This window comes from Microcaecilia unicolor, chromosome 2 (assembly GCF_901765095.1).
Source record: "Microcaecilia unicolor chromosome 2, aMicUni1.1, whole genome shotgun sequence".
NCBI lineage: Eukaryota > Metazoa > Chordata > Amphibia > Gymnophiona > Siphonopidae > Microcaecilia > Microcaecilia unicolor.
In genome coordinates, this window is record NC_044032.1 from 597,949,711 (window position 1) to 598,203,255 (window position 253,545).

Sequence of the window (253,545 nt, forward strand, 5' to 3'; positions counted from 1 at the left end):
TCCGCTGTCTGACCTCTTCAATGCTTCCCTATAGTCTGGTGTGGTCCCGGAAGACTGGAGAAAGGCGGATGTGGTTCCTCTGCACAAGAGCGGAAGGAGGAGGTTGGGAATTACAGCCTTGTCAGTCTGACCTCAGGGGTGAGTAAACAGAAACACTACTAAAGCGGAGGATCATGAGGTTTCTCAAATCGAATGACCTGCAGGACCCAAGGCAGCATGGCTTCACCAGAGGCAGGTCATGTCAGACTAATCTGATTGATTTCTTTGACTGGGTGACCAAAAAGGACGTGAGAGGAGTGTTAGATGTGGTGTACTTGGATTTTAGTAAAGCCCTTGACACAGTTCCGCACAGCCAACTGATCAATAAACTGAGTGCCCTCGGTATGGGACCTAAAGTGACTGACTGGGTTAGAAACTGGTTAAATGGGAGGAAACAGAGGGTAGTGGTAAATGGAGCTTGCTCTGAGGACAGGATTATCATCAATGGCGTACCGCAGGGATCAGTCCTTGGGCTGGCTCTTTTTAACATCTTCGTGAGTGGTATTAGAGATGATACCAAACTCTATAATAGGGTGGACACCACAGAGGATGTGGATGACATGAGGAGAGATCTGGCAAAACTTGAAGAATGGTCTGATAATTGGGAACTAAAATTTAATGCTAAGAAATGCAAGGTCATGCACTTGGGTTAAAAGAATCCAAGGGTATGGTACCATATCAGGGATGAAGTTCTTCTGTGTACGAAAGAAGAGCAGGACTTGAGGGTGATTGCGTCTGATTACCTTAAGGTGGCAAAACAGGTAGAAAAGGCAATGGTCAAAGCCAAGGTGCATAAGGAGAGGGATGACCAGCAGGGAAAAAGGGGTAATAGTGCCCCTGTATAAGCCTCTGGTGAGGCCCCATATAGAGTACTATGTGCAATTCTGGAGACCGCACCTATGGAAAGATATAAACAGGATGGAACTGGTCCAGAGGGTGGCTACAAAATTGGTCTCCATCATCATATGGGGACTGGCTTATCAATCTCAACATGTATACGCTGGAAGAGAGGATGTAGAGAGGAGATATGATAGAGAAGTTTAAATATCTCAAGGGCATTAATGTACAGAAGGTGAGCCTTTTTCAACTGAAGGAAAGCTCTGGAATGAGGGGGCATACGATGAAGTTAAGAGGGAACAGGCTTAGGAGTAATCTAAGAAAGTATTATTTCACAGAAAGGGTGGTGGAGGCGTGGAATGGCCTCCTGGTGGAGTCCAGGACTAAGTCAGAATTTTAAAAAGCATGGGATAAGCATGTGGGATTGCTTAGGAAAAGGAACAGTTAGGGGTTACAGAGGATGGGCAGACTGGATGGGCCATTTGGCCTTTATCTGCCGTCATGTTTCTATGTTAGGAGGAATCTAAGAAAATATTCCTTCACGGAAAGGGTGCTGGATGCATGGAATGGCCTCCCAGTGGAGACAATGACTGTGTCAGAATTTAAGGAAGTGTGGGACAAGTATGTGAGATCCCTTAGGAAAAGGAGGAGTTAGTGGTTATTGAGGAAGGCCAGACTGGATGGGCCATTTGGCCTTTATCTGCCATCATGTTTCTATTCCCCCCACAATTCTGCCAGAGGACCACTCAAACGGCTTACCTGTTCAAATCCATGGTGTCTAGGAGTTCAAGGGCAAAATTAATCCCCCAGTTGCCCTGCTGGCACTGGGTTCAAAATGGTACTGGAGACCCCTAGAGGTAGTCTCATGGTATCATTGCTAGGGGTTGCCGACACTCTTCTGACTTGGGTGCCTGCAGGGAGGCGGTGGCCTCATGATAAGAAGGTTTTCAATGGGAAGACAGAGAAGATTCCTTTAATGCCCAGCCCCTTTAAGAAGTAGCACAGAAGCATCAGGCCATGGGTTGGCAGCCCAATGTTTCATGGCAGAAAAAAAAACAACTCAGCTTGCAAGATTAATCACACGCTGCATTATTCATAAACCACGGGAGACACTAATCTGCGGTACTGTGCCCAACTTTTACTGTACCTTAAAAACCATCCCTCTAAATTTTTAACTGACTTTACCATTTTTTTAAAAATAGTAAGATTCTTTATACTTAAAAACTGAATCCCCTATAAATGTTTAAAGGTTTTACGTTCCTGAATTTCCTCTTCTATACCTTGCAGGCCAACCCAGTACACATTCCCTACATTCGAAATGACTAGATAGTGCATCAAGTGATGTATGATGTTCCTTTTCTCTATGTGCAATAAATAAACCTGGAAGGTTCTAGCATACTTCTTCCTGGACAGCTATGCAAAGAAGATTGTTATACAGTCTGCTGCAGCCAGAAACCTACAAGTCGCCAGAAAACCCACCGTTTGTTATGCAATCTCTCTTTCTCCCCATTCCATGTAAAACCTAAAAATATTTTGCAGACTGCTGTTTCTTTCCTCATGACTATGGCAATGACAGTATCTGTATGGAATACAGGATTTTTATTTTAAGGAGCCATTCATTACATTTACAGTAAATTGAAAAATCTCTAATGTTAGCAATAATAATTTTATTTCACATCTTTTTATTTACAGAATTGCAGGAATGAAAGGGATTGGCACTTTAGGTCTTAAAAATCCTATAAGTTCACCTCATTTCGTTACACAGCATCACAGCTCAAAAAGGGTAACCAGCTGAATTATTTTATTTTTTAAAGTGTATCACAGAACAGTAAACAAGATGCACAAAATTTTATTGAAAACAAATGGCAAAAAATTGAAAGAATAGTTTTGTCACTGGTAAAGGAAATTTTAATCTGTGAATCATCTGAACAAAAATATTTAAACAATAAACAAGGCCCAACTATAGAAATCTTTTTATCATCACCAAAACACTAATTAAACTCATGCATACAGAAATAGCTTTGTAAAATCATGCAGTTTGAGGACAATTTCATTCATTCCATAATTAACCTGAATTGTGTTTTTTCATGCCAAAGAATTACCATTTGAGAAGTAAAGAACAGAATACACTAAAACATAACCAGGTTTAAAAAGAAGAAAACTCTGAATGTTCACAAGTGATGAGCAGTTAATTTCATGTAAAACAAACAAACAAAAAAAACATACTGGCCTTGTTTTGCAAATATGTGATCTTTTCCCTCAGAAGTGGTATCTTGTACTAAGTGTATTAAAATATCAAAAAATACATCTTGCTTGACAACATGGCACTGGTATAATTCAAAGTACTGTGCCAATTATAAATAGTAATAATCAACTCTCAAATTTCATTAAGAGAATGCGAACTCTATATATAAATTTACTGTACATACACACTATCATATTCATGTGACCAAATATGCACCCTCTTGCTCGGCTATTGTTGTAGGCATCAATATCTCCTCAGATACAGTTCACTTAATACCTTTTGTTTCCAGAGAATATAATGTAGGATTCATTTTACCATGACACTTCACAATTTATCTTGCTCTACAGAAGACTGTGTGGTCAACCAAGCTTGACAAAAGTTTCTCTTTTTGAAAGCAGTTCTCCTGTTTTTATTTGAGAAGGCTTAGAAACAAAAAGTGGTCCACAAGTCACATTGAAAATTCAGAGACAGCTGCCACTCATTATAGAGAGATCCTTACACATTGCTTCTATCTAGAGTAATCTTCGGTATCTGCCACTCTTAATGGCTGAAAATCTGGGTTTCATCTTTGCCTCAAAGTGCAGCTACAAGTAGAGAAGTGCTAGAAATGTAGCTACTTCATAAGCATACTTGTTCAAGCTTGTCTCCAGTATTCAAAGTTGCTGAAAATTCTTTTTCCATTCATAAGGGTTTATCAATAACTGTAACGCCTAATGGAAAAAAAAAATGAAGATCATCACTGATAAATGAAACCTTAAAAGAAAAGAAAATCATCAGTCTCAGTTAATGATTACATCAGCAGCGTAAAGAGCTGGAGCAAAAATCATGGATTAAGCCTGAATACAAAACTAAGGGCCCTGCTGCGTTGGAGGTGCTCTAACTTTTTAGCGTGTGCTAATAGAGACACCCATTATATTCTTATGGGTGTCTCTAGCGTTAGCACGTGCTAAAAAAAGTTTGCGTGCCTATAGCGCGGCTTGGTAAACAGGGCCCTAAATTATTATAGTTAATTTCCTCTTATAAGTCAATTCCAGACTTAATCCAATTACTTAGTTTTCTAAGCTATTGGGTATTATCCTAGATACAACTCTTTCCTTTGAACATCGGGTTAATTCAATTGTTGGTAAGATTTTTTTCAAATTACGTCAACCACAACATTCGTTCACTGTTTCTAGAACAACATTTTCGATTATTGGTGCAAGATTTCATTATGTCATACCTTGACTATTGTAACTTCTTATACTCTGGTATATCAGGTAGATTAAGATTCACACTTGAAACTCTGAAAAATGTATCTGCAAAACTGATCTTTGGAATGAAGAAATACAATAGCGTCCCGCCATTGTCGGTCAAACTACATTGGCTAACAGTTCAAGACATAAAAAAATAATACAACCCAATTTAAAAGAATTCTAATTTTTGAAGGATAAAATCTTGAATATTCATTACCCTTTGATCTAAAATATTTAAACTTTTACTCTATTTTATCATTCTCTCAAAACTTTTTTATATAAAAAAATATTTTGGCTAATTTTATATTTACCTATTTTTAATTTTTTGTAATTCTGTAGAAGTAATGCAGGCCACAATGGAGTGGAGGAGTGGCCTTGTGGTTAGGGTGGTGGACTTTGGTCCTGGGGAACTGAGGAACTGAGTTCAATTTCCACTTCAGACACAGGCAGCTCCTTGTGACTCTGGGCAAGTCACTTAACCCTCCATTGCCCCACGTAAGCCGCATTGAGCCTGCCATGAGTGGGAAAGCGCGGGGTACAAATGTAACAAAAAAAAAAAAAGGTGGCACTTGCTATAAAAGGACAATCTTTGAAACTGCTTCGGCAAAATGTGATCATGTTGGATTAATGGTCCTCGACCCGACTGATACTTTAGATATATGAGTACCGATTTTAAAAATGTACTTGTGCGGATCACGTGATGCTGTGAGTGGAACGGAGAGTGATCTGTGCTGCTCTGAGGGTCCCCCACTTCCATTTGTGCATAACTCTGGAATTGAACTATCACAACGACTGGGCAACACAGTTGCTTTTATATATGGACAACTTTGTTGTTAAATCGGGAGCGCCTATGTCAGCCAGATCTGCCAAGAAAGATGAAAAAAAAGGCCCACGAAGGAGAGGAAAAGATGGTGGACTCTACGAGCATGGCACCTTGTGAGTTTTCTGAGACTCAAGTTGGGCAAATTTTGGTGGCAGTAGCCAAAGCTCTGGAGACCAGATTTGCTAAATTGTTGACACAAAGTCAAAATTTTGAAGCGTTATTAATAAAAATCCAGCGGCATACCGGAGAGCTTGAACAAAAAGAGTCCGACATGGAAGATTTAGCCTCCTCGAAAAGTAAAGAACTGGCTGTGTTAAAATCAAAACTATCGTAGCAAGCACAGTTGCTAGATGATCTAGAAAACAGATCAAGGAGGAACATCTAAGATTTGTAGGATTACCTGAAACAATGTCAGAGACCCAGATGACCTCGTTGCTAGAGACCTGGATATCGGACTGCATGCCTCAATTTTGCAATAGCGACTCGATCAGGGTGGAACGAGCACACCGCATGGGCAGGCTGAAAATAGGGCAGAATCGCCCATGTGTTGTGATGGCAAAAATTTTGAATTATGCTCATAAGGTGGAATTGCTAAAGCTTTATCAGAAGCATTGGGAAAAATTTTGCTATGGAGGGGAGCAGATACTGCTGTTTCAAGACTACTCTTCACTTCTGCTGGAAAAGCAAAGGCATTTTACATGTATTTGCAATAACTTATATGATCGCAAAATGAGTTTCTTATTTCTATACTTATCACTGCTGAAGGTATACATGGATGGTCAGTAGAAAGTTTTTGATACAGCTCAAAAGGCGCAGGATTTTGTGAACATGTTGCCTGGGACCGTGTCTTCTCTTTGACTGCTCTCAATGAGAGTCTCCTGCTATAATTAGTAGTGCACTGCACATAAGTTGTACATGCCAGACTGCAGAAATGCCTGGGGAATAACAACCCTAATCATAAATGAGTCTTGATTCTGCTGGATACAATTCCTTGTGATCCTACATTTGCTCGCTGGTTATGAATATAGGGGCTGGAGGTGGAGGACCTTCTGGCCAATAAAGTGATCTCGGGCACTCTTACATAATGTGGGAGTATGCTTCGAGCAGAAGTGGTGGGGTGGGGTGGGGGTATTGGGATTTAGGTAGGGAAGCAGGTGGATAGGTTATAGTCTGGGATGGTATGTATGTATGAATATGAGCATTGATATGGATAGGTGCTTTATGGTCTATGAGATACAGAGAGGTAGGGTAGACAGTGTAGTGAAGCTGTGGACAAGTCAAGCTCAGGGGGATTGGTTTCCGGGTGAAGGGCTGGGCACCTGGGAACATGTATGGTGGTATGCTGTAACTGGCTGGAGAGATGTATGTGGGTGCTCGGAGTAACGATGTAGTGCGTCTGCTCTCATGGAATGTTTCTGGTGTCTCCTCCCCTAAGTAAAATATTAGCACAGTTAAATCGTTATAATGCAGATATTGCTTGTCTGTATGAAACTAAGTTAAATGACCAGGAACATCAAAAGCTGAAAAAAGGATGGGTGGGAGAGGTTTTTTTTATTCTTCCTCGCAGCACAAGAGAGCAGGTATGGCAGTGCTGATATGGAAGGGTTTACCATGTGTGGTCACTCTTGTGACTAAAGATAATTATGAGCCACATTTAATGTTGAAAATTGTATTAAGGGGATATGCCTTTTATCTGCTGGTGGTTTATGTGCCAAATGTATATGAACATGTCTTTTTTAAACGGCTGGTGTTGAAGAGGTTGCGGAATCCATCTTTACCTTTGATCAAGTTTCGGACCCTTCCCTGGATAGGTCCTCAGCAGCACCGGGACTGGAGCTGGGTGGAGCCAGGTGTTTGCCTTTTCTATATTCTACTTTGGGACTGGTGGATCCCTAGCGCCTCCTACATCCCATAGAGCGTGATTACACTCATTTATCATGTGCTCATGGATCCTGGTCACATAAAGATTATATTTTAGTATCTTCTGCAGTTTTTTCTAGGGTAAATGCAGCCAAGATTGTTCCACCCTTGGTATCAGACCATTCACTAATCTGGGTTGACTTAGCGGTGGGTGTCTCCACTGAATCCAGGAGGGGATGGCATTTCCCAGCATATTTAAATGGGGATCCCCAATTTCAGGAATTTCTACAGCAAAATGGGCAGATTTTACTACTTTTAATGCCCAACATGTATACGGTGAAGGTAGTCATGCAGGGTAAGGTGCTGGCATATGTGGCTACTCGGACTAAACGTATTGCCCAAGGAATAGAAAATATTGTTTAGTGAAGCGCACTTATATATAACATCCATCCCTCTTAGCAAATTGCATGGTTTAACTTCCTTTTTATCAGTAGCAGGATCTGTTTAATACCATTGATATTTGTACCAGTCTTGCTACATAGACTACAAGTATGTTTCCCACTTGTTCTTTGTTTTGCAGTTCATAATTCTCATATTTTGATAGTCTTCATGATATATGTTATCTCATTTTACTTGGGATATTCCTATATATATGGTTATTGTTCTATTTGTAAGAATTCACATGTTTATGATTATATGTTTTTACAATTATTATTATACTATTGTGCTTATTATATCATTATGTTTTTGGATTGTGTAATTTTTCACAAAATAGTCTTCATGATATATGTTATTTATTTATTTTACTTTGTAAGTTTCAATCTATGTGCTTGTTTTATTTGCAAACCTTTATATGCATATGATTATGAGGCTCATTTTCAAAGCACATAGACCTACAAAGTTACATAGAGGGGCATAATCAAACGAAAACGTCTATCTCCATGGGCGTTTATCTCCAAGAACGGGTCCGTGAAGGGGCGGACCGAACCGTATTTTCGCAAAAAATAGACGTCCATGTTTTATTCGACAATTTGTGAGCTGGGCGTTTTTGTTTTTCAGCGATAATGGAAAATGAAAGCGCCCAGCTCAAAAACGAATAAATCCAAGGCATTTGTTCGTGGGAGGGGCCAGGATTGGTAGTGCACTGGTCCCCCTCACATGCCAGGACACCAACCGGGCACCCTAGGGGGCACTTTTACAAAAACAAAACAAAAAGGTAAAAGAGCTCCCAGGTGCATAGCACCCTTCCCTTGTGTGTTGAGCCCCCCAATTCCCCCTCAAAACCCACTGCCCACAAGTCTACACCATTATTATAGCCCTAAGGGGTGAAGGGGGGCACCTACATGTGGGTACAGTGGATTTGGGGGGGTTGGACGACTAATAAGCATTAAGCAGCACAATTGTAACAGGTAGGGGGGGTTGGGCCTGGGTCCACCTGCCTGAAGTCCACTGCACCCCCTAACAACTGCTCCAGGGACCTGGATACTGCTGCCAGGGAGGTGGGTATGACATTTGATGGTGAAAATAAAAAGTTGTGAAACATCATTTTTTTGTGGTGGGAGGGAGTTAGTGACCACTGGGGGAGTCAGGGGAGGTCATCCCCGATTCCCTCCGATGGTCATCTGGTCATTTAGAGCACTTTTTTGGGACCTGTTCGTGTGAAAAAAGGGTCCAACAAAAGTGTCCTAAATGTTCACTAAAAACGCCTTTATTTTTTCAATTATCGCCCTAACGCGTACATCTCTCCTCGGCCGATAACCACGCCCCAGTTCCACCTTCACCACACCTCTGACACGCCCCTATCAACTTTGTCCGCATCCGCGACGGAGTGCAGTTGAAAACGTCCAAAATCGGCTTTCGATTATACCGATTTATTCGTTTTTGTGAGATAAACGTCTATCTCCCGATTTGGGTCGAAATCTAGGCGTTTTTCTCTTTCGATTATAAGGTGGATAGGTTATTATGAGTAAAGTGATGTGGTAGCTGTGTTAGTCCACGGTAATAAATAGAAATAAAACAAAACAGAAAAGAAAATAAGATGATAATTTTTTAATTGGACTAAATTCATTTTTTGATTAGCTTTCAAAAGGTAACCCTTCTTCTATGGATCAGAAATAAGCAAATGTTGACATATCAGAATATATAAGTGAAACACAAAGGCATTCCAATGACAGTCTCACAGGAAGAGGGTGGTGTGAGATAAGTGAGAAACATGGACAGCTGGGTGGATGAGAAACAGGAAGAGTTGGATGGTTGATACCAGGGTGATGAAGCAGAAGAATTTTATGGTTTATAATGGACTACAAAACCCAGATCTTTGTTAAATCCTGTCTGGTGGGTGTCAAAATATCCTGTCTCCTATCCCAGAATTTGAGGATGTGTCCTCTGTGACATTTGCAGTGAGACATTCTGCATGTGAACATTGCCAACTTTGTCAACAGACTGTAGTTTGCACAGAATGGTGTCATCCTAGAACTAAACATGTTTATCAATTAAAGTTTGAAACTACATGTGCTTCCACCTTTGTGGTGTATGTCATAGTGTACCCTTGTCAAATGTTTTATGCAGGGCATACAACAAGATGAAGGTTCGACTTTCTGAACATAAAAGCTGTTTAAAGACTTGTACTATGTCAGCTCATTTGGCTTCCCATCGCATTCAATTTCAACATAGTTTTAAGCAACTGCAATAGTTTATCATTGATCACGTCCCACAGTTGAAACAGGGAGGTGATATGGAGAATATTTTGGCAAGAAAAGAACAATTCTGGATCTCTGAATTGGACTCACTCCTATGGGGTTGAATGATTTCACCAAATGGAATTCAATTATATGACTCATTGATGTTGACTGTTTCTGGGTGTGGGTTGGTGGGATTTTTTCAAGACTCTGCTATTTTGTAGATGCTGTTCCCTTTGAATTTGTTTTCATTTTTCTGTAGCGTCCTTGCTGTTTTGCAGTGTATCACAGCCTACCCGAATCTGTGAAGCGGAAGATTCAAAACCCACAGTATCTGGCGTGTTGAAGAGAGACTGCAGAGTGAAGTGGTTCTCAGCAGGAAGCATTTGCTGATTCCTTATGACTGAGGTGCTTGGTTCATAGTGCTGCCGAGTGTGAAAGTTATCTACCTGACAGCAAGAAGATAAGTTACTATATTATATTCTACTTTGACATTTTGATATTTATAGTGCATATAGCATATACATGTTTTGATATACAAGTGTGCTACTACTGTATGAGGAAGTAAAATAAGATTGTTATTGCATTTCATTATTTCTGAACATTATCTTTATATTGCTGTATGACTGTATGCGATGAAGTGCACAGTGTGTAGAAGAGTGCTGGCTAAGATCAAAGGTTTGGAGATGGCAGCATGGAGACCCAGTGAATGAGAAAGCTTAGCCATATTCTGACAAGCTGAATGGGTGCGTTTATTTTCTGAGGGTCTTCTCTAGTCTTTATATTTTCTCTACACATTGTATACTTAAATAAAAGATTTTGGTTTGACCTTATTTCCCCAGTTTGTTTTTTGTATAAATACAGAGAAAGCAGGTCTCTCAACTCAAAGGCATAAGATGAAGTTGAATGGGGATAGACTCAAAAGTAATCAAGGAAATACTTGGTTACGGAAAGGGAAGTGGATTTGTGGAATGACTTCCTGGTGGAAGTGGTACATAAGTACATAAGTAGTGCCATACTGGGAAAGACCAAAGGTCCATCTAGCCCAGCATCCTGTCACCGACAGTGGCCAATCCAGGTCAAGGGCACCTGGCACGCTCCCCAAACGTAAAAACATTCCAGACAAGTTATACCTAAAAATGCGGAATTTTTCCAAGTCCATTTAATAGCGGTCTATGGACTTGTCCTTTAGGAATCTATCTAACCCCTTTTTAAACTCCGTCAAGCTAACCGCCCGTACCACGTTCTCCGGCAACGAATTCCAGAGTCTAATTACACGTTGGGTGAAGAAAAATTTTCTCCGATTCGTTTTAAATTTACCACACTGTAGCTTCAACTCATGCCCTCAAGTCCTAGTATTTTTGGATAGCGTGAACAGTCGCTTCACATCCACCCGATCCATTCCACTCATTATTTTATACACTTCTATCATATCTCCCCTCAGCCGTCTCTTCTCCAAGCTGAAAAGCCCTAGCCTTCTCAGCCTCTCTTCATAGGAAAGTCGTCCCATCCCCACTATCATTTTCGTCGCCCTTCGCTGTGGAGATGAGGACTGTATCTGAATTCAAGAAAGCATGGGTCAGGCATGTGGAATCTCTTAGGGGGAAGAAGAAATAGCGAATGATATGGATGAGTAGACTGGATAGGCCACATGGCCTTTATTTGCTGTTATTTTCTATGCTTCTATCTGGATAAGTCTAGCAGGATGGTATTTCATAAAATTCTTGCATAAGTGCCAATTCTGTCCATTCTCTGCCCTCATAAATGCCTATGCTGGGATGTTGAACCTTAAGCACGAGTTCTAAAATGGCAACTGCACATGCAATTACCATTATAGAATACTAGTGTATGTCTGCAGTTATGCACCTAACTTTAGCACAAGCACGTATACTAGTCAAATAGCTAGGGCAACCTATTCTATAAGATGTGCACATAAGTGCCAGGCGTGCTCCTGACCCACCCGTGCCCCTCAAGTCCATGACCCCATGCAATTTTGCACTATTGAAATTGCTTGCACATCTTGTAGAATACGACTAAGTACATTTACGTGTATAACTGCTAATTAGTATCTATTTGGGGAAATTGGTTGTTAAAGCCAATTAGCATCTAATTATTCAATTAAGTTTCACACATAATTAAGCTTATTCTATGGTCATGCAACCTTCTGCGCTAAGCGTCAGGTTGGGTGTGCAAGTTTATAGAATGAGAGGGCTATGTTTAAGTGTACCTACTGTTATACTCATTCATCCAGAGGCTCTCTCATAAGAGCCTATTCGAGTGTGCAAAATGCTGTTCTACATGCTCAAGTTCATTATAAAATCCCCCAACACAAATGTGCATAACTAGAATAGTTATTCCAAATAGTCTGTCTTTACGTGAATTCTTATAACACATACCATTTTCTACGTATGTTAAATGTATATACATTTCACAGTTTTTCTTAATATTTTTTAATTCAAACTACCTGATCAAATATAATAAAATATGAATTTTATTAGGAAGTATAATATCAATTACCTGCATAACTTCTGCCGGTACTCATACATGATGACACAAGTATCCACTTATCAGTAGCTGGGTTAAAATATTCCATTGACGCCAAATTGCAAGAACCATCGTCACCTCCAACAACATACAACAGACCACCTACAGCACAAACCCCTTAAAAAATTCCATTCAGTTAAATTACATGAATTAAATTATAAGATTATACAAAAAAGAACATAAGAATAACCATACTAGGTCAGATCAGTGGTCCATCTAGCCCAGCATCCTGCCTCAAACAATGGTCAATCCAGGTCACAAGTACCTGGCAGAAACCTAAATAGTAGCAACATTCCATGCTGCCAATCCCAGAGCAAGCAGTGGCTTCCCCATGTCTATCTCAATAGCAGATTATGGACTTTACCTCCTAGTCCAAGCCTATCTTTTCTCTATGCTTTACTGTATAGGTTTGAACAGGACAAAAATTTTCAATACATTTGAGCTAGTTTCATGATTTTTCAAGCTTTTTTTGGTTTGGTTCATATATTTGTTTTAATAAAAATGTTTTAATATACTCTAATTGACTTAACATATGGTAATCCCATTTAGTGAAAAAAAAATGAAAAAATGAGGGATGTCCAATCAAATTCGAACACAAGGATAACTTGTTTATTAAAATGAGAACAATTAAGCACAAATATGCAGCAAAACTAAAAGTCTTTCTTATTGATAGTAAACATTTAGATTCAATGGACTCAATGCAGTCCTGTGTTTCAGCACAAGAGGTGCCTTACTCAGGAGTCACAAACAATTCGGTCTGGTTGATAATGCAAGATTATCATTTTAGAATACCAGTCAATAAGTCCAAAACAAAAAGTACACTGTTGCACCATCAGTGCATCAAGTTCATTGAATCTAACAGGTTTATTGTCAATAAGAAAGACTTTTAGCTTTTCTACACATTTGTGCTTAATTGTTCTCATTTTAATAAACAAGTTACCCTTGTGTTGGAATTTGATTGGTTATCCACCACTTTTTCTTTTTTCCTTTGCTTGGGGGTTCCTTCTTTTTCTTTTTGGTATATAATTCCATTTAGTGTGCACTAACCCCCCTGTTTACTAAGCCTCGCTAGCAGATGCCACACGGCAATGCCAACACAGTCCATTCAAAGTGAATGGGCTGTGTCTAATAAACCAAATACAAGCTAATGAATACACACCCCTACTTTACTGCCCTTGGTAACAGTAATTATGGCAGTACTGATGTACCATTTGTACATATTTTGATGAAAACAGAAACCTGAGGTGGACTCTACTGGTGAGAGACTGGCACAGGGAACAAATTATAACTACAGTTCTGCCTAAAGGAATCAGCACAGGAGCCTCAAAAAGAAAACATACAGAGGCAAATGTATGTTTTTTCTTTAATTCCATCTTTTCTGGATTGTTTCTTGGGACTCTTTTTACTTTCTGTTTTAAAGCAAATTATTACATTTGTACCCCGCGCTTTCCCACATAATGCAGGCTCAATGCGGCTTACATAGTAATTTGAATTACAAAGTTAATAGAATTTTAATAAAACAGTAGTAAAACAATGTAAAGTTGGGCTTAGTAGTGTATGATAAGTTGAGCTAGATAATATATGACTAGGATAAAAGAGGGTAGACAGGATAGGATAGTGTAATTTGGGAGCAAAGAATGATCAAATGGTTATTCTCAAAATTAAAATAGTTTGTAAGTTGAATGAAGGAATATTTAAGTACACAAAGAAGCACAACAGCTCTTTAACATAGCAGGGATTCATAGCACAGCTTTGCTAATGATGAAATAGTGGCAAATATGACATCTCACAAACCCCACATACACATCTGTTCTACACTCAAAGTCATAAGTAGAAGATAGCATGATATATACCTGCATTCCTTCTACACATGTTCATATCTGCAGCCTGTTTCCACGTACAAGTCACAGGATCATATACTTCAACACTTTTTCTAACCAGTGGGCCATCATGACCTCCAACTGCATATAATAAACCATTTAATGCACCTACACCTATTAAAAAAACAAAAAAAACAATTATTAATATGCAAAGATTTGAGTCATGCTAAGTAATGAACATGGATTAATACTGTGTTAAGACCTAGAAACAAGAGCCTAAACCCATATATCACAGCAATCTCAGGCTGGACTTCCAAAGACAAAATGAGCAGAAAAGCTATGTACAATGTTCAGGGAAACAGCACCTAAAGCAGTACATCACACTCTGGGACCAGGCCAGAAATATTCTCTGTATTCCTCTGACTCTCTATTTTTAAACCATTTCATCTATTACTTAAGCAATATATATGAATTATCATGTCAATAAATTTCACAGAGACAAGTGGCACCTTATAGACTAGTCAATTTAATGAAGTATAACCTTTTAAGGACTGAGTGCACTTCATCACATGCATGTGGAGGTCTTGCAGCACATGCCACACATTCCTCCCAGTGTCCTCTGGGATGACTCCCAGGTCTATCCTGATCTACTCAGGCCTCTGCTCCTGCTATCCCACATGCCTTCCGGCTACCTGCTGTCACATTACATTTCCATAGGATTGTATTTCCCTTGTCCTCCTATTTTCTATGGCTCCACTATACTTTCTCTTCCTGATACTAACTATTCCCAATCTTATTCCCCATCTCAAACCACTACATATCTCAAGATCACATTGCCCATTTTCTACTTTCATCACCTCACCTACCAATTTGTTTTCTATGTATTCCTCAGCTCTCGAGCTTCAATGTTTCCCTCCTTTCCCTCAACCATCTCCATTCTGTCTCAGCACATCTTGCCTGTCATTGTCATCATGCCTCCCCTACTCTTCTCTGTTCTCTCTTGCTCCTTCTAGTCCTCTCTGCTAGGTATCAATCCCACTGCTGACCCTCAAGTCAACTTTCACTCTACCTGTGCAGGTCAAACCACAACCTCTCCAGTCAATTCTATTCATCTCCCTCCCTTTCTTATGTTCCCTGTGTAATTTCCACTCTACCTCCAACAAGCTTGCATACATTTATGATCTCTTTCTCTCTCATACTCTCCAATCTTCTTGCTCTGAGACTTAAGCCCCCCCCCCCCCCCCCCCCCCCCCCCGAAGATTCTATTTTAGTTGCTGCCCTCTGTCATGGAGATTACATTTTCTCTTCTACACCTTGTTCAAACTTTGCACCCTAGTCCATAAAATCATCCATGGTAACGCCCCAGCCTACATGTCAGACCTAATAGAACTACCACCCAGGAACGCAAAAAATTCTTCTTGCACATTCCTTAATCTTCATCCTCCCAAGTGTAAGGGTCTGAAATACAAATCAATGCATGCATCTACCTTCTCCTATACGAGCACGCAGCTCTGGAATGCGCTGCCACGTAACTTGAAAACCAATTTCTGCAAACTATTGAAAACTCTCTCTTTGACGAGATATATCACAAAGATCAACATGTGTAACTGTATAATCTTTAAAACTTCCAGAACTGTCTCATAATGTCTTTTGCTTTAACACCATCATGTATTTCACCACCATGTAACACAAAACCCTCTGTAAACCAAACCATGATGAATTGTAAGCCACATTGAGCCTGCAAAGAGGTGGGATAATGTGGGATACAAATGCAATAAATAAAATAATAATAGTGTGGCAATGCTGTTAGGCTGCTACTATTTTTCCCTTCTTGTAGGGTTCACCCTATTCTTCCACCTCAGTCTCACTGCTGATCATCTATTCACACCACTGTGTCTTCAGGTAGCTGTCATTTATCAATCCCCTGATAAGTCCAAGTCAACTTTAGATTCCTAGCTGTCTTTCCTTCCTAAACCATCCTCAACTTCCCTCATTCTTGTGGAACTTAACATTCAGGGGTGGGCCAAGACAATCTGCCGCCTGAGGCAGGGATGAGATGACGCCCTGAACCCCCCCCCCCCCCCAATCCAACATCTTTACACACACTGCCAACTCCCTCCCCCCCCCCCCCCGGTCACAGTCTCATCACCCCCTCCTTCCTTCCTCAATCCCTCTTCCCGAGCCCACCTTCTTTTTTTGTTGTTGTTTTCAAATGTCAGCAGCTGCAGTGATCCCCATACAGGAAGTTAAGTCAGAGAGGGGGGCCCACAATACAGAGGAGACACATGTGCCGGCAGCAGGGCAACATATGGGGGTCGCAACATGAGGGGAAAAGCAGTAACTGGACAGGCAATGCAATGGAGAACAGCCTTGGAGGAAGGCGTTTGCTGGCGGGGCTTGGGGACCCCCGCCAGCCAGTCAGAGGCCCTGAAGACCTGTGTCTGCTCCTCTCCAGTCTTTAAGGGGGGAACAGCACCAGATTTTTTTCTCTCCCTCTCCTGTCAGGACGTGATCACCCAGGTCCCGTCAAGAGCAGGAGACAGACCCCGGCACCGGGCCCCCTTTGGAGGTTGAGCCTAGAAGAATCTTGCTCCGCCTGCCCCGCCTCCCTCGGCAGCCCTGTTAACACTCATGCCGATGACCCCTCTGAAACTTATGCCTCTAATTTTCCTGCTTTAATCTCCTCATTCAATCTTCAGTTATACTCCACTACCTTTACTCACCAGCATGGCCAGTGCCTTGATCGGCTCAGAATCGACCACGTGGGAGAGTGGCACTGAGCCCCCTACAGCTCCTAGGTCCTTGGGCACTGTCCAGTTACCCATATGGTCAGTCTACCCCTGGTGGTGTCTTTTTTTCCAGAGGGAAAAAAAACCTGGAAATATTTTCCTGCATGCTCCCATATTTGCACAGTTTTTCTTTCTAAGAATGCTGCAGGATGTCAGAGCAGATGGTCTTCTCAATTTAAGGAACTTCATTTATTGGTACAAACAAGTATGCAAAAAAAGTTCACATCTTCAGCCACAATAGCAATACTATAACATTCTACATCTCTCTATATAAATACACATGACCTGCCCTATTCTAGTGGCTACCTAGTTGGTGTAACTTTAGATGCTACAGGGGACACTCTGTGGAGTCACATATGTTACGCTGTAAAGAGCAGGTGCCAACGCATTCTTTGAGAGCTACAGGAGTGGAGGCATAAGTGTGAAACCTGGAGCTGTTCTCGACAGGAGGCAGCAAAAAGGAAAGAGAAGCATGAGACCCATCTGCTTTATTAAAAAGCTATGGGACTGTTGATGAAAGGAGACCAAAGCTGAGTGGTATGCAAAACAGAGGACATCACAGTTTGATAGCTAGAAGGCAGGAAAAGAGGGTCAAGTCAGGGGGAGGAAGTGTGTGCTTGTTTCAGGTTGGGAAGACAGAGTAATGAGGTAGGGATGGAAGATTCAGGAAGCACAAACATTCTTTACTGATTTTTACTAGGTGTAGGCTAGATAATGAGAGTGAACTAAAATATATCTGAAATATAATCTGAAAAGCAATCATGGAATGAAATAAACTATGGCAAAATTTAATTTTTATAAACACTTTCATCATATTTAATGTTAAATCAGCTATAAAGTCCTTAATTCTTTAACACTTGTATTTAGTTCAGTTTTGTTAATTTCTATCCATAGTCACCTGCTCCACTCCGCCTAGTGCTCATTTCTGCAATGTAGGTCCACTCATTTGTACTTGGGTTGTAACATTCAACCGTGCTAAGGCACTGACGAGATGCTCCATCATAACCACCAACTGCATACAACATGCCTAGAATATAATCCCACAAAAGCAAAAACAGCATTGATTACGATGCACTGTTTGAATGCTAAAGTGTCTAGTCTTTCCCAAACTTTTCCCCATGCTGTCTGTTTATGGAAAAAAAGAAACTGAAGTAGAAACAGGGATACAACCAGACAGAGAATTAAAACAATTTGAATTCCCATGCTATGTTTCCTAAATTCTCCAAACATGTTTATAAACCTAATCAATTTCTATGGAGAAACAACCCTGAAATGCCACAGGCAGATGGCTCTATGCATTAAGGTATAAGACCTGAGCATTGGTGTAGCTTTTAAAAACTGTGGGACTGATATTCAAAATTACTTATTCTAGAGAGGAGCATCTATTACCCAGATATGACTGGGGCCATACTCAACTTTGAAAATCTCTGCAGACCACCCTGGAGCTATCCAGACAGAATCGAACTATTATGCTAGACTGAGAGATCATGCCTCACCATTACTTCTTGGACTGATTGGTTTTCCATTGAATTTAGAATCAAATTAAAAATATTGATACTTACATATAAAGCCTTACATACTAGAATCCCCACCTATATATCTTCTCTTACCAGTCCCTATGTTCCTATCTGCTTTCTTTGCTCTTTAAAGGACTATTGACTGGTACTTCCCAGCCCTTCCCGAGCTTGCTGTTAATCCACCGTGCACAATATATATATACTAGCCGTTAAGCCCGTTAAAACGGGCGCGTATTGGAATGTTTTTTTTCCCAAGGCCCCCCTCCCGTTGCAGCTGCAAGGCCCCCTGCCATCCTCCTTCCCTGCCAGCTGCAAGGCCGCCTCTGTCCCTCCATCCCAGCTCCAAGGCTCCAGTCCTCCCCCCTTCCCAGCTGCAAGGCCCCCTGCCCGCCCTCCCTCCCAGTTCCAAGGCCCCAGGCCCTCCCCCCCAGCTCCCAAGGCCCCCTTCCCTCCCTCCCAGTTCCAAGGCCCCCTGCTCTCCCTCACAACTGTAAGGGGCCCCATTCCCTCCCTCCCAGTTCCAAGGCCCCTTGCCCCCCCCCCTCGTGCCTTCTTCCCAGCCAGCTGGAAGGCCCCCTTCAGTCCAGCCCTTCCAGCTCCAAGGCCCCCCTCCTTCTGAGACCTCCCATGTCCCCTCCCCCCCCCAAGGTAGCCGCTACCGCCCCCCCCCCCACCCCGGAGTCGCCCCCTCCCCCCCTTCAACCGGCCCGGGCCCTCTCTTCGTTATTCAACTTACAGCAGCGCCAAAACAGCAGCAAGCTGCAGCTCCCGTTGGCCTTCCTTCACTGCCTGTGCCTCGCCCTCGTGTGACGTCACGTCGGCGAGGGTGGGGCACAGGCAGGGAAGGAAGGCCGACGGGAGCTGAAGCTGAGCTGCTTGCTGCTGTTTCGGCGCTGCTGTAAGTTGAATAACGAAGAGAGGGCCCAGGCCGGGTGAAGGGGGGGGTGGTGGCGACTCCGGGGGGGGGGGGCGGTAGCGGCTACCTTGGGGGGGGGGGGAGCGGTAGCGACGTCAGCGGTTCCCTCCCTCCCCTTCCGCGCAGTTTCCCTCTCTGTCCCGCCCCCCTCCCCCCGTCATCACGTCTTGACGCGGGGGCGGGACAGAGAGGGAAGTCTCTACTGCGCATTTGCAAGTGAGTACGGTCACTTGCCTTTTATATATATAATTTTTTTTTTTAAGCACCATCACTTTAGAATGCCCTACTCCTCTCTGTACATTCTGAACCTTCATTTGCACAGTTTAGATCAGCTCCTAAAACTCATTTTTTTCTTTTTCAGACAGCATTTTCAAATTAATGGTGCCAGAGAGAGAGGTAAAACAGATGACTATGCTTTTGACTGGATGGGTTTGGGGTTTCTGTCCTAGAACATACTGATGGTTTGATGATTTGGTTGCGTGTTGTGCCATCTTTTCTATTATTTTATGGAGTTCTTTTCTATCTTTAACATTTTTTTTATTTGACACATTGTAATCTGCTGTGACATGCTCCATATTTTAGGCATTATAAACTAAGTGGTTTGAGGATGGAGCCAGAATTTATCCAGACACCAGCGATATTCAGTGCTGGAATCCAGTCAGTTAACTGGGCAACTTAGGACAGCAAAAAGGCTATCCAGATACCAGGGCTGAGTATCACCAGCTTCTTGATATTGGTGGCCACTGCTATACCTATGTAATCAGGGCCAATATGTGGTTATCAGATGGTGCTATATTTTTTTTTATTTTTTTTGTTATATTTGTACCCTGCGCTTTCCCACTCATGGCAGGCTCAATGTGGCTTACATATTGTATACAGGTACTTATTTGTACCTGGGGCAATGGAGGGTTAAGTGACTTGCCCAGGGTCACAAGGAGCTGCCTGTGCCTGAAGTGGGAATCAAACTCACTTCCTCAGTTCTCCAGGACCAAAGTCCACCACCCTAACCACTAGGCCACTCCTCCACTCTTTGAGTGTGAACCAGAGAGTTTAAATATCAACTCATGCACTTTTTCTACAGCCTTAAAAGCAAATAGTGAGACATTTTAGAAAAGTAAAGGATGCAAATATGTTATTCTCCGTTTCTTCTTGAGGTGTAAAAGTTGGACATCTTTCCAGTAGATTCATTACTATTGCTTTTTATTCTTTCCATTCCAATGAAATGTTGTAAAGAAATTATTCATATTGGGGGACAAGAAAACTTTGAAAATGTAACAGAATGAATCAGCGAAGAGACATCAAATTTGAAAACGGGCCAGAGTGGGCCATGAGGTTTCAAAACAACTTTAAGCCTCCCTCCCCCTCCCCCCCAAGTTCCTGAAGGGAGCCTCAGAAAAAAAAAATCAATAGAGTTACTGTGGGATTTGAACCTGTGTCCTTGTGATTTACAGTCTATGTTTGTGCAGCGCTGCATATGCTTTGTAGCGCTATATAAATGCTAAATAGTAGTAACACTTGCTGCACGGCCACTTCTTGGGGGAGCCATTACCGCCTCCTAGGTAGCCCAGTGGTAACTGGGCAGCGCTGTTAACCAATGGGAATGCAACCGGTGCTAGAAAACACAAAAACATTTTCTAGCGCCAGGAATGACACGCTGTGCGGGTCGGAACTACTGGGCAGTACAGCAGAATTGCTGTGTGGCAAGCCCGCAGTAGGCTTGCTGCACTTTTGTGAAAGGGTCCCTTACTGACCAAAAGTGGATGAATGACTGAGCTGGCCACAGACCAGCTATCTTTCAAAAGTCCCAGAACAGGATTAAAACTTGCTGAAAAGCACAGTATGCAAGCAATCTACCATTTGTACCTTTTTACCAAATCATCTCTCAAAACTCAGGAAGTGGCATTCATGGGTTTTTTTTAAATCTAGAGATCTCAGTGAGAATGAAGTGATCACTATCAGGTGGTTTGGTTTAGGGTGGTGGGTCATTTTTATTACTTCTAGCAAACAGGATGCTAGCGATTATTAGGAGAGGGCTGCAAAATAAGACCAAAAAAAATATTAAAATGCCTCTATATTGCTCCATGGTGAAACCTCACCTTGAGTATTGTGCTCAATTCCGGTCGCCGTTATCTCAAAAAACATATAGTGGAATTAGAAAAGGTTCAAAGAAGAGCAACCAAAATGACAGAGGGGATGGAACTGCTCCCGTACAAGGAAAGGCTAAAGAGGTTAGATTTCTTCAGTTTGGAACAGACAGCTGGGGGGGGGGGGGGGGGGGGGGAATATAATTGAGGTCTACAAAACCTTGAGTGGAACGAGTGGAGGTGAAACGGTTTTTCTCTCATTCAAAAAGTACAAATACCAGGTGACAGAAATTCCATGGAAATATTGTTAAACAAACAAATACCAGGGGACACTAAAATTCCATGGAAATATTGTTAAAACAAATAGGAAATATTTTTTTCACTCAAAGAAGAGTTAAGCTCTGGAACTCGTTGCCGAAGGATGTGGTAATGGCGGTTAGTGTATCTGGGTTTAAAAAAATGTTTAGACAAGTTCTTGGAGGAAAGGTCCATAGCCTGCTATTGAGATGGACATGGGGGAAGCCACTGCTTGCCCTGTGATTAGTAGCGTGGAATGGTGCTATAATTGAGTTTCCGCCAGGTACTTGTGACCTGGTTTGGCCACTGCTGGAAGCAGGATACTGGGCTGAATGGACCACTGGTCTGACCAAGTATGGCTGTTCTTGTGACAGGTTCTTTTCCCTGAATTATATTTGCTTATTATTTTTTTTATTAGTAATTCTATTAAATATTTTGTATGTATTAATTTTATTCTTTTGTTATTTGGATTGTATAAACTTGGATTTTTATTATCTGTTTATGGGCCACTTTAGATGCGCTCTTTGAAACTGATAAGGCAGGATGCAAGTCCAAGTAAGAATAGATAAAACAATAGTGGTTCCTCCTTGAAACAGGTTGGGATTATTATGCACAGCTCCTATGATAAATGCTAAAGAAGATTAACTTGGGAGGCAGGATATATATATTTTGTTTTAATATTCCCTATAAAGGAGCAGCACTGCACAATATATATCTGGGGTAATTTTACGAGTGCCCAAATAGCTGCACAGTTATCAGGTACCTTTTACCCTTGGGTTCTGCACTAACCTTCAAAGTGAAAATATGTACACACTTTTTACTTTGAAAATTACCCAATGAAAAGTATCCACTGATTTATACCTATTTATGCATATACTCTTTTCAAGTCAGAAAAAGAATCCATGCACACTTTTAACAATATATTAAATATGTGGGTTTTCTCAAAGCTGCTGCCTCCCCCTATTATACGTGAACGTGCATGCTTAAAAGTATCTATATGCATACTTTATCTGCATATAATAAATGTAAACCACATTGGTTGTATCACAGAAAGGGCGGTAACGATATGAGAGAAATTTCCAAGACAGTCAAATGTTGTGCTTAGTTCAAAATGACTTTCTTCCCACCCATTCTGTGCCCATGAAAGAAATCATTACTGAATAAGGTCTTTTATCAACTGTGTTACAATGCAGCTTTAGACACTAGGTCTGTCTCACTGATGGTGGGTTGAAAAGCTTATTAGCAAAGTTGGCATTAGCCTCCCACAAAGCTTTTGGTTGAGGCAAGCATCCAAGTTCATTGCAGACAACGTTTGTGTGTGTGTGTGTTCACAATGTTGGCAATAGGGACCAATCTAGTTCTGGTTATATTCAAATCTCAAATAAAGAAAATTATTATTTTGGAGCTCTAAGGGTTATGCATGATGAAACCTAGTTATTTTGTTCAAATTACACTCCCACCTTCTCTTTCTTACACAGAACTCCTCTCCTGAGCTGCTGCTCATCCTGAAATTGCTTCTGTCCAAAAAAGAGCTCCAACAGTTTTAATTATTAGATAAGGGATATTCTCCAACATAAATTACCAAAATTTACCATGTATTATTATGTTGGTATCTTATGCCTGATAAGTTATTTTATTTATTTTTATGTATGCTTGTATGAATGCTTTTCTGTAAATTGCTGTGGGTGTTTTATAAAATATCTAAATGAAATTAAATCTAAATGAAGTATATCAATGCACTACAGCAAGGATAAGTAGTATTAGAGATGTCTGCACACTGTATAATTATGGTACAGCCAGAGACCCCCCCACTGGAATGGTGGTGGGCCCAGTCACAGAGCTCAGGCCAGTACAGACCTTGGCTGAGTCAGAAATCTGATGGCTGACACAACTGGGAGTTTACTGGAAAAGTATGGCCTAGTTGGTAGCCCACATTGAGGCCTAAATAAGCTAAATTAGGAAAAGTTAATAGATATGGAAACAAAATGGAGGATTTCAACACAAAATGGAAGCCCGTATCTGTTACAAAGTGGAATTTTCTCTAATGTAAGTTAGAAAAACAAGTTGAGAAATAAGTGAGTCATAGCAGGTGCAAAGAAAATAGAGAACTAGCTGTTCCAGAGAGGAGGGAGACTTCCTGTGAGCAGGATTGTGGTCAGCTGGTCAGCTGGTGTGAGAAAGGAAAGGCGTAGCAAGATAGAAGCTACTCATTAGCATGAGCCAATCAGTGACAACCATGACATTAGCATAGATCCAATCAGGTATATCTACTGTCATATTACCCATATCCTGAGGGCAACTATAAAAATCCGGGTATTTCCTGGTTTGAGTTAGAGAGAAAAGGGTTGCCACTCTCTCTCCAAGGGAAACCAATGTGTCCAGCAGAATTAACAAATTACCTAATTGCTTTCCCTTGTAAAACCTCTAATTGGTAAAAGAAATTATAAAAGATTAGCAAATAATTAACACCTGTTTGCAGCTTATTATATTCCTATAATTAATTGATTGTACATGCCTGTTGTCAATCACTGATTTGACTTATACCTTAGCAAATAAACTCCTCATTCCAAATGATGATTTGTGGGCTTCACTTAATGATCAAAGGCTGTAAGTATAAATGCATTGTATAACTTGTCATAAGGCTGGTATCTTTTCCTTAGACCTAACGTCTCCCTTAGAGGCAATAACTCCTTGATTACCCCAGTACTAGTGTTATTTAGAGATGGAGTCAGATTAAGGTCACTCTAGCCTTCTTGGGGGGGCTCGGGACCCCTCTATTCCCAACATTGGTGACCCCTAGCGTTCGATTTAAACACGCTACCAGAATTTTTGTCAAAGTGGGGGTTACTTATAGCTCTTGACTAAAATTCTGTTGTTTTATCTTCCAATTGATTGCTGTCCCTCATAGAGATCCAGAATTTCCTCCCCGGAGTTTCATACCCCTTATTACAGCATTCTGCTTTCTCTCTCTAAGCTTTCACTCTTTCCTGTGGTTAAGCCACTGCCAATTTCCCTTCCGTTATACTTTCCTATCGATCTGTTGCTCCTGTGATTTCCGTTCTCGCCCTCCTTTTTTCTCTCACTTGTATATCCTCGTTGTGTTCTCCTCCCTCCCCGCCTGTAGATCAGGTCTGCGTTACTTACGGCAGTTTCCTGAAACCTTCTATCTCTCCCTTAAAATCATTCTGGTTTGTGTGTTTTCATGCTCTAAAACTGACAGGCTTGCCCCCACTTCTGTCCCTGCTCGCTCCTGGCAAAACACTTCTGCTTTTCTGTTTTCCTCTGTGACACAGACTTTAGATCTTGTACTGAGAGAGTTATCTACGAGATCTAGGTCTAGTTCCTTTATGTTGTACTTAAACCTTTGAACGGTACTTAACCTCTCCTTTTTATGCTCTCTAATTCTGTTTCTGGTCCCTTCCACCACTATTAATTTTCTTCTTATTGCTTTAAACGCTGTCCTGATGTGTTTCTCTGAATTCTTTTGCCAGCTTTCTAGCTGTCAGGTGGCATTTTCTGCCTCACATTTGAAACTGCGTAGTTACTCTTACTTCCTCTTTTACTTACTGCTAAGCTCAGTGGACACCCTCATAGAAAGATGTCTAGGGCGTGTCCCTTTTTTCCTTATACTTCTGTTTGACTTTCTATAACTTGCTTTCACCGTTAGATGGAAATGCTGGTTTACAGTGTTCAGCTCTCTAGCTACATACTGTCCTTCTACTTCTGTTTTTTTTTACTGCGCCATAGATGAAGGAAATGCCTATTTCCTATCTACGGCTGTTTTCTGAATTTTTGCCTTCTCAAGTTACTTTGTTTCCTTTATCTCTGTGAGTCTCTCAATTTACAACTGCGTAGTTGCCAACTTTTTTTTTTGTTTGTTTTCTATGTAAGTGCTAGGCTCTTTGGGCGTTGCCCCACTTCTCCTTTTTGCCCTGTCTTTTTGGGCGTTGTCCTAGTTCCCCTTTTCCATCATGCTAGGACTTCAGCAACTTTTCCATTTCTTATAATACTGTTTTGGTCTTCTCCTCCACTAACCATCTGATTCCTAGCTCTTCTGTTTCTGACATTTTTTTTTTTCCTCTCCCAGCTGAGTTTCCAGCTTTACTATCAACTCTGTACCCTATACCTCCCCCTTGCATTTTCTCTCTCTTGTTTCTGCTATCCTAAAAGTTTGCAATCTATCGTTATAAGAAATGATTTTTGCTTTCTAAAACTGTTTCTGAGACTTTCAGAATTAAGATGCTTTATTTGGCAATCTAATCTGTTGCCCGGTTTCGTTAAAACTCAGAGACAGGTTTTTTTTGTTTCTATGCTACAAGAGACAGCCTGATAGATCTTATCGTGTTCCACAATGTGGTTATGCAGTTTTAAAAGTTTGCTTCTTTTTCGATACTAAATCTTATCTCTATTTCTCCTGCGTAGTTTTTTTGATACTTCCTGAGAGATTTTTTCTCTCCCTCCACTCTCTATACCCCCTCCCCTCCTGTTGAAGACTGTAAATTTCTCTGTTTTCAGTACTAACTTTACTTTTAAAGTTTTTTTTTTCAAAGCTGCCTCCAACATTCACTTATTGAACTTTCCCGTACTGCCAGTTATGTTTCTTTTTTGTCTAAACATTATTTGGGTATATTAACCTTGCTGCGACATTTTTTTCCTCTGTAGAAGCTGTTTCTAAGATGTTCATTATTGTTTGGCAACAGTTTCCGCTGCTTGTTTCCTGTTTCACTGTTCTATTGGCAGTCTGTCAGCCTGATTTCAATTTCTCCCTTACATTCTATTTTTCAAGTGGGTAGAGCTCCTGCCATTGCTGCATGTATTTTATGGTTTCTGCATTTATCCCTTAGCTGGTGATTCTTTTAGCAGTTTTTTCAGCAGGTGCCTCGCCGTCCTTCATATTAACACTTTCTTCTCTTACTTACTCTCCTCCAGCACTGCCCCTCCCTTTCTTGACACTTTTTTCCCCCTTGCTATCCTTTATTTTAGCTTAAATAAGACTTGCTCACCATGCTGTTACAGGGCTTTCAAAATTTATTTTGTGTATATCTCATGGACTGCTTATTGATTGCTATGTTAAATCCATTTCTCTGAGCTATCTGCCAGCGTTAAGTTTAGCTCAGCTTTATACAACTGCTTACTCATTGGTTCGCTACGGTTGTCTGTCAAAATTTTTTTTTTATTAATCCCACCCACTTCCTATTTTCCAGTATGTCATTTTTCTGTGAGACTTCAATGCTAGAATAGCAGTACTCACTTCAAGCTGCAAAACTTTTTTTCTTTCCTTATTTATCCTAGATAGTTTTCTTCTATTACTACAGGTATAACTGCATGAATGAATTTATTTGTACTGTTTGCCCTTGCATTGCAGGCTTCCTTACTGTCAGCTGTTCCGTTCTAATGTTTTTGAGCTTCCTTCTCGTGGTTTGTTGAGTGGAAAATCTATTGTCTAGTGAATGATGAACGTGAAATTTTTCACATTTTTGGTTCTGGCTAATGTGTTCCAACTAATGGCTCTTTTATGGTTGTACCTTTCCCGATGAGCTTACATGTGTTTTGTTTTGCTTTAAAATATTTATTTCCTTTTTATCCTCTTTTATTTTACCACCTCTGAAGTAGGTTTCAGGGGCTCTTCCCTGGGACATGCTATACTTTTATTATTTTCTTATTACCAGTGTTACGCTATAACCATTGGCTTTAATACCGATGCTTGAGGAATCGCTTACACCCACCTATGGGACTCATATCTGCCCCTTAGGTGGATGACGGTATAAATAGATTTTTAGAAATTGAGCTAAATTCCACTTCATTTTCGAAGTGTGCTTGCTCCATAGTTGGACCTTTTGCCCCGACATGAGTTTGCTTGGTTCTGATACGCGCTATGCTATAAGGGGACGCTCAAAGCATCAGTTGCAAGTCGGACAGGTTGACTCGGGGATTCTAAATTCTTACGTGTATTTTTGATTTGTTGAATTGAGCAGAATCTTCAGTCGAATTGAGCAGAATCTTCGTTCTAAATTTTTAGGTGTATATTCAAATATCCTGTGGAGGTTAGTTGAATTGAGCGGAATCTTCATTTGAATTGAGCAGAATCTTCCTAACCAGCGAAAATCCATAGGGTATCTGTTCTCCGAGTTCAGGGAACTTGTTTCGCAGCTTCCTGGACCCTTTCAGGGGTAGTGGCCTCCCCTCTTTTGAAGGTTCTACCATTGGAGTGAATCATGGCCAATGGAGCTGAATCTTGGCGGCTAGTAGAGCAGAATCCTAGTTGTAGAAGCCTATCCTGGGGGACAGTTTTCTTTATTTTAGAGTAGGATACATATGTAAGCTGACACTAGGTATTTATTCACTTATACACCCACTCTTTAGTGGCATTTCTGTTTGCAGTTTTTGCCTTGCTTTCTCCTAATGTCACTTGCGGTCAAAGCGTTGAGCTTTCCGCCTATTACTACTTTTGATTTTGGGTCCCTATGTTGGAGTACATTAGCAGATGCGTGAGTATGAATGTCTCTGCATGTTCTACTATCATGTTTTTGTAAACTGTTAGCACATTATCATTTCTAGGTCTTCTTGTTATCTCTGAAGCTGCTTTTTGAACCACTGACCTTGTACCAGGTTCTAGATCTGGTCAATATATATATTATTATTAATCTAGTTCTTTTTTTTTTTATAGCAAATTACAGGTCTGAAGCTTATTTGTAGACCACTTGCTCACTAGGTCCCGTTATTATACATATTGGGTGATGTTGTTCACTACCCATTATATCATATCTTCCTTTCCGCACCCAACACCAGATACTGGTGATCTGACATCTATTCAGATCTCTGGTAAGGACTTTCCGTCCGAAACAAACCTTTCTATTTTGCGGTTGACCTCCCTATGCCACCGAGAGTTCGGAAGGGCATAGTGACCCCGCCAACTGTTCTCTTTCTCAATTGATTTTCTGCGCTGGAGATTACATTGCACGAATCGTGAGTATATTTTCATTTATTGTATGTGTTGCTATTGAGCTTGACTTTGTATACTTTCATGGCCTATTGGATTAGCTCTAATTTAAATGTTTTATTTTTTACCAAATTTAGGATTAAGATTTTGTCCTCAATACACAGGGACACCTCTGTATGTGGGACAATAACTGTGTCTGTGTATGAGTGTGGTTTTCCTTTTCTGTCTGTGTGCTGTGACTTATGATTGGCTACTGGAATATTTATTTTTATATTTTTTGTTTTAAAACCCTAAGGAATTCCTTAACCGTGCAAAATTCAAATGATTGGTTTTGAACTACATTTAGAAAGATCTTGCTTCCTCTTCTGAGCTTTAAGTTTCCTACTTATCAGGGTTAGGTTACTGTTTTAATTTTATGTCTATATGTTCCTGTGTGTCCTGTGGTAAGTGGCATAAACTAAACCAGCTAGTTATTAAGGAATCATTTCTTTAGTTTTAAATTAGTGCTTTAAGGTTACCCCGCGAGATTGCCTATCAACTGCAGTGGTAGTAAATCTCAAAGGAGTGTTTTTTTTTCCAGGATTGTATAGTATTTCATTTAAGTAATGTTTGTTTAATTTGTGACATGAGATTAAATAGATTGTTATTTACTTCCGGTAAATTGCTTTCACTAGATATGCAAGCACTTTTTAGTTCTAGTAGCTATAAATAGACTAAGGGTTTACGATAATTTATCTTTGTTGGCTCCGGTACTCACATCCGGATTCTAAATCTGGATAAGACAGATATACCGGACATGATACTTATTCCGGTATCATATGACAGACTTTTTAGTAAAAGAGATCCACTTACAGTTTTAATTTTATAGGTGTGCGTCCGTGTATGTGTTCTTTGAAAATTGCATAATTATTCCAGATATTTACTATAAAAGGTTCTATATTATATGCCATCTAAAACACTGTTTATTTGTGACGTTGTTTAAAATAACTAGTGCTGATGTTCACTTCCTGGCTCTCTATTGGGGATGTATTCCGTAATAATGAATTAACTGTTTTAATTTTTCTTTTCACGTCTTATCTACTACTTACAAACTTCCTTCCCTGCCTCTTAAAGATTTATAGTTTTAAGATAGAGTTTCAGCATTTTTAGTTCTCAAACCCCAAATGGCGCAGTTAAATTTCATTTCCGGAATTCATAATATTACAGTGCCTGCCTTCTTGCCTTTGCAATAGGGTTTAAAGATTAACCCTTGCATAACATAACTAACTGGTAAATCAGAACTAAAGAAATTCAGGTTGCTATTATTTCAGAGCTATATTCGGATAAGACTAGCTACAATTGAGAACCGTACCTCTGGAAGCAGATAAAGTAATAACCTTCTTTTCTTCCTTTTCCTCTCCTGAAGTATTAATTCTATGAAGACTAATTACACCAGCATAAAGTTTTAATACGAAAACTTGAACTTACTGTTTTTATTTTGATGTATAGTCCTATTTTCAGTCATCATAATGTCTAATGCTTGCGGTGAGCAGTAAACTCAAATTAGACACAGGAAGCACCGTTATTTCATGATTTCCTTAAGACCGAATAACAGAGATTAACCCTTGTAGTTCTTATTTTCTCTAAAGTTCATCTTTACAAATGCTTTGAACTCAGTATATGATACAGGAATTCATTACGTGTTTCAGAGTTTTAATAACTAGATGGGTTTTTCTATGATTCCGTGTTATCCTTGCTACTTTTTGTTTAGAATTCAATTTACAATGTTGGCTTACAAGCTGTTCCATTTATCATATGAACATATCCTACTGGTCAATTTGTGCATTTATTGCATTAATAAAAATTGTTATTATATCCTTGAATTTTTGAATTTCACTAAAATGTTTTAAGGAATGCTCCAACTTGTCTCCTGCTTATAAAGCGGCTCCTCCTCTGTATTTAAAATATACTCTAAATTGTAAATTGATTCCTGGGAATATATAAGCTTATTTTTAGCTATCCCTCTGAATGTGAATCTTGATATGCTGTCATGATTTAGGGCCCAAATTGTGAAAGCATAGAAAGGATCAGTTTAAAATTTAATATAATTTTCATTTTCCAAATTGGCTCTGAACTATTACAGAGGACTATAGGTTATTGTCCTTCTCATTTGACCTATTTAAACCTTGTGAAGGTCACATGAGGAGGCCTCATAGAAATATATAGTTTTTACATCTTTCTTTTCTGATATTGGCTTTTCTCTATCTCTCTAAATATCATATTAAAAGCTGCATTTTCCTGGAGCAGACTCTGACCACAATGTTTCCTCAGACTCTGCTGACTTCCTGTGCTAGCAAAATCTAATCGACAGAGAAAAATTGTTTTCTACTTGTGATTTTATATATTGAGACTATGCTCCACCTACGGGTGCCCCAAGGAACTAACAATGCATTCTTTGATTTTTTCTTTCTAATGGTCCTGTACTGAGATTTGACTACTTCTTATATCAGCTCTATTTATTAAGTTCTGTAGGTTGAGTGAAGACTGCTAATCCAATTCCTGATCTACCGTCTCTATTCCAGTTTGGTACTTGTGCTACAACTGACCTCTGGCAAGAAACAGAAGCGCTAACTTCTCCAATGAGAATTTTCTTTTGTCCAAATGATGTCCTTAATTTAGACCTTCTTGGTTATGCTCTTAACTATTCTGCTATATTAAATATTTTTGCAGGCTCATCTTTTCCAAAACCTACATGGCACTTTACATATGAGCTCTCTATTACAACAGACAGCGACCGTGATTCCAGAAGATACTTCCATCACCTGGACTAATTATGAGTTTTAAATTTCTGCACATTAGTCTTCTGCTTTGACTATGACTATTTCCTAAGCTACCCTTCTTTCTGAATCATCTAACTCGTAAGTCCTGCTGGCCTCCTGCAGCTGAGGGCCCAACCCTTGGTGAATGTTAGTCATCGCAGGTGAAGATTCCATACCTATTGGCGATAGATTTCAATGCATTGCCTGTGCTTTTTGACTATTTTTGTGCACCATATTCCTGACCCTCCATACTTCAATAACTTGATCAACATCATCTCTTAATTTTCAATTTTTATTGTTTTTTTGTACTCTTTACTTTTGTTCCATATACTTAACCATTGTTATTTGATCATCTCTTCGTAGTAATTACCAATCTGTCTTGCACATTATGCAAGCCAGAAGTGGGGATACATTCTGCAAATCCCAATTCCTAGTATTAAGACTGTCACTTCTACTGATTCCGTGCCCAAGTTGCTGTGAAAATCCAGCCCTGTTAGATCTTCCAGATCTCCGTCCAGATTCTTCTGCACTTCCACCGCCTCAACCATGATCGATGAAAGAGGATTAAGAACTGATACTTCATTTGAGATTTACAGTTGCTGTTTATGGACATTACTCATATTTTGTTTTATTTTCAGTTTAGCAGTAATCCTGTCTATATATTGAAAAGGTTTTATTTTTATTTTCCTATTATTTCCTTTATTGTTCTAATTGTTTTTCTAAGAGTTTCCCCGTTATTTCTGTTTATGTAATTTAAATTGAAGTTGATATTGCTCAGATACAAGGGTAACATCAAACCCTAATACTGACTATGATATCATAATGTAGGTGTAAACCCTGTTAGTATCAACCAGTTATGCAATTGTTTAACTTTGGTGTAGGCTTACTTAAGCTGCATGTCTTTCTGTAGGTTTGACTAAGCTCCAAGTGGGGTAAAGGATATATAAAATGCTTCCCACACTTCCAGGTCATTATGCATATGTCAAGATCCATGCATGACCTTTGTTAATATAAATATTCCTAGGATTGACCATTTTTGCAGTATTAGGCAACCTCATACGTGCTATCCACTTTTTAGTGCTCATGATTGGATGCTAATGATGAGTAATAGTAAGGTCCAGGAATTCCGACCTGTTTAAGGATTCTGAATACCTACAACCTAAAACAGCTTGCAAACAGAGTACTAACCATATATTTGTTGAGCCACCATAACAATGCTTAATCGAAACCACTGATCCTTCCCAAGACCACTGAAATAGATACATTAGATTATCTCCCCATGCACTATGCAACAGATATAATAGAAGCCATAGAAAGACCTGAAAGTGTTTATTAGTATGATCCACCTGAAATTGCTATTACCCACATACCTTCTAGCAATTTCTAAGACCAAAACTCCCCCTCTCGTTTGATAGCTTGCTACCTTCTGGAATGGATGATTACAAGCTTGACGAGCTTTGTGTCACCCCTCCCCAGAGGGGGTGACAAGTGGGGAATGTATAATTATGGTACAGCCAGAGACCCCCCCACTGGAATGGTGGTGGGCCCAGTCACAGAGCTCAGGCCAGTACAGACCTTGGCTGAGTCAGAAATCTGATGGCTGACACAACTGGGAGTTTACTGGAAAAGTATGGCCTAGTTGGTAGCCCACATTGAGGCCTAAATAAGCTAAATTAGGAAAAGTTAATAGATATGGAAACAAAATGGAGGATTTCAACACAAAATGGAAGCCCGTATCTGTTACAAAGTGGAATTTTCTCTAATGTAAGTTAGAAAAACAAGTTGAGAAATAAGTGAGTCATAGCAGGTGCAAAGAAAATAGAGAACTAGCTGTTCCAGAGAGGAGGGAGACTTCCTGTGAGCAGGATTGTGGTCAGCTGGTCAGCTGGTGTGAGAAAGGAAAGGCGCAGCAAGATAGAAGCTACTCATTAGCATGAGCCAATCAGTGACAACCATGACATTAGCATAGATCCAATCAGGTATATCTACTGTCATATTACCCATATCCTGAGGGCACCTATAAAAATCCGGGTATTTCCTGGTTTGAGTTAGAGAGAAAAGGGTTGCCACTCTCTCTCCAAGGGAAACCAATGTGTCCAGCAGAATTAACAAATTACCTAATTGCTTTCCCTTGTAAAACCTCTAATTGGTAAAAGAAATTATAAAAGATTAGCAAATAATTAACACCTGTTTGCAGCTTATTATATTCCTATAATTAATTGATTGTACATGCCTGTTGTCAATCACTGATTTGACTTATACCTTAGCAAATAAACTCCTCATTCCAAATGATGATTTGTGGGCTTCACTTAATGATCAAAGGCTGTAAGTATAAATGCATTGTATAACTTGTCATAAGGCTGGTATCTTTTCCTTAGACCTAACGTCTCCCTTAGAGGCAATAACTCCTTGATTACCCCAGTACTAGTGTTATTTAGAGATGGAGTCAGATTAAGGTCACTCTAGCCTTCTTGGGGGGGCTCGGGACCCCTCTATTCCCAACAACACATACCACGATTCAAAACTGGATCTTAAACTCTGCTTAAATTCAAGTCCTGCCAAATGGCTAAGGTTATATGACTGCAATTTCACCTTGCACAGAAATGATATCGGAGAACTCAAGTGATAATTAACGAATACTGGACTGTTTTAGCCACATCTTGGTTTTATTGCAATTTTCCCAGATTATTTATATGCAATAAAATATTACATAAGTACATAAGTACATAAGTAGTGCCATACTGGGAAAGACCAAAGGTCCATCTAGCCCAGCATCCTGTCACCGACAGTGGCCAATCCAGGTCAAGGGCACCTGGCACGCTCCCCAAACGTAAAAACATTCCAGACAAGTTATACCTAAAAATGAGGAATTTTTCCAGTCCATTTAATAGCGGTCTATGGACTTGTCCTTTAGGAATCTATCTAACCCCTTTTTAAACTCCGTCAAGCTAACCGCCCGTACCACGTTCTCCGGCAATGAATTCCAGAGTCTAATTACACGTTGGGTGAAGAAAAATTTTCTCCGATTCGTTTTAAATTTACCACACTGTAGCTTCAACTCATGCCCTCTAGTCCTAGTATTTTTGGATAGCGTGAACAGTCGCTTCACATCCACCCGATCCATTCCACTCATTATTTTATACACTTCTATCATATCTCCCCTCAGCCGTCTCTTCTCCAAGCTGAAAAGCCCTAGCCTTCTCAGCCTCTCTTCATAGGAAAGTCGTCCCATCCCCACTATCATTTTCGTCGCCCTTCGCTGTACCTTTTCCAATTCTACTATATCTTTTTTGAGATACAGAGACCAGTACTGAACACAATACTCCAGCTGCGGTCGCACCATGGAGCGATACAACGGCATTATAACATCCGCACACCTGGACTCCATACCCTTCCTAATAACACCCAACATTCTATTCGCTTTCCTAGCCGCAGCAGCACACTGAGCAGAAGGTTTCAGCGTATCATCGACGACGACACCCAGATCCCTTTCTTGATCCGTAACTCCTAACGCGGAACCTTGCAAGACGTAGCTATAATTCGGGTTCCTCTTACCCACATGCATCACTTTGCACTTGTCAACATTGAACTTCATCTGCCACTTGCACGCCCATTCTCCCAGTCTCGCAAGGTCCTCCTGTAATCGTTCACATTCCTCCTGCGACTTGACGACCCTGAATAATTTTGTGTCATCGGCGAATTTAATTACCTCACTAGTTATTCCCATCTCTAGGTCATTTATATGTTCAATAAGGCACATTAGTGTTTTTAACGCGCCTTTAAAGTTAGCGTTTAACTTGTGTTAAAAATGCTAATGCACCTGTAGCACGCCTTTCTAAAAACAGGTCTATAATACTGGAAAACCCTACTCATCCTTTAATATTTCAATTTTGGATCAATCACAGTCTCAAATCATGATACTTTGACACCCAAGTCTCAAGCCTACAATTGTTTTAATATATCCCATTATGTTTTAAATACTGCATATACAGATATTTTGTGCTCTGCTAAATGTAATACCAGCTCTACTGTCAGTTTGTCACTTTATTATTTTAGGAAAGGGAAAGGGGATGAGATTTGATATACCATCTTTCTGTGGTCACAATCAAAGAAGTTTATATATTACATACAGGTACTTATTTTGTATCTGGGGTAATGGAAGGTTAAGCTACTTGCCCAGAGTCACAAACAGCTACCGTGTTTCCCCGAAAATAAGACACTGTCATATTAATTTTTGCCCCCAAAAATGCGCTAGGTCTTATTTTCAGGGGCTGTCTTATTTTTTGGGGAAACATCGGGGTTGGATCGGGGTTGGCCCGCCCGCCCTCCGTCGCTCCCGGAACTTAAACGCCTCCTTTCACCTTCGCAGCAAGCAGCAGCAGGGCAGGCCACTCCTTCCTTCCGTGTCCCACCCTCGCCTGACGTAACGTCCGCGAGGGTGCGGCACGGAAGGAAGGAGAGGTCTGCCCTGCTGCTGCTTGCTGCGAAGGTGAAAGGAGGTGTTTAAGGTTAGTTCCGGGAGCAACGGAGGGTGGGTGGAGGGGGGGCCCGGCGACCTCGGGTGGGGGGGCGGCCTTGTCCGGCTCTCGGCGGCCCTGCTTTCAAACAAAAATTTGCTAGGTCTTACTTTCGGGGGAGGCCTTATATCTACCATTTCAGGAAAACCTCTACTAGGTCTTATTTTCGGGGGATGTCTTACTTTCGGGGAAACAGGGTAATTATGAATACCAACCCTCATGCTAAAAAAGGTTGAGTCTTGCCTCACCAATTTGCTTCGTTTCTTTGAAGGTGCAATAAACATGTCGATAAAGGTGAGCCAGCTGATGTAGTGTATCTAGATTTTCAGAAAGCTTTTAATGTGAGAGACTCCTGAGAAAATTAGGAGGCACTGTTCTGTTGTAGACTAGGAATATGCTATTGGTCAGAAAACAGAGGGTAAGGTTTCTCAGTGGAGGGTGAATAGTGGAGTGCCACAGGGATCTGTACTGGGATCAGTGCTATTTAACATATTTATAAATGATCTAGAAATGGGAACAAGTGAGGTAATTAAATTTGCAGAAGTCATAAAACTATTCATAGCTGTAAAAACACATGCGGACTATGAAAAATTACAGGAAGACCTTAGGCAATTGAAGAATGGGCATCCAAATGGCAGATGAAGTTTAATGTGGACAAATGCAAAGTGATGCACATTGGGAAGAATAACCCAAATCATAGTGTTTGGATCCACCTTGGGAGTCAACACCCAAGAAAAAGATCTAGGTGTCATTGTAGACAATAAGCTGAAATCTTTTGCCCAGTGTGTGGTGATGGTAAATAAGACTGAGACTGCTATAATGCCTCTGTATTGCTCCATGGTGTGACCTCACCTTGAGTACTGCATGCAATTCTGGTCATCGTCCCCTCCGAAGGGATACCACCTTGTAGTGGTGTAGGGGTTTCTGTGTTTCAATGACTCAGAGGGCTATGCTGAGGGTTACCCATATCAGACAGGCCTCTGAGGAGAAACCAGACAAAGAGTGTCCCAAACTGGGACAGTGGTAAGATAGCGACCTGGGGATGAAGAGAACCTTTGCTGGCGGGGGACCCCAATCCCTGCCAGCCGAGGTCCTCTTCTTACCGCGAAGTCTTCATTCTGTTTCTGACGTCCTGCACGTTGTACATGCAGGATGTCAGACTCACAGAAACAGAACGAAGTCTTGCAAGGTGGCTTCGTTCTGTTTCTGAGAGTCTGACGTCCTGCACGTACAACGTGCAGGACGTCAGAAACAGAACAAAACCTTCACGGGATGAAGAGGACCTCGGCTGGCGGGGATTGGCGTCCCCCGCCAGCAAAGGTAGCCACGGCAAAGGCGGGGGAGTGTTGGCGGCGGGAGGGGTTTTGAGAGGGTCGGCGGCGGGGCGGGGGGGGGGGTCGAGAGGGTTGGCGGCAGGGGGGTCCAGGGCCAAATCTACGGGGGCCCAGGCCCCCATGGCCCCACGTAGCCACACCACTGATCCTGAGGTTAAGTAGCATGGAATCTTTCTACTTTTTGGACACTGCCAGGTACTTGAGACCTGGACTGCCCACTGTTACAAACAGGATACCAGGCAAGATGGACCCATGGTCTGATGCAATACAGCAGCAAGTTCTTATCTATAAAATCGAAGGGGAGGAAAATGAAAGTTCACGTCACCAGCTCCCAACCAAAGTCCAAAAAAAATCAGAACCCAATTATTTGATTTTATTATATTTCCTTGTTTTCCTTTATAAAGCTTTGAAAATTCTGCAGTAAACCTTTTTTTATTGAACAGCTCTCAAAATCTCTCTATATGTGCAAATAAAAACTATCTTAGAGCATAAAAAAAAAAGTAAGTTTATTTTCAGCATTTGAATTCATCATTTTTACAGAACTTATATTTTGCTAAACCAGCAAGAGACCTTAGCTGCTAAATTCATTATTGTGTACAGCTCCCTCTGGCAGCAGCAGGGGAGGCAGCCTCAGACAGAAAGCTTTGATTCATCAGTTCCAACTGGAGTTATGCCTGGGTAGAAAAAAAGTTCACTCGTTTCTCCTTGGCTTCAGTCAGGAAACGCAAGGACCTGTTTTATATCTTCTTGTGACTGAAGTAGCAATCATATAAAGAAAAGGCACAACTGCATTCAATGTGGCCTAGTGGTTAGGGTGGTGGACTTTGGTCCTGGGGAACTGAGGAACTGAGTTCGATTCCCGGCACAGGCAGCTCCTTGTGACTTTGGGCAAGTCACTTAACCCTCCATTGCCTGCCGCATTGAGCGTGACAAGAGTGGGAAAGCGCGGGGTACAAATGTAACAAAAAAAAAAAATGTACTAAGCTGTTCAGGTAAGCAACAATTCATACCTCCAACAACACCCACTCCAACGCTGCTTCGTCTTGTGTTCATCGGTGCTGCATGAAACCATTCATTAATCTTTGTATTATAGACCTCAACAGATGCCAAACCTGCAAACATAAAACAAAACATATGCCGCAGGTTTTCCAAAAACTTAAGCAAAGATTTCCGGAGTCCAGGGCTCAAAGACAGTGCAGCATGAAGCTGTTATTGAAGTAATCAAGCAACAGATGTCAGAACAATGATTAGAAAAGTAAAGTCATCTTACAGGGTCTTTTTGGAAGAGTGGCATTTATTTTAGGGCACAGTAAAGTTCAAGTTAAATGTATAAACATCCTGTAAGTGTTGCAACCGAAATCTCATAGCATAAGGATCATCATCCCAAGAGGGTTGGGTCAGGGGATCATTTTAAAAGTTATTCACATGCATAAAACAGAGATTTATACACAGAAATAGCTAGTTATAAAATTGCCTAGAGTACATGCAGTGCCACCACATATGCTTTTAACAACAAGTAGAGAGATTTCTGGGGGTTGACATGGAGAAGGGTTTGGAATTTCAAACCTATGTATATAAACGTTCTCAATACATACAATATGCAGAGAAATGAACTGTAAAACATGTAGTTGTGGTGGGGTAATTTTCAACTGGAAAACACAAGAATTATTTCTCTTTGAACAGGGGCAGCCCAAAGCATTCTGCCGCCTGAGGCAGGGATGAGATGCCGTCCCCGCCCAGCCACAGTCTGGAATCTCCCTCATTCTCCTCCTCAACGATTCCTTTTTTTTTTTTTCCAAAAGGTAGAAGTGGCAGCAATTCCCATAGGCTGCCCTGCCACAGGCACCAGCCTCTTCACTCTACTGCATCCCTACTCTGAGGAGGGATGCAGTAGTAGGGAGAAGGCTGGTGCCAGTGGCAGGGCAGTCTATGGGAATCGCTGCCACTGTAGCCTTTTGGAAACTTAAAAAGACGGTAAACGCGGGGAAGAGGGTTGAGGATAGAAGGAACGAGATGCCACTCCATGTAGAGTGCCACCTGAGGCCCCCACCTCAGTTGGCCTAGTGGTAGGGCCGCCACTTTGAAATTTAATGAAACTTATGTATACACTTTCTGCACAAGTTAGGTGGTCTATTACAAGAACACCTTCCCTATGAAACTGGATAGTTTTCTCTGTTTCAGTTAATATAAAATATCTCATTTTGTAAGTACTTCAAAAAAGTTTTTTTTAATTTTCTAAATTTTCAATTTCTCATTAAAAGAAGGAAAAACTCAGCAGTCAGAGGTAATTGCCACTGAGGGTGGTATAACCAGTTATTAGGTTCAGGGGACAGTGATATGGGTGTTTTATAACTTTGTTCCTTAAATAGATGAAATACTTTACAAATTGTGTTGCGTGTTTACTCAGGTTCCCTTTATCTATTTTATTACATTCTGTTTAAAGATCAGAAACCATTCATTGTGATATTTATGCAATAATAGAGGAAATCAGGAGGAGGAGGGAAACCTTTTCACACCACTGTAACCATATGCAATCACTAAATACATTTCTAATCTAACAGCGCTATCAATCGCTACAACAAATACCTGTACTTCCATCAAAGCCTCCCACAGCATATAACAGTCCACTGAGCACTGCAGCTCCTAAAGTGCTTCTTCTGTCTTGCATGTTAGCAACACTTGTCCACTGATCCTTCACGGGATCATATGAATCCACTGTGCGAACTCTTAAAGAACCATTGAAGCCACCAACAGCAAAAACCAGACCACTCAAGTAGACCACACCTGCAACAGAAGTTGAAAGACATTTATTTTCACTTATCACTCACCTACAGCATACAAATCAAATGTTAACACAGAAACAATGATAAAATTGTCTTAACTGCCCAGCAAGGGTTATGCTAGTCTCAACAAAATGTTAGCGTCAAATCTTTGTGGTCCATATCAAAACAATTAAGAGGCCAATGTAAAAAGGTACGCTAAACTTAGTGGATCTATTTTCATTTTAGCATACATCATTTTATGTACTAAATTCACTCACAATTTAATAAGATTTTTGGCATGTAAGAACAAATAGACATATGTCTTCTAGGCTAATTCTATGTACATGAGGAGATTAAGTACTAATCCCCAATGTATGTTACGTAGATCAGTGAATCAAACAGCTACTTTAATGCATTTGAATTGTATTACCTGACAGTACAATGTGAAAAATGTACAAGGTTTTGAAAACTTTTACAAGGCACTGTAGGTTCCTAAAGGGATGGAGGAAAGAAGAAAAAGAGGCAGGAGACTAATGATGAAATGGGCCCATAATTATGCACCTTGGTGGGCAAAGTGAATAGGCACTTTGGACTTCATCTTCTATCATTTACTATGTAACTATGCCATTATAATGTTTTCCAACTTCTTATTTTCCTTCAAACAGATATCTAAATGATCTATAGGCATATGGTGCTATCAGGTTACAATAAGCTATTACAAGATGAATCATGGTTAAGACCTCGTTGCCAAAAAATCCATTAGTACTATAGATATAGGAATGGCTCTGCATTATATCATGATGACATCTTATAACAGCTTAAGCGTAGCTTTGAAGAAACATCTGGCCCTTAATTAGATGAAAACAAAGGCTGCTAATTATAACTAATTTTACCTCATATTGCAGTTCTGATCAAATTTTCACCCTCGTCCTTGAAATAAATGTTAAAACTATATTTTCAAATGTATCTGAACAATGGGGTCAATATTCAAAGTGATTTAACCAGCCAGAAATGGCTCCTAGTCAGTTAAATCACTGTGTGTGGGGGCTATCCACTGAAAATCAGCGGCACTTAACTGGTTAGTACCACTGACTGCTAAATTGAGAACTGGCTATTTTATGGGCTGTCCAAAGGTGGCGTCAACACTTATGTGGTTAACCGCCTATACTAAGCAGCCAAACGGACTGTGTTTTGTGCAGTCCAATCTTTATATGGTGTCGCTTAGGCAGTTAGGTGCTGAATAACGCACTGTAACCACGTAAGAGATAACCAGCCGTATAAACCCGGATATTTGATGCCAGTGCCTGAACATGGCCCAGCATCAAATTTCTGGGAATAACGCTGGCGGCAGCTAAAAACAAACGCTCACTGCCAGCGGCTGAACATTTACCCCAATATTTTCAAATGTGATGCCATTATCACAAGCCATCACAATTACTAAAAATATAGAAAGTTTAGTATACCTGCCCTACATCTCCTAGAAGGCAATTCAGCTACCTGGTACCATCGTTCTTCTTTAAAATCGTAACATTCCACGCTACGGATAGCTTTAGGTGCTTGGCCGCCAACAACTACCATTACCTAGGAAAGAGAAATTTAGTTACATATGTACAAAAGTCATGCCATACTGGGACAGACCGAAGGTCCATTAAGTCCAGTATCCTGTTTCCAACAGTGGCCAATCCAGGTCACAAGTATCTGGCAAGATCCCAAAACACTACATTTTATGTTGCTTATCCCAGAAACAAGCAGTGGATTTTGCCAAGTCCATTTTAATAATGGCTTATGGACTTTACCTTTCATAAATTTTTGACATGGTTTTCATTGTGTCTATGAGAAAGAAATATACCAGGACTACTGGAACATTCAAAACATATGAAAGTACATAATCACGCATTCTGAAGCAATCAAACAGTATTAACATTCTGTTAAAAATAAATTCAAAATGAAGAAGTACCAATGGATCCAATGTTAGATTCTTGCTGGGACAAGCGAAAGAAATTTCTAATATCTAAAGTACTTGATCAAAGCAAAACAGCTAGATCAAAACGGCTTACCCCAAACAGGTATTCTCTGAAGTCAATATTTCACCAATCACACATGCAAGTCACATGATTGTGTCTGGCACCAAATGGCAAGAGCTTTCTGAAAAGGACAAGACTACATCACTGCTAATATTTAGTGCAGTGACCCTATAGTTCCCCAAAGTTCTGAAAGATGCATAAGGTATTCAAAGCAGTTTTTGAGGGAGCACAAAAGAAGGGATCTAGAGGTTTGACTCACACCAATCAGCGAACCTCAAAACTTTTAGACTTTCTGGTGGATTTACTTATTTCAATATTGCATCCGTGTGTACTTAGGGATGCTCAATCTCAGCTTTCTATGTAAGGTAAAAAGTCATTTTTTTTTAATGTACTTGAATTTTAGGAAACCTTTATTCTTACTTTTACATTTTGTTTTTCAAATAATAGAATTAGTTTATAACTTGGTTGCCTGTTGCTTTCATATTCTGTATGGACTTCCTTTCCGACTTTATATTGTTTTAATTTTGTATACTGTTTTGTTTCGTTGCTACAAATAAGATGGTATAGAAAATACTAATAAAGCAGAAACAATCCATATAGGCCAGAAAATTTGAGACAACTCAGAGAAATTATGTGATCAAATTACATGCCTCTCAACACAAAAATCCACAAGTGTCATAAACCAGATTTTGGGCTGGAGGAATTCTCCCTGGCTCTTCATAATCAAAGTTAAGGAAACTCCAGTCTAGAAAGCTCTGGAACAGATCCCTAAAGATGCAGAAATTTAATCAGGCTCAGCCAAAATAGAGTTGGAAGGATCATGGTTCCTTCATTTTTCTGAATTTTAATAGTTTTGGCCACCAAACATATGGGGGAGGGGAATATACCTGTCCCACTAATGAAGGAAGTCAACATTTGAAACTAGATTACCTTCTGATCTCCTCCTGGAGCATAAGACTGGCATTTTCCTGTTTGGAGGTCTACCATAGTTATGCTCTTCTCAAAAATATCCTGCCACACACTGATTCAGGGACCCCTTAGAAGGGTCTGAGTAGTAACCAAGTCAGTCTACCATGATAATGTCTGTTCTTGCCAGGTACATGACTTCTAGGGTTATCATGCTAAATAGACGACTACCACACCTTGATAGTTTCCAAATATATGAGCATGGCTTGGACATACATGAATTTTTACACCCGCTGAGCTCCTCTAATATGAAGATGTGCAGTGGATATTATGTGAACCATGTAAGCCATAAAAGCCCAGCATTCTGCACATGGACCAAGCTGTCTATTAACAGTGAATTACACCTTCCACTAAGTTCACTACATTGCAAGCCCTATTGGGGAAGAGAAACCAATAGATTCACTTTTGAGTAGCAGAATTCCTGATAACTCCAATCTATGATGTCAAGCTTGGATCTGGATTCGGTATACTTGATGATGAACCCCAAGGGACTGCAGCACCTGGATGGTGCTCTGTGTTGATTTGTTCACATCTACCTGAGTTTATGCTCTTGATCCAAGTAGGAACACAAAAAGCATTAGCTGAGATGAAATGCTGGGATGTTTACAGGGTTCTAGGTCAGTTCCCACCTGGACAGTTCACAACCACCAATTCACAACTGGAAAATTCCCACCTAGGATAATTCCCACTGAATAAATTCCCACCACACCAGGGAGGACAATCCCACCCATAACCCCAAAAATACAAAACACACTAGGCCAAGTAATCTCCCTTCCTTATCTCTTCCAGATCATTTGTGGGCCAGTACCCCCTCACCCCCCATCCCCACACAACATTATCTTCTACACATCCATTTCCCCTTCTGGATATGCAGTTCATATTGGGGGAGGGGAATGCCCCCTACCCCCCCCCCAAAAAAAATAAAAAATTGGGTTTCAACCTAATTCATGTTTAATCTGGGATCTAAATGTCATAAATAAATAAATAAATAGATAGATAAATACAAACTGCAAAACTGCAGTTAATGTGGGTGGGTGGGTAGGACAATGCCCCTTCATACCCCCCAAATTAGGTTTTAACCTAATTCAGCCTATTACATGTCCTGTGTGCCTGCTCTAACCTCCTTGTTCCAGATGCCGTAAAAAAAAAAAAACACCAGGACTTATGGGACTCAAAACAAGAAAGCTATGGTCAGTATTAAAAAAAAGGATAGGGAGAGTGGGAAATGAGTGTGTGTGTGTGGCGGGGGGGGGGGGGGGGGGGGGAGGGGAGTCCTTGGTGGGAACTGTCCCTCTTAAGTGGGAATTATCCCAGAATTGTCCTAGGTGGGAATTGGTGGGTGGGAACTCGCCTGATATTTTTACAGGACAGTTTGTGAGACCAATGTTAGGTCAAAAAGCAATATACACTACTGAAGATGCAGTTTCCCTAGTACAAAACTGATAACCCAGTTCAAAAAGTATATAACACGAGAACATAAGCACTGCCATACTGTAACAGATCGAATGTCCATCAAGCCTAGTATTATGTTACCTACAGTGGCCAATCCAGGTCACAAGTTCATGGCAAGATCCCAGAACAGTAAACCATATTTTTTGCTACTTATCCTAGAAATAAGCAGTGGATTTTCCCAAGTCCATCTTAATAATGACTTATGGACTTTTCTTTTAGGAAACTATTCACACCTTTTTTTAAACCCTGCTAAGCTAACTGCTTTTTAGCACATTCTCTGGCAACAAATTCCCAGTTTATTTACACGTTGAATGAAAAAATATTTTATCCGATTTGTTTTACATTTACTACTTTGTAGCTTCATTGCGTGCCCCCTAGTCCTAGTATTTCTGGAAAGAGTAAACAAGTGATTCACGTCTACCTGTTCCATTCCACTCATTATTTTATAAGCCTCTTTCATATCTCCCCTCAGCCGTCTTTTCTCCAAGCTGAAGAGCCCCAGCTGCTTTAGTCTTTTCTCATAGGGAAGTCATCCCATCCCCTTTATTATTTTTGTCGCCCTTCTCTGTACCTTTATGTTCAAAGCTCTTAGGTCTAAGATAGAAACTTACAATAGTCGAGTTGGAGAAACTTACTGACTTCATGGTAAACCTGGAGGACGTAATGGGGCAGTTCAGCAAACTGAAGAGTAGCAAATCTCCTGGACCGGATGGTATTCATCCTAGAGTACTGATAGAACTGAAAAATGAGCTTGCGGGGCTACTGCTAGAGATATGCAACTTATCCTTAAAATCGAGCGTGGTACCGGAAGATTGGAGGGTGGCCAATGTAACGCCCATTTTTTAAAAAGGCTCCAGGGGAGATCCGGGAAATTATAGACCGGTGAGTCTGACGTCAGTGCTGGGGAAAATGGTAGAGGCTATTATTCAAAACAAAATTACAGAGCACATCCGAGGACATGGATTACTGAGACCGATTCAGCACAGCTTTTGTGTGGGGAAATCTTGCCTGACCAATTTACTTCAATTCTTTGAAGGAGTAAACAAACATGTGAACAAAGGGGAACTGGTTGATATTGTGTATCTGGATTTCCAAAAGGCGTTTGACAAGGTACCTCATGAAAGGCTACAGAGGAAATTGGAGGGTCATGGGATAGGAGGAAATGTCCTATTGTGGATTAAAAACTGGTTGAAGGATAGGAAACAGAGAGTGGGGTTAAATGGGCAGTATTCACAATGGAGAAGGGTAGTTAGTGGGGTTCCTCAGGGGTCTGTGCTAGGACCGCTGCTTTTTAATATATTTATAAATGATTTAGAGATGGGAGTAACTAGCGAGGTAATTAAATTTGCTGATGACACAAAGTTATTCAAAGTTGTTAAATCGCGACAGGATTGTGAAAAATTACAAGAGGACTTTACGAGACTGGGAGACTGGGCGGCTAAATGGCAGATGACGTTTAATGTGAGCAAGTGCAAGGTGATGCACGTGGGAAAAAAGAACCCGAATTATAGCCACGTCATGCAAGGTTCCACGTTAGGAGTTAAGGACCAAGAAAGGGATCTGGGTGTCGTCATCGATAATACACTGAAACCTTCTGCTCAGGGTGCTGCTGCAGCTAGGAAAGCGAATAGAATGTTGGGTATTAGGAAAGGTATGGAAAACAGGTGTGAAGATGTTATAATGCCGTTGTATCGCTCCATGGTGCGACCGCACCTTGAGTATTGTGTTCAATTCTGGTCGCCGCATCTCAAGAAAGATATAGTAGAATTGGAAAAGGTGCAGAGAAGGGCGACTAAAATGATAGCGGGGATGGGACAACTTCCCTATGAAGAAAGATTAAGGCGGCTAGGACTATTCAGCTTGGAGAAGAGACGGCTGAGGGGAGACTTGATAGAGGTATATAAAATAATGAGTGGAGTGGAACAGGTGGATGTGAAGCGTCTGTTCACGCTTTCCAAAAATACTAGGACTAGGGAGCATGCGATGAAACTACAGTGTAGTAAATTTAAAACAAATCGGAGAAAATTTTTCTTCACCCAACGTGTAATTAAACTCTGGAATTCGTTGCCGGAGAAAGTGGTGAAGGGGGTTAGCTTAGCAGAGTTTAAAAAGGAGTTGGACGGTTTCTTAAAGGACAAGTCCATAAACCGCTACTAAATGGACTTGGGAAAAATCCACAATTCCAGGAATAACATGTATAGAATGTTTGTACGTTTGGGAAGCTTGCCAGGTGCCCTTGGCCTGGATTGGACGCTGTCGTGGACAGGATGCTGGGCTCGATGGACCCTTGGTCTTTTCCCAGTATGGCATTACTTATGTACTTATGTAATATGATAAGAGATAAGGATAAAAGACCCATCAATTCACAAAACTAAAACTGGTAATTAACTTCCCTATTTTTAATTCAGACAAACAGTCCGGGGAAAAAACACACTCTTTACAATGCTCCATGATATCTAAAAAGGAGAAATTAGGTCTTACCTGATAATTTTCTTTCCATTAGTCCTTTCCACTATTCCAGAACCTGTGGGATAGTTGTGTCCATCAACCAGCAGGTGGAGATAGAGATCTGAAAAGTGATCTGAGGCACATCTCTACTGGCATCCAGTTCAGATCCTCAGTATTCACATAAACAAGCAGTAAGGAGAAACTCAGAATAAACACAACAACCTTAAACCAGTCGCTAACCTAACACTAACCACAGAAGCAAACATATGTGGATTCCTCTCTCTGCACAACTTGTAGAGAACAAGAGATCTGCAGGAAGCACCATGCAAGGTGAGTCTTTATCTGACCCATTACTTCATGTTGAATAAATATTTCGGAAATCTTGGGTGGGCCTCTGGAATAGTAGGAAGGACTAATGGAAAGAGAATTATTATGTAAGACCTAATTTCTCCTTCTATGACATAGCTCCTCATTATTCCAGAACTTGTGGGATGGTCAAAAGCAATCCCTAGAATGGGTGGGATCCTGGCACCACCATCCTGAGGAGAAAAGCCCCAAAACTGACTTCCGAGCGCACCACATCATCCACTTCATCTCCTTGCAAATATCTGCCAGAGACAGTAAGGTAGTCTCCACCCAGTACATCATTGTACGCCTCATAGAATGAGTCAGCAAGGCCTGAGCAGCCAGCTTCTCTGCAAGCAAATAAGGTGATGTGATAGTCTCCATCTATCTAGCAATTGTGAGGTTGGAAGGCATGAGGTCAAGCCTCTGCTTCAAAAAAGTACAGTCTGTCTGATTTGTGAAACTCATTTGTGACTTCTAGGTATCTACAGAGAACTCTATGCACATCAAAAAGCTTCAAGGAAGAAAACTAAGCTTCTTTGTCCTCTGAAAAAGGATGGAAGCTCCACAGACTGGTTGAGATGAAATGCTGATACCACGTTTGGAAGAAAGGAGGGAACCATGCACAGGGAGACCCTCACCTCCGAAAAGCGAGGAAAGGGATCCTGACAAGATTGCCTGAATCTACGAAACCCTACATGCTGATGCAACAGCCACCAAGGACATTGTCTTTAGCATAAGATTTTTCAAGGAGGGAAGCATTATGGATCCAAGACGGCGCCACAGAAGCAGGACATAACTGTCTCTCTGTGTCTGCCTTGTTTCGCCTCATCGGAGAACTCACCAGCCCATTTGTATTACGGGCAAGAGAAGGGGGGAAGTCCAGGAGTTTCCCTCAACTCCTGAAACTACTCCAGCCCTGAAACAGATGATGCTTGATGGATATGGAGTTGGCATCGGTGTCTAGAGTAGACAGGGGGACCCAGTGTACTAAAAATGCTGGCTCCTCCTACATCCCAATGGCTTGATTTTGTGCGTTTTGCACTTGGACATTTTTTTTTTTACTTTATCCCTTTGTGCAATCACCCCCCCCCCCCCCCCCCCCCCCCCCCCCACAGCCAGGAGATAACATTTGCTGTGGTTAGTCCTGCTTCCAGCGCCCAAGTAGCGGAAAGTTCAGTTGTGCAGGGAAGGCACTTAGCTTCAACAGCTGGCATTATTTCTGGCTGCCAGATGCCAGACATATTTTTCCTGCAAAAGTTGCAAGTACTCTCTCTCAGGTTATGAATCCTGCTACTCCTGTTTGTCTACCGTGGTGGTTTTTTAAACCGGTCGTTGTGACTTTGGAATCACTATGAGACTTGGTATATGATATGCACTTCTCTTGACAAACTCTGTCTTTGAAAAGTATTATCTGAGGCTGTCTTGCTCCAGGCACAAGGTTCTGTCCAGCAGTCCTCAAAGTTAGATTTACTAGAGACAAAAATTCAATCCTTGGAATTGTTCAGATCAGCTGCAGTTAAAGATAAGAACTTTGTGAATTTCATTCTTCAGATATTCCATACGACAACATACAGACATAACGAGACAGCTTAACTTTCCTAGGTCTCCTTTGATTGCGCCAGTGGATATGGTTAAAAGAAATACCTTATGAAGGTCCTAGGAATGCCAAATGATTCATTGCCCCCTATAACCTGAGCCCATTATGTATGGGGATCGGGAAATCCTGCTAGTGAGACCTTGCAAGGCCAAGTGGAGGACCAATATGAATTTGATATACTTTCTTGAGTCCCCCTTAGAAGTTATTACTCAGAGAACTACATTGGTGGCTTCTTTTGCTTTGGAACTAGACTGCAATGCAGTTTTGAAACTTTCCTTAAAACATTTAGAAACGCTGTTTTGGGGATCTAAAGTACATGTTTTTCCAGATTGGTCAAAAGAGACACAGAAGAGATGCAAGGCTTTCCTGGTTTTTGCCTAGGGTACAAGCTTTGGGTGCTAGTTTTGTGCTTAAATTTCCTTGTTTATGTTTTATAATTTTTCAAAGTAAACAATATCAATTTTTTGATCCCAAACAGTTGGAAGAATTTTTATTGGTGAAAGAGGAAGTAAATGTCACTGTATAGTCCTATATGCACGCAGTAGGGACAGGCTGGGGAGGGTCTTTCGGGTGACTATATGTCATTGATGTTTTCTTTTTCTTAAGGTTATTATTTTTCCTATTCCTTGGATTTATTTGCTCTTTTCTTGTGGTCGAAGGATGTAATGTTAATTGATGTACATTATTTTTTCCTATTTCTTTGTATTGTAATTTCCTATTTCTTGCTTACCTCGCTGTGTTGAGACATATTACTGAAAACTTTAATAAATAATTTTTTTTAAAAAAGGTGGCTTTTCAGAGCGGTTCAAAAGGAGGCTTCTGAAGAGCCTGAAAGAATAAATTAAGGTTCTACTCTAGACATGGTGTACGAAAGGGGACTGCAAGCGGCCCACTCCCCACAAGAATAGAATATTCAGGTAAGCCACAAGAGAAGTCTTCTTTAGTCGGCCCCTGAAACAGGCCAAAGACACAACCTGAACTTTTAGAGAACACAACACCCATCCTTTCTGAAGACCTGCTTGAAGAAACAGGATGAGCATGATTTCAGAAGAGAAAGGAGGTAGTCCGCGCTCAAAACACCAGCCCTCAAACATTCTCCACATCCTCACATACGCCACGGTTGTAGAGTGTTTCAGAGTCTGAAGCAAGGTAGCAATGACCGAATCAGAATAACCAGGCCCTTTCAATGGCCAAGCAATAAGATCAAATGGACACAGCTCCTCCATGAACACCAGATCTTGCTTCAATAGGCCATGTACCTGCAGAAGACGGAGAGAAGTCCCATCTATGAGTCAAATCAGGTCCATGTACCACGGTATCCGTGGCCAATCCAGGGCTATGAAAATTATTGGACCTAGGTGCAATGCGATCCTTTCAACATGTGGCCTACCACAGGCCAAGGAGGAAAGACAAACAGTGGATGTGTCTCCGGCCAGGGCTCCAAGGAGTGCTTGCTGAGAAAGTCTGCCTCCACATTCAAGGACCCTGCGATATGAGCTACCGCCCAATTCATGAGGGAGGTCACCTCCACCACTATCGGACAACTGCGGGTCCTGCCTTGCCTGTTGATATAAGCCACCGCCAAGAAGTCACGTAAGGCATTCTGCACTGCCATGCTCCTCAGTGACAGTCAGCCCCAACAAAATGGCACATGTCACTTTCCATCAAACTGAACCGGCCCTGTTGGAGAGCCCAAAGTCATTGGCGTACTCGGATGCTGTGCCAAATCTGAAGATGTGCTGCCACCAACTGTTTCCTCTGTGTCCCATGGGATTCCCGGTTTGCACATACTGCAACGCCCGACACTGGAGTCGCCATTCACCCCGTCTATCACAAGCACAGAACGTCTCCCAAGCAGTGAGTCAAGATCCCTCCCCTGTACCACGTACAACTTGCAGACTTCCAAGTTGTACAAAATTAAATTTAGTCGGACTTACCACTGCCAGCTGCTTCCCTCTCCCCAAGCGCACAGTCTCCACAAGTTTTAACATGGATGAGAAATGCTCAGGACTGATCCTCTGTCCCATGCCTTCCAGCAAACTCCTTTCCTTTTTTTTTTTCTCAGGAAACAGGGGTGAGGTGAAGGGAGAGAAGTAGTAAATTTGTGGGGCACCAGAGACAAGGGGATCTGAAAACCTCCAGATATGACTCTGCAGACTCAAGCCACCCGCAAAGCTCAATCGGGACCAGTTGACCAACTGTTTTTTTGATACTTAGAGCACCTGATTTTTTCAACAGTGGTTTTCCACTGTTGTTTTTATAGTTTACCACAAAAGCCTGTGATAGTTAGCCCTATTGGGGTTTCATATAAAAAGTCTACGACTCTCCCCGGGATGTTGAGGCTTGTTTGTTTAATTATTTCAATCTTGATTGTAGTGCTTTTTTCTTAGTTTTCAGAGCAAATTTTGAGTGGATTATTTTATTGGATATTTTGCTCTTCCATTGTGATTTCTGCTTATACACATTTAATAATATCCAGAATTTCCTGACGGACATTAGTGAAGGTTAAATAGTGATAACATCAGCATAAATAAAAATACGGAACCCCAAACTGGATAGCTTAATTCCTAGTTGGGACATCAATAGATTGAACAGGACTGGGGACATTGGTTGCTGCAAATAAAACAAATTGAGGGGAACAACAGGGGCACTGTAGGGCTTTTGTTCTTTGTATAAACTCTAGAAGTATGTGTTTGTTCATTACCAAGTGTGATCCAGCCGTGTGACTCAGTTACTTCTATTTAGAGAACAATTGCAGACCAAATTGCTCATCCACTCCTTCCACAATAACCAATGACAGGAACTGATCATAACAATTTTAATGGTATCTGTTCATTGAGGGGGTGATTTGGCAAGCTGTGAACATGCATAAGTTAGAACAATTTTCAAAGTGAAATTATGTTTGTAAATTTGTTTTCAAAATTACCCCAGAAAATCTACTCACATACAATTGCACCTACAATTTGGTTTAAGTAGTCTTGTCATGAAAATGTACATGCACATTTTTTATAAAGAAAAAAAAAAAAGTACATAAAACCCAGATCTTGTAGTTTGCTTCCCTCTTGAACGGGTGTAAAAGAGCATGCTTAAAGGGTTTATGTTCACTTTTATCTGTATATGGGAAGGGCAATTTTATAAAAATAAATTTGTGGGTATAGCACTTCTTTTTACCTATGGAAATGCCTTTTCAAATCACCTTCTGAGGGAGCAGACATATACAAATGATAATACATGACAGATGAGCAATAGGTATTCCATTTCCCTAACCTGGATTCAACTATGCATCTGCACCCTGGTCGACATTTCAAGCACCATGGTTCAATATACTGTTTGAGGGTCCAATTCACGTTTGTGGCTGCTCCCTGCACCTCTCCCCAATCCCCATGACCACAAATATGGTGCTAACCCATCCATCTACCTGATTCCTGTTACCTGAGCTCCAAAGAATAAAATAACCTTCCTCTCCCATGGTACTTACTGGGGCTCTCTGGGAGGCAAGGGAGGCCCTTAGTCGCTGCTGCCCCGGCACCTCCTACTTCCAATATGGCTGATCTGCCCCTACCTTTCATATGTATTTTAACTTGAATGACGTATGAGCTAAGCTTTGCTTCATGGACTTAAGAGCCACATCTAGGTGCATGTACACTTTACAAACAGAGCAAAGAGATATTACAGTCTTACACAGAGGCAATACTGTAATGCCATTCTTGATCAGTATATCTCATGCTGCATATATAGGCTTTATGGTGACACCTCCAGAAAAGAAGGTTCTAACTAGTATTATGACCAACAATTCAAAGATATCAAGGTTTCTAAGCAAACTGCATGCTTCTATATACAGTGGGGGAAATAAGTATTTGATCCCTTGCTGATTTTGTAAGTTTGCCCACTGACAAAGACATGAGCAGCCCATAATTGAAGGGTAGGTTATTGGTAACAGTGAGAGATAGCACATCACAAATTAAATCCGGAAAATCACATTGTGGAAAGTATATGAATTTATTTGCATTCTGCAGAGGGAAATAAGTATTTAATCCCTCTGGCAAACAAGACCTAATACTTGGTGGCAAAACCCTTGTTGGCAAGCACAGCGGTCAGACGTCTTCTGTAGTTGATGATGAGGTTTGCACACATGTCAGGAGGAATTTTGGTCCACTCCTCTTTGCAGATCATCTCTAAATCATTAAGAGTTCTGGGCTGTCGCTTGGCAACTCGCAGCTTCAGCTCCCTCCATAAGTTTTCAATGGGATTAAGGTCTGGTGACTGGCTAGGCCACTCCATGACCCTAATGTGCTTCTTCCTGAGCCACTCCTTTGTTGCCTTGGCTGTATGTTTTGGGTCATTGTCGTGCTGGAAGACCCAGCCACGACCCATTTTTAAGGCCCTGGCGGAGGGAAGGAGGTTGTCACTCAGAATTGTACGGTACATGGCCCCATCCATTCTCCCATTGATGCGGTGAAGTAGTCCTGTGCCCTTAGCAGAGAAACACCCCCAAAACATAACATTTCCACCTCCATGCTTGACAGTGGGGACGGTGTTCTTTGGGTCATAGGCAGCATTTCTCTTCCTCCAAACACGGCGAGTTGAGTTCATGCCAAAGAGCTCAATTTTTGTCTCATCTGACCACAGCACCTTCTCCCAATCACTCTCGGCATCATCCAGGTGTTCACTGGCAAACTTCAGACGGGCCGTCACATGTGCCTTCCGGAGCAGGGGGACCTTGCGGGCACTGCAGGATTGCAATCCGTTATGTCGTAATGTGTTACCGATGGTTTTCGTGGTGACAGTGGTCCCAGCTGCCTTGAGATCATTGACAAGTTCCCCCCTTGTAGTTGTAGGCTGATTTCTAACCTTCCTCATGATCAAGGATACCCCACGAGGTGAGATTTTGCGTGGAGCCCCAGATCTTTGTCGATTGACAGTCATTTTGTACTTCTTCCATTTTCTTACTATGGCACCAACAGTTGTCTCCTTCTCGCCCAGCGTCTTACTGATGGTTTTGTAGCCCATTCCAGCCTTGTGCAGGTGTATGATCTTGTCCCTGACATCCTTAGACAGCTCCTTGCTCTTGGCCATTTTGTAGAGGTTAGAGTCTGACTGATTCACTGAGTCTGTGGACAGGTGTCTTTCATACAGGTGACCATTGCCGACAGCTGTCTGTCATGCAGGTAACGAGTTGATTTGGAGCATCTACCTGGTCTGTAGGGGCCAGATCTCTTACTGGTTGGTGGGGGATCAAATACTTATTTCCCTCTGCAGAATGCAAATAAATTCATATACTTTCCACAATGTGATTTTCCGGATTTAATTTGTGATGTGCTATCTCTCACTGTTACCAATAACCTACCCTTCAATTATGGGCTGCTCATGTCTTTGTCAGTGGGCAAACTTACAAAATCAGCAAGGGATCAAATACTTATTTCCCCCACTGTATGTGAAAAAAGAAAAGTTTGATGTAATTAGAGTCCATCTGTTGCTGTGTTAAGGATCTAGCAGGGATGGATGTAACAGTCAGTTTTACAGCGAGAGAAAAAAGTCTTTCTATTCAGCTTACCCTGTGAACGTATTAAGAAAGGGTGACTGCACACCTGAAAAAATGGCTCTTACTTTTGGAAGGCTTACAGGTGTTCTTTGTCTAGTTCGTATGCTTTTCATTAATGTCCTTTGTTCATTCGTTAGCAAGTGATACTTCATCGCTTCAATGAGATAATCTTTGCAGGCACTGCTGTTTTTAACCAGTGTCTCTTCCTCTACCCTCTGTATATAAATAAAATTTAAGAAAGAAAAGTCTTACACACTGTACTTGCAATGTATATTAACAGAAATAATTAAATGTAATGTGCACTATCTGGGCTGAGTTTAAAAAAGCTGAACATTCTGCCTCTGGACAGGGCTAAGAAGTGCAGCTAAAGGTCCCAACCTTTAGGAACACACATATTTTTCTCAAAATCTATTTTCAACTATATAACATAAAGATAAATGTAAAATCACATTCTTTTTCCCTTTCTCGCTCTGTATATAAACCCCCACCCCTTGCAGAGCAGAATGTCAGAATACTACTACTACTAATAGGATTTAGTTCACACTTTTTCATTAATAGCTTAAGGTGAATTACATTCAGGTACAGTAGATATTTCCCTATTACTTGAGGGCTTACAATTTAAGGGCCTCTTATCTAGCACTGCTAATAGTTCCTGCGCAGCAATACTGACTGAGACTATTCAGTGTGAATGGGCTTTGTCGGTATTAACGCACCGGGAGCTGCAAGTTTGTGCCTGAGACAATGGAAGGTTAAGTGGCTTTGTCCAAGGTCATAAGTAATATCGGTGGGATTTAAAATCTGGCTTTGCTGATTCTCAAGAAGTACTTTCACCAGCTCTAATGCCTGGAGAGAGATCTTTAATGAGACTTATACTTAGTACTGCATTAAAACCAGGCAGCAACACCACTGAAATGTCAGCTTTGGACAGGAAACTTGAATGCAGTCTCCGCATAACAGCACGCAGTACTGTATCTTGAACTAAGGGGCTAGCTCACAAAATCACACTAATTCTCAAAAAAAAAAAAAAATTACACCAGAAGCTACAAACAGCCACTCAACCCCTGACTGTGCTGAACTAGGCCCAAAGGACACCAGTAGCCAGATCAAACCAGAGTTGCACAGAGATGTCCCTCCACCTGCTAGATAGAGAGAATACTAAGGTTTACTTGGCTGCACAGGTCCACATATAGCAAACCTCGGAGGTTCTCTCTATCTCCACCTGATGGTAGAGGGACACAACCCACAAGTCTCTGGACTGATCTGTGGGACGCTATGGAAATTTCTTTTAATTACAGAGAACATTGATGTTTTCTGAGGCTAGAGACACAGTGTATACCCTTTGTTTTGATTACCTGAACTAAATATTCTCTTGAGAGTAAAGGCAATCGCACGTGTTCCATCAGATGGGCCATATGTTCCTGTCGCACATCTGTGTCATGGTTTACCCAAGCAATCACAGCTTCAAATACCTTCAAAAAGAAAAAGCATTACTGTTACATTCATTCAATAGTTATTTACTCTAGTCAAAAAAACAAACAAAAAAATTATTTAAACAAAAGAACCTAACAGAAATGCAACCAGACAGGTTAAAGCAGTAGGTCTAACAGATAAATTCAATAATTCAGCTGAAAGATAAATTGATTAAAATTTAGTCTGAAGAGACTAGATAAATATTCTTCCCCTCCCCATCAATTTCCAATATGGTATGTAAAAGAAACAAGTACATGCGGCTCTATTTTGCAATTTGCAAATAAAAAGATTAAACTAGAATTTTGTTTAGCCCACTCTGTCTATAATTCTAGGTGGATACGAGAACATACATGATAAAACAAAAACACAAAAAAATAAAATCAAACAAAATCAAAAAACAAAGACACTTTTGCTATGATCAGAATATTCATCTGCAATAATCAATGCAGCGAAGGGATTGCTAAAGCAATTAAACTAGCATCCATCCTGTAATAATTTAGTTCAAAAATAACAGCAGAATTGCTAAACATATAATAAACCGTTGAGCCACATTAACAATTTTTAATAAAAAAAAAAGTACATCCCATTTCCTAAAAAAAACAGTATTAGTGATCTTGCAATTCCAAAGGCAGAGTATTCTACAACAGAGAACCAACCACATAAAAAATAGAGGTGCTATATTTCTGAAGTCTGATTTGATGAAAAGAAGGCACATCTAACAGAGGCTTATCAGATGAACTGAGTTTTCTTGCAGGATGTAAAATGACAGCAATAGATAATGGCGCCTCATTGTTTAATGCTTTGTGAATCAATGTGAGAACTTCAAACTGAATATGCTACTTTACTGGTAAGCAATGCAGCCTAATAAGTATTGGAGAGATATAGTCAAAATGCGACAGTAGCTAGCACATAAATAATAGATGCATGCACATATGTTCTATTGTGTGCAGCTGACATTTATTATGTTTTTCTAATATTTCCTAAAGAAACGAATAGGCAGTTGCTTTTTTTTCTGAAAAGGTGAAATGCTTGAGGCAAGATTAAACAGCACCAACAGATTGAATTGTCTTTTAATAAACATTTGGCTTGGCTTGTTTGGGGTGAGCAGTAACTTGAGCTACTCTTTTTATGGCCTCTTCTCACTTTATTAATATTTCAGTGTTGCATTTCAGTTCCTTTTGTGTCATTTTCGCATGTGTCCATTTTATTCCTTGTTTGTCTTTTTGTCTTGTTCTTTGCTCTCCTCACTTAGCAGAGGTTTTCAACCCAGTCCTCGGGATTTCCTGAGCATGTGTTACAAATTTTCTTGTTACTGCAGTTGCTGTCTGAGTAATTGGTGTTGCAGGTTTCCTATACATGCTTGGAGTGCTTTTCTCAGGGTTGTGCAGTAATTTTCTATTTGGATCAGATGCACCAACAATGCAAAATGAAAAAGTTATTAGGGATGACTACTGAGTGTACTCTTTCATAGAATTTGTAGACCAGATGAACATAAGAACATAAGCACTGCCATACTGGGACAGACCGAAGGTCCATCAAGCCCAGTATCCTGTTTCCAACAGTGGACAATCCAAGTCACAAGTACCTGGCAAGATCCCAGAACAGTAGGACAGATTTTATACTGTTCATCCTAGAATATGAAGTGGATTTTCCTAAGTCCATCTTAATAATGGCTTATGAACTTTTATAAAATTATCTAAACCTTTTTTTAAACCCTGCTAAGCTAATTGCTTTTACCATAATCTCTGGCAACAAATACCAGAGTTTAATTACTCGTTGAGTGAAGAAATGTTTTCTCCAATTCATTCTAAATGTACTACTACTACTTAGTAGCTTCTTTGTGTGCCCCCTAGTCCTAGTATTTTTGGAAAGAGTAAACAAGTAATTGACATCTACCTGTTCCACTCCACTCAGTATTTTATATACTTCTATCATATCTCCCTCTCAGCTGTCTCTTCTCCAAGCTGAAGAGCCCTAGCTGCTTTAGCCTTTCCTCATAGGGAAGTCACCCCATCCCCTTTATCATTTTTGCTGCCCTTCTCTACACCTTTTCTAATTTCACTATATCTTTTTTGAGATGCGGTATCCTTTTCCTGGGCGGTGTCTCCTAATGCGGAACCTTGCATCACGTAACTATGGTTTGGGTTTCTCTTTCCCACATGCATCACTTTGCACTTGCTCACTTTAAAAAAGTCATCTGCCACAGATGCAAAACAAAATAAAGCTATTAGGGGATGACATTTGTGTGCACCCTTTTCAAAAGAAATACCCGTGACCAACTCCACTTGGCCCCACTAATCTTCCCTAAAGATGTGGTATCAATGACACACTAAAGGAGTCTTTTACAAAGGCGTGCTAACATTTTTAGTGTACGCTAAATGCTAGAAATGTCTATAGGAATGTATTGGCGTCTCTAGCATTTAGCATACACTTTTAGCATGCGCTAAAAACTTTAGCGCGCCTTTGTAAAAGGGGCCCTAAATCAGGACGTTATTGCAGGTAGAGAAATACACACATACAGGGTGATAAAATATATTTCTCCTCCTTTGGAAAGAAGGATAAAACAGCAAACAAAAAATACAATTGAGCGTGTCTTACCTTTTCTTCTGAGGCAATTTTGAGTTTGTCACTAGCTATTAAGCTGCACACTTGCTCCATTCCAAGGTTGAGGAATTCTTCACCAGGTACAATGTCAGAGAAATGTTGTTCTGTTCACAATGACAAAAAAACATTATACTTACAACAAAATTACTGCAAAAAGTGAAAAGCTTTCAGTAATCTTCAGGTATACCCACTGACCTCTAATATCAGACTGTATAAAGGACAGATAATTTGCACAATATATAAAAAGCAAAATATTTTATTTTTTTTAATTTCTTATATACCACCTGAAAGCTAAGTATGTATTTTTCTGTTCTTGTCCTTGGAGGGCTGATCTAAGTTTGTAACCTGCGGCAATAGAGGATTAAGTAACTTACCCAAGATTACAAGAAGCCACAATGGTATTTGACCCGAACTGCAATGGGATTTAAATTGGGCCCCCCCTGGTTCTCAGCCCTCTGCATTTTTAGGATACTTCTTCATTCCTCCTCATTACTCTAAAATCCTAATGACCCCTCACCTGTACTATATTGTCCATTTCTGATTATTGGCACAGTTATTTGTCCTGAGGCAACGAAAAATAATACAGACTAGAGTTTCTCAATCTGGGGTACACATGTCACAAGAAGGGGCCACACTGGCAAAAGTCCTGCTGCACTTACATGTGGTACAGAAGTTAAATGGGGAAGGGGGGAGGCAGAAGGCACCTGCAGGTGGAGCCATTTCATGCCGTTTCTGTCTCCATCCTTGTGCTATGTGCTTCATAGCTGACAGCCAGCCTACAGCTGCTTGCCCACTGCTCCAAACCTGCGGCCACCACTGTATTTTGGCCCCCAGAAGGTCTCAAAGGTCGAAAGATTGAAAAACATTTGCCATATGCCTCCACTCTCACTTTGAAAAAAAGGATTCTTTAATGAACACTGAGGGTATGAGAGACAAGCTCAAATGCACCCACACAGTGGAAAGTTTCACAAGAGCTATTGTAAAATTGATCAAACATCTTTTTCCTAATTTGTAAATTTTCAGAATATGACCTTTTACACTATTCTTCAGCACATTGCATTGATTTTATATAAATGAATTTGCACACCACCTAGAATACTAGACAATATGGATGATGTTTTTAAAACAAAACAAAGAATGAATACCACCTTTTACTTTACCCAAAGATATCACAACCATGTTTTCTGGGCATAGGGAAACATCCTGATAGGGTATTTTTGCACCAGTCAGTACATATTTAAAACATTTATAGGCTGCCTATTTCTAGGCAGCTTACAGTAAAACATATATAAACTATTAAAAAAAGCCCATTTCAAAAAGGAAGGAAACGGGCACTAGCAAGGCCATCCCCCACCCTCCCTTGCTGTTCCAGACTCTGCCTCCCATCTGCGACCCAGTCGACCCCCCTTCTCGGCAAAAACCGTCCCCTGCCGCCATCCAGTACCTGTGCTGACAGCAGGGGACCACAACCCCCGTCAGCCGAAGTCCTGTGCTGGCCTTCGCGGCATTGCTTCTTCAATGATTTTGTGTTCAAGTTCCTCTGTGTGCGTCTGACGTCAGACGCACGAGGAGGAACTTGAACCAGAGATCACTGAAGAAGCAACGCCGCGAAGGCCAGCAAAGGACTTCGGCTGATGGGGGTTGGGGTCCCCCGTCAGCACAGGTACTGGACGGCGGCGGGGGACGGTTTTCGCCGAGAAGGGGGGGGGGTTGACAGTGTCGCGGAAGGAGGGTTCAGTGGGCCGTAACACAGGGGAGGAGTAGGGAAACACGCTCCGCGTTTCCCTACTCCTCCCCTTGCTTTGGTATCAGCTGTCACTGACGTCAGTGCGTGCCTGCCTAGCAGACCACCTCCGAGGGAGGCACGGTCCCAGGCACATTCAAACATTGGAGATGAGATTTATTATATAGGACAGTAAAATAAAAAAAAATTACAAACTCCACTACAGAATCACACAAATGCAGTAAAATTAAGGAATCAGGAGAAAAATCCTTGAACAAATGAGTTTTTAACCGTTTCTTAAACACAGATAAATCTGTGGTACTTCGTAACCTCCCAGGCAATTTATTTTATTGATTTATTTATTGCACTTGTATCCCACATTTTCCCACCTATTTGCAGGCTCAATGTGGCTTACAGAGTTTTGTTATGACATTGTCATTCCAGGATATCAGATACAATTAGTAATGAACAGAGATTAAGTATGGAAAGAAAAAGAAAAGTGATAGGCGGGTAAGAATAGAAGGTGGATTTTCATAGCTGGGTGGGTTGTTGAGGTAGTTTAGTAAGGCACAGTTTACAGTATTCTGTAAACTGTCAGAGTAATTGTTGGCTCCACCTGTGCCCTACCCATGAACCTCCCCCCTGTGAATGCCCCTCTTATAGTTATACGCTATGCCAGTTGAACACATATTTAGAGAATCGCAATTAGGCACAATGCTGCCATTTATGTGGGAAGTAAACTTATCTGCAAGGATGGCAGTATTCTACAGATGTATAAATATAAGTGACATGTTATAGAATGAGGGGGATATAGTTTATGTATTAGAGCACATTTTGCATACCTCAAAGTTAATTGCTTCTTTTTCTCTTTACTTCAGGGGTTCTTAACCCATATCTCATGACATACCCACAATGGACATGAATAAGAGAAATGTGCATAAGAGGAAGGTAGTACATACAAATTAATCTCATGCATATACATTTTGAACACTTTAGAAACCAGACAGGCTGGGTGCATCAGAGGACCGGGTTGAGAATCCTTGCTCTATCCCATAACAAGCTAATTATATCAATTCCAGGATGTAAAAACGGGTGTTCAAATTCAACTTGTGAATGATTCAGATGGTGAAAAAGCAAACGGTCTTCAAGATCTTTTCAAAATATTGTAGAAATATAAAATATCATTCAGTGCCACATAATAAGTTCTTCTAACTTTATTTACATTTTAGAAACAATGATTTCTGGGAAAAAAAATCACCATTAAAGAAATGTCAATTTTTAAAGAGTAGGTCAAATTAGTATAGTGAGAGTTCAACATGGCTAGCTCATGTTGATGAAAAAATTAATTTTGTCCACTCAAAACCAGCTACATGAATGATACACTTTATAAACAGCACTAAATATAACAAGGTCAATGGGAGCCAAAAAGATGAGCCACTGTCCCTTCTTTTGTACAGTGTAGAAGGATGGTAGGTTTGCTCCAGTGGAGTGCAATAACCATCACTGTCCACTGGATAACTACAGCTGTTTTCAAATAGTATTCAATAATTCAAATATCTTATCTCTCCCCCTTCCCACCCAGGGGCGTAGCTACGGGTGGGCCCAGGCCCACCCAGTTTTACAGCAGCTGAGCAGCCACAGCCTAGTTTCTGCCATCGTGTCAGCGGCCTGCTCAGCTACCTCCCACCTGCTTCTTTTTGACAGTCTCAGCAGTCGGCACTCACTGGCAACTCTTCTAACTTTGCCCTCCTCAGCGCTGCCTGCATTGCCATCCCACGCCGCCACCGCCGCACCTCATATAATCTCGCGCTAAAGTCTCACGGACGCTTTGTTATTCATGTATATTAAGCAACCGCAGCTCAGCTGCACTGCCTGCTCCCCCCCACCCCCGGCCCCGAAGTGCACATGACACAATGGTGCCACGACGCACGCAGTGCCAAATGGGAAAGGCTGCCGGCCTGGCTGTGTCACGGGTGTGGCTCCTTAGTTCACACTGTGTGCTCCTGCCTGTGCCTGGTGCCCTCACCTGCCCTGCCAACCAGGTCTATGATTTTCATTCGGTTCTCTTCTTGTAGAGTCAATCGATCACAGCCACAGCAGCAGCAGTAGTAGTAGCACTCCCCCATGGCCCCACAACACAGCTACAAGAGACAGGTAATAAACATATATATATATTTTTTTATTTTTTTAACTTGTCATGTAGTAATTGTACTCAAAATGCTGGCTGGTAGTGAGCTTCTGGGCGGGGTAAGCACTTCACTGCCTAGGGCAAAAGAGATATATTTAATGATTAAAATATACCTTTTTTTGCCCTAGGCAGTGAAGCATCCACCCCCAAACCATAAGTTCACCACTAGCCACCATTTTGATTACTTTTGTAATCAAAATGATGGCCCTGGTGGTGGGCTTCTGGGTGGGGGGTGTACACTTCACTGCCTATAGCAAAAAAAAAGGGTATATTTTAATCATTAAATATATCTCTTTTGCCCTAGGCAATGAGGAGCTCATCCCCACCCAGAAATTCACCAACAATAATTTTTTAATAGTGCCCATGTTAATTAAAATAATTTGTCTATTTCTCTCATTTTGGTGGGTTTTTAGGTGGAGATGGTCTCTGCAGTGCCTACGTTAAAATAAAATAAAAAAAAAAGTGTAGGTGGTTTTCTTTGGGTAGACCAGTGCGAAGGTGGGGTCTGCATTGCCCAGGACATTTTTAAAAAAAGTCTTATATTTAATGCCATGGGATGTGGGTGGTTAGGGAGTAGGACAGGGCTGACGCTAGGCCTAAGGGAGGGGTGGGGTGGTGGGATAGGGTTGATGCTTAGCTATGGGATGGATGGTGGGGAAGGGAAGGATTGATTCTGACCTACAGGGAAGGATGGGTGTGGGTAAAGTAGAGAAGGGAAGGGTTGGTGCTGAGCTATGGGGATGGATAGGGAGTAGGGAAGGGAAAAGCTGATGCCAGGCTGCTGTGATGGATGGAGGGGAGTGGTAGGGAAGGGAAGATCTTTATGTTTTAAAATTGTGTGTGTTGAATTGTGACCTGCTTAGAATTGCTGAGACAGTGTGGCATAGAAATTTAGAAAAATCAATAAATTTCTAATTTTTGGTCCTTTATTCTGTAATTGATGAGGGTTGGTCTGTGGTCTGCTTGTGACCGAGCAGGTGAAAGTTTCTGCCGGTATGTGGTTTGTATGGGATACCAATGATGAAAAATTGTGGTAGCAAGCCGACATTTTGCTTGCTTGAAAGACACCACTTCAGATGGTTCCCTAACACTTATTTCAAAAGTTTATATTGTAGGCATCTATATTTATTTAAGGTGGCAGGTGTTTCTCTAGCGCCCACCCAATCCAACCTTTTGGCCCACCCAAAAATTGCCTTCTGGCTATGCCACTGTTCACACCCATCATATAGATTAAGGTATCTGTACTGTTAAAATGAGAAATGCTATTCTGTAAATTGTGCTAATTGGAAAAAAATCAATAAAAATAAAAGAGGAAAAAATACACAATATTCAATAATTCAACAGTGCTTGTTGCACATTTTGTTCACACTAAATGGAGAAGAATGAAGTCCATCTTAATCGTGGAGTAAATTCTCCCTTGGAGAGATGGATTCACTCTTGGATAGTTATTCAGAGAGTAATTATTGCTGTATTGCTGCGATAAATTTTGTGGGGATTGAGTCCCAGAAGGGGAAGGGACTGGGGTTTATGTTTTGAATTAAATGTTTGTATGTTTTACAGTATATAATGCACATCCAAAAGAAATAACTAAATTAATGTGCTGTTCTATTTTAATCAGAAAAAAATATCAATAAAGTAAATACATTTTTTTAAGTGTATGTCAATGGCGTCTTGTAATTAGTTCTGGAACAAAATTCAAAAATGAACAAATTAATTCTGGAATGGCTCTGCAATATGAAATGAAAGAAAAAAGACCAAAGATGTCTTGTAACCTTGCCTATTTGAAAGGAAACAGTAATATTAATGAAGGTAGTTAAACCTTCCAGAAAGCCATGGTAACAGCAGATGAAGACCAAATTGGCCCATGCAGGCTGCCCAGTAAAGTCTTTAGGACTGTAACTGCTTCTCTGTACAGATTTTACCTCCCAAAAGGGCCTTCATTTAGGATTTTATTTTATTTATTTATTTTTGTTACATTTGTACCCTGCGCTTTCCCACTCATGGCAGGCTCAATGCGGCTTACATGGGGCAATGGAGGGTTAAATGACTTGCCCAGAGTCACAAGGAGCTGCCTGTGCCGGGAATCGAACTCAGTTCCTCAGGACCAAAGTCCACCACCCTAACCACTAGGCCACTCCTCCTCTGTTCCTGCATACAAATTGCCCCACCATGCCTTTCTCTGGGGTTGTAACTACCATTCCATGCAGGTTTTCCCTCACCCCATACCCTGTTTACAACTACAAAGTCATTTATTTGCTATTTTGAGTGAAGAAAAGAGAATGACACGGGGACAAAGTTTGTCTCCGTCCCCACCCTATCCCCGCAGGTTCTGTCTCCGTCCCCGTGGCTCTGTCCTCATCTGCAGAAGCCTCGAACACTTATGATTTTATATTTAAATCTTTTTATTAAAATATAAAAAGGAATAATATCCTGTGCAACTGTTGTGTATAAATTACAAATAGAGAACAACAACAACGAGCAGCTATAATAACCCTCCTTCCCACCACCACCCTCTAACCCTTCCAACCCCAACAATAGGTGATTTCTACTACACCAAGGAATCCTAATTTACACTGTTAAGATGTCCAGGGGTATAAAATACAACCCGTTCTATATGCCCTAGAGGGGAAAAATATGTTTTTTAAATCTGTGAACAAACAAGAAATCAACAATCTCAGGATTCAATCTAGCTCTCCTGTCTTAAACAGTCCTTCCTGGAATAGAAGTTGTCTTCTTAGAAGATGTGCTGGTAGCAGGATGTACAGGATCCCAAAAGCAAATTTTGCTAGTTGTGGCCAGTATGTTTGCTTGTTTTTCCAAAAAATCAAAATATCTTTGTAGGCATCACTTAAACATAAATAACAGTCCAGTTCATTAACACTACTACTACTATTTAACATTTCTAAAGCGCTACCAGGGTTGCGCAGCACTGTACAATTAACAAAGAAGGACAGTCCCTGCTCAAAGTAGCTTACAATCTAAAGGACAAAAAGTGCAGTCAATCAAGATTGAAGCAGCCTAGATTTCCTGGATAGAGGTACAATGGTGAGGTGCCGAAAGCAACATTGAAGAGGTGGGCTTTGAGCAAGGATTTGAAGATGGGTAGGGAAGGGGCTTGGCTTATGGGCTCATGGAGTTTATTCCAAGCATAGGGTGAGGCGAGGCAGAATGAGTGGAGCCTGGAGTTGGCGGTGGTGGAGAAGGGTACTGAGAGGAGGGATTTGTCCTGTGAGCGGAGGTTACGGGTAGGAGTGTATGGGGAGATGAGGGTAGAGAGGTAGTGAGGGGCTGCAGATTGAGTGCATTTGTAGGTTAGTAGGAGAAGCTTGAACTGTATGCGGTACCTGATCGGAAGCCAGTGAAGTGACTTGAGGAGAGGGGTGATATGAGCATATCGGTCTAGGTGGAAGATAAGATGCGCAGCAGAGTTCTGAATGGATTGATGGGGGGATAGATGGTTAAGTGGGAGGCCAGTGAGGAGTAGGTTGCAGTAGTCAAGGCGAGAGGTAATGAGAGAGTGGATGAGAGTTCGGGTGGTGTGCTGAGAGAGGAAAGGGCGAATTTTGCTGATGTTATAGAGAAAGAAGCGACAGGTCTTGGCTGTCTGCTGGATATGGGCAGAGAAGGAGAGGTAGGAGTTAAAGATGACTTCGAGGTTGCGGGCAGATGAGACAGGGAGAATGAGGGTGTTATCGACTGAAATAGAAAGTGGAGGGAGAGGAGAAGTGGGTTTGGGTGGAAAGACAATGAGCTCGGTCTTGGCCATGTTCAGTTTCAGGTGGCGGTTGTCGGATAAGCAATGTCGGATAAGCAGGCCGATACTTTGGCCTGGGTTTCCGCAGTGATGTCTGGTGTGGAGAGATAAAGCTGGGTGTCGTCAGCATAAAGATGATTAACAGGCTTCAAAGTAGAAAATTACACGGTGACAAAGTTTGTCCCCTGTCTCCGTACCTGTGGGCTCTGTCCCCATCCCCGCGAGCTCTGTCCCCATCCCCATGGTTACTGCGGTTCCCCATCCCCGTGTCATTTGATAGCGCCAAACCCCTCTGAGAAAAACTGCACTGGTTTCCAATCAAAGAACCTATCACCTTCAAAATCTGCACCCTGGTCCACAAAATTATCTACAGCCAAGTCCCAGGATACATGACAAATCTCATAGACCTACCAATCAGAAACAACCAGATCATCTGGAACATATCTAAACCTCCACTATCCAAACTGCAAAGGACTCAAATACAAAGCAACCTACGCATTCAGCTTCTCCTACATAAGCACACAACTATGGAACGTATTGCCAAAAGATGTGAAAACGACCTACGACCACCTAAACTTCAGGAAATCACTAAAAACCTACCTATTCAAAAAGGCATACCCCACTGACCCAACATAAATACCTACACTCTGCAACACAGCAAAACCAAAGCTCATAATGGACACTATATAACCTTTCCTCTCCTCAACCCTCACTATACTTGAAATACATGTACCTTTATTCGACCACAATATCACCTTTGTATTTGTTTCTCTACCGGACTTGGCGAATGCCTTTATGGTACTATGTAAGCCACATTGAGCCTGCAAATAGTAACATAGTAACATAGTAAATGACGGCAGAAAAAAGACCTGCACGGTCCATCCAGTCTGCCCAACAAGATAAACTCACATGTGCTACTTTTTGTGTATACCTTACCTTGATTTGTACCTGTCCTTTTCCGGACATATAAGTCTGCCCAGCACTATCCCCGCCTCCCAACCACCAGCCCCGCCTCCCACCACCAGTTCTGGCACAGACCGTATAAGTCTGCCCAGCACTATCCCCGCCTCCCAACCACCAGTCCCGCCTCACACCACCGGCTCTGGCACAGACCGTATAAGTCTGTCCAGCACCATCTCCGCCTCCCGCCATCGGCTCTGCCACCCAATCTCGGCTAAGCTCATTAGGATCCATTCCTTAGGTGGGAAAATGTGGGATACAAATGTAACAAATAAATAAATTCTGTAGTGAAGAACTCAATGCTTGGTTTCCATCCCCTTTCTTGCTAGGTATCCTCAGTATTTACACCACTCTTTTTAAAATGTGTTTTCTGTTTTTGTGACCACTACCTTCTCCGGGACAGCATGCCAGGCATCCACCACTCTCAGTGAAAAAGCATTTCCTGACCTTGCTCCTAAGTCGATCACCTAATTCTACTGCTTCCTTTCCCTCAGTGATTTTGCAAATCCTATGTAGTCATCCTCACATTTTTAAACCAGCTACACTAGGATGTTGCACTATTGATTCCCATCACACAGCCATCAAATTGACAAATGTATATATTTAGATTTTGCTCACACCTTTTCAGCAGTAGCTCAAGGTGAGTTACATTCTGGTACACTGGGTATTTCCCTGTCCCTCGAGGGCTCACAATTTAAGAGGGTCTTTTACTAAGCTGCGGTAGCGTTTTTAGTTTGCGGTAGAAATCAGCTGCCGGTAAACACCGAGGCGCCCATTATATTCCTATGGTAATCTCAGCATTTACAGCAAACTGATTTCTAGCACAGGCTAAAAATGCTACTGTGGCTTAGTAAAAGACTCCCTAAGTTTGTACCAGAGGCAATGGAGGATTAAGTGACTTGCCCAAGATCACAAGGAGCAGTAGTGGGATTTGAACCTGCAACCTCTGGATGTCAAGACCAGTGCTCTAACCAGCAGGCCATACCTCCATCCACACAAATGGACGGCATGACTACATCACTGCAGGTCACAGCTATCAGCCAACCCTCTGCTAACTGCTCTGGAACTATACCAACAACTATATAAAACCAACCTAAGACAGCAAAATCATCTGGGAACGGAACGGAGAAACTGCTCAAGCATCTTTATAATGGCTTGGGAAATTGCTGAAAGCAAAGAAAAATGCTGCATGGATCTCTCTAAGACCACTATCAAGATGTATAAGCAGATATTCTGTCTTAATCAGTAAAACACAAATGACCTTGCTGCAGGGGAAGCAGCAATCAAGGGGCCATAAGCACGGTGGAGAGAAACAAAAGTAACATTCAATTATAAAATTCCAAACAACAACAAAAATACATACTGCAACACAATCACTAACACCACTTTATATATATCTCTGCCCAAAGTCTAAAACTTTTGCAATTCAGATCTCTAAGTCCCTTCACAAAGCTAGTTATATGAATGGTAATAAACCATCTGATGTAAAATTGGATATTAATATAGGTGAACAAATGAGCCGAGAGAAAGAAGGTAAAACACTTGACAGAATAACCGAGACAACCCAGAAGCGAAACCACCACACAAGTTAGTCAAAGTTTCTGAGAAAAAAGTTTCATTCAAAAAACCACACAGAAGTACGTAAATGTAAGGCAGCTAATAATCTTTTATTCTGGTGGCAATTCTACAGCGCTACCTTCAGTTAGGTGCTCCAATGCCACGTGCTGCATGCCAATTCTATAACGGCATCTGTGCACCAAGATGTCATTATAGAATAATAGTGTAAACTCAAATTGGCATGCCAATATTTAGGCATGTTATAAGAAAAAATATGAAGGTGATCTCCTTCTAGTTCTATCATCAACTAGTGCATATACATATGGAGGAGATATCAAGATAACATAAGTACATAAGTAGTGCCATACTGGGAAAGACCAAAGGTCCATCTAGCCCAGCATCCTGTCACCGACAGTGGCCAATCCAGGTCAAGGGCACCTGGCACGCTCCCCAAACGTAAAAACATTCCAGACAAGTTATACCTAAAAATGCGGAATTTTTCCAAGTCCATTTAATAGCGGTCTATGGACTTGTCCTTTAGGAATCTATCTAACCCCTTTTTAAACTCCGTCAAGCTAACCGCCCGTACCATGTTCTCCGGCAACGAATTCCAGAGTCTAATTACACGTTGGGTGAAGAAAAATTTTCTCCGATTCGTTTTAAATTTACCACACTGTAGCTTCAACTCATGCCCTCTAGTCCTAGTATTTTTGGATAGCGTGAACAGTCGCTTCACATCCACCCGATCCATTCCACTCATTATTTTATACACTTCTATCATATCTCCCCTCAGCCGTCTCTTCTCCAAGCTGAAAAGCCCTAGTCTTCTCAGCCTCTCTTCATAGGAAAGTCGTCCCATCCCCACTATCATTTTCGTCGCCCTTCGCTGTACCTTTTCCAATTCTACTATATCTTTTTTGAGATACGGAGACCAGTACTGAACACAATACTCCAGGTGCGGTCGCACCATGGAGCGATACAACGGCATTATAACATCCGCACACCTGGACTCCATACCCTTCCTAATAACACCCAACATTCTATTCGCTTTCCTAGCCGCAGCAGCACACTGAGCAGAAGGTTTCAGCGTATCATCGACGACGACACCCAGATCCCTTTCTTGATCCGTAACTCCTAACGTGGAACCTTGCAAGACGTAGCTATAATTCGGGTTCCTCTTACCCACATGCATCACTTTGCACTTGTCAACATTGAACTTCATCTGCCACTTGCACGCCCATTCTCCCAGTCTCGCAAGGTCCTCCTGTAATCGTTCACATTCCTCCTGCGACTTGACGACCCTGAATAATTTTGTGTCATCGGCGAATTTAATTACCTCGCTAGTTACTCCCATCTCTAGGTCATTTATAAATACATTAAAAAGCAACGGACCCAGCACAGACCCCTGCGGGACCCCACTAACTACCCTCCTCCACTGAGAATACTGGCCACGCAATCCTACTCTCTGCTTCCTATCTTTCAACCAGTTCTTAATCCATAATAATACCCTACCTCCGATTCCATGACTCTGCAATTTCTTCAGGAGTCTTTCGTGCGGCACTTTGTCAAACGCCTTCTGAAAATCCAGATATACAATATCAACCGGCTCCCCATTGTCCACATGTTTGCTTACCCCCTCAAAAAAATGCATTAGATTGGTGAGGCAAGACTTCCCTTCACTAAATCCGTGCTGACTTTGTCTCATCAGTCCATGTTTTTGTATATGCTCTGCAATTTTATTCTTAATAATAGCCTCCACCATCTTGCCCGGCACCGACGTCAGACTCACCGGTCTATAATTTCCCGGATCTCCTCTGGAACCCTTCTTAAAAATCGGAGTAACATTGGCTACCCTCCAGTCTTCCGGTATTACACTCGATTTTAGGGACAGATTGCATATTTCTAACAGTAGCTCCGCAAGTTCATTTTTTAGTTCTATTAATACTCTGGGATGAATACCATCAGGTCCCGGTGATTTACTACTCTTCAGCTTGCTGAACTGACCCATTACATCCTCCAAGGTTACAGAGAATTTGTTTAGTTTCTCCGACTCCCCCGCTTCAAATATTCTTTCCGGCACCGGTGTCCCCCCCAAATCCTCCTCGGTGAAGACCGAAGCAAAGAATTCATTTAATTTCTCCGCTACGGCTTTGTCCTCCTTGATCGCCCCTTTAACACCATTTTCGTCCAGCGGCCCAACCGACTCTTTGGCCGGTTTCCTGCTTTTAATGTATCTAAAAAAATTTTTACTATGTATTTTTGCTTCCAACGCTAATTTCTTCTCAAAGTCCTTTTTTGCCCTCCTTATCTCCGCTTTGCATTTGGCTTGGCATTCCTTATGATCTATCCTGTTACTTTCAGTTGGTTCTCTTCTCCACTTTCTGAAGGATTGTTTTTTGGCTCTAATGATTTCCTTTATCTTACTGTTTAGCCACGCCGGCTGACGTTTAGTCTTTTTTCCCTTTTTTCTAATACGTGGAATATATTTGTCCTGAACCTCCAGGATGGTGTTTTTAAACAGCATCCATGCCTGATGCAAGTTTTTTACTCTGCGGGCTGCTCCTTTCAGTCTTTTTTTCACCATTTTTCTCATTTTGTCGTAATCACCTTTTCTAAAGTTAAACGCTAGCATACTTGATTTCCTAGTTTCACTTCCTTCAATGCCAATATCAAAACCGATCATATTATGATCACTGTTATCAAGCGGCCCTCGTATCGTTACCCCCTGCACTAGATCATGAGCACCACTAAGGACTAAGTCTAGTATTTTTCCTTCTCTTGTCGGCTCCTGAACTAGCTGTTCCATGAAGCTGTCCTTGATTTCATCAAGAAATCTTATGTCCCTTGCGTGTACAGATGTTACATTAACCCAGTCTATATGCGGGTAATTGAAATCCCCCATTATTATTGTGTTGCCCAGTTTGTTTGCGTCCCTGATTTCCTTTAACATTTCCGCATCCGTCTGTTCGTCCTGGCCAGGCGGACGGTAGTACACTCCTATCACTATCCTTTTCCCCTTTGCACATGGAATTTCAATCCACAGTGATTCCAAGGAGTGTTTTGTTTCCTGCAGAATTTTCAATCTATTTGATTCAAGGCTCTCGTTAATATACAATGCTACCCCTCCACCAATCCGATTCACCCTATCACTACGATATAATTTGTACCCCGGTATGACAGTGTCCCACTGGTTATCCTCCTTCCACCAGGTCTCAGAGATGCCTATTATATCTAATTTTTCATTTAGTGCAATATATTCCAACTCCCCCATCTTATTTCTTAGGCTCCTGGCATTCGCATATAGACATTTCAAACTATGTTTGTTGTTCCTAAGTACATCATGCTTAGTACTTGACAGTATTAATTGGCAATCTTTTGTCTGATTTTTATTGTTATTTAAAGATACCCGATCTACTACAATCTCTTTTGCAACCTCACTATCAGGATACTCTATCTTCCCTGTTATGGTGATATCTTTGAAAGATACCTTATCCCGAACCATGCTCTTTTGAGCAACTGTCGGCCTTCCCCCCATTTCTAGTTTAAAAGCTGCTCTATCTCCTTCTTAAACGCCGATGCCAGCAGCCTGGTCCCACTCTGGTTAAGATGGAGCCCATCCTTTCGGAATAGGCTCCCCCTTCCCCAGAATGTTGCCCAGTTCCTAACAAATCTAAAGCCCTCCTCCCTGCACCATCGTCTCATCCACGCATTGAGACTCTGGAGCTCTGCCTGTCTCTTGGGCCCTGCGCGTGGCACAGGTAGCATTTCAGAAAATGCTACCCTGGAGGATCTGGATTTCAGCTTTCTACCTAAGAGCCTAAATTTTGCTTCCAGAACCTCTCTCCCACATTTTCCTATGTCATTAGTACCCACATGTACCAAGACAGCCGTCTCCTCCCCAGCACTATATAAAATCCTATCTAGGTGACGCGTGAGGTCCGCCACCTTCGCACCAACAATGGCCACCGTTTCGTTGCCTGCCTCAGGGTCATATGGTCTGCGTCTCAGCTGAAGGATCAACCTTTTGGTCCGTTATAAAAAGGTTGATCCTTCAGCTGAGACGCAGACCATATGACCCTGAGGCAGGCAACGAAACGGTGGCCATTGTTGGTCTTGGTCGCGTTCAGCATGTACTAACTTAAGAAGGTTGGGACCTGGCAAAAAGCTAAGTAACCTTGATGTCACGTTTAACTTTACGTTTGTCCATCATATGTTTAAGAGAAAAATTTATATAAAAAGAAAAAAAGAGGATTAATACATATGATTGTGATAGGCTGCTCTAAATATGTAGGGGTGTTGCCAATGATGAAGCAGTCCAGCCCCCATGAGCTTGTATTATAATTTAGCCGGGGGCTTCGTGAGGCAACATCTCCTTAAATGAACTATATATATTAACTTCGGTCAAAGAATTAAGCCGATGTTAATATTTAGGCATGACCATTTATGTCAGGCCAATGGCAATCAACGTGTGAAACCTATAATTCTATAAGTTACATGCATATATTGGAAACATGCCCATGCTCCTCCCATGTGTATGCACCTCTTGTAGTTATACAAGAGCAGCTCATTTTCGAAGCATATGGATGTCTATGTTCTTGAAACGTCAAAACCCCGATTTTGCAAAGGCAGAAAAGGGATCTCCAATACTGCAGCACATCCAAATAGCAAGGGGCCATGTTTTGTGTGGGACTAGAGACTAGGGCTACATCAAATATTCATATTTAATTCAATCTGACCCCGAATACATTATTCATATTTGGCCAAATAGGCTTTTAATTCAAATACGAATAATCTGAGGGCTCTACTGTGCTAAATCCTAACGAAACAAACATTTGAACTCTGATTTCACATTGCTTCTTTCATTTGTTATGTTAAAGCTCAATGCCCATTATTCGTATTTGGCCAAATAATATTTTTCATAATTCGTATTCAACTGAATAGTAAAATATGTTATTTGGTACAGCTCTACTAGAGAAGGCCCAAAAATCAGGACCCTCCAGAAAAAAAAAGTTAACCTGGTTACCTTGGTTTAACGTCCACAGCACTAACCTTCACTAGGCTACTCCTCAGACATACTAAGAACGCTGTCATAGACCCTGATATCCATTTTCAGTTTCACTTTCAGGGAGAGGAAAGGAGACAACAACCACTGGGAGATTAAGGACATGACATGCCTTAATCCCTCTAGTGGTCAGCTGCACAAGCAGAGCACCTTTTTGTACCCTGGACGTGACTGAAACAGGTCTACCTTAGGACGTCCTTCTTTTTAGACTTGGGCGTTTCTTCCCATATATATTGTAAACCCTCCAGAAACAGAAAAAAATATCTACTGTACCTAAATATATAAGCCACCTGGTGTATTTTTCTGTTCCTCGAGGGCTCACAATTACAAAATAAGAGTTACAGTGAAATTTGAATCTGGTCCCCTTGGTTTACAGTCCACTGCACTAACTTCTAGGCTGCCCCTCTGCTCTGTAGGGATGTCTAAGTGGCCATTCTTCTAAGAATGCTGACAGACATCTATGTCCCTGCTTTTTTGCTGTTCATAAACTGGACATCCTGGTTTGTTCATGCTGGACGTCCTCAGCCCACGGACCTCCATCTCACGTATTTTTGCACAGGAAATCCTGTTATATTTCCTGTTGGAAAATACACATGCAATGGATGCCCATTTTGGACGTTATAAGCTGCACATCTCTATTCTGACTTGGCCGTCCTTTCAAAAATGCCCCTCCATGCACTTATTTGCTACCTTATAGAACAGCACATAGAGCAATTATTCATGTTAAGCACCAATACTCTTTGCACTTAGGTGCGCATAACTGCAGGTGCCCAGTTATAGAATTGCCCTATGTGTGTTTTTCTGCCAGTAACAATGTGCTCTGATTTTCTGGTATTAAGATGTAGGAGTCCAGTGGTGGTATAACAAAACCAACAAAAACACTGACTCAGGGAAATATACTTTAAAAATAGAGCAATGACCTACAAATTAAAGGGCTCCAAAGTATTTAAACTACATACACATACAGTGCACTCCATTTAAGTGCACGTCGGATAAGCGCATGCTCTGTTTAACTGCATGCCGTACTTCGGTCCCATTTTTGGTACCATCAATTTCTATGGGGACAAACTTAGGTTTAGCGCACCACTAATAAATGCAAGATTCGCTTATATGCATGGTTTAAGACCGCTCCTCTGCAGGAAAGATTCTGCATAAGCATGCACACGGAATATGGAAGTCGATTGGCACGTGACAAAGGGGCGTTAAATTTGAAATCTTGTTGGTTAACTGCCACAGGCAGAATAAGCAAAAGAATGTTGTTAGAGTGTACACTGGAGTCGTCATCATCACGCAACTGTAAGACTAACACTGGCTGAACGAATAGAAGTTCTTAAAAAATTAGAAAACAAACAAAGTCAAGTATCTATTGCTAAAGAATATGGTGTCAATCCCAGTCAAATTTCATGTATCTTGAAGCAGAAAGACCAGCTTCTGGAAGACTCGCAAAACAATACAAATCCACACCGGAAACGAAAATGGGCGGGAAAAGCTGAGGAGATAGAAGATGCTCTTCTTTGGTGGTTTTCTCGAGTCAGGAGCAAACAGTTTCCTGTCAGTGGTCCACTGCTTATGGAGAAAGCTAACCAGCTAGCTGAAAGGCTTGGACTAACTGAAAGCCACTGTTTGATGGTTGAAAAGATGGAAGGAGAGAACAACATAAAATTCAAGAAACAGCATGGTGAAAAACAAGACGCTGATGACTTTGGTGCTGAGAATTGGGTTGTTTCAGTTCTTCCTACCATCTTGAACGAGTTTGCACCTCATGACATTTTCAATGCTGACAAAAACGGACTCTACTGGCGAGCGATTCCTGATGGAACACTTGCATTCAAACAAACCGAAACTACAGGAAGTAAAACGTCGGAGGACCGACTGACGATCCTCCTTTGCTGCAATATGGATGGGAGTGAGAAGCTGGAATCACTCGTCATTGGAAAGAGCAAACAGCCCCATTGCTTCAAGAATGTTAAGCGACTTTCTGTGTCACACGAGGCTAACGCAAATTCATGGATGACTAGGGAAATTTGGAAGCAGTGGCTAAAGAAGTTAGACACTAGAATGCGGGCACAAAAGCGTCAGATTTTGTTGCTTTGTGATAATTGTGCTGCACACAGGGATGATGTCAGGCTGTCTAACGTCAAGGTGGTCTTCCTACCACCAAACACTACCTCTCTGATCCAACCTATGGATCAGGGCATAATAGCCAATTTCAAACAACATTATCGGGCTCTTGTGCTATGTTGTCTGATGAGCGTTATGGATGACCAGACTGGCAAGGATAAACGTGCTGTTGAACTGGCTCTTAATCTATCACTGTTGGATTCCCCACATATGCAGAAAGAAGCCTGGAATCATGTTACATAGGCAACCATTGTGAACTGCTACAAGCGGGCAAGCTTTGTTAGGGATGTGTAGATGGACGGAACAGATGCAGCTGTTGCAAACGCGTCAGATGAACAGGCTATTGACATCCCAGCCGGTGTTACTGAAGAGGAGTTTCATCACTGTTGATTACGATCTACAAACAGCTGACGACAGCACTGATGTCCAGATATGCGCCTTCATGCAAGCAATGGCTAATGAAACAGATGCTAACAAAATTCAACAACCTCCTGTCACTTTTGCAAGAGCGCTAGAGAGTCTCAACACCGTGCGGGCCTATCTGGAGGCCACTGGATATCAGTGCTATGACAGTTTTTGCCATCTGGCAGACGTAGTCTATGGAACTCACAGACAAGAGTGTACAGAGGACTATGACTGATTACTTCAAGTAAGCCTAACGTCTGTATACTGTACGTATAAAACAGTACTATACATATGTTTATCAGATGTCAAGCTTCTTTTTCGGGTCACAACGGTTAAGTGCACGCTCCAGTTAACTGCATGTATTTCTTTGGTCCCAGACCCTTGCACTTAAGCGGATTGCACTGTATTATTAAACTTAAACCTTAAGTCAGTCAGGTGTTGCTACTGAGATTCCTCTCAGGAAACGCCGCCTGCTTAGTTTCCCCAAGCCAAGAACCATGGTAGTAGAGCTGGGTATACAACCTAGTAATGTGGTTGGATTACTGAGCTGACAGAGCAGAAGCTCAATATCAGACTTTAATCTGCTGAAAAGCGGTTGTTTTACATTCTCTAGATTTTCAACTCTCATTTCATGTTTCATGTAGTGCAAGGCATCCAAAATTCTTATGGAAGTCACCAGATTCTGCTAAAAATAATTATTTGAGAAGGAATCAACGTCATTTAGAAATCAAACTATTTTAAGTATACTTACTAAGACCTGCTCATGATGACTCAAGGACACCTGAGTTCTTTTTAAAGATGTGGAGTCCTTATAAGCCTCTCAGTGTTAAATGTTTACAAATCTAGTTCTCAAACAAATATGGACACTTAAAAATTCAGTCTGTAACCTATCATTAAAACCAGCCATAGTATCAAAACACTGAAAGGTAAACAATGTAATGTCATTTTTTTAATTTTAAGGATGCAGGGAGACTCAGAAAACCCAATGAGCCTGAGTGTCAAGCAAAATTGAAAATAAAAAATGTTTAAAACATGGCTTAAGCTGTGGAGGGACATAATCGAACGGGTCGCCCAAGTTTTCCTGAGGGCGTCCTCGCAAGACGTCCCCGCAAAGGGGCGGGGAAACCCGTATTATCGAAACAAGATGGGCGTCCATCTTTCGTTTCGATAATACAGTCGGGGATGCCCAAATCGCTAAATTTAGGTCCACCTTAGAGATGGTCATCCCAGACTTTCGGCCATAATGAAACTGAGGACGCCCATCTCAGAAACAACCAAATCCAAGCCATTTGGTCGTGGGAGGAGCCAGCATTCGTAGTGCACTGGTCCCCCTGACATGCCAGGGCACCCTAGGGGGCACTGCAGTGGACTTCAGAAAAAGCTCCCAGGTTCCCAGGTGCATAGCTCCCTTACCTTGTGTGCTGAGCCCCCCAAAACCCACTCCTCAGAACTGTACACCACTACCATAGCCCTTAGGGATGGAGGGGGGCACCTAGATGTGGGTACAGTGGGTTTGTGGTGGGTTTTGGAGGGCTCACATTTACCACCACAAGTTTAACAGGTGGGGGGGATGGGCCTGGGTCTGCCTGAAGTGCACTGCAGTACCCACTAAAACTGCTCCAGGGACCTGCATACTGCTGTCACGAAGCTGGGTATGATATTGAGGCTGGCATAGAGGCTGGAAAAAATATTTAAAATTTTTTTTTAGGGTGGGAGGGGGTTAGTGACCCCTGGGGGAGTAGGGGTAGGTCATCCCCGATTCCCTTCGGTGGTCATCTGGTCATTTAAGGCACATTTTTGTGGCTTGGTCGTAAAATAAAAAGGACATAGTAAAGTCAGCCAAGTGTTCGTCAGGGACGCCCTTCTTTTTTCCATTATCGGCCGAGGACGCCCATGTGTTATCATGCCCCAGTCCCGCCTTCGCTATGCTTCCGACACGCCCCCATGAACTTTGGTTATCCCCGCGATGGAAAACAGTTGAGGACGCCCAAAATCGGCTTTCGATTATGCCAATTTGGATGACCCTGGGAGAAGAATGCCCATCTCACAATTTGTGTCGAAAGATGGGCGCCCTTCTCTTTCGAAAATAAGCCTGCTAGTGGATCAGAGTCAATATGGATTTAGCAAAGGGAAGTCTTGTTTTACCAATCTGTTAGATTAATAAACATGTGGAAGAGGGTGAGGCAGTTGATGGATTTTCAGAACACACTTGATGAACTCCCTCATAAGACGCCCTTGTGAAAATTAAATGTCATGGAATAGAAGGCACTATCTTATTCCCAATTGGTAAATGGTTAAAAGACAGAAAACAGAGTGGGGTTAACCCTTTAGTGTCCAATTTTCCCATATTAAGCCATATGGGAACAGATTGATGGGGACATTGGACACTAAAGGGTTAAATGAACAAGTTTCCAGTGCAGAAAGGTAAACAGTAGAATACCCTGAGGATCTGTACTGGGACCAGTACTTTTTAACATACCAAATTCTCTCTATTAAGTCGCCTACCCCCCTGCTTCAGGACCCATAAACCCTGGGAAATTTGGTTTTAAAACCAAAGCAAGACTCTCACAATAATCGCCCCTCCCTTGGCATTGCTCTCCTTCACCCTCTATTACACCCCTCTCCTCCAATAAGACCAAATCTTTCTTCTTATCTCATCTCAAGGTTATGGGTGCTGGGCTGGTGCAGGGCCTTGAAAACTGAGTGAAGTCTGAAAAGAAGGATCTTGTATTGAAGACAGTCAGTGTGCAGGGTAAAGCAAAGAAACTTTCTGAAGCTTGGGTGAATTAATATATGATCATATATATTCATGAGATCTAGTGAGCACAGTCAGTCCTCCTTGGTGAAGTTTGGGAATATGGTGGGTAGAATGTTCATTCTGAACTCTTCTTTTATACTACTACTACTAATCATTTCTATAGCGCTACCGGACGTAAGCAGCGCTTCACACTTAAACATGGAGAGAGTCCCTGCTCAATAGAGCTTACAATCTAATTATGACAGACAGACAGGACAACTAAGGGATAAGGGTTAGAACAGACAGGACATATCAGGGATAGGGGACAGTTGAAGGTTTAGGTTTAGGAGTTAAAAGCAGCATCGAAGAGGTGGGTTTTTAGCCTAGATTTGAAGATGGCCAGAGATGAGGCTTGGCGTACCGGCTCAGGAAATTTATTCCAGGCATACGGTGCAGCAAGATAGAAGGAACGGAGTCTGGAGTTAGCGGTGGAGGAGAAGAACGCAGATAAGAGAGATTTGCCCAATGAGCGGAGTTCCCGGGGAGGAGTGTAGGGAGAGATGAGAGTGGAGAGGTATTGAGGAGCTGCAGAGTGAATGTATTTGTAAGTCAGTAAGAGGAGTTTGAACTGAATGCAGAAACAGATAGGGAGCCAATGAAGTGACTTGAGGAGAGGGCTAATATGAGCATAATGACCCTTTTATCAAAAAGAGGTTGAGGTCCCTGAGGTCCAATATGGGCTGCAGTGCTCCCAACTTATTTGGGATAAGGAAGCACTTAGTATAGGACACGAGTTCTCTTGAGTTGGTGCTTCACCCAAGATGAAGAAATCTCTTTGGATTTAGCGGGAGTCATTTGCTTAGCTTGCCTCCTGTCTCTCTGATGGGGCCTGCAATATGCCTGCTACTGGGGCTACTGAGCATGTTGAGTTAAGAAGATAAAGCTGCTTCTTCTAAACAAGAAACTTCTTCTATACCGACTGATGTATATATGTCTAAAAGATGTCGGCTCTGAGACTAGAGCACACAAATGCTGCTGAAGGGTGGTGCAGTGGTCTTTGATGCCTCAGTTTCTTTAACTTTCTTCCTGAAAAGGTTGTACAAGGACATCAGCCTACTTGGAACAGACATCTTCTCTAAGCCCTGAGGCTGTTAACCAGGCAAGCCCTTGGTAAGCAATGACCAAGACAGATTTGAAGAGGTCTCTTATGCAGAATGTGTAAGTTTTTATTTATTTGGATTTTGGTCACATCTTTTTCGAATAGGTAGCTCAAGATGAGTTACATTCAGCTACACTTGGGCCAATATCCAAAGGGATTTAAGCAGGTAGGAGAGTCTCCAGCCCGCTTAAATCCCCTAGGGCTGCCTAACCCCCAATATTCAGCGGCACTAAACTAGGCAGTGCCGCTGAATATCACCTCTGACAGCTCATTAAAAAAGCAGGCGGGACAGCGGGTACTGTTACGGAGGAGCCCGAGGTAAAAGCTGTCCTAAATTAGGCCACTTAGCTATGTGGGTGCTAGCACTGAATATCTGCCAGCGCCCGAATAACTTGTTTTGTTCTAAGCCCCCTTCGAGCCCTTTAAAAAAACCCTCACATTCTCTCCCCCCAGCCCATTCCCTCCCCCCAGCCCGCAAACACAGGAAATCCAATACGTTAACGTTTAACTTTCAAAAATGAGACTATGATAAAATGAGAACAGTGAAAAAAAAAAAAACTTAGAAGAGCAGCTGCAAAGGTCAAAAATTTACATCAGGCGTGGATGCTGTTCAAAAATACCATCCTGGAAGCTCAGGCCAAATATATTCCATATATTAAAAAAGCAGGAAGGAAAACCAAATGACAGTTGGCATGGTTAAAAAGTGAGGTGAAGGAAGTTATTAGAGCTAAAAGAAAATCCTTCAGAAAATGGAAGAAGGAACCGACTGAAAGAAACAGGATAAGGAATGGCAAGTCAAATGCAAAGCGCTGAAAAGGAAGGCAAAGAGGAACTCTGAAAAAAAAAGATTGCGTTGGAAGGCAAAAATACATAGTAAAAGTTTTTTTTAGGTATATTAAAAGCAAGCAGCCAACAAAAGAATCGGTTGGACCGCTAGATGACCGAGGGGTAAAAGGAGCAATCAGGGAAGAAAGTCATAGCAGAGACATTAAATGAATTCTTTGCTTCGCTCTTCACTGAGGAAGATCTGGGAGAGATACTGGTGCCAGAAATAATATTCAAAGCTGATGAGTCAGAGAAACTGAATGAAATCTCTATAAAAATGGAGGATGTAATGGCGCAATTTGACAAATTGAAGAGTAGCAAATCTCCAGGACCGGACAGTATTCATCCCAGAGTACTGATTGAATTGAAAAATAAACTCTTGGGAACTATTGTTAGTAATATGTCATTTATCTTTAAAATCAAGCGTGGTACCAGAAGATTGGAGGGTGGCCAACATAACGACACAAAGTTATTCAAAGTTGTTAAATTGCAAGAAGATTGTGAAAAATTACAGAAGGACCTTACAAGATCAGGAGACTGGGCATCTAAATGGCAGAGGATGTTTAATGTGAGCAAATGCAAAGTGATAAATGTGGGAAAGAGGAACCCAAATTATAGCTACGTAATGCAAGGTTCCACATTAGGAGTCACCGACCAAGAAAGGGATCTAGGTATCATCGATGATACGCTGAAACCCTCTGCTCAGTGTGTGGCGGCGGCTAAAAAAGCAAATAGAATGTTAGGTATTACTAGGAAAGGAATGGAAAACAAAAGTGAGAACATTATAATGCCTTTGTATCACTCCATGGTGTGACTGCACCTTCAATATCGTGCAATTCTGGTCACTGCATCTCAAAAAAGATATAGTGGAGTTTGAAAAGGTACAGAGAAGAGCAACGAAAATGATAAAGGGGATGTGATGACTTCCCTATGAGGAAAGGCTAAAGCGGCTAGGGCTCTTTAGCTTGGAGGAAAGGCAGCTGAGGGGAGATACGATAGAGGTGGAATGGGTAGATGTGAATCGCTTGTTTAATCTTTACAAAAATAATAAGACTAGGGGGCACTCAATTAAGCTACAAAGTAGTAAATTTATAACTAATCAGATCACATTTTTCTTCATTCAACGTGTAATTAACCTCTGGAATTCACTGCCAGAGAATGAAGTAAAAGCAGTTAGCTTAGCGGGGTTTAAAAAAAGGTTTGTATGGCTTCCTAATGGAAAAGTCCATAGACCATTATTAAAATGGACTTGGAGAAAATCCACTGCTTATTTCTAGGATAAGCAGCATAAACTGTCAGCATAAAATGTATTGTACTTTTTTGGGATCTTGCCTGGAAACAGGATGCTGGGCTTGATGGACCTTCAGACTGTCCCAGTATGGCAATTCTTATGTAACAACTGATTTCCCTCCCTCCCCAACCCCCAGAGGTCCCACCACACACCCCCACCGGTGTACCTATGTCCCTGGTGGTCTGTGGGCTCATTGGGGGCAGGAGCTAAGGCCACAATTCTAACAATGGAAGGCAATAACGTAAAATGTAAGAGGCAATGCACAAAGGAAAGTCTAAACTTCTAAAGCTCAAATCCCAGTGGAATACTACTAAACTCTCAATTGAAAAACAAGAAAACATAGTAACATAGTAGATGACGGCAGAAAAAGACCTGCATGGTCCATCCAGTCTGCCCAACGAAAAACCTATAAGTGTATACCTTACCTTGAATTTGTACCTGTCCTTTTCAGGGCACAGACCATATAAGTCTGCCCAGCAGTATTTCCCGCCTCCCAACCACCAGTCCCGCCTCCCATCACCGGCTCTGGTACAGACCGTATAAGTCTGCCCTCCCCTATCCTCGCCTCCCAACCACCACCCCCCTCTTTCCCCCAACTGCTCCGCCACCCAATTTCAGCTAAGCTTCTGAGGATCCATTCCTTCTGCACAGGATTCCTCTATGCATATCCCACGCATGTTTGAACTCCGTTACCGTTTTCATCTCCACCACCTCCCGCGGGAGGGCATTCCAAGCGTCCACCACCCTCTCCGTGAAGAAATACTTCCTGACATCTTTCCTGAGTCTGCCCCCCTTCAATCTCATTTCATGTCCTCTCGTTCTACCGCCTTCCCATCTCCGGAAAAGATTCGTTTGCGGATTAATACCTTTCAAATATTTGAACGTCTGTATCATATCACCCCTGTTTCTCCTATTCAGGTCAGCAAGCCTCTCTTCATACGTCTTGGAACGTAAATCCCATACCATCCTTGTAGCTTTTCTTTGCACCGCTTCCATTTTTTTTTAACATCCTTCGCAAGATGCGGCCTCCAAAACTGAACACAATACTCCAGGTGGGGCCTCACCAACGTCTTATACAGGGGCATTAAAACCTCCTTTCTTCTGCTGGTCACTCCTCTCTCTATACAGCCTAGCAATCTTCTAGCTACTGCCACCGCCTTGTCGCACTGTTTCGTCGCCTTCAGGTCCTCAGATACTATCACCCCAAGATCCCTCTCTCCGTCCGTGCCTATCAGACTCTCCCTGCCTAACATACACGTCTCCCTTGGATTTCTACTCCCCAAGTGCATCACTTTGCATTTCTTCGCATTGAATTTTAATTGCCAAATGTTAGACCATTCTTCTAGCTTCTTCAGATCTTTTTTCATGTTTTCCACACCCTCCGGGGTGTCCACTCTGTTGGAAATCTTGGTGTCATCGGCAAAAAGGCAAACCTTACCTTCTAACCCCTCGGCAATGTCGCTCACAAATATATTGAACAGAATCGGCCCCAGCACAGATCCCTGAGGCACTCCACTACTCACCTTTCCCTCCTCCGAGCGAACTCCATTCACCACCACCCTCTGGCGTCTGCCCGTCAACCAGTTCCTAATCCAGTTCATCACTTCGGGTCCTATCTTCAGGCCGTCTAGTTTATTTAAGAGCCTCCTGTGGGGAACCATGTCAAAAGCCTTGCTGAAATCTAAGTAGATGACGTCCACAGCACGTCCTTGATTCAATTCTCCCGTCACCCAGTCAAAGAATTCAATGAGATTCGTTTGGCACGATTTCCCTTTGGTGAAACCATGTTGTCTCGGATCTTGCAACTTATTGGCTTCCAGGAAATTCACTATCCTTTCCTTCAGCATGGCTTCCATTACTTTTCCAATAACCGAAGTGAGGCTTACCGGCCTGTAGTTTCCAGCTTCTTCCCTATCCCCACTTTTGTGAAGAGGAACCACCTCCGCCGTTCTCCAATCCCTCGGAACCTCTCCCGTCTCCAAGGATTTATTAAACAAGTCTTTAAGAGGACCCGCCAGAACCTCTCTGAGCTCCCTCAGTATTCTGGGGTGGATCCCGTCCGGCCCCATGGCTTTGTCCACCTTCAGCTTTCCAAGCTGTTGATACACACTCTCTTCCGTGAACGGCGCTCTATCCACCTCATTCTCAGGTGTACTTTTGCTAGTCCCTCTCGGTCCTTCCCCAGGGTTTTCTTCAGTGAAAACAGAACAAAAGTATCTATTTAGCAAATTGGCTTTTTCTTCATCATTTTCTACATAGCGTTTTGTTGTATCTTTTAGTCTCACAATTCCCTTTATAGTCTTTCTCCTTTCACTAATATACCTGAAGAAGTTTTTGACTCCCCTCCTTACATTTCTAGCCATTTGTTCTTCCGCTTGTGCCTTCGCCAGACGTACCTCTCTCTTGGCTTCTTTCAGTTTCATCCGGTATTCCTCCCTGTGTTCCTCCTCTTGAGATTTTCTATATTTTTGGAACGCTAACTCTTTAATCTTTATTTTCTCAGCCACTTGCTTTGAGAACCATATCGGTTTCCTTTTTCTCTTGCTTTTATTTACTCTCCTTACATAAAGGTCTGTGACCCTGTTTATTACTTCCTTTAGCCTGGACCACTGTCCTTCCACTTCTCGTATGTCCTCCCAGCCCATCAGCTCCTTCCTCAGGTATTCTCCCATTTTGTTAAAGTCAGCTCGCTTGAAATCGAGGACTTTGAGTTTAGAGTGGCTGCCGTCCACATGAGCCGACACATCAAAACAAACCGTTTGAGGTCACTGTTTCCCAGGTGCGCAGCCACTCGGACATTTGACACACTATCCCCATTCGTGAGCACCAGATCCAACATGGCTCCCTCCCTCGTGGGTTCGTTTACCATTTGTCTGAGCAGAGCACTTTGGAAAGCATTCACAATCTCTCTACTTCCTAAAAAGATTATAGCCTGGTATGTTTACATCCCATTCATGGGAACCATTGAGCCATGTCTCTGTGACTGCAACTATGTCCAAGTCAGACTCCAAAATCAGGGCTTGAAGGTCAGGAATTTTATTGCTTAGACTGCGAGCATTTGTGGTCATCGCTTTCCATGTACATTTCCTAGTGTGTGTTTTGGTTTTAGTGATTTGTGAGGGTGTTTTCTCTTTGGGTACCTTCTCATATTTTTGTTCCCCCTTCCTTGCTTTTTCTTCTTTTTCCGCTTCAGTTTTATTTTCAGGAACATCAGAGTGTTGTAGTGGAGCAAAAGAATTTTGTAGTGGCAACACTTGTGCGGGTGGATGCTTCTGTGTCACATGATGAAGTCTGCCCGAGCGTACTGTGAACCATCTGTTCTTATGTGGTTTTATTCTTTGAGGCAGTGGTGAGAAGTTATGATTCTGCACAGTCCTATAAGTTGCTTTAATTGCATCTAATTCTTGCATTACTTTACAGAGCTCTTGTTTTAAAGTAGATAGCTGAAGACAGATAGGACAAGCTTTAAGTCTCCAGAAGATTGGCCTTGAAAGTAAAGCATCACAATTATTGCAGAGAATAAAAGTCATCCTGATTGGTTGAAATGGGTATAAACAGGTGTACTATGTTGGAGTAATAGCCTGCAAGACTGCCTGTGTATGATTGGGTAAAGTTAATGAGAAAAGAATTAATCATTTGAACAAGCTAAAACAGATTTGAAAAAACAAAAATAAAAGGCAACTAAATGGCCTGAAAGGTCAAATTCTAACTATTTGCATCATCCTAAAGCCACTAGACAAAGATGACTGGTGTGTCACAACCGATTTTTATTCTACTGGATTTGGAATTTTTGAAATGTACAACACGATCTTCATCTGCAGCATTACCCTGTATTTTTTGCTTATTGACAATGATGTTTAGGTTGAAGCTATGCTATTTTCTGGAAACAGCTCTTTTACTGGGCTTAAAATCACCTATGCATTTTGTTTTACATTCACAAAACATGTTCAAGATTTTTTTTTTTCTTGGCTTCCTAGTTTTTCTCCTAGCAGATCACAGGGCACAGAGATGACAGCCACTTAGATCAGAGGAAAATGCACTACAATACTGTAAAGCTTGAATTCTAGTATAAATTATATGCAAATGTTCAAAAGAAAACCTTAGATTGCAAAGCAAAAGGATGCCTGCCCTGTGGTAAGCGATCATTGTAAAACAAAAATAGAATGTGATAAACTGTCCTGTTTATGTACAGTAATATCCTGCAGATGGCAGGCTTGCACATGATAGAACATATAGATGAAGGGAAGAGATCTAGAGTTTAGCTCCTGCCTTTTTTAGTTACATAAAAACATAGTAGATGACGGCAGATAAAGACTTGTACAAGGCCAGTTACATTCAGGTACAGTAGGTATTTTTTTCTGTCCCCAGAAGGCTTACAATCTAAGTCTATACCTGAGGCAATGGAGGGTTAAATGACTTTCTGACACTCAAAAGGACATGTTGATTTGAATCAGGCTAGTTGTCAGTCTGCTGCTCTAACCACTGGGCTACTCCTCCATTGAATTAAGGTTTGGTGATGTAGGCTACGTGGCTAAATTCTGTTGTAGGAAGTTATACTAACTTCAGTTAATCTGGAAAGTGATGGAGGAGTTGCCTAGTGGTTACAGCACTAGGCTAACTAACAGGGAAGCTGCTGCTCCTTGTGATCTTTGGCAAGTTACTTAGCCCTCCACTGCCTCAAGTACAAACAGGCTGGAGAAGGGCAGATGTGGATATAGGGGGAGCGCTAAATGTGGTACACTTAAATTTTAGCAAAGCTTTTGACACGATTCTGCGTAGGCAACTGATAAATAAACTGAGTACTCATGGTATGGGCCCTAAAGCAACTGACTGGGTTAGAAACTGGTTAAGTGGAAGGAGACAGAGGGTAGTGGCAAATAGAGCTTGCTCCGAGGGAAAGGATGTTAGTGGTGTGCAGCAGAGATTGGTCCTTGGCCAACTCTTATTAACATCTTTGTGAGCAATATTGCAGAAGAGCTGTCTGGTAAGCCAAACTCTGTAAAAAGGTAGACAACCCAGAGGGATCTTGTGAAACTGAAAGAATGGTCAGAAACTGGCAACAAAGATTCAATGCCAATAAACTGCAGGGTCATGCACTAGGGCTGTAAAAATCCAAGGGAGAATACAGTATAGGAAGTGAAGTACTTCTGTGTACGAAAGAAGAGCGGGGACTTGGGTTTATCGTATCTGATGACCTTAAGGATGGCAAATAGGCAGAAAAGAAGACAGTCAAAGCCATAAGGATGCTCGGATGCAAAGGGATAGGAAAAACCGGCAGGAAAAAATCTCTGGTGAGGCCCCATTTAGAATACTGTGTGCAATTCTGGAGGCCACACCTTCAAAAAGATGTAAACAGGATGGAGTTGGTCTAGGAGGGCAGCTACAAAAATGGTCTGTGGTCTCTGACATAAAGCCTATGTGGACAGACTTATAGACCGCAATATGTATACTCCAGAAGAAAGACAGGATAGAGGGGATATGATAGAGACATTTATCTCCGTGGTATTAATGAACAGGGGGTGAATCTATTTCAAATGAAGGAAAACAATGGAATGAGGGGGCATAAGATGAAGCTAAAAGGTTGTAGGCTCAGGAGTAGTCTAAGGAAATACTTTTTTACAGAAAGGGTTGTCCTCCCAGTGGAGGTGATGGAGACAAAGACTGTGTCTGAATTCAAAAAAGCATGGGACAAGCTTGTGGGTTCTCTTAGGACAGAGGCAATGCATCACTACTTACTTGATAATCTGTTTTCTGATTTAATTGATCATATCCAATATATTATACTTGTTTTTGTATGTAACCAATTGTTTATCTACTCTTGAATGGCGCCTGCCATGATGTAATATTGTAAGCCACATTGAGTCTGCAAATAGGTGGGAAAATGTGGGATACAAATGCAACAAACAAACAAACAAACAAATAGAGGATGCAGTGGATGGGCAGATGGGATGGACCATTTGTCTTATCTACCAACATGTTTCTAATATTCTTTTCCAAATTTCATCTTTTCTTTATATCATTGGCATTCCTTTCCTTTTCTGAGAATATTTTGATTGTAAAGTGCTTTGTTGGTACTACCTAAAGTTAGTATATTAAGACTAATACTTAAACCTATTCTCCCCAGAAACATGATTTACAGATTCAGAAAAGTAACACTGACCAATCCCTGATATTTCTAATCTGCACATTCGCTTTATTTGGGGATGGGAAGGAAGTGGAGAAGGGGGGTTCTGAGGGGTGGGTCTCTATAAATTAAGTGGGTGGAGCCCTGCAACTGTCAGCTACTATAAAGGAGTGGTTCAGGTCATTGAGAAGCAATTGGAGCTTGGAAACGGAAGAAGCACCTGGAATTGCAGTTACCCTAAAGTGGAATAATTGATGGAGAACTTTGCTATGGTGGGATAAACATACACAGTGATTGAGAGGATATCAAAAAGGCTTAAGATGAACTAGGTGTATGATCTATGCTCACTGAACCTGGAAGTTGATGCCTCTGCCATAACCCTGGAATCACTGCCAAGAATTCCAGAGAAGAGGGAAAATGCTAAAGCCTGGTAAACAGGTACAGGACCTGCTAAAAAACTAGAACATAAAATAAGTTTGCCACTAGGGGGGTGGGGTAAATAGTAGCCACTGTTTCTATTGTGCTAACGAAGGTAGCTGGTAAAAGTAGTATACTTTTGAACTTTGCTTCTGAATTGGAATTATAGTCTACTATGAACTGACAAAACTCTTTATATAATAGCCTTTTAGGCTGAAACTTTTAACAAGGATCACTAGAACTTTCTACGGAGAAGCACAGGCAACCATCTTGTGGAAGTGGTATTTACACTGTGGAAAAAGACTTGAGCCATGACAAATTGTGACGAGTGAGCCTCTGTGGAAGGTAGCCTGAATGAGGAGCTTCAAGGACTAACTGTGACACTCCAAACTTGAAATTTAATTTCTAAAATGAAACACACTTCAAAGACAAATGTCCAAGGAACTTATTTTGTCATACCATCAAATAAAACAGGTTGCCCAATATGGTAGCAATAAATAACCTTGATAAATTACTAGAAACAAGTAACACCCAGCAATTAAAGCTAACAAATCAACCTATATCCAATCAAAGCCCACCCCAAAGAATTTAATGCTCCATTCATTAAACAGACACCAGATAATTCTTGTGGTCTCAGTAAAATATATGGACACACATATGGGCTTCCTTGAGAAATGTGAAACTACAAAGTAACAGAAGCAAAGCACACACAGTTATACTTGCCTGCATATGTGTTTGCCTGGTTAAGCAGTTCTGTGCATGCATGCATGTCAGCAAAAGCACGAATGCCTAAGCAGTTGGAAGGATGAAGCTGGGATTCCAAAAATTCACAACAAGTCTTCTTAACATCCTGTAACTGCAAGAGACTAGCTGCCGGTAGAAGTACCTGCAACACACAAAATCAGAAAAAACACATCCAGATTATACTGCATATATTTTGCCAAACTGACAGCCCTGTGGCTATGCCTGTCCTTCCTCAAAGAACAAACTTTGCAGTGACTTCCAAGTTTCTTGCACCAACAGACACATTTGGTCTCTACAGAGGATCAGGAGACGTAACAGACAGCAGTAGAGAACATCCTGGCTGCTATAGCCTTAAGGAAAGGGAAAAACTGTAAGACAATATGCACAGAAACAAGCATTAACAAAAATGATACAGGTGGTAACCTTTTATGGAACAAATACATTTCTGACTTGGGAAGGGAATGTGACTCATGAAAGCTTATTGGAAATGTATGAAGTTAACCTTTTCACTGGACTATGACTTACAACCTTTGCTGACATCTTTCATATCCAAGTGAAACAGCAACCATGCTAATTTTATTTAATAGAATATATAGTAACCATTTCATTCACTGCCCAAAGAGATATCGTCAGCGAAGCATTTGACTAGGCATGAGATGATGTCTTGTCTGATCACTGGCACAGCTAAACTAGAAATATTTGACACGTATTGGTTCTAAGGTACAAGCTGTAATCTATTAGAACAGTAAGTAAGCAAAGAGTAACAGAGAAACTCCTCTAACAACTTCTCCCCTTTACCCCTCAATGCTTGTTGAGTATAATATATCAATAAGAATTAAAAAAATATAAACCACAATAGCACTGCAGTCAGCACTGACTTCAAACACTGTGCAGCATTTTAATTTATGCCCAGATATTCACTACCAAGCCATACCTGGATAGAGGCACTGAATATCCCGGTATAAGACAGACAATTCAAGTTATCTGGGTACTGCCGATATACGGCACTGGTGTCCAGATAACTTAGCTGTCCTAACTTATCCAGACAGTTATCCAGGTATTGCTACTGTATATTGGCAGTACCCAGATAACTTATAGGTCCACTTTGGCTCTACCTCAGATAATGCCAGGGGTGCCATTAAAGACTTTCAGTGAAACACGACTGTAAAACAGTGGCTGCGCCGGTGAGCGGCACTTCTCCGGGTAGGTGCCACTTGCACCCCTACTTTTTAACAAGCAGTAAAAGAGACATATTCATAGCACATAAGAGATGATAATTATTAAAGTTATCCAGGTTATTATATGTTTCGCACTAAACTGCTTAGCAGTAACACAGAACAGTTAAGCAAAGAATTTTGGTTTCAGTTTCGGCACCTGCCCGCGCTGGTTCCAATCTCAAAATGGGTGCTGGTACCTTCAGTAGGAGTCTCGCGAGGCTGCCACGGAAAGTCTCAGCAGCCACTGTGATGGAGCAGGGGCACAGGGCAGGAACAAGTGGGGTTCATTCCTAGTTCCTACCCCAAAGAGGCTAGTAGACCACAAGGGCTTCCTAAAGAGGGCAGCCCAGGGACAGCCTACGAGGGGTCAGGCAGGATAGGGAGATGGCGGGGAATGATCATGGGAGGGGCGGAGTGAGGCAGGCCATTGCCAGGGGTGGGCTTGGGAGGAAGGATTTTTGGTCAGTTGTTGTGTGGGGGGGGGGAGGGGTGGTGGTTTTGGTTTCTGCCAAAACTGAGCAAGCAATTTTGGTCACAAATTCAGTTTCAGCAGATACCAAAGATACTGGGATCAACCAGGTTCTAGTTTATTACTCGTACTAAATGATTAAATTATACTTGGCTAAACCAAAGCGCTGAATTTGGTTCAATGGATTACAGTGCTTTCTTCCAAAGCAGCAAAAATATTTCTGGTGAAGCAAAAATATATGAAGAGACCACCAACCTGAAAGGTATCAAAATGTCGAGAAAAGGTGGCATCTTAAAAACAAAAGTTAAGTTTTTATATTTGCCCAACAATTCCAAGTGTCAGGTATATTCAAAACAATCCCTCTGGGTTAAAATTTAGAAACTGAATGGCAGGTTTTTTTTTGTAAATGGTTTATATGGTTGGAAGTTTTAACACGAGCCCCCTCTTTTTTTAAGCACAGATTTATTATATTTTGAATGAGAATTGATAAGGCTTTAGCGCAGAGTTATGATGTATGTTATTTTTGGCATGGATTGATAACATATGGTATATTTTTTGGCACATATATGCCGGTATTTGTTTGTCGTGCTGAAGTTTTTGGCATGAATTAGCGACGAGTTTGGCATGCATTGTGAACAGTGGTATATTGTTTAGTGCACATACATCAGTGCCGAAGTTTGGTGCGCCTTTTGGGTTATAAATTGAGCACGCATATGCCGTCATTTTTTGCTCCCTTGATGTTCTGCCATAGTGTTCTCTTTGAGGTGAGTAGTGCTGTCTCATGACACTAAGTTTTAATTTGATTTTAATTATGTGTGCTTTATTTTAATTTTTTGTGGATTGTGGTGAATGGTTTATATTATTTTTGTTTTATTTTACTTTAAAGCTCCCTGATGAAGCCCGTCGAAGGTGAAACCATCGGAGCAGGAACAACTATGGTGGATTGATTGTATAAGCAGTTTTCAATGGTTTTGCGAGTCTTTTTCATGTACTACCATGTTTGATGGTTGGAATGGATTGCGTATTATGGTGGGAGAGTCTGTGACCTTAGAATTGTTGGGGAAATAAAAAAAAAAAAAACTTGATTAATCTTTTCTATTTCTGTTTATTTGTGATGACACCACCTTTTGCTTGACATTAGAGTCCTTTCTTCCATTAGAGTGTCTAGCTTGTTTTGTCTGGATTACTACAAGCTGGGGAAATGCTGTGATCATATGAGCAAATGGTCAAAACAACTGATTTATGAATTTCCTGATTCTAGCACACTGAGCGTATTTCATCAGAATCAATGGGATACTCTACCTTTGAATATGAATTACAAATGGCATTCAGACATTTATACCCCACATTATCCCAAGCAATTAGAGTTCAACGCGGCTTACAGTAGAAAAACATATCAAACATACAGTAATTCATATACTACGTTCAGTATGGAAGTACAGAGTAAGTTGTGAATGAAGTTTATAAACTATAAAATACTTAACAGGTAGAAGGATGTAGGTACAGAATAATACATAGTTTAACCGAGTTAAATTAGATCTGAAATGCATTATCCATTGATAGGAACGTTTTTTGTTTTTTTTTTTAAACGAATGATTTCAGAAATTTGCAAAATATGAAGTAATTTTGTTGAAGTCTTACTGTGACCTAGGTGGGCTTCTCCATAGATGCATTGTTATTCTGCACTTCAGGGGAGGGTCGCACAATTTCATTTGGTCAAGATTATGGTGTCAGAGCCACAAAAAGATCAATAAGCACTGGCTATACTGTTGTGTGGCACAATGGGGTAAAATATTTATTGGGATTAACTGCCTTTATGAAGAGATTCACCAAAGGTGATATACAGCAGTTTAACATAAAACTTATAATTTTGATAACAGCACAATAGTAAAATGAACAAATGCAAGCATAAATACAGTCAATGCCCTAAACTTGGAAGCAGCAAATTGAAACCTAGTAATAGGACTAATATGAAACAGTATCAAAGTAGACCAGTATTTGAGTCTACTGTCCATAAGGAGCAGCAGAGTTCAGGCATAAAAGAGAGGGAACAAAAACTGGTTATCACATATTTTTTGCAGTAGCTGTTATACCAAAACTAATACACTGCATAAGAAGATATGAGCAACCATACTATGTCAGACTGATCTAGCCCAATATCCTGCTTCCAACAGTGACCAATCCAGGTCACAAGTATGTGGCACAATCCCAAACAGTAGAAAGATCCATGCTACCAATCCAAGAGACAGCAGCGGCTCCCCCCCCCCCACCCCATGTCTATCTCAATAGCAGACTATAGACTTTTCCTCCAGGAACTTGTCCAAATCTTTTTTAAACCCAGATATGCTGTTGCCACATCTTCTGGCAATGAGTTCCAGAGCTTAACTATTCATTGAATGAAAAAATATTTTCTCCTATCCATTTTAAAAATATTACCATGTAACTTCATTGAGAATCCCCTAGTCTTTGTACTTTTTGAAAAAGTAAAAAAAAAAAAAAAAAAATCAATTCACTTTTACCTGTTCTACACCACTTAGCGATAATTCTCCATGCAGAAATGCCACAACAGGATCCACTATTGAGGAAAACAGACACTTCAATCAGGCTTGGTGTTGGCTGCTATCTTTCACCAGCTTGGTACCATTGGCCCCTGAGGCAGCCCCAGAAGGGCAAAACTTGGCCAAGTCAGGCACAGTTTGTTTACCCCTCCAGTGCGGTTGCTTATTTAACAAATTGTTTTTTTGGACTGCTTCAGTTTGTTTCAGTCTGCTCACCTTTCTGTCGGTCTAGCTTTTGCAGACTGATTTTCTGTTTTCTGGGACCATGCAGAAAGTGACATGGAACTGTACACAGTGGTGCTTGTACTACACCCTCTTTCTCTGAAGAAACAGGAGGGAAAGACTAATGGAGGAAGAGTAAAAGAAGGATGATGGAGGAGAGTTAAGGATAACACAATAAGCCCTAAATATTGCTGTTAGGAGAACACTATTCTATCTTACAATTCTGCAAACATGCCTTGATCACAGTAAAATTTACCACATGCTCCTTAAAGAATGCATTATCAAAACCGATACATGAACCCTACAGGATGGAAAATGAAAACACAGAAGATTTAGCTCACTTCCATTCAGAAATTATTCTTAAAAAGAGAAAAAGCAGACATGCCAGGATGCAGCTGACATGCCACTAGATTAAAAGGTCCATTTTAGATAGAGCTCATAAAGAGATTCAGATCCCAGGTCGGGATACAATCAGTTCCCTAAGGACATGCAGGTATGAGCTGCAATGACATCTGGGGATCTTACCTACCTCCCCATTATTAACAAAGGAGACTTCCAGTAACAGCCATACAGAGATTTGGGGGGGGGGGGGGGGAGAAGGGGAGGGAGTCCAAGGAAGTGCCCTTGGCTTCTGTACCTATCCCTCAATTTAGGGCACAAGCCTCAACTGGGAATTGGCACTTGCGTATGACTTGTGGATGGTGCATAAGCTGATGTGGCTTTCATTTACTACATGTCTAATTTGGAGGAATGTCCAAGCCTCATCTCCCCATGCTCCTGGTCCCAGGAGCACCTAGCAGCTTTCTAAAATTATTTGCATGTGTTTGCGGTCTCTTATTGCATCTTGGACAAGGAAACACGAGTTTGATGAACACAGCAGATGGCTCTGAGCATTTCATTATCACATGCTTATGATTCTTCCACTGAAAAAGTGGTTTCTACCAAACAAAGAAAGAATGAAATGTTCTGGTTTCTGACTGCTTGCCTTTTCACCCCAACAATCACAGTTAACCAGTCCCGCTATCTTATCTCAGCCCTCATAAGTGCACCAGTTTCCACCTGTTGGTAGCAGAATTCAGTTTTTACACAGTGCATCCAACAAAACCAAACAGAAGGCTATGAATTAGAATACACAGCACATTTAGAGTTTTAATAAAACTTTGGGAATTGATTCCTAACCCGCTCCCCCCCCCCCCCCCCCCACCCACACACACACAATGATCTGGGCCTCCACCTGATGCCCTTGCTTGTAGCTGAGCTGCTAAAACTAAGAGGTATTTTGTGACAACCCCAAGAGCTGAGGAACGGCCAAAGGAGAGGACTTTGCAGAAGGAACCACAGATATTTTCTGCAATTGAGATGCAAGTACAGGCATCCTTGAGAGCCAGTGAGCACAGCCAATCGCCTTTTGTCAAGTAGCAGAAGTCGGAGAGGTACGTGTTCATTTTGAATATTTCTTCTATACGTCAACGTTGAGGACAAAGATGGATCTATAACCATTCCAATGTGCATAATTTAGATTTTCAAAAAGGATTTGACAAAGCTCCTCATGAGACAGTGAGAAAATTAAAGGGGTCTGTACTGAGACTGGTGTTATTTAACATACTTATAAATGATCTGGGAATCGGGACAAGTGAGGTGATTAAATCTGTAGATGACACAAAACTATTTAAAGTTGTTAAAACACGTGCGGACTGTGAAAAATTGCAGGGAGACCTTAGAAAATTAGAAGAACAGGCATCCAAATGGCAGATGAAATTTAATGTGGACAAATGCAAAGTGATGCACATTGGGAAGAATAATCCAAATCAGTTACCTGATACTAGGGTCCACCTTGGGAGTCCGCACCCAAGAAAAAGATCTAGGTGTCACTTTAGACAATTTGCTGAAATCTTCTGCCCAGTGTGTGGTAGAAGCCAAAAAGCATAAAGGATGCAAGAATTATTAGGAAAGGGATGGCAAATAAAAACAATACTACTATAATGCCTCTGTATTGCTCCATGGTGCGTCCTCACCTAGAATATTGCATTTGATTCTGGACATCGTATCTCAAACAAATATAGTGGAATTAGAAAAGGTTAAAAGAGGAGCAACCAAAATGGTATAGGAGGAATAGAGACAGCTGAGTGGAGACACGATTGGATCGAGGGAGAGCGCTAGAAGTGGTGTATTTAGATTTTAGAAAAGTCTTTGACACATTTCCAGACGACTAATAAATAAAGTGAGTGCCCTCGGTATGGGCACTTAAGTGACTGACTGAGTTAGAAACTGGTTGAGTGGAAGGCGACAAAGGTTAACAGTGGTATGCCACAAGGTTCAGTTGTTGAGCTGGTTCTTAACATTTTTGTAAACGATACTGCTGAAGGTCTGCTAAGGTTTGCCTCTTTGCTGATGATACCAAAACCTGCAATAGGGTAGACACCCCTGATGGTGTGGATAACATGAGGAAGGTCTTAGCAAAGCTAGACGAATTGTCTGGAATTTGGCAGCTTAGATTTAATGCTAACAAATGCAGGGTTGTGCATTTCAGATGCAAAAACTCAAGGAGGTGAGGAACTTTTGTAAATGAAAGGCGAGCGGGAATTTGGTATGATTGTATGTGATGATCTTAAGGTGGCCAAACAGGTAGAAAAGATGATGGCAAAAGCTAGAAGGATGCATAGGGAAAGGAATGGCCAGTAGGGAAAAAGAGGTGATGATGCCCCTGTATAAGACTCTAGTGAGACTGCACTTAGAATATTGTGTACAATTCTGGAGATCACATCTTCAAAAAGATATAAAAGGGATGGATTCAGTCCAGAAGGTGACTACTAAAATAGTCAGTGATCTTTGACAAAGCATATGTGGACAGACTTAAAGATCTCAATATGTATACTTTGAAGAAATGTGGAAGAGGGGAGCTATGACATATAAATACCTACATGGCATAGTTGTCCTTAAATCAGCTTGGGCTGGCTGTGTTCACCTCAGACTCCTGCAACTTAAATTTAGTAATATACTTTTTGCTAATTAAGTTACACATGTAGTTATAAGCATGAATTTTGGCATGGAATGCTAGGCGCACTATATAGAATCCAGAGGTAAATCCATTAGCGCACCTTAGTAAAAGGACCCCTTAACAATTTATTACATTTATATTTGCTTTCCATTTTTAAAGGATTCCTTTTCAGTTTAATAGACACTTTCACAGCACAATTGCATCCTGCTATCATTTGGCTTTGCTTGGACCTTTTTTAATTGTGTGAAATATATTTGACTTCAACTCAAGATTGTATTTTTATGTAATCTTAAGTTCCTGCAACCCAAAAAGCAAAACAAAAAGAACCTAATAAAAATCTCTTTAAAAAAGGCCCCAAAACAACATCACATAAAGAAATCATAACTAGTATAAATATATATAATACATGTGTATTCACCAGTGAGTTGACCAGCACTGTGCAGGTTTATTAAAACAATCAACCAATATGGCCACATTTCACCCAAACGCTGCATCAGAGGTTAAAAGCTAGTACATAAATATAATTAAAATCACAAAAAACATAAATCACAATAATTCATATCAAAACTCATAATACAAAAAAGGAGTCATATAAAAATTTGTGTATATATTAAAACTCAGAATGTATAACAGAAATAAAATAGTCTGAAAATGAGTCCAACACATGTACAAAAACTGTGGAAAAAACAACATGCTGTGATTACCTGAAAAGAATGTGAACTGTGCCAAAAAGGACACATACCTATAGGACAGGGGTGTCCAACCTCAGTCGAGGCCGTAATCCAGTTGGGTTTTCAGGATTTCCCCAATAAATATGTACTGCCTCCATTGTATGCAAACAGATCTAATAAATATTCATTAGGGAAATCCTAAAAACCTGGCATGGCAAGAGCAGAGGTTGGACACCCCTGCTATAGGGGATTTGAAAAAAAATGTCCCCTAATAGTTACAGCAAATCCGGATACCTAAAAACACAGGGGATTAAAAAAAAAAAAAAAGACGCAGTACTGAATTTACTGCCATCACTTAAAAACTAACCCCTCTGTTTACTAAGCTGCGCTAGCGGCTGCCAGTGCGCTAATGCTGACACAGCCCATTCATTTTGAATGGGTTGTGTCAGCATTGCAGTGTGCCTTAGTAAACGGGGGGGGGGGGGGGGGGGGGGGGGGGTTAAATGAGACCAAAAGAGAAATAAAAGCAGTTCAAAAATCAGATAGATATTCACAATACAGCACTTCATGACTATGCAGCTGTATTTATTTTCTCATAAGTTAAAGGTCAGTTAACACTAAAATGCTTCTTTTTACAATTATAGAAGGAAAACTTATTTAAAAAAAAAAAAAAAAAAAAAAAAAAAAAGTGAAAAAATAGTGGTAAAGTGATTCTGATGTGGTAAATGTGTTACCTATTTAAAAAAAAAAATCCTAAATAAAAACACAGGAAAAAACGGCAAAAAAAACAATCGTTTCAAAAAAAAAAAAAAAAAAACCAAACGAAATGCACAAAAAAAAAAGGGTAGGAATCGAAGCTGCTCATCCTGCCCACCTCAGAACACTAATTTTTATTGCAAAACACTGAAAAAAATGCTTCATTTTGCTTGCATTTCAATGATACAAAAAAAAATCGCCATTGGAACAGGAAATGATATGGAAAAATAAAAAGCAAACAAAATAACTACTGAATGAAAACTTATAAATGGGCTAAAACATTAAGAAATAACCACATGTGAAATCTGTTTGTGGAATGTTAAATGCATGTACTAAGAAGTACACTGTGCATGATAAACCTTAAATGATATTAAATCAGCATGATATTGGCATCCAGCATTGCAGAGAGCTTGCTTGTGTTGGTGCTTGCTTATCAAGGGGTCCTTTTACTAAGGTGCGCTGAAAAATGGGCTGCACTAGTGTAGGCGTGTGTTTTGGGCGTGTGCAGATCCACGTAAAAAGGCCTTTTTAAAATTTTTCATGAAAATGGACGTGTGGCAAAATAAAAATTGGCAAGCGTCTATTTTGGGTCTGAGACCTTACCGCCACTCATTGGCTTAGTGGTAAGGTCTCATGTGGTAACAGTGTGGTAATCATCTATGTGTGTAGAATGACGATTACCGCCTGGTTTCCACCGCATGCAGGAAAAAAAAATATTTTCCCGTGCTCATAGTGGATGCACGTAAAAAAGTGAAATTACCGCCCGGGCCATGCAGTAGCCGGGCAGTAACTCCAAATTGACTTGCATAGGATGCGCGTACGCACCTATGCGGCTTAGTAAAAGGGCCCTCAAATAAAGCAAATATGCTCTAGATGCGAAGACCAAAATAAAAATGTTTGGTTATCATGGAAGACATACTTGCACCAATAAGTATCACAAAACACTGGAGCCATGTTTAAGGAACTGTAGATTATTTATTAAAAAAACCCTCTCGCTTGGACTACTGCAACTTGCTTCTCACCGTTCCTCCACTCAGCCATCTCTCTCCTCTTCAATCTGTTCAAAATGCTGCTGCACGATTAATATTTCGCCAAAGTCGCTATGCCCTTATCAGCCCTCTTCTGAAGTCACTTCACTGGCTCCCTATTCATTTCCGTATACAGTTCAAGCTCCTCTTATTAACCAATAAGTGAATTCACTCTGCTGCCCCTCACTACCTCTCCACTCTCATCTCTCCCTACACTCCTTTCCCAGGAACTCCGTTCACTAGGCAAATCTCTCCTAATTGTACCCTTCTCCTCCATCGCTAACTCCAGACTCCGTTCCTTTTATCTTGCCGCACCTTATGCCTGGAATAGACTCCCTGAGCCAATACGTCAAGCTCCATCCCTGGCCGCCTTCAAATCCGGGCTAAAGGCCTACCTGTTTGATGCTGCTTTTAATTCCTAACTTGTCACCTGTGCGTAACCTTTATCTTGTCTTCCTCTCTTCATTAATCCCTTTCCCATATGTCCTGTCTGTCCTACCCTTATCCCTTATTTGTCCTGTCTGTCTGTCCTGATTTAGATTGTAAGCTCTTTTGAGCAGGGACTGTCTTTTCTTCATATTAAATTGTGAAGCGCTTCGTATGACTAGTAGCGCTATAGAAATGATTTATAGTAGTAGTAGCATACATTAAATAAATGAGTAAAATAATAAACAATCGATAACAGTGAAACAGGACAGTTACAGTAAAATGAATAAAAAATAAAATACAGAGTAATAACTGACAAAAAAACTGCCTACAAAAACACAGATAAATCAGATTCCTGGTTTAAACCCATAAGTGTTAGAGTGTTGTACTTGAAAATGAATCTTCCTGTAACAATTTTATCAATGTTTCCTCCTCTCCAATGAGAGACAACCTTGTGCAGTATTATGAACCTTAAAGCATCAAATCTATGCCCTCTGGCTTGCATATACTCAATTAATGAACATTTCTCTTAATTGCACTGCGTTGATCAATAATGCATTTATTCAGGATTCTCTTAGTTTTTATTATTGCTGGTTTGCTTACTGCAACGCATAGTTACAGATCACCGCCTCTTGTCATTGTTTTATCACCAGTGAGTTACCATGGAAGCATAATATCTGTATTGCAGTTTTGCTCCTTCTACCTTAATTCTAATCATATCCCTCCGTATTTATTTTTAGGTGTATATTGTGTGAGCAATTGAGCCCACTAGCATGGGTTGGTTTGTCTATATTTTTGCATGCACCCATATGCATAGGGTTTCGTTGCAGAAGTGTTTCGGTAACTAAATATTTAGATGAAGCAGCTTTCTTCCAATAGTGCTAGTAGGTCCAAGTACCTGAAACATGATGAACCAGAAGAGTTTTCTACTCCCCCAGTGATGAAGATCATTGCAGAAGCAAGTGAAGATCAGCAGAAGATTTCCACTCATCTGCTACACAAATATATCTGCAAAACTACAGCAATGGAGGGTGACTGAAGATTTGTGCAGAACCATGTCAACACAAATAGAGCAAGTTCCCACCACACTGCCAACTGAAGACTCAATAGGTATGCAGGGGTTAAACTAGAGGAGTGGCACGAAGACAAGACCCCGCCAACATGGCAGTCAAGCCATAATAGCAGTGGTAGTCCCTTCTCTTCCACTTCTGCTGTTACAGACCCCAAATCCCTTTCTGCTACACTGGCCTAGCTGGGAGATAAAGTAGTATAACAAGGGTGGCTGCAAAGCAGGTTAAAAGGAAAAGGTGGGGAGAAGCAGATTGCAGGAAAGAGGGTAAAGGAGAAAAGAAGAAATTATGTGGGAAGGGGAAGTGTGAAAGGATGAGGAAGCACAAATTACACCTTTATCAATACTCCACCCAGATGCTCTCAGAAACACTACCTACCCTCAAATACAACTCCCCTCCCCCAAAACACCACCCATTTTCACAGATAAAAGCTGACACACATTCACAGACACCTGTGCTCTCCATACATACACATACATTCCTCACCATACAGGCTTTTGTCAGGCTTTGTTTATATATAATTAATAATAAGTAGAGCTGCATTTTGATTAAAATTTTTAATTGGGATTAATCACACAAAAGTTTTTAATTTATTTATTTCCCACTGCAGCTCCTTGTGACTCTGGGCAAGTCAAATAACCCTCCACTGCCCCAGGTACAAAATTAGTACCTGTATATAATATGTAAACTGCTTTGATTGTAACCACAGAAAGGCAGTATATCACATCCCATCCCCCCATCCTTTCACTAAAGGACTGATATTCTCCCTCCCTCCCTCCCCCCAGATCCAACATCTCTCTTTTTCTCTTCCTTTCTTGTCCTCTTCCCCCAGGTCCATTATATCTCTTCCTTTTCTGGGGTCCATTATCTTTTTTTTTTTTTCTCTCTCTCTCTCTCTTCCTTCCCATCCCTTCTATTGTCCAACAACTCTCCCCCCTTCCTCCTCTCCACCCTCATCAGCAGCGACACAAACTTGGTAGTGAGCAGCAGCAAGTTCTTCCCGTGGCTGCTGGAGCTCAATGCCTTGGTCATAGCTTCCATTGGTGGCCCTTCCAGTTCTGCTCGCGAATCTGCAGCTCACACCCCTTTCCCTCACCCAGAGTTCAATATTGGCCCTCCCAATACCCCCCCCCCCCTCCAGTCCACCTTAAAGGCGGTCTTGTACTCACACTCAGACCTTCACAAAGATGAGCCAGACTCAGTTAGTAGAGGAATGGGAAATGTGCCACTGTGTCACATTACAAACGTGTACTTTCTAAATTGTTATATTTGTTTGGGAATAAAATCACTTGTTGTAATGCATTCAGTGTATATATCCACAGGTATATCAAAAAAATGAATCAACTTCTGTTGTATCTTTCAAGGTTGGTATATTTCACAGCCAAGCTCTTACTTATTCAGTGGTAATTGTATCCAAGTCTGACACCATCAAATCCGGCACCACTGGTGTTTCGGCAATGTCGCCTGCTTCAGCAGCTGTATCTCAAAGAGGAACTTCTACAATACACAAAAAATGTTAATTTACCATCAAAATGCTCACAAAATCATTCTTGCTAAATGAACAGTGTGATGATAACGTAGGACACAATACTGTTAGATAGATTACTTTGTTTTCTAATCACAGTCAGCACTGGGTATGGAAATGGGAGATGATCACTTTTAAAGCCCAAACCTTATTGTGTTAAACCAATTATGAGGCAGGAATAACCCACCAGTAGCAAGTCACTGCTAGCAAGTCACCACTGTCCTCAGAAAATAGACCAATATAATTTCTTAAACCAAAAGAAATCACTGTATTGAGTTTGAAAATCCACTGTTCACAATGCAAGAACCAAAGGTTTACCATGAATATTCTTCTTTGTACTTCCAATGCCGAAAGACACAGGTCTTCAAATTATATTACACACAATGATACTGCATACAAATGTAACCTCATTCATTTCACATCATTGAAAGTGTCTGCAAGAACATCAACCACGTAAGAAAAATTCCCCCAAACTGGTGCTAACTGGCATTTAAATTTATTCACATACCTTTAGATGCCGAGATCTGCATGTAAATTTTACACGCAGATCCAAAAAGGGGTCACAACCATGGGAGGGGCATAGGTGGACCATAGTAACATAGTAAATGATGACAGATAAAGACCTGAATGGCCCATCCAGTCTGACCAACAAGAAACTCATTTTACATGGTATGTGATACTTTATACGTATACCTGACCTTGATTTGTCCTTGCCATTCTCAGGGCACAGACCGTACAAGTCTACCCAGCACTGTTCTTGTACTAAAAGCTCTGAAGCTAACATTGAAGCCCCTTACAATTTACACTCCAGCCCATCCATATCTATTCAGGCACGATCAGGGCATAGACTATAGAAGTTTGCCCAGCACCGGTTTTGCTTCCCGATTACTGGCGTTGCCACCCGATCTCCGCTAAGATTCGTAGATCCATTCCTTCTAAACAGGATTCCTTTGTGTTTATCCCACGCATGTTTGAATTCCATTACTGTTTTCATCTCCACCACCTCCCGTGGGAGGCCATTCCACGTATCAACCACCCTTTACGTGAAAAAATACTTCCTGACATAATGACAATCGGGAATTCCTGGAGTTTGTACTCAGTGTTACTGAATAAGGTGGATCTGCGCCTAATTTAGGCACAAGAATTTACACCAGGTATCAGTTTGGTGTAAATCCTTGGGCCTAAAATTTGACGCAGATCCCAACTCTGAGCACTGTTTACAGAATAGCACGTAGCCCTTATTTTTGTTGGCGCTATTTTGGCACCATATCTAGAATTTAGTCCTAAATGACTGTATGCGAACTTAGTAATGACCAGAGGTGATCTTAACCGCAACTAACACTCATCGACAAGCCTTCTCCAGAGTAGCTCCCACACTCTAGAATACATTCCATGAAAAACTTTGCATTAATGCACGACTATCTTTACTTCAGAAACTAGGTGAAAGCTTGGCTCTTCTTCCAAGATCTTAACAGAATAACCAACTAATAGTTTGTCACTTACACAAAAGGAATAACACACTGTAGCAGGACTTATCCACTCCTATTCTAGCCGAAATCATTTTCATCACCTTTTCTAACTTCTTGTGCAATTTTTGCTTAGTTAGCGCCCTTATATTCTATTATTCTATCTTATCTATATATTTCATCTCCACTTAACCCTTATGCTGTCCATTATTATGTTTTAATGTGTATTATGTTTTTTTTTTTTGTTACATTTGTACCCTGCGCTTTCCCACTCATGGCAGGCTCAATGCGGCTTACATGGGGCAATGGAGGTTTAAGTGACTTGCTCAGAGTCACAAGGAGCTGCCTGTGCCGGGAATCGAACTCAGTTCCTCAGTTCCCCAGGACCAAAGTCCACCACCCTAACCACTAGGCCACTCCTCCACATCGTAAGTATGTCATGTATAATGTTAATTGAAAATTTTTACTGCTGTAATTGTCTATTGCCTATGTCCAACTTATTCTTGCTGTACACCGTGCCTTGGGTGAATTTCTTCAAAAAGGTAGTAAATAAATCCTATGAAAGAAAGAAAGAAATGTCCTAGTTTAAATCAGGGCCAACAATCTCCTCTCTTTTTTTTCTTTTCAATTTGAAAGCTTATTACAAACCATTAATTAAGGCTCCTCCAGAAAGGCAGTCAACTGTTTACAAATCGAAAAAGCTGTCATGAAGTATTCTTAGCTAAACTGATTACAGCAGACTAAAAATCCTTTTTTATTCATCAAATCTGCCTGAAAAATGCCTGTCTAAACAAATCTCAGCACACAAATCATCTCTTTAACATCTCCAGTTCTTCAATCTACACCCTAGTTTTAGGTCTTTACTAAATTAAGGAATAAATTTTACCTTTAAACTGAAAGTGTCAATTGGAATGATAACATCAGGAACCAGAAACACATCCTGATTCTCTCTATTTAACTAATTCTGTGCATAATTAACTCACTAAGCTCCCTCTCTCCTTCACCCAACCTCTCAAACTCAAAGCCACTGGATCTACTAAATTTGTAGTTTGAGGTCTATTCTTTATCTTGGACAAATACCTGCTATTTAATAGTAGGTAAATTGTCAGGGCTTTGCCTAGAATTGATAAGCCTTTTGCTTTAAGGAAAGTTCAGTCATTTCATAAAATAGACTAGCTTTCATAACATCAATAGCAGCATTCCAATAGATAAGAACATAAACATCACCATACTGGGACAGACTGAAGGTCCATCATGCCCAGTAGTCTGTTTCCAACAGTGGCTAGCAATGTACCAAAAGAGTAAAACAGATTTTATATTGCTTACCCCAGAATAAGCGGTGGATTTCCCCAAGTCCATCTTAATAACAGCTTTGGTCTTTTCTTTTAGAAAGCTGTCCAACCCTTTTTTTAAAACCCTTTTACAATAACTGCTTTTACCACGTACTATGGCAACGAATTCCAGAATTTAAATATAAATAAATAAATACACATTGAGTGAAGAAATATTTTCTCTGATTAGTTTTACATTTTCTTCTTTCTGCATTTCCCTTAGTCCATGTATTTTTGGAAAATGTAAATAACCAATTCACATTTACCCGGTTCCACTCCACTCAGAACTTTACACCTCTGTTATATCTCCCCTCAGCTATCTCTTCTCCATCCAAGCTAAACAGCCCTAGCTTCTTTAGCCTTTCCTTACAGAAGCTGTTCCATCGCCTTTATCATTTTCATCATCTTTCGCTGTACCTTTTCTAATTCCACCGTATTCTTGAGATATGGTGACCAAAACTGGACATCATATTCAAGGTATAGTGAAACCAAAAAGTCCAACTATCCTAGTATTCTACTTTCAAAGAGTGATCAAGCCAGGTCACAAGTACCTGGCAGAATCCCAAAAAGTAGCAAGTAACTACATACAAAACTATTTAAAGTTGTCTAAACACATGCGGATTGTAAACAATAGCAGGAAGATCTTAGGAAACTGGCAAGAATGGGCATCCAAATGGCATATGAAATTTAATGTGGACAAATGCAAAGTGATGCACATTGGGAAGAATAATCTGAATCAGATACCTAATGCTAGGTTTCACCTTAGAGGTCGGCACTCAAGAAAAACATCTAGGTGTCATTGTAGATAATACGCTGTAACCTTGTGCCCAGCGTGCAGCGGTGGCCAAAAAAGCAAACAGGATGCTAGGAATTATTAGAAAGGGATGCAAAATAAGACCAAGATTATTATAATGCCTCTGGATCGCTCCATGGTGCCACCTCACCTTGATTATTTCATTCAATTCTGGTCGCCGTATTTCAAAAAAAGATATAGCGGAATTAGAAAAGGTTGAGAAAAGAGCAACCAAAATTATAGAGAGGATGAACTAAAAGAAAGGCTAAAAAGATTTGGTTGGGGGGGGGGGGGGGGATATGATTGAGGACTATAAAATTCTTAGTGGTGTAGAATGAATCGATTTTTCACTTTCAAAAAGTACAAAGACTAGGGGACACAATTAAATTACATGGAAATACTTTTAAAAGAAATAGGAGGAAATATTTTTTTACTCAAAGAATAGTTAAGCTCTGGACCTTGCTGTCAGAGGATGTGGTAACAGCTGTTAGCGTATATTTATCTATTTATTACTTATATCCCACATTTTCCCACTCATGCAGGCGCAATGTGGCTTACAGAGAATTAAATAAGAGTACAAACTTAAAAGCTTAGGCAAGCATAAAAGAAGCAAATAGGAGGGGAGAAACTAACAGCGTGAACTAGGCAGGGTAAGGGACAAGGGTTGCATCAATCAACATGGTAAGTTGAGGGGTAAGTCTTAGCAAAGAGGAATGTCTTTAACAACTTCTTAAAAAGGGCATGGTCCACTTGAGCTTTAAGGTGACGAGGTAATGTGTTCCAGTGTTTGGGACTCCAATAACGGAAGGACGTGGCGAAGATTTTCTTGTACTTGACACCCTTACAATTCGGAAAATGGAGGTGGAGATAGGACCGAGCAGCAGGGTTGGCATTTCTAGGCGGAAGGTCGATCAAGGGGAGCATGTAATCCGGGGCAGCCCCATAGATGATTTTATGTGTTAGGGAGCAGATCTTAAAAGCAATGCGCTCCTGTACAGGCAGCCAATGAAGTTTAAAGCGCAGGGGTTCAGCATGTGCAAAACGCCTTTCTCTAAGGATGAGCCTCGCCGCAGTGTTCTGAGCCATTTGGAACGTTTTCAATAAGGAGGCCTGGCAACCCACATAAATACCACTACAGTAATCCAGATGGGATAGGACAAGCCAGTGGACAAGGGTACGAAACAAGTCTCTGGGAAGGAGGTATCTGATGCGCCGAAGCCTCCACATGGGTTTAAAAAAAGGTTTCGACAAGTTCCTGGAGGAAACGTCCATTAGTCTGTTATTGAGATGAACATGGAGGAAGACACTGTTTGCCTCGGGACTGGTAGCATGGAATGCTGCTACTACTAATTGGTTTTTTGCCAGGTACTTGTGACCTGTATTGGCCACTGTTGGACGCAGGATACCGGGCTAGATGAACCAGTGGTCTGACCCAGTATGGCTATTCTTGTGTTATGTTCTTATGTTATAGATTTCAAGAAAAAGATTACATTTTTACATCTTGGATGTAAGCTGGTGATTGAGAGATAAAAAAAAAAAATCAATGACAAATCAACATAAGCTCCAGAAAAGACTCTTAACAAAACTATTTGGATGGCCTGGTGAATCTTGAAAACATTTATACATTTTGGGTAAAACCATGTTGCTTACCTGTTACAGGGTTTCTGTAAACAGTGTAATTCAAAGCCTCACAGGTAGGTGATGTCATCCGAGTTAAGTACAGGAAAAAGGTTCTATAGCTCCTGTCAAATTTTAAAGCATATAGAGCACCACTACATAGGAAGGAACTTTGAATGGGTACACAAAACCATGACATTGTTGAAAACTTTCTATAAAGAAGATGTCACTAAGATCTGGAGCACACTAATTAGGTGTGTCAAAGTGACTACTGCCTGGTGAAATTCCCTAGTAGCGAAGAATTTGCGATACATTAAGCTGTATAGTACAATGGTGGTTTGCCTCTCAACATCAAGGTTATGAACAAAAGGAGACTGATACTGGAATTCAACACTGTTGTGCCTGTGTCACTGGAGAATTCCCTAGTTTGACTGGTTTCCTTATAGATAGCTCCAGAAGTGGGAACCAGCTTTTCTTTGGCCAAAAAGGAGCTATATGAATCACAGTCCCTGGTACTGAGTTTTAGAAGAGTCTTTGTTAGGTGTGGTTTTGTGGGATATGCATACAGAAAATCCTTCCCCAATCTAGGAGGAAGACACTGAGGACTTTGCATGTCTAGGGGGGATGTGAAGAGATCTATCATGGGCATGCTCTACTCATGAAAATCAATATACAGAGTACCTGTATCCAGGGACCACTTGTGTGAATGAAGTATATTGCTCAGGTTGCCTGTCAGGACAGTGAATTGCTTACCTGTAATGAATTTTCTCTGTGGACTGCAGGATGATGCAAATGCACAAGTGTTTGATGCACAAGTGTTTCCTATCTGAGCACACCACGAACTCTCGTCCACGCTCTCATTACCTCTCGCCTTGACTACTGCAACTTACTCCTCACCGGCCTCCCACTTAGCCATCTATCCCCCCTTCAATCCGTTCAGAACGCTGCCGCACATCTTATATTCCGCCAGAACCGATTTACTCACATCACCCCTCTCCTCAAGTCACTTCACTGGCTTCTGATCAGACACCGCATACAATTCAAGATTCTTCTCCTTACCTACAAATGCACCCGGTCTGCGGCTCCTCACTACCTCTCTACCCTCATCTCCCCCTATGTTCCCGCCCGTAACCTCCGCTCACAGGACAAATCCCTCCTTTCAGTTCCCTTCTCCACCACTGCTAACTCCAGGCTCCGCTCATTCTGCCTTGCCTCACCCTACGCTTGGAACAATCTTCCTCAACCCCTATGCCAAGCCCCCTCCCTACCCATCTTCAAATCTCTGCTTAATACTCACCTCTTAAATGCTGCTTTCAGCACCTAACCTTTCGTGAAATATAGTATGCCCTATCAGATGGACTCTACACTTGTCTTTAGATTGTTTAGATTGTCTTTAGATTGTGCACCTGTCTTTTAGATTGTAAGCTCCTTGAGCAGGGACTGTCCTTCCATGTTAAATTTTACAGTGCTGCGTAACCCTAGTAGCGCTTTAGAAATGTTAAGTAGTAGTAGTAGTCATTCAATGACTACCAGGGATGGAGAACTGCCCTTCCATAGCCTCCCTCCCCTTCTATGTCTGCAAGAAGGGACAGGAGAGGGATGAGTGTTTTGAAGTGCTCTTTTATAAGAGAAACTCTCTCTCTGATAAATATATTTTTTCATGGAATGCCTCAGCACATTAGTGAGTTTCTCTTCCATGGATGTACCTCTGTAGATTTGTGAAACTCAGGGCCATGACAAACATCAAGCTCCATTGCAGTAACTCTCAATGCTGTTTTTCAAAGGCATCAAAGAGTGACCTCACCATGAGCTTTCCACACTTCTTCTGTTTGCCCAGTAGTGCTCTAAACTTAGTAGATTTGTCCTGAGGGAGGGAATCTAAAACTTCTTCTGACACAAAAAGTGTCTCACATGTACTGACTCATACAGAACTAATAAGAAGTCATATGAGAAGAGAGAAAAGCAATCTAAAACATTTTTCTCCCAAGAGTATTCAGTGTCTGAGCAGTTCTAATTGGGGCAACTGAGAAGTATGTGTTAAAACCTTTGGCTCTTTAGAGCATGGATTCAGCCATCATAGAGTGGTAAGAAAGCTATTGCTTCTTGAATCCAGAAGGTTACTGAACTCTGCGCACTGTCTGCCTTCTTAATGGGGGAAGGGGATCCTATATTCTCTTCAGGATACCCCTCAGAATTTTGTAAAAAAGGAACTCTCATGCTTTCCAGGAAGGTAGGAGTCAAACTGGTTAATATCTAACATTTCTGCCCCAGGTTCCTTCTTCATCTCTAAATATATTGATTTTAGCACCATTTCCTTAATAAAACTCATGAAGGTCTTCTGAAGGAGACTTACTACTTTTCTGTGAAAGAGAAGGGACCAGGGGAAAGCCAGCAGAACCTTCCTCTCCAGAGGATTCTGCTAGTTCAGTCAGAACCCCAGGGGTACACTGACTCAGGGAAATAATCTAAGTTAGGGTCTGTGGCTGGCTAGAAATCGACACCACAGTGATGGCAACCCTTGACCGTTTCTCAGTTTTAGTGAAGCTTCCTCTCCCAATATGCTTGAGATTGACAATGCAGAAGCTGTCAGACTCTGAAGCACTTGGTGATCTCAACAGCAATGAATCACCATCAGAGAGAACAGGTTATGAGGATTGGCTGCATGATTTCTGTGTATCAACACCAATGTCATAGTAGCCAATATATAGTACAGCCTTCCATTTTTAAAAGTTGAGTTATTTGACTTTTGTCGGGTTTTTTTTTTTAAGACAGCATGTCCCAAACAAGCTCCCCAGCAACTTCAAAAACAATGTATGATGTGGCAAGACTAAATCAGAGGCTGATACTCTTAGGAACCAGGACCAGATAACCAACAAATCCTAAGGGATTCAGAAGCACATGGCCTCACCTATTGCGCCATCTGTCATATCAACTGTCTTCAAAGAGGAGAGGAACGAGAAGACTGATGAGTTCACCCTATATATTGACTTCGGTAACATAAGTGTCAACATAGAGAAATTATGTAGCCAATCCTCACTGCAGTCTCTCAGTAAACTTTTATGCCTCTCTTTTGAGCACCTGGGTCTCCATTCCCTTTAGTTTCTCTACGCTAGCCTTTTTCAACCTCCTATTATGGAGCTTGTCATCCCTGCCAACCTTCTTGCAGAAAATTGTACATTGAGGCACAAATTGATCCTAATACCTAAGTCAGCTATAATGTTCTATAAGTCTTACTAAAAGTGTTCAAGAGATCTCAATGTATACAATATTATACATTTGAAAACTTGTGTTTTTAAGCATTTGAAGTACTGAAGAAAAAGATTTATGATGGGGATTATTATAACCTTTGGTTTTACAACATGAACAATGGTACATTTTTTTTTTTAAGTTCAATACAGTGACTCCCTTTGGTTTAAACAGATTGAATCATTTTCCCATGACAGTGGTGGTTAGCTATTGGTGGATTGTTCCTGCTTCGTCACTGGTAAAACAGTTTCCTTGGCTTTAAAAGTAATAGTTAGTGCAGTTGTATTACAACCTGGGGATCCTGGGCAAGCCACTTAACCATTGTTTCATGTACAGAACTTAGGGCCCCTTTTACCACAGCAAGTACGGCAAAAGGGGGCTTGTGTTGGCATCGGTGCACGTTTTTCATGTGCGCCAAGGCCCCCTTTTACTACAGCGGGTAAAAGGGAAGTCTCTTTCCTGCAGGAAATGGCTGTGTGGCAAGTAAAGCACTTGCCGCAAGACAATTTCAGTGGGGGAAGCCCTTATTGTCACCCACTGAGGTGGCAGTAAGGGCTCCTGCGCTATCCGGAACGTGCACGGCACTGCCCGATTACTGCTGGGTGCACTCTGGCGCTACAAAAATAAATATATTTTTGTAGCACCGGATATGACGGAGTGCTAACGGTGGGAAGTACGTCCAGGCTGCTGTGGTAGCCCGGCGGTACTTCCTGTTTAGCAAGTGGTAAGCCAGCGTTGGGCTTACCGCCGCTTAGTAAAAGAGGCCTTAGATCGTGACCCCACTAGGGACAGAGAAAGTACCTGCATATAATAAATGCAAACCATTTTGGTTGTACCACAGAAAAGTGGTATATCAAATCCATAACCCTTTACCCAGTGATTACTGTGATTAAAAAGGAGAGTGATCTGACCTCACAACAATGCAGTGGTTTCTCAACTCACTCCTCAGCCATTCATTTTTTTAAGGATATTCACAAGGAATATGAATGAGATAATTACAAACAATGAGGCTAGAGCATGCAAATTTATCTCATACATAGTCACTGACTCAATCTAGGTCCAAACTATGATCACATATTGATGCAAAATATTGCCAGATATATGTTATTTAATGGTGTACTGTAATAGTATTTTGGAGAATTGTGTGTAATTTTAAATGTGTTGGTGAATGTGAGTGTGTATGGATTAATTGGGTGTAACTATGGGTTAAGGGAACGGATTTATTTTAGGAAAATTATATTGATTTATTAATAAAGAATATTTTTAAATGTTAAAACGGTTTCTAGAGCGTAATTAATACATAGTCACTGTAGATATCCTGAAAACCATGAGGACTAAGTTGAAAACCACTGCAACAGCTATTATGCATCTTCAGAACTCTTTTGTCCTATCAAGAATGATTTTGCATGCATTTAGACAATTTTTGTTACTGTATTTTAGAAGTTTGTGTTTGAAATTCACACTCCAAAGCAGGAGACATCTCCAAAACACCAATAGTACCTGATCTAATAGTGTTGGGCTTAGGTACAACTGCTGAATAAGAACAAACCTGGCTGTGGAATATATCAACAACTGTGAATATAACAACTTTAAAAGATTGAAGATAAGCTGGTTTATTTTTGAAATATCCATAGACATATACACTGAATGTATCACAGCAATAAAATGATTTTATTTACAATAGAAATGGGGAGATATATAATTACAACTAAGATAGATTGAAACAGACAAACAGACAGACATAATGCTACCCTGGGAAGTTTTACCCTTTTGAGGGTATGTTTATCTTATATGATTTTGGTCCCCAATTGTATCTACATCCTACAACTACTCCCAGTACTTTCAGGGCACAAGGACTTGTTGAAACTGTAATGGGGCTAAGAAGTTTTTTTTATGGTAGGGGGAAAAAGGTCCACAATCTCCTAAAAACCTTGATGCTCGCAAAGTGCAAAGGTTTGGCTATTCCCAACATTAAGCTGTATAACTTAGCAGCAAATACAAGGGATGTAATTGGGTTAATGTAGAGCTATCCTGAATAGCATATTTTACTATTCAGCTGAATAAGAATAATGAAAAATATTCGGCTGAACATTAACAACCACCATTGAGCTTTAACAAATAATAAAACAAGCAATGTAAAATCAGAGATCAAGTGTTTATTTCAGTAGAATTTAGGACAGTAGAGCCCTGGATTATTTATATTTGAATTTAAATCACTATTCAGCCAAATACAAATAATTTATCCGAGGCCAAATCGAATACAAATATTCCATACAGCCCTAGTTAGTGATGCCTCTCATTTCATCCCACTAAGTGCTGAATAGCAATTTGTAGACCCAGTAAGCAAAGGGTTTTTAATACAGAAAGTGTTTGCAAGAAGCTGCACTCATGCTACAAAATACACAGTATTGCAAGCAGGCAGACTAATATAGTTATGGTTAGTGAGATTTCTACAGTGCAGTGGAGCAGAAAGCAGGGTCCTCTCAAATCAAGGTAAACCAGTTTCCCAAACAGTAAGAAACAAGCTGTCTTTTGGCACTAATTGCAAAAAGGGATGGCAAGGGTACAAGATGTGATAGTAATACTATTTTAATTTCAGAACAGCTTAGGGAGAAATTTCAAATCCCACAGAAAGAAAGTTTTGCATTGTAACGATTAAGACATTATGTGACTACTAAGTCAAAAGAAATACCGTAACACAGTGCAACGTATTCCAACAACTACCCTAACAGTCATAACTAAATTTTTTTAAACAGTCTTATATGTTCATACCGGAATTGGCGATCACCTTTACGGTACTATGTAAGCCATACTGAGACTGCAAATAGGTGGGAAAATGTGGGAAACAAATGCAACAAATAAAAAAATAAAGCATTTTATTGTTTTTAATTTAAGACACTTTTGTTTTTTTTATTTAACCTGGGCCATGAAAAAATTTGTATTACAACAACAACAACAAAACCCCTCTAACAGTCATATATAAATACAAACACAGCCAATTTGTTGTTTTTAAATGTAAGAGATATATTTTTGAAGATTTTTTTTTATACCTGGCTGGGCTGTAGAAGAGCTCCACTGCTCTCACAAAGGGCCAGGCAGTCCTCCAGGCTCCAGCACCTTACTGGCTGGTGGGTACTGGTTGCTTCTCCCAGTGCTGGGCTGGGGTCAGCCCTGAAAGCTGCAGTGCTATTGTTGTAGCCTGCTGCCTGGACAGTGCACTTAACTGCACTACAAAATCACTCTCTCTCAGCGGGTTGGGTCAGCCGCTGTGTTTCTGACTGAGCCAACCCAAAACCAGTAATAAGCACCCTCTGGGCTCACATTCATTGTTTTCAAGTGGCTGAGTGAGCTACCAATCGGAGCCTGACGCCTAAAAGGGTGATCTTGATTGTGAAACAAGGAGTGAGGCCCGGGCATGCTACCTGCACAGGCCTCATTCCTTGCGTCCCAATCAGGATCACCCTTTTAGGCGCCAGACAGGCTCAGTGACCAATCACAACTGAGCTGTGATCAATAGCTGGCCTCAGACATATAAAGGGAATATTGCGGGGAAGGGGTGGGGGGGCGCGTTCCTTGCTCCTTGTTCTGCCAAAGCAGCAGCTGCTTTGTAGGGGGAAGACCTACAATAAGGCCCAGGATTAAGTACCACGTGTGTGTGGTGCATGAACTCCCATCTCCCCTGAGACACACCTGTGAGTTCATCATGGTGCACTGGGTGCAGCAGTGCGTAGTTTGGGAAACGTTGGCCTAAGCAATAGTGCATAGTGTCCTAAAAACATTGGAGAGGGGGCATCATTGGGACAAATATTCTGGTTGTTTCCAGAAGCTATGAAGTTTTACATAGAAACATAGTAGATGACGGCAGAAAAAGACCTGCACGGTCCATCCAGTCTGCTCAACAAGATAAAATCATATGTGCTACTTTTTGTGTATACCTTGATTTGTACCTGTCTCTTCAGGGCACAGACCGTATAAGTCTGCCCAGCACTATCCCCGCCTCCCAACCACCAGCCCCGCCTCCCACTTCCAGCTCTGGCACAGACCGTATAAGTCTGCCCAGCACTATCCCCGCCTCCCAACCACCAGTCCCGCCTCCCACCACCGGCTCTGGCACAGACCGTATAAGTCTGCCCAGCACTATCCCCGCCTCCCAACCACCAGCACCGCCTCCCACCACCGGCACAGAACGTATAAGTCTGCCCAGCACTATCCCCGCCTCCAAACCACCAGTCCCGCCTCCCACCACCGGCTCTGGCACAGACCGTGTAAGTGTGCCCAGCATTATCCCCGCCTCCCAACCACCAGCCCCGCCTCCCACCACCAGCTCTGCTCCTGAGGATCCATTCCTTCTGAACAGGATTCCTTTATGTTTATCCCACACATGTTTGAATTCCGTTACAGTTTTCTTTTCCACCACCTACCGCGGGAGGGCATTCCAAGCATCCATTACTATCTCCATGAAAAAAATACTTCCTGACATTTTTCTTGAGTCTGCCCCCCTTCAATCTCATTTCATGTCCTCTTGTTCTACCGCCTTCGCATCTCCGGAAAAGGTTCATTTGCGGATTAATATCTTTCAAATATTTGAACGTCTGTATCATATCACCCCTGTTTCTCCTTTCCTCCAGAGTATACATGTTCAGGTCAGCAAGTCTCTCCTCAAACATCTTGTAACGCAAATCCCATACCATTCTCGTAGCTTTTCTTTGCACCGCTTCAATTCTTTTTACATCCTGTATTTTTTTCTGTGTATTTGTTTCCATGCGTTGAGTGTATGTTCGTTTTTTGTTTTTTTCCATGCTCGTTCAAGTTTTCTGGATTGTGTTTTGAGTTTTTTTAAAATCATCATTGAACCATGGTATCGAGTTTTGTCTTTTTGATATTCTTGTCTTTAAGGGTGCAATTTCTTTTAGTATGCTACTGCATCTAGCCTCCCAGTGGTTGCAATACTGTATGGAGTCAGTTCGTGTTGTCCATTCGTTGTCATATATCTGTTGCCAGAATATTTGTGCATCTATTTGCCCTCTCGTAGTGTAAGTTGTTTGTTCTGGTGTACGATTTGAGCCCTTCTTTCGCCAATTTAGGGATAGGTTCAGTTTGTAGTGATCGGTCCAAGGTACTTCTGATCATTTGATAACTGTTATTGATAGGTTAAGATCTGTGGACAGTTTGTGTGATAAGAGGTCCAGTGTGTGTCCCTTGGCGTAGGTAGTTTGCATGTGAGGCCATGTGAGATCCCATGACTGTAAGAAATCTTTGCATTCGAGTGCATTGGCTGAGTTGGGGTCTTCTAAGTGAAGGTTTATGTCGCCTAGTATTAGTGTACTAGAGTTGTTTACACAAGTGTTTGAGATTAAATCCGTGAAAATAGGCTGACTTTAGTTCCAGTTACCGGGCAGTCTGTAAAACAGGACGCAAGTTAGTTGATCAATCAGGGATTTATTTTGGATTCTGAGTGATGCAATTTCTAATTGGGGTGTTATGGACTCGGTGATGGTTTCGGTAGTGAATTGTGCTCAGTTGATTAACGCGATGCCTCCACCTCTCTTTTCCAATCTGGTCTAGTGAGTGATTTTGTAGCCTGGGGGACATAGTTCGAGGATTATGGGGTTGTTCTGATTGTGGATCCATGTTTCACTGATGAAGATAAGATCGAGGTTTTCTGAATTAATCCAGTTTGATATTGTTGTTGTTTTGTTAACTACAGACCTAGCATTAATGTAACCCACTTGTATATTTTGGTATTGGGCTGCTAGGTTTGATGTGTGGATTCTTGTAAGTTGTCGTTCATTGGATGGTGTCTGTTTGTTGTGATATTTCCTTCCATTGCATTGGTAATGACTGTAATTGGATAGTCTTCCTTTACTTTGGTGAATTTCAGATTGGTGGAGTGTGGAGTATTTGATCAGTCTTTGGTGGTTTTGAAGGATGGATATGATATTGTATTCTGTAAGTGGAATGGATAGTGTTAGGTGGGTCAGTGTGAGGGAGTAGATTGCTAGGAGTATTTTGATTGTATTCATTTTGGTGGTGATTTGGGAAAGTTAGATAACTCACAGTCAGATGCTTGGAACCACGTTTCAAAATTCTACCGAGTCTGTAATAGCACATACAATTTGACTCCTGGGCAAATGCTATTTCTGAGAGGGTTTTCCTTCTTGCTCGTAAATGCATTTTAATATAGTGGAGATCACATACCTCTCCAGTATTTAGGATAGGGAGCAATTGCCTTTTAACTTGGCTTTGATGAAAAGGAACAATGTGAAGGATGGTGTTGGCTCTTGTTCGCAGTCTTTTCACATGGTATGGGAGGATTACTGCTACTACTACTAGTTATCATTTCTATAGCACTACTAGACGTATGCAGCGCTGTACACTTGAACATGAAGAGACAGTCCCTGCTCGACAGAGCTTTCAATCTAATTAGGACAAACAAGAGGTAAGGGAATATTAAAGTGAGGATGATAAAATAAGGATTCTAAATAAGTGAATAAGGGTTAGGAGTTAAAAGCAGCATCAAAAAGGTGGGCATTTAGCTTAGATTTGAAGACGGCCAGAGATGGAGCTTGACGTACCGGCTCAGGAAGTCTATTTCAGGCATATGGTGCAGCAAGATAAAAGGAACGGAGTCTGGAGTTAGTGGTGGAGCAGAAGGGTGCAAATAAGAGAGATTTACCCAGTCAACGAAGTTCCCATGGAGGAGTGTAGGGAGAGATGAGAGTGGAGAGGTACTGAGGAGCTGCAGAGTGAATGCACTTATAGGTCAATAAGAGGAGTTTGAACTGTATACAGAAAAGAATAGGAAGCCAGTGAAGTTATTACTGGAACTCTTTGTCCCTAGAGTCAGAAGTTACTGCTTTACTAATAAATTTTGAACAGGGGTATCTGTTTAAGCCTGGCTTTGTGCTTAAGTTGGATTATGCCATGTATGCTTTTCTGAAGCATCTGTTGTTTGGGGGGGGGGGGGTGTAGAAGAAGGGGTTGGTATGGGAACACAGGATAGGGAAAAGAACAGTTTGTAGTACTTTATTGTAGACTTTACTATCTTACTGCTCTAATTAAGAATAAATTTGACTAGGAATTGGGAACCTCTAAATCAGTGGTGCAGCTAAAGAAAATGTGTTAGAAACAGGGGGAATTAAGAAATCTCCCATGACTTACCAGAGATAGGGAACAGAACAAAAGAAATAAGTAATACCCACAGAAAGTATCTACTGGAGATATGGAGGGAGGTAAAATATTTTTTAAAAGTTTAAGAACCTTTTTTTATTTTTTAAGAGAATGACATGGGGACAAAATTTGTCCCCATCCCTGTGGGTTCTGTCTCCATCCCCATCCCATCCCCGCAGGCCCTGTCTCTATCCCCATCCCATCCCCGCAGGCCCTGTCTCTATCCCCACTACATCCCCATGGGCTCTCTACTCATCTGCAGAAGCCTTGAACACTTATGATTTTATATTTAAATCTTTTTATTAAAGTATAAAAGGGAATATGCTGTACAACTTTTTATAGATCACAAATAGAAAACAATAACAATCAGTAACTATAATAACTCTCCCACCACCACCCTCTACCCTTCTAATCCCAACAAAAGCGGACTTTTACTACCCCAAGGAATCCTAAACCACCCTGTTAAAATGTTCAGAAGTACAAAATACAGCTCGTTCTGTATGCCCTAGCAGGGAAGAAATAAGCCCTATGAAGCACTGTTATGATTTTTTAATCTGTGGATGAATAAGTCATCAATCATCTCAAGATTGAGCCTAACTCTCCTGTCTTCCACATCCTTCCTGTAATAGAAAAGGTCTTCTCAGAAGTCGTGCTGGCAGCGGTTATGTACAGGATCCCCCCAAGCAAATTTTGCTAGTTGTGGCCAGTATGTTTGCTTGTTTTTCCAAAAATAAAAAATCAAAATATCATCATCTGCATCACTCAAACAAACAGTCCAGTTCATTAACAAGCTTCAAAGTAGAAAATGACACAGGGACAAAGATTGTCCCCATCGAATCTGTCCCTGTCAATGCGGGCTCTGTCCCTGCCCCATTCCCTCGATTACTGTGGGTCCCCATCCCTGTGTCACTCTCTACCTTTTTTGGCTGGGCTTCTATTAAAGAGAAAGGGGTATTTGAATGATATGTTGAGAAAAGATATCCAGATTCTATTAGTTGATGGGGGAAGGGAAAATTCCTTACCTTGAATGAACTCCGAGTACCTTATGGTCTATCAGTGGGGGATTTCCTACCTGTAATGCAAGTGCAGGAATTCATGAGGGTGAATGGAATAGTAGTTTGGGAAATGCAAGGAGGTGCAGTAGATTGAGGAGCTCAGGAGTCCATGAATAGTTTGAGGACAGTGATAAAAATGTACAGATATTAAAGAGACAGTTTGTTAAAGTTAGGATCATGCAGAAGTAGGAAAAATGACCTAGGGGAAGATGGGGAGATGAAGGGGGCTCTCTCAAGAATTAGTACTTTGATAAAGCAAAATGCCTAAATGCCTACAAAATTCTATATAGGTGGCATACGACTGTGGTTAAGCTTGAAATAATATATCTGGGAGGGTTGAACAGATGTTGGAAAGGCTGCTCAGGGTAAGGGTCTCCTCTACATATTTGGTGGTTCTGTCCCAAAATAGTAGAATTTTGGAAGATTGTGGTGATGAAGGTGAAAGAACTAGTGGGTTGGAATTTCAAAATGGAACCAGAGGTTTTATTGCTAGAGATGATTCCTAGAAATAGAATGAAAGGAAGACTGATTAATAAAACCTTGGATATAGCTGCAAGATGTGAAATTGTATGACACTGGAAGATGGCTAAGGCTTCTGCAACTGAGCAGTGGTGAGTTACAGTGGAACCAATAGGGTGACTGGAAAAACTCAGATATACACAATGAAAAACATTAATGAAAGCTGAGTGGAAAATGGCAAAATACCTAAGATGGTAAAAGAGAAATGCAAAGACACACCTACCCATGATGCTGATGGTAGATTGGGGGAGTAGAAGATTAAAATAAATTATAAAATGGGGAGTGAGGGAAAGGAGTGGGAGTTTGGGACAGTGAGCGGAGAGCAAAGACTCAGTTAGGCCACTGGATAGATGACATGACTAGAGCTACATGTCATAAAATTTTTAAGATGTAAATTCTTCCTGTGTGGTTATCACAAAAGCTTGACACTGATATCACAGGACAAAGAGAACAATGTCCACAGCCGTTATGACTCCCTGACGACCTACGTTCCCCATGGTATTGCCAAAACTCCGCAGGACACAATCACTCAAATTAGAATTGCGGGTACACAAGAACAGTACATCAATTTTTTTAAAACAAGGGTACACAGATAACACATCTAGATGTCTTCTAACAATTTTTATAAGATGTGGAGTATGCAAATTATACTTTGTGACAAATGTAACCACATCAGGGTCCATTTGTTTTTCTCTTGTTGTTAGTAATAAATCTCTGGAATTGTGTAAGGCACATGTTGCTGCTTTCTTCAGTGTAAACAAAAAGGTGGGAATATGGGCCAGGCTATCCAATAACTGGACCTAAAATCAAGTTTAAAATAAACAATATTTATTTTCAAGCAAATAATCATAAAATAATTCCACATTAAAAATGACTCTTCAAGCAAATCATAAAATAATTCCTGGCCCATATTCCCACTTTTTTGTTTACACTTTACATTCGTGGGATCTATTGAGTTCTCCACATATGTGGATTCTCTTTAGACTTTAGTGCTGCTTTCTTCAGGGCATGATTCAGAAAGCCACGATCAGGAAAATTTATTTATCAACTGAGGCACTTCATTTTTGAATTCGTCCTTCAAAGAATAGATCCTCTGATAACTTAGGAATAGGGAAAAAGGAATACCCAACCGGGAATGAACAGGGTGCATACTACAAAAGAGCAGTAGGAAATTCTGATCAGTGGTCTTCACATAAACTGAGGTATATAGTCGATTGTTATGTAAACGTTGATATCCATAAAAGGAATCATTGGATGGCAATTATTAAGTGCAGACCTAAAACGCAACAAAAATTCCTCATATCCTGTCCATAGGAAAAAAATATCAATAAAGCACCACCAATGCAGCACTTGTTGAAAAAAATGCAGAAGTGTACACCTATTTCTCCTCAAATCATGCCATAAATAAACTGGCAAACGATGGGGCACATGAAGCGTCTATCTGCACTCCTTTTTTTCTGCATATAAAAGCGCCCATCAAACAAGAAATAATTCTTAGTCATCATTAGCTGTACTAATTGCAACAAGTAGAAGAAATCAGATGTAGATGATAGGCTGCCGAAAGGACCTCCTTAAGAACTCTCAAGGCTTCATCTTGAGGAATGTTGGAATATAAGGAAGTCACATCCAATATAACCAATACAGTAGCTCTCCGCTCCAGATGAGTAGCTTCTACTAATTGCAAAAATTGAGTAGTGTCCTTCAAATATAATCTAATATACGGTTGCAAAAATATATCAATAAACTTACATACGCTTTCTAATAACAAGTCTCGAGAGGACAATTGCTTGACCAGGAGGTTAAGAAAAATTTTTATGAATTTTAGACAAAATATAAAACACAGGAATCAAAGTGAGAAAAATTCAAGCATTGAAACTCAACACGTCAAAAATAACGTTTTCAAACCTCCAATCTATATAAATAATTCTCACCTACAACATTCTGACGCTCACTCTGTGGGAGGGAAACACTGAAGCCCTGCACTGTTGGTAGGCTAGGCTGTCAACAACACTCACTCATGCACCACTCACTGTCACTCATAGATCCGCCCTCAGCCACGCCCCATCTGCATATAATTCACAACCCCAACGTTCTAAATGAAGCCTCAACCGGAAGTGTGAGGCGTCGAGATATCCTTTTTGCCCATGACTGTGTGCCCTGCCCTCGCGTCACAACGTGATGACAATGAAGGCGGAGCACTGACACTCCACGAAACGCGATCTCCACCTGCCCCTCGGCGACTATTTTCCATACAGAACCCGCATCACGGAGCAGACAGGTGCCTGGAGGGGGGTTGGGGGACAGCTAGGTCACTGACGATGGGTGCCTGCAGGGGGGCCCGGGGGACAGGAGGATCGCTGGACACCAAAACCTTGCTAGCGCCCATTTCATCTCTCACAGAAACTGGCCTTTTTTACTAGTCTTCAATAATTCAGCAAAGATTACATCAGAAGGATCATCATTAAGCAAAGTGCAGACAGATAATAAATGATAGGCTTCTGTTTTATAATTTTCTACATTCTGTACAACTAAAGCGTCTCCCTTTGTCGCTCTACGTATAATTATAAAAGTATCAAACTGAAGATTAGGCAACGCTATCTTTCTTCTTTGGATAAGTTAAACTTTTTCCATGAGAGATAATGTCCAAATAATTCTAAATCTCTGGTGGCCTAGTGCCCCTCCCAAAGCACCCACAACCCCCCACCATGTGGGCACAGGGAGGCAGGAGGTCTGGTGGATCCCCAGCCCCACCAACCCCACCCAAAAAATATATATATACCTGGTGGCCCAAGTGGGATGCCAAAGCAACCCCCCCCACCCACCCTCCCTGGTCTAGTTTTAAATCCCCTCCCCCACCCATACCTCTTATTGGAGAAGGGAGCAACACTCTTCTTCCAGCCAGCGCTGCCTACAAAATGGTGGCGCACTGCCTGGTGCATCCTGGGATGCACTGGGCAGGGCTTCCCTACCATATGGGAAAGGGACTCGATATACCACCTTTCTGTGGTTTTTGCAACTACATTCAAATCAGTTTATATAGTATATACAGGTACTTATTTGTACCTGGGGCAATGGAGGGTTAAGTGACCTGCCCAGAGTCACAAGGAGCTGCCATGGGAATCAAACCCAGTTCCCCAGGATCAAAGTCCACTGCACTAATCATTAGGCGGCTACTCCTATATGGTAGGGAAGCCCTGCCCAGTGCATCCCAGAATTCCCAGTGTGTGGCGGCAGCCAGAAAGCAAACAGGATGCTAAGAATTATTAGGAAAGGGATGCAAAATGAGAACAAGAATAATATTATAACGCCTCTGCATCGCTACATGGTACCACCTCACCTTGAGTTCTGCATTCTATTCTGGTCGCCATATCTCAAAAAAAGATATAGCGAAATTAGAAAAGGTTTAGAAAAGAGTGACCAAAATGATAAAGGGTATGGAGCTCCTTCCATATGAGGGAAGGCTGAAGTGGGCTCTTCAGCTTGGAAAAAAAGATTGCTGAGGGGGAATATGATTGATGTCTATACATTCTGAGTAGTGTAGAATGGGTAGAAGCGAATTGCTTTTTCACACTTTCAAAAAGTACAAAGATCACGAGACACTCAATGAAATTACATGAAAATACTTTTAAAATAAAACAGGACAAAATATTTTTTTCATTCAAAGAATAGTTAAGCTCTGGAATTCGCCACCAGAAGATGTGGTGACAGCGGTTACTGTATCTGGGTTTAAAATAGGTTTGGACAAGTTCCTCGAGGAAAAGACCATAGTCTGTTATTGAGATGAACATGGGGGAAAAGCCACTGTTTGCCCTGGGATTGGTAGCATAGAATGTTGTTACTAATTGGGTTTCTGCTAGGTACTTGTGACCTGGTTTGGCCACTGTTGGAAGCAGGATACTGGGCTAGATGGACACATTGTGTGTTTCATCAATAAATATTTGTTTGCTTTTCCAATTGATCTGCTTGGTTTGTTTGAAAAGACAAAAATATAGGCTTGGATAAGAAGCAGTATTCTATAAGAGATAAAGCTTCTACAGCTAGCAGCTGGGGTACACACTTGTCTGTCTGGGCCAGAGTAACTGGGTAAATTGCATGGGCCAGTTATCTGCTGTCATTCTACTATGTAACATTATAACTAGTTAAAATATTGCCCCTAAAATAGAAACCTAGCCTTTTTCAAGAAGCAGATTTCTTTTTGAGAGTTTAAAAGACTATTCTTCAGAGACCATCAGCTGCATTTTTAAGACAACCATAGATTTGGTGAACAATTCCTAAAAGCTTCCCAGAGTGAAATATTGTTCTCTTGGCTTTTGTGTGTCACAGTTATTGAATGTATTTTTAGCATGCTTAAATGCCATTCACCCACCAGTACCGATCTTTATCCTGACTCACTTGTGAAAGAGAAATGCAAAAGAAAAAATGCTTTTTATTACACCTTATTTACATTTTTGTTACCTTGATAAATCCAGAATGGTCTGAGAAGTATTTTATTTTTAATATTGAAAGTAGAGTACCATTCAGAATACTCCGTTTTTCATTCTTCTTGACCTTGCCAAATATACCATGGAAATTTGAAAAGGTGCGTGTCTTCTATAACTCTCTGCCTCGCCTGTTGCTACATTTTTAGCCTTATGTACATTTTTAAGTTTTGTCAACAAAATTTAAACATTTCAATCATAATGCAGTGAGATAAAGAAAAAGATATTATCTATGACCATCCAGTAGGAACTGGTGCTTAGTAAGATGGTCCCATTCCTTTCCTTTAGTTCCAATTTCCATTCCTACTGTAACTAGGCTGTCAATGACAACAATTCTTAAATTTCTTCAGAATTTCAGTAGTTAGTCATGCATTGCTCTTTAAATTCATTTAAAACCAAAAGGTTTCCTAAGAGCCATCCATGTTCAGTGTAGATTATATTTAAAAAAATCTCCATTTGAGGCAATCTCAACACACAAAGCACAATTATTATTAAGATTTATTTACCACCTTTTTGAAGGAATTCACTGAAGGCGGTGTACAGTAGGAATAGATCAAGCATGAGCAATAATTACAGCAGTAAAAATATTCAAAAACAATACAAAGTATGGCATGGTATACTATTTACAATGTCAACACAATATGTAATAGAACATTATAGGTGATAGCAAAGGGTAAAGCAAATATGTAACATACAGAAGGGTAAAAAAGTAGCAAGAGTTAGAATGATTGATTTAAAGAAAGTTGTACATGAGGTCAGAGAAATGGTTAAATGTTATCTCAGCTAGAGTAGGAGTGGATAAACATGTCCTGTGATGTATATGCAGCCTGAGTACCCCTTGTGTGTGTGAGTGAGACTAATGAGTTAGTTTCTTCTTCCAGTAAAGACCTGGTTGAAGAGCCAAGCTTTCACCTGCTTCCTGAAGTAGAGATAGTCTTGTTAAGTGCAGCCTTTCAGGCAGTGCATTCCAGAGTGTGGGGGCTACTCCGGAGAAGGCTCACTTGCGGGTATCAAATCGTTTAATGTCTTTTGGAGAGGGTGTGGTTAGTGAAAGTTCTTGGGAGAACCTTAGTGTCCTTGGCGGTGTGTGGAGGATCATCCTATTTTTCAGCTACTCAGGGCCATTTCCTTTCAGGGCCTTGAAGATCAGACATAGAATTTTAAATTTAGCCCTCTATTGTACTAGTAGCCAATGAAGATTTTGCAAATTTGGTGTGATATGGTCACGTTGCTTGCAACCTTCTACGAGTCTTGCAGCTGCACTCTGAATCAACTGAAGCTGGTGCAGGCCCTTTGTAGTCAGACCATTGCAGTAATCCAGTCTTGATGTTATCATGGCATGTACAACTGGGATAAGATTTACCTTCTTGATGTAAGGAGAGAGGTAGCGTAGCTGTCAGAAATAGTAGAAGCAGCTCTTGAAGGTTGCTTAGATTTGGGGAATCAGAGTAAGTGTTGAATCTAACTGTATTCCAAGGTTTCTGACTTGTGATTTGAGGGGGAGTTCATACTTCCCAAAAGGGATTTTGATGTCACCTATGTATCCACTTGTGTTAGGAACCCAGAGAAGCTCGGTTTTACTTGGGTTCAGGCAAAGTTTGCTGTATTTAGCCCATTCCTGAATTGATGTTAGACAGGTAATCAGTTTATTGAAGGCTGTAGGTAAGTCAGATTCAATGGGTATGAGTAGCTGCACATCATCTGCATAGATGTAGAACTGAGTGTCCATTGACCAAATCAGCTCAGCTAGTGGTTTGAGGTAGAAGACCTTGATGGTATTCTCCTTGCTCGAAGTCGCAACAGATTTCAATAAGGCCTTCTCCATAACAGTCCAATCATCAGCACAAATGGAAATTTCCAACTCCTTTTCCCAATTCACCCAATGCAAATAAGGGTGAACCAGTTTACATAAAAACCCAAACAAACAAGTACCAAATCTTCACATAAATCTTCCAAATGGGAGTCCTCCCTCACAATACAAGGCTTAATAGTAGGGCTAGTTCCCTGTAAAAGAGAAAACAACCCTGAAGCACCACCACTAAACTGCACACATGCCTTAAAAGATGCATAAAATGCCTGGATTCAAGAACGATAAAAGGGGCCCACCCCAAATTTGTCCAATGCACCCAGTCAAAAGCATCTAAACTAAGAAGATACAAAGGGAGCCCCATTTTCTGAGACACACATAACAAATCCACTGTACGATGCACATTTTCCATAGTGATGGTAGGCCACAAACAAGGAAAATACTGTGGCCAACCGATTTGCCAAACCTTAGCCAAGATTTTTACAAGTATTTAGAATCGAAATGGGATGATATGAGGCATAATCCAACAGATCCTTTTCAGGTTTGGGAATAATTGCCAACCAAGCCTCCATCATAGAGGGAGTACAGACTCACCCTCCTACACCGAATTGATAATCAGTGTCAAAAAAGGGGTCAGAATGACTGCAAAGGCCTTGTAAAACTCATTAGTAAAACCATCCAACACTGGAGACTTGCCAGTAGTTAGATGCTTAATAATTTGCAAAACTTCCTTCACCCGCACTTCCAAAAAGTCTTTCTGCACAGCTGATAAGGGAGACCCTGCACTTTTAAGTGAGCATCTATGGAATCACTGCTAATGGTCGGGTCAGAAGTATACAAGAAATTGAAAATGTTCCCAAATCTGAGAAGATCTGGCCAAAAATCTCCACATCCTTCCGCACTCGCAGTATGTGCCTATCAGCTCTCGTCTTCCACAATTTGGCAGCCAGTAGGCGACCAGGTTTATTACTACATTCATAATGGGTCTCCTTCAAATGAGCATTAACAAATTACAGCTGCTCATCATAAACAGCAGCCAATTCCAATTTTGACAACCTGAAGGGCTCGCAGGTGAGACACAGCCCCAAAAGCCTTGTGCCGTGCCTCCAAGACCTCAAGGTGCTCCAAACTGAGTCAGGCAGGCCCTTTGAAGTTTTGCTTTCCGACTAACCCTATAGAGAAAGTGGCCATAGGAGACGGTCCTAAAAGCATCCCAAACCAAAGATGGCCCTGAAGTTAAACTGATATCAAAATAATCACGGAGGGTTTTCACAAACTTTTTACAAAGCTTCTCATGCTGCAACAACAAATTATCCTTCAATTCGACATGTCGAGCGCATTCGACATAGTAAACTACAATATACTACTAAGACTCATCGGCCACTTCGGGATTGTTGGAAACGTACACAATTGGATCAAGGGCTTTCTAACCACCAGAACATACCAAGTAAAATCAAATTCAAACATATCACCACCGTGGAAAGCAGCCTGTGGAGTACCCCAAGGATCACCTTTATCACCAATACTCTTCAACATGATGATGATCCCATTGGCAAAGTCCTTATCCAAACGAGGCCTTAACCCATTCATCTATACAGATGACGTTACAATCTAAATTCCCTATAGACATGACTTGACTGAAATAACCAATGAAATAAATGATAGCCTGAACATCATGAACTTCTGGGCAAACTCATTCCAACTGAAACTGAACACTGAAAAAACACACTGCCTTATCCTCTCTTCTCAACATAACTTCAAACCTGCAACCTTAAACACCCCAGGACACACACTCCCTATTTCAGATAGCCTAAAAATACTCGGAGTAACTATCGACCACAACCTCACTCTCGAGAGCCAAGTAAAAACCGTAATACAGAAAATGTTCTACTCAATGTGGAAACTCAAACGAATAAAACCTTTCTTCCCGAGGGATACCTTTCGTTAACTAATACAATCAATGGTCGTAAGCCATGCAGATTACTGCAACAGAATCTATGTGGGATGCAAAGAACAACTCACAAAAAAACTCCAGACCGCCCAAAACACAGACAATTCGAAAGCGCTAAACCCCTTCGAGAAAAGCTGCACTGGCTCCCAATCAAAGAACGGATCATCTTCAAAATCTGCACTTTAGTCCACAAAATCATTTAAGGCAAAGTCCCAAGATACATGACAGACCTCATTGATCTACCAGCCAGAAACAGACTCGGATCAGCACAATCACCCCTAAACCTACATTACACAAACTGTAAAGGGCTAAAATAAAAAAACTCACGCATCTAGCTTCTCCTACATAAGCGCACAACTATGGAATGGACTCCCGTATGCAGTGAAAACAATACAAGACCACCTAAACTTCAGGAAATCATTGAAAACCCACCTCTTCAAAAAAGCTTATCCCACCGATCCAACATAAATCCCCACACCCAGCAACACAACGTAATCAATGATCGTACTGGACAATTTACTATCCTCTTCCCCTTCGACCTCATGACGCCTGATACACTTCTACCTGTGACCACAACACAACCTTGTATTTGTTATCAACCGTAATGGCAATCGCCTTTACGATACTTTGTAAGTCACATTGAGCCTGCAAATAGGTGGGAAAATATGGGGTATAAATGTAGCAAATAAACTTATACAGGGGCATCAACACCTCCTTCTTTCTGCTGGTTATACCCCTCTCTATGTAGCCTAGCACCCTTCTGGCCATAGCCACCACCTTGTCGCATTGTTTCGTCACCTTGAGATCCTCAAACACCAACACCCCAAGGTCCTTCTTCTGAACTGTGCTTATCAATCTCTCTCCTCCTATCTAGTACAAAGAAAACAAAAAATATATATATACCACATCATTGGAAAGACAGCGAAAATATCAAAGAAGCAATATAAGAAATTGGGATTTTAATAAAAAATCTAAATCCATTTATCAACCTGACAACTATGTAGGCTTGTTACTTGCACTCTTTTCTTTTTCTGTTCTTAACAAGAAACTTTCTAACTGAGGAGGATCAAAACAATACATATTTTATACTATTATAGGCAATCAAATATCTACATATGCTCCTAGTGCCAATATTCAAAATTTTAAATCAAGAAACTGCTTTTTCATCAATTGGGTAGCTCTAGCCACATCAGAAAAATTTCAGATAACCTGACCACAAACATTTTCAACTTTCTTTGCAAAGTATGATTTTAATATCCTTATTTTATCCCTTTAAGGGTCTAGAGTTATGAGGAGAGTGTCTCTAGTAGTAATATTTTCCTAAGACTTTTCTAGAAATTCAGTTAAGAGATTCCATCTCTCCTTCCTCTTCACTTTTTGATAATAAACATAATAGAAATTCAAAAGGTCAGTAAAAATATAAGAATTGCCATACTGGGACAGACCAATGGTCCATCTAGCACAGTATCCTGCTTCCAACAGTGGCCAATCCAGGTCACAAGTCCCTGGCAGAAATCAAATTAGTAGCAACATTCCACACTACTAATCTCGGGGCAAGCATTGACTTCCCCCATGTCCATCTCAATAACAGACTATGGACTTTCATCCAGGAACTTGTCCAAACCTTTTTTTAAACCCCGATATACTAACAGTTGTTACCACATTCTCCAGCAATGAGTTCCAGAGCTTAACTATTCTTTGAATGAAAAATTATTTTCTCCCTAGTTAAGCAATCCTCTACTAAGAGAGCAGAAGAACTGCAGTGTCAGCAGGCTACAACACTTTCTACTGGATAAATATTAAAATCATATTACATAAACGGTTGTAAGATCACCATCATATGAAGGGACTTACGGTTTTGAATGCTCGTGTACAATTTTTATGTTGGTCCATTATAACATATCACAACCTACATAGATTTTAGCACTTTTAAAAGACGAAGACAGCAACAAGAATTCCACTGTACTACACAGCGGAACAAAACATTTTAAAAACTTTATAGCAACAAGTTTAGACATTCTCTGCCCATTCTTCTGAGTTACAGAAGCACCAAAACAAATTCAGGAACATTGAAGGGAAAAAAGCTTAGCTGTCTGTAAGTGATCCTATGATGTCTTGAGCATTTCCCTAACCAAAGAAAGTGAAGAACAACTGGGATAAAGTCCTATAAAAGAAATTTTTGTTAACAAATATTTTAAATAGCATTTATTTGTTACATTTGTATCAGAGATAACTAAAAAAAATAGTGGATAACCATAAATTGTGAGATAAATTTATTAATAATGGAGGGGAAGAGGACCTCAGACCTGTGACAGCTTTTTGATCAATAAGATCACATAGTATAGTCACCTCAATGTAATCACTGGTCCTTCACCAACCTCCTCCCTGGGTGTTTTAATCGTGCGCTTCTAGTATTTATAGTTACTATATATCACAGCCAAAAAATATATATAAACCACAGCTACGTAGCTTGTTGCTGTTTAATTAAGGGCCTCCCCAACGGTCCCGTTTCGCCAACTGGGGCTCCATCAGGGAAAGAGGATCCCACAACGCCAGACTGTGGTAAAAAAACCCAGAAAGCTGTTAATGCCACAAAGAAAAAAACGCACCCCACCTTTTCCCACCTATTTGCAGGTTCAATGTGGTTTACATAATACCGTGAAGGCGTGCACCAGGTTTGGTAAAGAAACAAATACAAGTTGATATTGTGGTCGAGTAAGGTATTCTGTTTCAGATACAGAGGGGGGTCGAGGAGAGGGAAGGTTATAAAGAGTCCATTACGAGCTTTGATTTTTCTGTGTTGCAGAGTGTGGGTATTTATTTTGGATCGGTGGCATATGCCTTTTTGAACAAGTAGGTATTCAGTGATTTCCTGAAGTTTAGATGGTCGTAGGTTGTTTTCACAACTTTTGGTAGTGCGTTCCATAGTTGTGTGCTTATGTAGGAGAGGCTGGACGCATAGGTTGCTTTGTATTTAAGTCTTTTACATTTTGGGTAGTGGAGGTTTAGGTATGTTCGAGATGATCTGGTTGTGTTTCTGGGTGGGAGGTCTATAAGGCCTGTCATGAATCCTGGGACTTGGCCGTAGATGATTTTGTGGACCAGGGTACAGATTTTGAAAGTAATACGTTCTTTGATTGGGAGCCAGTGCAGTTTTTCTTCTCGCCTCAAAAAAACATAGCAACAGATTATGTATAAAATATACCCAGATTCAAGGGTCACCCTGTTTACTAATTTAGCACCTGTCTGGAGTTTTTGAAGATTCTTTTAAAATCAATCCTACCTAGTCAGCCTGATGGATTGTTAACAGGTCCACAAGGACTGAAACCCAATTCAGGTCTTTCATTCCCTGGGCTGATGGGGGATGATGTGGGGAAAACACTTATAGATTGGGGGAGGAGGGGGATGGAATTCCTCGTCATTAGTTAACAGTGATATTTTGTGGTCAAATTTGCAGCCAATGATTGCAGAGTTTTGGAATGAGCCCTATGTGGTCTCCAGCCACAGATTGAAACTGTCCAACTACGCTGATTGATCTAAATGAGCAGAGAGGGGATTCAAAGCAGGAGAAAAATCCTTAGGTTGCTGTGAATTACTACTATTTAGCATTTCTATAGCACTACAAGGCATATGCAGCGCTGAACGAAAGCTTGTGGCATAGGAAACAAGCCCTGGTTTTAACAGAACTGGAAATTGCTACATTAAAACCACAATTATTTCCTATTACTTTAAAACAGAGGAAAAGCAAGGAAAAGTCTACTTATTTCCATTCACGGTGGTAAATTTGGCATTTTGTCACAATTAACAGAAGCAGGCTGTGAGAAAACAAACAGTTTTCATTAACTCAACCTCTGAATTTCTAATTTAGAACAAATTTATTAAAATCTATAGGGGAAGCCTGCTGGTTTCCCTATCATTCCAGGTAATATATCTAGAATATGGTAAAGATTAACTTAGGAGAAAATGCATGCATGCACTCAACATCAGCACAAACTCCAAAGTACACAAACCCATAATACAGAAATGCTGGTTTAAAACTCGTTGGAAATCATTAGCAGACTGTATACACAATTGTCACTTACAGCAACGTTGCTTACCTATAATAGTTGTTCTCCATAGGGAATAGAATTAATCAGAACACAAGTGTTTAACATCATCTGATAGTGCTAACAAAGTCCTAAGCATGTGTGGCCCTCTCTGTGTGCAGTAGCACCCTCAGTTTAAAGTTCAGAATATGCTCTCATGAAAGTGGGTAGTATTACGTTTATGATACATCTTGATGTCTAAGGAGAACACCTCTTACAAGCAAGCAGCTTTGCATTGTCCATGGCAAGCTCAATTGAATGTCTTCTCTTAGGCTTCTGCAGCTGGCGTCACTATTGTTGCAATTGTCCAGGTCTTGCTCCATCTGAGTAAGTAGAACCGATGTTTCAGCCATCATGCTGTGGTTTCCTTCAGAGTATGATGTGAGGTCTGCATGTGTCTTTATACAGTGGGCTCTCAAATCTGACTGGCTAGGGTTTCAAATTTGTGGATTCCTCAGGAAGGCAGGAGATTTTGACTGGAAATTTAGGTGAGAATGTCCATTGGTCATGAAATTAAATTTTGGCTGGAAAGTCCATTGGTTACAAATTTAAATTTTGGTGGGAAAGTTTGTTGGTCACAATTATAAATTCTGGCAGGAAATGAGGCTGGAAAGTCATTGAAACTGTTGTGACTCTGGAGGGGGGAGAAATTTGTGTATGTCTAATTCTGAAACTTTAGGAAGGAGGAAGAAGACATTAGTCCTCGGTGCTAGTCCCTTTTGCACTAAATTTCTTTTGAATGAGTGATTCCATGCTTTAAGATGAGCTCTTTGTCTCCATTGAAGTTATTGGTATCAAAAAGTTGCATACACCACCATATACCATCCATAGGGAGATCTACAATCAGAAAGATTTGTGTGTCCTGCTCTCTCTATTGCCTCTGATTCTTTTCAGTCATCACTGATCTTCTTTCTCCAAGATTTTGTGCCCTCAAATCAAATCACTTGACCAGTTGCCTTAATAGGAGGGCTACACTGATTTTTCCATGTTATGGAGCTTGTAGTTTCTCATAGGCTCTGCAGAGGAAAGGCTAGAAGAGCAAAAAAATCTAAGGTTTATATACTGTGTTTGCTATGAAACCAATCTCTAAGCCTACCATAATATTGTGCTATTTGCGAGAATTAATCAGCTTCTGATCTAAAACTGAGCTGAGTGGTCTCTAAAGCATACATCTACAGATAGTTTAGATTCACAGCCATGATAAAGGGAATACCCTGTAGCATCATTCTCTGTGCAGTTGTAAACATGTACCAATCTACTTACATGTTGATTCCACTGTTTTTTTGGTACCCTAGACCCGACGCAGAAACATGTTTAACAAAGTTCTATTGAATCTCTCTGGTTGTAGATCTCCCTATGGGTGGTATATGGTGCTGTATGCGACTTTTTGATACCATAAACTTTGCACATTTCTCTAATTGGCATTCAAAATCTCTTCATTGGTCAGAGTACATTCTGTTGTGGACTCTGTAGCATACAAAATATTGCTCTAACACCACTTTACAACTGTGTCTGTTCATTGATTTTTTTTGTAGGATAGGCTTGGGCATACCGTGTAAAATGATCAGCGACCACCAAAATATCACAAATTTTTCGGATGTCGTTCTCCAAACAAAAGAAGTCTATGTTTAGAGGTCCTTTGCTGGTAATGTGCATTAGAGGTGCAGCTCCAATAGGCAACGACTTTCTTATAATACACTTCCCTCATGTCTTAACATACTGTTCCACATTAGCAGACAATCAGAGCCAGAAAAACCTGGCCTTGATCAGCTCAGTGGTGTGATCCATGCCCATACAACCTGTCTCATCATGTAAACTTCTCAATACATAACCACAAAATGTCTTTGGTAGCAACAACTGTTTTCTAAGGTAATAGGTGACATCCTAGGTGGTTTGATATAACAAATCATCTGACATAACCAAACGATCCCATTCATGAAGCAGAAGAGCTACTTCTGGGTGATTTGACACTATAGACTCAATAGCTTTGCAGTACTCTTTTGCTTTCCATACTGCCTCTAAACCTGGATCATTTCTCTGGGCTTTCTGTAGGTCAGATTTACTTAAATAAGGTAGACCATCTTCACTTAGGCTGGATAAGCCACAGGTAGAAAGGTGGTGGACACTCTGTGAGGTAACTGCTTGACCCTCACTAGTAGGCTAACACAAGGCTCTAATCACATCTCCTGGCACTTGCACCCATGGGTCAGAAGAATTTCCATTGTATGTTCTCCCTGATAGAGAACCAACATCAATGTTTACTTTTCCTGTCTGGTATTTCAAGCTTAAGTTATATGCTTGGCAGTAGTCAGCACATATGTCTGTGGACCGTGTCAGTGCATACTGTGAATTTGGCACTATATAGGTAGTCAATGAATTGGTCTACTATAGCCCACTTTTAATGCCAGGAACTCCAGTTGGTGAGCTAGATACTTCTTTTCAGGTTCAGCTGGCAAAAGCAACAGGCACCTAACTCTTCTTGGCTAGCATACATATGCAGAATGTAAGGCAGTTGATTGACAGTGAAAGCCAACACTGGAGCATTCGTCAAACAATGGTAATCTTCTTGAAATCCTCTTCACACTCCTCTGCCCATCTGGATCCAAAAGACTCTGATAGTTTAAAATATAATAGCCCATACTTTGGGTTTTGCCCCCTCCTTTCTTCCCAGGTGGGTAACCTTTGGTGAGATCAGTCAGCAGACGTACTATCACTGAATATTTTTGTATGAACCTTCTGTAGTAGCCACAAAATCCTAGGAATGGATCTTAGGACTTTCAAATTTATAGCTCTGTCCCAAGTGGCAACTGCTGCAATCTTGTCTAGATCAGTAGCAATAGCTCTTCAGACACAATGTTTCCTACATACTCTTACTCGAGGCAGACAGAATTGGCATTTGTCTAATGACAGCTTGAGCCATTGTGCTTCCAGCCTGTCAAGGGTCTTCATCAGTTTCACCTTGTGGTCTTCTAGTATTCTTCCAAATACGAGGTCATCGAGGTCATATCTCCAACCATCTTCTCTATAAGTCTTTGGAAGGTACTTGGAGCTCCTGTGACTCCTTAGGGCATCTGTTTGAATTAGTAAAGCCCCAGTGGGCACACGAAAGCTGTCATCTCTTTATCACTCTCCTTCATAGGTATCTGGTAGTACCTACTCCTCAAGTCTAAGACTGAGAATCACTTGGTGCCCATCAGTTTAACACATCACCTATTCTTTGTAATTTGTTCTGGTCTAGTATGGTTCTTTTGTTCAAGGTTTGGTAGTCTATACATATGGGTATAGATCCATTCTTCTTCCTAGCCATCACTATAGGTGAGAAATATGGACTTCGGGACTCTTCATGAGTATCCAGCAGCTCTCACAGGTGCTTTCTAATATTTTTTTATGTTCCCTGGTGTCATTCATCTCAATCTCTCCCAGAAGGAACGTGGATCATGCAGGGGTATGGGATGTTCTACTTCTTTGGCCAAACCCATATCCCATTCATGCATTAAGAAGACATTGCTTCTGTTTAATACTTGATGTATTGATCTTTCCTTCCAGTAAGGATGAAGAGGTGAATCACCAAAATTGAACAATGATGGATGGATTTTTGGTTTTGAAGTCTGTCACTGAGGACAGCCTGAAGTGAAGGATTTCACTCTGTATACATGGGCTATTTGTGAACCTTTTTATAAACTGATCTCTTTCGTGGATTCACTTCATACCCAGACCTGAACTTCATTTTGTTTCAGGTCATAGATGGGGAAAAATGCCTTGTTGTACTAATGATTCGCCAGGTAGTGCGCTCTAGAGTAGAGTTTCAATCATCAATGGTTGCTTCTTCAACTTTGGAATATGCTCTATGTGGCCAATTTCTGAGGGAATCATACCAAACAGGGCCCAAATCTTCTTATGGGTCGAAGAGCAATGCTGCCTGCTTTAACATAAGCCTCTGAGTAGTGGATGGATGGTTAATACCTTGACATAGTCAGGATCCATCATCTCCTGGCACTTTTGGACCAATCTTCCAAACAGGCTAGCATTAGTACCAATGATGATTGGAGTGTTGGCCCTTCCTCGGGTTTCAGACACACCAGTGCCATCACAGGTACAGTTCTTAAATCCAAATGACCTTCTCTGGAAATTCAAATCCCTGCCACTCTAACACAGCAGCCTGTAGCTCAAAATTTGTCACAGTGAAACATAGCAAAATATACCAGAATTGAGATAAGCTTTTTGGGACAGGTCTCTGTTCGGGTGCCACTTGTGTAACCCCTGACTTCCTATGGTACCCTGTGACTACTTATGTTCACAGGAGGTAAGCCAGAAGACATTATCAGATAAAAAGAGAATGAGCAGGAAAAAAATAAATACCCCCTTTTCCTGTACATTCAGGGTTCTGGGACCCTGATCCACTAGAGCTATATGGATAAATGTACCCAGCTGCTCAGAGAATTCCTCTGCCAGCTTCATACAAAAAATATATATAACCAATGAGGCAGGCTGGCAATTCAATCTAATAGCTTTACTATAAATCGGGGGGGGGGGGGGGGGGGGGGGGGGGGGAGAGTAACAAATAACAGGAACAACTGGACTAAGGTACAAGGTGCATATAAAAATAACTCTCTCTTATACACAAGTGTTAATTTCTTAAAATTCAAGCTCCAGTCAGGCAACTATAAATTAAGGGGTCTGACAAAAAATAATTTACCCAAGGTGATTCTATGCTTGTTGTGCACTTAAAGTTAATCCTTTTCTCTGTTGGGACCCAAGTAACTGTAGGAGCTCTTAACTATGAAGGTGATGTCCAAAAGAACAGATATTTTAACGCTTTGAAGTACATAATGCCATTTCTTTTCTGTGTGTTTGTCCCTGTGGTGCTGGTAAGTTTCTGAACACTACCTAGTTAAAGGTTAGACGATAAAAAGAAAAAAAAAAAAAAAAAAAAAAAAAGAGCACCTTATGTGTTTCAATAAAAGCCTTTGCCTTTCTTTTTCCAGATACTAGCCAGGTTACTAAGGCAGTCTCCTTTTTATTCTCCGCTAGTGAAAATCTCTGCAGCTGAAACCAGATGCTGTGTTTAAGGGATTTCTTTATGTCTTCTTTAGGCTTGAAGAGATCATCTTGTCTCTTTTTCTCTCAGGTCCTGTGTGGTTTCTGATGCTGGGTCTCCCCATTCCATAACTTTTTCACTCAAAGAATAGTTAAGCTCTGGAACTTGTTGCCAGAAGATGTAGTAACAGCGGTTAGGCTATCTGGATTAAAAAAAAAAAAAAAAAAAAAAAAGATTTGGACAAGTTCCTGGAGGGAAAAGTCCACAGTCTGTTATTGAGATGGACATGGTGGAAGCCACTGCTTGCCCCAGAATTTGTAGCACGGAATGTTGATAATAATTGGGTTTCTGCCAGGGACTTGTGACCTGGATTGGCCACTGCTAGAAGCAGGATACTGTGCTAGATGGACCCAGAATGAGAAAAAAAGAAACTGCTCACTTCTCTCTAACACTCTTCTCCTTTAACTCCTGTTTCTCAGGCTGAAAAACTGAATCCTTCAAAATAGCCAATAGTACCTCTCTGCTATTTGCAGTAGTTGTCTATGGAGTGTACACACAGCTACTTTATTGCTATCCTTGTTGCCATACCATCTGAGCCCTGCTTGCTGAAACTCCTGTTATTTCATTTCTGAAAGATTCAGTCAATACAAGAATCCTTCATCCTCATCCTCTCACAAGTAATGAGTATTATTGCAGTATTTTACATAACTATGCATTTAATTGTACAATTATGTGTTTCCTGACATCAACTGGAGTTTTCCATGTGTTTTGTTAATGTTTTCCTAATGGCTATTCTGTCCAAGGGTTTCTTCTTGATTATTTTAATTTAAAAAAATTGGGTATTGCCCCTTTAAGACGTCCAATCAGTGTTGCCGCTCCTTAAAAGGCTCTCTCGCCTTTCTCAAGTGCTTCTGAAGTTAGTTTTAGTCTAAGATCATTTTAAATGTGGCTTTACGGCATGCTTGGAAGACAGCTGCTGTTCTAAGAGTCTCAAGTAAAGATTTGCATTTAGAATTTGTATTAGGTTTGTATTTAAAAGTACCACAACATGCTTTGAGTGCTGAAAGTGAGCATGAACTAAATGCATGCAGCCAATTTACAGCAGGAGCTCAGCTCTTCTTGCACTTAAACAAGGGGCAAATATACAAATACAATGGGAAATGCAAAGTGTTACTCCAGGACTACTACTACTACTACTTGACATTTCTAAAGCGCTACTAGGGTTACGCAGCGCTGTACAATTTAACATAGAAAGACAGTCCCTGCTCAAAGGAGCTTACAATCTAACAGGAACTATCTATTGATTAAAACTGGACATGTGAACAGGTTAAGGAATAGGGACTTGAAACCTACGGATGAGCAATGGATATTTGCAGCCCAGAACAGTGGATTATGAACAAGATCATTCATAGCAAGTATAGAAAAAAAACTGATACAACAGACATCTACAGGTTCTCAAAGACAAAGCTGGAAATAATTTATCATCTTGCAGCAGGCTGCAAAGTTCTGATGGCAAAATGACACAATAAGGTGGAATGTCATATCTACTGGAAACTTTGTAAATATTACAACATTGGTTTACTGGAAAAGCACTAGTATCACAACTCTAAAAGAAATATAGAGCATGATGAGGTTAAAATTACCCCAGACATCCCTATTCTAACAGAAAGTTGAAAGCAAGGAAACCAGACATAGTAGTAAAAATAAAAATAAAAAACCAACCAGAATAGCATGGATCATACGGCTATCAGTCCCAAAAGACTACTCTATGAATCATGTGGGGAGAGAGAGGAAAAATCTTCAAGTACCAAGAAATGCAGTCAGTAATGAAAAAATATGGGAGAGAGACACTGAAATATTTCCCATCATTTTGGGTGCCACAGACGTGATTAAAAGGTTGCCTATACCTATTAGGTCTTAAGCACTTCAAAAGGAAGCTCTCTTTGGCATGATACTATGGTGAGAAGTAGCAAATTTGAGAGACTGAGATCAAACATCACATTATAGTGAGATTCATTACTGTCATGGTGTGTGCAAAACTAACCCACTGGGAGACATTGCCCCAAGAGGGAACAAACTTGCATATTCAATGATTGTCTAACCAGGAGCACAGTGTGTTTACAGTAATTTTCTGTTCTACTGGAAGTCTGAGAGGCATTTTTTTAACGCAATTGTTGCCACTGATGGGGGTGATGTTCCAGCACCCTTCATACACAAATGAGACAATCACCTCTGTTGTACATTTTAGCAAAAAATCGTAACATGTAAAATGCCATACAAAAGTAATAGCCAAGAAACTCTGTTAAGCATACATTAGAAACCAAACCTCAGCATTCTATTCACACTAATATATTACAAATGAACTCTCAGGGAAGGCAGTTCTCAAAACCCAGTTAGAAATCATTTTCCTGCAATAAAAAGATATCACCTACAATTTATTTGTTCTATTTCTACATAGCTCAAGTGGACTAACAAAGATATCATACTAGAACTTTACAGAAATAAAATCAGCAATAATAAACAATCTAATCCAATACCTCCTTTGCAGTTTAAGGCAGATTAACACATGCAATGAGTACAGAAACCCACAGCCTGTTACAGTAAAACTGCAGTTGCTTCTCTGTAGCCAGGGAACACTAAAATCTTTTAAAATAAAAAAAACCTTTTCTCTTGCTCATTCCCAACAACCCACTCTCCCCAAGCTCACTCCCCTGCAAGTCACTCTTTTGGAAAATGTGTAGGAAGAAAGCTTGTGTGCCCTACTTAAAAATAATGTACTTAACAGAACCTATACATGCTCCGCTACAAGAAGACCTAGATTTCTATTAAAAAGCATTCTCTTTAGGTGGCTGTACAGATGGAATAACCTACACCACTGTGGATTATTTCAACCAAATATTGCATTATTTTACTTTCATTTTTTGACTAATCAAGCTGTGTTTTATGTTTTGGTGTACCATCATTCAAAGGAACTGAACAGTACAACAGCACTTAACTACAGCAGATCTTATTTATATACTAGTAAAAATGGCCCGTTTCTGGCGCCGATGAAACGGGTGCTAGCGGGCATGGGACTCCCTTCCCCTCCCCTTACGGTACCTGTTCGGTCGGGGCAGGAAAGAAAGAGCCCCCTCTTTCCTGCCCGTAGCGGTGGTGGTAGCTTGCATTGTGTGTGAGTCCGGCTCTCGGCGTTTGAAAATGGCCACCGAGAGTTGAAGTCTCGCGAGGCAGCTTGAACTCTCGGTGGCCATTTTCAAACGCCGAGTGCCGGACTCCCACACGATGCAGCAAGGAAACCACCGGTACGGGAGGAAAGAGGGGGCTCTTTCTTTCCTGGCCCGACCGAACAGGTACCTCTAGACCACCAGGGAGACACGCATAAGGGGAGGTGAGGTTAAGTGTGTGCTACCGTGGGCGGGGCAGTAAGTTGTAAGGGGCGGGGCTATGTGGCGAAAGGGGCGGTGTAGGGAAACATACTGCTCCCCATGTGTTAATTTGTTTTCGTGTTCCGCCCTCGACGTCATCACGTGGGACGCGAGGGCGGGGCATGAAGACGTTGTGGCTTCACCACCATAAAACCATGAACCGGTGTGTGAGTGACTTCAGTGACATCAGTGTCCTCAGAACGTTGAGGCTGTGTTTTATTATAGTAGATCTTTCAGTAAACAGCACTGTATATTTTTTCTGTATCAGCAGCACATCTGCCAATTAGAAATTATGCTTCACAATCAGATTATTAAAATAAATGCATTGAGCAAGTCATATATTAATATGCATCAATAGCCATGTAACAGTGTAAAAACATTTTTAATCCAGAGTTATATGATACACAGATCCCATGTGCAGCTGCCTCAGTAAGCTCTCACTGACCATAAAAATTATGAAACGTTTTGTTATACTAATCTACCAGAAACAAACAGGAGACAGTCTACTGCAGAAGCAGAACAGATAACCAAAGAGCAGCAGTGATCCAAGGAAGGACAAAAACAGTTTATCCAAATGTCAACTTTAATGGAAACAGGGCCCAAACTGGCCAAGTTTTGGAAAAACCTTCGTCAGTGGTCTCACACAGGTTTTCACAATACATTCACAGATTCAATGAATGCATGGGAATACCTATGTTTACAAGAAAATTTAGATACAATATCAAAAGTGAAAGAATATAGCCAACATCTGCACAGATAAAGCTCTGGTCCAATTCCAACATTCAGTAACCACCAAGTCTGTAAAATGTCTACAAGGAAAGTGATATTCTGGCACTGGGTTGACCAAGCTGCAAAATCCTATGGTTTGTGGAGGTGGAAGAAAAAGAAAAAGAAAAAACAGGTGAAGAGGTCTTAAGAGCCAAACCTCTGGCATCAGCTGAATTTGATCAGAAAAAATTAGAAATCAAGGAGAGGCTAGTGTAAAAAAATGACTAAGATGCTTGACTCCTAGCTTGCAACTCAACTATTGCTGATGAAGTTGTCCAGCTGACATCAGCTGTCCAAGATAATTCTGAAGTAGAGAGTAATGTCAGTGAACAAGAAGATACTCATTGCAATGAACCACAAAATTGAAAAGCAGGAAGGCAGCCAGAAATGTCTTTCAGGCCACCAGAACAATATTAAAACCTCTTGAGAAAAAGCAATACACGATTTATAAGTCTGCTGGAAGGTAATGATCTAGTAGGCTTCTTTACAACATGGCTCAACAAAGTACACAGTTTGAAAGTAAAATTAAGGTCAATCTTACAAAGAGTTTAGGCATTTGTTTCGGTTAATAAGCTGATCACGTATGGTAATAATTCACTTACAAAATTTTGGAGAGAAGAGAAAGTAACAGAAATGGACATGTCAATCTTCTGAAGCAGTAAGATTAACATTTAAAAATTCCTCAAGTGATCAAGTCTAAATCACAAAGGAATAAAGTTATGGCAAAATAACACACATTAATTAGCAATAATGAGCATTATTTGCCAATGAGAAGGAAAAGGAATCCGAAGTACAAAAAACCAACCAGAAGAACACAAGGCACCAAGGGCCTCCGGAGCTGGGATATCAGAAAGTTCTTTATTAAAAGACCCAACACAGACTGTGTTTTAATGTCTGTTAAAAAAATAAATCAAAACATATGCTTCCATAGAATGCACAGGCATGTAAATATACAGTGGTGGAAATAAGTATTTGATCCCTTGCTGATTTTGTAAGTTTGCCCACTGACAAAGACATGAGCAGCCCATAATTGAAGGGTAGGTTATTGGTAACAGTGAGAGATAGCACATCACAAATTAAATCCGGAAAATCACATTGTGGAAAGTATATGAATTTATTTGCATTCTGCAGAGGGAAATAAGTATTTAATCCCTCTGGCAAACAAGACCTAATACTTGGTGGCAAAACCCTTGTTGGCAAGCACAGCGGTCAGACGTCTTCTGTAGTTGATGATGAGGTTTGCACACATGTCAGGAGGAATTTTGGTCCACTCCTCTTTGCAGATCATCTCTAAATCATTAAGAGTTCTGGGCTGTCGCTTGGCAACTCGCAGCTTCAGCTCCCTCCATAAGTTTTCAATGGGATTAAGGTCTGGTGACTGGCTAGGCCACTCCATGACCCTAATGTGCTTCTTCCTGAGCCACTCCTTTGTTGCCTGGGCTGTATGTTTTGGGTCATTGTCGTGCTGGAAGACCCAGCCACGACCCATTTTTAAGGCCCTGGCGGAGGGAAGGAGGTTGTCACTCAGAATTGTACGGTACATGGCCCCATCCATTCTCCCATTGATGCGGTGAAGTAGTCCTGTGCCCTTAGCAGAGAAACACCCCCAAAACATAACATTTCCACCTCCATGCTTGACAGTGGGGACGGTGTTCTTTGGGTCATAGGCAGCATTTCTCTTCCTCCAAACACGGCGAGTTGAGTTCATGCCAAAGAGCTCAATTTTTGTCTCATCTGACCACAGCACCTTCTCCCAATCACTCTCGGCATCATCCAGGTGTTCACTGGCAAACTTCAGACGGGCCGTCACATGTGCCTTCCGGAGCAGGGGGACCTTGCGGGCACTGCAGGATTGCAATCCGTTATGTCGTAATGTGTTACCAATGGTTTTCGTGGTGACAGTGGTCCCAGCTGCCTTGAGATCATTGACAAGTTCCCCCCTTGTAGTTGTAGGCTGATTTCTAACCTTCCTCATGATCAAGGATACCCCACGAGGTGAGATTTTGCGTGGAGCCCCAGATCTTTGTCGATTGACAGTCATTTTGTACTTCTTCCATTTTCTTACTATGGCACCAACAGTTGTCTCCTTCTCGCCCAGCGTCTTACTGATGGTTTTGTAGCCCATTCCAGCCTTGTGCAGGTGTATGATCTTGTCCCTGACATCCTTAGACAGCTCCTTGCTCTTGGCCATTTTGTAGAGGTTAGAGTCTGACTGATTCACTGAGTCTGTGGACAGGTGTCTTTCATACAGGTGACCATTGCCGACAGCTGTCTGTCATGCAGGTAACGAGTTGATTTGGAGCATCTACCTGGTCTGTAGGGGCCAGATCTCTTACTGGTTGGTGGGGGATCAAATACTTATTTCCCTCTGCAGAATGCAAATAAATTCATATACTTTCCACAATGTGATTTTCCGGATTTAATTTGTGATGTGCTATCTCTCACTGTTACCAATAACCTACCCTTCAATTATGGGCTGCTCATGTCTTTGTCAGTGGGCAAACTTACAAAATCAGCAAGGGATCAAATACTTATTTCCACCACTGTATATTATTACAAGAAAGGCTCAAAGTAAAACTGTTACATAAAAGAAATATGTGAAAAACATACAAAGTGACGTTGCCTAAAAATGAAGAATTATTATGACAGTGACCTAATATTGTATATAAAATAAAAAGCCACTTGTTTGAATAATGAGGTTTATTTAATAGTGTTTCTGTGAAAACTTTTCCTTGTGTTATCTTTGACAAGTTAAATTGCTCTTTTATAATTTATTTATATTTGGACCACCCTTCTTTCTTTGAGATCTTAGCATTTTTAAGCATGAAGAACAATTATGATTCATATTTGTGTGAACTTGGTATACACAACATTTATCATTGTTCATATAGAAGTAAGCAGTTAATTATTAGTTCCTTTTGTTTAACAGTCAAGGTATGACATTTTTTACATGCAAGGAAGTCTAATATGAGTAGTATGACCATAATTTGACACCTTGGAGCTGCCATCCCTTTTGGCAACTCCATAGTTCGTGCCAACCCAACAGTTTTAAGGAAACTGCATTTCTGATTTTTAAATTACTGACTTTGCTATAATGGGTGCAATATATAGAATATGTTTTTTTTAGTAATTCAGCCCCTTTTTTGCACGCGGCTTACTTCCTTTGTAATGTGTGGACACACATAGTGTGCTTTTTAAGAAAGTAATTCTGTTTAAATTTTTTAATGGTTGAGATTAGTTTTCCATTATTATTTTTTCCCATCCAACAACACAGGACTGCAGGTTTCACTAGATGTAGGTCATGTCAGACAAATCTGATTGATTTCTTTGACAGGGTGACCAAAACAATTGGATGTGGGAGGGGCACTAGATGTGGTGTACTTGGATTTTAGCAAAGCCTTTGACACGGTTTTGCACAGGTGACTGATAAATAAACTAAAAGCCCTCAGTATGGGACCTAAAGCAACCAATTGGGTTAAAAACTGGTTAAATGGGAAGACAGAGGGTAGTGGTAAATGCAGCTTGCTCAGAGGAAAGGGTAGTTATCAGTGGTGCACAGCATGGATCATTCCCCAGGCCAGCTCTTTTTAACATCATAGTGAATGATATTGTGGAACAACTTTCTGGTAAAGTTCATCTCTTTGTAGATGATATCAAACTTTGTAATAGTGTGGACACCCTGGAGTGTGTGAATGGCATGAAGAAGGATCTAGCAAAGCTTGAAGAATGGTCCAATAATTGGCAACTAAGATTTAATGCTTAGAAATGCAGATTCATGTGCTTAGGTTAGAAAAAGCCAAGGGAATGGTACAATATAAGGGGTGAAGTGCTTCTGTGTACGAAAGAGAGTGATCATGTTCGAAGATCTTAATGTGGCCAAAACAGGTAGAAAAGGCGACAGACAGTCAAAGCCAGAAGTCTGCTCGGGTGCATAAGGAGAGGGATGACCAGCAAGAAAAAAAAAAGAGGCGATAGTGCCTTTGTACAAGTCTCTGGTGAGGCCCTATTTAGAGTACTGTGTGCAGTCTGGAGACCGCACCTACAGAAAGATATAAACAGGATGGAGTCAGTCCAGAGGGTGACTACTAAATTGATAAGCTGTCTGTCATAAAACACAGGGCCAGGCTTACGAACCTCAGCATGTATACACTGGAAGAGAGGGGGGGAGAGGGGGATACGATAGAGACGTTGAAATACCTCAGCGACATTAATGTACAGGAGGTGAGCCTTTTTCAAATGAAGGAAACCCCTGGAACGAGAGGGCATAGGATGGAATTAAGAGGAAATAGGCTTAGGAGGAATCTAAGAAAATACTCTTTCACGGAAAGGCTTGTGGATGCGTGGAATGGCATCCTGGTGAATGTCATGGAGACAAGGATTGTGTCAGAATTTAAGAAAGCATGGAACAGGCACGTCGGATCTCTTAGGAAAAAGAGGAGATAGTGGTTACTGAGGATAGGCAGACTGGATGGACCATTTGGCCCTTATCTGCCGTTATGTTTCTAGGTAGCTCAAAGGAAGTATATATTTCTCACTGAGACCACTCCCACTGGGTCTGTGATTGACATATCTTATTTTCAGATCCCGACCTAGAGAGCTTCCATTTTAAATAGATTGTGCACATGTATACATACTAATTTTGATGCTTTGTAACGCCGCCAGTGAGATGCACTTCTGAGGCGTGGTTTTGATTAAGCTACAGTTGGACCATACGGTAAGTTTTTAAGGGACGAAGCAACGTTCTTGGGGATTAATAATCTCTATCTCTTGGGTCAGAGTAGATACAATGGTATCTTGTGGTTTGGCTGTGTATAATGGATTTTTTTTGTACATGAAGGGTGGAAGCTGGAGTTGTGAAGGTAACTGCATCTATCTATAGGTTTCCTGTACATAGATATTTGTATATAGCCATTGCTGATGAAAACTGTAGTTTACAAAAAAATTGGAAAAAAGGAAATAATTATAAATCCAATCATCCACCATATAAAGAGAAAAAAGACCCAAGATAAGAAATAAAATATTAATAAAAAGAAGAAAATTCTAATAGGCTATCACTCACTCATGATGCCCACCCAAATCCATCACTACAACAGTGTACATAAGAGACTATACAATAACATTTAACTCTTCCTTACCTAAAAGAAATTCCTCCAACTGTTTTGGCTCAAAAAAATTGAAATTGTTTACCCTGAAAAACTACAACATACAAACAAGGAAATTTAAGCACAAAGTTGGGACCTAAAGCTTGAACCCTCTGCCTTAAAGCCAGAAAAGCTCTGAAAAGTGCAGAAAAATACTGCACAAGATGTCTTTAGCACAGAGAGGCCACAGATCTTCCTTGCTGCTGTTGCCTCTGTTACCACCTATGGTGGTTTCAAAAGTCCTGTCGTGAAAGAGCAGCACCATAAATCCTCTGGCTTAGCATTGTAAATCATATATTGTTCACTGTGGGGGGAGGGGGGTTGGCATCTTTGTCCTAGTTTCTTCTTCCTCAGCGGTATTTGCTGTTACCTCTACTCAAGTGGTATGTTTGGGTGGCTCAAGAGGCTCTTAATAACCCGGGAACTGATAAAGACGCCTCTTCTGCAGCACACCCTCAGCACTATTCACTGCTCAGCAGTAGCTACCACACTGTGGAGCCCTTTTCACTAAAAGGCACTAAGAAATAGCTTACCACTTTATCGCGGGACTTGCCCACATTTTAAGCCCATTTCTAACAAGGCCCCAAAACAGGGCTTTTTTCTTTTTGCAGGTTCCATGCTAATCGTTCCATTGCAGGTTAGCATGCAAGACCTGCAAAAATATTAACAAAGGAGGACTTACTGCCTCCTGAACACATTAGCTAGATAATGTTTCCACACCTATTCCGCACCCATGAAACACCCCCTCCCAAAAAAAAACCAAACGAAAGTGCATGATTAGCATACACTATCAAGCAAATTATCGCAGAACACCAAAGCATTTTGCTTTAAACCTTTTCCCCCTGCATTATGCACACTTTAGTGCTTAACAGCATGGGCCCCTGTGTTAGCCGTCTTCTTTCCCTTCCTCTCTCCCCAGATCTCAGAACACTATTCTGATGCTCCCACATGGCTCTATTTTTGTCAATAAACAACGACATATAGAGCACCATTCCAAAAACAAAGCCAGAGTCATGTTCTAGAGACAGATTTTACATAAGTGAAGTCAATGTATCTCTTTCATTTTTTTTTATGAACATTTTTTCATTTTTACTGATGACTGTCTTTCAACAGGAACAACTGGAGGTTAGCTATCAAAAGAAATGACAATCTCTTTCATGGACACAACAGCATACCCATTTCAATATTCAAGTGAACTTCATGTGGTGCTAGAAAGAAGAAATACTTCCTGAACCTCCTGACCTATTAACGACAACAAATTACAATGCATAGAGAGCATTAATCTGTCTGGAGTGTCAACTTTATTACTTACTTCACTGAACAATTGTAAGGCACCAACAATTAGAAGATATCGCACAAACACTACTGTACTGCCTTTATTTTCCATTTGCATTTCAACTGTATTTACTGCATCATGTATATGTTTAGAATACATTTTCTCAGGTTTATTAAAAAAAATTTTTTTTTTAATATGGATTCTCAAGAAATAGGACATACGTATTCTGATCTCATTTTTATTGTTATGGAAACACTGCAGAATCTGTGGCAGGAAATTTCAATCATATTTTAACCCAGCATGAACACTAGATACACCATTTAGGTACAGTATAGCCACACAATATAAATAAGTTAGAATGGTCCAGCTTCTTTTGAATGTACGCAGTCAATACTATGCAAATTTATTTTACATAGTAACATAGTAGATGACGGCAGAAAAAGACCTGCACAGTCCATCCAGTCTGCCCAACAAGATAAACTCATATGTGCTACTTTTTGTGAATACCCTACTTTGATTTGTACCTGTCCTCTTCAGGGAACAGACTGTATAAGTCTGCCCAGCACTATCCCCGCCTCCCAACCACCAGCCTTGCTCCCACCACCGGCTCTTCCACCCAATCTTGGCTAAGCTCCTGAGGATCCATTCCTTCTGAACAGGATTCCTTTATGTTTATCCCACGCATGTTTGAATTCAGTTACCGTTTTCATTTCCACCACCTCCCACGGGAGGGCATTCCAAGCATTACAACATGAGGGCTTGTTTGTTTTTAACACATTTTGTGAAAGAAGCCAGTCATTTTTGCAATTGACAAGTTAAGGATGATCAATATGAAGTTGCCTTTTGTTGCCAGGATCCTATTGATTCATAGGATGTTAACCAATCAGTATTTGGCTAAACTTCTATCAACTGCTGTTTTCAGGCATGCTGTGCCCAAATAATTCCCCTGACCTTGCATACACCAGTCACGTAAAAGCATGTACATTTTGATATGTGGGGAATAAGCAGCATTTTATCGTGTATGCTTGTATATACACACAAAAAAAAGCCTTTATGAAATTACTTTTATATAAGAAAGTTGCTGAATAATGGTGTGTATGAAGCATTCATTTCTTCGCCTTATTTTTTGTCACTGTGTATATTTTTTTTTATTAATTGTCTTTATAAAACAGGCATAGTTCAAATGGATTTCAACCCACATAGACTGGGTCGTCCTGTTATAAAAATTAAGCCCATACTCTAATATGCTCATCCCAATCCCTCCCCACAAAAGTGTGACGACTACTCCAATCTTCCAATATAACCCTCTTCCTTATGAGTTGTCTCCAACAAAATAGAGTCTCATGCAGCCCAAACTAACTCCCCTAATCCCTCTCTCCAGTAGTCACTCAAGTAGCATAACCTATAGAATCACAGAGTACTAATATGTTAATTTAATAATCAAACCATCTTGGTCCTAGTGAGGAAGTAACATCATCACCCGATATGGTCGACTAATCTCAAGAGGGCTCAGAAGCCTCAGCGAACAAGTCAGTTTACCTTAGGTAGTTTGGTGCACTATTCCTCACCAAGTGGTGGAAGTCTTTTTGGAGTAGCCCAACAATCATGACCAATAAACGAAATGTGATGGATTTAAAGGATTTTGCTATGAAGTTGACGGATCCGTTAGCAAGGAGGTGAGGGCAGCAGTTGCAGATGCCATATACATGACAGCACCGAGTCTGGCCGTGTGCACAGCAGGGAGCCCTGATCAGCAACAAGTGCAGTTCAGCAGGGCAGAGTGGAGGAGCTGGAGATGAGAGCGGAAAAGTGGGGTTTCTTCCAGGATTTTAAAAAAGAAATCCAGGACCTCAAAGGGGGCATTATTGAAAAACTGGCAGCACTGCAAATAGATGAAAGACTGGTGGCTGAGTGAAGGACGTACAGCTGCACAAACAGGTGCACAAACCTGAATTTAACACAGAGGGGTGAACAAACATGTGGATAAAGGTGAGCAACTTGATGCTGTGCATCTTGATTTTCAAAGGGCGTTTGACAAAACACCTCATGAAAGACTCCAGAAGAAATTGGAGAGTCATGGGATAGGAGGTAGTGTCCTACTGTGGATTAAAAACTGGTTAAAAAATAGAAAACAGAGTAGGGTTAAATGGTCAGTATTCTCAATGAAGGGCAGATAGTGGGGTTTCCCATGGGTCTGTGCTGGAATCGCTGCTTTTTAACATATTTTTAAATGATCTATAGATGAGAGAAACTAGTGAGGTAATTAAATTTGCTGACAACACAAAGTTATTCAAAGTTGTTAAATCGCAAGAGGATTGTGAAAAATTACAAGAGGACCTTACGAGACCGGGAGACCAAATGGCAGATGATGTTTAATGTGAGCAAGTGCAAAGTGATGCACATGGGAAAGAGGAACCCGAATTATAGCTACGTAATGCAAGGTTCCACGTTAGGAGTCACAGACCAAAAAAGGGATCTAGGCTTTGTCTTTGATGATACGTTGAAACCCTCTGCTCAGTGTGCTGCAGCGGCTAAGAAAGCAAACAGAATGTTAGGTATTATTAGGAAAGGAATGGAAAACAGAAATGAGAATGTGTTAATACCTTTGTATCAGTCCATGGCATGACCGCACCTCGAATATTGTGTTCACTTGTGCTCGCCACATCTCAAAAAAGACATAGTGGAATTAGAAAAGGTACAGAGAAGGGCGCCGAAAATGATAAAGGGGATGGGACAACTTCCCTATGAGGAAAGGCTAAAGCAGCTAGGGTTCTTCAGCTTAGAGAAAAGACGGCTGAGGGGAGATATAATAGAGGTCTATAAAATAATGAGTGGAGTGGAACAGGTAGACGTGAATCGTTTGTTTACTCTTTTCAAAAATATTAGGACTAGGGGGCATGCGATGAAGCTACAAAATAGTAAATTTAAAATGAATTGGAGAAAACGTCTCTTCACTCAACTGCTACTGTAATGATGTCAGAGGAATTACACATACAAACTGCACATAGGCAATCAGGCCTAACCAGATCACTGCCGTTATACTAAGCAACTCTCAAAAATTATTTCACTAACTGAAATCTAATCAGGTCAGTAATATAAGTTAGAACGTTTTAACTGTGTCACTATAGCTGTAAAAATTATCTATGGGGCTGGACAGCAGCTTGTACCTAAACAAATTCTTAGAACACTGACAAGCAAAAATAAACTGTACCAGATGAAATAAAATACAGGAAGCATTGTAGTAACTGTATTACCTGGACATTTTCTTCAGTGACCTGAATTTCAGCAGTGTAAACATAGTCAATAAGCATTTTTAACGTCCAACCATCAACCTCCTTGATTCGAACCCGTTTTGCGCGGCTCTCACTCATCTCACCTGTAGGGGGAACACAGAACACTATTAGCATTTACTGTCATTTTTGGAAAGTAGCACAAGAAATTTGGCAGGTGCAGTGTCACTATGTAGAATGTCCCAAGTCAAACTGATGTGGTGACTGCTTTAGGCTTCTATGTCTGACCAGTGCCTTTCTTTTGCTTTCTTTGTGATTTACCAACACCTCTCTTGTCTATAGAGAATTTGATTATGACCCCTGAGGCAGGTGGGCATCCCCGCTGAAACACGACCAGCATCGGGTCTTTTGACCGGTGCTCTGAATAAAGTGGTATTAAACAATATCTCCTGTGGTGGTTCATCTTTTGGCCAACCTATACTTTGCCCTGTTTGCACTGCCTTTTCGTAAAGGTTCCTTCCTGTTTTCATGTGCCTGCATGTCCCAAGTAACATGGATGGCACTACCAGAATCCTAGACCATGCATTCTCAAAGTGTCAAAGTGGTCTCATAGCATAACCAACAACTCTTGCTGGAGGCCATGTTGACCATTTTTCCTAAAATACCCAATTACTGCTAGTTGGTTCTTCAACTATAGTCAAAATTAGACATGGTATTGATACTTTACCGACGGCTAGACAATTCAGTACTAATTGTCATTCCCAACACAGTATATATGTTCATCTCTTTTGTATGACCAGGGCTGCCGAGAGGGGGGACAAAAGTCCCGGGGCCCAGGCCTCCAGGGGGGCCCGGCGCCGCCTGGCCCGCCCTCCGTCACTCCCAGAACTAACCTTAAGCCTCCTTCCTTCCATGTCCCGCCCTCGCCTGACGTAACGTCCGCAAGGGCGGGGCACAGAAGGAAGGAGGAGAGGTCTGCCCTGCCGCTGCTGGCTGCGAAATGAAAGGAGGCTTAAGGTTAGTTCCGAGGGCCCGGACCGATAGCGGGCGGGGTGGGCGGGGCCCGGCGGCGGCCTTGTCCCGGGCCTGGCTCCGGCTCTCGGCGGCCTTGTGTATGACCTTATTTTAAATCATTCAAATTCAAAACTTTCCCACAGAGATTCAGCTGCTTACTTTTTTCACATAGAAAACTCACCTCTGTGACTTACAAACTCATCAGCTCTTTCAAAATATACTTAAAAACTCATTTATTAATATTAATTTTGATTAACTTTAATTAATCTTTAGAGTCGCTTGCCAATGGTGCTGACATGGGCCACGTTTCGCAATATAAGCTGCTTCAGGGCAAGTTCTAAAAAAAAGAAACTGGGTTAAGTAAAATACTCAACCAATTTCTAAGTTAATCTGTAGCATGGCCAGGCCATAGCACCGAGCACATGTATTTGAACAATGTTACTTTTTACCATTATAAAAATATTTCTTGCATGTCATTTTATTTTCAGCTAATTCCAAAGAATGTACAGTGGAACCCCGCTATAATACATCCCACAATAATACAAACTCACATATAACATGATCATGTAATGGCTCTTTTTTTTGGTCATATAGCTCCTCAATCAGCACTCCACTTCAGGCTGGCTACGCCTGATGAAAAACACTCCAGGCAATGTCTTGCCAGACCAGGGGGACCTGCTTCCTCACCTACGTGGAAACAACTTTGGGAGAGGTCAGGCTATGCAGCTGAAGGCCCCCACGACTGCTGGAAACCACTCCAGGAGAGTTCTGGCTATGCGGCTATAAAGCAAAGATACATACCTTTAGCAGGTATTCTCCGAAGACAGCAGGCTAATTGTTCTCACATGTGGGTCGACGTCCGCGTCGGCCCGGGAAACCGGCAATATTCCCAGCAAAATATTTAAAATTTTTTCCAGAGCCTTCTGGCGCACGTGCAGCCTGCACCACGCATGCACGGCCATTTTCCGTCAGTCGCTTGAGCGTTCCCGCTCAGTTTAATCAAAAACAAATAAACAACAACTCCAAAGGGGAGGTGGGCAGGTTTGTGAGAAAAATCAGCCTGCTGTTCTCAGAGAATACCTGCTACAGGTATGTATCTTCGCTTTCTCCAAGGACAAGCAGGCTGCTTGTTCTCACATGTGGGGTTTCCCTAGCCCCCTAGACTCACTCAAACAATGAGCACTGGTCAATTGGGCCTCGCAACGGCGAGGACACAACATAGATTGACCTGAAAACAAACAACTAACTGAAAGTGCAGCCTTGAACAGAACAAAAATGGGTCTGGGGGGTGGGGGGGGGGGTGGAGTTGGATTCTAAACCCCGAACAGATTCTGCAGCACCGACTGCCCAAACCGAATGTTGCGTCGCGTATCCTGGTGGAGGCAATAGTGTGATGTGAATGTGTGGACTGTTGACCACGTTGCAGCCTTGCAAATCTCCTCAATGGAGGCTGACTTTAAGTGAGCCACTGATGCAGCCATGGCTCTAACATTATGAGCCGTAAAATGGCCCTCCAGAGTCAGCCCAGCTTGGGCATAAGTGAAGGACATGCAATCTGCTAGCCAATGGGAAACTGTGCATTTTCCGATGGCAACTCCCCTCCTGCTGGGATCAAAAGAGACAAACAACTGGGCGGACTGTCTAAAGGGCTTCGTCCGCTCCACGTAAAAGGCCAATGCTCTCTTGCAGTCCGAGGTGTGCAAACTGCTTTCGCCAGGGCGGGTATGAGGATGGGGAAAGAATGTTGGCAAGACAATTGACTGGTTCAGATGGAACTCCGACACCAACTTTGGCAGGAACTTAGGGTGCGTGTGGAGGACTACTCTGTTGTGATGAAACTTGATATAAGGTGCATGCACTACCAAGGCCTGAAGTTCACTGACTCTACGAGCTGAAGTAACAGCCACCAAGAAAACGACCTTCCAGGTCAAGTACTTCAGATGGCAGGAATTCAGTGGCTCAAAAGGAGCTTTCATCAGCTGGGTGAGAATGACGTTGAGATCCCATGACACTGGTGGAGGTTTCACAGGGGGCTTTGACAAAAGCAAACTTCTCATGATGTGAACAACTAAAGGCTGTCCAGAGATAGGCTTACCCTCTACACGGCGGTGATAAGCACTAATCCCACGAGGGACTGGCAAAAGTACACCTGAGAATGAAATGGATATAGCACCGTTCACAGAAGAGAGTGTGTATCAACAACTTGGAAAGCTAAAGGTGGACAAAGCCATGGGACCGGACGGGATCCACCCCAGAATATTGAAGGAGCTCAGAGAGGTCCTGGCGGGTCCTCTTAAAGATTTGTTTAATAAATCCTTGGAGACGGGAGAGGTTCCGAGGGACTGGAGAACAGCGGAGGTGGTACCTCTTCACAAAAGTGGTGATAGGGAAGAAGCTGGAAACTACAGGCCAGTAAGCCTCACTTCAGTTATTGGAAAAGTAATGGAAGCCATGCTGAAGGAAAGGATAGTGAATTTCCTAGAAGCCAACAAGCTGCAAGATCCGAGACAACATGGTTTTACCAGAGGGAAATCGTGCCAAACGAATCTCATTGAATTCTTTGATTGGGTAACTGGAGAATTGAATCATAGACGTGCTATAGACGTAATCTACTTAGATTTTAGCAAAGCTTTTGACACGGTTCCTCACAGGAGGCTCTTAAATAAACTAGATGGGCTGAAGATAGCTCCCGAAGTGGTGAACTGGATTAGGAACTGGTTGACGGACAGACGACAGAGGGTGGTGGTAAATGGAGTTCGATCGGAGGAGGGAAAGGTGTGTAGCGGAGTGCCTCAGGGATCGGTGCTGGGGCCGATTCTGTTCAATATATTTGTGAGTGACATTGCCGAAGGGTTAGAAGGTAAAGTTTGCCTATTTGCGGATGATACTAAGATTTGCAACAGAGTGGACATCCGGGAGGGAGTGGAAAGCATGAAAAGGGATCTGAGGAAGCTAGAAGAATGGTCTGAGGTTTGGCAATTAAAATTCAATGCGAAGAAATGCAAAGTGATGCATTTAGGGAGTAGAAACCCACGAGAGACATATGTGTTAGGCGGGGAGAGTCTGATAGGTACTGAGGGGGAGAGGGATCTTGGGGTGATAGTATCCGAGGATCTGAAGGCGACGAAACAGTGTGACAGGGCGGTGGCCGTAGCGAGAAGGTTGCTAGGCTGTATAGAGAGAGGTGTGATCAGCAGAAGAAAGGAAGTGTTGATGCCCCTGTACAAGTCGTTGGTAAGGCCCCACCTGGAGTATTGTGTTCAGTTTTGGAGGCCGTACCTTGTGAAGGATGTTAAAAAAATGGAAGCGGTGCAAAGAAAAGCTACGAGAATGGTATGGCATTTGCGTTCCAAGACGTATGACCAAAGACTTGCTGACCTGAACATGTATACCCTGGAGGAAAGGAGGAACAGGGGTGATATGATACAGACGTTCAAATACTTGAAAGGTATTAATCCGCAAAAAAATCTTTTCCGGAGATGGGAAGGCGGTAGAACGAGAGGACATGAAATGAGATTGAAGGGGGGCAGACTCAAAAAAGATGTCAGGAAGTATTTTTTCACGGAGAGGGTGGTGGATGCTTGGAATGCCCTCCCGCGGGAGGTGGTGGAGATGAAAACGGTAACGGAATTCAAACATGCGTGGGATATGCATAAAGGAATCCTGTGCAGTAGGAAGGGATCCTCAGAAGCTTAGCTGAAATTGGGTGGCGGAGCAGGTGGGGGGAAGAGGGGTTGGTGGTTGGGAGGCTAGGATAGGGGAGGGCAGACATACGGTCTGTACCAGAGCCGGTGATGGGAGACGGGACTGGTGGTTGGGAGGCGGGAAATACTGCTGGGCAGACTTATACGGTCTGTGCCCTGAAAAGACAGGTACAAATTCAAGATATGAGTTTATCTTGGGCAGACTAGATGGACCATGCAGGTCTTTTTCTGCCGTCATCTACTATGTTACTAATCGCATTAAGGTGAACTCTTATGGAGTTGGTCTTGAGACCAGACTCTGACAAGTGTAGAAGGTATTTAATCAGGGTCTGTGTAGGACAAGAAAGAGATCTACGGCCTTGCTGTCACACCAGACGGCAAACCTCCTACATTTAAAAGAGTAACACTTCTTTGTAGAATCTTTCCTGGAAGCAAGCAAGACTCGGGCGACACCCTCTGAAAGACCCAAGAAGGCGAATTCTAAGCTCTCAACATCCAGGCCGTGAGAGCCAGAGACTGGAGGTTGGAATGTAGAAACGACCCCTTGTTCTGAGTGATGAGTGTCGGAAACACTCCAATCTCCACAGTTCTTCGGAGAATAATTCCAGAAGAAAAGTGAATCAAATCTGTCTCAGTCAGTAATGTGCAATCAGAATCATAGTTCTGCAGTCTTGCTTGCGTTTCAACAAAGTTTTTCCTACTAGAGGTATCAGAGGCTAAGCATACAGGAAACCTATCACCCAAATTCAGAAGGAAGGAATCTGATGCTTGTCTGTCATGTGCCTGAAGCCTGGAACAGAACTGAGGAACCTTGATCTGAGTGGCAAAAAGATCCACCAAAGGGGTGCCCCATGCTCAAAAGACCCATATTGAGAGACCAATCATGTGGTTGCATTATCCTGCTCAGTCTGTCAGCCAGGATGCTCTTTGCGCCCACCAGATAAGTGGCTTGAAGGAACATGCCATACAGGAGAGCCCAATGCCACATCCGAACAGCTTCATGACACAGAGGGCGTGATCTGGTACCCCCCCTGCTTGTTAATGTAATACATTGAAATCTGTCTGTTTGGACAAGAATAATTTGATGGGACAGTCTATCTCTGAAAGCCTTCCGAGCATTCCAGACCACTCAAAGCTCCAGGAGGTTGATCTGAAGATTTGTTTCCTGGAGAGACCAAGCTCCTCAAGTGTGAAGTCCATCTATATGAGCTCCCCATCCCAGGAGAGACGCATCAATTGTCAGCACTTTTTGTGGCTGAGGAATTTGGAATGGAAGTCCTAGTGTCAAATTGGATTGAATTCTATATGAGCTCCCCATCCCAGGAGAGACGCATCAATCGTCAGCACTTTTTGTGGCTGAGGAATTTGGAATGGAAGTCCCAGTGTCAAATTGGATTGAATTGTCCACTACTGAAGAGAGCGAACAAGCTCTGGGGACATTTGGATGACATTTTCCAGGTTTCCTATGGCTTACCACTGAGAAGCCAGGGTCCATTGAGCTGGTCTCATGTGAAGACATATCATGGGTGTAACATACACTGTGGAAGCCATGTAGCCCTGCAACCTCAACATCTGCCGAGCTGTGACCTACCGAGAGGTTCGAACCTTGGATGCCAGCAAGACAAGATTGTTTGCTCTGGCATCCAGGAGGAAGGCTCGTACCTTCTGTTTGTCTAGCAAGGCTCCTATGAATTCTAATTTCTGGACAGGATCTAGATGGGACTTGGGGTAGTTTGGATTCCCTACGAGATGTCAGAGCAGATACGGTAGTATCTTGTGACTTGGCATTTAGCAATGGCTGACAAAATGGTGTGCACACAAAGCCTTGGTATGGGAAACCACATCATCGGGCAAAACCAAAGTGCCATCTGCCACCAAGCTCTACGCGCAACCTGCACTGCAAACTCCCGCTGTGGAACATCTCCACTGCCACACTGCCCCCCACTAAGCCCCGACCAAGCAGATTGCAGGAAAAAAAAAAAAACAAGAGGATCACTCACCACCAGAAGAGAAGTGGACCTCTGAACCAGTGGAGTTCCCAGAAAGAACCCACCGCCCCAGCAGCACTCCAGGCTCACCAGAGGAAAAACCTTCCAGGCATAGGGTTTCTGTTCTAGTGGTGTCTTTTTTTTTTTTTTTTTTGGCTTATGAGGAAGGCAAATGTAGCACAGCCAGGAAACCCAAGGCAAAAAACACTGGGAGAAGGGGAAACATGGGGTAAGGCAGGGACCTGGACACCAATTATGCCCGCAAAGCTGGCTCCTTGGCCACACACTCCCTGGCTCAACTGGCTAGGCTTAGCCAAGAAGTCCCCCCCCCCCCCACCTTCCCAAGAATCCAGGAGCTGGAGGGAATCAGTCCACCACTTGCAGGAGAAAGAGATATACTAAGTGACTGGACATCCAGGATCACTGCCTTCACTTCACCGTTCTCTATCACCACCTGCTGGTAGATGGATACAGCTGTAGAGGCTAAGGATGACCACATCAGTAGTTTGGCTAGGCCTAATCTCGTGATTCTCTTGCCCCATCTCTGCTGGACAGTGCCCGATAAGAAGGGTGGCATATAAAAAAATAAATTAAAAACCTTGATGGCGGGGGGGGGTGTCACGTGATGACGTACAGCTGAACGGACATCCCTGACACCGGCTCCAAGGCTAAAAACCGGCAAAATAAACAGCGACTAGCCCTGAGAAGCGATCCCAAACCAGGCCCCTACGAACAGGGACAGTGAGAGCAGCAGAAAGAGTGCTCGAGGGACCTCATCAGTTGAGCATCCGGAGGGTATGCCCGCTAAGACCCCGCGGGGGAAGAGAAACGCTTGTGCTGTGTAGTCCAAGATGGCGGCGGTCTCGGAGACCCCGACAATCAAACCATTACCATCTGAGCTGGTAAGGGAGCTGGCGCAACAAATAACAGCGATGTTGGAGGACAAATTATCAAAACTCCAGTCATCGGTGGACCAAATTCACGAAACGCTAGAGCGTCAGAGCGCCCGCTTGCAGCACGTGGAAGAACGAGTATCACAGTGCGAAGACGCGGCTATAGGCACAAATGACCGGATTGCAGCACTTGAACGGAAGTTCGACCAATTAGCGCAAAAAGCGGATGATCTTGAAAACCGCAGCCGGCGCAACAATCTCCGGATCGTGGAGCAGTGGCTGCCTCAGGAGTTGGGCCTGGAGCTTGGCGGGAAAGCCCTACAAGTTGAGAGAGTGCATAGAGTGGGAGCAATGCGCGCAAATGAGAACAGGCCGAGACAACTGCTGGCAAAAGTGTTGAATTACTCCGATAAAGAAGCAATTTTACAGGCGTACAGAGGTAAACCGAGCCTTACCTATGAAGGAGGAAAAATACTCCTTTTTCAGGACTATTCAACTATAGTGTCTGACCACAGGAAGGTGATGGGACGCCATTGTAAAAGGCTCTATGACAAGGGGATCCGATTCGCTCTGCTTTATCCAGCGAAAGTGAGGGTGCTGCATGAGAACAAGACTATTTATTTCACTGAGTTGACAGAGCTGGAAGCATTTGTAAACGGTTTGCAGTAAGATAAAAGCATGAAATAGAACATGAGTTTGGCAGTGAATTTCTTTTTTCCTGTGATGGGTCACCAAAGTTCCGGAGCAATTGGTCACCTGGAGCTGAGAACCTCGGAGGAAAAGACGAATGCTTTATACAGTTGAACTGGGGGCCAGAGGCCTGGATGACACAGGGGAGAACGTTTAAATTGCTGAAACATGGAAGAGGTGTGATACCCAGATCAGTGTCAAGGCCTCTGGTCAGTTTCCCTGACATCAGTCTTCATCTGAGGAAGAATTAGAGACCCAGGTGACCAGAAAGCAGGACTATGAATCAGACTAGTTTCTTTTCCAAATGTTCTGTTACGTTTTGGTTAAAATGTTAGAAGTGGGGCCTGAGAGGGAATCGCTGAGGGAGAGGGGGGAAAGGCAGAGTTCTGAGAGGGGAGACCGGGGGAGTTAGTGGTGTGCACAGGGGAGTGTAAGTGTTGAGATCTGGCACAACCGGAGAGTGTGTGTGGGGGAAAAGGGGCAAAAGGGGGGGAGGGGATTACAAAGGTTGCGATTGCTCGTCAGGAAGGGACAGGTTCAGAATTGTAAGAGGGGGAAGCAGGACCCTAGATGTCTGCAGAGGCTAGGGAAACAGGGACCGATCCTAGGTGCCCAGCTGGGAGGCACTCAGGACATCTTAAAACAAAATTTTGACTGCTTTACTTGGCTGTTTGATACAATGAATGGCTAACCTCAAAGTAGTGACACTGAATGTTGATGGTGTACACTCCCCGGTGAAAAACGGGCAAAAATACTACAAGCACTTAAAAGACAGAAAGCCGAAGTAGCTCTGATACAAGAGACCCATTTAAACAAAACTGAACACCTCAAAATGAAACGGGACTGGGTTGGAGAAGTATTTTTTGCTTCTTATAATGGGAGGCAGCGTGGAGTAGCTATTTTGATCAGGAAAACACTAGCTTTTGACATGCATAAGTTATATCAAGATCCAGAAGGGAGGTATATCATAGTGGCGGGAACGTTGCAGGGTAAAAAGGTAGGGCTCTGCAATGTCTACGCGCCTAATATCTATTCTCACTAATTCTTCACAACACTGATAGCCAAACTGGTTACATTGGATAGTTATCAGTTAATTGCTGGAGGGGACTTTAATGTCATCAGTGACCCCTCAATTGGTTGCAAGCCCTCCAGAAAAGTGGGGAAAGACCATGATGACAAGGGGGTAAATCTGCTGATGAGGGAACTAGATTTAGTAGATATCTGGCGTCATCAGCATTTAGAAGAAATTGATTTCACCTTTTTTTCGCACCCCCATGGAGTTCACTCGAGGCTAGATTATTTGTTGGTCTCCCACTCAATGTGTTCAGCTGCGTCGCAGTCGGGAATTGGGGAGCCAGACGTGTCTGACCATGCCCCGGTGTGGGTGGAGTTGCATTGGGGAGATAGAGAAAGACCGGCACGCTGGCGGATGAAACTGGCGCTATACCAGAATAGGGAATTCCAAATCTATCTGAAAGAGTGGGACAGACTATTAATGGATAATGACGCGCAGTCCATGAGCCTGAGAATGTTCTGGGAGGCGGCCAAGGCAGTGCTACGAGGAAAAATTATAGCTTATGTCGCCTCCCAGAACAAGAATTGTGGACAAAAGATAGATACCCTCACAGTGAAATTGAGGGAAGCTCGTAGCGCCCTGGTTGGACTTCCCTCAGAGGCCAATAAAAAAGCATATGCGCAGTGCAGGAAAGAGATACAAGGAGTTCTGGATGAAGGAGCGATTTATAATATTAAGCTTTATAAATATAAATTACATCAGTGGGGTAACAAAACTGGCAAGTTGCTGGCATCCTTAGTGAAACAAAAGACAACACGGAAATTTATAAGTAAAATCAGAGCAGGGTGCGGGAGAGTCAGCACAGCAACAAGAGATATTCAGAGGTAATTCGTGGATTTTTATTCATCCCTATATAGGGAGGGCCCATTCTCGGAGGACCGATGCGTAGATTTCCTTGCGGGGGTTGAGCTCCCGTCCCTAAAAACAGAGCAGCAGCAAATGCTAAATATGCCCATAAAGGGGAAGGAGGTCCAACAGGTTATCAAACGACTGCAGTTAGCAAAGGCACCAGGCCCTGACGGGCTAGGAGTGGAATATTATAAAATACTCTAAGATGTCATTGTAGCGCCTTTTATCCCCATGTGTGATGAAGTAAGAGAAACAGGGACTCTGGGTACGGTGCTTAACCACGCACACATTGTAGTGATTCCCAAACCAGGAAAGGACGAGGAATTGGTGGGGTCATACAGACCTATTTCCTTGCTAAACCAAGACGTAAAGATTCTGGCAGCAGTGCTGGCAGATCGACTGGGAAAGGTGGTCCCCTGCCTTGTGCACCCTGACCAGGTAGGAGTGGGGCAATTCACATCAGCTAATATCCTAAAAGTAAGCCGCCTTCTGATGGAGAGAAGAGAGAATAGGGGGGATGCCATAGTGGTCAGCCTGAATGCCGAAAAAGCCTTTGATAAAGTGGTGTGGAGGTATATGTTTTGGATACTGGCACAGTTTGGCATCCGGGGGGAGTTCCTAGATTGGGTCAAAGCTTTATATAGTGGACCAACGGCGCAAATCATAATTAATGACTCCTTAACTGAGGGATTCTCTCTGGGGGGAGGAACAAGGCAGGGATGCTATAATGTAGCTATATTTACAAATATCGGTTTTTTTATGTATACCACCGAAGCCCATTCTAGGCTTGATCCTGATCTGGACCCAGACAATAAAAATCTACCCACCACTGATCTTACTTCCCAACCTCTGAAACTGCCATCAAAACTCACTCCAGTTATGAGGTCATTTAAGTTTTGTTTTCAATGGATTCCATTCTTTTTCTACATATTGTTCCTGTGTTTCTCTCACACATCCTTGAATTCCGTCACTGTACTCTAATTAGTCTAATAGAGGACTCTACCTTCATACTTATACAACCATAGAGGATCCGCTTCATAAACATAAGAATTTTTAAAAAGCGATGCATTATTTTTCTTCAATGCTATCAAATTTTATGTTAAACATTAGCCTTGATAGCCCAAAGTTCACACTATTACTGTGCAACTAACACGAGGAATTAGTTAACTGGTCATTTCTTTTGCAGGAGGGATTAGGTGAAAAGAGGTGGCATCTCAACTATTTTTCACAACACTAGAATAATCTTACACACAAAGACCCCTATATTTCTAGCACTCAGCATGTAATAACAGTACTATCAGGGGTTACCTGCCCGAAAGCTCATTGCATAAAATAGGATCTGGCACAGATAATTTGCAATAATGCTATTATCACATGCTAAACATTAGTAGAGGCCAATATGCAAGAGGTTTAAGGTCTTTTGTCAGCTTCTATGGAAGAAACTACAGTGTACTACTGCCTTCTCAAATAATCCATGTGTTACACATTTCCAAAGCCACATCTTTTTTTGTCTTTGCTAACTGTGAAGCAAGGGAAGATTAACTATGGGAAGAACAACTCTGAGGGAGGAGGGCCCCACTCAATTACTGTAAAAGATCTTTAAATAACGTTGCTAAGAGACAGCAGTATTATTTTAAAGGAAGGCAGTCATTTCCTCTGACATTAACTCTTTTCCAAGCTGGCATTTGTTTTTCCCTTTACAGTAGATTTAAATGGCAAGAATTATGAAATGAGACTGAACGGCACATGTCTGGTGCTGATCAACAAAGATGTGGAAGTGAAATGCTATTTTTCTCTTCCAGATAGAACATGAAGTGAATAATGTGTTTGCTCAAAAGATGCAGTATTGCTCAAGAACACTCAATCTCTGGTCCTAGAAGATTCCACAGCCAATCTACAATGAATATGTATGCAATAAATTTGCATGTAACAGAGGCAGAGCATGCAAATCTCTGCCATAGTATAGCATAGTAAATGACGGCAGATAAAGACTTGAACAGTCCATCCAGTCTGCCCAACAGTCACACTCCTTATCAAATCATGATTAAACCAACAATGAATGCATATTCATTTTGGATATCCTGGAAACCCAACTGGTTGGGGGCTCCCCAGGAGGCAGATGATCAAAACTGGGTATTAGAAAAGAAATGCTCAGAAGAAATTCTATGCAAATTATATATGCACTTAATTCATGTAGAAAACCGAAAGTAGGAGAAGGAATGTGCCTGGCACATGAGCACAAAGGTTTTGTACTAAGTGCAGCTCTTGGGCGAATGTCCAGACAAAAAAACAGAAATGCAAGCATACATCAGCACCGTTCTGAGCCTATAAATATGAGCCTTCTGAAAATTGTTTGCATTTAAGTATTTGAAAGGTTCAAATTTAAGCACAGGACAACAGGGGCTGATGTGTGCTTTCATGTTTGATTTTGCTCGGACTCGCATACGCTTCCTTCCCCTTGCAAAAAAGAGGACAAAACCTCTCATTTTGTTGTTTTTTCAACAGCTATTTAACAGTAAGGCAGCACAGAGTCCCCCGAGGAAGCCATTTGATGAAACGGGTCCCCGTAGGGACGTTTCGCTACCGTCGCATACTGTTGCCTACAAGATAAGTTGATCTGTCATTTCTGTTATGTTTTTGACAAATTAAAAAAAAAATTTTTTAATATTTTTGCATCACTATATAATCACAAGTATCACACTGTTGGGGTTTTTGACCTATGATCGAAGCCAGCACTGTGAATAATTGCTGTACCATATAACAGCGTAACTGAAGCACAGGCGTCTGAGGTCTTTTCCCCGATTTTTATAACAACTTTTATTTCTATAGCGGTAGTCACAGTCTACCTGTTTTTCCCACTTGTTTTGTTTGGACTGGTTTAACTATTTGCCAGTGGGTTTCCAGTGTTTTTGTTATTTTGGCATCCATTCCCAGCAACCAGCACAAAAAATTGTGTTGCTCAAGTCTAACTGGTTTGTAGTTATTCATGAACCTGTCCCCCAGAAATCTATGCAAACCTTTCCAAATCCAGTATCGCCCAGCAACAAATTATACAGCTTAACTATAAATTAACTGAAAAAATAATCTTTTATTAGGAGTGTCCCATAGTCCTACTGATATTTGAAAGGGTATATAACCATCACTTATTCTTTGATATCATGTAAGATTTTATAAACTTCTAACATAGCCTCCCTTAGACATCCAGTTAAGTACAGTCCTAACATATATCAGAACACATTAAAATGAAGGCAGATAAATATGGCCTATCCAGTCTGCCCATCCATGCCATCTATTCTCCCTTTCACTCCCTTAGAGATTCTATTTACTTGTCCCAAGCTTTCTTAAATTAAGATACTGTTTTCATCTCCACCAGGAGGCCGTTCCATGAATTCACCACCCTTTTTGTATTTTTCCCACGTTACTTCTGAGACTGTCCCCTTTCACCTTCATCCTATGCCCCCTTGTTCCAGAGTTTCCTTTCAATCGAAAGACATTTACCTCCTATGCATTTATGCCACATATGATTGAGACGTTTAAATATCTCTGGCCTCTCCTGCCTCTCTTTCAAAGTATACATATTCAAATCTTTAAGTCAGTCCCTGTACGCTTTATGATGAAGATCACTAACCATTTTAGTAGCCACCCTCTGGACTGACTCCATCCTGTTTCTATCAAGACTTTCTTCAGATGGAGCAGCTTCATACTCTTTACCATCTTTTCTAGGTCTGCTAACTCTTTTTAGAGATAGGCCAACCAGAACTACCATGCAATCATCATCATATGGTTGTACCATGGACTTATATAGGTGCATGGTAATATTTTCCTTTCTGAATAACTTGTACTATTCTATTTGATGGTTTGATCAATAACATTCACCGTGCTTAGGATTTCAAAACACTGTCTGCAATGACTCAATGTACTTTTCCCCGAATGGTAATGCCTAACATGAAACCTAGCATTGTGTACAAAAAGAGTTGATACGATTTTTCCCATTGTACATCACTTGTCTACATTAAAATTTCATCTCTCATTTAGATGCCCAGTTTTGCAAAGACCTCCAACAATTCCTCTAAATTTGCTCTTTAAGTACTTTGACTAACTATGCATCAGCACATCACTTTGTGCTGTTTCAAATCACTAATACATTTAAACACTGGTTCCAGTACAGATCCCTATAGCACTCCACTAGGAAAACTGACCTTTCTACTTTTTGATTCCTATCATTTAACCAGTTATCAACTCACAAAAGCACAATGTCTCTTATGATACAACTTTTAAACTTCCTTAGAAGTTAGTAAAAATGACATCAAATGCTTTCTAAAAATCCAGATATACTGTATCAACTGACCTGACTATCCACAGGTTTATTTATACCTTCAAAGAATGCTAACAGATCAGCAATACCCAGTTTTCCTTCACTAAACCCATGCTTTCATCATTAAGCCAGTGCTAGTTATCTATAAGATCAGTAATTCTGTTCAAACTATTTCCACTATTCTACCCAACACCAGCAGAAAGTTCTCTGGTATACAGCACTTAGTTTCAATCACCCTGTAGCCTTTTAAAAATTGGCACTAAAATTTGCTGGGTACCAGTGTGTAGCAGGAACATTGCCTACCCAGCATAACTGGAGGAGTAGCCTAGTGGTTAGTGCAATGGACTTTGATCCTGGTGAACTGAGTTCGATTCCCACTGCAGTTCCTTGTGACTCTGGGCAAGTCACTTAACCCTCCATTGCCCCTGGTACAAAATAAGTACCTGAATATATGTAAACCGCTTTGAATGTATTTGGAAAAACCTCAGAAAGGCGGTATATCAAGTCCCATTTCCCTTTCCCTATATAATTTAGTTAACAAATTTGAGACAGAGGGCTTGTAAGCAAGATGACAAAGGCTCTATGGCAGAGGTTTTCATCCCACTCATCTAGGCACACCCAGCCAGTAGGGGTTTTCAGTATATCCCCAATTAATTCAATGGGGATATCCTGAAAACCCCTACTGGCTGGGTGTGCCCCGAGGACTAGCTTGAAAACTCCTGCACATGGTAAACAAATGAGAATTGGGATTTTAAGCAAAGTCTTTGCTGGATAGAGAGATACTGACGAAAATCTAGAAATACATTCATAAGAGATAGCAGCAATAAAAGGCCAGACAGTATATAAGGCAGTGATTCTGACCGCTAGAAAGGTTGATTACATTGAGTTTCTCTGATATGGAGATGGAGGAGTGGCCTAGTGGTTAGGGTGGTGGACTCTGGTCCTGGGGAACTGAGGAACTGAGTTTGATTCCCACTTCAAGCAAAGGCAGTTCCTTGTGACTCTGGGCAAGTCACTTAACCCTCTATTGCCCCAGGTACAAATAAGTACCTGTATATAATATGTAAGCTGCATTGAGCCTGCTATGAGTGGGAAAGCGTGGGCTACAAATATAACAAAAATAAATAAAATAAATAAAAGTATGTATATATCGTTCTAGGGAGTTTTGGGGGAGATATCAAGGGGTCTTTACAGGTTTGAAGAGGCTTAGTACCACTTAGCTGGCATGCGATTCCTTGGTGTACTATTCTTAAGATAAGATTAAGACACTTAAGAATAATTTGTATTCTGATGATTTGTGAGAAATTGAAACTGAGGTGTCCTCTACGTTAGGTGTGAAACAGATGGCAGAATTTAAAGAAGTGACACTGTAGGATATTCGGTTTGGCCCACTGGTGTAGCTACGGGCGGCAGAGGGAGCTTGGGAGTCTGCCTCCCCCCCCCCCCCCCCCCCACACACACACTTTGAGCTCAGGCCCCCTCCAGAACTGCAGTGCCCCTTTAAATGGATGGCGGAAATGCTGAAGCCCCACCAGCCAAAGAAGGAGAAATTATGTCTTACCAGATAATTTTCTATCCATTAGTGCTTCAAACTATTCCAGAACTTGCTGGTAGTTGTGTCCATCAGCTCCTCAGTATTCGAATAACCAAGCACATTAAGAAAAGAATCAACTCAACCTTGAACCAGAACCAATAAAATGACATCATCAACTATGTACAACTCCTCCAACAAGGGTGCACAGAGAACTCTAAATCCGAGAAGAACATAAACACAGGAATACGCAACCCTCAAATAGGAGGAATAAGCAGAATCATGAGCGGGCCTCTGGAATAGTATGAAGCACTAATAGAAAGAAAATTATCAGGTAAGAATTTCTCCTTCCATACTGTAGCTTCACACTATTCCAGAACTTGCGGGATGTCCAAAATCAATCCCTTACCAAGGGTGGGATTCTGGTGCCACTGTCTGCAACACAACAGTCTCAAAACCTGCTGCAGTGAGCCGCCACATCCACTCGATAGTGCTTAGGAAAGGTGTGCAGTGATGCCCAGGTCACTGCCTTGCAAATATCAGCTGGGCCTCCATCCAGAAAGCTGTGATGCACCTCACAGAATGTTCCCGCAAGGCTGAAGGCAGTTGCTTGCCCGCCAAAATATAAGCTGATAAAATGGCCTCTTTCAACCATCGAGCAACTGTGGGTTTTTCACACCACTAAGCCAAGTCCTTCCTCTGTATACCAAAGAGGACAAACTATCTGTCCGTGCTTCTAAACTCATTGGTGACCTCCAAATATCTGAAAGGGACCCATCCAAGGGCCACAAGGCCTGAAACTGACCCCTATAGTCCTCTCTACAGAAGGGAGTTCAACTGACTGGTACACATGAAATGCTGACAACACTTTCGGCAGAGAGGCTGGGACGGCCTCAGGGAAATTCCAGCTTCCGTAAATCATAAAAAAAAAGGCTCTCAGCAAGGAAGTGCCTGCAGCTCCAAAACACAGTGCACTGAAGCAACGGCCACCAAAAATACAGCTTTCAAGGTAAGGTCCTTCACTGTAGCCCTCCTAAGGGGTTCAAACGGAGAGTCCCCAAGGGAAAACAAGACAAGACTGAGGTTCCATTCAGGACGAATGGGGCAGAGCGTGCTTCCTTATTCCTCTTTATCTAAATATGTGGTATGCTCCATATGTTTCATTGGCATATTTTGCAAATGGCCCAGGTTTTTCATGATAAACCCACTATATTATTTTCAAGAGCTAAAAATATTGGAGAACTGCTATCAAAGAGAAAAAGATATGATTTTTGGAAGAGTAAATTCCCCATCACATGGTAGCTGTGGGCATTGCCGATGGTGTTGTTTATTCATGGTAGGACCTTCACAGGTGGAACCTCAGACTCAATATACCATCAAATCTCATGTTGCTTCAGACTGCTCTACCTCGATGGTGGTATACCTAATACAGTGCCAATGCGATAAAATCTATGTGGGAAGTAAACGAGCTGTTAAACTACATCTTACAGAATACAAATCTTGGATCGTGAATGGTAAAATTGAGGCACCGTTGTTCCAACACTGGATACAACATAATCATCAAATTACAGATATTTGATGGCAGATTACTGATCATATTACAGAAGGGTGGGAATGTGGAAATATTGAAAAACTACTTAATTATAGAGAGCAATATTGGAGCTTTACTCTGAATGCTGTCATACCTAGGAGACTTAACCATGAAATTGAATGGATAGTGTCGATTTAAATCCAATCTCTGATTGGATGAAACTGATTTACCCCCCAGCCTTTAATTGGTGCTCTATTTACTCAAGTGATTCAGTTGAATATAAATGATTAAAGAACACCGTGGCCATTTTATAAACTAAACGAGAACCTACACAATTGGTGCTTATATTATTGGTTATATGAATATATTTAAGGAAGATTATGTTGTAAAACTGATTTCTAATATTGCAGTAGACAGACCTTGAGACAGCCATCAGCAAAACGTGAATTCATGTTGGTTTTGATGGGTCTCCTATTATGATTTTACCTATACTTCAAAATGAGAAATTTAAGAAGAAATAAAGATAAGTACTTTAAATATTTTTGAGATGAAAATGATTAAAATATATATATAGCTAAAGGATTTATGAAGATTACATGCTCAACCTATACTTATGCTTGCCTCAAATAACATAGCCTAATGGTTGAAGCATGCATTTCTGAGGGATCCAACAGTACCTTTATAATTGACTTTTAAAGTGAATCTTTGAGAAATATATATAGGAGCTTATAAAACATATGAGGCCAGGCTTATGAACCTCAACATATACACGCTAGAAGAGAGGGGATATGATAGAGACGTTTAATGTACAGGTGAGCCTTTTTCAAATGATGGAAAACTCTGGAATGAGAGGATATAGGATGAAGTTAAGAGGAAATAGGCTTAGGAAGAACCTAACAAAATATTCTTTAATGGAAACAGTGGTGGATGCATAGAATGCCCTCCCAGTGGAAGTTGTGGGGATGAGGACTGTGTCAGAATTTAAGAAAACGTGGGTCAGGCATGTTGGATCTCTTAGGAAATGGAGGAATTAGGGGTTACTGAGGATGGGAAGACTAGATAGGTCATCTTGGCCATTGGAGCTGACTCTGTGGGTGCTTGAGCACCCCCAATATTAAGAAAATTCCTTGGATGTGTCCAGGGAAGGGTTATTTCCATTGGACTTAGCACCCCCAATAATTTTGAAAAGTTGGCTCCTATGATCTTGGCCCTTATCTGCCATCTTATTTCTATGTTTCTATAATCCCCTGTCCTGGGCTGCAACTATCAATTTACAATCCTTAGGTTTCAGTTCTGCTCTTAACTACAAGTGTCCAGTTTTGATCAACATATGGCTCCTGGAGTCATACTTTATTCCAACTGTGTCTGTGCATTTTCCATTTGTTTTTCTTTGTTAGCTGATCTAATTTTTTTTTTTTTTTTACAGGTTTTCTCTTGTTTTGTAATTCTGTTCATTTCCTGTTTATACACGTGGATTCTTACGCAATCCTCCTGCAAGTCAGAATATTTGTCCATGTTAATAATGATAGAGCCAAACTCTGGACGTTTGTTTTCTCACTTCTACCATTTTTGGTCATTTGCATCTGTTGATGCTGGAGGCCCGTGACGGCAGCTCTGCATTTATAATTGATATCTACAAGGCCCATTTCTCCTCTGGTTCTAGGGATGTACAGTCCTAGAACATGCCAATTCTTATAAATTACCTCATAGGCATGTAGGAGCATTTTTGCTCTTAAATAATACATAAGTACATAAGCACTGCCACGCTGGGAAAAGACCAAAGGTCCATCAAGCCCAGCACTCTGTCTCTGACAGCGGCCAATCCAGGCCCCAAGAACCTGGCAAAAACCCAGAATTAAATCTTGAAGCACTGGATATAAGAAGCCAATCTATAATTCCAAAGCTATACAGAGTACAGGAATTGCAGACTGGAAGCTTATCTTATTCCATGATGCTAAAGCACTTTTCAATATCAGTTTTAATCTCCTGTAATATTCTTTACCGATCTATTCTCTCAGTAATTTATGAGGTATCGATGTTCTTTCCTCTGCTTCTAGATATTTATGTAACCACCTTGTTCAAGTCCCTTTACACCACAGTTTTTAGATGTCCTCAATTTTCTTTCAAGGCCTTAGCACATCAGTTCAGGCCAAAAGCTATCTTCTACTATACAGAGTTGTTCCAATAGGTGTTGACTGTTGAGACTACAGAGCTTCAAGTCCTCTACATAATAAAGTGTCATACTACCTCTAATCTTTACCATCTTTAAGATTAAGGCTAAAAACTCATAACCCAAAGAATATACGAGTACTCAATGGATTAAGTACGATTAAAAAAAAAAAAAAAAATTCTGGCTGCAGGGAAGGTCCTTGAAATCTTACTCACTGGATCTTGATGTTAGGAATGACAAACTGTTCATTTTCATACTTCAGATGGGAGTGTGGTTTGCCACATTTTCATAGTGAACATGATGTACTCAGTCTAGATTTTATGTTGCACATTTCTAGGTTATTTATTAATAGGAGTGTAAAATGCTAATCAAATGCTTTCTTATAATCAATCCATACAGTACTGAAATTTCTATTTTTCCCTAGTACTGGTCATGATGACTATTTAACATTAACTGACCTTTGGTTCCATTTACTACTCTTGACACTTTTCTGTTCTTTTCATTGAAATCAATATGATCATGTAATTTGTTGACATCTATTGCAATGAACAAGTTATACATTGCAGGTAAACTAATTACGGTTCATTTTGGGAATATTACTGGGATCTCCCTTTAGAAACAGAATTCTTTATTCTGCTATTAGCCACTGAAGTGTTAAGTCTGGCTGTCTAATAATTGATTTTTTTTTTACAGTTTGCCAGGTCTTCGTGGAGGCATGTCAACTGAGCCAAATATTGGTCACTGCATCTGGACCAGAACTCTCCAATTTTAAGTATATAAGTACATAAGTATTGCTACACTGGGACAGACCAAAGGTACATCAAGCACAGCATCCTGTTTCCAACAATGGCCAATTCAGGTCACAAATACCTGGCAAGATCCCACAAAAGCTCAATACATTTTATGCTGCTTATCCAAGAAAGAAGAAGTGGATTTTCTCCAAGTTAATTTAATAATGGTCTATGGACTTTTCCTTTAGGAAGCCGTACAGACCCTTTTTAAAACCCACTAAACTAACAGCCTTTACAACATTCTCTGAAAACGAATTACAGTCTAATTACACATTGAGTGAAACAAAAGTTTCTCAGATTCGTATTAAATTTACTACTTTGTAGCTTCAGCGCATGCCCCCTAGTCCTAGTATTTTTGGAAAGAGTAAACAAATGATCAGGTCTACCCATTCCATTCATTATTTTTATAGATCTCTATCATATTTCCCCTCAGCCGTCTCTTCTCCAAGCTGAAGAGCCCTAGACGCTTCAGCCTTTCCTCATAAAGAAGTTGTCCCATCCTCTATCATTATCATCACCCTTCTCTGTACCTTATCCAATTCCACTATATCTTTTTTTAGATGCAGTGACAGAACTGAACACAATATTAGAGGTGCAGTCGCACCATGGACTGATACAAAGGCATTATAACATCCTCATTTTTGTTCTCCATTGCTTTCCTAATACCTAACATTCTATTTGCTCTCTTAGCCACTGCAGCACACTGAGCAGAGGATTTCAGCGTATCATCATCAACGACCCCGAGATTCCTTTCTTCGTCGATGATTCCTAACGTGGAACCTTGCATTACATAGCTATAGTTTGGGTTTTTCTTTCCCACATGCATCACTTTGCACTTGCTCACATTAAACGTCATCTGCCATTTAGAAGCCCAGTCTCCCAGTTTCGTAAGGTCCTCTTGTAATTTTTCACAATCCTCTCAAGATTTAACTTTGTGTCGTCAGCAAATTTAAATTACCTCACTAGTTACTCCCATCTCTAAATCATTTATAAATATGTTAAAAAAACAGCGGTCCCAGGACAGACCCCTGAGGAACCCCATTATCTACCCTTCTCCATTGAGAATACTGACCATTTAACCGCACTCTGTTTTCTATCCTTTTAACCAGTTTTTAATCCACAATAGGACAGTACCTCCTATCCTATGTTTGGAGCTTAACTTGTTTCCCAGCTCTTTTGTTACTTCAGCACAGTCCACAGTTTTGATGTTTGCCTTTCTTCTCCTATATACCTCCCCCTCCTTCTAGTCTTCCAAACTAGCCTCCAAAGGCTAACTTTTCTCCAAATGCTAAGAGCACTTTTTACCGGTTACATATGTAACTTCTCCCCAAACAGAAAAAGACTGTACATGTGGCACTCATAAATGTTTTAGACAGTGGCAGAAAAAGACCAATGGCCAATCCGCTCTGCCCAGTTATTCCTACCCACACGTAGTGATATCTCTCAGCTGCTAACTATATAGAGTATGAGCATTCATAAGATCTCGCCTTACCCAGGACAGTTTTGTTGTTTTCATTTGTACTTTTGGACAGATGAGCATGCCAAATCTCCCACTTATTTCACATCTTGCACCCCTCCCTCTCCTGGAAGCTCCGTGAAAAGATAGAGAGTGACTCCCCCTCCCCCGTGAAGCACAGCATCTACAGCTCATAACACAATTCTATCAGGTTGATAAGTTTTTTTTATTATTATACAAGTGCTGATGAGCATTAAAGTTACATATTTTTGCTTATTACATAATATGAATTGCACATGAACTGTTTTTGATCACATTTGCTGTATGGACACTTATAAGAGAATTTTAGCTTTGTTTAGATATCATCAGTCCAAACTATTTGCTATGAATGCAGCCTTTCAGCTTCTTGAATTTGATGGTCCATTCTCTCTATGTTAAGATGTCTATTGGTGTGTAGCTATACAGCTTTGTGTTTGACCATCATTACTGTTTTGGAACCTTTGTATTTAGTTTCATTGTTTAACAGAGGCATTAACAAACAAGACTGTGAATAGTAGACCCTACCTGCCACAATATCTCACTTATTTCTGTTTCTCATGCCTTGATTTTTATAGTCTGCCCAAAACGAATGCTATATGAATGATTTGATGGATCATGGCACAGATCAATGTATCCTACAACAATCTCATATCCTTGTTTGTCCCTGAACATGTTACTTTTCAGATTCCTGAGAAGCATTTGTTTTGTGAACTCCATCTTTCCATCCTGAATTATTGTCCATTTAGACCATGGGATACACCACACCGTGGAATGTCTACTAAATCTACTGGGCTTTAATAAGTAGTTATAGTTGACAAAGCTTTTGTAGATGCTTGCATTTTTCTTTGGTGGTCATATCTTGCCAAAATAAAAAACACAAGACATTTGCAAACCTTTCTGCATTTGTCTCCTGTTGCGCTGCTTGCCAAAGCGAAAAGCCAATAAACATTATAATCAAGTTTGGGAGCCTTCCCACCTTGTCTCAAAAATATACCTAGAAAACACTACAACTACCTATTAACAAACTACCACTTCTGACTACATCCAACCCATTATACTATTCCAGTGAAAGATGCAGATGACTAGCAGTCACTCATCACAAAAATGAAATTCTCTAGTGGTTTAAAGCATTTTCATTTACTAAAAATAAAGTTATTCATTTCAGTGATCACTGAACACACAAAAGTTTCTAGTAGAATTTTTAAACAAAGAACAGATTACTTGGTGAGGGGATGGCATAGAACAAGTACATCTTGCATTACTCAATTTGAATGACAAAGCGGTGTTGAAATGAGACCAATTATGACATGAGCTGATGTAGCTGGTATCTAAGATAATACAATTTTTCTATCACATTGGAGAGAAGTTGAAGTTTAAATTTTGTTAGGATTTGCTAAACTGCTCTAGTTGCCAAGGCAGAGCATGTACAGACTACAATAATTTATGAAAATAAAAAAACTACAATGACAGTAAAAAATAAACATTCACTCAAGACCGGAGGAGAAATAGGAGACAGCACAACAGAGTAAAATAACCAACTCATGCTGGAAAGTCCAATCAGGCTATCTCGCCAAAAGCTTGTTTGAAGAGCCATGTTTTTGGGCTGGATTTGAAACTCTTTAGGGAGAGATCACTACGGAGGGCGAGGGGCAAGTTATTCCAGATGTGGGAAGAAAAAAAAAAAAAAAAAGCACAATGTCTAGTGCAGTGGTTCCCAAACCTTTTTGGTTCACGGCACCCTTAGTGTCCAATCGATTTTTCATGGCACCTCCTTCCCAGCCACATATGTCTCCACCCTCTCTCCCAGCTACACAGTTTTCTACTGCCCCCCCCCATTCACACCTTTTCTTTTTCCACTGCTGACCACCTGGGGCAGCCCGGGAAGGGGGGGTTCCACTTCAGGCTCCTTGCCACTGCTGTGCTTCTTCTCTACATGCGCTGTTGGCTGTGCCCCAGAACAGAAAGTGAAGTTCAAGGGAGCAGGATCATCAGCAAGTGTATGAAGAGTCTAGCCCCGTGTGGCTGCAGCTTGTTTTGCTGCTGCTACTCATCTAGGGGACCGCTATTGGCGCTTTCCGGCCTATAAATATCGTGACACTGTTTTTTTTGGCCTACCTGAGAGAACAATGGGACTTATATATGGAGAATAATGCAGCCTCTTGTGACTCACCAATTATACTTTGGGAAGCCTCGAAAGCAGCTTTAAGGGGATAGCTTACATGAGTGCCCAGGCCAAGAGGCTATCAGCAGGCAGGCTTGAGCGGGAATATAAAACGGCCAAGAAATCATGTGTGTCCCACTCATCTCAAAAAACACAAGACAATATGTCCGCGGCCTTGGTAGACTTAATTCATTAATTCACAAACAGACCAAAAAACAATTAGAAACGAGGCGCTTACGTTTTCATAGATTTGGGAAAGTCTGGGAAGCTTCTTGCAAGCATTGCCCGCAAGAACTCAGGGCGACAGCTAATCTCGGAGATAGTTAGCCCTGAAGGTTTAAAGACAAATAGCCCTGAGGGAATCACACAAGCATTCCACGATTACTTTACCAAAATGTTTGCCAAGGATAGTGTCACCAGCCTGTCAGTGAGGACTGCACACAGTACAATTGTCCCTGTTTGTAGTCGTGTGAACCGAGGTTCAAACTGTGCTCAGCTCACAGAGGGCAAAGCGAACATAGAGAAAATATCATCCTGAGAAAGGTGTTACCAGATGAATACATTAAAGATAAGTATTAATTCCTGTAAATAGAATCAATTTGATTTACATCAATTTAAAACCACACACTTTAATAAAGAATAACCATATTGTTTATTTTGGTGCAAATCAAGGATTATATTGCACCTGGTAATTCATAACTATTAGTAAAAGTTGAATAGCATAACTGTTATCAATGTCTCAATATCCTACTGGAGCCAGCTATTCCACTCTAAAATATTCTTTTCCTTCCAATAGGACTTAACAGAATTACTTAAAATCACAGGCAAGTATTACACAGCTATTAACACATCTTGCATGAATTTTCCTAATATTTTTCCTTTTTGAGCAATTACCACTTCTTTCTTTTTCTTATTTATTTCCTATAGGAATTTCTTTAAAGGTAAGTATCCATTAATATTATTTCAAACCAATCAAATAGCCAAGAAATAATTTAACTATTTTAGATTTTCCTTTCCTCAGATTCTCAGTTCCATAGAGTAAGTATGTATATGCAATGTGAATGCAAAGTGTCTCTCTCTCTCTCTCCAGAATCCAATTATCCTTATTTTTCCTGTAGTACTTAGCTGGATGCCTTCTGAACCTTGGGATCAATTCTTCTTTCCTGGTAGTCTCAGCCTTGTCTTCTTCCTAAACCTATACTTTTAAAAAATAAAAGGAGAGAGTCTGCCTCCCTGCAGTGTATGTACTTTAATATTTGCCTGCCTGCTACTGGAACCTCAACTGTATTCTAAAACAAGAAAAATACATTAAAATAAAGTCTCTGAGTCTTTTCTTTTTCCTGACTTGTCCTAACATTTATTTCTATTCCCTAACTATGGAAAGAGCAGTTGTTGAATTCTTGCCATAACACTGACCATGCCACTCACACCAGCATACAGAATTCACTCAGCCCTAAGGGATTTTTATTTCAGTTACCCCTTCACTTTTACCCTTCCAACATTAAATGGCTGTCCAACCTGTTTGGTACAGACTTCAAATCCCAAATTATGAGTTTCTGATAACCCCTTTTCTAAAAACTGTTATTTGTTCAGGAGATTTCCTTTAGAATTTTTATTATATATCAGTTTCTGTTAATATCTCTTAAGCCCAATGAAGGGTCATTAACCTTTAAGGCTTCTCAGCATTTAGTTAGAATAAAATAATTTTAAATAATGTTCTATCTTCCCCCCTCTAAATAGTACAGGAAGTCTTCACTAACCCCTAGGAGACGCAGCAACTTTCCTCTTACAGTTAAGAAATCACATACTTCCTCAGGTTACAATAAAATCCTCTTATCCTTCTAATATTCTCAATCAGCGTAACCTCAAACAGTCTTTTATTGTTATTTCACTCAAGGTTTGTTACCAATCTCTCTCTCTCACAGACCTCATACACACAGCCACACTAAGAAGCAGGTCTTCTCTCATGGAAATCTTCTGTTGCTCTCCCCCCCAACTGTCACCAAGCAAAACCCTATCAGAGCACTCTATTTGAGACCATATTTCCAAACAGAGATTCCATTTTACATTTCTCATTAAAAATAATACCTTAAACCCTTGTTTTTGGAATTAAACCACATGAATCAGGTCAGAGCCACACCATAATGTTTATCCTATAAAAATTTCCATGCAAATTAACCCTCACATACCCAAACTGGAACACTCCAAAAACGGGCTCATTTGCATGCCAACTAATCTTCAATAATCTTATAGCAAGCAAGTATCAGTACTGGCACCTATTTCCCAGCATTAAAATCCGTGCAAATATTTTTAAAATGCATTTTTAGTACTTTTAAAACTTGCGTCAGTGCCCGTCTCCACTGACACTACTGCGCATGTGTCCAAATTCGCGCTGTTTCCCCCCTTACCATGGCAACTAAGGACGCCTCAAACACCCTCCTGCACTCCTAGCATTCTTTAGGGCACATGTAATTAAAATTGCGCAACATGCATGAGTAGGCCAAAACCATCGCTCAATTTTGACGATTTATGTATTTATTTACTCCGACCCTTTCATGGGTCATAAGTTCCCCTTTCACATACTTAAATTATGCATTTGTGGCACAATGTTCCCCGACACTCCAACAGATCAATTAAGGCGCCACGCATGCGTTATAGACACCACCAATGATGTCATCATGCATCCACACATTGCAAACCCGTTCCAGCACCCCCCAGGCTCCTACCAACTCCAGGGCTCGAGTTTCCTCTCAGACTGTCTACCTTGTCTTGTCCTCACCAGGAGTGGTCCTGGAGTCACGCAAATCGCGGCAAAATCGCGATCCCGCAACGGACCCGCCCCCTGGCAAAAAATGCAACCAAGAGCCTTCCCCAGCTCCTAGGTACTACATAAAATAAAAAGAATTCTTCCATTGGTTACAATAGTACAGACGAAGGACCTTCTGTTATCGATTGCTTGGAAGATGCAGGCCTGCCTAAGCTGTCTTCAGCTGTGCAGGCCCAGCTCTCACAACCACTTAGAGCTCAAGAAGTACAGAAAGTAATCAAATCGCTGCCATTAGGATCGGCCCCAGGCCCAGACGGTCTGTCAAGTGAATATTATAGAATGTTACCCCCGCAATTCTGTAGCTCTCTCATTGATTATTATGAGTCCGAAACCCAACAAGGCTTTTTCCCACCACATGCAAATGAAGCTTTAGTCACTTTGATACCCAAGCCGGGCAAACTGCGAGACCAGTTAGAATCTTACAGGCCAATCTCCTTGCTAAATGTAGATATTAAAACCTTGGCATGGGTGTTAGCAGACCACCTGGAGTTGCATTTGCCTGCACTGGTTGGTGATCACCAGGTGGGATTTGTGAGGGGCAGACACTCCACTCTAAATGTCCACAAGACCTTGCTATCTATCGCCCACTGCCAATCGTCTGGAACACCGTTGCTTTTGACAAGTCTAGACGCGGAAAAAGCCTTTGACAAGGTTAATTGGAGCTATTTATTCAGGGTATTGTCCTATGTAGGGGAGGGGGGGGCTGGTGTCTCCAAGTAATAGAGACTGTACAGACAGCCGATGGCAAGACTGTTGGTGAACACAATGAGATCGCTTCCCCTGGAAGTACAAGTTGGAACGAGGCAGGGTTGCCACCTTTCCCCATTGCTATTTCTGTTATATCTAGAACCCCTTTTCCGTACTGTGCTAGCAGACCCAGACATAATGGGAGGTACCCTCCCAGCACAATCAGTAAAAGTCTTGGCCTTTGCAGACGACCTGTTCTTGACACTCACCTCAAGCAGAGGTCTTTGTCCCATCTGTTGTCAGCAGTGCTTTTTTTGTAGGAAAAAAGGTGCTGGTATTCATTATGGGTGGGGTCACCACCTATTGCTCTGCCCCTATGATAGCCACACCCCTTATACCAACCATGGCGCATATAAACAGGCATCATATAGAAGAAAAAAATAACTTGAATTTTTTCATTATAAATAATTTCTGTAACCTGTTACAGCTCCAGTATACCCAGTGCAAAATAAGACAGCAGAAGTAAATTCTCAAATTGGACATATTACAAACACTAAAATGAAAATAAAATGATTTTTTTCTACCTTTGTCTGGTGACTTTGTTTTTCTGACCATGTCAGTCCCAGTCTCTGATTCTGCTGCTCTCTATCTGTTCCCTTAACTCTGTTTCAAGGGATTCCTTTCCATTTATTTCTTTACTTTCCTCCTTTCTTGATCTACATCCATAGGTAAAAGCTGGGTCCTCCACAGACTTGACTGGAGGAGGTACAGAGTGGATCCTGTTTTTGCCTATTTTCTCCATCCATGTGCAGTTTTTCTACTCTTTTCCCTTTCCCTCATCTCCATCAGTATGCATCTCCTTCCTATTCTTCCCTCCCCTCCATCCATATGCATCTCCTGTCCTTCCTCTCTCTTCCCTCTCATCCATCCATATCCAGCATTCTCATCTCTCCGCATCTCCATCCATGTTAATCTCACTTCCTTTCTCTTCTCCCCTCCATCCGTGTCCAGAATTTCTCATCTCCCCTAAATCAATGTGCATCTCCTCCTCTGTCTTCCCTCCCCCTCCATCCATGTACAGCATTTCTCCTCTCCCCCTCCATCCATGTTCATCTCACTTCCTCTCTCTTTCCTCCTCCCCATCCATGTCCAGCATTTCAACTCTCTCCCCTCCCCACCATCCATGTGCATATCCTTCCTCTTTCCTTCTCTCCAACATTTCTCTTTCCTGCCCTCCACTCCATCCATGTCCAGCATTACTCCTCTCTCCCCTCCCCCCATGTGTATCTCCTTCCTGTCTTCCCTCTCCTCCATCCATGTCCAGCATTTCTCCTGCCCTCCCCTTCATCCGTCTATGTCCAGCAATTCTCCTCTCTCCCCTGCCTTCCCCTCCCATCCATGTCCAGCGATTCTCCTCTCCCTTTCCCTCCCATCCATGTCCAGCATTTCTCCTCTCTTCCCTCCATCCACGTGCATCTCCTTCCTGTCTTCCCTCTCCTCCATCCATGTCCAACATTTCTCCTGCCCTCCCCTCCATCCATCCATGTCCAGCAACTCTCTCTCCCCTGCCCTCCCATCCCAACCATGTCCAGGACTCTCCCCTGCCCTCCCCTCCATGTCCAGCGATTCTCCTCTCTCTCCCCTGCCCTCCTCTCCATGTCCAGTGCCTCTCTCTCCCCTGCCCTCCCCTCCATGTCCAGCAATTCTCCTCCCCCCCATCCTCCCATGTCCAGTGACTTGCCCCAGCCTCCACCTGCTCCCTGAGATCGTTACAACCCAATCCCCACCTGCCCGCCCCTCAGCTCACCAACCTTTCGCTCTGTCCCCTGCAAATCTAATACTTACCGAAGTCGCAGCGCGAACCGGCGGTAGTGTAACCAGAAAGCGGCAGGGAAGCGACGAAGGCGGGACGCTGTGCTGAGAGAGGGCTGGGAAGCGACTAGGAGGCGAGCCTGCCTGCTTGCTGGTTTCACTACCATTGGTTCGTGCTGCGACTTCGGAAAATATTAGATTTGCAGGGGGCAGAAGGAAAAACAGAAAAAGGTGCCAGTATGCCGTATCGGCGCATACTGGCACAAAAAAAGCACTGGTTGTCAGCCATTGATGAATTTGGGTATTTTTCAGGCTTCTCACTTAATCTACAAAAATCCATGGCTTTATCAAACCAATCTGAAATAAAAGAATGCTGGCAGGGAGACTTACCACTGAAATGGGCACAACATTCATTAACTTATTTGGGAGTACAGATTCCAGTGGACTTAATTCATTTATACTCTACAAATATGGAGCCGTTAAAAAAAAGCTGGGGATATTCTAAGCAGCTGGCAGGCCCTTCCACTTTCTCTTTTTGGACAAGTGGCACTTTATAACATGGTCCTCTTCCCTATTTGGATTTACACCTACCAAATGTTACCTCTATATTTGCAAAATAGGGATGAGAGATGGTTAAACAAACAATTAAATTTGTTCATATGGCAGGGGAAAAGGGCCCGAATGAATATCTCAAGAGTACAGCTACCCCACAAGAAGGGAGGGCTGGGTTTACTAAATTTGCCATAGCAAGCTGCATTAGACACTTTTCAGACTGGCTTTGGGCTACATCCTATTTCTCTTGCACCTCTACGGAAACTCAATTATTTGGTCAATTACATTTTGCTTACTGGCTCCATGCGCCGGGCGGACGGGTGGAACCCTTGGGCCTGATCTCTCAGATCTTTCGTCCATTGAGACAAACTTGGCACTGGTTGAGTAGGTTCTTCTCCTTAAACAGAGAGGTATCTCCTCTGTTATCAATAAGGGGTAACCCAGATTTCCCAGCAGGTAGTTCTACACTCTCCTTCCAATGCTGGGCCTCCCAGGGGATCCAGTAACTTTACCATGTGCTATCAGAGCAGGGAAAGGTTAAATCATTTGAAGAACTTTGTGAGGAATTTAGAATGGAAAACAAGGATGTATTTGCTTATACACAACTCTGTCATTATATTAAGTCATTACCTAAAAACTCTAACTTCAAACTTCAAAATCATTTGGGATAAATATAATGAGATGCTAGGCCTTGATGCCCAGTTGAGAGTACCTTCGAAATATTTTCATGCACACCTCAAGGACTCTGTCAAAGCCTTTGATTACACTGGTGTTACCAGGCAGTGGAATAAGGAATTGAACACCTGTCTTCGGACGGACTGGATGGAGGCCAGCTTGATGACAGTGTACAGCCTGACAGAAAACGCAGCTTGGTGGGAGATACAGTATAAATTCATTCTAAGGCTGCACATCTCACCCCGCAGAGCTTTTCGTACTACACTTCAGGACAATGACCTCTGTCCCAGGTGTGCAACTGGGGATGCCCACCTGGGACATATGTTCTGGACATGTCCAAAAGTTAAGGTTTTCTGGGGAGATTTGTCTCCATATGGAGGGCATCATGGACTCCCACTCCACTATTCTATAGTTTTAAAGTTCAGGGACGTGCCCCAGTGAGAATGAAGGCCTTTTTACAACGAATGATACTCATGGGTAAAAAAATAATCTTGCAACTGTGGTTACATCCAGAGAGCCTGACTATTGCACACTGGCGCTCTGCAATGATACAAATGTGCTCCCTGGAAAGACGGAGTGTCCCTGACCTGTCTTCTAAACGAGGAGAGACATTTTGTGCAACATGGGCCCCATTTTGGGACTCACCCCCACAGCTCACAGTAGAATTTTAAATTCCTGAAAAGTTAGGGGAAGGAAGGGAGTGACACGAGATCTGGGAGGGAGAAGGGAGGGGAGGAAAATATGTATAAATGCTTGTTAAGACACTGTACTGACGCCATGTAAGAGATGTTTCTGTTTCCACATGATGGTTTTTTGCTCAATTGGGCATCAAGAATGTTGTAAACTATGGTTTGTGTCAATAAAAATGATGGGAAAAAATGTATCAAATAGAAAAGTGTTCAATTTCTTACGAAAAGATAGATAATTTCATTCTACTTTGATGTCAGTAGGTAATACATTCCAAACAGATATTGCTGGATATGAAAATATAGAAACAAAGAGCCACTTATAACACACACCTTCCACAAGAAGGTAAAATTTAAAAAGCTGGTCCTGCAGATAAGAAGAATATCTAGACAAAGGTCTCTCCAACAGGTTGACTACAACTTCATGTACAACCATAACAAATTTGATAAACAATACGAGCTCTTAAAGGAAGCCAATGAAATTTAGGAAGGGACTGGGAAACACTATCATATTATTTTGATCTGAAGAAAAAAAAAAAAAAAAATCAACCATACTGTAGTATATTGATTAAGCTGAAGGTTTTTTTCTGTAATCTAGAAGTCAAACCTAAAGTGAATTACAATAATTAAACTACAGCAATAACATCTGGGCCAATAAGGCAAAATGTTCTTCATAAAAATAGGATGGAATCTAAAGTAAGTTGTTTAAGCCTAAAAAAGTGAAGTAGCACCTGCAGCAGATGTTTTCCAAGGTCAGCAGGACTAGTACTTTCACACGTGGGTGACGACCCCGACGGAGCCCTGGTGCAGATGCCACCCTGCATACCTATTACTTTAAGAAGCCTTTGGTAGGCCCATACTGTGCATGTGAGTGCGCATTCCCACCCACTGGGGTCATGTGGGACCACCAGTCTGATCCAATAGCATTTGGACGACACTGCAACTCCTAGGGGAGGTGACAGGGTATGTGAGAATACTAGCCCTGCTGTTCTCGGAGGACATCTGCTACAAGTGAGTAACTTCACTTTCTCTGAGGACAAGCAGGACTTATATTCTCACATATGAGGAATCCCTACCTACCAAGCTCAGCGAAACAAACCACGGTCAATAGGGTCTTTCAATTGCAAGGCCAAGAAGCAGCAACACTAACAATCAAAACAGACCTGTTGTGAAGGTGCAGCCTAGGACTAGGTGGGTGGAGTTAGATTCTAGACACCAAACAAACTGTGTAGAACTGTCTGGCCAAACCGGCTATTTTGTCAGGTGTGCTGCTCAAGGCAGTAATGTGATGTGAATATGTGGACTAAGACCACGTCACAGCCTTGCAAATCTCCTCAGTGGAGGCTAACCTCAAGTAGGCTACCGACGCAGCCATGGCTCTGATACTGAGCTGTGACAAGGCCCTCAAGAGCCAGCAGAGCCTGGGCACATGTGAAGGAGATGCAGTCTGCTAGCCAATCAGATAAAGTGTGTTTATTGATGGTTGCCTCCATCATGTTCAGGTCAAACAAAACAAGAAGCTGGGTGGACTGTCTATGGGCTTTAGCCCATTCCATATAGAAGGCCAAGACTCTCTTGCAGTCCAAGGTATGCAGTGCACTTTTGCCAGGATGGGCATGAGGTTTTAGGAAAAATGTTGGCAGGACAACTGACTGGTTAAGAGTGAATTCCAACACTAATTTAGGGTGAATGCAGAGCACTACTCTGTTATGATGAAACCTTGTATAAGGTGGATCAGCTACCTGGGGTTGAAGCTCAATGGCTCTGCAAGCTGAAGTGATTGCTACCAAAAATAAGACCTTCTAGGTCAGGTACTTCAGATAACAAGGATCAAGTGGCTCAAAGGGAGCTTTCATGAGCTTGGTGAGGACAACATTGAGGTTCCATGACTTAGGAGGAGTCAAATTCTACGCTTTCAACAAACATGTGGTGAGGACCAGGGACTGGGGTGCAGAAGAGTCCCTTCATTCTGAGTAATGATAGAGTCTGAAAACAGTCCAGCCACCACAGAAGCAGAGGGAACCATATTTCCCTCAGCCAGTAAGATGCAATGAGGATCACAGTCCCCTGAACCTGTTTCAGCAAGAAGTCTTCCTGATCAGAGAAATGGGATGATACGCACACAGAAGACCAGCACAAAGAACAGCTCAGCAAGAAGAAAGTGAATATCACCAAGTGGCCTAGCCAAAGACCAGACCTGATCCCAACAGAAAATCTGTAGCAAGAATGGAAGTCACAATCCAACTTGAAATATCTTGAGCTACTCTTGGCAAGAAGGGGAAAAACTACACCATTCCACTGTGCAAGTTGGATTGTGACTTCCATTCTTGCTACAGATTTTCTGTTGGGATCAGGTCTGGTCTTTGGCTAGGCCACTTGGTGATATTCACTTTCTTCTTGCTGAACTGTTCTTTGTGCTGGTCTTCTGTGTGCGTGGGAGCCCTTACCACCTCCTAAATAAGTGGCAGTAAGGGCTTGTGGCAGTAATGGCCATGCAGTAATGAGGAAATTAGCACGTGGTCATTAAAAAAAAAAACAAACAAACATCTGTTTGACCATTTTTCAGCCACGTTAAAAAGTGGCTGAAGGGTGCAGCAAACCCACACACTAATCGAAGCACCGCCACTTTCTAGCTCAACTTGGTAAAAGGACCCCTTAGTTCTTAAGGGCATTCAATGTTTTTTTTTTTTTGCTAGAAAATGTTTAGATCTTAGCAGGATCAGATAGAATTAATACTATACTACGAGAATGTGGGTCAAACTTTTGCTTTGATGCCTCAATGGTACCAGGGCCGTACCAACACGGTAAGCGGGGTAAGCATGGCAGGGGGGCGCCGCTGCACCATGCTCACCTCGCTCGCCCTCCCGCTCCCATTGTTCAACTGCCCGCCCTCTTCTCCCCCCCCCCCCCCAACATCCCTTTCTTTTTTTTTTCTTTTTAAATTTACCTCCGTGGCGGTCCAGCAGCGCAGCGTAGCGTCAGTGAAGGAGGCGGTGCTCCCGACGTCTCTAGCCTTCCCTTCGCTGTGTTCCGCCTTCTTCTGACGTCATTTCCTTGACGTCAGAAGAAGGCGGAACAAAGCGAAGGGAAGGCTAGAGACGTCGGGAGCACCGCCTCCTTCACTGACACTGCGCTGCTGGATCGCCACGGAGGTAAACTTAAAAAGAAAAAAAAAGAAAAGGGATGTTGCGGGGAGAGAAGAGGGCGGGCAGTTGAACAATGGGAGTGGGAGGGCAGGGGAGAGAGGAGCATGGATGCGAAGGGGGGTGGGGGAGAAGAGGGCAGGCCAGGCCAACTGGGACATGGGAGCGGGAGGGCAGGGGAGAGACGAGCATGGATGCGAAGGGGGAGGGGAGAACAGGGGAGAGAGGAGCATGGATGCGAGGGGGGGGGTCATGGAAGGGAGAGAGGGGAATTGCTGGATAGGGATTAATGGAGGTTGACAGAGGAGCATGGATAGGAGGGCAGGGCTCAGGGAGAGAGGGGAATTGCTGGATAGGAATGAATGGAGGGGGCAGGGGACAGAGGAGAAATTGCTGGACATAGAGGGGAGGGAAGAGAGATGAAGGAGATGAAATGAGGGAAAAGGAAGAGAGGAGAAAAACTGCACATGGATGAAGAAAATAGGCAGAAGCTGAGGACCAGAAATGAAGAAGAAAGGAGGAAAGGAAAGAAATAAATGGAAAGGAAGCCCTGGAAACGGAGTTAAGAGGACAGATAGCAGCAGAATTGGATACTGGGCCAGCATGATCAGAAAAAGAAAGTCACCAGACAACAAAGGTAGAAAAAAATCATTTTAGTGTTTGGAATATGTCCACTTTGAGAATTTACATCTGCTATCTTATTTTGCAATGTATAGCAATTTGTTTCTAAGAATATTGCTGACAAATTCTGTCAGTGTGGCAAGTGGTGAGCGATCATTTTCACTGGGGGGGGGGGGGGGGGGGGCGCCGCCGCCAACTGACAGTCTGCAGGGGGGGCGCCAGAGACCCTAGGCACGGCCCTGAATGGTATCTAGATGGGAGGCATGTGCACTGTACAACTAATCTTTTTTTTTTGTTTTGTTACATTTGTACCCCACGCTTTCCCACTCATGGCAGGCTCAATGCGGCTTACATGGGGCAATGGAGGGTTAAGTGACTTGCCTGAAGTAGGAATCGAAGCTGCCTGTGCCTGAAGTAGGAATCAAACTCTGTTCCTCAGTTCCCTAGGACCAAAGTCCACCACCCTAACCACTAGGCCACTCCTCTTCCTCCATAGTCTGTTCCACTTAGTTTTAAAAACTTTGTACCACAGCATTAACAGATTAAACTAGATCCTACATTAAACTAGTGACTGCTAGATTCTGTCTTCCTGCCCACCCCTAGGACAACTCTTCATTTATAGTCAGTTATTGTAATTAGGGTAACAAGCAAGGAGCGCTCTTACAGAGTTTTAAATACATTTCATTACCATCTAAGAAGGAAACACTAAATAAATCATACAATATACTAAGATGAGTCAGCAGTCCAGCAGCAAGAGGGGTGCTATCCAGTCTTTTGCATTGAGTGTCACATGTATGATTATTTTCCAATAGGTGAGATGTCATGTGTGTGTGCCCGATGCAAAGAGCTCCTAGCTCTCAGAGAATGTGTCCGTTCTCGTGAGGCTAGAGTAGCAGACTTGGTGGAGCTGAGGGAGACAGAAGTACATAGAGGAGACCTACAGGGATGTTGTAGAGAAGTCCCACCTCCAGTCTAGTAGCCCCTGTGCTACCTAGGAGGAGGGAGGTCTCCTAGAAGGAGAGCATCACCCTGGTGAATTAGGAAGTACTCCTGTAGCCAGGACCTGCCCACCAGGGGATGTACTATCCTCTCGCACCGAGGATATATGTCTCCAAGTGCTGCCCGGGAGGGAAGGGTTAGGACAGCTGTTGTAGTTGGTGATTCTAGGCATATAGATAGCTGGGTGGCTGGTGGATATGAGGATTGCCTGGTGACCTGCCTGCCTGGTGTGAAGGTGGTGGACCTCACGTGTCACCTAGATAGGATTTTAGATAGTGCTAGGGAGAAGTCGGCTGTCTTGGTACATATGGATACCAATGACATAGGAAAATGTGAGAGAGAGGTTCTGGAAGCCAAATTTAGGCTCTTAGGTAGAAAGCTCAAATCCAGATCCTCTAGGGTAGCATTTTCTGAAATGCTACCTGTTCCGCGCACAGAGCCCAGGAGACAGGCAGAGCTCCAGAGTCTCAATGCGTGGATGAGATGATGGTGCAGGGAGGAGGGTTTTAGTTTTGTTCGGAACTAGGCAACATTCTGAGGAAGGGGGAGTCTATTCTGAAAGGATGGGCTCCACCTTAAACAGGGTGGGACCAGGCTGCAGGCATCGGCATTTAAAAAGGAGATAGAGCAGCTTTTAAACAAGGAACAGGGGGAAGGCCGACAATTGCTCAAAAGCGAATGGTTCGGGATATGGTATCTTTCAAAGATATCACCAAAACAGGGAAGTTAGGGTATCCTGATAGTGAGGTTGCAAAAGAGACCCTAGTAAATCAGGTGTCCTTGAATAAAAATAAAAATCAGACAAAAGATTGCAAATTAATACTGTTAAGTACTGAGCATGATGTAAATAGGAACAACAAACAGTTTGAAATGTCTATACAAGAATGCCAGAAGCCTAAGAAAGACGGGAGAGTTAGAATATATTGCACTAAATGAAAAGTAAGATATAATAGGCATCTCCGAGACCTGGTGAAAGGAGGATAACCAGTGGGATACTGTCATACCGAGGTACAAATTATATCGTAGTGATAGGGTGGATCGAATTGGTGGAGGAGTAGCACTGTATATTAAACGAGAGCCTTGAATCAAATAGATAGAAAATTCTGCAGGAAACAACACTTCTTGGAATCACTGTGGACTGAAATTCCATGTGTAAAGGGGAAAAGGATAGTAATAGGAGTGTACTTCCGTCCGCCTAGCCAGGATGAACAGATGATGCAGAAATGTTAAAGGAAATTAGGGACGCAAACAAACTAGGCAACACGATAATAATGGGTGATTTCAATTACCCCGATATTAACTGGGCACGCTAGGGAGGTAAAATCAAGGACAGCTTTATGGAGCAGCTGGTACAGGAGCCGACGAGAGAAGGAAAAATTCTAGACGTAGTACTTAGTGGAGCGCATGATCTGGTGTGGGAGGTAAGGGTGCTGAGGTCGCTTGATAACAGTGATCATAATATGATCAAATTTGATATTAGCTTTGAAGTATACATAGGAAATCAAATACGTTAGTGTTTAACTTTAAAAAAGGAGACTATGATAAAATGAGAAGAACGGTGGGAAAAAAAAAAAAAACTTAGAGAAGCAGCTGCAAGGGTCAAAAATTCACATCAGGCGTGGATGCTGTTCAAAAACACCATCCTGGAAGCCCAGGCCAAATATATTCCGCTTATTAAAAAAGGAGGACGGAAGACCAAACGACAGCCGACGTGGTTAAAAAGGTGAAGGAAGCTATTAGAGCTAAAAGAAAATTCTTCAGAAAATGGAAGAAGGAACAGACTGAAAATAATAAGAAACAGCATAAGGAATGTCAAGTGAAATGCAAAGCGCTGATAAGGAAGGCTAATAGGAACTTAAAAAAAAAAAAAAAAAAAAAAAAGATTGCGTTGGAGGCAAAAAACACATAGTAAAAATGTTTTTAGGTATATTAAAAGCAGGAAGCCGGCAAAAGAATCGGTTGGACCGCTAGATGACCGAGGAGTAAAAAGGGCAATCAGGGAAGACAAAGCCGTAGCGGAGAGATTAAATGAATTCTTTGCTTCGGTCTTCGCTGAGGAAGATTTGGATGGGATACCAGTGCCGGAAATGGTATTCAAAGCTGACAAGTCGGAGAAACTTAATGAATTCTCTGTAAACCTGGAGGATGTAATGGGGCAGCTCTACAAACTGAAGAGTAGCAAATTTCCTGGACCGGCTGGTATTCATCCCAGAGTACTGATAGAACTGAAAAATGAGCTTGCGGAGCTATTGTTAGTAACATGTCATTTCTCCTTAACATCGAGAGTGGTACTGGAAGATTGGAGGATGGCCAATGTAATGCCGATTTTTTTAAAAGGTTCCAGAGGAGATCTGGGAAATTATAGACTGGCGAGTCTGACGTCAGTGCCGGGCAAAATGGTAGATATTATTATTAAGAACAAAATTACAGTGCATATTCAAAAGCATGGATTAATGAGACAAGTCAACATGGATTTAGTGAAGGGAAATCTTGCCTCACCAATCTACTACATTTCTTTGAAGGGGTGAACAAACGTGGATAAAGGTGAGCCGGTTTATATTGTGTATCTGGATTTTCAGAAGGCATTTGACAAAGTACCTCATGAAAGACTCCAGAGGAAATTGGAGAGTCATGGGATAGGAGGTAGTGCTCTATTGTGGATTAAAAACTGGTTAAAAGACAGAAAACAGAGAGTAGGGTTAAATGGTCAGTATTCTCAATGGAGAAGAGTAGTTAGTGGGGTTCCCCTGGGGTCTGTGCTGGGACCGCTGCTTTTTAACATATTCATAAATGATCTAGAGATGGGAGTAACTAGTGAAGTAATTAAATTTGCTGATGACACAAAGTTATTCAAAGTCGTTAAATCGCAGGAGGATTGTGAAAAATTACAAGAGGACCTTACGAGACTGGGAGTCTAAATGGCAGATGGCGTTTAATCTGAGCAAGTGCAAAGTGATGCATGTGGGAAAGAGGAACCCGAATTAAAGCTACGTCATGCAAGGTTCCACGTTAGGAGTCACGGACAAAGAAAGGGATCTAGGTGTCGTAGTTGATACGTTGAAACCTTCTGCTCAGTGTGCTGCTGCTGCTAAGAAAGCAAATAGAATGTTAGGTATTATTAGGAAAGGAATGGAAAACAGAAATGAGGAAGTTATAATGTCTTTGTATGGCTCCATGGTGCGACTGCACCTCGAATATTGCGTTCGATTCTGGTCACCGCATCTCAAAAAAGATATAGTGGAATTAGAAAAGGTGCATAGAAGGGCGACGAAAATGATAAAGGAGATGGGACGACTTCCCTATGAGGAAAAGTTAAAGCGGCTAGGTCTCTTCAGTTTGGAGAAAATGCGGCTGAGGGGAGTTATGATAGAGGTCTATAAAATAGTGAGTGGAGTTGAACGGGTAGATGTGAAGCGTCTGTTCACGCTTTCCAAAAATACTAGGACTAGGGGGCATGCGATGAAGCTGCAATGCAGTAAATTTAAAACAATTGGAAAAACTTTTTCTTCACTCAACGTGTAATTCAACTCTGGAATTCGTTGCCAGTGGTAAAAGCAGCAAGCTTAGTGGAGTTTAAAAAAAGGTTTGGACGGCTTCCTAAAAGAAAAGTTCATGGACCATTATTAAATGGATTTGGGGAAAATTCACTATTTCTTGGATAATCTGTTGTACTTTTTTGGGATCTTGCAAGGTATTTGTGACCTGGATTGGCCACCGTTGGAAACAGGATGCTGGGCTTGATGGACCTTTGGTCTTTCCCAGTATGGCAATACTTATGTACAACTGCAGCAAAGAATGCCACAAGGTATCATACACACGTGAAAAATTATTTAATATTCAAAAGTATTCACTTGCTGGCATACTGTAAACAAAAACAGTTTTAGTTAAAAACAGTGGGTACCTGTAAACATGGCATGGAAATATGGACTACAGGCCGCCAGCACAACCTTGTGAGCTGCAATCTCCACATCTTCTGCTACGATGGTCACATCGCACAACAAGTTCTGACTGTGGGGTGCAAACAACAAAATATATATAAATAAGCAATTTAATCTTTCATAGAATTCTAAGGATATTATCACAAAGTTACTCTCCTTGCAGATTTTTCAGAATTTTGTTTTTTTAATCTTTCACCTTCCTGCTATTATAAATTATGCTGCTCTGCTCCCTGGCAGCCAGCTTCATAGGGCTCCTCTTACAACTCAGACTAGACTCCAGCTCCTGATGGCCAGTTGTATCTGCTAGGTTATTTTACTGCACAGTCAAGCACCTTCATCTGTTTTTGGCTGTTGAGCACCAGTTCTTTACAATCCGACCCCTCTTATATCAGGTTTAAAGACATGGATGTTTTAAAAAGATTTTCTGTGTAATTTGCTGTCTCCTTTTTGTTTACTTGCGTGTGATGAATTTTAACCTGCACTGTAGTTTTTGGTTATTATATTTGTGCTATGCGTTATTCCCCTTCCCCTGTTGATCGCTGACTTTTTTCCCTTCTTGGTTTCTATTAATTGTTGTTTGTTCCGCTTTAATTAATGGATTATTGTAAACCAGACATACTTTTTGTGACTTTGAGGTATACCAAATTTTTCAAATAAATTTTTTGCCAGTTAGCCAGTGGTGTATCCAGCTACCTTGACTTTCTCAAAGTTCTGAAAACTTGGATTTTTGAGAATATTTTTGGCTGTTCACAGGATTTTTTTTTTCACTTATGATTGAGCATTAACAATTAAATATAATTCAAATGGCTGATGTACATTATGTCACATTGGGCCCTGTTTACTAAGCCGCACTAGAGGTGCATTTGCATTTTTAGCGCACATTAGGCATTAGCGCGCACTGTGTAAGTGCTCACAATATTCCTATGGACGCCTACAGAGCATGCGTGCTAATTTTGTGCATTCGCTAAAAACGCTAGCACACCCTTAGTAAACAGGGCCCATTGTTTGTAAATGTGTTTTCTTATTTTTCTAAACTGTTTTTAAACAGTTGTAATAAGTGGTATATCAAATTAATAAAATCAAATCAGAATTCAAGGAAACATGAGTGACAGGAAAGGCAGAGATTAAGTAGGGTATGTGGTACGGCTGCAAAAAAGGGAAAATGAGCTAATGCTCTTATATTTTTTATTTCTTGTTTCATTTGTACCCCGCGCTTTCCCACTCATGGCAGGCTCAATGCGGCTTACATGGGGCAATGGAGGGTTAAGTGACTTGCCCAGAGTCACAAGGAGTTGCCTGTGCCTGAAGTGGGAACTGAACTCAGTTCCTCAGGACCAAAGTCCACCACCCTAACCACTAGGCCACTACTCCATGCTATCAAATTCTATGTTTCAGTGTCAAAAAAGTGAGCAGTCACACCATACTTCTTAGAGGTAAGGAATTGATTCACTTTGCTTATTTAGGAGGAGGAGGAGTGGCTTATTTATGATCACACAGAACATAAATAAGTGACTTAAATATATCTGATACTACAGACCTGTTTATAAAGTTACCACAACCTCTTATAATCACAGTTATATAAGGTATACTTGGGCAGTGTCTATCCTGAGTTTTGTTGTTCTTAAAACAATTACACAGGGACTGCCCAGATTATAATAGTCATTTGTGACCGTCTCTGGGAAAAGGTAACTAAAGTAGCAGATCGAAAATGTTGAGAATGGCTGATTTTTCATGGCATAGGGCGCATAAGAGCAAGAGTTACATGTTTGAAATTCCGTAACTTTTTTTAAAAAAAATTTTCATATAAAAGGATGGGGTTTGAACAGTTGAATTACAAATTAACCTCAATTTTTGTTTCTGGTGACTCAGTCACCTTTTCCCAGAAATGATCACATTTAACTGAAAACCTGTATTTCCCCACTAAAATTCCTGATGTTGAATTATTAAAAAATATGAGTCGATATTCAAAGCGATTGGTTGTAGGGTGGGTAGTGGGAAAGGATAATAAGAAATTAATTCTATTACTTCCCCAGCTTATTTACTTGTCTGTATTTAACTGAATATCAATGAGAGCACTGACTGTGCTCCAAAAACCTGCCAGGTGCCGCCCCATCTGCCTTCTTGCATGTCAGGCATTCTTCCCTAGGCAGAGCCGCTGAGATCCATTAGGTAGAGTACAAAAAGCAATTTGTTAATTAACCCCCACACTCTCCTGCTCATAGTAAATGATATTTTCTCTGCACCTACAAGCAGATGACCAAAAGCCCTGTGCTGCTCTAAAATAGCGCTGGAACAGCCCGGGGCTTTACCGCACCGATGATCATAGATAACTGCATGCAAATTTAAGCACGCAATTATCTCTAATCATGGGGTAGAAGTGCGGGAGAATTGTGCCTGAGCATGCGCTCTGCACAATCCTCCCGCACTTGTTTGACAGGTCTGGGCTGCCAAAAGCCCAAACCTGTCAAACACAGGGGCTGGAGGTCCATGGGACCACCAGGCCCCAACTACTCCTGCCCCGAGCAATGGGGGCTGGAGGTCCGGCGGACTTCCGGTCCTCCCGATCCCCCCCCCCCCCAAGGTTCAGGGAGGGCTAGAGATCCGGTGTGTCTCCAGCCCCCTAGTCCCACAGCGAAGGGTCTCTGGTGGTCCAGTCTCTCTACCCCCCCTACCTTGTGGGTTGGTGGAGGGAGGGTAGCCTGCCTCCCTCCTCTTCCTGCAACGCCACAAAATGGCAGCACCCAGCCCTGCCCAGTGTATCCTGGGATGCACTGGGAGGGGCTATACACCAGAGGAGGGAAGTAGGCTACCCTCCCTCCTCCAACCCACAAGGCAGGGGGGACTGGACCACCAGATCTCCAGCCCTCCCTGAACCTGGGGGGGGGGGGGGGATTGGTTGGTCACCCACTAGGCCACCAGGGACTGTTTGCTGAGGGGAGTTAGGGGGGGCTGGAGACCCACTGGATCTCCAGCTCTCCCTGAACCTGAGGGGAGGGGGGATCATCGGGGAGACCAGAGGTACACCGGACCTCCAGCCCCGTCGCTGGCAGGTTTGCTATTGGGGGGAATGGGGGCCTGCAAGCATGCAAATGCATGCTGAACATGGCTCACCATTTCTCCCCAATGATCTGCACACTCTAACGCCAGCTCGGAGCTGACGTAGGGTTTGCCACAGCCAGCGACCCAATCTTTGGCACGCTGGCCGCTGATCATTGGGGATGAATATATGTTTAGCCCTGTTTAGCATGCATTTGCATTCGGAGCCATCGAGCGAGTTGTTTCACACACTCGAGGACTCTAATCATGGGGCGGTAGCAAACGCCGGCACTAGTATGGCGCTAACAGCCTCTAGCGCCGGCGTTTGCTTCTGATCATCCCCTTGCTAGAGAAGGTTGCTACTGCTGAAATGTTAGGATAAAAGGACATACCACTGTTTGAGCAGCTGCTGGAACAAGAGACTGTTTACTCAGCAGGAGTCTCCTAAGTACTTATTACCAGTCAGCTGAGCCAATCAGCTGAGCCAATGAGGCATTGCTCTTCCCCTCCCCACCTTCTTTACAGCATGTGCAACAAGATCAGAGCTCTGAAGAACAAGTTTCACCTACAAAAAATCTGCTGAACAAAGGCAATTGATGGCTCAGCTATTTGAGGAGGCTAAAGTGGGTAGGGCCAGAGTATATAAATATATCAAATGCCACAGAATAAAGTGGCAAAAAAAATTAAACAACTGTAAACTTCAGTAGATATATATATATATATGGGCTCATTTTCAACGCACTTAGACTTACATAGTAACCTACGGAACTGTGTATAAGTGCTTTGAAAATAAGTCAGTCTCTAGACAACTGAATTAAAGAGGGCTGAAAAAAGTGTTTGTAGATGATGCCTACATCTCCATAGAGGTCTGCAGCTCGTCTGCCTCTCTTCTCTTTTACACATCCCACTTACCCTCTGCCAACACACCTATGGAAATTATTTAACTGTATTTAAAGATCCCTCAGGAGGCAGTGTAATGTAAACCCTAAAACTCTGTCTGATATTAGGACAAACTAAAACTATATTAAAGTTTTGATGTCACCTCAGTAAGGCCAACACACAGTCTTCTCCACTGCAAAAGAGTACACATAAGCTTGGACAAACACACTCAGAACCTTATTATACCATAATAGCACTAACTCCCAGGACATGAAGAGCTACAACCTCATGCATGAAAAGGCAGCACTATAAATATTACACCAGGCCTTAAAAAACCAATACACTACCTAGTGAAAAAAACAAAACAAACAAAAAAAAAAACATGACCAACAAGATCTCTACACAGATATTGCATGCTAGTAGAATGCCACACCTTGGTCACACATAAAAAAATACATGACAACAAATATGGCAATAAGACATATGAAGGTAAACTGCTGAACTGGAAACCTCAAGTAGTCGAACTTGGCATACAGCAATACTACAGAAATTGAAAAAGCTGACATATATTCTAATTAGTAAATTCAGAATAAAATACTTTTTTCTAACTTTGTTGCCTAAATATTTTTCTATTCACTTGGTCCCAATGTGTCTTCTTCATTTCTCTGGGTTTTTTCTTGTTTTTGCAATGTCTACTGTCCATTTGACATTTCTTCTCTCTCCCTGTCCACAATCCTCCTTCTGCGTACTTATCCATCCTCTGACCCTGTCCTTCCTACAGTTTCAGCTACTGCCTCTCAGTGTCCTGATCATGCCCCTAGGCATTCCACCTCTGTGAAATGCTTGTTACATAGTAACATAGTAGATGACGGCAGAGAAAGACCTGTATGGTCCATCCAGTCTGCTCAACAAGATAAACTCATATGTGCTACTTTATATGTATACCTGACCTTGATTTGTATCTGCCATTTTCAGGGCACAGACCGTAGAAGTCTGTCCAGCACTAGCCCCGCCTCTGTAAAGGGTCTTGCTGTCTACTGCATTTCCTCCTCTGTGTCTCTATCCATGCGCCTGTGATCAGCATTGCCCCTGTATCTCTATCCACCCCCATGTCTAGCATTGCCTCTCTGTGTTCTTATCCCTTCTCCCTCCAGACCTAGCATGTTTGTATCCCTGTCCTTATGCTCCATCTATGCCCAGCATCTCCTGTCTCCTTGTCCCTTCACATCTCTCCTCCCTTCTTCCCACACACCCCTCCCACCCTGGGACCAGTATATCTCTCTCTGTTCCCACTCACACACTCCCCTCACAGTTCAGTAGGCTCCCTCCTGGGTCTCCAGTGTTTCTCCCCCTAGCTTCCATCCATCATTCCCCCCCCCTTTCCTTCCCTCCTCCAGCATCTGCCCCCCCCCACCCAACCAGCTGGTCCTGCACCTCTTTGTCCCTCCCTCATCTCCCCCTACTGCTCCAGCAGAACAGCACTTAGTTCTCCCTACCTGAGTAAAGCACCTTTATATCCCTCCTCACCAGCAGGTCCAGCGTTTTTCCCCTTCCTTTCCCATTGTCTTCCCATAGCTCACTGGTGCTGCTAACCTGCCTTGTTTGCTGCTAGCAGAGGCACCACAGTGATTGAAAGGAGCTGCCTTGAGGCCTCAGTCTGCCCATGCAGAACAGGAAGTTGCATCAGAGAAGGTGGGACATTCCAGGGAAGACCGAGGCCCCAAGGCATCTTCTTTCAATCACTGCAGTGCCTCAACCAGCAGCGAGCAAAGAAGGTCAGCAGCACCAGCGAACCAAAGGGAGTGGGTGTAAGGGAAGGAGAACTGCCTGCAGCTGGAGCAGCCCTGAAGCTGACAGTAGCCCAGGACACTGCTTGCAGTGAGTCGAGGGTCCTCTTGTAGATGTCGTACTTGTCACTGGAGAGACATATTTTCAAAGCACTTAGCCTTCCAAAGTTCCATAGGTTTCTATGGAACTTTGGAAGGCTAAGTGCTTTGAAAATGAGTCCCCGTACGCCTCCCAAATCCTCTTGTACGGAGTGCCTATGCTGCTGATCAAGTAGGTTGGAGAAAGTTAGGCCCACTGAATATTTTGGTTTCTCATCCTTGAAAGAAAGCAGAAAGTGAAAAGAACTACTCTAACTTTATGGGGTGTGGGGGGGGGGGGGGGGGGTTAAAGCTAGAAGTGTGATGTTTGCAACTGGAAATACAACAAAAGAAATTGGAGGAAGACTCCCTCAATGCCACACCATTAAATACGGCTGCTGCAGGAGAACTTACCGAGTCACAAACAGTAACTGATGCACAAAGGGGATGGGATACATGGATCACCCTTTGTGCATCAGTCACTGTTTGCAACTTGAAGCTGTCAAATGCATTTGATACTGCTGTCAAATGCAATTGACAGTAGATGACCATGGAGTTTTTTTTGTTGTTTTTTTTTTGTTTGTTTTTTTAGTCGCATGGAGGGGGGTGATCAGCAGAGTTCAGCGGGTCCCCTCTTGAGTGCCCCCCCAGAGCAACTCAAAAACCTTCCATGGTGGTCTAGTGACACTCCCCTTCCAGAATAATCCCTGGTGGTCCAATGGAACCCCTCCTGAATCCCCTTCCCCCAAATTAAAAATCCCTGGTAGTCCAGTGGAACCTGTCCTGAATCCCCTTTCCCCCAGATCAAAAATCCCTGGTGGTCCAGTGGACCCCTGCACCCTTCCAGGGATCCAAAAACTCTCACTCTAGTAACACCCCCCATACCTTAAAACATAGGAGCAACACCATATAAGGAGTGAGCATCACAGTGTCTCATGCAAAATTCAGCATACCTCAGTTATAAAAGTCATCTACGGGTCCTTTTACTAAGCTGCAGTAAAAAGTGGCCTTGTAATGGTATCAGTTTATTACTGAAATATGTAGCATATTTGGTGGATTATATATATACACACCAATATATTTGTGCAGCTCTTAAAAATACAATGCAGCAGAACTGGCTTTCATTCCAAAAAGCCCTCTCCCCTCTCCCTTTGGGGAATATTTACAAGACAAAAGTACTGCTGCAGTGGCAGGGACCTCACCTTGTTTTTTCTCATTCCTCAAACAAAAGACTAAGACTGCTTTAAAGTTTTAAATTGACTCTATTCCTCTGCCCTCCCACCTAACAAAAGATGGACTAAGGTGGACACCTGAATAAAACAAAGAAACTCAGGGGAACCATAAACAGGACATTTGCTTGTCAAAGGTATACCTGCCCCTCCCATCAGCTTCCAGACATGTGCAGAAAGGATGTGTATCTGCCCCAGAGACTGAACAGGACATCAAAAGACATTTGCCAGCAGAGTCCAGACTGTAAGTCTCGTGATGTCATAAGACATGGGACCAACTCAGGGGTCGTGTGCAGACCAAGATACCACAATGCTTTGCAAATGCTCAGGGGTCGTGTGGAAACCAGGAAATCAGAACAGGGATCCACATGGCATACCCTCCTGCAGCTGCAAGGTATAAAAGCAAAAGCTGTTTCCCCAAGATTCAGATTCTCATCAACTGCCAGCAAGTAAAATTCTCTTCAACTGCAAGCAACTCGGATTCACTCACTGCAGAAGCCCTCCTGTCCTCAACATGTGCTCATCAATCAGCTGGACCACAGCATGCTTGTAACAAGGACTTGTAAGTTGATCTAGCTGCTACTTTGTTCTATTTTATGCACAGATTACCTGTAAAAGATTCCTCTTTTAAAACCTACCTCTCGTGTGCAATTGTATATTAAATCAATCTTTTTGAAACTAAAAATACGGTCTCTTTGTGTTCTGAGTATATATACTTAATATATTTAATTTATTGCAATTATCACCTTTGGTGATTGGTGGAGAAATTAATATCCTAAAACTTATAAATACAGCGCTTGCTCTTAAATTATAAACAGTAGCGAGTTGCTCTCGAGCTATTTTCCCCAAAATAACTCATTTCTTCCAACATATTAATTGCTGGAGAAGTGGGTAGAATTTCTTGTAACATATTAATTCGTGGAGAATGTGGGCAGCAAGTCTAACAGCCTTAGCATATCTTTACATGAGTTTTTCCAATGCACTAAGGCCATTTTTGCCACAGCCAGAAAATGGCCGATTTTCAATTTCCGAATTAATGACCATGCACTAATGTTGCCATTAGCGGGCGGCCATTACCAAAAATTAGCATGTGACCCCTTATTGCCACCTGCCCCCAAGACAAACCTCCTTACAGAAAAATAAAGAAACATTTTTTTGATGCATGGTTTGCGTACACACATGGTTTTTTTAAAGTGCATCCCATGGTAAGTCCTTTTTAAGCTCTGGTAAGAGTGCTCTAGTACTTACCACAGCTTAGAAAAAGAAGCCCTTAACCAATTGTTCAAATGTCCAAAATCAAATATATTTTCAATATTAAGTAAATATGACAAACCACCTTGAGTGAATTCCTTCAAAAAGGCAGTAAAGCCTAATAAATAAATATGTAATCCTTATGAATCCCATCTTCAAAAAAATACCAGATACTTGTTTCGCACAGATAAGCAATAATGAAAATATATTGGATTGTGACCACTTGGACACGATTACATGACTTACAACTGAGGCACGTTGAATATATTACATGGGACACTTGGATGGATCATTTTTATGAATTTCTGTTGCTTTGATGGGACGTGACATGATGTTACACAATCATTAATGGAGTTTTTAAAGCTAATGTGCAGTTTTCTTCACTTTTGAAAATTGATAATTCTATGGAAGATGACAAACTATGGATTATGCAGCTGTAGCTCAAAGGAGGACAGTGTTCTCCTGTAGAGGGCATATATCTGAGGTCCCTTTCCTAATTTAATTTATCTTTGTTTTAACATCTTGTCACTGATCCTATAATAGCACATATGGTATAGCAAGAGTGCTCTTGGGTTAACAGCAGTGCCCATTATACTTCCCCTTTACAAGAGTTAATTATAACCACTGCTCTCTCATACAAATCTACTATTAATCAACAGAGCAAATTAAACCCATAAGTAGCACATATTAATTAGAACCAAAGTGCTAAAATAACTCATCTATTACCACACCTACACATTTAACTACTGTACTGAGACACATGCCTATTTATTCTTCATCACATTTAATAATATCCTTTATAATCATTATTCAAGTATTCAGGTTTAACACAATCATTTACTTAATTGTTTGTACAAGTTCCCATATTTCTTTCCAACTTTCTTCCAGAACAAAATGCAATGCACTTACAGGAACACCCAAATCTCTCCTGGGGCGTGAAGAAAACCCATCACATGCCAGCACAGCAGGTTAAGTGCATTCTTCATCTACCCCTGCCTGGAGCACTTCCATAGGTTCCAAGAGAGCACTGGTGTGTCATGTGATTGATGCTGCCAGGCTGGATCTTTAGAACAAGGACCAGCACAGCAGTAGCAGGAGAAGCACAGCAGTGCCAGTGTTTTGTCCTTTGACTGGGGCCACCCCAGCTAAGCAGGTGCATATTCACAGTCTTAAAAATTTTTAAAAAGTATATACAGAACCAGAAGCCAGAAAATTTTATGAGAAAGAGTACAGAAAATATGTATCAAGAAGGAGTTTACGATCACTAGAGGGCAACTTATTAGTGATCACTGATATGAAGATAATGCAAAAGGTTAGCTGGAGAGCTAAAGCTCTCGGGGTAAAAAAAACACTGGAAGAATGGAATTCATTCCCAGATGAGGTTTCAAATATATGGCTTTTAGGAAATGTTTAAAAACATTTTCATTTCCTTGATGTTAACTAAATAAATGTAGGGAAGGTAAAGAAACAGGGGGAAGGTTATTAAGGGATTGCTTTCTACTGTATTGTTAGTGTTGTTTAAAATTGTTGTGTAGAAGAAAGGGCTTATTCTGCTTTGATTGTTTTTATGTCTGATGTAAATCATTTAAAATAAGGGTGAACAACCTTTATACACAGAGGGCCACATGAATGTCAGTACTATCCCTAGCAGGCCGCAGAGAGAAAACAAATGCGCCATTTAATTCACTGCCATCAAAACTCCATGTATGTGATGACTGAATTAACATAAATCATTCAAATTATCAAAAAGGGGGGAAACCGACTTGATAAACTATCACAACAAATCAGAAAAAAAGCCTGTATGTTGCTTGTAGCTGGTAAACTTAGCTTAGTGGATTTATAGTTTCTAGTTATTGCTCATCCAGATTTTTGGAATGGGATTTTTTTTCTCCCATTCTTTTTTCTGGGTGTAGCTGGCCTATGATGATATATGGGACTCCTTTACAAAAAAGTTAACTACATGATTTGAGCAGGCTTTGGGAGCTTTGAGACCATGTTATTTAAGTTTCTAAGCTAAGTTCACCAGCTGCAAGGAACATACAGACTTTTTTCTGATTTGTTGTGAACACAAATCATTACCAGAAGGAGAAATTAGTTCTTACCTGCTAATTTGCTTTCCTTTAGTAGAAACAGATCAATCCAGAACTTGTGGGTTAAGCCCATCTGCCAGCCCGTCACTGCCCTTAAAGAGCCAGTGTAGTGAAATCATTCAGTATTCCGATGAAAAAGCAGTCCAAAAACAGAAAATGAGTCAACTAGAAAGGTCGTCTTCCTCTAGAACAAGGAAACTGAAAGGCAATAAACTGAACCTGGTACAACCGCTAAAACAGCACCAGCAACATCAACATAGAGCAGTCTTCACCACTTTCGGGTGCCCACCCTACTTGAGGACTGCTTTGGTACATCCCACAAGTCCTAGATTGATCTGTTGCTACTAAAGGAAAGAAAATTAGCTGGTAAGAACTAATTTCTCCTTCCTTAGCGTAGCACAGATCAATCCAGGACTTGTGGGATGTATCAAAGCAGTCCTCAAGCAGGGTGGGCACCCGAAAGTCCTGCACAGAGAATGGTCACGCAAAAAGAAAGCAGAAGCCTGAGCTGCAACCGCCTATTAAAGAAGGTTGATGCCAAAGACCAGGTGGATGACCAACAGATGTCCTCTAATAGGACCACACGAGACTCCACAAAAGTAGTGACCCCTCCAGCAGAATGAGCATGAAGAGCTGGAGGAAGCACCTTGCCCGACAACAGATAAGTGGACAAAATGGTCTCCCTCACCCAGCAAGAAATTGTAGCCTTGGAAATGGCAAGACCCTTTCCGAGGACCTGCAAAAAGAACAAAGATGTCAGAGCTTCTGAAGTTATTCATTATCTCCAAACAGCACAGAACAACACAACAAATGTCCAGGATACTTAGAACCACAATCCCCCTGCCAGAAGAAAGGCAACCGTTTGACCCCTCCAAAGAAAACGACAACATTCGGGTGAACCGCCAGGGAGGAATTGCCCACATGGCCCCTATAGCAAGTCAATACTGCCACTTAAACCTTCAAGGAGTTCAAGGCTAGCCCCTTCTTGAAACCATCCTGCAGGAAGGAGAGAAGCTGAGAAATCGATGCCTGAAAAGGCGAGATCACCCTCTCCTAGCACCAAGCGCCAAATACTCTCCACACACGAGCACAGCCTGCAGTAGGGTCATAATCACATCAGGATAGCCTTTCCGCCTCAACTGCTGAAGAGCCATAAGACCAAAGCAGGATGGATTGTCCAGCAGAGCGTGAGTTATGAAGACCGATCCCGATGGAAAGATGAGGGAGTTGTCCACTAGGTGATGAACAAGATTCGCATATCACGGCCTCCTCGACTAATCCAGAGCCACCAAGATCATCCAGTCGAGATGAAGGGCAATGCGCCGAAGGACCTGACTGATCAATGGCCAAGGTAGAAACACATACAGCAGCTTGTCCTGTGGCCAGGGTTGGAGTCCTGCCTGCAACTGAAGAAACGCGGAGCCTTGGCATTCATCCCTGTTGCCATCAGGACCATGAAGGGCCCCCTTCCCTCAAGTCGAGGTTATGAGCAAAAACGTCTGGTCAGAGAGCTCCCACGCCACTGGATCCAAAGTTGTCCTATTGAGAAAATCCACCTGCACATTCAAGATCCCCGTAATGTGCACTGCCAAGAGAGCCTGGAGATGACACTCTGCCCAACAAAGCAGCAGACTAAGGCCGCACTCCAAGTACCCCTTGTCTGTTCATATACAACACTGTGGTCGCATTGTCGGAGAGAATCCAGACCGGATGATGAAGCAGCAGAGCAGCAAAGGTTAACAGGGCCAGACAAATTGCCCGAAGCTCCAGCCGGTTGATTGATCAGGCAGCCTCTGCCATAGACCACTTCCCCTGGGCTGTGCATCCAAGGCAGTGCATGCTCCAGCCCAAGAGGCTGGCATCTGTCGTGAGTACCAGCTAGGACGGAGTCACCAATGACTGCCCCCTTCCAAGGGTTGGCAACCTGGATCCACCAGAACATGCTGATTTTCACAACATACAGTGGGGGAAATAAGTATTTGATCCCTTGCTGATTTTGTAAGTTTGCCCACTGACAAAGACATGAGCAGCCCATAATTGAAGGGTAGGTTATTGGTAACAGTGAGAGATAGCACATCACAAATTAAATCCGGAAAATCACATTGTGGAAAGTATATGAATTTATTTGCATTCTGCAGAGGGAAATAAGTATTTAATCCCTCTGGCAAACAAGACCTAATACTTGGTGGCAAAACCCTTGTTGGCAAGCACAGCGGTCAGACGTCTTCTGTAGTTGATGATGAGGTTTGCACACATGTCAGGAGGAATTTTGGTCCACTCCTCTTTGCAGATCATCTCTAAATCATTAAGAGTTCTGGGCTGTCGCTTGGCAACTCGCAGCTTCAGCTCCCTCCATAAGTTTTCAATGGGATTAAGGTCTGGTGACCGGCTAGGCCACTCCATGACCCTAATGTGCTTCTTCCTGAGCCACTCCTTTGTTGCCTTGGCTGTATGTTTTGGGTCATTGTCGTGCTGGAAGACCCAGCCACGACCCATTTTTAAGGCCCTGGCGGAGGGAAGGAGGTTGTCACTCAGAATTGTACGGTACATGGCCCCATCCATTCTCCCATTGATGCGGTGAAGTAGTCCTGTGCCCTTAGCAGAGAAACACCCCCAAAACATAACATTTCCACCTCCATGCTTGACAGTGGGGACGGTGTTCTTTGGGTCATAGGCAGCATTTCTCTTCCTCCAAACACGGCGAGTTGAGTTCATGCCAAAGAGCTCAATTTTTGTCTCATCTGACCACAGCACCTTCTCCCAATCACTCTCGGCATCATCCAGGTGTTCACTGGCAAACTTCAGACGGGCCGTCACATGTGCCTTCCGGAGCAGGGGGACCTTGCGGGCACTGCAGGATTGCAATCCGTTATGTCGTAATGTGTTACCAATGGTTTTCGTGGTGACAGTGGTCCCAGCTGCCTTGAGATCATTGACAAGTTCCCCCCTTGTAGTTGTAGGCTGATTTCTAACCTTCCTCATGATCAAGGATACCCCACGAGGTGAGATTTTGCGTGGAGCCCCAGATCTTTGTCGATTGACAGTCATTTTGTACTTCTTCCATTTTCTTACTATGGCACCAACAGTTGTCTCCTTCTCGCCCAGCGTCTTACTGATGGTTTTGTAGCCCATTCCAGCCTTGTGCAGGTGTATGATCTTGTCCCTGACATCCTTAGACAGCTCCTTGCTCTTGGCCATTTTGTAGAGGTTAGAGTCTGACTGATTCACTGAGTCTGTGGACAGGTGTCTTTCATACAGGTGACCATTGCCGACAGCTGTCTGTCATGCAGGTAACGAGTTGATTTGGAGCATCTACCTGGTCTGTAGGGGCCAGATCTCTTACTGGTTGTTGGGGGATCAAATACTTATTTCCCTCTGCAGAATGCAAATAAATTCATATACTTTCCACAATGTGATTTTCCGGATTTAATTTGTGATGTGCTATCTCTCACTGTTACCAATAACCTACCCTTCAATTATGGGCTGCTCATGTCTTTGTCAGTGGGCAAACTTACAAAATCAGCAAGGGATCAAATACTTATTTCCCCCACTGTAGGTCCAGGGAAGGTGGGCATTATATGACTACTACTACTAAACATTTCTAAAGCGCTGCCCGGGTTACGCAGCGCTGTACAATTTAACAAAGAAGGACAATCCCTGCTCAAAGGAGCTTACAATCTAAAGGACAAGAGTGCAGTCAATCAAATTGGGGCAGTCTAGATTTCCTGAATGGAGGTATAATGGTTAGGTGCCGAAGGAGACATTGAAGAGGTGAGCTTTGAGCAAGGATTTGAAGATGGGCAGGGAGGGGGCTTGGCATATGGGCTCAGGGTGTTTATTCCAAGCATAGGGTGAGGCAAGGCAGAAAGGGCGGAGCCTGGAGTTGGCAGTGGTGGAGAAGGGTACTGAGAGGAGGGATTTGTCCTGTGAGCGGAGGTTACGGGTAGGAGTGTAAGGGGAGATGAGGGTAGAGAGGTAGTGAGGGGCTGCAGATCGTGTGCATTTGTAGGTTAGTAAGAGAAGCTTGAACTGTATGCGGTACCTGATCGGGAGCCAGTGAAGAGACTTGAGGAGAGGGGTGATATGAGCATATCGGTCTAGGCGGAAGATAAGACGCGCTGCAGAGTTCTGAATGGATTGAAGGGGGGATAGATGCTTAAGTGGGAGGCCGGTGAGGAGTAGGTTGCAGTAGTCAAGGCGAGAGGTAATGAGAGAGTGGATGAGAGTACGGGTGGTGTGCTCAGAGAGATGACTGATGAATGGTAGACCAGTGACAGAGAAGATAAGACTGGAGAGGCTTCATATGAGCCCAGGCGCTGGGCACCACATCCAGAGTGGTCGCCGTGGATACCAGAACCTGCATGAAATCCCAGGCCTTGTAATGGGGAACAGCCAGCAGATGACTGATCTGCAGCTTCAAAATCTTAAAGGAAGGAAGAAACACCCTGCCAATGTCAAAATAAACTCTTGAGATACTCCAGGAATTGAGAAGGAACCAGCCGGCTCTTACAGAGATTGATCAATGAGCCAAGAGACTGAAGGAGGGAAACCACCTCTTGGGTGGCCTCCAGACCAGAGGAGGCCTTTATCAGCCAGTTGTCCAAATAAGGATAGACCAACACCCTGACACCGGAAAGCAGCCACCACCACCACCATCACCTTGGAAAAGGTTCTGGGGGCCATAGACACACCGAACAGCAAGGCCTGTAGCTGCAAATGCTTCCTTAAAATCGCAAAAGGAAGAAAATGCTGATATGGAGCCCAAATGAGAATGCAAAAGTAGGCCTCCTTCAGATCCGGGATAGAGCAAAAGGCGCCTTCCTTCTTGGGAACCACAAAATAAATGGACTATCTGCCGCTATCTTCTTCTCCTGGGGACACTGGAATCAATGCACCAAAGACTCCTTAGGGGATTTCAATTTTAAAAATCTACGAGAAGGGAGGAAAACTCGAGCTTGTAGCCCTCCCAAATGATCTCCAGGACCCACTGGTCCATTGTAATCTGGGCCCACGCCTCATAAAATTCAGACAACCGACCTCCTATCTGAACCCCCAAGCAGAGATTTAGGACACCTTCATTGGGAGGAGTGAGAGGCATTAGAGGAGTGAGAGGGCTGTCCTTCAGGCTTTCTACTGACCGAAAGGAAGGCTGACACTGCTGAAACCGGGACCTGGAGACCAAAAAATGACCCAGCCTGTAGCACCTGGCATCCCGGGCATGGAAACGAGCCTGGGAAGATTGGGAAGAACACAAAGACAGCTTAGGCCGATCCTCAGGTAAATGATGGGACTTGGGATTCCCCAAGATCCTTAACCAAACACTCCAAATCCTTTCCAAACAAGAGCTTGCCCCAAAAGGGAAGCTCAGCATGGACTTAGAAGCGACATCCACCGTCCAGTTCCAAAACCACAACGAGCAATGAGTGTAGATAGAGGATACCGAGTGGTTTCACTGTGCACTGGCTCTTAGGGGGTGGTGAATTCCAGTGCCCTATAATTAAGATCAATTATCTCAAATAAATAATGCTAAAATCATCTACTGAAAAAATATAAAATACCAAAATATTTAAATGTGTAAACAATAAAAATTCTAAATTAAACACCATTAACACAATACTAGATTGCAGTGCTTAAAAAATAGAAAAACAATAAGAAGAATAAAAAATAATGGTAGATGTCACCTTTGTTTGAGATAATTTTAGATATTTTTTATTTATTAGGAATTATTTACCCCCTTTACGAAGGAATTCACTCAAGGCGGTGTACAGTAATAGATCAAACATGAGCAGTAGGCAATTTCAACAGTAAAAATATTCAAACAACAATACAAAGTATGGCATGTATACTAACAATGTCAAACAATATGTAATAGAACATTTTAATGGATAGTGAAGGGTAAAACAAAGATGGAACATTTAGATAGGTAAGAGAATAAGAAGAGTTAGAAAGTAAGGTGACTAATTTAAAGAAAGTTGAACATGAGATCAGAGAGATGGTTAAATATTCTCAGCTAGGGTAGGAGTGGATATGTTGATCTTATCTTCTTTGTATGTCCTTATCTCTTATTTGTCCTGTTTGTCTGTCCTAATTAGATTGTAAGCTCTGTCGAGCAGGGACTGTCTCTTCATGTTCAAGTGTACAGCGCTGCGTACGTCTAGTAGCGCTATAGAAATGATAAGTAGTAGTAGTATGTCTAATTAACAGTGTACTGTAAACCCCTGATGCAGCCTTTTGGAGGCGAAACGTGGCCATGTCAGATAACTGAAAATAAATCTACTCAGCTATCCATTCTGCGGTCTGCTATTCTTGTTTGACATACTTCTCATGGTCTTACAGGCCACATGTCGAACAGCCCTGATATAGAATAACTTTAGTTAAGATTTTTATACCATTTTCCTGACTAGGCAAATAAAATAAATCCATCCAATGCTGACTTTTGCCAGGAGAGTCCTAGAGTGTGATGTGTTTGGTTTCACCTCCTTCTAGTGTCACAATGAGCTGGAACATTAAGAGACCCACTGCTGGAGAAGAGTTGCCACCTTAGAAGCAACCTAAAAGGGGCATAAGACATATCTGGCTTCTGACGCTTTCTGGGTCACAGTATTATCAGTTGGACAGAGATTTTAAAGTTACGCACAAAAGAGGACGTTATTAGGGCAGTTTTGGGGAGAGAGAGAAACCTTAGCATGTGAACTGGTAAAAACATTAGACCTAAAGAGAATGGAGTACTGATAACCCCTCAAATGACTTCAGAGGTGGTAGGGAGTACAGATAGTCATATTTAAAAAGGGGTATCAGTTAAGACTATGTAATGCCAGGTCAGCGAGTGGTAAAACGTTTATTATTTATGACTGCATTTTGGATGGATCTTGCCTGTATTCCCAAGACATGGCTACATGAATATGGTGAGGTACTATTCTCCCAATTATGCTCCCAAGGTTACTTATCTATCAGCCTGGGATTAGAAAATAGGCAAGAAGTGCGATCATTTACCATAGTTCCTCTTCCCTAATCAGATATGTGAATCATCAACAAGAGAGTTCAGAGTGGGGGCTTTTTTTTTTTTTTTTTTAACACATGACAGACTGAAAATATCTGCTCTCTCTCTCTCGGTGTATCCCCTCCCTTCCTCATCCCAAACCCATGGAGATATGGAGGCACCTCTGGAATGAGTGCTGGATATAAATCTCAGACTTAATGCTGTAGTCTGCTGATAGGTTTGGTCAATTTTAATGTGCATGATGAATGTTCTCTGATAAGTATTTCATCACAGTATCAGTTTTCAGGTACTTCAAAGAGACAAACAATGAACCATATTTTGGATCTTATTTTCTACGCAATTCACTATGATTTACAGCGAAAGTTGAAAATGTGATAATTACCCCAAAGAACTACCTTCTTAAAATTTGTTTTTATTGGTGTGGCTCATGCTGACGACAATGGTTTTAAAAGGATATACACCAGTGTGAAAATGTTTATATAGCATTAAATACATATATTTAATACTTTTTGCTTTTATGTTTATGCATTTTGTAATGCATGTTTTATACTGTTACATATATTGTTCTTTTGTTATACATATATTTTATGGGGGGGGGGGGGGGGGGGGGTTAAACTTTACCCTGCCCTAAGCAAGGAAAGGACAAAGTGTCTTCCGTAACAGACTGGCTAAAGTACTAAAGAGGGCTTTAAACTAAATTTGCTGAGGATGGGTGAGAAAAGCCCCAAAGTCATTAATAACTCTCAGGAAGCAAAGATATTAAAATATCTTTATAGAAAGGGGAAAAAGAAGTAACATCTGGACAGCTTTGTATATCAATTCCCATAGTATGAAAAATAAATTTCTAAATCTAGAGGCTGCAATGATAGAAGCAGACTTGGATTTAGTGGCAGTTACGGAGACATGGTTCACAGACAGCCATAACTGGGATATAGTTATACCCAGCTATAATCTATTCAGGAAGGACATAATAGGAAAAAAAGGGGTGGAGGAATGGGATTATATGTTAAGAATAATATTAATGGGACAGAATTGCAGGACATACGGGGTACGGAAGAAGCACTGTGGGTTAAACTGGAAAGAGGGAATGGAAAATGTATTTACATTGGTGTAATATACAGGTCACCTTCACAGTCAGAAGAAATGGACAGAGACTTAATTGAACACATTCAAAAGATAACTAGGAGAGGGGAAGTACTACTGATAGGTGATTTTAATATGACGGACATCAATTGGAGCGTTCCTGCTGCAGGGTCATCTAGAAGCAAAGGGATCTTGGATTCTCTACTGGAAGAACTGTTCCAGCAGTGGGTAACAGAACCAACGTGGGATTGGAGCTATTCTAGACCTGATACTTACAAATGGGGAGACTGTTTCTGATTTTACAGTGGGAGATCATTTGGCATCTAGTCAGTGCTTTTTTTGTAGGAAAAAAAAAAGGTACCGGTACTCATTATGGGCGGGGCCACCACCTATGGCTTTGCCCCTATGATAGCCACACCCATGTTAGCCACACCCCTTATACCAACCATGGTGCATATAAACAGGCATCATTGAAAATATTATACCAGTATAGGAGAAAAAAATAACTTGAATTTTTTCATTATAAATAATTTCTGTAAGCAGTTACAGCTCCAGTATACCCAGTGCAAAATAAGACAGCAGATGTAAATTCTCAAATTGGACATATTCCAAACACTAAAACGAAAATAAAATGATATTTTTTTACATTTGTTGTCTGGTGACTGTTTTTCTGATCATGTCAGTCCCAGTATCTGATTCTGCTGCTCTTTATCTGTTCCCTTAACTCTGTTTCCAGGGATTCCTTTCCATTTATTTCTTTACTTTTCTCCTTTCTTGATCTACATCCATAGGTAAAAGCTGGGTCCTCCGCAGACTTGACTGGAGGAGGTACAGAGTAGATCCAGTTTTTGCCTATTTTCTCCATCCATGTGCAGTTTTTCTCCTCTTTTCCCTTTCCCTCATCTCCGTCAGTATGCATCTCCTTCCTATTCTTCCCTCCCCTCCATCCATATGCATCTCCTGTCCTTCCTCTCTCATCCATGTCCAGCATTTCTCCTCTTCCCTCCCCTCCATCCATGTTCATCTCACTTCCTCTCTTTACCCTTCCCTCCATCCATGTCCAGCATTTCAACTCTCCCCTCCATCCATGTCCACAATTTCTCATCTCCCCTAAATCCATGTGCATCTCCTCCTCTGTCTTTCCTCCCATCCATCCATGTACAGCATTTCTTCTCTCCCCCTCCTCTCCATCAATGTTCATCTCACTTCCTCCTCTCCATCCATGTCCAGCATTTCAACTCTCTCCCCTCCCCACCATCCATGTACATATCCTTCCTCTGTCTTCCCTGTCCTCCATCCAAGTCCAGCATTTCTCCTCCCTCCCTTCCCCTCCATCCGTGTGCATCTTCTTCCTCTGTCTTTCCTTCTCTCCAACATTTCTCTTCCCTGCCCTCCACTCCATCCATGTCCAGCATTATTCCTCTCTCCCCTCCTGTCCATCCATGTGCATCTCCTTCCTGTCTTCCCTATCCTCCATCCATGTTCAGCAACTCTCCTCTCTCCCCTGCCCTCCCCTCCCATCCATGTCCAGCAATTCTCCTCTCCCCTGCCCTCCCATCCCATCCATGTCCAGCATTTCTCCTCTCTCCCCTCCATCCATGTGCATCTCCTTCCTGTCTTCCCTCTCCTCCATCCATGTCCAACATGTATCCTGCCCTCCCCTCCATCCATGTCCAGCAACTCTCCTCTCTCCCCTGCCCTCCCATCCAATCCGTATCCAGGACTCTACTCTGCCCTCCCCTCCCATCCATGTCCAGCGATTCTCCTCTCTCCCCTGCCCTCCCCTCCATGTCCAGCGATTCTCCTTTGCCCCTATCCTTCCCTCCCATTCACGCTCACCGATTCTCTCCCCTCCCCTCCATGTCCAGCGATTCTCCTTCCCACCTATCCTCCCCCTCCCTTCCATGTCCAGTGACTCGCCACAGCCCCCACCTGCTCCCCAAGATCGTTACAACCCAATCCCCACCTGCCCGCCCTGAGCTCACCAACTTTCCGTTCTGCCCCCTGCAAATCTAATATTTACCGAAGTCGCAGAGTGAACCGGTGGTAGTAAAACCAGCAAGCAGGCAGGCTCGCCTCCTCCTCGCTTCCCTGCCCTCTCTCAGCACAGTGTCCTGCCTTCGTCACTTCCCTGCCCTCTCAGCACAGCGTCCCGCTTTCCTCTGATGTAATATCCTTTCCACAAGAGCGGGACGCTGTGCTAAGAGGGCAGGGAAGTAACGAAGGCGGGACGCTGTGCTGAGAGATGGCAGGGAAGCGACGAGGAGGCGAGCCTGCCTGCTGGTTTCACTACCGCCGGTTTGAGCTGCGACTTCGGAAAATATTAGATTTGCAGGGGGCAGAACAGAAAAACAGGTCCCAGTACGCCGTACTGGCACAAAAAAAGCACTGCATCTAGTGATCACCGAATAGTGTGGTTCAATATTATGACACAGGAGAAGGTTAGGGTTTATTCAAGATTAAAGATCCTAGATTTCAAAAGAACTAACTTTGCCAAGATGGGGGAATTTCTCAAGGAAGAGTTAGCTGGATGGGAACAGCAGAAGGAAGTAGCACATCAGTGGGCAAAACTGAAAGAAGCTATTTTAAAGGTGACACGTCTTTTTGTTAGAAAAGTACATAAAGATAAGAGGAAAAGAAGGCCACTCTGGTTATCAAACATAGTAGCTGAAAAGGTTAAGAAGGAGGTTAGCTTTCATACGTTACAAGAGGTTCAGAAAGAGGAAGACAGCATAAATACCTCGAAAACCTAGGAAAAGCTGTCAGGAAAGCAAAGAGGCAAACGGAAGAAAAGACAGCCAATACGGTAAAATTGGAGACGACATTTTTCAAATATGTGCCAAAATAGCATTATGAGGCTCAAAGCTAAGGGGGTGGAATATGTAGAAGCTGATAAAGATAAAGCTGAACTGCTTAACAATTATTTCTGTTCTGTGTTCATGGATGAAAGGCCGGGCACAGGACTGCAGAAAACAAATGCTAATGGTGATGGATGTGTGGTACACCAGGACCGATTCTCAGAAGACCGTGTTCATGAGGAGCAAACTAAACTAGAAGTAGACAAAGCGATGGGTCCTGATGGGATATATTCAATGGTACCAAAGGAACTCGGAGAAGTTCTAGCAGCTTCGCTGTCTGACCCCTTCAATGCTTCCTTAGAGTCTGGAGTGGTCCCAGAGGACTGGAGAAGGGTGGATGAGGTCCTTCTGCAAAAGAGCAGAAGTGTAACCAGGTTGTGACTCCAAGGGGAGCAGAAAGCGGACTGTGTAGGAACACACACTAAGTAGGTATGAAACTGCTGAAAAATAGGCGCCGTCGGAAGTCCATTTGGGGGAGCAGTTGACCCCCTGGCTCCCCACCAAGCTAAGCCTCTGAGCGGAAGGAGGAGGTTGGGAATTACAAACCAGCCAGTTTGACCTTGGTGGTGAGTAAACTAATGGAAACACTTCTAAAGTAGAGGATTGTGAGGTTTCTTGAATTGAACGGCCTGCAGGACCTGAGGCAGCATAGCTTCATTAGAGGCAGGTCTTGTCAGACAAATATGATTGATTTCTTTGACTGGGTGACCAGTTGGACATGGGAGGGGTACTAGGTGTGCTGTACTTGTTTTTTAGCAAAGCCTTTGACACAGTTCCACACAAGGAACTGATAAACTGAGGGCCCTCAGTATGGGACCTAAAGTGACTGACTGGGTTTAAAAAAAGGTTAAATGGATGGAGACAAAGGGTAGTGGTAAATGGAGCTTGCTCCGAGGAAAAGGATGTTATCAGTGGTGTACCGCAGGGACCAGTCCTTGGGCTGGCTATTTTTAACATCTTTGTGAGTGATATTGTGGAAGGATTCTTTGGTAAGGTTTGTCTCTTTGCCGATGATACTAAACTCTGCAATAGGGTGGACACCTTGGAGGGTGTGGATAGCATGACGAAGGATCTAGAGAAGCTTGACAAATAGTCCAATAATTGGCAACTAAGATTTAATGCTAAAAAAAAAATGTACAAACATCTAAGGGAACAGTACCATATAGGGGGTGAAGTGCTTCTGTGTACGAAAGAAGAGCGGGACATGGGGATGTTTGTGTCTGATGATCTTACAGTGGCCAAAACAAGTAGAAAAGGCAACAGTCAAAGCCAGAAGGATGCTTGGGTGCATAAAGAGAGGGATGACCAGATGGAAAAAAGAGGCAATCGTGCCCTTGTATAAATCTCTGGTGAGGCCCCGTTTAGAATACCGTGTGCAATTCTGGAGACCACACCTACAAAAGGATATAAACAGGATGGAGTCGATCCAGAGGGTGGCTACAAAACTGGTCAGTGGTCTCTATCATAAAACACAGAGATAGGCTTATGAACCTCAACATGTATATACTGGGAGAGAGGGGATATAATAGAGACTTAAGTGTCTCAGTGGCATTAATGTATATGAGGTGAGACTTTTTCAAATGGAGGAAAAAACTCTGAAATGAGAGGGTATAGGATGAAGTTAAGAGGAAATAGGTTTAGGCGTAATCTAAGAAAATATTCATGGAAAAGGTGGTAGATGCGTGGAATGGTCTCCTGGTGGAGGTCATGGAAACAAGGACTGTGTCAGAATTTAAGAAGGCATGGGAAAGGACCATGGGATCTCTTAAGAAAAGGAGGAGTTAGTGGTTACCGAGACTGGACTGGATGGGCCGTCATGTATCTATGTTTCTATTTTGGAAAGACAGTTAATACATTTTAGAATTATACATCTAAGATATAAGTCAAAAAGCTGAATCCATCTTCCTTCTGAGGACAGCAGAAGTATTACATCAAGGCTCTTGTCAATCCTGGAGCACACAGAGAAAATTATTACAGAATAAAGGGCCATACACCTAATCACTGACAAAACCATGGACATCTCTTGGTCTTCTAATTAGATATGAACAACAGTATGTAGGTGTTTACTGGCTCATCACCACACATTATGCTTTCTTGCAAATGATCAAGCACAGCTCTCTCACTCACTGCCAAGAAACAATTCAAACAATTTCGCTTTTATAAACCATTTTTTTTCCAAAGTACAAAAATAAATTTGTTCAAGAATATCAGATCAATAAAAGATCATTTTTAATTTTACTATTTTATATACCATCTACATACCATTTAAATGCACTTTAAAAAAAACCTCCATATAAAAAAATAAACTATATATATTTGCCCCTCCAATATTGCTAGTCAACAAACCCCTTCCACAGCAACAGAAACAAGAATAATAGGCTTCTTTCCCCATCTAGCCATCCAATGACCTATTACTGGCTAAATCCAGAGGTCAATATTCCGTCCTCATTCTTCTTGATCTTTCCGCTGCTTTTGACACTGTTGATCACAGCATACTTCTCGATACCCTGTCCTCACTTGGATTCCAGGGCTCTGTCCTTTCCTGGTTCTCTTCCTACCTCTCCCTCCGCACCTTTAGTGTTCACTCTGGTGGATCCTCTTCTACTTCTATCCCTCTGCCTGTCGGCGTACCTCAGGGTTTTGTTCTTGGTCCCCTCCTCTTTTCTATCTACACTTCTTCCCTTGGTTCATTAATCTCATCTCATGGCTTTTCCTACCATCTCTATGCTGATGACTCCCAAATCTACCTTTCTACCCCTGATATCTCACCTTGCATCCAAACCAAAGTTTCAGCGTGCTTGTCTGACATTGCTGTCTGGATGTCTCAACGCCACCTGAAATTAAATATGACCAAAACCGAGCTTCTCATTTTCCCCCCAAACCCACCTCCCCACTCCCCCCCGTTTTCTATTTCTGTTGATGGCTCTCTCATTCTCCCTGTCTCCTCAGCTCGAAACCTTGGGGTCATCTTTGACTCCTCTCTCTCTCCTTCTCTGCTTATATCCAGCAGATTGCCAAGACCTGTCGTTTCTTTCTTTACAACATCCGTAAAATCCGCCCCTTTCTTTCCGAGCGCTCTACCAAAACCCTCATCCACACCCTTGTCACCTCTTGTTTAGACTACTGCAATCTGCTTCTTGCTGGCCTCCCACTTAGTCACCTCTCCCCTCGGTTCAAAACTCTGCTGCCCGTCTCGTCTTCCGCCAGGGTCGCTTTACTCATATTACCCCTCTCCTCAAGACCCTTCACTGGCTCCCTATCCGTTTTCGCATCCTTTTCAAACTTCTTCTACTAACCTATAAATGTACTCACTCTGCTGCTCCCCAGTATCTCTCCACACTCGTCCTTCCCTACACCCCGCTCCATGGATAAATCCTTCTTATCTGTTCCCTTCTCCACTACTGCCAACTCCAGACTTCGCGCCTTCTGTCTCGCTGCACCCTACGCCTGGAATAAACTTCCTGAGACCCTGCGTCTTGCCCCATCCTTGGCCACCTTTAAATCTAGACTGAAAGTCCACCTCTTTAACATTGCTTTTGACTCGTAACCACTCGCCTCCACCTACCCTCCTCTCTTCCTTCCCGTTCACATTAATTGATTTGATTTGCTTACTTTATTTATTTTTTGTCTATTAGATTGTAAGCTCTTTGAGCAGGGACTGTCTTTCTTCTATGTTTGTGCAGCGCTGCGTATGCCTTGTAGCGTTATAGAAATGCTAAATAGTAGAAGTACTAGTACTACTATTGAGAGAAAAGCAAAGTTTTCAACTTTTTACAGGATACCCTGCAGTTTAGCACCCAACTCAAATCCTCAGGTAAGGCATTCCACAATCCCGGGACGATGAATGAAAGCAATCAATCAGTCTTAACCTCACCTATCAGAGATGTGTAACTGGTAGTACAAACAGCAATGCTTCCTGGCTAGGTCTTAGTTTTCTGCCTAATACATACTAACTCACTTTATTTGCAAAATATACTGATCCTTCTTAGTATACTAAAAGCGAGACAAAACAACTTTAAAAAAAAACAAACATTCTCGCTAGTATTGGTTAACCACTGTAACTCTGTTAAAGGTGATACAGAGACCCACCATGGTTTCTTTAAGACAACTCTAGCCACCCTGGCAACCCGAAACACAAACCAGAAAGTTTGAGCCCTACTCTACTATCCTTTTTTCCTTTTTAATGCTGTTTTAGTTAAGTTTCAACCTCTGCCAGAAAGTTTCCATTTAAAACTATGGGAAAAAAACTAGTTAATACACTTAGTTTAGTTTATTTTATTTGCTTGGTTGGTTTGTTTGGGTTTTTTTTTTTAAATGAAGACTGAACTAGGCCCTGTGTGCCTTCCAGAGGCTATCTGTTAAAGCTGTACGTTGTGGCAGAAAGTTAAAGTTTAAAACTATGGTGAAAAGGATTTTTACACTACAGAAACTAGTGAATAAAGTCTGCTTTTTTAAATTCAAACTATCAATAAATCTTTTCCTTTTTAAACCCCAATCTTTAAATCACCAAAGAACAGAGCAAAATAATGTTCACTTAACCAAAGACATGTCCTCTCCTCTCCTAACTTCTCAGACTGATCCCACAGTACATGCTACCTGTCCCTACCTTAGATACTAAACTTCCATCCACCACAGAAATGCCCATCATTTGTATCCCCCACCTAATCCTTGTCTCCTCCCACCAACAAAGTTTCTGGGGGGGGTTTTGAACATTTAATATCAATTTGTTCTCTGCCAGTCAGCCAGCCAACCTACAATTACCCTCCCAACAGAAAAACAAGTTGAATCTTGAATCTTAACCTCTTTCAATTTACCCAGTGGCTGCAAAACATGTTGAATAAAAGGGGTAGTACTCACAAACTTTGAGGGACAACACATGATAGCTTAACAGGGACACATAGTTGATGAGTCATTGACATCAAGGCAGTTCTATCATAGAAAAAAACATTGCAACCACTTAAGGTGTCCCCACTATACCCAAGCCCACACACTATTGCACAAACTCATGCTCCACCAAGTCGAAAGCAGATGCCAAGTCTAACAAAATTAGAATAATTTGCTCATCATTATTCACATGACATAATAGTTCATCCTACACTACCAATAGCCTTTGTAAAAAAACACACACAAAAAAACCCTTAATAAAAGTTACCAAAATAAAATTTCCCTTAACCTGAGAAACATCTCCTCCATAACCATTCACCGCTGTCCTCCATGCATTCATACAATCTGAAGATGGCTGTTTCTACCATGTTGCATCTCTCTCTCTTCTTCCTCTTCACACCAAGGAGGTCTCTCCCTCAAACACACTTCTTATAGGTAGCAGATCATCCAAAATGCTCTGCACTTTTCATTCTATTCTTCTACTACTCCTTCCCCACAATTTAACTCCTTCTGCCCACAAAAACTCTCTACATTAACACTCCATTTACTAATTTTCTTCTCCCCAATCCCTAGTCCATTCCCCTCTCCCTTCCCTCCAAAAGAAAATAGGACATATATGTGATAAAACCAGAGAATAGCTCTGGTCCCTTGTATCTTCAACCCTTGCTCAAGTACATTGCCCCTATACCAAAAATCAGGTCAATTGTGTGTACTCCTAAATGTGTGAGAACCCCACCTTCCATATTAATTCACAATCAAAGCTCTTACCACAACCCATATCATCCACTCAAATTAAAAGCTGCCTGCTACAATCAAATAATCAAACTGAATCTTGACAGTGACTATTAATTCCCATACCAGCTCCAAAACCTCCTGCGTAACCCAGAGGTGGCGGGATACATATAACAAGATTCCCAATCTTCTAGTATTTAAATACACTGGCTTCTACAAAACAGTATATACCCTCATGTAAAGGGAATTTTAAGACCAATGATGGCTCGGCAGGGCTCCAAGTCCAAGACAGAATCAAGGTTCACAGAAATGACTTGAAGTCATCTAACTAGCAGAAATTATCAGTGAAATAGCATACAAAGTGCCCTGTTACTTGAATGCACTCTGCAATGCCTCATGTTTCAGAAACCATCTGGCAACAGCATAGGTTACTACAACTTAAAATAGAAAACTTGTGTTCATGGGGTGGAAAAATACAAGATGCCTAAAATGTGGTACCCTGTGTCAAGCCACAATCCAGTGCAATTCCCCACCACCAGGTCACACAGATAAAAGATTGCAGCTTGGGACAGACCTTTGTCACATTAAAGCAGAAAGGATGGCAAGAGGGCATGAGACTGCAGGGAGAAGAAGAGAGGAAGGGAAAGAAAAAAAAAAACAGAAGCGATCAAACACATTTTTAAAAAAATCTCAAACTCTGTATAAGAAAAACAAATGTTAAAAGAGAGACCATTCAAAAATGAATAAAATAAGTACAAAATTTCACTGGCTCCTGAAGGTTTTAGCTGGTGTCTAAGTGTTTTCCAGCCCTACCTGTATTATCTCAAATTAATTACATATGCCACACAGAGAAATAAATCAGCTCATGCTACCCAAGTTATTTAGATCATGTGATACACCTAAAGTTAGAAACCATGTGATGAAACTGGGTGTGTAATTGTTCTTCATGCTATTTAGAAATATAGAAAAGAGGCAGGGAAAGCAGTTCTGACTGATAAGAGCACAGAAGAGAAGAACTAAAAAAAAAAAAAAAATAGCAAATACTGCTGATCTAAAATTAGAATTCAATTATCAAGTCTATTTCCAGAATAAAGTGGTGTAAAAAGTAATAGATTTTAAGAAAACTGTGGTGTACCTCAGACATGGGCAGCTTCCGTTCACATGTTAAAAACCATTTTAGATCTTTTGTCGCACCAGCCTGGCTTAGAAACAGGAGATGGGGCGCCAACTCAAAATTTATTAAACAGACCTGACAAGGTCTAAATATTAAAAACATAAATATACATAAACTTGTGTACACAAAATCCAAAATGAGTAGTTAAGACATAAAAACTGAAATATAAACAAACTAATATTGTAATACAATGGTATGAAAATGAAACATAAAATGCATGAAAATAAATAGTATGACATAAAATACATTAAAGGCAAACATTAAAAGAATAGCTAAAATGAAGCTACATTTAATGAACTAAAAATAAATGGAATCTGCATACGATCTCATACCTTGCAATGGTCATAGAATCCAAAAGTATAAAAAAAAAAAAACCCAAACCAAACAATGGAGAATGACAAATCTGATGTTGAAAAGAGGAAGAATACCAGTTTCAATTGACAGTAAAAAGTAAGAAAACGGCTTTTGTTTTCGCGCCTGTGTGAGTGTACTTCGGTTTCCCTCTCCTTCGTTTCCTTAGAAACAGGAGATGCAATGTGAAAAGCTTTTCAGGGTTACAATGTTTAAATATTTTTCTACTTTAAGTGCGTAGGGATGGGGAAGAGAAAGATACTCACATTCTCTTTGCTTCCTTCTTCCCATGGTCATCCTTCTCACCATCAAATAGAAGCTATTGCAAAAAAAACATTCTAGAATGGAGAAAAAAAAAAAAAAAAAAAAGTACAAAGAGGAACCCTACAGAACGGGTCACCTAGGTTGGGAGGTCAAAGTGCCTATTTAAACCTATTTTATAGTGACACACAGGTTCTTACATCTCTATCAAATTCCCCCACATATGCTTATAATGTGCAAGTCAAGAGAGGTTTATCTCTAAAATGAGGAAAGAAAAAAAAAAAAAAGTGCTTCTTTCTGGTCTGGGAACCATAAATACAAACAGTGGCATACCAAGGGGGGGCGGTCCGCCCCGGGTGCACGTCGCTGGGGGGGGGGGGGGGTGCTGTGTGCCTGTTGGCTCTTCGTTTTCATGCTCCCTTTGCCCTGGAACAGGTTACTTCCTGTTCCGGGGCAGAGGGAGCATGAAAACGAAGAGCCGGCAGGCAGGCGCGTGGCACCCCCCCCCCCCCCCAGCGGCGTGCACCCGGGGGGCAGGGCGCATCGGCGATCCGCCCCGGGTGTCAGCCCCCCTAGGAACGCCACTGAATACAAACTCTCTCTCCAGTAGTGAGTTTAATTTTCAATAAAATGTCAAATTAGCAGCAGGGACTGTCTCTCTGTGTCAGGTGTTCAGCGCTGCGTGCATCTGTTAGCACTATACAAATGTTAATAATAATAATAATAATAATAGAGTTATAGGTGTCTGTTGGGGGAGTGGTTGATGGACCCTGTTGCTGGTGAAGTCTGAGAGAGTGAGTGGGAGGGAAAGGGCAGGCTTTATCATGAGGAGGAGGATTATAAGAATCACGACCTCTGCTTTTGTTGCTGCTTTATTTGCGACTTAAGTATTTACTTTCTATAATTTGGGGGATGGGGGCGAAGGAAGAGAACATATTTTCATTGGACTTGGAGTTGTATCTGTTGTTGATATGGTTTTAAAGTTGCTGTTTTTCCTTGTGAGTGTTTACAAACAAATCATCAATAATAAAATGTTTAAAAGTAAAATTGCTCATAAAAAGTTACAGAAAATTGCAGCTATAATGAATCCATGTACATGAACACCAGCTAGGGAAACAGTGTAAATGTATGTACATACAGTATGCATGACTGCATGCATTTTATAGAGAATGCACATAAATCACTGTGCCACCCATGCTGTATCTAAACTCCATCCCCAAGCATGCCTAGAGAGTTGTCACTTAGGGAGTCTTTTTTACTAAACCACGGTAGCGTTCTTAGCTCATGGTAGAAAACATCTGGTTGTAAACACCGAGATGCCACGGCCTAGTAAAAGACCCCCTTATAGTACACATGAAGTCATTTTTGTAAGCAGTATATATAAATGAAAAAGACTTTCTAACATTACCTCCATATTGTCTAACTGCAATCCGAATGATTGTGGGATTTGTCATACAGCCCATCTGCATGACAAAGCACATGGTCTTTGCTGTGCAAATGGTGTCTATGACTAATCCCACAATCATCCGGATTGCAGTTAGACAATATGGATAAATGCTGGCCCGTGCAGGCAAATTCTCCTTACTACTGTAGAGAAATTAGAGATTATTCTTCTTAAAATTCACAACAGAAAACATGATGGCAGACCTCCAGACCTCATGGCAATAGAGTAGCCCAATGATTACAGCAAAGGGCAGGGAACCAAAGAAACCAGGGTTCAAACCCTGTTTCTCCCACAAATACTACTGCAACCCTGGTCAAGCAAATATTTCCTGTTGCCTTAACTTTAAACTCTTTGGAAAAGGACTAACTGAGCCTCAATACCTTCCTCCATTGTACAGCACTTTGAAAAATGCCACATATTATTCTTCCATTTTATAGCTTTAAATGTATTAATATATTTACAAACTTTACCCAAGTCATTCACAGTGGTATACAAATTAACATTACACAAATATAAATTCAAGTTACAGTAGAGTGTCAATTATCCGATGTGCTGATTATCTAACAAGCTGGTAATCTGGGCTCTGCCCCCTCTCTCCTTCCCAAACAGGATTAGATCTCCCTCCCTGCCCCCTCAAGTGCTTCCTTCAAATCACTTGTAAGCTCCTCTGGGCCTAACTGACATTCTCTGGTGGTCTAATGGTGTAGTCAGGGCAGCAGCGATCTCCAATCACTCCTGCCCATGCTAGCTCCACTTTCAAAATGTGAGACTGCCATTATAGGTCATTGCTGCTATTTTCAGACTGGAACTGACAAGGGCAGAAACAACTGGGGAGGGGGAGGTGCACTCATGCCCCAACTTCACCATTAGACCACCAGGGGCTGTAAGGTAGACTTTGGGGGGCCCTACAGGTGTGAGAGGCGCTTGTGGGGGGGGGGGGGAGGGGGAACGGGAGATGGGGCTGGTACAGTTCAAGTGGGAGGGAAGGATGCACCAAGTTCCAGATTATCTGACATTTTTGGTTATCCGACCATCTGTCGGTCTCATTTATGTTGGATAATCAGGACTCTACTGTACCACCCTGTTAATTTCTGGATTATCTTAAGGTCATCAATAGAAATCAAACAAAAGAAAACATGGAAAAGAAAATAAGATGATACCTTATTTTATTGGACATAACTTAATACATTTCTTGATTAGCTTTCGAAGGTTGCCCTTCTTCGTCACATTGGAAATAAGCAAATGTGCTAGCTGACAGTGTATATAAGTGAAAACATTCAAGCATTACTATGACAGTCTGACAGGGTGGGAGGATGGGGGTGGGTAGGAGGTATGCATGGGGACAAAGCATATCATTGATATTCTAACAGGATGGGTGTGGATAGGTGAGGGGTGGGGTGATCAACAGAGACATACAGCTTTATGGTTTATAATGGGCTAGGAACCCCAGATCTCTTACAAATTAACATATCCAGAGATAACTATAGCACAAGCATATTACTCATTTGAGAAAAAAAAAAAGTCTCCAGAGCAGAGCATGCTAAAGAGGCTATACCACTTTGGTAGTTCTCTTCTGGTCTGACTGTTCCATCTATATTCTTCTGGAGATTGGTCTCTAGGACTGGTCACAATACACCATCAGGCTCATTTTTGAAAGAGAAGGACGTCCATCTTTCGACACAAATCGGAAGATGGGCGTCCTCACATATACGCCCAAAATCGGCATAATCGAAAGCCGATTTTGGGCATCCCCAACTGCTTTCCATCACAGGGACAACCAAAGTTCACGGGGGCATGTCAGAGGTGAAGCGAAGGTAGAACTTGGGCGTGCCTAATACATGGGCGCCCTCAACCCATAATGGAAAAAAAAAGGGCATCCCTGACCAGCACTTGGACGACTTTACCTGGTCCTATTTTTCTTACGACTAAGGCACAAAAAGGTGCCCGAACTGACCAGATGACCACCGGAGAGAATCGGGGATCACCTCCTCTTACTCTCCCAGTGGTCACTAACCCCCTCCCACCCTCAAAAAACATCTTTCAAAATATTTTGTGCCAGCCTCAAATGTCATACTCAGGTTAAATCACAGCAGTATGCAGGTCCCTAGAGCAGTTTTAGTGGGTGCAGTGCACTTCAGGCAGGCGGACCCAGCCCCCTCCCCCCCACCTGCTACACTTGTGGTGGTAAATGTGAGCCCTCTAAAACCCACCACAACCCCACTGTACCTACATCTAGGTGCCCCCCTTCACCCGTAAGGGCTATGGTAGTGGTGTACAGTTGTGGGTAGTGGGGTTTTTTTGGGGGGGGGTTGGGGGGCTCAGCACACAAGGTAAGAGAGCTATGTACCTGGGAGCAATTTATATGAAGTCCACTGCAGTGCCCCCTAGGGTGCCCTGGCATGTCAGGGGGACCAGTGCACTACGAATGCTGGCTCCTCCCACGACTAAAGGGCTTGCATTTGGTCGTTTCTGAGATGGGCGACCTTGGTTTCCATTCTCGCCGAAAATCAGAAACGACCAAGTCTAGGGACGACCATCTCTAAGGACAACCTAAATGTCAACATTTGGGCATCCCCGACCATATTATCGAAACGAAAGATGGGTATCCATCTTTCGTTTCGATAATAAGGGTTTCCCCACCCCTCCACCGGGACGTTTTGCGAGTACATCCTCAGCAAAACTTGGGCGTCCCTTTCGATTATGCCCCTCCATGTCATCTCTTGCGGGTTATGCCTCTTCCTACACACACTAGCAGTCCTCAAGCTCTCCTCACTGCCTTCTCACATTGTGTAACAATCTTGAGATCAAATATAAACCTCTTTACAAACTGACTCCTGGATCGCTGGTTGTCAATAGCTCTATGTGCATTATTATCTAGCATGGTTAAATTTCTTTTTTTCCAGCCACTTAAAACCTGCAGCATGAACAGAATTCTCAAGCAATTAAAAATGGTGCTGCACCACAAATTCAAAAAAAAAAAGAAAAAGATTCAGATGTTTTAATTTATACTCTTTTAATCACACTTTATTGAACAGATTTTTGACCACGTCTGAACTAGAGCGTTGCATGGGAACGGGATTTACAGGAATCCCCCCCCCCCCCCCCCCCCCAAGGACTGCAGGACTCCCATGGAGACGGAAGCAGTTCCTACAGGGTTCCCGCGGAAGTGAACACAGTGCCCAGCCTCACTTTTCTCACCTACTATTCATTCCAGGAATCCAGTGTCCACTTCGAGTGCCATCGTTTCCTTTGCTTGAATCAGCGCATCCGCCCTTTCTAACACATGCATGGGTAAGCAGCAGGTCACCTGATCTACTGGCACGTACATGTGGCGAGGCAGCGCCCTCAAATCTTCCAGAAGTTCCACATGAACTGACTGTAGGAGGAGGTTAGTGCTGTGACGAGACTGCTCGCTTGCCTGCTCACAGCTGCAGGTACCAACCATTCCTAGCTTCCAACTTAAGGAGACTTCTGCAGCTAAACAGAACAAGAACTGTATACGAAGAACCGGCAGCAACCTCTTCTCTGCTCAGGTTCTTGGCTGCTTGCAGATACCTTCCTATCCCGGTATATATATTCTGACTGTGTGTGTGTTTTGGGTTTTTTTTTTTGCATCTATGGTGGCACTGAAATTTAAATTCACAAGTAACACTGGAAGATTTCTACTGTAGAGAGATAAATACGGCTGCAAGTAGGAAAGGGGGCTGTTTATGCCTCTGGAGGACCTCTGAAGCAAGGGGGCTTGGGGATCCCCAAGCAGCCATAACAAGGGAGTTGGAATTTTGGTTGAGTGTGAGTCCAAGGTGGGCCACCTGCGGTTACGGCACTGCCACAGCTTAGTACAAGGAGTCTTTAACCCTCCATGCTCCAAGTACTGGACAATTTATCATCCTCAACCCCATGACGCCTGAAACGCCTCTACCTGTGACCATAACACAACCTTGTATTAGTTATCTACCGTAATGGCATTCGCCATTATGATGCTTTGTAAGCCATTTTGAGCCTGCAAATAGGTGGGAAAATGTAGGGTACAAATGTAATAAATAAATAAAATCAATTTTGCAAAATTAATAGATCACGGTTGAATCAAAAATACAAATTAAAACACATAGATTATAAAATGATAAATTGATAAATCCCTTGGAACGTATGGACCCAGTATGGCATATAATGTTCCCATGTTTGTATTTTATTAAAACTCAATAAAAGTAAAGTAAAAATTTTAAAAAGTAACTGCATTTGAAGGTTATGAGTACAGGTAGGGATGGAGGAGATTACTTGTGGGGATGGAATGGATCTTGGTGGGGACGGGCAGGGTTGGATGAAATTTTTTCCCCGTGCAACTCTAGTCTAAATTCAAAGTGATGGTGTGTTTTGAAGCACTTTTGATATTGGTTTAAAAAAAAAATATGTGAGACAAATAATTAAAAGTTAAACTAACTTGTGGCAAAAAGATTCCTTCAGCACAGTGATATCATACCTCATAATATATATTAACCGGCTGTTGGTATTTTTAACACTTTTTTTTTTAACACTTTTGATTTTGATGAATAGAATTGTGCCATCTGCTCTCAAACACAGCTCCTTTCAGACAGCAATTATTAGCACACTGTATGACTATAACAAACTTCATGGGAACAACTATATATAGCCAGCAAAACCAGTCCCAATACTATGACAAATGACACAGTTTGCAGCTTTCATTCTGTCACAAATTTTCTCACAGCCCAATGCTCAAAACCCCGGTACCGTACAAAAAAACAGCACAAGAACGCTGCAACCACCCCAGAAAGGAACTCTCCAATACTCAACGCTAATGGCATGCAACTTTTATGCACAGTTAGCGCTAAGCATTGGGAAGTGAGGAGGGGGAATGCACCCAGCACATGCGCAGAAGAGGGAGCCCTGCAAGGCCAGGGGGAGAAGGCACCAGCTCTGAAGTTTCGTGCAGGTAAAGCAGCACTGTAGTATTCCAAATGACGACACCAAGCAGGCAGGCTACCTCAATAGGCTTACAAATGAAAAAATTGTGCTTGCCCGACCCTTTATGCCCATTGCTTCAGAAAAACAATGTCCAGTTTGCACGCAAACTTTTATATATGTCCACCACTTTGAACGGTGTTTTTATGCATGAAGGCAGCAGAGAGCTGGGCTGATTGTGTATCCCCATAGCCATGCCTCGATTTAATTTATATGGAGGAAGAATCAACGGCCAGGGAAGGAAGGAGGGCCGTGATGTGCAGGGGCCTACAGGAGGTGGAAAGAGGCCTCAAAACTGCCCTGTGAGCCTGTGCAGACACCTAATGCCAGCTCAGAGCTGGGTGTAGGTTCTGCAGCAGTAAGGGCACCCTTACCAGCTATGCTGTTCATTATGCATTAGAGGGAATAGGAAATCCCCTCGTTTGCATCCTTTCGACTATACTTCAGTGCCATTTGCGCTGTTCTTCAGTGCATGTGTTTCCCAAGTTGTTTAACTCTAAAGCAGGATGCATTTGCAAATGAGGGCACTAGTCCAGTGCTAATGGCCTCTAGCACCTGCATTTGCTCCTGAGCATCAGAGCCTCAGAAACCCTTAGGATGCTAAAAGGCAATTGCTAAATAATTCTACGTAATTCACCCATTACTCATTTCCTATGTTTGTCCACATAGTCAGGTAAATATGCACTTTGGATCCCAAAAACACCAAAAAAAGAAATTATAAAACCCTGCAATTTAAAAGCCAGATATAGCACATTAGCACGGAGTGGAGGAGTAGCCTAGTGGTTAGTGCAGTGGACTTTGATCCTGGGGAAATAAGTTCACTTCCCACTGCAGCTCCTTGTGACTCTGGGCAAGTCACTTAACCCTCCATTGCCCCTGGTACAAAATAAGTACTTGAATATATGTAAACCGCTTTGAATGTAGTTGCAAAAACCTCAAAAAGGCAGTATATCAAGTCCAATTTCCCTATTTCAGATTCTAAATGGAATGTTGAGATTCTGTTGCTACTATTGGAGATTCTAGATGGAATGTTGCTACTATTTGAGATTCTACATGCAATGTTGCTATTCCACTAGCAACATTCCATGTAGAAGTCTGCCCTTGCAGATCAGCAACACGGCTGTGCAGGCTTCTGTTTCTGCGAGTCTGACGTCCTGCATGTACGTGCAGGACATCAGACTCACAGAAATAGCAGCCTGCGCGGCCGCATTGCTGATCTGCAAGGGCAAACTTCTACATGGAATGTTGCTAGTGGAGGAGTAGCCTACTGGTTAGTATAGTGGACTTTGATCCTGGGGAACTGAGTTCACTTCCCACTGCAGCTCCTTGTGACTCTGGGCAAGTCACTTAATCCTCCATTGCCCCTGGTACAAAATAAGTACTTGAATATATGTAAACCGCTTTGAATGTAGTTGCAAAAACCTCAGAAAGGCGGTATATCAAGTCCCATTTCCCTTTCCCTCCCTAAAAAAGAAAAAGCCTTCTACAAAATAACTGTATGGAAATTAGGCATTTCTTAGAACAAGCAAGGAATACACATGCAGCCTGCCTTCACAGAAGCCATGGTGAATGTTCATGGTTCTAAGGTCAACTCCAAAAGGGTAATGCCTGAAACTGCTGTCCTAGGACACCAGTTCAAAACAGGAGACATTTCTGGAAGTCCGGTCTGATCAGAATGTGAAAGTAAGCCTCCAACCAAGTCCAGGGCTGAACTCCCCAGGTCACACAGCTGCCATAACTGACCCCAGGATTTCCATGCAGAACTTTGGAATCCTGAGGGAAACGTTTACTTGCCTCAGGACCAATTTGGACTGAAAGGAACCTTCCTTTTGGGTACCAAAAAAATACAGGAAACATCTCTCCTTTCCTTTGACACCAGCACTACCACGTGCAATTCTACAGACAGCAGAGGGTCATCTATTCCATCACCGTTTTTTTCTAGAGTATTATGGCAGGAAACCAAGAATACTTTGCAGTCTGGGGCCAGCAGCTCAAGGCCATAGCCATGTCTGTTAACAGGTAAGACCCACTGGTCCCTCATGAGGAGACAGACCAGTTTGCCAGGGGAAGGGAATCTGTTCAGGATTCCCATTTTGAGCTCCAAATGGTATGTTCCCTGCCACGGTATCTGCCCCACTGCATGGGGCTACATTTAAATTGGTGGCCCAAGCACCCAAAAATTGTTTTTTTGGACTCCTTATCAAAAGGACCGATCCTCTGAGAGGCAGGGCAGGATTAACCCTTTGGTGGGTCCAAGGCAAACAAGGACACAAGGCCCCCTACCCTGCCCCGCACCCTCCCCACTCTGTCCAGTTCTTGCTGCCGGGACCCCACCCCAATTTAGTATCTGCCTTTTCCCCCTCTCTTTCCCTCCCACCTCTCCTTGGTCCAGCATCTCCCTCGGAATGGAACTTACTTGCTAGCTCTTTACCCTGAGCAGGCAGAGGTAGAGAAGGCAAACAAAATTTTACAGCACAGATGCTTCCTGTCCTGGTGAGCATAGATGAAGAGATACTAGCCAGCCCAGAGCAACAGTTGCCTTTACTCCAAACACAACACCTCTGGCAGTTATTGCTTCATGTAAGGGTATTGTCTGCACGTGCATGATTACATCACATTGCAGTGACATCTTCGATCCGATGTAGCAATGCGTCCTCATCAACAGCACATGCTGAAGAGGTCACATGCCACATCAGGCCACTGGTATCACTATAACATGACATCATCAAGTGTGTGCATCATTTCTGTTGCATCAGTGAGTAAGAAAGGTAGCTACTGCAGATGTGCCAAGGGTGATCCATCTCAAAGAATGAGATATACCTCAGCAAAATCAGTTGAAAAGCCAGGGAGCGAGGTTTTACTCACACACCCCAACCACGTCTAATACCAGCTCTGGAAGATGTACACTTCAAAAACTAACATATTCTAATCCATAAACTGAAAATAAAAGAAAAAAAAAATCTTTACTGCCAAGTTACTCCAGCCAAGCAGTCCTCAAAGAGAAAAATGCTTGACGGACCTCAAGGATATTATCAGTGCTTGAAGTGGGAGAGGAAGCTTCATGCCACAGGAGCACAGGCAAACAGCCTCCTAAAACACCTGAGCTCTGCTCAACAATGAAGCCCAACGACTCTGGAGCTTTTAGTTCTTTCACTTTACATGCTACACCAGCCAACTTCCCTGCTGGAGACAAAGCAAATACCGACAGGCTAACTGCTGCGCTGGCATATATAATGGATGCAACAGAAATTTGCTCTGTCGCCCCCTGCTGGAGGAAGGGTATATTCCCACTAGACTGGACTGATCTGGCAAGGACAGAAAGGGAGAAGACCTCCTTCCTAGTCGAAGTTCTACCGATATTAAAATTATAATGTCTCTGCAGAAGACAACACTGCTACTCATTCTTTCAGGAACAGAGACAGCAAATAAGGGTTGGGGGAGGGGAAATGACAATTTAATATTACAATTCACTAACACTGATATCATTGTTGTACTACATAACCGCTTTTCAATTTTAAAATGAAGACTCTAAGGCCCCAAAGCACAAAACTTACCAGGGCAGCAAAGTGTGATTAGACTGGTTCAAGCTGGTTTAGTAAGCACGGTATTCTGCAAAACATGCACAAACGGGTCCTGTGGACTCTTTTTCATTCTCAGCGGCAGCCAACAAGAATCATAAGCAAAACTATGATAACGAACTGATTACCACTTAAATGTGCATTTCAAGTGATTTAGAGAAAGGAATGCCTATGTTGTCCGAGGGAATTTTAATTGGAGGTCAGGAGCGCTCAGTTGTGGCTTCGATCTCACCTGTGGTCTCTGAGATGTCCCCTGGAGCTGCTGGCCATCCTCCTCCCTCTCTCTTCTGCAGGTTCCTGTGAAAGAACCCTGCCTGTGACCGAATTGCCCCACTTCCACTCTCCTTTTCCTTTCCTCCAGGGTCCAGTGAGAGAGTCCTGCCAGCAGTGCCTGCCACTCTTCCTCGCTCTTTTCACAGCTCTTCTGAATGAGTCCTGCCCACCAACTCTCTGCCTTTCCCTCTCCTTCCCGCCATTGACTGTCCCTGTCCACTGCCACCACTCTCTCTCTGCCTTTCATTCTTCTGGACTGCTGGCAGTGCCCATCGCTCTTCCCCTTTACTTCCCTTCCCCCTTTCCACCGGGTCTAGGATTATGTCACCCCCATAGAGAAATATTTGATGCAGGGTAACATAGTAGATGACGGCAGAAAAAGACCTGCACGGTCCATCTAGTCTGCCCAACAAGTGAAGGGTGCAGCTTTTTGAGGCACATTCTGAGCCCTTCTGCAGTGTGGCAGGAGAACATTTATTGGGAAGCTGTGGCAGCTTAAAAGTTTTGAGGAAAAAAAAAAAAAAAAAGCTACACACGGCTTTCATACAAGCAACTTGTATGCATATATGAAAACCGTGTGTAGTCCACACTGTTCTGAGCATGCCCTGGTACTGGACTTTGATCCTGGGGAACTGAGTTCGATTCCCACTGCAGCTCCTTGTGACTCTGGGCAAGTCACTTAACCCTCCATTGCCCCTGGTACAAAATAAGTACCTGAATATATGTAAACTGCTTTGAATGTAGTTGCAAAAACCTCAGAAAGGCGGTATATCAAGTCCCATTTCCCTTTCAAACTACACAGTAAGAGTCTGTGCAGCTTATTTGCATGTGATTACTTTATTTTTTGTCTATTAGATTGTAAGCTCTTTGAGCAGGGACTGTCTTTCTTCTATGTTTGTGCAGCGCTGCGTACGCCTTGTAGCGCTATAGAAATGCTAAATAATAGTAGTAGTAGTAGTAGTAGTAATGTGATTTCTTTAGAGAATCACTCGCTATTTCCACCTCGGTAATTTTTACTGAGGTGGAAATAGCAAGCGGTTGTTTCTGGGGACTTTTGTGCATCGACCTCTCACTGGTTAATTACTGCAGCATTTCTGCAAATGACACAAAAGCAGAGAGAGCTCTTCTACAAGAGTAAGTGCTCAGTTACAAGTGCCTGTGGCCAGGGGTTTACAATCTGAGCTTCAGGAGGAGAGCTGGCATGATGATTTCTGTTTATGTCCCCTAGTTGCGTAGATCTGCTTCCCAACCTCTATATTGCTCCAAAAGCCTTGATGAGTGAATTCTAGGCAGCATATCTCTGAGGAAAAGAAAATTGTACCTTCGTAGTTCATTCATAACCTTGAAAGCTTTCTTTGTGTGGCGAGGATTCACTGTCACCGGGCAGTGCCTTTCGATACTATCATCTTTCGGATCGTGAGGCTTTGGATGGCATAGCTTTGTACATCTGTGAACATAGAAAATAAGTAATTTGAGTTAACACTAATACATTCTTAGAGCCTGTAAAATAATCTGGTCTGAAAGAGACATGCGAGTACTCTATAGACTGTCCAACCTTGGCCCTTGACAGGTTGAGTTTTTCGGATTTCCCTAATGAATATGCACGAGATCTATTTGCATACAATGGAGGCAGCGCGTGCAAATATATCTTATGCATATTCATTGGGGAAATCCTGAAAACCGACTGCATTGTGGCCCTCGAGGTCTGCGGCTGGGCAACCCTGCTCTATAACATCTTGGAATCCCTACTGATAGAAATTTCACGTATAAAGGGGAAAAATCCCTGGACATGGATGGTAGGGGAGGGCAGGGGATGAGAGGGGACATACTGGACATGGATGGGAGGGGAGGTCAGCGAAGAGAGATTCACTGGACATGTATGGAAGAGGAAGGCAGGGGAGAGAGGAGACATGCTGGACATGGATGGAAGCAAGACAGGAAGGAGATGCACATGGATGGGAGGGGAGGGCAGGGGAGAGAGGAGACATGCTGGACATGGATGGAAGCAAGACAGGAAGGAGATGCACATGGATGGGAGGGGAGGGCAGGGGAGAGAGGAGAAATGCTGGAAATGGATGGAGAGGAGAGCAAGAGATGGAGGAAAACTGCCGCCCATAATGAGTACTGGCAACCTTTTTTTCTACAAAAAAGGCACTGAGTTTTCTGAATCACTACCTGGTACATCAATACATATGCACACACTCAGAGAGTGGCCAATGTAACACCAATTTTTTAAAAGGGTTCCAGAGGTAATCTGGGAAATTACAGACTGGTGAGCATGACGTCTGTGCCGGGAACAATGGTACAGAGCATATACATAAGCATGGATTGTAACATAGTAAGAGATGGCAAATAGACCTGTAGGGTTCATCCAGTCTGCAAAACAAGATAAACTCTACATGTAGTATGTGATGTATACCTAGTTTGATTTATCCTTGCCATTTTTTCAGAGCATAGACCATAGAAGTCTGCCCAGCACTGTCCTTGTTCTAAAATTTCTGAAGTTAACATCGAAGCCCCTAAACAGCTCCACTCCATCCCATCCAGATCTATCCAGCCACGATCAGGTCACAGACCTTAGAAGTCTCCCGGGCACTAGCCTTGTTCTGAAACTTCTGAAGCAGAAGCTATCTAATCACGATCAGAGCACAGACTGAAGAAGTCTGCCTAGTACCAGCTTTCCTTCCTTATCTCTGCTAAACTTCACTGGATCCATTCCTTCTAAACAGGATTCCTTTATTCTTATCCCACGCTTTTTTGAAGTCTGTTACCATTTTCAACTTCACCACCTTCCGCGGGAGGGCATTCCAAGTACCTTCCATTCTCTGTGAAAAAATACTTCCTGACATTATTCTTGAGTCTGCCCCCTCTCAACCTCAATTCATGTCCTCTCATTCTAGTGCATTCCTGTCTCTGGAAAAGGTTTGTTTGAGAATTAATACCTTTAAAATATTTGAAAGTCTGTATCATACCACCCCGGTTTCTCCTTTCCTCCAGGGTATACATGTTCAGGTCAGTAACTCTCCTTGTATGTTCTGCAACGCAAATTCCATACCATTTTCGTTGCTTTTCTCTGAATCGCTTCAAGTCTTTTTACATCCTTAGTAAGATATGGCCTCCAAAACTGAATACTCCAAGTGGGGCCTCACCAACCACTTGTAGAGGGGACATCCATTCTTCAACTGGTTATACCCCTCTCTATGCATCCTAGAATCCTTCTGGCTATGACCACAGACTTGACATTATTTTATCACATTCAGATCCTTGGACACCATCACCCCCTCTCCTGAGCTGAGCTTACCACTCTCTCCCCTCCTATTCGGTATATCTCTTTTGGATTTCTGCATCCCAAATGCATCCCTCTGCACTTCTTGACATTACATTTTAACTACAATAATAAAAGTACATTCAAAATATGCAAATTTCTACTTACATACAATCATTCAATAATTCATTCAGTCCCACGCCCACTATACATTCCCACTGCTTTGGATTTTTTACATTTTTTAAGAGGTGCTCAGTTCATATTTCAGTCAATAATCAATTAACAGACTTGGCTGAATCAAGAACCATCACTGCACCAGTTGTGTTCTTATTCATACACATGCACACCAATTCCCCCAGTATGCATCAATCAAGCGGTACCACCAACAACTGCTTCTTGAATATACACTCCCACATGAATCAACATGAGAGAGTCAAAACAAAAACAAAACATTATACATTCCGCATGTGTCACCAACAAGCCAACATAGATTAGCGAAAGGAAATCTGGCCTCATCAATCTACTGCATTTCTTTGAAGGGGTGAACAAACATGTGGCTAAAGGTGAGCCGGTTGATGTTGTGTATCTGGATTTTCAAAAGGCATTTGAATATCTCATGAAAGACTCCTGAGGAAATTACAGTCATGGGATAGGAGGTAATTTCCTATTGTGGATTAAAAACTGTTTAAAAGACAAGAGTAGGGTTAAATGGTCAGTATTCTCATTGGACCCCAGGGGTCTGTGCTGGGACCACTGCGTTTTTACATTTAACATATTCATAAATGATCTACCTATAAGAATAACTAGTGAGGTAATTAAATTCGCTGATGATTCAAAAGTTATTCAAGTTGTTAAATCGCCAAGAGGACTGTGAAAAATTGCAAGAGGACCTTAAGAGACTGGGAGACTGGACATCTAAATGGCAGATAATGTTTGCAAGTGTTTGAGGCTTGTGCAGAGCCCGGGGCGAAGACAGGTACAAACTCTGACCCCCTTGTCATACTCTAGCAAGAAATGCAACAGCCTTAGCAGCAAAAACATGGCTTCCCAAATGGGGTCACAACCTAGGTGGGCTCTCCACACGTACATCATTATTCTGCACCTTCAGGGGGGTCACTCAATTTTATGTGGCCTCAAGTATGAGGTCACATCCACAAAAAGATAGGGAAGAACTGGTCTAAATCATAAGACAAGTGGAATGGAGCACCCACCTGCTTCTCCAAGGTCACATCATAAAATTCAGCAGTCATCCGCACCCAGTCTCGCACTTGCCATAACAAACACATAAGATTATACATAGACCCAAATAACTGGGAGACCAAAACCACCCTCACATCTGCGTACTTGCAGTAGATTGAGTGGCACCTGTGCTTTCTTGCTCCCCCATAAAAACTTGAAAAGTATACCATTCAATTTCTTCCAGTCTTTTCTTTTTAAATTAACAGGCGAAGTCTGCAAAGGATAAAACCACTCAGGTAGGAGGATCATTTTAACCATATGGATTCTATGATTCAGGGATGGGGTAAGCCTTTCCTGGCCTCCATTAAATGCCATACAGTCTGCAAAAATAGGGGGACATTAAAGGCGCATAGCCAAGATAAATGCCTGGGAATCATCAGCCCCAAACATTTGATTGCATCCCTTACACACATTTTATATAATTTAAACTGAAATTCAAATAACTTGCAACTGCAATAATGCCTAAGAGCTTAGCACAGACTAACGGCTATTAGCATCTGCTAAGTGTCATGTGGCTCATGGGAGTAAAATGTTGTGCATCCCATTTAGCATGCGTTTAAGTTTTACTAAAAGGGTGCCTGAGTGTGTACAGGTTAAGTAACACAGGGTCACAAGTTCTTGAATTCCTTAGTCAGACCAAACTTTGGACTGCACAAACCAGTCCAGAAAATGTTGTTAGTAAAACTGAGTTACTTGAATGAAAATAAGAACCAATTTCCCCCAAGGCCCTTCTCTAATTCTGCATCCACTCAAGAAAAAGTAAGAAAAAAGATCTGTAAGTCTGGAGTACTGCTTTAAACCTTTTGCTTTGTTAATTAGAAACCTAAAACCAGCTTCACGCAGGGGTTTTCTCCCATTCTTTAACAATTGGGGGGGGGGGGGGGGGGGGGAGAGGGAAGGAACATGGAACTACATTTTCAAGACCTGTGGTCATACTCACAACACTTGAAAGGCCTTTTTTCAAAACAAACACAGGTCCAAGGAAATTTACATTTTGAAGGCCTAGTCCTTTTCCCAGTAGTGTTTTAAAATGTGCTGTTACTGTTCCAAGGCCCGGAAAGGAGTCTGGCTCAAATTCAACCCCTGACTGGGCTTTGTGACCCAATTAAGTAGTAAATTCTTGTTTCCATCCATATACTCTGCTCCAACTGTTACTTAAGAAGGAAGGCTCAGTCACGCAAAAAAAAAAAAAAAAAAAAACACCAGCTCTTGGCAGGGGCAGCAGCATCCAAAGACAAACACTTGAAATTGCACTACTTTTGTAGCAGAGTTCAGTTCCCTGCTTACAATCTGTCGTGTACATTTCTGGCTCTGCTAGATGATACGAAATCCAATTTTGAGCTTTGGACATATGGAACTGTGTTCTGTGCTACCTTCTACTGAAGCACTCCTTTCTCCCACCTCCCTCTAAGTAACTGAAATAAATGAACAGGAAAACAAATTTGTACACAAGGCCAGATTCTGTAAACGGCGACTAAAAGGGAAGGGAAAAGGGGTAGAAGAGTTTTACACGTTTTTATATATATATATATATATATATATATACACACACACACACATACATATATACAGTAGCCGTTAAGCCCGTACCAACGGGCTAGTTTTTTGTTTTCCTATGGCCTCTCCCCCCCCCCCCCCCCCCCGTCCACCAACCCTGCTCTCTCCCCTGCCCTCCCCCCAGCGTCTGCTTCCCTCAGTTCCTCCCCCTCCTTCCCTCCGATTTCCACGCCCATGTCCAAGCCCTCCTCCCTATTGGGCTGTACTGCTGGTGGAGGCGGGGCTTGGACTTCTACACTCTCAGCGTTCTGACTCTACTGCGCATTTGCAGGTGAGTCGGTCACTAGTCATTTATATGTTTGATATACACACACACACACGTACTTATTTTGTACCTGGGGCAATTGAGGGTTAAGTGGCTTGCCTGGACTCACAAGGAGCTGCAGTGGGAATTGAACCCAGTTCGCCAGGATCAAAACCCACTGCACTAACCACTAGGCTGCTCCTCCACACCAAAAAATTGGTGCATTCAAAAACAGTGCTTAGTTCTATAAACTGTGCCTAAAGTTAGGTGCGGTTTATAGAATAGTGCATAGGGCCAGGGAACATGACTACATTTAGGCGCAGCCATTTACGCCACCAAAGACCTGGCGTAAATACCCGTGGTTAAATTAGGCGCACTTCCCCCTAAAGTCTATAACCACATGTGTAAATTTGAGGGACGCCGCTGACATGCCCACACTCCTCCTATGTCCACGCCCCTTTTAGGTACGCACGTTACAATTTGAGCACGCCTCTTTTTAGAATATGCCTAAAAAGAAGCGTGCGTAAATTCTAATTATTGCCAATTTAACATGAGCAACTTGCCGCATCTTATATAGAATCCAAGGGAATAAGGGGTAATTCTCAATAGCAGGGGTTTTCAACCCAGTCCTCGGGGTACACCCAGTCAGGGTTTTCAGGATATCCCCATTAAATTCAATGGGAATATCTTGAAAACCCTGACTGGTTGGGTGTGCCCCGAGGACTGGGTTGACAACTGCTGCTCTATTTACTGCCTAAAGTTGACCGTCAAGATGATAGGCACTAAGCACGAATTCTATACTGCCAGTTGTGGATGCTAACTGCTGTTACAGAATACTAGCATAAGTTCCACATTTACATGTGCAACTTCAGGCACAATCACTTATGCTGGCTAAAGTGCGGGGTACAAATGTAAAAAAAAAAATGGCTGGCGTAAATGCCCATGCCTAAGTGAAGGTAGGTAGGCACATAAATGCTAATATTCTGTACCCCCTATATGCTAATATTCTATACCACCCCTGATCCACAAGGTCCAAACCACCCTTAAAGCTAAAACGCAACTTAAAGAACTAGAGGACATGAATTGAGGTTAAAGGGGGGGGGGGGGGGGGGGGCGGAGTAATGGCAGGAAGTATTTTTTCACTGAGAGGGTGGTAGGTACCTGCAATTCCCTCTCACAGGAGGTGGTGGAGATGAAAACGGTAACGGAATTCAAAAATGCATGGGATATACACGAAGGAATCCTGTTTGGAAGGAATGGATCCAAAGAAGCTTAGTGGAGATTAGGTAGCAACACCGTTAATTGGGAAGCAAATCCAGCGCTGGGCAAGACTTCTACGGTCTGTGCCCTGAATAAATTTGGATGGGCTGGAGTGGAGCTTTTCAGGGGCTTCGACAACTTCAGAAATTTAGAACAAGGACAGTGCCAGGCAGACTTCTACAATCCATGCTCTGAAAATGGCAAGGACAAATCAAGATCAGGTATACTGTACATATAAGTATAACATCATAAACTCATTACACATGGTATCTTGTTGGGCAGACTGGATTGACCATACAGGGTCTTTATCTGTCGTCATCTACTATGTTACAAATGAATGGGCAGATGATCAAAAGCCCTGGGCTGTTCCAAACAGCACTCTAAAAATAGCGCTGGAAAAGTGCTGGGCTTTACCGCACCTGTGATCAGAGATAACTGCATGCAATTCTCTCTAATCATGGGGTAGAAGAGCGGGAGGATTGTGCCTGAATCCTCCTGCACTTGTCTGACAGGTCTGGGCTGTCAAAAGCCCAGACTTGAGAAACACAGGGGCTGGAGGTCCATGGGACCACTAGACCCCAACTACCCCTGCCCCAAGCCAAGCGAAACAGGAGCTGGAGGTCTGGCAGACTTCCCTCTGACACCCCCCACAAGCTCGGGGGGGCTGGAGATCCGGGGGGGGGGGTCTCCAGCCCCCCCAAGATCCCTCAGATGTCTCTGGTGGCCCAGTGGGCTGCTGGTCAATCCCCCCCAACCTGGTGGTCTAGCGGCCCTTCCCCACCCCCCTACCTTCAGTTGGAGAAGATTGGAGAAGAGAGGTGGCCTCCCTCCTCTTCCATCAGTGCCGCCTGGAAAATGGTGGCACCCAGCCCTGCACTCCCTTATATGGTGTCAAGCCCCGCCCAGCACATCCCAGGATACACTGGGCAGGGTGCCGATTTCTCCACCCCCACCCCCCAATCTGTGTTGGGGGGGGTCGGGAGGACCGGAGTCCCACCAGACCTCCAGCCCCCTGTTGCTGGGGGGGGGGGGGGGGAATTGGTTACGGTTCCTGCAGTGGGTTGCTGCATTGGCGGGAATGGGGGCCTGCTAGCATGCTGGACAGGGCTTACCGTTCCTCCTCAATGGTCTGCAAACCCTAATGGGGTTTGCCGCTGCTAGACTGCCATTGGTCGCTTACCATTGGGGATGAATAGGTTTAGCATGCATTTGCATGCTACTTGCGCTGAGCCCTGTTTTCCATGTATTTGAATGCTAGTTGCGTTCAGAGCCTGCGAGCACGTTGTTTCACATGCTCGGGTCTCTGATCATGGGGCTGCAGCAAATGCAGGCACTAGTAGCACCTGCGTTTGCTTCTGATCATCGGCCCCTTACAGGAACTTACGCGAATAACTGCCAATTAGTACCATTATAGCTAATGATTTGTTAAAGCTAATTAGCTGCTAGTTGACTGTTACACACACAACTGACCTTATGCTATACATTTAACACACAGACTTGTACATCAGTCGGAAATTAGGGCGCACATCTTTCTAGAATTAGGGAGGTAACGGGCATGCTGTAAAAGTATCATAAAGAAGCACCTTGCTGAAATTTAGGGCAAACAACCCACATCATCACCTCTTACTTCTTCCAGACTCTAGTGCTAGAATGTAGGACACTGACACACAGCGAAATAAAGGCTGGCCAAAAAAGATGTGTGATATTTCCATACATGGGGCCCGATGCAATGAGCTGCGCTGTCCCAGAGCGGAGGAGTAGCCTAGTGGTTAGTGCAGTGGACTTTGATCCTGGGGACCTGAGTTCGATTCCCATTGCAGCTCCTTGTGACTCTGGGCAAGTCACTTAACCCTCCATTGCCCCTGGTACAAATAAATACCTGAATATACTATGTAAACCGCTTTGAATGTAGTTGCAAAAACCACAGAAAGGCAGTATATCAAGTCCCATTTCCTTTTAGCACAGCAGGTTTATTCCCGATTTTCCCTGTTAATCTTACTCTGATGCAATAGTGCAGTAAAACCACTGCGCTAAAGGGCATTCAAAATACAGAATAAGAAATTGTTCCCAGCATAAAAAAAACACACAATGTAGCATGTTTTTTTTTTTTTTACTCTTCTAGCACTGAATCTTCACACCATCTCGAGGCTCGAGTATAAATGTAGCACAGAAGCCAAAGGGTGATCTGAGGTAAAGTACAACACTTTTACCTCAGATCACCCAAGATCTCTCTGGTGGAGCAAGTGAGGCCCCAGATCTCCCTGACCACTTCCCAAAAGTAGGGAGGGAGAAGCAAAGCCCACTAGCTCCTGTCTCCAGCACTGTCATCTTCCGAAATGGTGGTGCCAGACCCCTAGCAGTAGGGGGGGAAAGGGTTGGTCCACAATGAAGGCTCTCTAATGCCACAGTAGTCTGCACTGAGTCCAAACGATTAGCTTTCAAACACTATGTCCCCTTCCTCAGGTCTGGGCACAGCGAGTGCATCAAGATGCAGAACTAGTCACACATGGATTTAGTTTAAAACAAAGTCCTACCACTAATTTCTGCATAGGCATTTACTTTTCTGGACTTTGGCATCAAATTTGTGAAGTCTCAGGCAAATTCATGCAACAGTGTTAAATGTATGCTAGGGAAAGTCCAGAACTGTGGCTGCTAAACTAATTCCTTTCGCTGTACATTCCCAAAAGCCTTAAAGCAGAGGGACAATTCCAAAACCTGGAGTAATCCTTAGATTACCAGCTTCTAAACATCATTAAATTCACATCCAAAAACTCTGCTGCATTCAAAACTTCAGCTCTCAGTTTTGTTCATTTTGTTTGTGTACAATTAGTAATCATTTACTTTTAAAATCTTATTCCAAGATATTTATTACTACATCACTATGCCACCTCCCTGATCAAATAACAAAAAGGACTATAATTCTGGCTTAGGGTGTGAAAGGTCACAGGTTCAACTCACAGATGAGCCCTCTTCCCTCCTTGACTGTCCTAGGAGAAGGGATAGGAAGTTGGTACTAGTTGAGCTTTTTAGGAGCGTGGAGGAGTAGCCTAATTGTTAGTTCAGTGGCCTGAGATCCTGGGGGGGACTGGGTTCAAGTCCCACTGCAACTCCTTGTGACCATAAGCAAGTCACTTAACCCTCCATTGTCCCAGGTACAAAAACTTAGATTGAGTGTCCACTAGGGACAGAGGAAGTACCCGCATATAATATGTACAGCACTGCATATCTAGTAGCGCTATAGAAATGATTAATAGTAGGACAAGAATATCACAAAACCTAAAGTAGGGAAGCAAAAACATTCATGCAGCCACCAAACTCCAACCCAAACAACCAAAACCTGCAGCTTGTTACACCCTACCAAACACAGGAAACAAGGTTTTAACTTTCTTCCTTAACTCTAAATAATTAGTCTCTGAAGAAGCTTTACATTAACAAAGACAGGGAGAATGACAGCTACTTCTGTGTCACTGTTCAGCATCTTATCCAGGAAATACAGAACAGCTGGAATATTTCAGTCTCACTTTACTGCATTCCAGGTCATTTCAAAGTATAAAGGCCTGAAGTCACTATGATCAGAAGTACATTTTCTTTTAGACATTCTGTATCTGTAGAGAATGTCTCCATTTTTTGTGTGCTGTCTCTCAGACTTAATTTTCTCTCTCTGCTCCCCAATGTCTGTGCAATGAAAGAGCAAAACTCCCCATGTAGCTTAAAATTATCAAAAAGACAGCACAGCATCTCAACAGAGAGGGACAACATGGCTACTCCCACCAGTGCACATGGAGCACCATCCCAAACTCTCAGTGTCAAGGATGCACAACCACCATGAAAACCCTCACTGGTGCATAGCTACACACAGTGCACCACCAACCCACACCAGCGTGCAGGCGGCCACTACACTGCCACCAGTACCCAAAACAAACCACAGGGCCACCAATGTATGACAATGCACCACCAGACATATCCCACACTACCTCATAACCTGAATTAGTACACAGCACACACATGATACAATCCACCAGGGCAAAGGCACATTTGTTACCCACGACAAGCACTCAGACATTTGACACCCAGGGCCAGATGCAAAGACTCATCACCCTGCTGATGGTGTCCAGGGCATAAAGACACATACCCCACCTTATCATCGATGTCCATGGTACAAAGACACACATGCCACCCCACCACTTGCACCCAGAGGTCAAAGACACATCACCTCACCACTGGCAGCTAAAGATACACACATCGCTCAGGAAGCAAAAACATGGCACCCAGGGAACAAAGATACATATTACCCGGGGGGGGGGGGGGGCAAAGACACGCCATCCCACCACTGGCACCCCAAGCCCAAAGACACAAATTACCAAGGGGGCAAAGACCACCATGCCACCCCACCACTTGCACTGCGGCCAAAGCCATACACATCTCCCAGACTGCAAAGACACATCACCTCACCACTTAGACCATGCTACTCTCACTGGCACCTAAAGATACACACATCGCCCAGGAATCAAAAACATGGCAACCAGGAGACAAAGATGCATATTACCCACGGGAGCAAAGACATACCACCCCCAAGCCCAAAGACACACAATACCCCGGGAAGGGGGGGGAAGACATGCCACCCCAACACTGGCACCCCCAAACCCAAACATTACCCTGGGAGGGAGGAAAGAAACACAACCCCACCACTGGGCCCCCAAACCCAAAGATACACATTACCCTGGGAGGGGGCAAGAAACACAACCCCACCACTGGGCCCCCAAACCCAAAGATACACATTACCCTGGGAGGGGGCAAGAAATACAACCCCACCACTGACACCTTGAGTCAAGCCCAAAGAGACATTACTCTGGGGGGCAAAGACACACCACCCCAACAATGGCACCCCAGCCCAAAGACACACATTACCCTGGGGGCCAAAGACACGCCACCTCACCACTAACGCCCTAAGCCCAAAGACACATTGCACTGAGGGCAAAGACACGCCACCTCAACACTACCTCCCGCGTCTCTGTGTGAGCCGAGTCGCGTGTGTCGCCCCTGTGCCGCGCGGCGCTCTCTTACCCGCTGACGGGCGGCATCTCCATGCTCGTGGCGGCGGGAAGCGCAAGGAGCCGCTAGCACCATTCCAGCCCCGAGCCCACGCCCCGCTCACTGCATACTGCGACCGCCGCTCTCCGCACTCGGCAACTGCACCGCACCACTTCCACTTCTTCTACTGTCTGCTGCCGATGTAGCACAGCCTGGTGAGTGACGGGAGCGCGCCCCGGAACCTCCGCACCGCGCGCGTTCGCCTGCGCCCAGACCGCGCTGAAGAGAAAGAACAGCGTCCTCTGCCTGAGGAAGACTAGAAGTACACGCGCTCCTGCAGGCGTGCCACGCCCACAGTCTGGCGCTCAAGTACTGATTTCATTATTTCTTTTTGCAGAGAGTGAATTGAGTCCTCTGTAATCGCTACTTGAGCGCAACACTGTGGGCACGTCACTCCCTGTGATGGGTAACTGGAGCTAGAGGTCTGTGGGGCGGCCAGTGCAAGCAATCAGGAGTACAAAATTGCTTCCTAATTATTGTCTCCCCTGCTGCAATGCTTGTAATGCAGGTGGGGTGGGACTGCTAAGGGGCGTGTCACACATTGTGACTCAGGACACTCCTGGCATTAGCAGACATACCAAATGCGTGTGACACACTCACCTGGGATCCCTTCTCCAGCTCACACGCGTAACCGTTAGAATTTCCCACATTGCCGATGGTTCTCGCCGTGATCCACAAAGCTCACTTGAGGCCACCACCCATAACACTGGGGGAGAGATGCTCTTATTTATATGTTCCATGTTTGCTTATACCATAGACTATTAAAATGTTTTATTAAGTATTATTTTGACATTGTTAGTATACTATGCTATACTTTGTATTCTTATTTGAATATTTTTACTGCAGTAATTGTCAGTTGCTTATGTTTGATTTATTCTTACTGTACACTGCCTTGAGTGAATTACTTCAAAAAGGCAGAATAAATCCTAATAAATAAATAAAATGGGGGCGGGCATAGGGACACAGAAAAGTTATGTTGGTCAAGGCAAGAATAGGGACAGAGAGTGGGAAGATGCTCAGCATGGCGGCAAGATAGGGGCAAGGACACAAGAGTGATGCTGGGTAGGGTGGATAGGAATACAGAGAAACAACAAATGTAGAAAAAGGTTTTTTATTTTCTATTTATTGATTAGAATATGTCACTCTTTGGAATGTACTTAAATACTTCTCTTCGGTGTTCACGGAGGAATATCCTAGAGAAGAACCACGGTCAGCTGCTGAGAGTATCTGGGAATGGAATGGATATTGCACCATTCATGGAAAAAAGCATTTACAAACAGCTTAAGAATCTGAAAGTGGACAAAGCTATGTGGCCGAATGGGATACATCCCAGGATACTCAGGGAGCTCAGTGAAGTCCTGGTGGGACCTCTTAAGGATTTATTTAATAGATCTTTAGAGACAGAAGGTCCTCAGGACAGGAGACAAGCTAATGTGGTCCCTCTTCACAAAAGCGGAGACAGGGAAGAAGTGGGGAAACTACAGGCCGGTAAGCCTCATGTCAGTGGTAGGAAAAATAATAGAGTCACTGCTGATGACTTTCTAGAACCCAATGGGTTACAGGTTCCATGGCAACATGGCTTTACCAAAGGAAAATCCTGCCAAATTAATCTTATTCACTTTTTTTACTGAGTGACAAAAGAACTGGATGAAGAACGTGTGCTAGATGTAATCTACTTGGATTTCAACAAAGCCTTTGATACGGTCACTCACAGAAGACTCTTGAAAAAGCTGAGAGGGCTGATCTTTGGACCCAAAGTGGTAAACTGGATAGAAAACTGGTTGACCAACAGGCAGCAGAGGGTGGTGGTAAATGGAATCTTCTCAGAGGAAATGAAGGTGAGTAGTGGAGTGCTTCAGGGGTCGGTACTGAGGCCGATTCCGTTTAATATATTTTTGAAAGATAGTACTGAAGGATTGGAAGGAAAATTTTGCCTTTTTGTGGATGACATGAAGAAAGCCAGTTGAATGGATATCCAAGAGTAGAAACCATGAGAAGGGATCTACAAACGTTAGAATAGTCAAGGGTCTGGCAGTTAAACTGTAATCTCAATCCTAATAGGGGATATGCATACAATAGGAAGTACCTAAAATATTAATAGCAAACAGTACTCCTGTTCTATATAAATTACAAAATCTTTATTAGAATAAATCAGTGCATTAAAAAACTGTAGTTAAACTGTAATGCCAAGAAGTGCAGAGTGATGCACTTGGGTTGCAGAAATCCAAAAGAGATATACCAAATAGAAGGGGAGAGATTGGTAAGCTCGGCTCAGGAGAGGGACCTTGGGGGTGATGGTGTCTGAGGATCTGACGGTGGCAAAACAATGCGACAAGGTGGTGGCTGTGGTCAGAAAGATGCTAGGCTGCATTGAGAGGGGTATAACTAGTAGAAGAAAGGAGGTCTTGATGCCCCGCTACAAGTTGTTGGTGAGATCCCACTTTATTGTGTTCTGTTTTTTAGGCTGTATCTCTCTAAGGATGTAAAAAGACTTGAAGCAGTTCAAAGAAAAGCAATTAAAATGGTATGGGATTATCTTTGCAAGATGTACGAAGAGAAACTTATCGACCTGAACATGTATACCCTGGAGGAAAGGAGAAACAGGGGTGATATGATATAGATGTTCAAATATTTGAAAGATATTAATCCACAAACAAACCTTTTCCAGAGATGGGAAGGCGCTAGAACTAGAGGACATGAATTGTGGTTCAAAGGTGGCAGACTGAGGAATAATGTCAGGAAGTATTTTTTCACAGCGAGGGTGGTAGATACTTGGAATGCCCTGCCACAGGAGAAGGTGGAGACAGTGGCGTTCCTAGCCTGGCTGACACCCGGGGGGGATCACCGATGTGCCCCCCCCCCCCCGGGTGCAGCACGGCCCCTCCCCTGGCGAAACTACACCCCCCGGGTGCATTGCGACCCCTCCCGGGTGCATTTTTACCTGCTGGGGGGTGCCGCGCGCCTATTAGCTCCGAGTCCACTCGTTCCCTCCCTGCTGCTCCCTCTGCCTCGGAACAGGAAGTAACCTGTTCCGCGCAGAGGGAGCAGTAGGGAGGGAACGAGCAGACTCGGACCTACAGGCGCGCGGCACCCCCCCAGCGGCGTGCACCTGGGGCGAACCGCCCCCCCCCCTTGGTACGCCACTGGGTAGAGATGAAAACTAACTGAATTCAAAAATGTATGGGATAAACACAAAGGAAACCTGTTAGAAGGAATCCTGAATAGATTTGGATGGGCTGGCATGCAGCTTTTCAAGGGCTTCAACATTAACTTCAGGAATTTTAGAGCAAGGACAGTGCTGGGCAGACTTCTACAGTCTATGCTGTGAAAATGGCAAGGACAAATCAAGACCAGGTATACATACAAAGTATCACATACCATATGAAATGAGTTTATCCTATTGGGCAGGCTGGATGGTCTGTACAGAGCTTTATCTGCCGTCATCTACTATATTACTATTATATATGTTACTATGCTAGAGCTAGTTTAAGACATGGCAGGGCCCATGAGAGAAATCTCACTCATTGGCCTTAAATCTCCAGCTTTGGGATGGGCCACCCTTGGTGTCTTTGCATTAGGCAAGACAAGGCAGTCACCTGGGACAACAGTTTTTGGGGGGTAGAAAATAACAACTGTAGTCAGAGGAAAAAGAATAGGTCATTACAGATACACAAATGTAAAGAATCATCACCACATACTTTAATCTGCATTCATAGGTTCATGATTGTTGAGTTTAATGATCAAAATCTTGGGGGGGGGGGGGGGGGGAGCTGCAGGCTAGGGGGCCTGAAAGTTAATTGAGAGGGTGGGGGTAACGCTGAAGGTACACCTGAGGCACCACCTCTGGGTCTGCTAATTAGTTCTAGCTATCACCTAAAGTGGCTGTTCGCCTTTAATTCTACTCAACAAAACCAGTTTTGACCAATTTCTAGGTTTTGTTAAAGACTTTTAAGAATACAACAAAAGGAGAAAAGGGAACTAATAAGGACAATAACAAGGTTCTGCAATATTCAGTATTTCCCTGTGCCAATGCCAGTTTCCAATGACAAATAAATAGTACCAGGTCAGGGTCTCTCATCCTCTACTTTAGATAGTCATGTAGCAGAAACAGGATGTTGTTCTCTACTTTTCTCCTGGCACACCCTACTTTTCAGTCTAAAACTGAAACTTTAGATTGTTGGTCTTTATTTGTTAATATATATGTCATCTAATCCCATGTTTGTATTAGTTCTGCGAATGCCAGCAAAGATCCTGTCATACTTCCTACTAGCAGTGCAGAGCTGAAAGCAGGCTGTTTTGCATCCTGTAACAAGCGTAGACACAAAGCAGGTCAAAGAACATAACGTTTGCAAACTTTAAAACATGGTGGAAAGCACTACATATGATGGCTGTATAATTGTACATAGGGGGTTATGAAGATGAAATTATGAGACATGCTGATATTTCTTTGAGTTTGTGTGGCTGTCCAGAGCTGATGCAAGGGCCTTGAGCACCCCCCCTCAATTGTCTTTCAGACTCCTAGCTCCCTCAATAAGATTTTAATGATCACACTCAACAATCATGTTTACCCCAATATTATTAGTCCCAGAATGATCTTAGTCTAACCTAATCTAATGTTGGTGCTTCTATTACCGCCTTCTCTCGCCATTTGGACCCAAGGCGGTTTACAGGATGAAATGAAACATGTGAAGAATATATAGAATACTGAATATATAAAGAACAACTAGATGTTAATTAAAGACTTCTAAAACAGTGTGGTTTTAAAATTTTTGCAAAAAGGATTATAAGAATGGCTTGTCCTTAATGAGATTGAACATCATACTTTTAAATATTAACCAGTTAAAAAAAAAAGGTTGATGGTTCTCTGAGTTTGTGTGTCTGTGAGAATCTATTTGATTTTGAATGCAGCTGCTCTTTGCTACCCCCCTCCCCTGCCTGAAGGTGCTGCCCTAGGCAACTGCCTGTTAGCTAGCCCTGAGGCTGACTCTGCAGCTGCTCTTCACTGCCCCAATACTGTAAAATGTTGCCCTTGTTAATGTATGGTTTGCACAGTGGGTTCCAGCAGCTCTCACATCACCCTTAATTCAAAATCCCCAAGAACAACATTTTTCAGCACAGAATGGTGAAAAAACACAAATTTGTAATAAAAAGCAGGAAAATCAAGCATCATACATTCTACACCCTGTGCCGAACTACACTTTTGCAGCGTTAGCCAGGAAAGTTAAAAGTTTTAATGCCAAAAATTGCTTGAATCTATGATTATAAATATTGGGGAGATGTGAATGAATAACAAACACTGTCTATAAATATGATGACCCGTTATTAATTATAATAATGTATGAGCAAGTGGGTATTGTTTTATATGGCTCTGATATCGGTGTCATCAGGCAGTACATGTATTTTGTCAAGTCATGAACTGATTGGTGATGGTGTTATGGGCAGTCATGCTTTATCTCTTCTCTCTCCCTCTCTAACATTCCTTTGTATTTTATCTACTATACATAGTAGATGACGGCAGAAAAAGACCTGCACGGTCCATCCAGTCTGCCCAAGAAATGTGCCACTTTTTTGTGTATACCTTACCTTGATTTGTACCTGTCTTTTTCAGGGCACAGACCGTACAAGTCTGCCCAGCACTATCCCTGCCTCCCAACCACCAGCCCCGCCTCCCACTACCGGCTCTGTTATCCACTATTTATTTTATCTACTATCTTATCTAATACTGTAGTTCATTTAATTTTCCTAGTGATTAGTTTTGTAAACTGCTCTGTTATTGCAAGCAAAAAATGTTGAGCTTCTTCAGGGCCATTTACTAAGACTGTTTTTTGTCTTCCTTGTCCAAAGGAAAATGTTAGTTTAGTTAAATCAGGCCCTTAATGCATCTCTGATGTCACTGGCAGTAATACATGGCAGCAACCTCCTTCCCCACCCAGTTATCACCCAGCCCAGCTCACTCTCTTCACCCCACATCACACTCCCAAATTGTCACCCAATCTCTTTCTCTCTCTGAGCCCTATCATCACTCTCCATGTCTTGTGGTCACCCAATCTTTTTTAGCCCATTTCATCCCACCTGTCTCACTCTTCTATCAGCCACTCCTAGCTCTATCCCTAACCCCATATAGACCTCACCAACCAGGATCCCCATCAAACAAGGCAGCCACCCTCCACTTCCCCAACTGTACTCCAGCAACCCATTCCTAGTAAAATTCCAATGACATCAATTTTGAATACGTATGTTTTCAGTACTTTACTAAACACCATATAGTCACTAATCATCCTTACATCATGAGGCAAAACATTCCAAATTGGTCTATGGACTTTTCCTTTAGGAAGCCATACAAACCTTTTCTATACCCTGCTAAGCTAACAGCTTTTACTGCATTCTCTGGCAACAAAGTCCAAAGTTTAATTACACACTGAGTGAAGAAATATTTTCTCCAATTCGTTTTAAATTTACTAGTTTATAGCTTTATTGCATGACCCCTAGTCCTAGTATTTTTGGAAAGAGTAAACAAGCGATTCACGTCTACCTGTTCCACTCCACTCATTATTTTATAGACCTCTGTCATATCTCCCCTCAGCCGTCTTTTCTCCAAGCTGAAGGGCCCTAACTGCTTTAGCCTTTCCTCATAGAGAAATCGTCCCATCCCCTTTAACATTTTCGTCACCCTTCTCTGTATCTTTTCTAATTCCACTATATCTTTTTGAGATGCGGTGACCAGAATTGAACACAATATTCGAGGTGCGGTCACATCATGGACCGATACACACTGAGCAGAGAGTTTCAACGAATCATCAATGATGATGCCTAGATCCCTTTACCGGTCGGTGACTCCTATGTGGAACCTTGCATTACATAACTATAATTCGGGTTCTTCTTTCCCACATGCATTACTTTGCACTTGTTCACATTAAACGTCATCTGTCATTTTTTTTTGCCCAGTCTCCCAGTCTCATAAGGTCCTCTTGTAATTTTGCACAATCCTCCCGTGATTTAACAACTTTGAATAATTTTATGTCATCAGCAAATGTAATTACCTCACTAGTTACTCCCATCTCTAGATCATATATAAATATGTTAAAAAGCAACAGTCCCATCACAGACCCCTGGAGAATCCCACTATCTACCTTTCTCCATTGAGAATACTGACCATTTAACCTTACTCTCTGTTTTCTATCATTTAACTAGTTTTTAATCCACAATAGAACACTACCTCCTATCCCATGACTCTCTAATTTCCTCTGGAGTCTTTCATGAGGTACTTTGTCAAAAGCCTTTTGAAAATCCAGATACACAATATCAACCGGCTCCCCTTTACCCACATGTTTGTTCACCCCTTCAAAAAAATGTAATAGATTGGTGACGCAAGATTTCCCTTCACTAAATCCATGCTGACTTTCTCTCATTAATCCATGCTTTTGAATATGCTGAGTAATTTTGTTCTTTATAATAGTCCTTACCATTTTGCCCGGCATCAATGTCAGGCTCACCACCGGTCTATAATTTCCCAGTTCCTCTGGAACCTTTTTAAAAAATTGGCGTTACATTGGCCACCTTCCAATCTTCCGGAACCATGCTTGATTTTAAAGATAAATTACATATTACTAACAATAGTTCCACAAGTTCATTTTTCAATTCTATCAGTACTCTGGGATGAATACCATCCGGTCCAGGAGGTTTGCTACGCTTCAGTTTGTCAAATTGCGCAATTACATCCTCCAGGTTTATAGAGATTTCATTCAGTTTTGACTTGTCAGCTTTGAATATAATTTCTGGCATCGGTATCTCTCCCACATCTTCCTCGGTGAAGACCGACGCAAATAATTAATTTAATCTCTCCTCTATGGATTTGTCTTCCCTGATTGCCCCTTTTACCCCTCAGTCACCTAGCGGTCCAACCGATTCTTTAGCCAGCTTCTTGCTTTTAATATACCTAAAAAAAAATTTACTATGTGTTTTTGCCTCCAACGCAATCTGTTTTTCAAAGTCTCTCTTTTCCTTCCTTATCAGTGCTTTGCATTTGACGTGCCATTCCTTATGCTGTTTCTTATTATTTCAGTCGGTTCCTCGTTCCATTTTCTGAAGGATTTTCTTTTAGCTGTAATAGATTTCTTCACCTCACTTTTTAACTATGCTGGCTGTTGTTTAGTCTTCCTTCCTCCTTTTTTTATACACTGAATATATTTAGCCTGGGCTTCCAGGATGGTATTTTTGAATAGCATCCACTCCTGATGCACATTTTTGACCTTCGCAGCTGCTCCTCTGTTTTGTTTCACCGTTCTTCTCATTTTATCTTAGTCTCCTTTTTGAAAGTTAAATGCTAATGTATTGGTATTCCTCTGTGAGGTCCACCATGCCCTGCCTGCGAGTAAGAAGACCTGTCATATTGCATCCACCCAGACCGCCTCTGACACGCACACACACCAGTATAGGCAGTACCTGTGAAACTCACCATGGATGAGTATGTCCTGGAACACGTTAGGATGGGGGGGGGGGGGGGGTTACGTCTCTGGAGGAGCCCTGACAAGGCAGCACATGGGAGGAAGGGATGGTCATTTATTACATCTAAGAATGTTACCTCCCTAGCACTCTCTGATGTAGCATTTATCCAGTCAATATTGAGAGTAATTGAAATCACCTGTTGTTATTATAATGTTGCCCAATTTGCCAGCTTTCCTAATTTCTGTAAATATTTGTTCATCTGTCTGTTTGTTCTGTCCTAACGGACGGTAGTAGAGCCCTACCAGTATACACATGAACCTTATTCTACCACATCACTTTGTATTTGTTCATACCGGAATTGGCGAATGCCTTTACGGTACTATGTAAGCCACATTGAGCCTGCAAATAGGTGGGAAAATGTGGGATACAAATGTAACAAATAAATAAATAAAATAAATACTCTTTCCCTTCACCCATCTCCTTCTTTCTCTGAATCTCTTACCCAGCCATTGTTTTCCTTATACCTTAGCAGCCATACTCCTTAGTTAACCTGTCACCTATCCATCATCCCTAAGCAGTCATTCCCCACCAACCTTCTCACTCAGCCATTCAGTCACCCCTTAGCTGATTTGAGCCAGCCATTTCTCCCTCGCCTTGTTAACTCCGTTTGCTGCTGTGGGTGTTGAGCATCCCCAATAGTGAACAAATGTCTTCATTGTGTCCAGGGAAGGGTCATTTGTATTGTGTTTGGCACCCCCAATCATTTTTTAAATGTTGATACCTATGCTTCTACAGCGCCTCCTGGACTATGCTCTTACTCTCACAATACCAACATTGTGACCTTTCTGCACCAGCACTATCAACTATTTTTGTTCCTGCAACTGCTTAGCTTTTATTAAGTATGAGCCGCAAAGTGACAAAACTCTCATGAGACAGCATGAGAATTCAGGCACCACATGGGTCAAACTTTACTGAGAGTGGTTGAAGTGCAGGAAGGAGCTGTTTGGCATCTGCTGTGGCACAGGAAGGGTATTTAAGCAAACAAATTCTGGGCACCATGGCAACCCAGCACCAGAGGTTTGCTGAGCCCTATCCTAAGTGCATGATGTGAAGATTACAGTTCTTGCAAGAATACAGCTGCTAAAATGCTAGCTGGTGCAAAGCTTAATGTCACGTTACGATGACTCTTACATTGGTTGCCACTAGACAAGTACTAGGTTTTGATTTTGGTTTTTATGTGTTTCCATCAGAGAGCATTTTATTATTTGTCTAATTCTTTGACATTTTCAGGATTTTTGTGCTTAACACCATAGAGCTTATTGGAAGGTCCATCGTTTGCTTCAGCAAAACAGGTTTCTATATGAAGTTCAGTTTTCCGTTGTGGGAATCTGTTACCATTCTGGATGTTTGTTCAAGTCATTGCTGGAATATTTTAATCTGTGTGATGTTGCTGTCTAAATAGGTGAGCATGTAGACTTGTTGACTAGGTATATGCTCATTTTTAGGTGTAATCTGCTCCTCTTACCCCGAAGCAGGTTCATGCTCAGAAGGTGGACTCCTTGAGTTAATCTTGGGTTTGAGAGACTAGGTGCACACTACTCACGTCAGGGTCCCTCCAGGTCACACATAGGAACCACACAGCAACCAGGCGAGTCAAGAAAAAGTAACTGAACTTTATTTAACAACTAGAACTCTGCAGCAACAGTCATTTGAATCCTCAGCACACAACTATGATGGTAGTCATTCACGATCTTATGTAGTTACAAGGGCAATTAGTCTTTCCTTATTTGGGTTATGCAGTCACACAAAACCCTATTTGCCTGACCTGCAACCAATTGATACTCTACAATCACCTTCTCCAATGTATCTTCATTGTCAATAGAGAATTGGATCCAGTATTAACTGACCAAGACTTTCAGGGGTTTACCCTGAAAGGAACCACCAGCCACGGGCAGACAACATCCTACCCTTAAGCCTGGTTTTTGCCTAGTTTGTGGTGAGACTCCTTAATCTCCAGCCCGCTGGTTGGCTTCTTTATTCGGCTCAGGAAATTAACAGTAATAGCTTTGATCCTGCTTCCCTCTCAAGGGTTTCTCAGCAGGCACCCCTCTTTAGTTCCAACGTTCACTTGGTGGGAGTTTAGACTTCACTGACACAGGCTACCAAGGACAAGTTGCACAGCACTGTCCTTCCTTAAATAGCAATTCATCAGTTCCACCCCACTGAGGCTCCATGAACCAGGACATCCTCCAGTGCAAGATGGACTCATGATTATTTCCATGCTGGGTTCCTCCAATACAGGGCTTCAATATAACGGGGCACAGGCATTATAGTAAGGGGCTACTTTTTTGCCTTGATATTTTAGTGTTTAAGATTTGTTTTTGTTGAATATTATATATGATTTTGCATTTTACCACCTATAGATTTTTGTTACGTAGTATAT

General features: G+C 42.1%; 1 protein-coding gene across 2 annotated transcripts; it reads right to left on the bottom strand.

The window, feature by feature from the left end:
* Nucleotides 1-2,687: 2,687 nt before the first annotated feature.
* KLHL2 (kelch like family member 2) lies at nucleotides 2,688-242,860 on the bottom strand. 2 transcript variants are annotated; one of them, XM_030191581.1, is made up of 15 exons: nucleotides 242,631-242,860; nucleotides 231,323-231,448; nucleotides 190,997-191,103; nucleotides 150,911-151,032; nucleotides 89,530-89,692; nucleotides 58,478-58,587; nucleotides 55,762-55,878; nucleotides 54,475-54,624; nucleotides 41,496-41,613; nucleotides 39,857-40,054; nucleotides 38,281-38,382; nucleotides 17,766-17,894; nucleotides 14,112-14,252; nucleotides 12,232-12,375; nucleotides 2,688-3,831 (listed from the first exon to the last, which is right to left on the bottom strand). In XM_030191581.1, exons 1-15 carry the CDS (start codon nucleotides 242,651-242,653, stop codon nucleotides 3,803-3,805), a joined length of 1,779 nt encoding a protein of 592 aa, XP_030047441.1. In that variant the 5' UTR covers nucleotides 242,654-242,860; the 3' UTR covers nucleotides 2,688-3,802. The 2 variants fall into 2 exon arrangements, with proteins under 2 accessions (XP_030047441.1, XP_030047442.1); XM_030191582.1 differs by lacking the exon at nucleotides 12,232-12,375.
* Between the last annotated feature and the right edge of the window lie 10,685 nt (nucleotides 242,861-253,545).

Coding starts and splice junctions, on each gene's coding strand:
- KLHL2 (XM_030191581.1), bottom strand. CDS start 242,653: ATGGAGATGCCGCCCGTCAGCGG. Junction 89,693..150,910: donor TCACTGAAGAAAATGTCCAG/GTAATACAGTTA, acceptor TGTGTGTTGCAG/GTACTTCTACCGGCAGCTAG. Junction 38,383..39,856: donor AGGCTTTGATGGAAGTACAG/GTATTTGTTGTA, acceptor TTATGTTTGCAG/GTTTGGCATCTGTTGAGGTC.